The sequence below is a fragment of the Lasiosphaeria miniovina genome, assembly GCF_030549165.1.
Source record: "Lasiosphaeria miniovina strain SMH2392-1A chromosome Unknown B0T26scaffold_1, whole genome shotgun sequence".
In the NCBI taxonomy this organism is placed as follows: domain Eukaryota; kingdom Fungi; phylum Ascomycota; class Sordariomycetes; order Sordariales; family Lasiosphaeriaceae; genus Lasiosphaeria; species Lasiosphaeria miniovina.
Genome location: NW_026848220.1, coordinates 1,965,741 through 2,227,653, shown reverse-complemented (window position 1 = coordinate 2,227,653; position 261,913 = coordinate 1,965,741). Strand labels below are relative to the sequence as shown.

At 54.8% G+C, this 261,913-nt stretch overlaps 75 protein-coding genes and 1 non-coding gene across 76 annotated transcripts in view; 41 read left to right on the top strand and 35 right to left on the bottom strand.

The window, feature by feature from the left end:
* B0T26DRAFT_26488 (uncharacterized protein) overlaps window positions 1-749 on the top strand; it is a 1,470-nt gene extending 721 nt beyond the window's left edge. The window contains exon 1 of the mRNA XM_060434068.1: window positions 1-749. This exon is cut by the window's left edge and continues 721 nt beyond it. Coding sequence (XP_060302431.1) covers window positions 1-576 — 576 coding nt within the window. The 3' untranslated portion in view covers window positions 577-749.
* An 880-nt stretch (window positions 750-1,629) lies between these two features.
* B0T26DRAFT_745588 (uncharacterized protein) lies at window positions 1,630-3,923 on the bottom strand (the record flags this gene model as incomplete). The annotated part of the gene is made up of 3 exons (XM_060444581.1): window positions 1,630-2,183; window positions 2,421-2,709; window positions 3,873-3,923. The coding sequence occupies 3 exons, from the start codon at window positions 3,921-3,923 to the stop codon at window positions 1,630-1,632; spliced, it is 894 nt and encodes a 297-aa protein (XP_060302430.1).
* A 2,751-nt stretch (window positions 3,924-6,674) lies between these two features.
* B0T26DRAFT_745587 (uncharacterized protein) lies at window positions 6,675-7,823 on the bottom strand (the record flags this gene model as incomplete). Its single annotated transcript, XM_060444580.1, has 3 exons — window positions 6,675-7,337; window positions 7,410-7,574; window positions 7,620-7,823. The coding sequence occupies 3 exons, from the start codon at window positions 7,821-7,823 to the stop codon at window positions 6,675-6,677; spliced, it is 1,032 nt and encodes a 343-aa protein (XP_060302429.1).
* A 3,077-nt stretch (window positions 7,824-10,900) lies between these two features.
* On the bottom strand, window positions 10,901-12,193 carry B0T26DRAFT_669954 (uncharacterized protein; the record flags this gene model as incomplete). The annotated part of the gene is made up of 5 exons (XM_060439126.1): window positions 10,901-11,117; window positions 11,194-11,335; window positions 11,408-11,447; window positions 11,540-11,651; window positions 11,724-12,193. The coding sequence occupies 5 exons, from the start codon at window positions 12,191-12,193 to the stop codon at window positions 10,901-10,903; spliced, it is 981 nt and encodes a 326-aa protein (XP_060302428.1).
* A 926-nt stretch (window positions 12,194-13,119) lies between these two features.
* On the top strand, window positions 13,120-14,279 carry B0T26DRAFT_684797 (uncharacterized protein). The gene is made up of 3 exons (XM_060440854.1): window positions 13,120-13,547; window positions 13,623-13,697; window positions 13,777-14,279. The coding sequence occupies exons 1-3, from the start codon at window positions 13,386-13,388 to the stop codon at window positions 13,933-13,935; spliced, it is 396 nt and encodes a 131-aa protein (XP_060302427.1). The 5' UTR covers window positions 13,120-13,385; the 3' UTR covers window positions 13,936-14,279.
* A 3,736-nt stretch (window positions 14,280-18,015) lies between these two features.
* Window positions 18,016-19,506, bottom strand: B0T26DRAFT_684793 (RTA1 like protein-domain-containing protein). The gene is made up of 2 exons (XM_060440853.1): window positions 19,004-19,506; window positions 18,016-18,930 (listed from the first exon to the last, which is right to left on the bottom strand). Exons 1-2 carry the CDS (start codon window positions 19,195-19,197, stop codon window positions 18,180-18,182), a joined length of 945 nt encoding a protein of 314 aa, XP_060302426.1. The 5' UTR covers window positions 19,198-19,506; the 3' UTR covers window positions 18,016-18,179.
* Window positions 19,507-19,612: 106 nt separating this feature from the next.
* Window positions 19,613-21,255, top strand: B0T26DRAFT_635002 (uncharacterized protein; the record flags this gene model as incomplete). The annotated part of the gene is made up of 3 exons (XM_060436681.1): window positions 19,613-19,705; window positions 19,931-19,976; window positions 20,030-21,255. The coding sequence occupies 3 exons, from the start codon at window positions 19,613-19,615 to the stop codon at window positions 21,253-21,255; spliced, it is 1,365 nt and encodes a 454-aa protein (XP_060302425.1).
* A 17,836-nt stretch (window positions 21,256-39,091) lies between these two features.
* B0T26DRAFT_669949 (uncharacterized protein) lies at window positions 39,092-40,997 on the top strand (the record flags this gene model as incomplete). The annotated part of the gene is made up of 3 exons (XM_060439125.1): window positions 39,092-40,203; window positions 40,294-40,460; window positions 40,534-40,997. 3 exons carry the CDS (start codon window positions 39,092-39,094, stop codon window positions 40,995-40,997), a joined length of 1,743 nt encoding a protein of 580 aa, XP_060302424.1.
* A 579-nt stretch (window positions 40,998-41,576) lies between these two features.
* B0T26DRAFT_25784 (uncharacterized protein) lies at window positions 41,577-42,158 on the top strand. The gene has a single exon (XM_060434025.1). The coding sequence runs from the start codon at window positions 41,676-41,678 to the stop codon at window positions 42,027-42,029; it is 354 nt and encodes a 117-aa protein (XP_060302423.1). The 5' UTR covers window positions 41,577-41,675; the 3' UTR covers window positions 42,030-42,158.
* On the bottom strand, window positions 42,146-43,130 carry B0T26DRAFT_25906 (uncharacterized protein). Its single transcript, XM_060434029.1, has one exon. The coding sequence runs from the start codon at window positions 42,986-42,988 to the stop codon at window positions 42,263-42,265; it is 726 nt and encodes a 241-aa protein (XP_060302422.1). The 5' UTR covers window positions 42,989-43,130; the 3' UTR covers window positions 42,146-42,262.
* Window positions 43,131-46,569: 3,439 nt separating this feature from the next.
* B0T26DRAFT_26053 (uncharacterized protein) lies at window positions 46,570-48,168 on the top strand. The gene is made up of 3 exons (XM_060434037.1): window positions 46,570-47,043; window positions 47,236-47,552; window positions 47,709-48,168. The coding sequence occupies exons 1-3, from the start codon at window positions 46,894-46,896 to the stop codon at window positions 47,908-47,910; spliced, it is 669 nt and encodes a 222-aa protein (XP_060302421.1). The 5' UTR covers window positions 46,570-46,893; the 3' UTR covers window positions 47,911-48,168.
* B0T26DRAFT_759780 (uncharacterized protein) lies at window positions 47,885-50,056 on the top strand (the record flags this gene model as incomplete). The annotated part of the gene is made up of 3 exons (XM_060446377.1): window positions 47,885-48,319; window positions 48,406-49,049; window positions 49,109-50,056. The coding sequence occupies 3 exons, from the start codon at window positions 47,885-47,887 to the stop codon at window positions 49,704-49,706; spliced, it is 1,677 nt and encodes a 558-aa protein (XP_060302420.1). The 3' UTR covers window positions 49,707-50,056.
* A 424-nt stretch (window positions 50,057-50,480) lies between these two features.
* On the bottom strand, window positions 50,481-52,701 carry B0T26DRAFT_635496 (lysophospholipase; the record flags this gene model as incomplete). The annotated part of the gene is made up of 4 exons (XM_060436730.1): window positions 50,481-51,081; window positions 51,169-51,813; window positions 51,908-52,147; window positions 52,205-52,701. 4 exons carry the CDS (start codon window positions 52,699-52,701, stop codon window positions 50,481-50,483), a joined length of 1,983 nt encoding a protein of 660 aa, XP_060302419.1.
* A 5,272-nt stretch (window positions 52,702-57,973) lies between these two features.
* Window positions 57,974-59,033, bottom strand: B0T26DRAFT_745576 (uncharacterized protein; the record flags this gene model as incomplete). Its single annotated transcript, XM_060444579.1, has 3 exons — window positions 57,974-58,078; window positions 58,144-58,260; window positions 58,695-59,033. 3 exons carry the CDS (start codon window positions 59,031-59,033, stop codon window positions 57,974-57,976), a joined length of 561 nt encoding a protein of 186 aa, XP_060302418.1.
* Window positions 59,034-59,362: 329 nt separating this feature from the next.
* Window positions 59,363-61,370, bottom strand: B0T26DRAFT_669944 (nucleoside phosphorylase domain-containing protein; the record flags this gene model as incomplete). The annotated part of the gene is made up of 4 exons (XM_060439124.1): window positions 59,363-59,456; window positions 59,509-59,630; window positions 59,729-60,210; window positions 60,335-61,370. 4 exons carry the CDS (start codon window positions 61,368-61,370, stop codon window positions 59,363-59,365), a joined length of 1,734 nt encoding a protein of 577 aa, XP_060302417.1.
* A 4,264-nt stretch (window positions 61,371-65,634) lies between these two features.
* B0T26DRAFT_866799 (histidinol dehydrogenase-domain-containing protein) lies at window positions 65,635-69,057 on the bottom strand. Its single transcript, XM_060447826.1, has 2 exons — window positions 66,298-69,057; window positions 65,635-66,227 (listed from the first exon to the last, which is right to left on the bottom strand). Exons 1-2 carry the CDS (start codon window positions 68,714-68,716, stop codon window positions 66,037-66,039), a joined length of 2,610 nt encoding a protein of 869 aa, XP_060302416.1. The 5' UTR covers window positions 68,717-69,057; the 3' UTR covers window positions 65,635-66,036.
* Window positions 69,058-69,449: 392 nt separating this feature from the next.
* B0T26DRAFT_808303 (transcription initiation factor IID, 31kD subunit-domain-containing protein) lies at window positions 69,450-70,865 on the top strand (the record flags this gene model as incomplete). The annotated part of the gene is made up of 2 exons (XM_060447244.1): window positions 69,450-70,410; window positions 70,486-70,865. The coding sequence occupies exons 1-2, from the start codon at window positions 69,825-69,827 to the stop codon at window positions 70,863-70,865; spliced, it is 966 nt and encodes a 321-aa protein (XP_060302415.1). The 5' UTR covers window positions 69,450-69,824.
* A 665-nt stretch (window positions 70,866-71,530) lies between these two features.
* Window positions 71,531-73,914, bottom strand: B0T26DRAFT_745572 (Lipin/Ned1/Smp2-domain-containing protein; the record flags this gene model as incomplete). The annotated part of the gene is made up of 2 exons (XM_060444578.1): window positions 71,531-73,398; window positions 73,449-73,914. The coding sequence occupies 2 exons, from the start codon at window positions 73,912-73,914 to the stop codon at window positions 71,531-71,533; spliced, it is 2,334 nt and encodes a 777-aa protein (XP_060302414.1).
* A 3,468-nt stretch (window positions 73,915-77,382) lies between these two features.
* Window positions 77,383-81,165, top strand: B0T26DRAFT_632476 (uncharacterized protein; the record flags this gene model as incomplete). The annotated part of the gene is made up of 3 exons (XM_060436446.1): window positions 77,383-77,658; window positions 77,771-77,999; window positions 78,077-81,165. 3 exons carry the CDS (start codon window positions 77,383-77,385, stop codon window positions 81,163-81,165), a joined length of 3,594 nt encoding a protein of 1,197 aa, XP_060302413.1.
* A 927-nt stretch (window positions 81,166-82,092) lies between these two features.
* Window positions 82,093-82,783, top strand: B0T26DRAFT_669939 (cytochrome c oxidase biogenesis protein Cmc1 like-domain-containing protein; the record flags this gene model as incomplete). The annotated part of the gene is made up of 2 exons (XM_060439123.1): window positions 82,093-82,267; window positions 82,368-82,783. 2 exons carry the CDS (start codon window positions 82,093-82,095, stop codon window positions 82,781-82,783), a joined length of 591 nt encoding a protein of 196 aa, XP_060302412.1.
* Window positions 82,784-83,188: 405 nt separating this feature from the next.
* B0T26DRAFT_25513 (FAD dependent oxidoreductase) lies at window positions 83,189-84,923 on the bottom strand. Its single transcript, XM_060434006.1, has 3 exons — window positions 84,748-84,923; window positions 84,547-84,681; window positions 83,189-84,369 (listed from the first exon to the last, which is right to left on the bottom strand). The coding sequence occupies exons 1-3, from the start codon at window positions 84,771-84,773 to the stop codon at window positions 83,379-83,381; spliced, it is 1,152 nt and encodes a 383-aa protein (XP_060302411.1). The 5' UTR covers window positions 84,774-84,923; the 3' UTR covers window positions 83,189-83,378.
* A 1,429-nt stretch (window positions 84,924-86,352) lies between these two features.
* Window positions 86,353-87,923, bottom strand: B0T26DRAFT_25384 (uncharacterized protein). Its single transcript, XM_060433997.1, has 2 exons — window positions 87,516-87,923; window positions 86,353-87,317 (listed from the first exon to the last, which is right to left on the bottom strand). The coding sequence occupies exons 1-2, from the start codon at window positions 87,624-87,626 to the stop codon at window positions 86,592-86,594; spliced, it is 837 nt and encodes a 278-aa protein (XP_060302410.1). The 5' UTR covers window positions 87,627-87,923; the 3' UTR covers window positions 86,353-86,591.
* Window positions 87,924-91,654: 3,731 nt separating this feature from the next.
* On the top strand, window positions 91,655-94,125 carry B0T26DRAFT_631552 (uncharacterized protein; the record flags this gene model as incomplete). Its single annotated transcript, XM_060436362.1, has 3 exons — window positions 91,655-92,503; window positions 92,569-93,147; window positions 93,316-94,125. The coding sequence occupies 3 exons, from the start codon at window positions 91,655-91,657 to the stop codon at window positions 94,123-94,125; spliced, it is 2,238 nt and encodes a 745-aa protein (XP_060302409.1).
* Window positions 94,126-95,111: 986 nt separating this feature from the next.
* Window positions 95,112-96,929, top strand: B0T26DRAFT_634690 (Prefoldin subunit-domain-containing protein; the record flags this gene model as incomplete). Its single annotated transcript, XM_060436655.1, has 2 exons — window positions 95,112-96,290; window positions 96,354-96,929. The coding sequence occupies 2 exons, from the start codon at window positions 95,112-95,114 to the stop codon at window positions 96,927-96,929; spliced, it is 1,755 nt and encodes a 584-aa protein (XP_060302408.1).
* Window positions 96,930-97,710: 781 nt separating this feature from the next.
* Window positions 97,711-98,469, bottom strand: B0T26DRAFT_736450 (HSP20-like chaperone; the record flags this gene model as incomplete). The annotated part of the gene is made up of 3 exons (XM_060443326.1): window positions 97,711-98,061; window positions 98,132-98,334; window positions 98,457-98,469. 3 exons carry the CDS (start codon window positions 98,467-98,469, stop codon window positions 97,711-97,713), a joined length of 567 nt encoding a protein of 188 aa, XP_060302407.1.
* Window positions 98,470-99,126: 657 nt separating this feature from the next.
* On the top strand, window positions 99,127-100,251 carry B0T26DRAFT_634270 (CDK-activating kinase assembly factor MAT1-domain-containing protein; the record flags this gene model as incomplete). The annotated part of the gene is made up of 2 exons (XM_060436611.1): window positions 99,127-99,769; window positions 99,842-100,251. The coding sequence occupies 2 exons, from the start codon at window positions 99,127-99,129 to the stop codon at window positions 100,249-100,251; spliced, it is 1,053 nt and encodes a 350-aa protein (XP_060302406.1).
* A 778-nt stretch (window positions 100,252-101,029) lies between these two features.
* B0T26DRAFT_25260 (ANTH domain-containing protein) lies at window positions 101,030-103,563 on the bottom strand. Its single transcript, XM_060433992.1, has 5 exons — window positions 103,347-103,563; window positions 103,032-103,269; window positions 102,758-102,948; window positions 102,587-102,698; window positions 101,030-102,525 (listed from the first exon to the last, which is right to left on the bottom strand). Exons 1-5 carry the CDS (start codon window positions 103,392-103,394, stop codon window positions 101,207-101,209), a joined length of 1,908 nt encoding a protein of 635 aa, XP_060302405.1. The 5' UTR covers window positions 103,395-103,563; the 3' UTR covers window positions 101,030-101,206.
* Window positions 103,564-105,157: 1,594 nt separating this feature from the next.
* Window positions 105,158-108,245, top strand: B0T26DRAFT_684694 (aspartyl-tRNA synthetase-like protein). Its single transcript, XM_060440852.1, has 5 exons — window positions 105,158-105,515; window positions 105,615-106,324; window positions 106,382-106,528; window positions 106,585-106,707; window positions 106,764-108,245. Exons 1-5 carry the CDS (start codon window positions 105,257-105,259, stop codon window positions 107,820-107,822), a joined length of 2,298 nt encoding a protein of 765 aa, XP_060302404.1. The 5' UTR covers window positions 105,158-105,256; the 3' UTR covers window positions 107,823-108,245.
* A 2,234-nt stretch (window positions 108,246-110,479) lies between these two features.
* B0T26DRAFT_669929 (uncharacterized protein) lies at window positions 110,480-112,768 on the top strand (the record flags this gene model as incomplete). Its single annotated transcript, XM_060439122.1, has 5 exons — window positions 110,480-110,590; window positions 110,640-111,018; window positions 111,104-111,294; window positions 112,052-112,336; window positions 112,415-112,768. 5 exons carry the CDS (start codon window positions 110,480-110,482, stop codon window positions 112,766-112,768), a joined length of 1,320 nt encoding a protein of 439 aa, XP_060302403.1.
* An 869-nt stretch (window positions 112,769-113,637) lies between these two features.
* On the top strand, window positions 113,638-114,967 carry B0T26DRAFT_24819 (transcription factor S-II, central domain-containing protein). Its single transcript, XM_060433981.1, has 3 exons — window positions 113,638-113,872; window positions 113,963-114,706; window positions 114,783-114,967. Exons 1-3 carry the CDS (start codon window positions 113,738-113,740, stop codon window positions 114,789-114,791), a joined length of 888 nt encoding a protein of 295 aa, XP_060302402.1. The 5' UTR covers window positions 113,638-113,737; the 3' UTR covers window positions 114,792-114,967.
* A 651-nt stretch (window positions 114,968-115,618) lies between these two features.
* On the bottom strand, window positions 115,619-117,085 carry B0T26DRAFT_745559 (tryptophan synthase beta subunit-like PLP-dependent enzyme; the record flags this gene model as incomplete). Its single annotated transcript, XM_060444577.1, has 1 exon — window positions 115,619-117,085. One exon carries the CDS (start codon window positions 117,083-117,085, stop codon window positions 115,619-115,621), a length of 1,467 nt encoding a protein of 488 aa, XP_060302401.1.
* A 318-nt stretch (window positions 117,086-117,403) lies between these two features.
* On the top strand, window positions 117,404-119,718 carry B0T26DRAFT_817696 (S-adenosyl-L-methionine-dependent methyltransferase). The gene is made up of 3 exons (XM_060447390.1): window positions 117,404-118,121; window positions 118,197-119,209; window positions 119,314-119,718. Exons 1-3 carry the CDS (start codon window positions 117,719-117,721, stop codon window positions 119,521-119,523), a joined length of 1,626 nt encoding a protein of 541 aa, XP_060302400.1. The 5' UTR covers window positions 117,404-117,718; the 3' UTR covers window positions 119,524-119,718.
* A 495-nt stretch (window positions 119,719-120,213) lies between these two features.
* On the bottom strand, window positions 120,214-123,694 carry B0T26DRAFT_669925 (tRNA synthetases class II (A)-domain-containing protein; the record flags this gene model as incomplete). The annotated part of the gene is made up of 8 exons (XM_060439121.1): window positions 120,214-120,399; window positions 120,460-122,201; window positions 122,278-122,590; window positions 122,664-123,011; window positions 123,120-123,155; window positions 123,222-123,248; window positions 123,312-123,457; window positions 123,613-123,694. 8 exons carry the CDS (start codon window positions 123,692-123,694, stop codon window positions 120,214-120,216), a joined length of 2,880 nt encoding a protein of 959 aa, XP_060302399.1.
* A 586-nt stretch (window positions 123,695-124,280) lies between these two features.
* B0T26DRAFT_745556 (uncharacterized protein) lies at window positions 124,281-125,156 on the top strand (the record flags this gene model as incomplete). The annotated part of the gene is made up of 2 exons (XM_060444576.1): window positions 124,281-124,443; window positions 124,573-125,156. 2 exons carry the CDS (start codon window positions 124,281-124,283, stop codon window positions 125,154-125,156), a joined length of 747 nt encoding a protein of 248 aa, XP_060302398.1.
* Window positions 125,157-125,761: 605 nt separating this feature from the next.
* On the bottom strand, window positions 125,762-126,412 carry B0T26DRAFT_619218 (uncharacterized protein; the record flags this gene model as incomplete). Its single annotated transcript, XM_060436039.1, has 3 exons — window positions 125,762-126,031; window positions 126,150-126,278; window positions 126,347-126,412. Coding segments are annotated over 3 exons (465 nt in total), but the record flags the coding sequence as incomplete, so codon positions are not given.
* Window positions 126,413-127,672: 1,260 nt separating this feature from the next.
* Window positions 127,673-129,774, top strand: B0T26DRAFT_684670 (phosphatase 2C-like domain-containing protein). Its single transcript, XM_060440851.1, has one exon. It carries the CDS (start codon window positions 127,959-127,961, stop codon window positions 129,291-129,293), a length of 1,335 nt encoding a protein of 444 aa, XP_060302396.1. The 5' UTR covers window positions 127,673-127,958; the 3' UTR covers window positions 129,294-129,774.
* A 497-nt stretch (window positions 129,775-130,271) lies between these two features.
* Window positions 130,272-130,586, top strand: B0T26DRAFT_745553 (uncharacterized protein; the record flags this gene model as incomplete). The annotated part of the gene is made up of 1 exon (XM_060444575.1): window positions 130,272-130,586. One exon carries the CDS (start codon window positions 130,272-130,274, stop codon window positions 130,584-130,586), a length of 315 nt encoding a protein of 104 aa, XP_060302395.1.
* A 1,463-nt stretch (window positions 130,587-132,049) lies between these two features.
* Window positions 132,050-132,842, bottom strand: B0T26DRAFT_669920 (uncharacterized protein; the record flags this gene model as incomplete). Its single annotated transcript, XM_060439120.1, has 3 exons — window positions 132,050-132,189; window positions 132,266-132,544; window positions 132,644-132,842. The coding sequence occupies 3 exons, from the start codon at window positions 132,840-132,842 to the stop codon at window positions 132,050-132,052; spliced, it is 618 nt and encodes a 205-aa protein (XP_060302394.1).
* Window positions 132,843-136,286: 3,444 nt separating this feature from the next.
* On the bottom strand, window positions 136,287-137,669 carry B0T26DRAFT_634539 (uncharacterized protein; the record flags this gene model as incomplete). The annotated part of the gene is made up of 2 exons (XM_060436645.1): window positions 136,287-136,946; window positions 137,103-137,669. The coding sequence occupies 2 exons, from the start codon at window positions 137,667-137,669 to the stop codon at window positions 136,287-136,289; spliced, it is 1,227 nt and encodes a 408-aa protein (XP_060302393.1).
* Window positions 137,670-139,546: 1,877 nt separating this feature from the next.
* B0T26DRAFT_631405 (uncharacterized protein) lies at window positions 139,547-141,624 on the top strand (the record flags this gene model as incomplete). The annotated part of the gene is made up of 5 exons (XM_060436343.1): window positions 139,547-140,085; window positions 140,141-140,298; window positions 140,350-140,576; window positions 140,647-141,049; window positions 141,185-141,624. 5 exons carry the CDS (start codon window positions 139,547-139,549, stop codon window positions 141,622-141,624), a joined length of 1,767 nt encoding a protein of 588 aa, XP_060302392.1.
* Window positions 141,625-142,890: 1,266 nt separating this feature from the next.
* Window positions 142,891-145,103, top strand: B0T26DRAFT_24347 (acyl transferase/acyl hydrolase/lysophospholipase). The gene is made up of 5 exons (XM_060433953.1): window positions 142,891-143,229; window positions 143,292-143,430; window positions 143,485-144,362; window positions 144,432-144,663; window positions 144,729-145,103. The coding sequence occupies exons 1-5, from the start codon at window positions 143,184-143,186 to the stop codon at window positions 144,937-144,939; spliced, it is 1,506 nt and encodes a 501-aa protein (XP_060302391.1). The 5' UTR covers window positions 142,891-143,183; the 3' UTR covers window positions 144,940-145,103.
* Window positions 145,104-147,540: 2,437 nt separating this feature from the next.
* Window positions 147,541-148,667, bottom strand: B0T26DRAFT_24233 (uncharacterized protein). The gene is made up of 3 exons (XM_060433949.1): window positions 148,180-148,667; window positions 148,018-148,117; window positions 147,541-147,961 (listed from the first exon to the last, which is right to left on the bottom strand). The coding sequence occupies exons 1-3, from the start codon at window positions 148,396-148,398 to the stop codon at window positions 147,885-147,887; spliced, it is 396 nt and encodes a 131-aa protein (XP_060302390.1). The 5' UTR covers window positions 148,399-148,667; the 3' UTR covers window positions 147,541-147,884.
* Window positions 148,668-148,789: 122 nt separating this feature from the next.
* On the top strand, window positions 148,790-151,252 carry B0T26DRAFT_684655 (P-loop containing nucleoside triphosphate hydrolase protein). The gene has a single exon (XM_060440850.1). It carries the CDS (start codon window positions 148,834-148,836, stop codon window positions 151,186-151,188), a length of 2,355 nt encoding a protein of 784 aa, XP_060302389.1. The 5' UTR covers window positions 148,790-148,833; the 3' UTR covers window positions 151,189-151,252.
* A 447-nt stretch (window positions 151,253-151,699) lies between these two features.
* Window positions 151,700-153,485, bottom strand: B0T26DRAFT_24246 (uncharacterized protein). The gene is made up of 3 exons (XM_060433950.1): window positions 152,459-153,485; window positions 151,955-152,382; window positions 151,700-151,867 (listed from the first exon to the last, which is right to left on the bottom strand). Exons 1-3 carry the CDS (start codon window positions 153,342-153,344, stop codon window positions 151,799-151,801), a joined length of 1,383 nt encoding a protein of 460 aa, XP_060302388.1. The 5' UTR covers window positions 153,345-153,485; the 3' UTR covers window positions 151,700-151,798.
* A 962-nt stretch (window positions 153,486-154,447) lies between these two features.
* Window positions 154,448-157,716, top strand: B0T26DRAFT_24213 (uncharacterized protein). The gene has a single exon (XM_060433947.1). The coding sequence runs from the start codon at window positions 154,789-154,791 to the stop codon at window positions 157,423-157,425; it is 2,637 nt and encodes an 878-aa protein (XP_060302387.1). The 5' UTR covers window positions 154,448-154,788; the 3' UTR covers window positions 157,426-157,716.
* A 123-nt stretch (window positions 157,717-157,839) lies between these two features.
* B0T26DRAFT_745544 (Rab5-interacting protein family) lies at window positions 157,840-158,292 on the bottom strand (the record flags this gene model as incomplete). The annotated part of the gene is made up of 2 exons (XM_060444574.1): window positions 157,840-158,142; window positions 158,227-158,292. 2 exons carry the CDS (start codon window positions 158,290-158,292, stop codon window positions 157,840-157,842), a joined length of 369 nt encoding a protein of 122 aa, XP_060302386.1.
* A 1,265-nt stretch (window positions 158,293-159,557) lies between these two features.
* Window positions 159,558-161,949, top strand: B0T26DRAFT_24387 (Mysoin-binding motif of peroxisomes-domain-containing protein). The gene is made up of 3 exons (XM_060433955.1): window positions 159,558-160,018; window positions 160,077-161,004; window positions 161,062-161,949. The coding sequence occupies exons 1-3, from the start codon at window positions 159,728-159,730 to the stop codon at window positions 161,730-161,732; spliced, it is 1,890 nt and encodes a 629-aa protein (XP_060302385.1). The 5' UTR covers window positions 159,558-159,727; the 3' UTR covers window positions 161,733-161,949.
* Window positions 161,950-162,492: 543 nt separating this feature from the next.
* Window positions 162,493-163,943, top strand: B0T26DRAFT_24129 (proliferating cell nuclear antigen, N-terminal domain-containing protein). The gene is made up of 5 exons (XM_060433946.1): window positions 162,493-162,630; window positions 162,705-162,748; window positions 162,830-163,259; window positions 163,341-163,630; window positions 163,686-163,943. The coding sequence occupies exons 2-5, from the start codon at window positions 162,707-162,709 to the stop codon at window positions 163,701-163,703; spliced, it is 780 nt and encodes a 259-aa protein (XP_060302384.1). The 5' UTR covers window positions 162,493-162,630; window positions 162,705-162,706; the 3' UTR covers window positions 163,704-163,943.
* Window positions 163,944-165,066: 1,123 nt separating this feature from the next.
* On the top strand, window positions 165,067-166,268 carry B0T26DRAFT_745541 (Ribokinase-like protein; the record flags this gene model as incomplete). Its single annotated transcript, XM_060444573.1, has 3 exons — window positions 165,067-165,115; window positions 165,217-165,547; window positions 165,623-166,268. The coding sequence occupies 3 exons, from the start codon at window positions 165,067-165,069 to the stop codon at window positions 166,266-166,268; spliced, it is 1,026 nt and encodes a 341-aa protein (XP_060302383.1).
* Window positions 166,269-166,911: 643 nt separating this feature from the next.
* On the bottom strand, window positions 166,912-167,655 carry B0T26DRAFT_745540 (dUTPase-like protein; the record flags this gene model as incomplete). The annotated part of the gene is made up of 2 exons (XM_060444572.1): window positions 166,912-167,177; window positions 167,265-167,655. 2 exons carry the CDS (start codon window positions 167,653-167,655, stop codon window positions 166,912-166,914), a joined length of 657 nt encoding a protein of 218 aa, XP_060302382.1.
* A 795-nt stretch (window positions 167,656-168,450) lies between these two features.
* On the bottom strand, window positions 168,451-169,516 carry B0T26DRAFT_669908 (uncharacterized protein; the record flags this gene model as incomplete). Its single annotated transcript, XM_060439119.1, has 2 exons — window positions 168,451-169,347; window positions 169,406-169,516. 2 exons carry the CDS (start codon window positions 169,514-169,516, stop codon window positions 168,451-168,453), a joined length of 1,008 nt encoding a protein of 335 aa, XP_060302381.1.
* A 1,905-nt stretch (window positions 169,517-171,421) lies between these two features.
* Window positions 171,422-172,924, top strand: B0T26DRAFT_736427 (uncharacterized protein; the record flags this gene model as incomplete). The annotated part of the gene is made up of 2 exons (XM_060443325.1): window positions 171,422-171,958; window positions 172,007-172,924. 2 exons carry the CDS (start codon window positions 171,422-171,424, stop codon window positions 172,922-172,924), a joined length of 1,455 nt encoding a protein of 484 aa, XP_060302380.1.
* A 1,273-nt stretch (window positions 172,925-174,197) lies between these two features.
* On the bottom strand, window positions 174,198-174,685 carry B0T26DRAFT_635078 (uncharacterized protein; the record flags this gene model as incomplete). Its single annotated transcript, XM_060436686.1, has 3 exons — window positions 174,198-174,219; window positions 174,322-174,449; window positions 174,578-174,685. The coding sequence occupies 3 exons, from the start codon at window positions 174,683-174,685 to the stop codon at window positions 174,198-174,200; spliced, it is 258 nt and encodes an 85-aa protein (XP_060302379.1).
* Window positions 174,686-176,884: 2,199 nt separating this feature from the next.
* B0T26DRAFT_669906 (ubiquitin carboxyl-terminal hydrolase-like protein isozyme L3) lies at window positions 176,885-177,722 on the top strand (the record flags this gene model as incomplete). The annotated part of the gene is made up of 2 exons (XM_060439118.1): window positions 176,885-176,915; window positions 176,980-177,722. The coding sequence occupies 2 exons, from the start codon at window positions 176,885-176,887 to the stop codon at window positions 177,720-177,722; spliced, it is 774 nt and encodes a 257-aa protein (XP_060302378.1).
* Window positions 177,723-177,769: 47 nt separating this feature from the next.
* On the bottom strand, window positions 177,770-178,838 carry B0T26DRAFT_866763 (uncharacterized protein; the record flags this gene model as incomplete). The annotated part of the gene is made up of 1 exon (XM_060447825.1): window positions 177,770-178,838. One exon carries the CDS (start codon window positions 178,836-178,838, stop codon window positions 178,173-178,175), a length of 666 nt encoding a protein of 221 aa, XP_060302377.1. The 3' UTR covers window positions 177,770-178,172.
* A 978-nt stretch (window positions 178,839-179,816) lies between these two features.
* B0T26DRAFT_745534 (uncharacterized protein) lies at window positions 179,817-180,898 on the top strand (the record flags this gene model as incomplete). Its single annotated transcript, XM_060444571.1, has 2 exons — window positions 179,817-180,393; window positions 180,447-180,898. The coding sequence occupies 2 exons, from the start codon at window positions 179,817-179,819 to the stop codon at window positions 180,896-180,898; spliced, it is 1,029 nt and encodes a 342-aa protein (XP_060302376.1).
* A 417-nt stretch (window positions 180,899-181,315) lies between these two features.
* Window positions 181,316-182,643, bottom strand: B0T26DRAFT_634370 (sodium bile acid symporter family-domain-containing protein; the record flags this gene model as incomplete). Its single annotated transcript, XM_060436625.1, has 4 exons — window positions 181,316-181,969; window positions 182,030-182,137; window positions 182,235-182,377; window positions 182,430-182,643. The coding sequence occupies 4 exons, from the start codon at window positions 182,641-182,643 to the stop codon at window positions 181,316-181,318; spliced, it is 1,119 nt and encodes a 372-aa protein (XP_060302375.1).
* A 1,610-nt stretch (window positions 182,644-184,253) lies between these two features.
* B0T26DRAFT_633010 (cytochrome P450) lies at window positions 184,254-188,149 on the top strand (the record flags this gene model as incomplete). The annotated part of the gene is made up of 8 exons (XM_060436500.1): window positions 184,254-184,608; window positions 184,668-184,696; window positions 184,764-184,921; window positions 184,974-185,322; window positions 185,385-185,907; window positions 185,996-186,811; window positions 186,891-187,012; window positions 187,079-188,149. The coding sequence occupies 8 exons, from the start codon at window positions 184,254-184,256 to the stop codon at window positions 188,147-188,149; spliced, it is 3,423 nt and encodes a 1,140-aa protein (XP_060302374.1).
* A 2,571-nt stretch (window positions 188,150-190,720) lies between these two features.
* B0T26DRAFT_669901 (uncharacterized protein) lies at window positions 190,721-191,677 on the top strand (the record flags this gene model as incomplete). The annotated part of the gene is made up of 5 exons (XM_060439117.1): window positions 190,721-190,792; window positions 190,838-190,935; window positions 191,177-191,216; window positions 191,315-191,469; window positions 191,509-191,677. The coding sequence occupies 5 exons, from the start codon at window positions 190,721-190,723 to the stop codon at window positions 191,675-191,677; spliced, it is 534 nt and encodes a 177-aa protein (XP_060302373.1).
* A 1,496-nt stretch (window positions 191,678-193,173) lies between these two features.
* B0T26DRAFT_635442 (uncharacterized protein) lies at window positions 193,174-197,422 on the top strand (the record flags this gene model as incomplete). Its single annotated transcript, XM_060436722.1, has 2 exons — window positions 193,174-196,079; window positions 196,141-197,422. 2 exons carry the CDS (start codon window positions 193,174-193,176, stop codon window positions 197,420-197,422), a joined length of 4,188 nt encoding a protein of 1,395 aa, XP_060302372.1.
* A 1,447-nt stretch (window positions 197,423-198,869) lies between these two features.
* Window positions 198,870-199,886, top strand: B0T26DRAFT_745530 (uncharacterized protein; the record flags this gene model as incomplete). The annotated part of the gene is made up of 6 exons (XM_060444570.1): window positions 198,870-198,899; window positions 198,951-199,065; window positions 199,118-199,256; window positions 199,342-199,492; window positions 199,524-199,645; window positions 199,712-199,886. The coding sequence occupies 6 exons, from the start codon at window positions 198,870-198,872 to the stop codon at window positions 199,884-199,886; spliced, it is 732 nt and encodes a 243-aa protein (XP_060302371.1).
* A 740-nt stretch (window positions 199,887-200,626) lies between these two features.
* Window positions 200,627-200,744, bottom strand: B0T26DRAFT_t6. Its single transcript has one exon. It is a non-coding gene; the product is annotated as a tRNA-Arg (tRNA).
* Window positions 200,745-201,845: 1,101 nt separating this feature from the next.
* On the bottom strand, window positions 201,846-203,196 carry B0T26DRAFT_669898 (uncharacterized protein; the record flags this gene model as incomplete). Its single annotated transcript, XM_060439116.1, has 3 exons — window positions 201,846-202,829; window positions 202,861-203,104; window positions 203,141-203,196. The coding sequence occupies 3 exons, from the start codon at window positions 203,194-203,196 to the stop codon at window positions 201,846-201,848; spliced, it is 1,284 nt and encodes a 427-aa protein (XP_060302370.1).
* Window positions 203,197-204,545: 1,349 nt separating this feature from the next.
* Window positions 204,546-206,586, bottom strand: B0T26DRAFT_23695 (Cys/Met metabolism PLP-dependent enzyme-domain-containing protein). Its single transcript, XM_060433921.1, has one exon. The coding sequence runs from the start codon at window positions 206,323-206,325 to the stop codon at window positions 205,045-205,047; it is 1,281 nt and encodes a 426-aa protein (XP_060302369.1). The 5' UTR covers window positions 206,326-206,586; the 3' UTR covers window positions 204,546-205,044.
* A 1,789-nt stretch (window positions 206,587-208,375) lies between these two features.
* On the top strand, window positions 208,376-210,390 carry B0T26DRAFT_684597 (uncharacterized protein). Its single transcript, XM_060440849.1, has 3 exons — window positions 208,376-208,713; window positions 208,804-210,255; window positions 210,369-210,390. Exons 1-3 carry the CDS (start codon window positions 208,645-208,647, stop codon window positions 210,378-210,380), a joined length of 1,533 nt encoding a protein of 510 aa, XP_060302368.1. The 5' UTR covers window positions 208,376-208,644; the 3' UTR covers window positions 210,381-210,390.
* An 840-nt stretch (window positions 210,391-211,230) lies between these two features.
* On the bottom strand, window positions 211,231-212,473 carry B0T26DRAFT_736420 (Brix domain-containing protein; the record flags this gene model as incomplete). Its single annotated transcript, XM_060443324.1, has 4 exons — window positions 211,231-211,786; window positions 211,868-212,190; window positions 212,284-212,392; window positions 212,460-212,473. The coding sequence occupies 4 exons, from the start codon at window positions 212,471-212,473 to the stop codon at window positions 211,231-211,233; spliced, it is 1,002 nt and encodes a 333-aa protein (XP_060302367.1).
* Window positions 212,474-219,501: 7,028 nt separating this feature from the next.
* B0T26DRAFT_736419 (DUF1275 domain protein) lies at window positions 219,502-220,710 on the top strand (the record flags this gene model as incomplete). The annotated part of the gene is made up of 3 exons (XM_060443323.1): window positions 219,502-219,514; window positions 219,784-219,996; window positions 220,070-220,710. 3 exons carry the CDS (start codon window positions 219,502-219,504, stop codon window positions 220,708-220,710), a joined length of 867 nt encoding a protein of 288 aa, XP_060302366.1.
* A 1,092-nt stretch (window positions 220,711-221,802) lies between these two features.
* Window positions 221,803-227,441, top strand: B0T26DRAFT_684589 (uncharacterized protein). The gene is made up of 2 exons (XM_060440848.1): window positions 221,803-225,831; window positions 225,890-227,441. The coding sequence occupies exons 1-2, from the start codon at window positions 222,085-222,087 to the stop codon at window positions 227,114-227,116; spliced, it is 4,974 nt and encodes a 1,657-aa protein (XP_060302365.1). The 5' UTR covers window positions 221,803-222,084; the 3' UTR covers window positions 227,117-227,441.
* Window positions 227,442-228,511: 1,070 nt separating this feature from the next.
* B0T26DRAFT_631461 (uncharacterized protein) lies at window positions 228,512-230,239 on the bottom strand (the record flags this gene model as incomplete). Its single annotated transcript, XM_060436349.1, has 1 exon — window positions 228,512-230,239. The coding sequence occupies one exon, from the start codon at window positions 230,237-230,239 to the stop codon at window positions 228,512-228,514; it is 1,728 nt and encodes a 575-aa protein (XP_060302364.1).
* A 3,871-nt stretch (window positions 230,240-234,110) lies between these two features.
* Window positions 234,111-237,335, top strand: B0T26DRAFT_633344 (cortical protein KAR9-domain-containing protein; the record flags this gene model as incomplete). The annotated part of the gene is made up of 1 exon (XM_060436537.1): window positions 234,111-237,335. One exon carries the CDS (start codon window positions 234,111-234,113, stop codon window positions 237,333-237,335), a length of 3,225 nt encoding a protein of 1,074 aa, XP_060302363.1.
* Window positions 237,336-238,949: 1,614 nt separating this feature from the next.
* Window positions 238,950-244,732, bottom strand: B0T26DRAFT_669889 (uncharacterized protein; the record flags this gene model as incomplete). The annotated part of the gene is made up of 9 exons (XM_060439115.1): window positions 238,950-240,040; window positions 240,095-240,351; window positions 240,431-241,162; window positions 241,239-241,949; window positions 242,020-242,438; window positions 242,478-243,077; window positions 243,226-243,303; window positions 243,400-243,440; window positions 243,499-244,732. 9 exons carry the CDS (start codon window positions 244,730-244,732, stop codon window positions 238,950-238,952), a joined length of 5,163 nt encoding a protein of 1,720 aa, XP_060302362.1.
* Window positions 244,733-246,234: 1,502 nt separating this feature from the next.
* Window positions 246,235-246,671, bottom strand: B0T26DRAFT_632089 (uncharacterized protein; the record flags this gene model as incomplete). Its single annotated transcript, XM_060436418.1, has 3 exons — window positions 246,235-246,309; window positions 246,403-246,553; window positions 246,634-246,671. 3 exons carry the CDS (start codon window positions 246,669-246,671, stop codon window positions 246,235-246,237), a joined length of 264 nt encoding a protein of 87 aa, XP_060302361.1.
* A 3,117-nt stretch (window positions 246,672-249,788) lies between these two features.
* Window positions 249,789-251,169, top strand: B0T26DRAFT_759612 (superoxide dismutase; the record flags this gene model as incomplete). The annotated part of the gene is made up of 4 exons (XM_060446376.1): window positions 249,789-250,269; window positions 250,313-250,511; window positions 250,589-250,906; window positions 250,940-251,169. The coding sequence occupies exons 1-4, from the start codon at window positions 250,090-250,092 to the stop codon at window positions 251,167-251,169; spliced, it is 927 nt and encodes a 308-aa protein (XP_060302360.1). The 5' UTR covers window positions 249,789-250,089.
* Window positions 251,170-252,786: 1,617 nt separating this feature from the next.
* Window positions 252,787-254,067, top strand: B0T26DRAFT_684567 (uncharacterized protein). The gene has a single exon (XM_060440847.1). It carries the CDS (start codon window positions 253,052-253,054, stop codon window positions 253,691-253,693), a length of 642 nt encoding a protein of 213 aa, XP_060302359.1. The 5' UTR covers window positions 252,787-253,051; the 3' UTR covers window positions 253,694-254,067.
* Window positions 254,068-255,076: 1,009 nt separating this feature from the next.
* Window positions 255,077-257,620, top strand: B0T26DRAFT_817617 (pyridoxal phosphate-dependent transferase). The gene is made up of 7 exons (XM_060447389.1): window positions 255,077-255,118; window positions 255,197-255,280; window positions 255,352-256,177; window positions 256,292-256,683; window positions 256,751-256,837; window positions 257,001-257,040; window positions 257,102-257,620. The coding sequence occupies exons 1-7, from the start codon at window positions 255,112-255,114 to the stop codon at window positions 257,448-257,450; spliced, it is 1,785 nt and encodes a 594-aa protein (XP_060302358.1). The 5' UTR covers window positions 255,077-255,111; the 3' UTR covers window positions 257,451-257,620.
* Window positions 257,621-259,311: 1,691 nt separating this feature from the next.
* On the bottom strand, window positions 259,312-260,596 carry B0T26DRAFT_23133 (uncharacterized protein). Its single transcript, XM_060433900.1, has 2 exons — window positions 259,987-260,596; window positions 259,312-259,922 (listed from the first exon to the last, which is right to left on the bottom strand). Exons 1-2 carry the CDS (start codon window positions 260,478-260,480, stop codon window positions 259,721-259,723), a joined length of 696 nt encoding a protein of 231 aa, XP_060302357.1. The 5' UTR covers window positions 260,481-260,596; the 3' UTR covers window positions 259,312-259,720.
* Window positions 260,597-261,913: the final 1,317 nt, after the last annotated feature.

Below are 261,913 nucleotides of genomic sequence, written 5' to 3'. Positions count from 1 at the left end.
TTCAGCCATGACAGCCCGGAATTATTTCCCGCCTTTGTCAGGCAGCCCCTCCGCACGCGCGGCAACGAGATCTTGGTGGTCTACTCGCAGGCGGACCTAGAGAGGCTGACTACACCTTGGATCGAAAATGCGTTCAGACGAGAGGGTCCTCTCAGCCAGCTGCTCGTCCAGGGAGCGGTTGAAGGCCAACTACAGAACGTGCAGGGCATATTCAACAGGGGCATGATGATCAAGTCGCATTCCTGGCGCCGTCCAGACGCTGCGTACCGAATCGATTCCAAGTTCGCCAGCTCCCGGAAGGAGTCGCTCCCAGCACGCCACAGCTTCCGCGCCATGCTGGCATATCTCGGCCAGCGCCTGTGCTGGACCGGGCCCCTAGCAATGGAGCTTATCGAACTGGCCGATACCGATACCGTACTCGTCATGGATGTCTCTCCATACCTCGCAGAGCCCATGAATGCATATCTGTCAGGCAAAGACTTGGTCGAGAGTATTCTGGAAATCAAGACGACCGAGGAGCACCCGGAGCCCAATATACAGTTTAACCGCATCAATAACAGAAACGACCTCGGATAGCATCCAGCCGAGACCCAGGCCATGACCAGAAAGGAAATCAGGTCTGCGATCAAGCACAGGGGTCCAATTCAAGAAAACGTCATTCGCTTTGCAACTCCCACCTGGAGGTCAAAGTCGACACGAGAACGAGAGCCTCGGCCTAGGCAAGAAGCACGAGAGCAGCCTGAGCCCGTTCAGGGTCGCGGTCGAGGTCAAGGTCATTGGCGTCCCGACAATATACAACGGCCTCCCGAGGAATTCGACACCCCTTATCCTGACGGTCGAGGTCGAGGCCATTCGCGTTCCGACAATATACAACAGCCTCCCAAGGAATTTGACACCCCTAATCCGGGCCGTCGTCATTCCAGTTATGGAGACACGGAAGGACATCCCAATCGAGAGGATCTGTTTGGTAACAGTCGTGGTGGTGGTCTCAGTCGCAACAATGGGCTCCGACAATACACCAATCTCTTTCGTAATTTCTTTCGCAACGATATACAAGGACCGCCCGAGCAATGGGAGCCCAATTTCTTTGGTGAAAAAGTCTGGCGTGTTGAGGTAGACGGAACTAATAGAATGTACGATCGCAGCACTCCCCCACCACCGCACAGCAGCCACTCTCGACCTTCTGATCCAGCCATGGCCTCTGGTGGGTCGTATCAAACTCCTGAAGCTCCTGGAGCCCCTGAGGCTCCTGAGGCTGGTCAAGCTGGTGAGGCTGGTCAAGCTGGCCAGGTTGCTTCGGCCCATCAATCTGGTGAAGCACTTCAGCCTCTCTGGACTCGTCTTGAAGCAGCCCAGAATAGCCAAGCCGGTCAAGCCGGTCAAGCTAGCCAAGCTGACCAATCTTCCGGGGCTCCTCGACACCCATCTGTTTCAGCTCTTCGAGGTGACAATGCTCCTCGATCACAGCTTCAAGCTCGTCAAATTCATCGGCAAAGGCAACTTCATCAAACCTACCACAATTTTCTTCGTCACGTGTTGAGTCAAGTTTCTCATATTCACACACTTGATGATGCCCGTAGAGTTGCTACGGCTTTACAAGCTCGTGGACTTTGCTTACCCCGATTCCCCTCAGAAAATGAAATACGTCGGGTTTTTCAGATAGCTGGTCATCCTATTTCTGACAACACAGCTCGCCGGATGTTTTTCGTTGTTCGAATCACTCAGGCTGGTGATGTTCGCAGAGCCAGTCAAGCTCTTCATCGATCGATTCAAGTTGGCCAGCCACGTCAAATACTCGGTGGAATACCAAACGACTCCCAGCTCGGTGACCCTTTCGTCTATAACCCTAGTTGTCATGATGATTCCACTGGCGGTGACAATACCGACAACCCGGTGGCAATTGAACTTGATGGCGCTACTCTCCACCCTAGTCCTGATACGGGCGCTGGGGTCGGATCTAGCTCCGATGCCGACGATGAATCCGACGATGGCGTCGATTTCGATGATAGCGATTCTGCCATCGACATTGGCGCCGACACCAGCGCCGGCCCAGCTCATGTCTCTGGTACCGAAGTTAATTCTAGCACCGGAGTAAGTTCGAGCGGCGCAACTCATCTCAACGGCGGAATTGCTCCAGGCGCTGAAGGCCGCCCTGGTGATACACGCTGTTCTGTTGAGGAACGCTGTTCCGTTAGCTCAGTCATTTCGGACACTGAAACCGTGCCTGTGACGAAAGTTGGCTGCAGCCCTGATATTGGTTTCTGTCGTTTGAGACTGAATGTCAATGATTCCTTTACTGCTCTCACCTGGCTTGTTTTCCGCCTTGGGTTTAAATCCGGCCTTGATAATACCGCCGAAGTGTGCTCGATTGTCAAGGAAATTTATAATACCGAAGTCGAATCCGGGACCAAAACAAGTACCAGCTCTGGAGCTCATCTTGCCACCGGTGCCAATTCTGCTGCCGTTGGTGGTCTTGATGAGTTTGGAACTGATGCCGACGTGGGTTACGATGCTGGTCCTAGTTCCGAAGACGGTCCCTGTGAGAATGAGGCTAGTTCTAGAGCTGATGCAGGCGATGGAGCTCGTCCCAGCGATGGAGCTGTTCCTAGTTCCGAAGCCGACCCCGGCGATGGAGGTGGTGCCGGCGATGGAGCTGGTTCCGGCGATGGAGATGATCCTGGTGGAGCTGGTCCCGGCGATCGAGCTGATCTAGCTGATGATGAGACTAGCTCCGAAGGTGGTTCCGGCGATGATGACGACCCTGCTGCTACCAATTCTAGTTCTGATCCTAATTTAGGAGCCAATGGTGCTGGCGGCGGCAGTTCTACCCCCGGTGCAAACCCTAGAGCCAAAGCCAAGAACAGTCCTAATGTTGGCCACAATACCGGATCCAGAACTCGAAGAATACATAACGTTGCTGGTTCTAGCGCACTTCGTCCTGCTGCTCGGGAGCCTCTCGTCGTCGGAAAAGGCAAGGGCAAATCTGTGGAAAGTGGTAAGGAACGCGCGGGAGAAGATACACGCGGGAATGAGGGAATAAGGGAAAGGGGGCAGGAAGACTCTATCAGTGAAGAGACTATCAGCGAAGACACTATCAGTGTCGCACCATCTTCTGACGATGCCGAGCCCCCCCTTGGAGAAGGCGTCAAGACGCACGAGTTCATTACGATATGCTTGGATACTGCGTTGGGCAGCGACAAGCCGCGCAGAGATGTTCTGCGGCTGACTCGGGACGCAATTTTGCGCAGGGCGCCATTCAAAGGTTCGAAGGAAGAGCTGATGCCAATTTGGAATTGTCGAGGCTCCGAAATGAAAGGTAACTAGAGGAACCTGCCGTCTGTTTGCGGTTTAGTCCTTAGCATCCTCGTGTTCGGGAAGAAAAGGGCAGAGAAACTGGCAGTCGATCCGAAAATTGGGGGGAGCGAGTTTGCAAGAGAGGCGTGGGAGCGAGCTTTGGGAGAGCTCAAGAACCGGCGAGATTGATATGCTCTGTGGGATGGGACTCTGTCTGGGATTGCTTTGACGGGGATGGAGCGCATGTCAGCGATTATCGATTTTCTTCATTTCTTCTCAAGGTTTGAGCTATCAGCGATAATAGCAATCAAGTATAGATAGATAAAGCCTCTACACGTGTATAGTTCTGTACAATCCAATCCCCGAATGTTTGTTGGCGTGGTACTTTCCAAGACCCAAGTGGCCTTGGTATCTTACGACTCGCCATAGAGGGTCTCCGTTAAGGGAGGTAATAGCTATTTGAATCCCTAGTTTGTAATCCTAGAGGTCTATTCTTTCTCTAGATACCTTATTAAAGACCCTTCTTGGCCGGTTCATTTATTATTTTCTTTTCTTTCGCAAGTACCACGCCAACAAACATTCAGGGAGAAGTTTGCCAGCGTGGGTAGAGAGTTGGATACGCTGCCCATGTCTGGGGAATGCCGAGTTATTCGACCGGGTTGGTGGAGGTGATGGTTCAGACAAGAGCAAGGAATGCTGTACTGCAAGGAGCAAATAAAGCTAACAATCAGTTCACGGTACTTGGATCCCGTTGAGATGCATAAACGTCTGACAAAGGACGAAAGACGGAAGCTGTCGCGCTTGGCCTGATTAAGTGCTGATTTATCAGAGAAGGGGATCCGGGGAAAGCAAAACAAGACGAGATTGCCGGGGAGAGGTCGTTAAGATAAATCCTTCGCATCCCCTCTCGCCGTGAACACCGACTCCTTGACTCGCCGCATCCTTCAAATCCTGGTTAGCGCAAGTGCTTGGGATGCTGCGGTCTGGCGGCGCGACATGGTTGTTTTGAGCTGTGTGCAACCACCATGGCATTTGGTCGTGGAGGAGGCAGGATGAGGGTGGGCTCGGAATCTTGTGCCAAACGAGGGTCCGACAATAGACTGCTCAAACAAAGTTGCCATGTACGTATTCGTAGATAGGTAGTACGGCATACATATACGGCTGCACGCCACTGCACGCCATTGTGGGCAGGCCGACGTCTAGCCCTAGGCGGCGGGTATCTGCGGGTGCGTGATGCTAGCTGCACCTGATTCTTTGTCGAAGGGTGTCAGGGCCCCTAAAGCTGCAACAAAAAAGGCTCCTGGAAGATAAGCATAGTACTGTACATACGGAGCCTGTGACTAAAAGTCTTTACACACTTGCACGTACCCTCGTATGTAAGGACAGTGATTGAAAAACTGGCTAGCTGCTAAAGCTTTTAGGTGCCCCTTGCTATATTTTAGCGGTCATATCGCTAAACCTTAGTGATGTACTCCCTATCGCGTTATTATTTTAGCGAGCAAGATGGACAGTATCAATAAGACGCCACGGTCGCAGGCACTGTCCTTACGTACGGCAGCTCAGGCAAGTGTGTAAAGACTTTTGGCCCAGGCACCGTACAGGGCGCCGTTTAAACATGCCTAAAGTCGAGAAAGGCGCTTAGAACCTAGCTACTAAGCTAGGTGGCCCGTACGCCGATGCAAGGGTTTTTTTTTTCTCTTTTTCGTATTTTTCCTGCCTGGGGGCGGAAGATGGCGGGAGGACCCGAGGACTCGCGACCAGAAATAAACGTCGAAGGATTCTTGGCAGGATTTCTCGCTGTGGCGAACCTGAGGCCACCAAATGAAGGGCAACTTCACCCTCTGCGCGTGATGCCCTATGAGATTTCCGGGTAACCAGGGCGAAATAGGGCTCCAAGGTTCCATCCGCTGCAACGGCAGTGCGTGCGCGACGCGTGGGGCGCTGGGCACGGATCCGACTTTTCGCAAGACGGGAACGACGGTCCCAGGGCGGAGGAAGGGGCGGCCGAGCTGAAGCGGGACCGAAACCCGTGCGAGGCCCGCCGCCGATCTGCATCCCAGGACGCTGTTCTGGCCCCCCCACCACCAACACAGCCTGTCTAGGCGGCCTCGTTGGGCTAGCTTCTTCTGACTTCCAGTCCCTCTGGGGCAGTGGTTCAAACTTCAATCACTGTAGTTGAGAGGCACAGATGTCGCCAACGACATGGTGTGTAACATTGGGTGTGTTCGCTCTTTCATATTTGTCAATACACCTTACGTACGCAGCTGGCAAGAGGCTTCTAGTTTGACTTCGCTCTCAGGTGTAACCTCGCACCACAGTTCGAGGCACACCTCATAGAACCTCAGCAGCCACATCCCTCGCCCAAGCAGCAACGAAGCTCACGACGCCGCAGCCATCACGGCACAACAACCACCCCAAGCGCCCTCATTCGTCCGCGCTAACCAAGAACACGACTTGTCCGCTGGGAATAAGCGCTAGAATGTTCGCACTGCGACCACTTCATCATAGCATCTCACAGATAATCAGCCTTATCCCCGAACCACCCTCTTTGCCGCCAGTGACCAACAGGAAGTCATCGCTATACACACACAAAAACGGTTGAATCACAACTGTCGCTGTTTCCAAATCGAGCATAACGCACATGATTGGCCCTCGCCGAGTTGGGGTCCTTGAAGACTATAGTTCTCGAAGCTCCTTAAATCCTACTTCTGAAGTTTGTACCATTGCACACGTGACCATGGAACAGGGGGGAAATGAGAATGCACCAGAGGACTGTGGTGCATTTTGCACCTGCACCAAGCCTCTCAACAGACCAGTGGTCAGTAGGGTGATTGTTCCAATATTTTTAATAGGAGTGCGTCATGTAGCTCATTTGTCTCTCGTAGCCGAGCCTTAGGGCTCATATGTTCACTACCACTGCGCCATCTAGATCAAACCCAAGTTAGCCAGTAAGACAATCGCCAGTTACGATCGGGAAAAACAGATTAAGCCAACCTGCAAGTCACGTGAAAGAACAAAGCAAAGCCAAAGCAGAGAAAACCAGAGGTATTATTCTGTCATGTTTAACTACAGAAATCCAATTCCGTATGCCAGCACCATTGCTGAAGCCTTCCTTGGCCCAAAACCAATAACAGCCGGACCCATGCAAGCCCCCTTGTCGGGCGCTTTTCCAGTGCATATCCAGCCCCAAACTCCTGACCGTGTCATCCTTTTTGGCCAACCATGATGTGCCAGCCCAATTACGCCTTCCCACGGCGGGAAGTCCTGGGTATTTGCCGTGGGGCCTGAGAGTAATAATGCAAAGAACAAACCCAAACCCAAAAACGAACAAACACAAACAAAAACAAACAACGTATTGCCGGAAAGTCAAGTTGGTTCCCTCACAGGTGCTTGACCAGCTTGCGGTACTTCTCCAAGGCAATGTTGCGCTCCTTCTCCTTGAAGCGCAGGCGCTGGTCCTCGTCGAAGGTGATGGCGCCGGCATCAAGGCCGGCCTCGCGGCCCTTGACGGGCTGGGCGACGTCGAACATGTTGCGGAGCAGGGTCTTGTGGGGCGCGCCCGAGCAGTCGGCCTCGTACAGCAGCCACTCGCCGAGGCTGGCGAGGCGGGCCGGGTCGCGCGGCTTGAGCGAGTCGCCATACGTGCAGCTCAACCGTGCGAAGCACACCACCATCATGACCCACGCGATGGCGTCCGACGCCGTCGTCGACGCCCCCGGCTGCCGGAACTCGACGCTGCCGAACCCGTCGCCCTCGCTCACTAGTGACGCTAGGTTCCACCGGAAGCCCGAGTGCGCAAAGTCGGCCGTGCGGCCCAGCGCCGCGCCCGTGGCCGAGTCCGCCGCGCACCAGTTCATGCACGCGCCCAGCTGCGCGAACGACTTCTGCGCCACGATGCTCTCGAAGCACTCGGTCGTCGACAGCCGGCCCATGTGCGCGTTGTGGCGGTTGCTCTTGGCCCACACGGAGCGGCGGCGGTAAGGGGGCACCAGCGCGTCGAAGCAGCGCTCAAAGTAGACGGCGCTCTTGGCGAGGGCCTTGGCCTGCGACAGGCGCCAGAAGCCGCACGCGGGCACGACGTGAATGCTAGTGCTGCACTAGTGCGTGGCCGTGACCTCGAAGCTGTGGTGTAGCGTCTGCAGCACGCCGCGCAAATGCAGCATCCACGTGTCGTGGCGCGAGAAGCGCCAGAAGGGTGACACGAGCTTGACGCCGAACTTATGGTCGCGCGGATGCGATGGGATGGCCAGGTCCTTGGCCACGGTCCACTCTGTCTGGCTCTAGGCCTTGGTGCCGGCCACGTGGTTGGCGATTCCCGACTTGACCAGCCGCGCGCTGATCTCCTCCTCGACGCCCGCGCTGCTCGCGTGCTTGTACGTGCGGCTGCGGACTACCAGCCCCAGCTCGATGCAGAACCGGAAGTCGGGCACCTTGGGCTGCTGGGGGCGGGGGGCTTGGTCCTTGTGGATCTTATGGACCTCCGGAACGGGGTCGAATCGGACGTGGGCGACCTTGTAATTGTGAGGCATTGTGGAGTGTGAACGGATGATACCGTAAGTGATAGTTGGGGTTGAAGAGTGTGGACCTTGAAGATTGGGTCTGTCTTGGGTGATGACACTGTGTTGCTGTGTCGGTTGTTGACTCGAAGTTGGTGATGTGAAGCTGGTGATATGCGCAAAGGTGTAGTCTGCTCTTATACACACTCAAGCTAATGGATGTATAAGGCAGGAAGCCAGGCAGCAGGCACTCCACTTGATCGTCACTCTGGGATGCGAGGTGGCGACAAATACAATGAATGCAACGTGATGTTTGAAGTGATCGTCGCTTCTGTCAGACAGTCCAGGCATCTGAGTCTGTGGGTGCCCAAGGTCTCTATATAGTTCCACCAGAGCACATGGGCAGCGGTCTGTCGGATGCGCAGCAAAGTTTCACTGCATCTGCCTGGGGGCTAGGACGACGGGGACGCCAGTGCCTCATTTGACACGCCGGCCGGGTGCCTCTCCCGGCGATGGCTCATCGGGGAGGGCTCCAAAATCCCCAACAGGGCCAAGCGGCACAAATCTGGGGAGGGGGATCCACTCCGCAGCCTCACCCACAAATGAGGACGCGCGGACGGGGCAGGCAGAACGAAAGGTGAAATAGACCGAAACCAAGCTGGGCTAAGCGCATTGCGCACCGTGCAAGGATTGCAAGGATTGACGAACAAGAGACAGCCCGCACTTTGTACTATTGTCTCCACTGTGCGAGTGCGGCCGAACCCCGCAAAGCTTGACGTGGAAGGTGCACCAGATTGGACAGTGTGAGAATGGTCATGAGGACACTAAGCGCACTGTCCGTCATAAGACGCGCAGGCTGCAGCGTGGAATTAGAGGCCTCGGGGTGCAGAGGCGACGGACACAGAGCGGAGGCATTAACAGTGCACAGCCACTAAAACTACCCGCTGTCAGGACTCTGGTCGGGTCCCCCTCCTCGCTGGCCGATGGACAGAGGCCGCCTGGCGGCTATGGTGACGAACTCCAAACCGATAACACGGTGGCTATGTTTCCCGGATTGGCCCCCGTGTTTTTCGGCTTCACAAATCCCTACCGTTGCCTCCGGGATTGGCCCCAGCGCCTCACAGGAACGGCCTCTAGCCTGCCTTAGGAATCCGACAGAACGGCACCGGCCTGAATAGGCCCACCGTGTGGGCGGACAGTGGACTCCGTTGTTTCTCCCAGCTCGTCGGAGCCGCCAGTAGGTCCAGGGCAGGCTGGAACATGAGCGGCCAGGTCTTGGGCCAGGTAGCTAAAAATGTCCCCAGGAACAGACGCGCGACACCAGGCTACTGGATTGAATCACTGCTGTCGGTTTTCGACACCGATCGCAGAGAAGAACACGACGCAGATTGCCTAGTCGGGTAAGGCAGAGTTTATTTTGGTGCCTGGTCGCACATACGAGCCAACCGCGTGTTTCACTGTGTCGTCGGCGTTGGAAACCCCGGCCCCAGATTAGAAGCCTCGTCTACGTCTTCTAGACCAGAACCATCTTAATTCGTTCTAGATATCGGGAAGCGTCGACGTGGTCTCTGGACAATCCGACACCGGTGCCTGAATCTGTCCCAAGTCGCCACGAATGGCTCTACTCTAGGACACGGCAGGCAAGATCACGAACTTTGGACAAAGCCTGCCGGAAGCTGTCGCATGGCTTAGCAAGCGACTCGGACAGCGACACAGACGCACCTAGCTCAGTCATTGTGCAGTGTTGATAACCGCCACGTCGCACGGGCGAGCAAGACACACTCAACAAACATCGTGCCAAGACACATTTACGCCTAAGGCTCTCGGATACGCATGGCAGCAGCCTTGGTGATAGCTGTGCCCGTCTCACCGCAAGCACCGGACCACACTTCCGAGGGTGAGACGGCGTCTGCGACCAGCCTCAACCCAAATGCTGTTTCACCTAGCCGGGTTACAATCGGACGCCAGTTTTGCATCGAAACAAACAACAATACGGCATCTTTATCTCTTTCCCCGGGTCCAATTGCCACACCGCGGAGATTCGACACGCAGCCATGCCGACACCGACGCTGTAGAGGAACGTGGCCACTTCAAAGTGAATCGAATGATGCATGACCTGACTCGGGCATCGCGCCATCAACGCTGCACGACTATTTCAATTGTGGCACCGCATCCGGCCCGGTGCCGATGACGGGCAGCGGCGGACTACTGCGATGCAGAGTTGCAAACAACGGCTCTTGATTAAATACTTTGACGAACTTGGCCAGTCATTCGTCAGGTAATTAATTAGCCATGGCGGCCAGATATCTGCATGATTTGTAGGCCCACCATTGATTCTTCTTCCCCTTGCCCACCAATGGGCCTATATCCTGTTTCGGTTCGAGAATCGATGTCGTGCCTCTTGTGCGTTGTCCTTCCAAGAAGCTACTGCAATGCACGCGGGTGGATTGTTGATCCTGCTGCCTGCTACTCCGCATTAAAGCTTTAGAGGCTATGCTATTAGGCACACGTCACAGTCACAAGATATTCGTTCCCAGACTAGGCATCTGCTCGTGTTGATCTGGCTGCGTTTCAAAGTCGGCCGCCCATGGCGAGCTTGTCTGTCTCTTTGTTTCCCACCACGAATCTTGCGCTAGTTGGAGTGGCTGGATGATTTCTGGTTCAAGGCCTGCCAATTGCGTTTCCCTTGGTGTCATTGGGCCACTGGAAGTCTGGGCCCTAGATAGTCCAGACCACAACATCTGTAGGCAAATGCAACCACTGCGATATCGTCGAACCTCAACTCTAGTGCACCAAGCACAAGTCTAATTCATACAAAGCCAACTAGGTACAAGAAGATTGCTCCCTGCCTATCCGGTAAGACTGCCGATAAAAACTGCCGGTGCAACCAGTCACGCCGGGGGCTGTCAACGAGCAAACCGGTTCAGCTATGCTCTGAGTCACTCCAAATTCTTTCCCACACCCACAACAAAGTCGTTGAACACCTTGACTCACATGGTCAGCATGCGTGAATTCCAATATTCCGCAATAGTTATATCTCAACCACGCAGATAACCAACCCTTCTCTCTCCAAATCTCCCATCACACCACATCACCATCCATTTCTTTGTCTATGCCTTGACCTTCTTCCGGGGGCGCAGCTCGGCGGCGTACAGCTTGAAGAATTCGTCGGGCTCGGTGGCCTGGACGCCCGTGACGAACTGGAAAGCCGTCGTCGCCACGTAGTTGGTCTTGCCCTCGCGCACCAGGCTGTAATAGTCGAGGATGTACTCCTGCTCCAACTTGTCGCTCTCGGACTGCACCGACAGGATGCGCTTCGCCTCGGATCTAGTTACGTATGCTCCGTCAGACGGGTGCGTCTCTTGTGGGCAAGCGCGCATTGAAAATATGGAATGAGACGGACATGGGGATGTTCTCAAAGTCGAGCGTCGCGCCAATCGCTTTGCTCGCTGCCTCGGGGAGCTCGTCGCCTGCGTACAGCAACGGGCCTAGGTAGACAGGCACGGAGCTGCGGTCAGCGAATTTCCTTTTCCGTCTTGTTCGGTCTGGTATTCAAAGCGTATTACCTGTCATGACCATCATCTAGCCGCGGTGCCTGTCGTCGAATCCGTGCTTACCCTTGCCGGCGAGAACGTGAGCCGCAAGGTGCGGGACGTTCTAGATTTGCAGGACACGCGTGTTAGCAGATGGGTTGCTGTGTCCAGCCAGGACTGTTCGAAGGGCCAGAACAATTGGCGGCGGGCACGCACACCGAGGGCGACGGGCGCAAACTTGTTGGACTCGCCGATGGGTAGTGGCAGCACGCTCTCGACCTTGGCCTGCTCCGAGTACAGCAGCAGGTTCTCGGCGTAGAAGCCGGCGCTTTGGCCGAGGTGGTCTCGTTAGCTCTGTTTTTTTATGCCTCCCTTTTTTCGGCAACAGCAAATCGCGCACCGGATGATGCAGACCGAGTGCCCCGTAGCAGTGCCCGTGTCGCCCTTAGTCGACAGCATGGCCGTCTCAATGTCGATGAACTGGCGCAGGCGGGGCTGCCGCACCGGGTCCGCGTAGTCGCAGCCGGCGGAGCTAATGAGTAGCACGCTAGGCACGCCGGCCTTCTTAGCCGCGTGCACCAGCTCGAGCGTGATCTCGCACTTGTCGAGGCGTGTGGGTGGAATCAGGCAGATGGTATCGCAGCCCGTCTGCTTGAGCGTCGTGATGACGGCCCGCTCGCGGCCCGGCTTGTGGGTGACGACGTTGACGCCAAGCGACTCGAGCTCCTTGATCTTGGGCGCCGACGGGTTCATGGTCAGGCCCGTCAGGCTGTCGACCTGGGACGAGAACTTGGACTCCTTCATGAGCAGCTCGGCAACGAGGAAGCCTGTCTGGCCTTCAACCGCCGTGAGGCAGATATTGCGAGACATTATTGCCATCTGGGGCAGTAAGACGATACGATGGCGGCAGACGGATCTAATGCAAGCGTAGGAAAGAAGTTGGACCTTCTTTTCACGGCAGCCAGCTATTTTTGAACGTGATCAGTTCGGCTTGTGCCTTCGGTGCCCGTTTGGTTGCATTGTATCCAAAGTGCCCATTCCTTGCGTCACGAAGACTGTCTGCAGTGAATGATTCATGATGCCGACCTACCCCTGCTTTCGACGTCAATATGAAGATCTCCCGTCCCAATTGACTAGGTCCGTCTTGTGATTTGTCAATCTCTTCTGGGTCAGTCAGCAAGCCCATTCCCATAGCCTAACAGGACGCTTCACGCATCAGCGATGAAGGCAGCACCCCGCTCCCCTTGCGTTGAAGCAGGCTGGTCAACATGCTGGACTTTTCCTCCACAAAGTTCAACGATAGAATTGTTTGTCTACGGGCTACTGCACATGTAGACGAGAATTAGATAGATGTTGCGAGAAATCCGGGAGCAGAAACGGGTGGTCGCATGACCACAGGCTCATGTCTCGCGAGGATAAAGAACCGAATGGAGAATTTCCTTCGTTTTGATGAAAATCTGTTTGACATCTCGACATCACTTTCCACATGGCTGTGTCATCCTAGACACTGGCTAAGCAGTCGTTACAAGCATGTAGACACAGCTCGACACCTTGACTCGCAGGTTGTCCTGCCCCGACGGACACGCTGGCCCCCGATTCGCCGATGCCAGTCACCCAGCCGTATTCCTTGCTCGACACTAGACCAAAGAGGCACGTCTTTATGGCCCAAGATGACCCCAGACTGGAGTGTCAGTGCAACGTCGGTTAGGTCTCGCGCCGCTGGTCGGGAACATGGCGCACCGAATCCGATATTGCTGACCAATACCCCGATGAAATCACACAGCAACTGAGCAATGGCTCCGTATTCGAGGAAGAGAGGTACGCCGAGGGCAGCGGCCATCGGTGTTTATAGTCTCAATCCCGTCTCGACGACGGATGAACTGCTGCTAACGCCGCTAAGTCCGGCGAGCCTCGGCTCGACGTTGACATAGAGACGTTATTTATATTACATATTGGGATCTCTTTAATGGAAAGAAGACAGGAGATACACAGTACCCTTTGACATTCACTAACCTTGACCTAGCCTCGAATCCCGTTCCATGTAAACCGCCCCTTGCCAACCATGTCAGCCTCCGCAACCTCGCCCGGCCGCCTGCTGCGTCTCACGCTCCAGATCTACACCAAGAAGGAAACGCCGCTGGAGGAAGGAGAGAAGTTCTCGCGCGAGTACCTCTCCAAGGTCGCTAGCATCCATGCCAGGAACGGCATTGAGATATATCAAATGGTTGTGGCGAGTATTAGCCTCAGCCTTCCCCGTAGAAGTCCTACTCACGCAGCAGCATTGTCTCGCTACGCATAGGTCTACACGCCAGCACCGTTCCGCGAGGCACTCGACGGCATGAACCGGCGCAACAAGCGCGGCTGGGTGATCGACGTGCGTTCCGGAGTCTCCATTTCCACAACCGAACCCGTCCACGTCCGCGCTTGCTGACAGTAACCCCCTATGTCAACAGGACCACGACATCACGGTCGAGTTCTACTTCCGCAGCTTTGCCGAGCTCACCCGGGTCAACCAGGACCCCGAGTTCCAGGCCCTGCAGGCAGCCGAGGGGCCCTACGTCAACCTCGTCCACACCGTCGCCGCGAAGGTACAAAGAAGACATGTCACGTAGTCGATATCTCGAGGAAAGGCGTACGGCCTGAAATCTTTGATTATTGCGAAAGAGTAGAGATTTTTTCCGAAAAGCTAGGAAAAGGGGAAAAAGAACGCCCATCCGTTAGATCAGATAGGGCAAGCCAGCCACTTTATATAAGATGGTCGGTAAAGAAATAAAGAAGGAGGACACTGGGTTAACACTGGGTTACAATAGGTTAGGGGTATATCATCTTTTGGACACCTGTAAAAAAACCCCTTATTCCTGGGCCACTTATCTCCGCGTCAAAATTCACATTGTGTATGAACCCGAGCTATTACAGCTCAACTATGAGTTTCTCGCAAATTTGCGCGGCAGGATCCGGCTCGCTAAGTACACCCCGTCCGGGATTTGGGTGGCCCCCCCCCCCCCCCCCCCCCCCCCCCAAAAAAAAAACCCATCCCAATTTGTACTAGACCGGACAGAAATTGAAAATTAGGAATTGATTCAACTGGGCGCTTGTTAGATCGCCAGCAACACAGCAGCTGTCAGACTGCAACAACACTTTTAGGATTATGTGCACCAGAGTGAATTGCTTCTATTCTCCTGTTCCAGTCTTTCCACAAAAGACCCTCTCTTATACTTCCTTATGTGGCAATTACATGACGGTCCAGTGGCGAAGATTAGGCATCGCAGATTCCAGCACCTTATAGGCCATTCCATCTGACAGCAGCAATAGTTAGAGGCAATTCAGGCAAATGTTTAGAGAAGCTTGTAGTCGATGCGCTGACTTCAAGAGCGATCTCCTACTTTATTTGCCCTGCTTTATTTGCCCGTTAGACTCTTCTATATACGCTTAACGTTATATTTAGTTAAGTTTCAAATACCCGTACCCCCCCTCAGCTTTGACAGTGATATTATAGGAGCCAAGGTAGCGTATTTAATAAGTATTAGCTTACCACTAGAAGAGGCGTTAATAATATGCCGAAGAGGGAGCATTAAAAAGAACTACATACTGAAGACGATGGAAAATATAAGTATTATTACTAATAGGTAGATGTAAAGGAAGGGCAGGTACGCCGGATCAAGGTGGTCACAATGGAAGCAATAAGAAGGGTGAGCAATGACTGGCAATGGTGTAAGACTTCAACCTGGCCCTCGTAAAGGAAGGTAGGCGAGGGCTGCTGCTTATATATATAGTTGGGGGACCAAGTCCCGTGTATACTGTGGAAGCGTGGAGCCACAGTGCAGGCGGCGCTGCCAGCTGGTGGCAGGTGGTAGGCGCGCATAGGTGTGCGCGTAAGACAGGGAGTGTGTGGGTTGGGGTGCTCTTTCCTTACAACTATCTCCCCCTCCGTAGGTCGACGTCCCCGTCGATCCTTCTCTATACAGCACGGTTGCCCCTTTTAGTCGTCCTATTTCCTTCGCTGGGTTCCCAGGTACTGTACTCTGCTGGCCGGCCTGCTTATTTGACCAAAAATCTCCTTTCTTTTCCCATATCCTTATATTCCACAATATCCTCTACTTCCCACTCTTCCTCTCCATCTACTAGCTCTAGCAGTTGCAGTACTTTCTGGCCCTCGGCTTTTGACTACTTTTCCAATAGGGAGATGGGGAAGATATCGTGTAAGACTGTGTATTTGGCTAGTAAGTGGACTCGGTAGGCCTAGTGTGGCAAGGGGCAACCACAGGCGCTGTGGGTGCGGCTTGGAACAGGATGTGGCCCTGTGGGTGCTGAAAAAGTCTATTCTCAACACAATAATTAACTATGGCTTCGAAGGTCCTTACCCTTCTCAATCGTTAGCCAGATGTGTCTATCTGAATACAGAGGCCCTTTGAGGATCGATGTTCCTGTCATTCCGAATGATAACCTTGCTGCGAAACCTTCCCTGCCATGGTGGCCTGATCCTGCTCAATTGGCATAGGTGAAGGTTGTATGTCTGAACCTTGATAAGCTATTTCCCGGAATCATCGACGTTCAATGGGTTGCGGCGCATTCAAGGTGCCAGGGCGCATCTGATGAGCCGTGGAGCAGTTCAGAGTGCCGAGGCGCATCTTGCTGAGCCGCGGTGCCGTTCAGAGTGCCGAGGGCATTCTGATGAGCCGCGGTGTGATGAGCCGCGGGGTGATAAGCCGCGGTGTTGTTCCAGGTGCCAGGGCGTTCCGCGTGTGACACCTAGCTGCTAATCCTTTCCATCACTTTGACTAGGATAAATCTCGGTGCCAGCTTTCTTCCAGCCTTAAATCGGAAATTCTGCATTGAGAGCCTGACAGTCTCTCCTAGTTTGAATTCAATCTACTAGTGCCAAGCGTCTTAGTACTTCTTCTACGAGTCTATAGCCTTCTGCCAATAGTAGTACATTTTCTCCCATACTTGGGTTAGCTTGCTTAGCCGTTCATGTTACAATATGGACAACAGGTCTACGGAGCTAGGCCCGGCCTAGGATTGTGGGGGTCTGGACGGCAGGTAAGAGATGACAGGAGACAAGGAGTATCGTGCACAAATTGCGAAAGACAGGCTTTCAACACACAACCAATGTATGCTTAACCAGATGCATTGATAGCTGCAGAACCGTTCTCCAGAGAGAGCGTGCTGCCAGCTCCTATATAGAACTATGAGCAACCAATCAGAGTTCCTGCCTTACATGCTCAGTGCACCTTGGCAATGGCCCCACTGAGAACTCCCTAATTGGATGCACCTTCTCTTAGCGAGAGCCCCACCCTAAGTGCCGTTCCAGCCAATCCGCAGCGGGCGGGCAACGCCTCTGCACCTTTGAACCAGGATCGTAACAGTTCATAGACCCATTGGATCTTTAGTTGCGCTAAGGGTATATAATCCGCTATCTAGAAGTGGTAGCTATATAAGGCCTCTAATGGGCTCATACTAATAGTTGTATAGTTACTATTGTTATACGTAAATTCGGCTTCTAGAAGGAGTAATGCCTTCTAGGCCTCTTCGTTGAAATGCCGTGTGATGAACTACGCCTATTCTGGGTTAGTCATAGCTCTGAAAGTGGGGCCGGCCAATAGGGATGACGAGACAGGCATGCGGGGCAGGGACCCGCATTTGCTCTGTGCGGTGGGGTACGGAGCAACGGTTTGGTTGGCTCTACGGGGTTGCTCTGTAGCTCCGCCAGGGAGCAACGGAGCAACGACCTGATTGGCCCGCCCTAGATAGATATATACGACGACCGTAGCCACGGTCTTAGATAGTTCTTGCTGGGTTCTTCAAGCAAGCAATACACATTCGCTGCACTCATACATTTTGAGTGGCATTCCGATTTGACTGTATTACCCGTGCGATAGGAGCTTGCCCTTTGTTCTATCTTCATAATTACCAACCCTAGCATTCTGTGGAGCCCGTGCTCCCTTATAGACAGACGACCCTAATAGTCGAGTGGTTTGTACTATGCCGGATAACCTGAATTCGTGGGTGGTTGGTTAGTGATTGGATTGGTTTTATATTCTTCTTCCACCTTGCCTTTCCTTCTCATTTCTCATCTTTCCTATTTCATTTTTTTATTTTCTTTTTCTCCCCTGGAACCCCCCCTAAAATTGCACACGGCCAACGATGCGTGACCGCTGCAAACGGACAACGGAGTCGGCATCTACATCCGCGGGTTTGGGGGGCTCCCTTCTCTCAGCGGTTTTTTATTATCGTTTTCCCCGTGAAAAGAGTCGAACAGATTGATGGCCCCTGGGTCAACAGTTGTACCACCGCTCCACCTTTTTGAATACCGTCGCCGAAACCCCATTTAGTTAACCCTAAATCGTCGATGCATGACCAACTGTACGTCTACGCGGGCGAGTTGCTGCCAAGGGGCTCGAGGAGTAGCGCCCTTTGTCCATTTTATTAGACACGGCCATAACAGATTAGTACGTCCACGCCCCGCAAAGGCTTATAGCCTCAGTGTCGAGCAGCTCACATGCGACAGGCTCCTTTTATGTCTCTGTGTCACCTCTGGACCCGCTCTCTTTCACTGTTGCCCAAAGGCTTGAGCCAGTGTTTCGGGGCCGTATCTTGCTGTCGGAAATATTCGCACTCACGTCCCGTTAGGAATTTAGGATGGTATGTGCGCTCGGCTGCGAAAATGCGACAGTTGCTGAACTCAACATATCGCCTCGGCTGTCTTCTGCCTAGATTAACAAGACCTTCCTTCGTCACTACAATCATGATAGACAGCTAGATCGATACTCGAGATCTTTGTGGCATAACAGTAAGCAGTAAGGAATAATTAGGTCTAGTGACGCCGTGCCGTGTCCTGTACAAGTTCGATGTTGAATTATCTAAGCGATGCTCCCCTCAGCTCCGTAAATTCGCCCATCTCCTTGCGTTCCAGCTTCGCGATCTCCCTGACGAGTCGTGACGGGTGCAATAACATAGAGCTAAGCATCACAACCAACATGGGCACCGCGTCAAAAACATAGACAAACACCTCGTGGGTCGCCACGAAACCGTCCGTACCCCCCAAGTACTCCGCCCCGCGCACCACACTCCGGACAACGAGCATCACGGCGGCGACCTCGAGCACGACAAAGTGACCCAGCCAGTTAACACCAGGGTCAGCCAGCATAGCCTTGGACTTGGAGGGATTGTGACGCAGGCGCGCGTGAAGGCGTGCGCAGAGGACGATAAACACAACCAGGGCCAGCAGCTGCACGAGCAGGCCGACCAGCACGATAATTTTGCTCAGGCGCTGGGCCTCGGGCGTGCCGCTCGCGGGCAGCACAGTGCCAATCAGCTGAGTGAAGATAGCGACCACGTCGGCGACCACGAAGCCCTTGGTCGGCGAGCAGGTGCAGCAGCACGCATAGCAGCACCGGCTACAACAGCCGCGGGAGTCGCGCCCACGACCAGACCGGAACTCTACCCCTTCGAGCAGCGCGGCGGCGACGCATCCAAGCGTCATATATACGGTTGCAGCGAGAAGGGGCGGCGCCACGAGCAGGAGCATGCTTTGCAGGAGCCAGGGGTCGAGGTCCGTGGGATCAGAGTGAGCTCGGGCGCGCTCTAAGTAGCCGAAGATTAGACCTGTTGTTTAGAAAAGATGGGTGGTCAGTGTCTGGTGTGAGAGTGATAGAGAGAATGCAAGCCGGGTATTCACAGATCCCTCCGAGAATAAATGGGATATATGTCCATGCCCGGAGCCAGGCGAGGTAGACGACGTGTCCGAGCGTCGCTAGCGCGAATAAGGCGAGAAAGAGGTATGCGGCGACGTTGCTCGGCCGATATTCCCAGAATACGACCACCATGGTGCCATCAATCACGGGACCGAACGGCGGGCCATCGTTGAGAACCATATTGGTCAGTGTGTACGGATTCTGCAAGATGTGAAGGCCTATGCTTAACCTCCCTCAGTGCTAGGTCTCGATGTACAACGACGTTGCTGGCTGTGGCGAGTCGAAGGGGGTAATGCAGGAGTCGATATGGTAGGAAATTTGCTGGAATGGGGGAATTCAAATTCTAGAAATACAAGTGAAGCAAATAGAGGTCGTCTTGGTGTTAATTAGTGCGGTGCAAGTAGCGTCGACCCACTACATGACTAGAATTCCGAAAAATGCGATTTTTCGCTTCTAGGGCGGGTCCCCACCATGGGGCCCTGAAACTCGAGTCATGCGGGCCAATTCAATCTTCGCCAATTCCTTTTTCTTTTCTTTTCGCATCTGAATGCGAAAAATAAACCACCCCCGTTTCAACTTGTCTCCCCTACTGAGAATGGCGTCCGCGTCATTGGCGAGCAAGCAGTCCATCCGACCGCACCGCAAATCTCGGACTGGCTGCAGCACCTGCAAACGCCGTAAAGTCAAGGTCGGTAGGACTATCTCATCCTCCACAAGCCACCTGGGCGTTTTACGTCCCCCTTGCTTGTTCATGCCCATTTGCCTTCTGTACCATTGCGTTGCTTATTTTACGGATCCGATCATAACCGCTTCCAGTGTGATGAGAAGAAACCATGCAGCAACTGCGTCAACTTTAGTCTTCCCTGCAATCTCGTCCCGGAAACCTCCCACCTCGTGCAGGGAACAGCTCCAGTCCCTCGCCGTGGTCGGGGCCGGCCTCGGAAGGTCTGGGCAGGTGAGTGCTCCTGACGTCTAGGTCATGCTGCGGTGCACTCTCCAACCGCCTGCTCAGCCGCAGGCTCCCCAACAGGTACGGCATCCCCGCTTTCCGGTACCACGCCTACCATGCCTACACGCAATCCCCAGACCGTAGAGGTCGACCCGGCGCCGCCCCTAGATGTCAACAATGTCGAGCTGCTTCTTCACTTTCTCACCACCACGGCTGAGACCTTGGCAGGCCCGGGCTCCCACATGCTCGAGTTCTGGAAGCGCAACGCGCCACACATCGGTCTGAGCCACAACTTTGTGCTGCACCTCATCTTTGCCTTGGCCGCATTCCACCTCGCCTATCTGGCCAGGTACGTGAGCAGTCCGGGCGAAGGATGCGCATCCGCCCAACCGTGCCGCCGTAGAAGCCGCGGGGAGTACTTGTCCCTCGCGCAGCAGCATCTCACGGTCGGGCTGTCCGGGTTCTCAGCACAGCTCACCCGGGCTAGTCCCGAAAACTGCGGGGCCCTGTACCTCGGTGCCGTGCTGACAAGCTACTGTACATTCGCGGCCGGGCCGACGAGTTCCAAAGACCTACTGGTTGGTACAGCCAACGACGCTCGGGACCCGGTCGGTAGCGACAGTAATAGCCCGTGGATGCCATTCGTCTACGGCGTGCGGCTCATGCACGAAACTTTCAGCCCGGACGTGCTCTTCACCGGGTCTATGGCGCCACTGAACGGGGGCTCACCGAGGAGACTGTTGGAAGATCCTATATACGTGCGTGATGGCTTCCCCCGGCTGGACTGGGAGGCGGCACTGGATGGGTTGAGGGCGTATATTGCGAGGGTTGGCTGGCGCGGGGAAGACCAGCAAGTCGGGGCGCCGTCTGCCCTTCCGGAGCGACCGGAGGCAGAACCTACCAAGAAGTCCATATCTCTCCACGCGCTTGACGGCCTCATTGGGATCTATGCGGCGACGTACGGACGTCAAGGCTCTGACGGCGAGATAACTTATGATGGGCCGTCCGAGAATCAGTTCATTTTCGGGTGGCTCTACCGCATGGACCGAGCGTTCGTGTCGAGCGTGAGGAGGCGGGAGCCGTGTGCTATACTGGTGCTAGCACATTATGCTGTGCTGCTAAACGCAGAGACCATTCCGGGGGCGTGGTACGTCGAGAGTTGGAGGCAGCATATCATTGAGGCGGTCGATGACTTTCTCATCGAAGATGAGCACAGGAACTGGATGCGGTGGCCTATGGAGCAGGTCGTTCCCGAAAAGAGTGCCGTGGTTGGGACTGCCGTTTTCTGATGGCCAGTCAATCAGGTTCCGCGCTCGGGCTACCATCTTGTGCCACGACCAACAAGCCTAGGTACCGGCCACTTCACTGTTAAAGTCACCATGTCTTGATAAATACACCGCATCCTCCCCTGCTTGGTTATTTTCGACTTCCTCCTTCCCTCTCCTCCACCCCGGTTCCGGGCCGTACTTCTGCCAATAAGACACTCTGCAAATGCACGCGGCCGGCGTGGCCTACATATCGCCATCCTTGGCCTACTTCTAACCGCCTTCCCCCTCATTGCGGTGTCCGCCTGGCCTTCCCTCGTCGCAGTATCACGGGCCTATGAGGGCACAACCACTCCCACTCCTACTGCTCACGGTTTCTAAGGCATCCCCAAACATCGGTATAAATGCAATGCTTACTTTCGTCTGCTGCCATAGGCAGTCAAAGCCGACCGCCGTTCCTAGCACCTACCACATCCTGTTGCGTACAGCGAAGTCAATGGAAAATGCAGGTAATGTGTTAATAGTGCTCCTTCTGTGTGTGTTGCAGGCGCGGAAAGCGCGTGCCTTGCAATGTTTTTCCTGTATCAGGCAGTGAGCCCAGCAGTATAACTAAACCTCAGCACCATGCCGTGTGTAGTTTTTTGGAGCACCCGTTCTACGTCACAGAATGCGCGTGCCTTGCAGTGGTTTTTCCTGCATTAGGCGGTGAGCCCGTTGGTATGGCTAAATCTCGGAACCATGCCGTGTGTGGTCTTTTGGAGCACCCATTCTACGTGACACCATGCATGTCTGCCTGAGGCAGCGAAAACAGTTCACCGGTGCGGGCAGACGGATTAGAGTAGGTACAATCCCGGCTACCACTGTAACGATGAATTTCTAACTAGGACAGTATTGTCTTCGTCCACGGCCTAGGGTCCAACCCCGACACGACGTGGCGGGCGGCGAAACATGCGACGGCGGCCAATACGCCCGAAGAAGCGACGACGGACGGCGAGTGGTTCGTGAACTGGGTCAGCGACTTTCTCCCCGGCGATATCCTTCCGGCGGCCAGCACCGATTTTCGCATGTTCTTTTACAATTACGACTCATACTGGAAGAGGGATGCGGTGTACACACGGTTAACAAACCTCGGGAATGAACTCCTTGAGCATATTAATGGGGGGATCCGTGTGTCCGAGACGGTGAGCACTGAAGATTGGGCTTGGCTTTAGAGTATTGCTGACGCGCTCCGGCCCTAGGAGCGAAGCCGGAACTTGATCTTCGTGGCATACAGCTTTGGCGGTCTGGTTGTCAAACGGGTAAGCCGACAAACTACTCTGGATAACGGCGTATACTAATTGTAATAGGCACTTGTTCAAGCCCACGCGAGTCGAGACTTTGGCCACATCGCTGAGCACACCAAGGCGATCTTGTTCCTAGGCACACCGCATTGTGGGACCAGTTTTGGCCCATGGGGCTGGCTAGCGGCACAAGCTCTCCAGCCGCTTGGGTCGAACCCGTTCCTCCTAGCCAACTTGGAATACGATTCTATTTCGTTGCATGATCTGCATAAGGAGTTTATGGCGATTGCCCGAGATGACTTACGTGTTTTTAACTTTTTCGAGAAGCGGCCGACGCGAATTCTCCGGTTGTGGTTTATTCAGTGGCAGCGACTTGTAAGTAGCACGTCAGCGTTAGCCTGGATAGAGCGCGCTAATAATAGATCTAGTACGTCCGTGAGCAGTCCGCCACATATGAAGGCCAAAACGTCCGAAACATTGGCCTGTCCGTCGACCATTACGGGCTTAATAAGTTTGGGTCGAAAAGCGAAAGTTATCAGATAATACTTTCGAAGCTTGTTGAAGTAACGAGATCCTCCGCCCGGCCGGTGAAGCATTACTACGCCGTCCCGCTTGAGACAGCACATACATATACGGAGCGAGTCGAGCTGTCGACGGAACTCGAGCGAAAGCTGAAGCTACGGCACGAGACAGCAAGCGTTCCGTACGCGGTCGCTCTTTACGGACTAGGTGGTACCGGCAAGTCCCAGCTGGCGCTAGATTACGCCGAGAAGCACAGAGATCAATACAGCCCGATTCTTTGGATTGAGGCAACGGACGAAGAAGCGGTAAGATCCAGCTTCCAAAGATGTGCTGCGGAGCTAGGGCTTCCGGTGGAGCACATTGAGAAACAGGGATCGGTCCATACGGACGCAACGGTCCAGGCGGTACTCCGATGGCTTCGTGATAGAACAGAGACGGACGACGAGTGCCTGGTGATTGTCGATAATGCTGACGATGTCAGTTGGGGGATCCAAAAGGTCATGCCAAAGGGGAGGCGGGGAAGTATCATCACCACCAGCCAAGACTGCTGGAGTGTGAAGCTGGTCTCTGGGGGTTGCGAACAGGTTCAAGTTGGCTCTATGTCTTCATTAGAGGCAGCGGGACTTCTTTTCCAACATCTGCGGCTCGACGCAGAGTCGGCTTCTGAGGGGATCCAAGAAAGCTGCAACAGGGTGGCGGAAAAGCTCGGATACCTAGCGCTTGCCATCGATCTTGCAGGAGCCTATATCGCCGAAAACTCCTCGACCGAACAAGCTCTGCGACAATATCTGGCAGATTACGACAGACACCGCGACGAGCTCCTACAGACGAACGATTTTCGGGGGCTGCGACCGACGGAAAAGACAGTATGGACCGTATGGGACACCACATTCGAGAAGATCTCGAAGGAGCACTCACGTCTTCGGCCTGACTTGCTGCTGACGTTTCTTACGTATTTTAAGAGCAGCATTATTCAGGACGAGATGTTTCGTCTAGCTAGTCTTGGCATATCAGCGATCAACGTTGGGCTAGGTAAGGAGGTAGTTGAGAAGATACCTACCGAGCTCCAGAATTTTTTTTCATCCGGCGATGGCGGTTGGGATAGTTTTGCCTATCGACAGGCCCGCGATGTACTACTCCGCTATAGCCTGTTACAGCGAGTGGAGGGAGATTGGACTGGCGTGACGATGCATGGCCTGGTTCGGTGGCGGACAACTCAGAGCGACCAAAGTCAGTCGTGGCGGTGGTGGTATATGGTTTTTGTTCTCGCGGCGTGCTCCCGGAGCGTAGAGGAGGAACAGCCTGAGTTCCGTCGACACCTGGTTGGACACCTCCCAGATATTAATGAGGATTACGGTGATAGGGGCAAGGATCTATTAAGGCACCAAAGCTTTATCGGGGCTATGTTAGGAAGAATATATTACGATGAGGGCCGGTGGGAGGAGGCCGAGAAGCTAGGGGTGCAGGTGATGGAGACTCGCAAGACCAAGCTCGGGGCCGATCACCCAGATACGCTGACAAGCATGGCTAACCTAGCGTCGACATTTTGGAACCAGGGCCGGTGGGAGGAGGTCGAGAAGCTAGATGTGCAGGTGATGGAGACTCACAAGGCCAAGCTCGGGGCCGATCACCCTTCTACGCTGACGAGCATGGCCAATCTAGCGTCGACATACAGGAACCAGGGCCGGTGGGAGGAGGCCGAGAAGCTAGAGGTGCAGGTGATGGAGACGAGTAAGACCAAGCTCGGGGCCGATCATCCAGATACGCTAACGAGCATGAACAACCTCGCTTTTACCTGGGAGAGCCAAGGTCGACGCGTAGATGCTTTAGTACTAATGAAGGGCTGTGCCCAGGCTCAGCGGCGAGTGCTTGGCGAAGAGCATCCAGACACGCTATCGTCTTTAGCCGCCGTCGCTAAGTGGAGTATCTAGAATGTACGTTGTTGTTTCGTTTATACCGTCAAATCGGAGGGTTCTTGACGCACGAAAAGTGTAGATAGCTTCAGTTCGTAGAGCGCTGGTGGGAGCCCCACTGATGGCGTTTGGCGCTAGCCGGACGCATCGGGTTAGACTCGCGCTAGCGCACGGGCCACGTTGGGCACGTAACACTGGCGGGTCTGGGGTTTCTTTTGGAAATGCCCCGCGCCCACCAAGCTTAAGTAGTTATCACCTTTCACAGAGATTACGTTAGGCGCACAGGTCGGCTCCCACTAACGTAATCTACCACCTAGCGAGCCACACCACCTTAGCGAGCCAAAAATTCTCCACCAAAACACGACCCGCACGCGTGCCTACCACCACAGCTGCAACGATGACCGAAGACAACCAATTGCTTAATACCCCAAAAAGGGTTCAATTAGCCGTCAAGGCTTACCAACAGAGCCAGTTCAAGTCGATGCGGCAGGCTGCAACAGTCTACAATGTACCCCACTAGACGTTGTCTGCGCGGCTGCGTGGTAGACGACCTCGGTACAACACACAAGTCAATAACCGAAAGCTATCGGTAGCCGAGGAGATTGCTCTAGTACAGTGGATCCTGTCAATAGACGAGCGTGGTATGTCCCCGACAATCGACTATACACGCCGTATAGCCAATTTGTTGCTAGCAAGCCGTGGTGGAAAGCCGGTAGGCCCGACCTGGGCCCAACGATTCATCGAACGCCACGATGCGATCAAGCCCCGGTATTCTCGCCGTTACGACTACCGACGTGCCTAGTGTGAAGACCCAGTACTTCTTGGGCAGTGGTTTGAGCGAGTCAGGAAGGCTATACAAAACTATGGCATTGTAGACGAGGATATCTGCAATTTCGATGAAACCGGGTTCCAACTTGGCGTAGCCCGTACAGCAAGAGTACTTACCCGGGCTGACCGCAAAGGTCGGCCAATGGTGGCCCAGCCAGGAAATCGGGAGTGGGCAACAGTCATCGAGGTTGTCAATTGTAAAGGATGGGCCTTACCACCTAAAATTATCCTGCCCGGCAAGGTTCATCAAGCTGAGTGGTACTCTTGCGGTGCGCCGAGCGATTGGTCAATTGGAGTTAGTAAGAAGGGTTAGACTGATGATGATCACTGCTTTGAGTGGTTAACCAAGATCTTTGATCCAAACACTCGACGGCGGGCTGTAGGCTAATACCGACTTCTGATATTTGATGGTCATGGTAGCCACGTCACCCCAGCCTTTGACTAATATTGTCGAGATAATAAGATTGTGGTCATGCAAATGCCACCACACTCCTCTCACCTATGCCAACCACTCGATGTTGGCTGTTTTTCACCACTCAAATCATTCTACGGCAGCTTAGTACAACAAAAACTCTTTGCTGGGGTCAACCATATTGATAAACTCGATTTTCTTACTTTGTATATACAAGTCGGACCACTAGGCCTCTCGGCTTGGAATATCCAAGCTAGATTTGCCGGGGCCGGCTTACAGCCCATTGATCCAAGCCGAGTATTACGGAGACTTCAAGTTTGAGTCACAGGCGCCACCACTGGCCCAGGCAACGGCACCGTGGCTGGTCCAGTCACGGGCGCCATCTCCAGCCCAGGCACAGCTGCCGCAGCCAGTTCGGCTACAGGCACCACTGCCGGGACCGCGGTCGACCCAGTCACAGGCGCCACCTCCGGTGCTGCCGCGGCCGGCTCGGTCACAGACGCCACTGCCGGCCCAGTCAACAACACCACTACACCTAGAACTAGTCCTACTGGAAGCCCACAACCTGCTAAGACTCCTTATAACCTAATTCAACTTACAGCCCATACTAGCCAATTACACTAGCTGTGAGGGCCTGGTCCTCCAGGCCTCCCAGACGCTCTGACTAATCAGACGCCAATGCCCCTGTCCAAGCTATTGAGGAAAGGTAGTGAATTTGTAATGGGATCCGAGCAACAAGCGGCCTTTGAGAAACTGAAGAAGCTGGCCACCGAGGCCCCAGTCCTCGCCTTCTTCGTCCCCGGCCGCCCGACGCGAGTGGAAACGGATTCTTCACGCAACGCCACTGGAGGCGTGATCATGCAACAACAGCCCGACGGAGTCTGGAGACCCGTGGGCTACTCGTCGAAGAACATGACTCCGGCCGAACGTGCGTATCCGATCCAGGATCAAGAGTTGCTCGCCGTGGTCAACTGTCTCAAGGATAACGAACCTTCTCTTCTCGGCCAGGAGTTCTTCGTGGTCACGGATCATAAAGCCTTGATCTACTGGTCTACTAAGCGGTTGCTGTCAACCCGTCAGGTCCGATGGTCCGATTTCCTAGGCCAGTTTGATATCACCTTCCAGTACCGCCCGGGACAAGAAAACGTGGTTGCCGACGCTCTATCACGTAAGACCGTCGACTCACCTACGGTTAAGGCACGAGAGGAGGAAGATCGAACGTTCCCTTTGATACCAGTGGAACGTATCCAACCAGTCCTAGCGCCTATCTCCCGAGCGGTAGTGAATCCAGATATGCCTCGCGGCGCTGACCTGGTAGACCTGATCCAAGAGGAAAACGAGAAGCAGAGTCTGGGCGTAGATAACGGTCGTCTCGTGGTACCGGAAGTCACGTCCGACGGAGCGGTATATCTACGGACGGCCCTAATCCGAGAAGCCCACGAGCCGCCTATCTTCGCACACCCAGGCCAAAACAAGACTATCGCGTTCCTCAAGAAAGACTTTTGGTGGAGTACCCTCCGACAGGATGTCAAGAGGTACATCAAGAACTGCCGAAGCTGCCAGAGAAACAAGACCCGTCATGACAAGACCCCGGGCCTCTTACACCCTCTGGAGGTGCCGAATGAAGTCTGGAGCCAGGTAGTCGTCGACGGAAAAGATATGCCGAAGGATCGTCACGGCTACGACTACGTTTGGGCCTTTATTTGCAAGTTCAGCAAGATAATGGCTACGCTCCCTGGACACAAGAACGATACCGCACCGGATCTGGCAGAGCGCTACTTCCACAAGGTATACCGTTTCTTTGGTATCCCGGCTGTCTGGATTAGCGATAATGCAGGACCGTTTATCTCGGAATTTCTGGAAACAATTAATAAGCTGACCGGGACCAAACACCGTCACGGCAGCTCTCGCCACCCACAGACGCAAGGCGCCGTGGAGATCACCAACGCGGATCTAGACCAACGAATGAGGCCTTACCTCACCAAGTACCAAGACACCTGGAGCGAGTACCTACCGGCACTCGACTTCGCCCATAATGTGTCCTGGCATTCGAGCATCGGCATGGCCCCGTTAAAAGTCGCGTTGGGAGCCACCCCACGGAACCCCCTCTCTATTGATATCCTAGACCTCAATACCTCGACCGACCCGCAAAAGAAAGCATTACAGCTCGTCACCCAGACCAAAGAGGTACAAGACCTGGCAAGGAAGAATGCCTTAGAAGCTCAAGCGGCCCAAGCCGCCCAAGCGAACAAGAAGCGACGTCCCGTCGACTTCACCATTGGAGACTTGGTATACGTGAGCAAGAAGGGTATGAGGACAGAGGCCCCGAGTACCAAGTTGGATTCACAGTGGGCAGGACCATGGAAGATCGTGGAGGAACGAGGACATAGCTTTGTGCTGGATACTCCGCCCTATGTCAAAGGCACGAACCTCTTCCATGCAGATCGGCTACGTAAGGCTGATGACAGTCCCCTACCCCAACAGACCAGCTTACCGGAACCACCTGAGGAGATCAACGGGGAGCCAGAGTGGGAAGTTGAGAGGATTAATGCCTCTCGACTGTTTGGCCAACGAGAGACCCTACAATACCAAGTTGCCTGGAAGGGGCACGACCCCGACGATACTTGGTATAAGGCAGAGAATCTCAAGAATGCAGCTATGGCGCTGGATAGTTTTCATCGAGAATACCCCGAAGCCGCAGGACCTCCAGTGAGGCTGCGTGATTGGATAAAGGCAGCAGCAGAAGACGAATATCCGGAGGACCACGAAGAGGATAACAAGGCAGAGCACAAAGGGTACAAGGCAAGGCAAAAGAGGAAGTATACTAGAAGGCACGCTTAAATCCGCTCTTCAAAGCCACGACCACCGTCACGGCAGTCGCGGCTTGGAGGGGGGTAGTGTGAGGGCCTGGTCCTCCAGGCCTCCCAGACGCTCTGACTAATCAGACGCCAGTTGGGTGGATCCACCCGACCAGCCAGAGCCCCACCTTGAGACGCCCTGGAAGAATCTCGCGAGGGGAGGCTTTTGAGCTTCTTTTCCCTTTTCCCTTTAGTTTAGAATCTTCGTCTATAGCGCCCAATAGAGGAGTTCCGCCCTCATTCTAAGCCGGCCGTGACACTAGCAACGACCACCAAAGCCAGATTCGCCAATTTCACAAGCTATTCGCCAACTGGTTAAAGGTTATGAGGTAGCCCTGAATAGTGCTGTCTTGTTAGCGGAGGAAAATCGAATCATGCGGGAAGAAAACCAAGGGAGGAAGCAGAGGAAGCAACACCGGCGATATATAGCCAAAGGAGGTACCCTTACTATCGCAGAGAGTCTAGCTAAGATTAGCCAGCTCGATGACCAAGCCAGCCAGGCCGGTCAAGATAGTACAGCTGGCTCGGGCAGTACAGGGGGTGCTAGGCCGGCCCGAGGTAGTAGTGTTGACCAAGGTGGTTGTGAGAGAAGGCAGGTACGCCAGATCAAGGTGGTCACAATGAAGGTAACAAGAAGTGCGAGCAATGACTGGTATTGGGGGAAGACTTCAACCTGGCCCTCGCAAAGGAAGGGGGCGAGGGCCACTTATTTATACATGCTCAGGAGCTCAGTCCTGCATGTGCTTGTGAAAGCTTGTGGGTTGTGGCGCCTTAACGTGGCTTAGTGGCTTGTGCTAGCGGCAGTGGCCTAGCCAGTTGGTGCTCTTCCTTTACAGTGGTGCAGAGGCTCCCACGCAAGCCCAAGGCGGCCAGACTGGCCAAAAACGCCGTCGAGCCCCTCCAAAGTGTAGTATTTGTGGTGCCCTAGATCACAACGCTCGGGTTTGTAAGAAGAAGTAGTTGTTAGTGGGGATATTTTATTGTAAGTTAGGGAGGCGGGGGAAGTGGGGAATTTTGGCTCGCCAAGGTGGTGTGGCTCGCTAGGTGGTAGATTACGTTATGTAACTAAGCGAATTGGCTCCCACTAGGCGCACAGGTCTGTGCGCTTACATAAGCCTGAAATTCGCTTACATAAATCTAAAAATGCATCTAACGCAGCATTTACCCCGCGCAAAGAAAGGAGCTCTCAACACCAACGTATCGCCAACACTGCAACGATCCAGCCATCCAGCCAGCCATTCAATCAATCCGTACAATATCTGAATAACGCTTCGGACATATCCGAGAGGTCCGTATATGGCCAATTTCACCGCAAGCCGTACACTGGCTTGGCCGCTTAGCCCGTGTTGCCTGTGTTGCCTCAACGACCTCGAATTCACTGGGCTCCCGTTTCGTACTTGACGCTGGAAGCTTACTAGTTGTAGCTTTTGGCTCTATACGATGGGGCTCTAAAAGCTGAAGTGGAGCCCTATTTCAGGCTTATGTAAGCGCACAGACCTGTGCGCCTAGTAGGAGCCGTGGAGGTAGCCGTGGAGGTGGTAAAGGTATGGCGATGTCGGGCCGGAGTTTAAAGCGGGAGACTTGGGAGCGAGCTCTTCGCTCCAGGTAGGTTAGGCGGTGCGGAACGCGCAGTGCGGTGGTTCGGCAGATGTGGCTTGACTATTTAGAAGGAAGCGCTCGTAATCGAGACGCGCAGCCGGAAGGCGCTCGAAGAAATATTTCTGCGGTCGGCAATCGTTGCCGAAACAGCCTGTTTTAAGCGCGCTTAATCGGTGCGACTATTGCTGCAAAATGGATTTGACAGATTGATGTTGAAAAAGGATGACAAGTTGTTGGCGGCCGAAGGTGCTCGGCAGGTCGAGGAAGCCAAAGCCATACTTGAAAATCTCAGCTGTCGGGGCACCCTTCCAATCCGGGTTTGTCACCAGCTGCTTCCTCTCCATTTTCCTTTTCAGCAACTCTTCCTCACCCTGAAATGCTTTCAAGCGGCCGCCACTCAGCTATCTCAGACCATCAAAGACCAAGCCTCGCAGATCCAAAGAGACTTGTCTGCCTGGTATTCGGGATGTCGGTATATGTCGGTGGACGGCGGGCGCGCTCAATCGAGGACGTAAAGCTTGTTGAGGGGTCTGGCATCTCGACATTACTGAAGAAGACGAAACTCTCGGTACGTAAACCTGAGTTCTATGTGGCCTGGCATCTTGCTTCTGCCCAGCCTATAGAAGTTGCATGGAAGTTTTCACGGCATGGTGGAGTAGCAGACCTGGAAAAAGTTTCAGAGATTTAGGGAGGAAGGTATAGTATTCTCTAATCGCCCTTAGCGGTTCTGCTCGGAACTCATATTGCATCTGCGGTACAAATATGCCTGCGGTCAATAACCTACGGTGGTGCAGCACGACGGCAGCGCGTGTTCTCTGCCGATCAGAGAAGAAGTAGCGACTCCTCCGTTTGTGAGCACGACCGTTTTTTTTTTAAAAAAGTTAAAAAAAAAAAAAGAAAACGGAATACACTAACAGGAGGGAAAGAGGGACCCGTTTTTGGATCCTAAGAACCCCTGGTTCCCGACCCCCTCTACCTCGTAGGGCAAGCTTCTAGGGATTAGATTGTAATAGGGATGCCGGTAGCTATTAGTATACCTCCCTCAACGAAACCCCTTTAGGGCGAGCCGTAAGATATTGAGGCCTCGGAAGTCTTAGAAAGGCCCTGCTAATAAATATGTCACAATATTGGGATTAGTGAGCAAGAAAGATCTAGAAGCTGCTATGTGATTCTTCGCCACCAGCTTTTGCCACTATTCATAACTATAAAAAAGAGACTTTTGGCCCTGCCAAAGGAAACAAAAGATTAGACCTTTTCAGACAATTCAAGCCTTACCTCCCTGCATCAAATGCTTCATTTCTGTTGCCCTGTGAATGCGCGCGACAGTTATGAGCCCGGCTCTTACTGATCTACCGCTTCCGCACAAGCAAAAGCTCTCTATTCAACACAACAGCTACCGCGCTATTCACAGCAACGCAAGCCTTCTTTCTAACGCTATTCTTTCAACCAACATCTCACGATGACCTCAACCGCCCCAGTCAAGCTCCTCTTGACGCGACCGTCCGAATGGCCCACCTGGCACGCCGCCCTCAAGAAAGTCGCCCGCGATCGAGACCTTGAGGAAGCAGTCAACCTTGACAACAAACAACCATGGCAATCCCTCGTCGAACCGGAGGAATACGATTTCGGGCGCTTCCTTGATCGCCTGAAGCCGATCGAATATTCTTCCGAAGGCACAGCAGTCGCCCGGACTCCCCAAGAAAGGTTGTCACTCGTAGCCGACGCCACCACGCAAGAGCTCCAGCTCTGGCGCGACGAAAAAGACAACCTATCCCGGCGCTATAAGAAATACTAGGCGCAGAAGGAAGCTATTACGGCACTGAAGGACTGGATCAGGACCACTGTCTCGGCAACCTACGTCAACCTGGCTGAACAAGATGGATTTACAATCCAAGACTTGGTCAAGGAGCTGTATACCCTGGTATCAATCTCCTCAACCGAAGAAGTCAGCCGGGCCCGCGAAGCCTACCGATACGTTCTTACCAAGCCAGGAAGATCTCTTGCACCCGAAAAATGGCTGATCCATTGGCACGAGTGCTACAATGAAGCAGTACGCCTAAAAATCGACGAAATCAGAGGCATCTTGGCCCTTAAGGACTTTGTCAAGGCCGCAGGAAAATATGAGCCTACTTGGGAGGAAACAGTGATGATGCAGATCGAAGAAGCAGAGCTTTCAGGCACAGCCAACAAGAGCATGCAACACTACGCCAACCTGTTCAGGCTGCGTGTTGAGGCCTGGCCTTCTAGAAAGAATAATGTGTTTTCAACCTTCAACGGCAAGTCGGAACCAAATCGACCCACATACACGTGCCCTTGCAGGTCCGACCCGGCATTCCACAAACCAGAGAAATGCTGGCTTCTTCAAGAAATCGTCACAGGAAGAAAGGGTCGCCAAACCTACTCGAAAAAGAGGATGGATTTTGCCCGCGAGGCCCTGAAGAAACCGCAATGGAAGGAGCTCGTCAAACAAATCAAAGAAGGAGCAATGGAGGAGCCTGGTACAGGAAAGGATTGGCCAACAAATACGATAGCCGCAGTGCTCTCTCCCGAACACTCGGTCAATTCGGTCAACGCAATCAACTCCGGTCCACACCTTCTCTCTCGCTCAATTATCTTCGATACAGGAGCTTCAGGTCATGTAGTCAACTCCAAAGACTTGTTGGTACAATGCTCTTTCCTCTTGCTTTGCAGTACTCGCACGAATCCCAAGAAGTGATGCAGGAGTCTTCGTGCTCCCGGCAACATTCACAGTCAAAGGCTGTAGCTCTCGCCCTTATCGCCCATCAAAGGATCCTCCGCGCCCACGAGAAGACTATGCGGAACTATGGCATCTCCGAGCAGGGCATCCACGCCCCGAAGTCCTCGAGAAGCTAGTCAACAACGCACGTAATGTAAGGATCAAGGCCAGTGAAGCCAAAGACTGCGAAGCCTGCCGCCTAGGCAAAGCACACGAAATTGTCTCCCGCCGAGCGTCGGAAAACCGCTCAAAACAGCCGTTCTGGAGAATATCTATCGATTTATTACACTTTCCAGAAGGCTACAACGGCCACAACAACCTCCTCGCCATTAAAGACGAGTACAGTGGCGGCATTTGGTCCTACACAATGGCCAAGAAAGACGACTCGGTCCAGATTATTATTGACTTTGAGGCGTGGATCAAAAGGCAATACGGCCTGGCCATTTGTAGGATCAGAATGGACAACGAGAGGTCCTGGGTAAATCTGGATCACCAAAGAGAATCCCGCCTTCAACTCTGGGCTAGAGAAGAAGGCATTGACCTCGAAAGAACCCCAGCCGATACACCGGAGCCAAACGGAGGCGCAGAGAGAGCCGGAGGAAGGATCAAAACAATGGCACGAACAATGCAAATCTCTGCGCGCCTCCCCGAGGACTTGTGGCCTGAGAGTGTAAGGACGGCATCATACCTACACAACAGGATCCCCTCTCCGCTCCACAACTGGAAGTCCCCCGACGAAGTCATCCACATCTGGATAAATGCTCATTACCGGTGGTTTGACCCTAAAAGGCTGGCCAGTGCAAAACAAGCACTTAAACCAGACTGGAATGGTATTTACGCATACGGCGCGAGGGCATACCCCTTAAAAAAGGATTACAAGCGCAACAGCTGCAACAGCCATTTCAGTATCAACTCTAGGGCACACATTGGATACCTGGTTGGATACATGGCTTCCAACATCTACAAGATCTGGGTGCCGGTACTCAACGAAGTCATCACCACAAGAGATGTCACCTTCGACGAACACAGGTTCTTTGATCCAGAGGAAGAAAAGCGAATTGGGCTCCCAATTGGAGAATACCGCCCGATTACAGAGATCCTCTCGCTCCCTGAACCACCACTGTTCAGTCAGGACGCTGACAGCGAAGAAGACGAAGTCGTGGAAGACTGCATTACAGTTGCTACCAACTACCCTCAAGAAGAAGACGCTCGTCAGAACTCGGGGGTGGAAAATGGCCACAAAGGAGCACTTGACAACGCTGCCAGGTGGCCAGGTAGACTTCTGACGCCGGAACAGACACCGGAACCGCCGCCTGCACCTAAGGTCGACCAACAGCAGGGCGTTCAACAGTTTGTTACCGAGCAAGACCTTCAAACAACAGCACAGAGCATAGACCATGATACCGGCAGTGCACAGCGCGGTGATCAAATGCCAGCTGATCAACAGGCTGTTCCTGAACACCGAGTATGACTTCGCGAACCCTACCAATTAACAGAAACGCCAACACAATCAGGGCCGTCAACCCAAAGCCACACTCTCCCGGCCGGAGCAGAGGCTCCCGCAGAGCCGAGAAGAAGTGGAAGGCAAAGACAACAGACTGAAAAAGGCCGTCAGTCACAGGCACAACAACGGAAGAGACGCGGCGAGATGGTAAATGCTATCAACTTCCCGGAAGACTTCAACTTCTACAATGAAGAAGAAGGACTGCACCACACATTCCACGCAGTCTTTACCGCAGCCGCCAAAAGCATGCCACACAGAGACGACCTCGTTAGAGTACCAAGGAACTACAAAGACCTTGAAAACCACCCAAAGGGACCCGAATTCAAGGCGGCCTGCAGAGAAGAAATACGAAATCTCCTACGCAAAGGAACATGGCGCGCAGTTCAACGAGAACAAACACACGGCCGAATTCTTCCTCTAAAGTGGATCTTTACCTACAAATTCGACCAAGAAGGGCAATTAATTAGATGCAAGGCCCGCATCTGCGTTCGAGGAGACCTACAGGAAGAGGGCATTAACGATACCTACGCCCACACACTGGCCGCAAAGTCCTTCCGAACCGCCATGGCTATAGCAGCACGATTCGACCTTGAGGTCCAGCAGTTTGACGTGGTCAATGCTTTTCTTAATAGCGACCTCAACAGCGATGTATTCTGCGAATTCCCGGATGGATTTAAGAAACTAGGACAGGCCCTCAAGCTCGACAAGGCTCTCTACGGACTCAGGGACTCTCCTCTCCTCTGGTACAAAGAGTTCGCCGGCTTCCTCGAGACCCTAGGACTCAACAGGTCATCAGAGGAGGCCTGTATCTTCTTCAATAACAAGGTTTTTCTGCTCTTCTACGTCGATGATATTCTTGTTATGTACAGGAAAGAAGACGAAGCAGAGGCACAACAAGTGATCAAGAAGATCAAAGACAAATACGAGGTTCGAGACGAAGGAAATTTACACTGGTTCCTTGGAATCAGAGTCTTCCGAGAAAGAGAGAATCGTCGAATCTTCCTATGCCAAGACTCTTACATTGAAAAGATTGCTACAAAGTTCGGTACCCTCGATAATGGAACTCGAACAAGCTTTCCCTCGATACCAATCCCAGTAGCTCAGCTTACCAAATATCGCGGCCAGGCATCACCACAGAGCATCAAGCAGTACCAAGAGAAGGTTGGCTCCATAATTTACCCGGCTGTAATCACACGACCAGATGTGGCCAGGGCAGCAACAGAGCTCTCCCGGCATTTGACCAACCCTTCGCCGGAACACCATAAGGCAGCCGACCAAGCCATAGCCTACCTTTACGCCACACGCTTCCTATCTGTGGCTTACGGAGACGAAGCCACCGAGGCCCTCGTCATCTGCATCGATGCTTCTTTTGCTGACGATGAAGAAACAAGAAGGTCATCACAAGGTTACCTTATGACCCTGTTTGGTGGACCGATTGCATGGAAAGCCAGTCGACAGGCCACAGTTACAATGTCAACAACCGAAGCCGAGCTCCTAGGCCTACAACGCACAGCCTCGGAAGCCATGGCGCTCGAACGGCTGTTCAAAGACATCTCGTTGGACCTGCAAGAACCGCTCAAGCTCTATTGCGACAACCTCCAGACGATACGACTGGTAGTCAATGAAGGAGAAAGAATCAACACTAGGCTCAGGCATGTGGATATATAGAACATGTGGATGAAGCAGGAATTCAAGAAAGGAAAATTCATCCTTCAATACCTACCTACCAGCGAGATGCCTGCCGACGGCCTGACCAAAAACCTCTCACGGCAAAAATTCGAGCACTTCAGGGCCATGTTGAACCTCCAAGACATTCAACATCTAGTTAAAAGGGACGAATAAGCCACTACAATACACAGGCCTTGTGGGCCTACAACACCACAAAACTATCACCACTTTCCTATGTAAGTCAGGGCAACAACCTACCACTTGTTGACCTGGGGGGTGTGTCACAATATTGGGATTAGTGAGCAAGAAAGATCTAGAAGCTGCTATGTGATTCTTCGCCACCAGCTTTTGCCACTATTCATAACTATAAAAAAGAGACTTTTGGTCCTGCCAAAGGAAACAAAAGATTAGACCTTTTCAGACAATTCAAGCCTTACCTCCCTGCATCAAATGCTTCATTTCTGTTGCCCTGTGAATGCGCGCGACAAAATATTTAGGGATTGGAGTGTAAGTTGGTGGGATTCGTATATTGATCTTCATGTCTAGGCTGATCTTCATGTCTAGGCTCTGGGATCCTTAGCTTGGACAGAAATATGTATATAGCAGAGTTTGAGCGGTCCCTCTGCTTTGGTCGCCGAGCTTAGGTAGTCTCCATGCCACAAGGTCTCAGCGTCCAAGGCGAGGAGTTAACTCCCTTGATGGACTGGTATCTCCCTCGGACCCATGGATGGATGGCACCTTGGAGCCACCGTATGCTGCTCGGATTACCCAGACGAAAGACGGCTGCCTAGCCGAAGGGAATGCGGGCAAGGCATGGAACTTTGGGGGCCAAGCGCGGAGGCTTGGGACAAGACGTCCATTGCTGCTTGTTTAACCACCTGCGTGTCTTCGGCATTTGCTTATTTGGCGACAGCCACATCGTGACAGGCGATGGAGAGACGATGCAAGAGGTGTCGTCTGAGTAGAACTGGGACAGCTTGCCCCGAGGTACAGACATTGGTGTTAGCCACGGATGAACCTAAACAAGAGACCTAGTAGGATTAAGGAAGGGGGACTAGAAGAGGTTTGTAAGGCAGTGGTGTATGTATTGTACGTGCAAACAGTACATACGTACAGTACTTGAGGCCGGGTTACTTATGCCCGGCGTTTGTGTAACGCATAAGAAACAGGGCTAACGCCTATTCGCTGCAGCGTCAGAACGCCTCACCTTGTTTTTGATTGCGGGGGCTCCATTCTTTCCACCGACACGACAGCCACCAACAACGCAACGCCGTGCGACAAACAACATAGAAACGTTACCCAAAGTTTGCCCTCTCCCAGCGTCTCCACCAACTATTCGAGACGACCTAGACGATGAGCTACAGTCGCACTCTCTAAATAAATGTAGACAGTTATGGCGGGCGGACCCACTCCTAGGTTGGTCCACGGATACGCCTCCCAGTTAATACCAGTAGTACTGTACCGTGACTTGGTCCAAGGTATTCCAGGGTAGCCTTCGGCAGCCAATCTCGAGGCTGCATCCCTTCCACCTTAGGCAGCAGAATTCTTTGCCTTACTATTCGACGACCTCTCTCGCGCTCCGCAGTCCGTCTCCGAACCGGTCAAGCATTCGGCATATGCTGCTGCTGCTGCGCGCGCGTGTCTGTGAATGAACTGATTTAGCCCTCGAGAGCGATAAGAGGGGGAGAGCAAAATGGGCTATACGGCTCTTTGTCTCTTGCCCGCCAGTCATATATATGTCGCCTCCCTCCCTCATCGGTGTGAATTCCATTCTAACAGTTTTGTAGGCCTCGTAGTCCAAGACCCAGACTGCCGAATATCTAGTAATGTCGTAACATCCAAAAACCCTTGCCAGTAAGGTATGTCAGGAAAGGGGGAGGGGAGAGAGAGGCTCGCGCCGTCTTGACTAGGCGGTTAATCGGTAACTTTGCGTGATATGCCTCCCAACAAGGCGTGTAGGCAAAGCTGCCGCTCCCGCGCCCCGGGAGGCACCATTGAGATCCCAGATGCGAAACCGTCCGAGCCCGCCGAGATATGCGGCCAAACTAGACTAGTAGAAGGTTAGCTGCCCATTGGATTGGGTCTGGATTTGGGTTTCGGACGGGCACTCACTCGTCCTTCATACTTAGCACCCAAGGTTGGCATGAGGCTTCGTTTGTTGCACGTAGCCATTGCCTTTGCCTTTGCCTTTATCATGTCTGGCCAACGTTGAAGCCGGACTGCTGCTCGGCCACACCTTGTTGCCCTGCCCCCCTCCCCCCCATTTCACAACTTCAGCCATACCACCGGTACCTCGAAGAGTTGTGCCCCCACCGACGCCAAGTCGACTCTATCACTTGCCCGGGCTCTCAGATACTTCTGCCATGCGTCTTTACCTCCTGTCCGCCCGCCAGCCCTACTTATCATCTCTAGCATCAGCAACATTCTCCGTAGGACTGTCAACTTTCGTCCGTTGTTGAGTGCCGCAGCCTTACCAAGCTCGGCAGCTGGCAAGATACCTTCCCCAGAGCTTGTCCATCACCATCACGTCTCCCCTGCCATGCGGCACGACATTCCGATGCAGGATATCCCCGAGGACGTAGCACACGGCTATGATGTCTCGCCCGCGAGCTCCATCCGCCACGACATGGTGGACGATCGGCAACAACGCGGCGACAACAGCCTCCCCCCTATTCAAGGAGTCGTGGAAACAGACACCGAAACCTGGCTCGATGACCTTGAGGACGACATGCCGGCCCCGCCGTATGATTTCGAGGCGTGGCAGCAGCACAGCGACCGAGCCATCGAGAGCCAGCCATCGTGGTACGCCCCTGCCAGCCCCATCCCCGATGCCATGACGCAACACATCCCAGTGCCCGCCCAGAACGGCCGGGACGCGGCACCCATCACGCTCCAGCAGATAACCGGGAGCCAGGCACAGCGGGAACTGGCAGAGGCGCGAGCACGGGAGGTCTCGTTGGGGCGGGGCCCGGTGCGGACATCGTACGGTCCGGCTCCGGTGCGCGTTGCAGACGAGATCGGGCAGGCCCCCCCGCCGGTGCCTCGGATCCCTTCGGTCATCCACCATAGCGAAGGGAGCCCCTTGAGCGATGGCCACGGCCCCTTCATGCACTATGAAGATCTCGCCTACCTCGACTTGGTTGGCGCGGAACCAAAGGACGAGCTCCACAACACCGGGCTAGCGAGGACCGCGACCACTCCGTCGCCCCCCAAAGAACCGGCTCGGCTAGCCTGGCTTCGCCGGTGGTTGCAGCGGAAGCGGCGCAGGAAGGGCGTGCCCGTCGTCGAAGGTAATGGAGAAACACGGCATGAGAGCGGCGATTCTCGAGGGGCCTGGCGTCCTTGGACTGCCGAGATACTGTGGTGCATTCTCAGCATCGTCTCCTTGGCGCCCATTGCCGTGCTGTTGAAGATTTATGACGGACACGACCTTCCCAACTGGCCGCTGGCCGTCCCCCTCATCGTGCCCGTTGCATTTCTCACGGCAATATGCCAAGTTGCAATGGTAGCTTCGTTAGCTGAGGGTCTCGCACAGTTGAAGTGGAACTCGTTTACCCGGGCTGGTAGGCCCTTATCGGACTTCCAGGCATTCGACGACGCTGGCTGGGGACCCGTTGGGAGTGCAAAGCTTTTTGCCACGCAAAAGGGAAGGTAGGGATAGGACCATAGTTCAGCTCCCTCTCCCCTTTTTTTTCTTCCTTGCTTCGGGCAAGTCCTAGTGTCGTTAACCATATGCAATAGGTTTCTGGGCATGTCTGCAGCTGCGGTTCTGCTCACAAGCTTCGCATCAGCGCCCCTTACCCAAGCAGCCATAAGCTATCCCACCCATCTCGTCGAAGGGAGCGGCGGCACCGCAACTGTGGCCAGGAGCGAGTCGTATCTTCCGGAGGCAAACTTAGTTGCTGGCGGTAAGACACCCGCCCCGTGTTGATTTTCCGCGGTAGACGCTGAATGGGACGTGTCCCCCCCCCCCCCCAAAAGACACCCTAGACCTGCGAGAGAAACAGGCCATCCAGCTGGGGTTGTACCATGCGCCTGGCGAAGAGCTCCCCCACGTAATGCCTTCCCGCAGCTCGGGAGAATGCCATTGGCGCAATTCCAACTCGCTCGCCGTCTGCGCGGCCGTGGCTGACGTGTCCGACAAACTTGCCGTCTCGAGCCAAACTAAGCCGTCGGCCTTGGGTGTCAATCTGGGGGCTGGCATCGATGGGCCTGTCCACAACGCGAGCCTCCCGAATGGTGTGCTTCTCATTGGCAGCCCCGGCACCTGCAATCTGAACATGTCGGCGCCTTCACCAGTCGAGACCGGTCAGGACAGCTTCCTCCTCCCTGCTGCTGCAGCCAGTCTGGCATTCTCCAACCTGGACGCCGGGGTTTCTAGCGCCGTTGCAAACTTCTTCGTCGTGTACACCACCGGCCAGACTGCCAACTCGAGTCAACACTAGGCTGGCTCGTTCCATGCCGCCGAGGTACTGCTGCACTTCTGTGTCAACACGTACTAGGTGTCGACGTCTCGGGGCGTGTCGGTGTCGGTAAAGGTCAACTCGTCCACGACCCTATCTCCATCCGCGGCAGCATCGGAGGAACAAACGCAGGGCGTCTCACCCGAGCGCGGCTCCCCACGACCCAACCAGGCCTTATATTTATTCCTCGACGGTAGAGAGTACTCTGTGCAAAGAGATGGGATGCACTTACTCAACAATTACCTACGCTCCGTGTTTTCCGGAACATATTCGTCCCCCGGTATGGGCCGAGGATAGCAGGCTCGACTGCAGCTGCCGACACCCTGGGTGTGGCGATCCTCAGGAAAAAGGGGCTCGAAGCTTCCGAGGCAACTCTGCCGGGATCCACGAGCGACACGGCCGCGGCGATTATGAATATTATGGATAATCTGGCTACTAGCTTGACGAACAGGTGAGCCACCATTTTTGGGTTTGACCTCGAGCGATGGCTTTATCTGTCACCTGTCGTTGTTCAGCGGTTGGGCTGTTATTAGTGCGGAGTCACCGAGGGATACTTTTAGTTCATGTGAATTCTTGAACGTTAATGTCTTCATCTGGAGAAGTGCCCTCTTGCTAACTTGTGCCATCTTTCTGCATACTTCACCCCTTAGTATTCGCGCCATGGGAACAACAGAGTATGGCTTTGCGTCAGTGAGTGAAAGCTATGTCTGCATCCGGTTGCCTTGGCTGGCCTTCCTGGCCACACAAGTGGCAATATCAGCAATGCTTGTCCTAGGGATCGTAGTTCAGACGGCAGTTTGGAAGGTGGTGGTCCTCAAGAGCTCAGCAACCGCCACGCTGCTCGCTATCCCGGCAGATGCCAAAGCCAGCTTTGAGAGAAACAGGTCAGATACCACGGCTTCCGGAGGGACTCGAGGCGCACAAAGCATAACATTCAGGTTCAAGTCCAGAGATCAAGGCTGGGCCTTGGTGTTCGGCCGCAGTAAAGAAGATCTGGCGTCGGTGGAGTGGTGATTCTCTTATCTTATGTACTCGCCTGGGCGAAAGGCGAGACAATTCACGCCTTGCTCCCTTGCTTTGGCATGTGATGCCTGCTCCTTTCCCGAGGTGGGGGCCGTCGGGACGTTTAATCTACCGTTACTGATCATCGACATTTCCCTGAGGCTGTCACGAGGTTGCGATTCTTCAGGGCCGAGGGCCAAATGTTGAAGGCGCCACACTCCAAAGGTCGGAGCGCCCGTCCAACTCTAGACGTATTCCAGAGGCTGACAGATTACATGTTGACAGGTCGCGACAAACGTGCTCGCCGCTCCACTGTAGCTGCATCTGAGCTGAGGGCACAAATGCCGACTTGTCTGCCCAACGGATCCAACAATCCCAAAGAGCTGTGGTTGGTTGCCAAGTAGGAACGCGTGCATGTTGTAACCTAGAACTCGTTGAGCGGGTAAGACCCCCAAACCGGGCTTGGCATGTACATCGGTAGGTATGCATTGTGCTGTACATACGTGGCCAATGTGGGAGGCTAGACAGCTTCGCGCGGAGATATTCTTCAAGCTGGGATCAAAACCGAGGCTGCGCGACCCCGCATCGAGGGCCCAGTTTGGCCGATGGAATGACACAATCAAGAAATTCAGTGATATCTCAGCAGTTCGCTGGAGGTTGCTTGATATTGCAGTTTGGAATATCGTTACCGCGGGCTCGGCGGTATATTCAAGTCCAGTTGCATGGCTGTCTTGACTCTTGATAGGCGAGCTTGGATCTCGCCAAAAACCCCGATATATCGCCATTAGCTTACCTGGTTCAGGCAGCTGGCTTGGAAATCCACAACGTTCTCCGGCGGCGATGCTGTGACAGTTTGATGGCGTAGAACTCGGTCTAGGATCATGCAACAGACGACTTTGATGTTTTTTTCTTCCTTTTTTCCCACGCCCTCCACTCGCTGATTGTATCCATCCGATTTGATCATGGGGCATATTGGGGCGGATTGCGACATGTATGGTTGGATGACTTCAACTCCCTCTGCTTAATATTTGCCAGCTAGTATCTGTATTGGCAGAGAGGCATCAGGCTCTCCTGCGAGCTGTTGCTAGTCGAACGAGAAATGCCTCACTCCGAATTGAGGCTCTCGCGTGACATGGCAAGACCAGACGGCGGCATAGAAGCCTGAGTATGTTTGTCTATAGGTCCTAAGACGTGTGCTGCTGCTGCTGCTGCACCAATGTGGGACGTCGATAATCAAGGCCCGTCCAGCCGCCAACTATCTGGCGGCACCCCGGAATGGCCCCCCTCGTTTTGTATTAGACTTGGAGCGGATTGGCCCGCCGCTCGGGGTTGACCGCGGAGAGCATGTACCGGAGGACATGCAAGGTGTGTGTTTTATGGCACACACGGAGAATGCAACAGCGGCTTGATCTCCCAGCATTTTGCATCTGGACTGTGTGGGATGCTCATTCGGTGCCAAGCCGCAGAAAAGCGAGGGGCAAGAGGTGAGAATACGGGCCAAAGAGCGCGAGGAGAAGCGAAGGGAGAGGTAGGGAGAGAGGGATAGGGGAGAAAAAAAGCAATAACACAATCGAAGAAGCCGTGGTCGGTTGATTGGAGAAGTCTGGTATCACAGGTATCAATGCATGAAGTTGGAGATGAAAGGACCACTGATGAGCGGGCGTGTGGAGAAAAAGTGAGGCCGTCCGAGAAAGGGCTCGTCTTTGGGTTCGTCGACGGTCGACCTTTCGACCCCCAAACTCCACAGGGGACCGCAACCGCAATAGAGATTCCAGGCCGAGATGTATGTACTGTGCTGCGTGCTGCGTATCTACTGCGCATATATTGTATGTAAGTACATACATACATACATACATACATGCTCTGCTACTTGAACACTGGACATACGGTAACAGGGCTAATGCGTCTCATGAAACCTGAAGATGCGCGGCCGCAGGAGGGAGGTGGGCGTGATAGGACGGAAAAGTCAAGATATTTCTGAAATTTTAGCCATCGACGTCGAGTCGAAAGGTTCGAGAGCGCCACCGAGCCACGGCCGGCGGTCTTGGGCTGCTTGCCAACATCCAGTGCCCTTGCCCATTGGACGCTCCAGACTCGGTCGGTTTGTAACAATCCGTTCGGTCTGCGTACTTGGCGCAGGGCGGGTATCTATGTACTGTACCCCGACCCTCAGTAGGGTAGGTATGTGGCTACCTAAGGTACGGATATGGAGGCGTGCTTCTTGCTGACCTCGAGGAGTTTGGGCGCCATTGAACGCTCCACCAGTGATGCCCACCCGCTTCCAGAAAAATCAACAAAAGCCAGCCATTCACGGACGATGGGTACATGGGGGCGCGAGTGGGCGTGGGTCGTGGACACACCAGAGGGCCGACCGAGACGCCGCCCCCGTTGACAGATGAGGAAGAGGTTGCAACAAAACTGGCCAAGCACAAAGACGAGAAGGGAAGAAGGGCGGCTGGTGGAGGGCTTCGGCCAAATGAGACGTGATGGTGGTTATTGGAAATGCGGCACGACGGGGGATGGGATGGGATGAGGGAGGGGGGCCGTCGGTTATCTCCCTACCCATGAATCTTTTCGAGCTCTCTAGTCTAGGCTCTTTCTTGGTGAACACTTACTCGCCCGCCATCATCACGCCTTGGCCTCGGGCTCCCATCATGCCTGGGCGGCTTCGATAGTTTCCATGATAGTTCCACGAAGCACAGGACGCGCAGCATCCACTCCGCGAAGGTAAGTACCTGGTAGTGCTGACTAACGGTAAATGCGTGCAGTGCGATAAATATTCGGAGCGTCTGAGGTTCCAGGTTTCCTCCCTTCGAGGGTAAGGTCGGTATGTATGTACAGTATGGACATACAGTCTAGTATTAGGAGTCAACAGTGGTACATGTACCTGAGCTGATGAAGCTGCTGCTCATCGAATCGAATTCAAGGCGACCACTGGTGTGCAGACGAATCTGAAGCCCCGAAAAAGCTGCAAAGTGCAAACCTGGAAGTTGGCCTTGAGCTCCGTCGATAGTTTCCATGTGGCTTATCGACACAGAAATGTGGGCGGATGTGGGCTGGCGCTAGATTACCACAGAAAATTCTAGTGGTAAGTACCGTTTGGCAGGTACAACCTAGGGGTAGGGAAGTGGTGACCTAGCAGCGGTGGATCGTGAACCGGATAATGTGGCGGCGGAAGGAGCGAACGACGTCTAGCGACCGAGTGCCCATCTACCTCAGGTCGGTACGGTAGGTATGGATACTAAGGCAGGCAAAGCATCAGGTCTGCCTTCGGAATACCGAAGACGGTAAGGTATGATGTAGCCCCTTATAATAGCGCCTTCGAAGGTTTCCATGCCTGCACCGAGTATGTACTGTATGGACAGTACGGGTCAAGACAGGTGAGGTGAGTTGAACCAATGTATGTATTCCCTAGAACTAGGTAGGTGGGATGGATGACAGGCAGGGTGCCATAGGTTCCTGCCTTCCTACCTTACATTCCACTTGTAGCTTCTCTGTACATGGACGGCGGCCCCAAGCATTTTTACCCAACCTTGAGAAAGACTTGGCTGGGGCTTGCTCGGGGTTCTGTCGACCTGTCTTTCCTATCCAAACGAGAGCCTGGAGGTGGCGCTGATTCTGACAGGTTCACCGTCCGGGGCTCCGAGGAGCCGCCCTCCTTTATAAGGCATTTTTGGGGCTCCCGAGGACATCGTTCACAGGCCGCGCTGCGATCCCCCACCGCCCCGCCGCCCCTTCGTCCCCGGGCTACTACTAGGTTTAGGTTGTATAGGTGAGCCAGTCCGCGACCCTTGTTCCCCCAAGGATCTGTACATGCTCGTAGGTTCTATGTCTGTTGAGGGCACGGGAGTGCGGGAGTGCGGGAGTGTGGGTGTGCTCCGTGCTCGCTGAGTCTATAAGGTACCCCCCAGGTCAATGACAGCGACCCTGTACTGTACGGATATCGTAGCACGGATGCGTCCTAGGTAATCTGCCGTAGCAGCCGAGCCAACGTGCGGAGCCGGGGTTGGCCTATCGGGTGGATACTGAAGGTGGGCGAGGCTAGCGGCATGACCCGCAACTCTCACCGCACCATTGGGCACTCGACATACAGAAAATGGAGACTGCGGAGCACACACCCACAGGCCGTCCAAGCAGCATTGATGGATCGATCAAGGTAGAGCGCTGGCTGAGGCCCCCGGCGTGACTGGCGAACGGCGTCTCGGCAGAGCATTAGGGCGAGCATCAATTGCCTTGGATAAGCGTGACAATCGGTCTTCGCGTAGCGCAGCTGCATGGGGGATAATGGAAGGTGGGGGAGCGACACCTCACTTGCGACGACTGTATGGAAGGTATCCCGTCGTCCTAACCACTCACTGGCCCGCCGGTGTATAGGTGTGAGTGAGGTGGCAGGCTGACAGTGGCCGGTCCACGTGGTATGTGACCGAAAAAGTATATTGGATGGCTGCTTTCTTCAACTGAATCATTACAGCGCAGGCCTATCGCGCGACTTGAAAAAATTAAAGGGCTCGTTTACTGACTTTGTCGCCCTACCTGAACCCATTGGGAATGGCAGGGGGGAAAGGGGAGTGCGGGGGCCCGGGGGGGTGAGAGGCGCTCAGGCAATGCTCTCGTGTTGCTGGGGTGGGTTTTCTGGCTGGCACAGTTGAGGTATCGAGGTTATCTGGTTATCTTGAGCATTATAAGGTACACTGGTATTAGGGTAGGGTTACCTAGGTTCCTTCATCCGAGGGCCTTGATCTGAGGCGAGTGGGAAGCATCTGATGCACGTGCCCGGGGATCAGTTAGCACTATTTTGTACTTATTATCAAGAAACTGCCCTACGCGCAAACCTACCGCGAGTCCCGTCGATGTTTCCTCGTCCCAGTGGAACTGGATGGCCAAGTCACGTTCTGGCCAGCACCCCCGCTATATTCTGTACCGACCGACGCTCGGGTCTCATCCCATCCCCGACTCTGGCCCGCCACGCCTTCCTGCCGCCGACTGGAGGGCTATCCGCGCATGGGTAATCTACCTACTTCCCCAGGCAAGCCCATTGATTCTTGTACAACGTCGCCGCTGCTTCTTTCACGCTTCCTTTTCGTCGTGTCTCTTCTTGTGTGGCCCTCAGTCACTGCAAGGGTCTTGATTTTTTGTACATACCTAAATTATTCCCCTTCCTTTTCTGTCTTTGCGGTCTACATCGCATTTTTAGGCGTCTGGTTGACAGTTAGTTAAGCAGCCGGACTTATCCTGCAAGCCACGCCGCAACGGATTCTTGTCTGCTTTTGGGGGTTGCCGTTTCTCTAGGGTGTTTTTGTTGTTTTGTTTTCGCGCATTATTAGTCTACCTACCTACCTTGCCACGGATACCCTGGGCTGCTCCGGACTCGGCCTACGTGGAGCGAGGTGTGCAGCACGAAAAAGAACCAGCTTCGCTGTGGTGCAACTCCAAGCCCACCCCGTCACATCTCGAGTCCCGCCTGCAATTCCGCCGTTGCTTGACCGGTCCTCACCGAGTGCCCACCCGGAATATTTTACAAATTCTACATAATTTGTAAGAGCGCGTGTTTCTAGCTCTTCTCCCTCCCCCCCCCCCCCCCCCCCCCCTCCCACACCCCCGTGAACCATCATTCACGAGAGTGCGAGACTCACTTTCTCATTATGCTTCGCATTGAGACTTGAGGCATCCCGCTAAGGAAAGAACGAAAAGGAAAGAGAAGCGAAAAAAGAAAAGCATAATAAAACAGGAGGAAAAAAAAGAAGAGCTACCCAGTCTGAGGCCGGGTGGGCGAGGAGTGAGGAGTGCGGAACCCAGCTGGCGTAGGGCCGTGGCGCCCCTCGATCATGGGAGTGTGCCGCAACTAATAACGACGCGCGAGGCAAATAATGCATCAAGCTCCCAACCTGGCTGAGGCGCCGCCCAAGAAAATTGATGACACTCGCTCTGGGCAACATGCCCCGGGCAGCCCCGAACACAATGGCCTCAGCATTAGTACTGCCCATGGAAATCACGCCCACCCGCCCGGCGGAACTTCCCCTCCGGCGAGGAAAGACACCACGTCGTCGACGTCGACCACGGCAACTATCGCAACCCTGGCGACGCTTGCCTCCACCGAAACAGCGTCCTCTGGATACAGCGCCGAGGCATCGCCAACCTTTGTAACGCAGGCCGTTTTTTCGGTCAAGGACGGAAGCGATGCCGCAGCGCAGCGCAGGGCGAGCAGGCGGCGAACCGGCCCGCTCTCTCCACTGCAGAGGGAGAGGGCAGCCTTGATTAGGAAGATGGGTGCTTGCCTAGATTGTCGCCGGCGAAGGGTTGCGGTAAGTTCTGTGTCTCGCTTCCCTGCACGTCCGGTGTCAGATGCTCGGTAGGGCGGGCTACTCACGCATGCCTCGCGATCGTTTAGTGCCATCCAAACCACCACAACATGTCGTGGGAACAGGCGGCGGTTAAGTTTACAGCGCCTAGTCCAGCCAGGCAGGCGCTTCCACCGCTCAGCGGTCGGCCGATTAGTTCGGCACAACAGTTGAGCTCTAACAAGCCCGTTTTCACCGAAGACCCACAGGATATGGACATTGACGTATCCCCGCCTCAGCAGCAGCCTGGCCGGACTTCACTCTCGGATTTGCAAAATAGGACCCCCCTTCCCTCGGGACCGCGCCACGACAAAGCCGTGAACATGGCTGCTTTGCCTGGAATCGACAGCCTCAAGCCCGATCTCGAGGGAATCGCGTCTAGGTTCCTAGCCAACCCCTACCGGAGCCGTTACACCAGTGTCTCGGTGCTCCTAGTGCACTGGCAGGACGATGAGGACCTCCAGGCCAGAGAGGCCAGGGAGGAGCTGGGCAGTGTGCTCGAACGGAACTACAACTATACGTTTCAGATCAAGGCGATCCCTCCGTCGTCTGATGGGTGTCGCAGCTCGTTTAGATGGCTCTCGGGGGAAGTTAATAACTTGATCGACAACCAAGACCAACGCGATATTCTGAAGATTTTCTACTACAGTGGCCATAGCTATCTCGATGGCAACCGAGAAATGGTGCTTGCGAGGTTCGTGCCCGTTGCCAAAACGTGCGTGTGCCTGGTCCTAGGCTTACATTGCCCTCCAGCTCTAAGCACGCCGATCCTACAACGACCATTCGATGGAGTGGCATTCAGCAAATCCTCGAGGACGCATGCTCGGACACATTGATCATAATGGATTCGGCGTACTACCCCTCGTCGAAGATGGTCCGGAAGGAAGGTGTGTTGGAGTTGATTGCTGCATCGGCCAGCGAGGACCATGCCAAGCTCATTGACCGAAGCGCTTTCACTCGTGCCTTGACTACCCAGCTACGGACAAGGGCCAGTCAGAAGTATATGGACCGATTCTCAGCAGCAGAGTTGCACGCCGAACTGCTCTCTCTGTACCCTAAAATCATCCAGGACCAGAGCCCCGAGAAAGAAATGGTCACTAGTTTTCCGTCTCCGCTTCATACGCAGATCTCGGGTAGTGCGAAACTACCATCGATCCTCTTGGCCCCAATGCAAAAAGGTCTGCCACCTTACACGCCTGATTCGCCCTCTAGCGGAGCCAATATGGTTTTGACATTCCGGCTTTCGGACGACTCCATCAATATGGATAGCTGGGCTGAATGGCTGCGCTCCATGCCTGAAGGAATTAAAGAAGTGAAAGTCGACGGTCCATACCGCAATACGTTTAGATGACAAAATCCATCATCTCTTTCGACAATTTGCTAGCAATCTTCAGCAATTTGTCTAGGCGTTCAGTACTCCTAGTGTCTCAGCCGACACTCGAAGGCCTACTGGTACCGCGTTTATACCCAGTACCGAGTTGAGATTTTTCTTTCTTGGTACCTACTTCAGCCCTCTTCCCCCCTTTTTTCTTTTGTCGGGGTTGTATTGAGGAATGCTTCCTTGTGTGGTATAAAAAGGTGTGATGTTTGTTTTTTAATACCCAGATTGCTTGAGGCTCTTGAGAGGTCAGAGAGCCGGCAAGACGCGATATTGGTTATATTTTTATAAAAGCAGAGATAAACCGACGCCCATCTCCCGCTCCCCAAGGCGTTACAATATACGGGCTGTTTTTCCCCCTTCACGCACGAGATACCTTTTTGCCACGAACACTGAACGGTTGGATTTGTAATTGCTTGTTTCTTGGCAATAGTTTTACATTTTTGTTGACAGCCTCAAGTGAGTCGTCCTGGCTTGAAATTCCCACGCTTGAGGACGGGAGCAGGACAGGCCAAGTCTTTCAGTCAGAACAGGCGAGGAAAGAAATTACGAGAGAACTGGAAGCGAAGAGCAAAAGCAATATGATATCTAAACACCGCTAAATGCTAATCAATTTCGAAACACGCAGCGCAACACCCCAAGCGGGCGTGCTAAAATACCCCCCACACACACATGCGCACAGAAAGAGAGGTGCTCGTAATCGTCTACTATGTGAAATTCCCGGACAAACAGCGGCCGCATCTTCCATTACACAGCGAGCAAGAGCGCAACCAAGCCCACGGCCAAGGACAACAATGCCGCCCTGTCCGTGAAGACGGCACGGCCGGCGCCGGACAGTGCCGAGGCAGTCTCGTTGGCGATCTTGTACGGAGGCTCGTAAGGACGACCGCGGTCAACAGGATCGAGCTTGCCGGTCCAACAGTACTTGGCGAAGCAGTCGGCGCAGGCGGCCGGGACGGGGGTCGCGGAGCGAGTGAGGCTGCGGCTCAGAACGGCACAGGCGACGCACGTGGGCCAGTTCGCGTCGAGGGTGCCGTTGCCCTGGGTCGCGGCGTTGAGGCCGTTGCGGATGATGTTGTTGCGCACCTCGTCCGTGTACGACGGCGTAAAGGTCGACACGTTGCTCGAGGCCGTGTACGGCGCGTTGGGAATGTACACGATGAGCGGCGGCGCCGACTGCGACCCCCGCAGCGTGAAGTTGCGCACGTCGCACCCAAAAAATGTCGGCTTGTTGTTGAGCCCCAGGTTGACAAAGGTTTTGTCGTCGGGAACGGGTGGGAACAGCGTCCCGTTGGCGAGAGGCCCGAGACTCCGCTCGTAGCTGGCCCGCATGGCCGTGCCGTTCGGCCTGTATTGGAGGTAAAGATATCAAGGTCAGTCGTGTCTGCTGCTCGGTTTTCTTTTTCTCAGTAAGAGGGACGAGGGTAATACGTACCAGTTGTAGATGGTATCGGCAGAGCTGTCAACGGCGAATATGACGTCGACCTTGCGGAACGGCTGGATCAGGGGGTGCAGAGGGATGTTCTGAAGATCCTCTCCGCCATCGACCAGGTCCAACTCGGCCGCATCGGCCGATGGGTTGGTGTCGGGCTTCCAACCCAGGAAGGGGTTAGGCGCATACTGGGCGATGTCGTTCCTGTCGTCACTCAGGTCCTCCAGAATCTTCTCGATGGCGTCGACGACGAACTTGGGCACGCTCGCGACCGAGCTGATGTTGTTGAGCAAGAACTGATTGAACAGCGTACTGCTAGTGCCCATGACATAGCCCACCTGGTCGAAGCCCTCGACGCATTTGCCATTTGCTGGGACTACACCGCCCGAGAAGTTTGAGGCGAGGTAATTCACCGGTGTGAAGCCGAATGTGGTAGGGTCGAAGGAGCCCATCTCGAAGGCGTTAAACTCGAAGACGGTGGCATTCAGGGAGATGATGGTCTCCCCCGGGGCGCGGGCGTCGGCGACCAAGATGGGGAAAGGAACTAAGCCCCTTTTGAAGGATTCGTCCTCGGCGATGCTGGACCAGGTATATGCCGGACCACCGTCCGGGGCGTCAACAAGCTGATAACTCAGAGCACGTCCCCAGCTGTGTTTATCGTTCACATAGGGTTAGTTTATAAGCACCCCATTTTTATTTCACGAGGATCAATGAGGGGAGGGGGATGAGGAGGGGTGCCTACTAGTCAGTAAGACTGGTGTTGAAGCCCGCCTCGTCTTTCTGGTCGACTTGGCGGGCGACAGCGGTCCAGTACTCAGCCGTATTGAAAATGTCGATGCCCGACTCCTTGGGGCCGATGAAGATGGAATTGCCGAATTTCCAGATGCTGCTGTCCTTCCGGCCGTTGCGCAGCGTTTCGACGCTGCTGAAGTTGTTGGCGTAGATGCTCGAGACAAGCCATCCGCCGCCAGACAAGCCAGCCCTGGTAAGAAGTCAGTACCCGCCCATGCATGGGGTATTTTCTGGGGAATGTGCGTACAAATATGTGGTCGACTGCAGTAGCCCGCCAATTCCCCCTTTCGCGAGGGCATCCGTTGTGCGGTTGTCGGCGGCGGCCAAGAAGCCGGCGCCGTTCATGAGGGCGCGGTAGCCACCCCCGGACGCCGCAATGGCTACATTGGGCAGGTTGGGTATGCCGGGTGCGGCGGCGGCGCTCCGGATGTATCCGGCGGCATCGAAGTTGGGGATGCCGACGCGCTGCATGAAGTCGATCATGGGCTGGACCGTGGCTCTGCGCCGCAGCTGCAGCCAAGCCGTCTCGTTGGGCGACACGCCGCCGGCCGGTCGGATCCGGGGCCTCACGGCCGGGCACGGCACGACTTTGGGCGCATATTTGCCGCTCGGCGAGTCCGGGGCCGCGCGCGCTACTGCTACCGCCGCCGCCGCGTCCGCCGGTATCCTCCTGATGGGCTCGGCGCAGGCAAAGGCAACCAGCAGCAGCAGCGCTTGGAGGAGCGTGACGCGCAGGAGATGCATTCCCGGTCCGACGAGGGCGGTGCGCGCTCACCCTCTCCCTTTGTCGTGTTTTTTTATTTTAGCGTAATATGTTTCTGTCTTTCGTTTTCGCCCCTCTCCTCTCCAAGAGAAGCAAGCCACGGCAACGGAAATTGGGTTAAGCAAGAAAAGGAAATAATTAAATTTGAATAGAAGCAAGCCCCCAAAAAAGGAAATTAAAGGAAATTAAAGGACAGCCAAAAAAGTAGTTCAGCACCCAACCTCGGGCAATAATACCATGCGAACGAAGCAAGTATGTATCTAGGTAGGCACGTAGTAGGCACGCAAGAATAATAATAATAACGACTGAGAAATGCCCGAGGATTCCGAATCGGAAACAAGGAAATCGAGGATTGGTTGGCGCGGCCGCGGGCGAATCAAAGGATGCGGAGACCGAGACCGAGAAACCGAAACCCGCCAAGGGAATGTCGGATGGATTCCGCGGGTACGGGTACGGGTACGGGTACGGACGGGGTACTCGGAGTCTGAGAGGTAAGGTATGGAGACAGACTTCGGACTCTCGAGCTACCTTGTTGGTTAGGGATCCCTTCTCTTTGTCTTCCCGTTTTTTTCTTCGCTTCTTTCTCTTACAAAAATTCCCCTTTTTTAATAAAATAAAACAAATGATAAATAAAATGTCACCGCAAAAAAAAAATAAGATAGAAGAGAAGAGAAGAAGAAAAACCTAAGAGAATGTGACTATGATGTGCTGGATAACCGTTTTGTTTCTTCTTCAGAGAGGGAGGGAGAGGAACGCGGGTGACAATCATGCGGGCTGTCGTTCCCCATAAAAAGAAACGATCGTCAGCTATCCTATCGTGTCCGCCTACCTACCCTACCGTCCAGCCCGTCCAGCCCCGAGGTTAGCCCGTAAGAAGAGATAGGAAACAGAACGTCGCGTGTGGGTTTGTTTGTGGTCGGCTGGGCAGGCTGGGTCTGGGTGGGTGTGCTTGAGCGGTGGTTCAGTACGAATATGTACGTACAGCGTTATGCCGCGCATCACGAGGCCGCAAGGTATGCGCCCACTATTGAAAGGTACAGAATAGCGTGTGTGTGTCTGTGTGTCTGATGTGCATCATGGGAAATGGAATGAATTAATACGCGAGGGGGCCGGGCGGACAGACAGGCCAACCTCCCGGGTGTTTCTGAACCGCCCTCGTCTCCTGCCCGGCTGGGGCTGGCTGGCTTCTTTCTTCTCCACTCCTCCATTCCATTTCTCTCTCGGGTCGCGCGGGTGTGCAACCCACCACCATCAGAAAGGCGACAGAATTTCGTATATTGTGTGGGCCGCGTAGGTTGGCTAGCTTGTTTGGACGGCCAGTTGGGAAACAACCTGAGGCGCTTATTTTTTTCTTGTGGATTACTGTACAGTATAAGGTGGGGAGGGGGCCGTTCATCCAATCTTCAAAGTCCGACAACGCACTCCAAAACGCTTCAAATGTTGGGATAGATGTTTGGGAATCGCTGGAACTTTGTTGGTGCGGTGTTTAGAGTTGGATTGGGCGGGGTTTTTATTCAAAAGCGCGACAGCCCGGGCAGGCAAGTTAAGGTAAGTCCATTCCAAATCGATTTGACTGACTCATTCGTATTGCCTAGGGGGAGATTCACGTCCATTGTGCAGATCCCGACCGACATTCCCGACCTAGGTACCGAACATCTTAGGTAACCTTACGAAGGAAGGAAGAGACCGGCCCAGAATACGGAATACGGAATACGCACCTTCCTTAGGGCTGCGCAGGCTAGAGATTCCCTACCAACACTCCATCCGATTTGCCCATGAATCCCATCTCTTACCGCAAGTCATTTACGCCCCGGTGCAGGGCGGGCAGCTCTTGGCAAGCCTGAAATTGAGCTTTCCCGCACCACCACCACCACCACCACCACCACCTGTTCGGGACTGTCAGGTGTCCCTCATTGGTCCATGCCGATGAATCCTTCAATTCCTATCTACATGCCCTTCAGCTCCCTCCCGAGGGAAGGAAGTGCAGGCGATCTTTCGCGCTAGCGGCTGAGGCGGCAAGCAGGGCTGCAGGGAAATCGAACATTTCTCTCTTCTTCTTCCAGGTTATGCCGATTTCAGACATCAGATTTCCGCCCCCCTTCCATTAATTTTATATGTATTGCAGAACTCCGGGGAGGTCCGTAAATCCGCAAAACATCTGGGGCGTCTCAGTGCGTCATAGGTGTTCTCCACGAAACTGAAGGCGGGTACAGTACTCCGTCCCTACCTGACCAGCTATTCCGGCCCCCCAGCCACGTCCCCGGCCCGCCGTTAAAGCACGCCCTCGCTACCAAAGCAGAGGAGGCTGAGGCCGTGAGGCTGAGGCCGTCCGGCCGCAGCGGTGCAAGGGGATAGTTTCGCGAAACGGCCCAGGCCACCGAGAATGACTGAGACCGCCGCCTTGCCCCCGCCGCCGTCGCATTCGGCGCTGCTCTCTTCTCATGTTCATCTTGCTGAGTACCTAGGTAGCTCCCTTGCTCCCCCATCCTCAAAGAACCCCGGCAAGTCCCAGCCATGCTTAGCGGCGACGCGACAGGCCAGCCCCTGTGCGATGCGATCCTTTGGCAGATGCATCGCGAGCTGACGGGACGGACGTACCACCTACCCTCGAACCGAGGAAAGCGTATCCGTGTTTGCACAGTACTACGCATGTGTGAGCAATTCTAGTTTCGGGTCCGCGTCTGCCGCTCTGCCGTTGAGCATGTCCTCCTTGACATATTTTAGTACGGAAAGATCCAGGAGGCGGCGATACGTCTGGAAATCAGTCTCGTCGAGCAAACGTCGTTGCCTGCATGTCTCAGTCGAGATGCTGCTCAGGGCTGCCTACGGCTCGTGCTACTACTACTACTACTACAGGACGGACCGGCCCATGGCTCACGGCCTGTTTGTCTCGGAGACTCCACTGGTGGCTGTTCCAAATACTATGGCTAGCCTTCACCTAGCGTGCACGACAGCAGGGCTGATGAAGCAGCAGCTACGACGAGTCTATGCTAAGACTGAAGTTTAATCTACCGTGTACTTCTACTGGGCATGGAACTCCAAAGCGATTGTAAACCCGCAATGCGGAACCAAAAAAAAAAAAAGAGAGGACATGGCGGGGCCATTATCCACCGTAGAACTCCGACGGCGAGGCTGAGGACAACTCTGAAACGAACCATTTAATCTCACCTCATCGCTCGTTGGCTGGTGGGCTGCTTCGCTTGTGGCAGTCAATTGCCGGTCGAGTTCGCCAAGAACCTAACCCTACCTTGGCGAGAATTAAGTTCTGACACCCAAAACGCAACCAAGACGGGCCAAAGGCATCTGTCGAAACAAATCTGATTATATAACACTTGTAAAGGCCCACCCCCTCACTGTCTGGCTACCTGCTTATTTGCCTGTGAGCGTGCGTACATGAGAGACAATGTAGAAGGAGACGGGAGCATACGAGGTAGGCATGTGATTCCCATGCAACAATGCTTTTGTAATGCCATGTAATATCAGCAGGATTTTGCAAATATTTGGCCAAATATAAACAAAGGAGGGGAATATTCTCACATCTGACTACTTCGTACGCACCTCGACAGGTAGGTAGGTGTCTTGGGTTTGTCGTGGAAATACGCGGATCCCCCTTTTCTCTGCTTGTGGCCACCTCGGCGACACCAAAGATACGCAGAGAGGAAGATTGAACGAGCGGAAATCCCCATCCCAATGCAAAAACAATACAAATTTCAGTCTGCAAAAAAAGAATTTAAAAAAAGAAACGCCAGCCCTGGGAATTAAACCCGGGGGAATTGGGACAGGGGACAGGGGGCATGGCTCTCTTTGCGGCATTGAAGCTTGCCCGGGTCATTCAGTGGGATTTAAACCACACCCTTTAACCGCTCGGCTAGCCTGCTAGGTTTTAAGATCTTGGAAGACGGGGCCGGCATTCTAGACTATTACCTAGAAGTCGAGCTCTGGGGGAAGGTGCGGTAGGGAAGCGAAGCTCACGTCCGTCACGGGGAAAGAGCGGGTGGGTATTGAGAGAGTAGGAGGAAAGAGCGAGCCTCGATGTACACTAGGGGCTTTGACTAACTCGGTTTATGGCAACGCGTTTGTACCATACATGCTAGACAATTAGATGTCATGTCACGCTAGAAAGCAGACAAGATCCAGGGAGTTCGGCATTTGTGGCTGGATCCTCACGCTCAGCTCCCATAGCAGCAGACTGAGGCGTATGTCGCACAAATAGAACGTTGCCCAACGTGAACCTGCAGAGGCACTACTTTATTTATTACTCAATGGCGATGGCTTCTCAGTAGTCTCAGGAAGCTGGGTTCACGGCGGTCGAACTACTATTATCTGTAGGGTCTTGTCGTCGACCTGCCGCCCGTCAAATTTCTCCACGAAGCGGTCCATAGCGGCTTGGTTCGCAAAACACACCCAGGCGTGTGATGACAGCTTTCGTTTCGAGGACGGAGGGCACACGGCCACGGCTATTGGCTTGATATCAGTCCCGGCAGTACCAGCTTGTTCACGTACCATGCAGTTGAGCAGGTTTTGGTTGAACCGCAGGTTCGTTGAGTTCAAGTTGTAGAGTCCCGAAAAGCTACTTCCACCTTGGTTTAACTCTCATATAAACACTCAACAGTAAGCTGTTCGAAAAGCCTATGACACTCAAGGTAAGTATTTACCTACGTAGGTAGGTTGTTATCCCTCCAAGAGCCGAGCTGAAGTGCTTGGAAACAAAACATCCACGGCCTACCAGCCAACAAACATTCATCCATTCAGGGGCAAACTGGCTTTAAAGTGGATCTCACTCACTTACACCTCCCCTCCCTGTCCCTCCTTATCCCTACCCCTATCCCTTTTCTCCAGATGCAGAACACTCAAAGACCAGCCGCCCAACGCGGCCGCCGAGGCCATGTGCTCTAACGCCACAGGCACTTGCAGTCCAATCAACGGCAATTCGCATCTTCGGCCTGGTGACGACATAGGTGTTCTGATTCCAGGAATCGTTGTCATCAATATCTCCCTGGACCCTCGAGGCTCGACGGCTGCAAGCGCATCAACACTACAGTGCGGCTCCCTATCGGCCGAGGCATGCGAGAGCAGTCCAAAGAGGAAAGGCCATCCAAGAGAAAATGCCAAACTACCAGACGATATAACGCGGGGCCGAATGTCACAGGGAAACCTCAACCCAACCCCGGTTACACAGTGTGAAGCGCTCTGCAGCTCATATCATTGAGAATAGCTTTGGATTGAAAGAGGTGGCCACTGCCCGACGTCTACTTACGTGTTGGCGCCCTTATACCGAACCACGTCAGCCAGCCGCGCGAACCGCGAGGAAGACGAGTTAACGCGTAGGATGATTCGCGCTTTTAACGCGCCTGCGCCCTGCAGTGGATAATTTTACCTTACCAAGACTAGGTTTTCGCCCCGGTTCTCATATCCATGCTCACGCTCTTGGTGCTTGACGCCTCACTGGCGGCGCACGTATAAGACTGCACGCGTCGCTTGCTAGCGACCTGGCGATGAGACAGCTTCCCGGCCACGAAACGCACCGGCCCTGTCGTCCACTTTGCGTCGTCTTCATGCAGATATGGGGCAGTTCTGAAGATTCCGAAATCTCAACCCTCAGCACCATCGTTGGATAGACAAAGGCATCCAGGCCGGACAACACTACGAGCTTTATACAGGGGCTGCTTGCCTATGAAAAGGGGGCAGGCCTTAGCCTAGTAGTGAAAGAGTTATAATAAAATATAATAACTCATATCTGAGTTCCTGATCTTTATTATATTAGCGGGCATAGTGGAAAGCAATCAAAGATTCTAGAAGGCGCAAGAATATAAAAGCGTATTATACTTTAGCTCGAGCTCCCAGACCCTTCCTGTGACACGTTATGAGAGAAAAGTATAAGAGTAGAGCGAGTGTATATAGAAATTTTTACGCGCGGCTATGAATTACGATATCTTGCTGCGAGACAGTCTACAAGGTTCTTCCTACTCCTTACTGTAGAGGGATGCTCGCGGCCGAGCACCTTCTCGCTAAGACTCAATTCTTGCCGGTGCATTTGCTCAGCCTCTTCGTACTTGCCCTGGCTCCCGAGTACAAGCGCAAGGTTATTCATGCTAGTGAGCGTAGAGGGATGCTCGCGGCCGAGCACCTTCTCGCTAAGACTTAGTTCTTGCCGGTGTATTTGCCCGGCCTCTTCGTACTTGCCCTGGCTCTTAAGCACAAGCCCAAGGTTATTCATACTACTAAGCGTAGAGGGATGCTCGCGGCCGAGCACCTTCTCCCTAAGCTCTAGCGCCTGCTGGTGCATTTGCTCGGCCTCCTCGTACTTAGCCATCTCAGAATAGCTATTAGCTATGTTGTAAAGAAGTTTGGATTCGGCCACTTTATCGGTACAATATTCTGGAGACTCCGAAATAACCTGTGTATGTGGTAGGTACTTCATCCAGACCTCTCGATTTTCGTGTTCTGCGAAGGGGAATGTTATAGCGAGCCGTTGAATCACATTAGTGATACTTTCCGTTAGCTTTCTTTTCTCCTCTAACCAGTTCCGCATCGCTAATCGAACAAGCCGGTGAATATCGAATGACTCTCCTCCCCGCGGAATAATGAATGCATACGCCTTCAGAGTGCCGATTGCTTCGTCGACTTCCAGTTTATCTTCTGCTAGTGGTAGTAGTGATAAGGGGATATCTTTTTCGGCGAGAAAGCAGATGAATCGTAAATACCGTGCGGCAGTCGGGTTATCCCGTGCAATATGCTCGAAGGAAATCAGCCAAGTGGTAGCTATGGGGTTTTTAATGTTTTCGTACCGGCCCTGGTCGTCGAAGTCCCTACTGAGTAGTTGAATCAAGGTCTTGTTACTCGAGTAGCAGTGATGAAGGTACTTTGCCGCTGACATTCCCATCTCGGCCATATATATGCCGATGCCTGTCTAATTACAAGAGGTAAGTTGTCTAGGAAGTCTACTAGACGTCCTTCGCTCTCGGTATCGTGTCTTTGGGTCCCTAGGCCACATTGCAATAGATTGACTGCTTCAGTCTGGTTCATTTGCGCTAGGGCGATGATGTTCCTCTGGTTAAACCGGACTGCGACTTTGTGGTTCCGCGTCGTGAGAATTATTGAGCCATTACGACTAAATGGGAGATGTATGGCAGACCCTGGCGAATTTCGACCGCCAAAAACCAGCTCTATATCATCGGCATTATCAATAACGAGGAGCCAACTATTCGAGCTATTTTCGAGAGCCGTCTTAATAAGCGACTTAACATCTACGTCGTCATCATCGACTCCGCTTATTCCAAGCTTTTGACCGATATTGCGGTAGGCGTTCTCGAAGCTCATTATATCAACGGCGGATACCCAGAAGATAGAGCAGTCTGCGTGATGGTGGTGTACCCGGTAGGCTGCCTCGAGAGCCACCTGAGTCTTGCCAACGCCACCGAGACCTTCGATGACAGTGCGTTGGCAATTATCCTTGTTCGTGTTTGGGGGGATGAGTTGGAGGAGTTGATCTAGGATGGAGTGACGTCCGACAAAACCTTCGTTTCGACCGAGCGGGACAAGAAAATGGCGGCTTGCTAGCGCTTGAAGACGTTTAGTATCCTCTCTTCTGTCGGCATAGTATAATCTACGTACCTCGGTTTTCGTCTGCTTTTGGATAAAGTTCCAATAACGTCTTCATGGTAGATGCTGCCGTCGCCGCCGCATAGTCCTGCCACCGCTTGTTTTTGTGGCTGTCCGCATAGTCGCAAACCCCCCTGATGATGATGCAAGGGATCTCATCCCAGACTCCGGCACCTTCCATCTCGAATGCGATGAGACGGTGTTCCTTGGCAATCCTATCACGGTCTTCACCGGACTTGACCACCGTATCGCCTGACCCGATGCACCCGAAGAAAATATAGGGAGCAGGAGATTCCAGATTATGCTTGCGGTTCCTCGGCATCAGAAAAGCGTCGTCACAGCCGAGTTCGCCGCACGTCTGCGTGCGGGACGGTTCGCCGGTATTGTGTGGGTCCATGCATTTCGAGCAATCAGCCGGAACCCGGTGTTTATGCCGGTAGCTCGACTGGTAGAGCTTGTCAAGCCCGGCTCCGGGAAACTGGTGTTTTGCTAGCTGACTCGGATGGCTGGCGTGTTGGAGCTCTTGAAGTATAGCGGCGACACGCCTCTGAAGGTCTTCGCGGCGAGGATCAGTCTCCAATACACTTAGCAAGTTGCGGACTTTCTTAGAAGGCTTGCTGAGGTTTCCTTTTACGGTATCATTGGTTTGGAACCCGTCAGGATACTGTTTGCCGAAATCGTACTGGACAACTAATCCAGCAAGAACGACATCTCCCAGCAGAATCTCCTCGTTGGCGTCAGTACGGGGCACGCCGCCACAGATGCCTGTCAGGAGGATGAGCTCCAGGTTGGGATAGCTCGACCGGACGCTGGCCGCAGCACTGGCCGCACTGGCTTTCCCCATATCCGAAAGGAGGACGAGGACGATACTAATATCACCAATACGTCCGGTTCTGTAAGTGTAAGGGTCCCCTGAAGCCCGCCCGTACGGATCGCCCTTTTTGTCCCAGAACTCGTCGACGAGGAGGCTGACCGCATTGTATTCGCGCTGCAATGCGCAGACTATGGCGATGCGGAATTCAGCGCGGCTTGCCGGGCGGGTGGCCATCGCTGTGGAGTGGAATATTATAGTCGCTACCTGGACGTCGCGTAGACACCTAGGCCTCTGAAACCAGGATCAGCAAGCTCCTGTCATAGATGGCAACTGGAAGTTTTCGATCGAAGCAAATAGAGGCCAGCCCAAGGCATCCGTTCCGCACGGCCTGCTCGCGGGTAAGGCTCTTGAAGCGCCCACGTGCCGGGCGGGTTTGCAACCTGACACGATTTCCGTGCGGCTGAGCATCGCGTCGGCGAAATCGCAGATTGTCGCCGACACACCAACATTGCAGTGCGGCTGCCATCGGCCGAGGCACGTGGGATCAATCCAAGGAGGAATGGCCATCCGAGAGAGAATGCCAAGGCTGCTCGACGACATAAGGCGGGGCCGAATATTGCAGGGCATCCTTGACCCAGTCCCGCTATACCGGGCGGCGTCATCTCCCAGACCTCATCGGGGACCAAATCTACTCACACGAAGGTCTCGTATATGGCCTATATACGAAAGCATCGAAGTAGGCGTCTGACTAGGCGGGCGATTCGTGGGCTGCAATGAAGACGGTGGCGCTGACTTGGAAGACTCGCTCGGTGGGGAACCATGTACAGAGTAGCATCGCATCTCGCCACATCCCGAGCGAGGACATGAACGCTCCATTCCTCCAGACATGCCCTTGCAGCCTATCCCCTCGATCGTGACACCGTATGCGCCACCTACCATAATGGAGTACGCGTTTGCGTCCGGATGCTGTTAATAGAAGGAGTCCGTGTACCGGATCGTCCACCTGTGCGTGACGTGGCCGGGAAATGCCCAGCCATTGGACGCGTTGTGGCGGAGGCTCCTCGGCCTCCCGGCGCTCGTGGTGCGTCCGGAGCGGTGACGGATGACATTTTCGGCCTGTATTTTACGTCTCCGTATCGGAACGACCGGTATCTCCTGGAACCGTGCGTTTCTAGGATGTTCCGCAATCTGCTTCTAGTTCCAACATACCTGTGTGTTCTGTGGTAAATAGAGCTAGACTAAGAGTGACCGTAGGGTGGTGATACGAAACTGATGGCTGCATTTCTTGGGTAATCGCGGAGCAGAAACGTGCTGCCGGCTGGCTCAGCTGTTAGTGCCCGAAGAAGCGGCAGTAGCGCGATTAAGCTATTGGGTAGAAGGCTCCTCCGTTGCGACACCATGGTACAAAGCTGTTGGGGGGTGCATGTCTTCCTAGTCCAATTGGACGTACCGACCAGGTAAACCTTCGATCCGACGAAAGGGATCATGTGCATAAAATACACAGACAGCGTGAGCGCGCCAGACTTTTGGCGTATAGGCCTGCGGTTGTCCTCTCTGTGCCGTCCGGGGAGAATGCCGACTAAGGAGCCTGCGATGCGGTGGTGGGGACTGACGCGGCACGGGACGCGCCGCGCAGTGCGGGGTACATGTACGACACGTCTTGGCAGCCTCTGGTGTTGTCGGGAAGCCCTAACCCCATACTAGGCCGTGTTCATTTGGGAAGACGGGGACGATGCTCAGAAGATCCACGCCAACCAGCAAGAAGTCCCGTCATTTGTGTTTACAGCGTCGCGCCCAAAGCAACCCAATTCTAACAGGGTCGGCACCAACGACATAGGTCATCATGTGTCCCTTGAGGTCAGGTTCGCCAACCTCGACGTCGAGCATCGCGTTCCGCAATTATACGTCAGGCGCTGGCTTTCTGGCTTGTGCTTTTTCAAGCGCTGTCCAAGGAGCAAGGTGATCTTCCCGTGGCCGCCTTCTGTGGAGACCCCCACCCCTCGGTAGTGGCCGACCATGAATAGCATGGGCAAGAAGATGCCTAGCCATCACAACGCAGCGCGTGGCCGGCGAAGCGCAAATATTTTGGCCAAGAGTTCCACATCTCGAGAACCAATGATGGGTTTTAATCACACTAAGGATCGAACTTAGCCACGGACTGACGAGATCGCATTCGACCTCTGCTTGCTAAAATATGCTCCGTTGACTGATCCTAAGGCGTCCAGGTCCAGACTTAGCGTCATGTAGTATCGAATATCAACGGCATATTGACGAATAGGTTGAAGAAAGACGCCGTTGGTATTACGTCTGCTGAACGTGAACACGGATTATTGCGGCTGGAGGTTGACGCTTCCATAGAATGGAAGGGCTAATGCTGTCAAGAATGCGGCCATGAAGGGAAATACGGATCCAGATATCTCACCTCCTCGCTTCTTGGGCCCAAGTCCGTATATGCTACAGAACTTAATGAGAAGCTCTGTGGCATGGGCTGGACTCGGCAGCCGTTCGTCTGAAGCGAACGCTACGGGCTCGTCGGTGGAGAGTATGAGGCGCGTATCACCGCCACACAAGAAGGCTGCCCACGGGGGGGAGGGAGGAAGCCTCCTCCGTCCACCGGCCAGCCCGGTTTCGGCTCGAGAAGGTACAAAGCCATCGGATCAGTCCACGAGAGGCAAATGTTCCGAGATGCAGGATAACAAAGCAACGGAGACACGTGTCTTTACCTTGCAGGCGTCTATTTACATCGAGGCCTCGTCTCGAGGTGCGGGTCTCGGCGGCAAGTTTCTGCAATCAGACCATAGAGGCTATCATACTTTCCAAGAGCTACTGTCCCCGCCATATTCTCGAGAGGCTCCCATGTTTCCTCGCCACTTTTCCACTTCACACGGACTTTTACAATCTTGACTTTGCAGCGAGTTCCATGACCTGAGTGAACGTCACGACTCTAGTGTCTTGCAGGAAACGCCGCACGAATGAGAACATGAGGGTCTTGACATGTCTTTCCGCAGCCTCATTTGGCAGCTCTCTAGGCTAGGGAGAACTGACCCGTAAGCGTGACCGTTGAGTGCAAACAGTTATCCGGGCCTTTTGACTAATGTTTCAATTTCTCCGTCGCAAGGGATGCAGCTACCCGGCCGATCGAGTCAACCGTCTTTGGCAGCCCGCTCATGCCCGCCTAATTACACCGCTATATACGGTAACATGACGCAAGGGATGACCTAGAGGTCACCAGATGCAAGCCGTACCGAACCCGGCGTCCGGAGGCGTCAAATCTTGACGCCTGAGCCAACTGCGATGACTCGCTCGGCAAGACACCAGAATCAAACTCTATTTGCCATTCACGGGATTGCCTTAGATCGCGAGGTATAAGTAGCATAGATCCGACAACCGCTCCATGCAGCTCATCCAGCATCGGTATCCAACACAGAACGTGCACACCTCCCACACCAAGTCGAAAGACACGCGAGTGCATACATTTAACGGCTCGACCAATAAACAAGACATCAAGTGAGTCCCTGCCTTGGCCCTTCGCTCAAAAGCTCGCAAGCTCACTAGACTCGTAGGCAGAGAACAAGACCATAGCAAGGTGCGAGGTGCCCGCCCGCAAGCATGACCGCACCGACATCAAGAATGTGCAGACGGCTATGCCGAAACTTGATAAGCGATGGCCAAAACTCCTGGCCAAGAATATCAATACGTTGATCTTGGGTCCTGAGATAGATAATGAAGATATGGTTAAGGTCATTGGCTTCGGACGCTTCATCTGTGGTCTGATCTCTGAGGTGGAACTTGGCGACTTGAAAGTTTTCCGTCGATGATGTGAAGGGGTCGTCTTTGGAAGCAAGTACTCCCTTGGCTGGACAGGGTGATGGAGATCGCATGTACCCTAGCTCGCGCATAGGGAGGTAGGGTAGCTATAAGAAAGTGGTATAAAAACAACAGCTGTTAGAATCACAAACTCCCCTTGCCACTCAATATTGTCCCTGATATCCCTAATTCTCTCACACAGAGACATAAACTTATAGATTACGGTCTCTGAATTCCTCCGTGTTCAATATGACCCTGCATCGCATGGGTCTCCAAACACTCAGTTCAAAGTTCGCGAGGCTGCTCATATTGTGCAACCAAGGGGTGTGTTGGAGCAAAGGCTATCGGTTGGGGAGGCGGGGTGGATCAGGTAACAGCATTGTAAACTTGATCATATATAAACATATGCTCAGCGTAGCTAGCAAGAGCTAAAAGTTACGACGACCATAGAAATTATCATTCTAAAACCAACCGCAAATAACGTTACTTCATCCATAGATATGTCTTAGGATGAGTGTATGACCATGAACCGCCACAAATATTGCCTAATAGCGGGCAGGAAGCCAAATTGAGAGAGCCTCAAAGGACCAGGAAAATTTTGTCGATCCTACCAATAACCATGACATAGTAAAGTTCACAAACTCTAGCAGTTTGATAGTAGCTTTATACTTGTTCTCAGCGGCCTATAATAGTGGTGTCCAACCAGAGTAGTCTTCAATGTTAATATCGGCCTTGCCTATATTAAGTAGTATATGTTTTATTTCGTCTGCTTAAGGAGGGACTTCCACATAGACCTACCGTAAAAGTGAAATAGCTTATACCAATTACCACGCACACACTGAATCTCCATTTTATATATCTCATCTATTCTTTTGCTTTGTTTAGATGACCACGTAGATGTGCGTTCTTCATTTCTCCCCGTTCTATGAAAGTTTAGTCAACGAGGTATCAGTTCAGTTCACATCATTTGATGCCACCAAGCAGATAAACTGGGATCAATTTATTTTTGCCTGGCAACCATGATACGGCCGTTGTTATGGTTCCAGGCGTCTTTCGATACAGGAATTCGCAATTCATCGAGACAGACATCCTTTCACCGGTTCATGTAACCGAGGCGGATGCTGACCGCCCTCCTGTGCGCCTCCAGCTCCTCCACCTTGGCGAGCTGCATCACTGCCTCGCCGACATTGCGCAGCCCGTCGGCCGTCAGGTTCGAGCTGGTGATGTGCTTGACGAAAGATGCCAGATTGACACCCGAGTACTGCTTCGCGAATCCATAGGTCGCTAGAACCAAAAGAGAAGGTTGATTAGCAAGATGTCATATTTTGAGAACAAACTGGTGTGCTGCGCTTACGAAGCGAGTGGTTGACGCCGGCCGAGTAGTCTCCCACACTCTCGGGTGTCCATTCGCCGATGAAGACGCTGCCGGCGTTGACGACCTTTTCAACGAGCCTCTCGGCGTCCTTTACCTGGAGGATCAAGTGTTCCGGGGCGTAGCGGTTGCTGATCTGCATGGCGTCGTCGACCGTCTTGACCAGCACCGTGACAGAGTGGGCAATGGAGCCGCGGACAATGTCTACTCTCGGGAGGGCCATGGCCTGGCTGTGGAGCTCGTCCTCGATGGCGGCCAGCTGGGCCTCGGTGAGGTCAACGGCAATCAGAATGACCTGGCTGTCAACGCCGTGTTCTGCCTGGGACAGGAGGTCCGAGGCGACGAAGGCAGGGTTGGCGTCCTTGTCGGCAATAACGAGCACCTCTGACGGGCCTGCCGGCATGTCGATGCTGACACCGGCGTTGGTGTCGTTGGACACGTGCATCTTGGCCGCCGTGACGAACTGGTTGCCTGGCCCGAGGATTTTGTCAACCTTGCTTACGCTCTCGGTTCCATAGGCCATTGCCGCCACGGCCTGGGCGCCGCCGGCAAGCACGATTGACTCGGCGCCGATCTTGTGCGCGACGTAGACAATCTCGGGCGTGATGCTTCCGTCGGAGCGGGGCGGCGAGGCGATCACAATCTTCTTGCACCCAGCTACCATGGCGGGAACACCAAGCATGAGCGCCGTGCTTGGGAGAACAGCGGTACCGCCGGGCACGTAGAGACCGACAGCCTCGATCGGCCTAGAGAAGCGCGTGCAAACAACGCCGGGCATGGTCTCGACCGTCAGCGGCTTTTCGTCCTTCTGGGCGGCGTGGAACTTGCGGATGTTGTCAAACGATATGTCAATAGCTTTTGTCGTTTCGGAGGACAGCTGCATCAGAGATTCCGGGAAGGGAGCCTTGAGTACCGGCGAAGTCAAAGACGTCGCCTTCTCAAACTTGTGCGTATACGAAAGAACGGCCTTGTCGCCATTCTTCTGGACATCGTCAATGATTGGCTTGATGATGTTGAGAATCAATTCTGGCGATTTTTGTGATGGCCGCCTTAGCACTTCGTCAAGCTCAGAAGACGATACTTTGGACAGGTCGTAGCTCTTCATGGTGATTCTCTCAGGGGTTGTCTCCTTTGCCCCCTTTACCGCCTCAGTCGCTGGAGGGGCGGGTGACGCGCCGTTTGTAGGCTTGATACCTTCCTTCTCGGCCCACTTGCCCTTTGCGTCTCCCGTTCGACGCTTGACCTTCCAGCTCTTGGCGTCGAGGCTCTTTTCGATATCGGCAAGAGTCACGCCCGCCGCCACAGCCCTCGTCAAGGCAAAGTAGATGAGATCGGCAGCCTCAAAGGCAACCTCTTCGGGTGTCTTGGCATCGCAGAGCTCCTCGGCTTCCTCCATAATCTTTGCCCGCAGCAGCTTCTCGTCCGAAAAGAGGCGGGCGGTATAGGAGCCGGCCGGTGCAGACTGTTTCCTTGCGACCAGAGTGTGCTCCAGTTTGGAGATGCCTTTCAGATCCCCGAAGCAGCCAGACTGTTCCAGGTGGCAGAAGCGCCCCTTTTGCTTCACGACAAACTTCAGAGCGTCGTTGTCGCAGTCGAGCGATATCTGGACGAGCTCCTGAGTGTCCCCAGACGACGCCCCCTTATACCACAGACCACGCTTGCGGCTCTGGTAAACGCCTGTCTGGGTCTTGAGGGCTTCCCCGACGCTCTCCTCGCTGCTGTAGACCAAGCCAAGGGCTGTGCCGTTCTCGTCGCACACAATGGTGGGGATCAGTCCGTCGGGACGGTCTGAAGTCCAAGAGGCGGCAAGGACCTTGGGGACGGCAAGCTTCCCTGCCTGGCCTTTGGCCGTCGTCAGCCCTGTCGAGGGCAAGATAGGGGTTGCATTGCACTGAGCCGCCATAGCCACGAATCGTTCGAGGTCGGCAGTTGCGGTGGGCTTGAGGAACAGCGGAGTCACCTTCTTGGACTTGGCCTCGTCGGCGAACTGAGCGGCGCCGTCCTGCGCTGGGTCAAAGTCGCAGACAAGCAGGCCATGCCTGGTCGAGGCAGGCCACGACGAGGTGCTGATGGCAGAGGACACGACGGGGGCAACGCGGGAGCCGAACTCGGCGAAGTCGGGCAGCTGCTCGGGGCGCACAAACACCTTGCGTGCGCCGGCATCGAGGAGGGAGACGATGTCGTCTCTAGACTCGAGCTGGGTGACGTCAAAGAAGGGATGGAACTCGACGTTGTGGCGCTTGAGGAAGCGCAGGATCTTGCCGACGGCGGGGGGAGCGACCTGGAAGAAGACGCAGCCGAGACACGACACCTCCTCGCGCGTGAGGCCCTCAGTTTCGCCCCCGAGCCCCGGCGGCACCGCGACGCCGACGAGGAAGGGGAGCGGAAGTGCTGATTCCATGATTGGTAGGTAAGGTTGCAGGTTGCTGCTTACACCGGGTCCCAAGTTAAGGTATGGCAAGGCAAGGCAAGGCAGGGAAGCCAATTAGAGTACGGCACCCAAGGTATAACGAAGGTACAACGAGGGGTATCAATGCAATCGAGCGGCTCGACAATCCACAAAGTTCCCGGGTGGCCAGTGTGACTCCTCTACAGTCTATAAGCAAAGCAAAAAATGATGGCGACTAGACTAACAGTACTCTGAGGAGGGTACAAGAGCCGACTCGCAGTCCTGCATCGGCACCTAAGTAGACCATGCATGGTGGGGCATGGAAGCACTCACTCGCCTGCTCGCACTTTGCCCCTCATTGATTTCCGATCCATTTTCAGGTTCGATTTTTTTCCTAGCGGGGTAAGATGCTGAGCGTGTCCAAGGATGGCGTTTATAAGGTGTGGTCAGTGCGCAGACCTGCTTCTCTTTTTGCAGGGGAGCCCACCGTGTGCACGCCCTGAACAATTGGCGGCCCTGTGGTGGTGTGCTGGCTGCAGTGAGCGGGCGGATCATTCCACACTCCGACAAGTCGCCGGCCGCCATGAGTGAAAGGGCCGCGGCCTCTGATTGGCGGGGAGCGAGTGAGCAGGCCGCGGCCTCTGATTGGCGGGGAGCGAGTGAGCAGGCCGCGGCCGTTGATTGGTGGGGAAGGAGGGCTGCAATTCAGCGACATTTGTTCCTATTGTTCCATTTATGCGTTTCGCGATCCTCTTGTTCCACGTTAGCGAATGGTTTGCGAAAAGCTCAAGCTTCCTTTCTGAAAGTACATTACTCTATTTAAGTTAAAACTCGCTTGCTTCAAGAATTAATAAATTCGCAAACTTTGCACCTTGATCTCTTCCCCAGTGAGAAACCCGGAAGCCACACCCGCCGCACTCTTTCCGCCGCGCTCCATCACAGTCTCCACCCCTGGACAAAGCACTAGCTTAGAGCTTCAAGCAACAAGCTCTCCTCTCACTAGTCTGTCGCAAGGCGCCTCCGCGCGCGCGCAACGAATCCAAACTCACTTCCTATCCACCGCACCACCTCGCCTGGCTTGTTCACATCTGCCGCGGGAAATAGAAAAATAAAAAAGACAATGTCGACAGCCGGCGTCAGCGTCGGCGCGGCGGCTCCGCAGACGAATGGTCTCGGGTCGGCGTCCAATTCGCAAACACAGCCATCGAGCACCCAACAGCAACCACTGCAGTCCTCTCCATCGCAGCAGACGACGACGGCGACACAACCGCAGACCCAGACAACATCTGCCGGTGCCTCCCAGTCCCAGCAGCAGCAGCTCGTCACGCAACAGCAGCTCCTCCAACAGAACCAGCCCCAGCAGCAGCAGCAACAAAATGCGCCAACATCACCCTCGGCGTCAGCCTCGCGCCCGCAAAACGCCCGCGTTGTCGAGCTGCTCCTGACAGCACAGGGTGTGACATCTTACGAACAGCGCGTGCCGCTGCTGCTGCTGGACTTTGCATACCGGCACACGGTGGCGGTGCTGAGCGATGCGCTGCACCTGTCGGCGGACCCGTACACGTCGCACGCGGGGGTGCGGCCGTCGGCGGCGTCGGGCGCAGCGCCCGTAAACGTGGGCGATGCGACGGTGAGCGCGAACGCCGTTCAGCTGGCCATTGCCAACCGACTGGGGTTCCAGTTCCGCGGGGGCGGCGGGGGCGGCGGTGCGGGTGCTGGCGGCTCTGTGGGCGGTGGTGTCGGTGGTGTCGGGACGGGCGCGGTGGCCGGCGGAGCTGCAGGCGGCGGCACGGGTGGCGGCGCCGCCAGCAAGGACTGGCTCATGGACATGGCGCGCGAGCGGAACAAGGTGGCGCTGCCGCGTGTCACGGCGACCGAGTGGGGCGTGCGGCTGCCTGGCGAGCGCTTTGTGCTGAGCGGCCTGAGCTGGAGCCTGCGGGACGTGTGGTCGGGCCAGATCCCTGCCGACGACGCCAGCGACGACGACTACGACGACATGGACGAGGACGGCAGCACTGCCGGGGGTGGCCGAGGCGATGCGATGGAGGGCGTTGAGACCGAGGACATTGGGGGCGATGGCGTTGAGGGAGGCACCGTTGACGACATTTTCGGAGACGAACAGCTGGACGACGAAGAAGACGAGGAGATGGTTGAGGCGTAGACAAGGTGGGTGAGGTGGGGAGGCAGCTTCCATGGAAGGGTTCACGCGTTGTTTGCTTTTCAAAGGAAAAAACAACAAGAACATGAGACAAAAGCGAAGGATGCTTTCTCGTACTTTTATATATTTATTTACGGTGTCAAACGGAATCGGCGGGACGGGGGAGGGGCGTTTAGGAATCTTCCTCTACTAGGTACCTACTTTGGTACCAGAACAAAACGACGTGTCACGCCAGACATGCTAGATAGACTCGCTCGCCTTGACATGGGACTTGCTATGTCGTTTACATAGATGTTCAACCACAAGGTGCTCTATACTTCTTATTCACTCCAGCGTGGTGGCTACTATGTACACAGCATGCCGGACATGATCTTCTTAAGACTACCCAGAGAGGGCCAACAACACGGGCCAACACTCAGAAACAAAAATATTTAGATGCAGTGTACTTGTATCAGCTGTGCAAAAGTCGACAGTCCCCGAGGCGCCACGCTATGCAAATTTCGAATCAATGTAACCCCCCCCCCCCAAAGATGTGTTCACCTTCCGCCATGCCATGATCACACCCGCGCCCCTGTTGAATTTCTGTACCCAATAATCCCAACTTTGTCATGACTCGTGTTGAATAGTCACGTCTCAGCCCTGCAGCTGAACTCGGGGACAGCCAAGATTTAATTGGCGTCCTTCTCTACTGACAAGTCTTTGATTCCTGTTATGAGTTCAGCGTCCAAGTCTTTTGTGGCGATCTTTGGCGAAGGCGCGGTCTGGTTCTCTTTCGAGTTCGAGTCCGGTACGCCAAGCTGGGTACGGTCCTGTTCCTCCTCCTCGTCATTGTCTTCTTCTTCTCCTTCTTCTCCTTCATCTCCGCCGTCATCGACTTCCTCGTAGATGATGACCGAACCTGCCATATGTTCTTCATCGTAATCCCCACTCACAATGCTTCCATCGCCGTAGTCATCAGCCGAGTCGCGCGATATAAGGCTGTCGCCGAGGCCGTCGCCGATCTCCTCGTCATCGTCCTCATCGGCATATTGGCTTTCATGGTCGTCTTCGGCCTGGTCGTCGTCATCCTCTTCCGAGTCGCTAGCCGAAAACTCGTCAAGGTCCAGGGGCGTGTCGCGCCAATACTTGAAGTCTGTAAAGTCCTCGCCACCCCCCTTGACGAGCATGCTCACGGGGGGGAAGTAATGATCGACCACTTCAGTCATGTTGACGTAGCTCAGCTTGAGCTTGTTAAGACTCAGCAGGTCTAGCGAGACCTCTGCATTGGAATTGATGGTGAAGATACGGTTCCGCGGTACATCCACTGTCCGGTACGAGATCTGGTCGGTGAAACGGTTACCGAAGCCTGCATAGAATGGAGATCCCTCGGGTCCGTAGAGATTGCGGATATCACGCAGTGTTGCCATCTTGAAGATGTGAGGCTTGCGCAGATAAATCTCTCGACGGAGAGCGGCCATTGTCCTGTCCGGGGACAGAATTGTAGGGCCGCGAGGCAGGCGGTAGCCACCCTGGACGATTCCGGCAAGGTAAGCTCTCGTGGTATCGGCCTGTCCGACCGACCGACTCGTGAGGTACATGATATTGTAGCCATTGGCTACAATATCACAATACAGCTTGGCCACCCCCGCGTGAGTCCAGTCTCGCCCGATCATGTTTAGCACTTGGCCTAGGGCATCGGATTTTGTAATGGTTCCGTCAATATCCGAGATGACTACAGGCGTCTCATGCTTCCAAAGATACATGTAGGCCGTGCACGTCGCCCGGTTTACCGTGAAGCTCACCGAGTTTGCGCCAGGTTTCAAGCTCAAGGCCTTCAGCTGGTCGCTAGTCAAGCGTAAGGTCTTGGCATAGTTCCGGTTTGGATCACCGGTGGCGGGCGAGCTAGGAGAACCTGGGGGAGTCTGCATCATTTGGCCAACATCAGACTCCGTCCTTCTGTGGATTGGGATTATCGGGGAAGCCGTCATGTCGCTCCCGTCGCTGTGGTAGCCCGGGTCGGACGCCGCGTCACTGGTCAGGGCGGCTGAGGTGCGTAGAGACGACTCCATGGCTTTCTTCATGGCACCATCCTTGGCCTCTTGGCTGCTGTAAATCCAGAGGTTTCCCCTATCGTCAACCCCGAAGAGCGAGCCAATATCGTAATTGCCGTCCAACTCTTCGGCCAGCACCTTTCGAGCCAGAATCTCTGCACGCAAAGCGTCCTCGTCGTTGTTCTTGAACCCGGTCATGTCCAGCATCAGGTCGCCAGTCTCGCTAATATGCGTTGGGATGTTGACAGCTGAGAGCTCCTTGGACAGATTCTGGGCCCTCTGCAGAGCGTCGCTCGACCCCAGCGGAGGCGGGCTGTGCGACCGGTCTGAATACCTCGGACTGTCGCCTTCGGCTGAGCTATCGACAAACTCGTGGTCGGTCGACTGCTTCCGTGCCGAGCTCCGTAGGATATCCTCGCTATGCGGACGCTGTGGGGACCAGTCCGCAGATGCCGGCAGCCCCTTATTAGAGAGTTCTGGAGAGACGGATCGGGGTGTGATTAGACCTATATCCGTTAGCAGGAAAGTGACAAACATTGAGTAGCATCGTGCATACCATCTCGCCCTGGTGCGGAGTACAAGGTGGCAGGCGGCGGCCTGTTGAAGCTCGAAGACCGAAGCTTGCCAGCTGTATCGTTCAGGTCGAGCGACTCAAGCTCCTGGAGCCCCGGGGCGCCTCCGGTCTGAGCATTGAGAGGGGGACTGGAAGCGGGCGACACTAGCGGCGAGGTTTGCAGGCTCTGAGGGATAGTGTCGGTTGTTTCGAAGACGAAGAAGGCCTCTCCACCCTCGCCAAGCTTCATCGAGTACTCCTGCTTGACGCCATTGACCTTGAACTCGACCTTCTTCTCGTACGGTCGCAGCAGGGAGAATTTGCCGAACCGTACGTGAAACGGGGAACACAGCAATGTCCCATCCTGCTGCTCAACCACAATGACATCAATGGCGCCGCTAAGGGTCGCGGGGTTGATCGAGTTCCATGCCGTAGAAACGGAGTCGCTTAGATTCCTGACGTACTGCATCGTCTACAAAACCTGCTGCTCTCGATGGGCTTGCCGATGCCCCCAATAGCTTGTCTGCTACCAAAGGACGTTGCGACAGCCGGGGGTGCGAGGTGGGAGGAGCACCTGTTGACACTTTGTTGGGGCAGCGCTGTGACTCCTTTTTGGGGTGTCTTGGATAAGGAGGCAGAGAATCGAGGGGCGGGGCCAGCGAGCACTGCGAAGGCTTTCGTCGCGAGGTTCAGCTGGGGCGCGAGAAGGCGAGATACGAGGCCCGAGGCACCCGGTGAGGTTCGTTATTCCTAGCTCCTTTTTTCGCCCTTTGAATGTGTGTCGAGTTCCGCGTGAAGATGGAATGCGGCAAGATGACGACTGTCGGTGCCGAGTGGGACAAAGTTGGGACACGGCGGACAGCTTCCAGCTTAAAGACACAGCAAGAAGTCTGAAAGACAAAAACCGAGGACGCTGGGCGCTTGGGAGTTTACCTCTGGAAATTGAGCATAAATACCACGGGCGCTTCAGGTCGGGAAATCCTTAATTTCTGTGTACGTATCGCCAGCACAAAGATGCAATATTGAAAGACGAACCCGAGTGAGAGGGCGCAGCTGAAAGCCAGAGAGACACGACAGGACACAGGCAATCACGAGCCCAGGCCTCAACAATCCAGCTCTGGCTTGCCCCATCGCTCACCCGCCCTTTGCCGAGTTCAGCGCGTGGGCTGCATCCCAAGAACGGTACCGGTACCGGCCTGTACTTGTGGGCCACCCATCTCGCATCAGGCACGTCACCGAGCCGCTGTTGGGCACCTTGTCAATGCGAGGTACCGCTAAGTCCTGCTGACGGCATCCCGGAAATTAAAGACCCTGGTCGTCTTCTTCGGTGCTCCGACTGATGTCATGGACTCATCCTGAACATGAACCTCAGGTCGTTGGCATTGCACTGGACTCTCACAGGTCTCGGACTCCTTGAAGCTGCGACCCCTTTAAACAACCATACTTTCTTCCATTTTAGCAACAAGACCTGGTAATTTTGAGTTGCGAGACACAGCCCTTTTTAGGTCCCAAATACCCAAGGCAAGGACCAACAACCTAGGTATGTACCTAGACAGATGGGGTCGTCTGCGTGACACAACGGCTTTCACTTTTACACGTGTCTCGCGGTCTCAGTCCTCAACGCAGGTCCAATCCACTCGGTCCATCCGGCGTGCGCTAAACCCTAGGCCCCTGGGATGCATTGATCTGGACCGCCTGTACTATGTAGTAAACTCCTGCACGCATGCTTAGGAGCTAGAATCGGCCTTCAACGGCGAAGCGGCATAATAGGGCGCGGGGAGCATTGCCTTCCATGTTAATTGCGGCTGGCTGCCCAGCAGTTGCTGGTGGGGAAGATGGCGGCGACCCTATTCAGTAAATGAGCGCCTGACCTCTGGCGCCCGCGACACGGACCGGAACGTGCAGCTCATTAGGCGGTGAACGAGGTAAATGGATTGAGGAGAGGTGATCTCAAGAGCCCGTGTTGGTTGACGCTCCGAAATCAAAATCGGACATGCGTATCTTTCCAGAGCTAAGGAACTGTCCAGCTCTGAGCGATAAATGTATGTACTGCAATAATGCCTAACCAACAATCACTACTACCCAAATACCAGTCATATCTTAGGGACTGGACAGTACATACTGCGTAGAAGCATGGCATGGGTAAAATAATCGTGGAAGATTTTCAGAGGACGGCGTTGCCTTGGCCGAGGCGCGTGTCTTCGCATCCATCGACAGAAACTTTTGAGCCGAGGTGTCTTGTGCTGGAGCTGGTAATGTACTACTAGTAGGGAGTCAAAACTCGCACTCTCAGATGCCTCCCCCTACCTTATCTAAAACCACTTGCTGCCTTGCGATGCTAGCCTCATCCCGACCTATGTACCGAGGTCGAAAGGCCGGGTCGCTGGTCGATTTGAAGTTTCTGTTTGATTGTCGTTCGGGCTTGCCACAGCCGCCTACAGCACAAGAAACCTTAATACCTACTTGGGCCTCAACGAGGTGCGCATAGAAATGGTGCTGCTTTAATTGCTACAACAGGACGCATGTTGACCGTTCGTCATTTCGTGAAAGTCCGTCGCCGTAAATAGTGAGGCACGTTGACCAGCGAGGACTTGCATCGTTAGGCAATAAGGATCAAAGAGCCATTTCTCAAGACGGTTGCTATTAGGCGAAACCATGTAACCACGCTCACAAAGCTGGTTGCCAAACAAGGCAGACAAGTGAATGCTACAAGGCATAAAGAGTTGGGCGCTGCGGTATGTGCTATTCTACACATGAACCTAATCGGGTTGAGCTGCGTAGAGATTGTAGATAGAGTAAGAATTTCCGCTGTTCCGTCGGGCCGCTCCGACTGATCTCAGTGAACTCGCCGAGCTCATCCGCGCCGCAGCGCGACGGAATAACGTTAGTCAGCGTCAATACGGACTGAGTGAACCAAGCACATGCTCCGGGCACCAGGGCCATCAGCACACGAAAAGCCGTCACGGCGTCCGTGTGACTAGTAGTGACGGACTGAAACCGACCTTCCCAGTTCTTGATTAATAAGAGATGTCGTGATTAACCTCTTGAAAACGGTCGCACCAGCTGGGCAACATTGCACATGCACACCATCCCCACGTTATGCAACCCAGTGCAGGCTGAGTCTAACTGCAAGCATCCAGAACTACCGCGGGGAGGGGCGGGAGGCTCCCGATGGCCTGATCGGAAACGGGGATTATACCATAAACTTGATCAACCGCGCTGCTGTGTTGGGCTGCCGAAACGGCCACCTCAGATGTGGGTAGAAGCTTACTTGCTGCACAGTGCGTCGTAATCTATATTAGGGAGAGTCAGGGCGGCCCCCGCCACCGCTGAGTGCCGGAATCGCGGAGACCAACCGGATCGCATGGACCGAAGGTGTGCGGCTGCCAGGCTTCCTTTTGAACCTCCTGCCAGCTGTTTTGAAGATTCGAGCCCACGACGAAAATATCAAAGACAGCAAGCCCGTGTAGATCTAGCACGACTTACACAGGCGATAATAATCTAGAATTAACCTAGGCAGATGTACCTACTGGATAATAGGAAGTAAGGCAGGCACGGCCGAGAATCTCAAGAGCTGGAAAACAAGTTGGGGCTCCTGGCTCCATTACCCGCATGAAACCACTGTAGTATCCATGCTCCGCCCAGCCTATTAGCAAGACAGGGCATTCCCTTCCGTGGATTGGGGTGCCAAAACGTCTCCAAATCTGCAGTTAGCTACTGCTAGTCCTAGTAGGGACGGGAGTTATCACAGAGGGCCAATTTTGGCTATAGTGGACGAAAAGGCCATCTTTTTTTCGCGACTTATTCTCGCCCCCCCACTCTTGTCATTTGACATTTCTTTGTCCAGCGCCCGTCGTCCGCCGCCTGGTCGTTTCGCGTTTGGAACCTTCGATACGCCAGACAAGGTTCGCTCTGTTTTTTTTTTGATCGCACCGCTATGTCATGGATCTCATGGGCGTCGCTGGTGCCTACGCTTCTCGTCTGCTCGGCCACGCTCGCCTGGTGGTTCACCGAGCCTAAGAACGCACGAATCAACCTCATCGCCGCTGTCGGCGTCGTGCTCTTTGGCTGGGCGGTCGCGCCCGACCTGTCCCGCGGCCTGTCCTCGTCTCTATACATGCTGTGTGTGAAGTTGGTCGCCGCCTTGCATCTCGACCTGCTGGTTGCTAAGCGTGCCGACATGCTGTTGACGGGCGCCGCCGTTGCATGGTACGTCTCCGCCCGTTTATGGCTGCTGCCAAAGGCAGCACTCTCCGTCTCCGTCTCCTCTCCTCTCGCCCATTTTCCCGTCCCCAATCACGATGCGACACAATCACGCGATTGAGCTTCTTGCTGAACAGAATTGCGCGCGTGTCTGCAGGCTAGTGCGAAGGGCATGGCAGACGCTGTGGAAACCCGTACCCGAGCTCATCAGCATCCTGGGTGTCGACGTCCCCGACCCGCCAGATGTCTCGCTGGCGGGCATCCGAGCCGATGCGGCCACGGTGAACTGGTCGCGCCCTCCGGCGAACCGTTCGGTCCAAAAGTTCTTGATTCAGGTCAACGGAGTAGTCGGTGAGTTGTCCGGAGAGATTGGAACATGACCTCGAGGTCTTTTATAGATGGTTTGAACTCTAACAAGTTTCAAACAGTGGGGGAAGTTGCTGCGAACCAGGAGCCGGCAATTGTTGTCAGTGGCCTGAAGCCTAATCACTTCTACAACGTGCGCGTGATCGCGGTGGGCTCCAACAACTTTCAATCGGGGAGTCGAGTCATCCGTCTGCGCACGTTTGGCCGCGACGGGCGGCCCCAGCTCGGAAACTCTCGGCTTCCGTCTAACTTTATGGCAGAGGAGCCCCATGCCTCGGCCCAGGGAGAATACACAGACGACAATGGAGTGCTACGGAACTCGTTCCCGGCACTCGAAACAGCTGCGCCTCCAGATGTCGTTGCGTCGCCGGCTCGAGACGGATCCGCTGCTGCCGGGTCCGGGCCGCGCCGTAACACCGTTACACGGCGCCACTCGCCGTCAACCACAAGCATCGACCAACCGGCACAGACGCGGGACGAGATAAACGCCAATGCCAAGAAAACGCTGCCGGAATTGACGGAAAGGTTCGAGTGCATTCGACACGAAACGGATGACGTGGTATCTCTTATCGCAAAGGAGGAGGCCGACAATAGGCGGCTACTTGAAGAGCTCGAAGCCGAGAAACGGGAGAAGAAGAAGGAGCAGAAGAAGAAGGAGGAGCAGACAGAGAAGCTCAAGAGAGATGTCAACTCCACCGACCGGTCAATGCGTAACGCAATGCAGCGTAAGGCACAGAGGGAGAAGTCTTTGAAAGAGAAGCAGCAAGAGCGGTCCAAGTACCACGACAACATCACCAAATGGGAGAGAGCTATGGAGGACATGCAGCGAGAGCGCGAGAGTTTTGACCAGCAGATGCGAGATCTCGAAGGGGAACGGGACGAGAAAGCTGAACGTTTTCGTGTAGAGAACGGCGACCTGCATGCCGAATGCTCGCGTCTAGAAACCGAACTGAAGGAGAGGAGGGAGCAGGTTAAAGTGTTGGAAGAAGCCCGGAAGAAGTTGCCGGGCGGGGAAGAGGATGACGAATGGCGCGAGAAAGAGACCGAGATGAGGCGCGACTGGCAGCGGAGGCATAGGGAGCTCCACGAGAGCTTCACGCTGGAGTCGAAACGTGCGAGGAGCCTCGACGAGCAGCTTCGCGTCCTCAGCATGCAGGTGCAACACATCCCCCAGTCGGGCTATGGCATGTATAACCAGCCAAACTCGTCTGGCGTGGAATTCGACAACAATCCGGCTCTCAGCCAGTTCAAAAGACGGAGCCGGAATAGCAACTCCCTCTCTAGTGTTTCGATTTCATCGCCTTTGCCAGCATACTCTCAGATTGATCCAGCCGCGTCTGGCATCCCTCCCGGATTTGCCAGCTCACGGTCCGCAAATGCGCCTCCGGGATTTGCGCCTGGACCATTCATGAGTCTGGCGGCAGAGATGCCGCAACGGCTCGATGAAGCTGGTATCAGAGGGGCGTCGGCTCCCCTTAGTCCAACGGCCACCATGCTTCTCCCATCTAACATTTTGGACGACATGGATTTTGACGATCCGAGTCCCATCTCTAAATATGGCCCCGACCCATTTTTCCCGCATAACAATAACTCACCCCAGCACGATCCTCAGTCGCCCGCGTCGTCGGGCAGATCGATGAGCATCCTCTCGAGCCCTCGGGGATCCTCGCAGAACCTCCCTTTCCCTCCATTTTCGAGCGACGCCATGGATAGGCACTCGCTCAATGCCACGGTCACGGTGTCGCCACCAACGACAGAGGCGTCTACCAACAAACTTGGCAGCCTTTTCTCCTTCCAGCGATCCAGACCTGCTAAAGAAGTTATAGAGAAGGAAGGCCCCCTGCTGGGAAGTCTGAAGCAGGGACAGAGCCAGTCATTCCCTAGGCAGACGGATGAGCCCGACGCTCTGACTAACAAGCGTCGTATCAGCCTGTCTGGCACGTGGAACATGTTCAACCGGAACTCGGCCGGGCCGGACATCATGGAAGGACACGCGACGAATCTGCGCATGTTTTCGGCGAGGAGCTTAAACCCCTTTTCGAGCTCCCACCGGGCTGCTGGGGGTATCTACGCCGAGCGTGACTCTAGTAGCCCCCGGCCTGCCAGCATTGCGTCCTCGGACTTCCCGCGGCCTTCTACGGATTCGAGCTCGATCTGGGGACCCCCCGGAGACGTATCCCAGCTTGGGAAACAACCTCGTCTGTGGTCGCCGGACGTACCCTGGTCCCGAAATCCATCCCGTCGGCCATCTCTCCATGGGTCGCCGTCTGCACTGAAGACAACCCTGGCATCCGCAGACGACGAAATATTGGACGATGATAACATGTCCAATGTCAATAATGTTGGAGTCATCGGAAGCCGGCCGCCTCAGCATTCGTCCAAAGCGGCTCTTGCACGCCTGAACCCAAATGCGCCAGCATTTATTGGCTCGCTGTTTAAATCAAAGCCCGAGAAGGAAAGAGAGGGCAAGGACAAGAGCAAGGCGAAGGACAAGTCTAAGGACAAGGGTAAAGACTCGAAAGACAAGGCCAAGGGCAAAGAGGCGGCGACGCCCGACACCCCGAACGGTTTCACCTTTGAGATTGATTCGCCCACGGAGTCGCGACAATCCCGTGACGGATTCTCGGTACATACGCAGACTTCGGTCTCGGAGTCACGCGACTCGCTGTCTCTTGACCAATCCTTTTCCAACACGCCGTCGGAGCCGGCTAGCACCGGGCTCTCGGCGAATGTCAAAGACGAGAACGTTGTTCGCAAGCTGTTCCGCAAGAGCAGTTCTAGCAAGTTCAGCCTTCCCGGGCGACTTGGCGGCAAGGACTCGAGCCTGTTTAAGAAGGGCCCGGGCAGCACGGCCAGCGGCGGCGCTTCTGACAAAGGGGCCTCTCTTGACCGGTCTAGCCTCGGCGACTTTGACGACATTGGCGACGAAGCGTATAATACCAGCTTCTCGGGCCGCGGCTACGACAGCGTCACAAGCAGCCCCAGCCTCGCGGCCGTGACGAGCGTCAAGAGCAAGGACAGCGCCAAGACGCCGGTACGCTGGCTGAGTACGTTTGGCAAGAAGGGCAAGAAGGAAAAGGAGAGCCTGGACCTGGAGCGGGTGCAGACGTACGAGTCGGAGGACACTAGCGAGGACATGTATCGGAGCTAGCTATTTACTGTTTATATCAGGCAGCACCTATCGTGTTAAAAGACGGGAGGAGAGGATGTGAAAGATCAATTCACATTTCATCTGCCTTTAGATGTGTAGGCGGGACGGGACGGGACGGGTCATGGCTTCTCAAATCTTGCTGCTGGATATTTTGGAGATATGGACTGGAGATGTCTGGGTTGCTACGTAGGTAGTAAGTAGAATACGGTGAGCGGTGCGCGCCTTTGGTAGAATTAGCGGTAAAAACAAGGATTTGTTTCTAACTATAACACAGCATGTTCCCTAGGCGCGGGTGAGGATTTGAGACCGTGGTACAGGACGAATACAGATTAGTGTCGGGGGTGTGCGCTGTAAACATGAGGAATATTACAGAGTAATTCACCTCCTAAATTATGGAAATGACACGAGAAACCTAGGAGGCTTGGGCTTATGAACTGAGCTGCTTCATATTTTGTTTCTATTTTGCCGGATTTAGAGTCGAGTTCCATGAAGAGACTATCGTAAAAGGGGTTTGTTGATACCGGGCTGAGCAGGTGTGGCTGGAGGAACAGAAGTGAAGTCCGGGGTGTTTCGTGGCTGAAAATAGCGCGTACAACCAGCGCGGAAAGTGTGGTTCGAGCTTTAGCACATCAGCGCTAAGCCAAGCCTACTCGCTGTATATCTTGTCTGCGCTAGAGCAGCATCATACCGAATTACGCTCAGATTACGACGGCGGCACTCGAACTTCCCGTCTCCCTCTCGTTCAACACATCTCCTCCAGCTCTCGCCAACCGGGGCTTCGCTACAAGTCAATTAGAAACCGATCATCTTTCCAACCAGCCGATTGACCGACCGACATAGCCATTCATCCAAGCAGAAACAATCGCTTCGATCGAGCACCTGCTTCCCCCTTGACGTCTCTTGACGCAAGCCCGTTGCATGGCCGCCATGGCCGGCAGTAGCAGCACCGCTAGCGGTAATGGCAATGGTAACGGCGGCAGTACAGAGGAGCGCCTGCCAATGCCCTCGAAAAACCCCCTGCCGCTGTCGGCGTCGCAGGAGGCACAAGTCCGCGACATCTTTTACGCCCGGGTGCGAAGCAAATGCGCCGATGAGATCAAGGGTATGTAACGGACCTGTGCTCTTCCTTCTTGCCATCACCATATACTAGACTCTACCGTGCCTACCGCACGCAGCAGCATGGCTAACCTTGTGATCCGCAGCGTTTGCGGACTGCGCACTGGGGCGGACGTTCTCGGCGCCGTTCCTGTGCCGGCCGCCGCTGCACGTCATGAACAGCTGCATGAAGTCGCACGCGACGCCGGCGGAGCAGGACGCGGCGCGCGAGGACTGGTTCGCGCAGCGGACGCAGCGGGCGCGCGAGCGCGAGCGCAAGGGCCGCCGCAAGGCCGAGCAGGAGGCCTTCCTGCGCGAGTGGTGGGGCCTGCCCGAGAAGGACCGCGACGAGGCCCGCCGCGAGATGGAGAAGCTCAAGCGCGGCGAGCGCATGGGCGGCTTCCTAGGCCCCAACCGGAGGAGGATAATAGAGCGCGGTGTAGCCGTGCTAGACGACGAGGGGGAGCGGATGATAGGGAAGAAGAACGATGGCGAGGGCGGTGGTGGGGCGGCGAGGAGGTGACGGCGAGGGAAAGACTTGCACGGTTGTGTTCTTTTTTTTTCAGTTCTTTCGGCGGCAACATATCGGGTCCTCGACTCCGAATATCCCAGGCCAAGGACTGGACGGACGCTTGTACAATACTATACAATACCATCATGACGGGAAACCTCGCCCCAAGTCACGAAGCGGGAAAATGCGGAAGGAGTGATACTGGCAGGGGATACAAAATAAGCAAAATGGGCAGATGTCAGGGGAATGATGGCGGCCATGGTGTCGAGCCTGTCAAGAGGCAGGCCCTGGTTTTCGTCATCCCAACCACACGTCAAGGACAACGCTGCTCTGTAACATAGATATGGGATGTGTATATATAATCGAAACAGAAGCGAATTTAATGATAGTTCGACTATCACATGAAAATGGCCGAGAGTCTTTCTTGGGAAGCAATGGCAATGATTGGCAATTTTATATTGCGGTATCTCGACGCAAATTTCCTTCTTTTTTTCCATTACCTTTCAGAAATAAACTAGAAAAGGGGGCCAACAAGCCACTCCCCTTCTCCTTGAGAGAATTATGTCTGCCATGGAAAAGGCACTTACAGAAGAGGCAGCCAACCGCTTCACGCCGTCGACGAGGCCCTCGCCTCCAAGTACTCCCTCACGCCAGTCACCACACCCTCCGCCACACCCCAAGAGAGCTCGTAGCCCCGCCCGCCCAGGCCATACGCATGCATGACGAAGCCGTCGCCGCCGCCGGCAACAGCACCCGGGAGAAGTTCGCCCTCGAGCCTGAGCCCGGCCTTGCGGGTGGGCCGGCGGCCGACAACATCGCGGATGACGGTGAAGTCGCCGCCGGCAGCGCCCTCCAGGATGCGCGGGTACGTGGCAGCCATGCTGCCCAGCAGGCGCTCGCGCACGGCCAGCGACGGCAGCGGGTCCCAGCTGTCGGGCTCCTTGGTGCCGCCGACAATGGTACCGCCCTCAAAACCGCGCGGCACGCAGAACGTCCACGACCCGTCGGCGTGCTGCCGCGTCACGGTGGCGTCGCACGCGTTAGCCACCAGGCACGTCTGCCCGCGCGTCGGGAACACGCCGTCCTCGGGCCCGCCGAACCCAACCCCCGACGCGTTGACCACGGCATCAACAACCCCGCCTCCGCCTCTGCCAACGACCGCGTCTGCCGCCGCCAGCGCAAACACCTCGGCCACGGCGCGCAGCTCGCGCCTTGCTACCCGCCCGCCGCGGAACACGAACCGTCGCAGCAGGAAAGCGCAGTACACCATGGGGTTCACGCACCACGTGTCGTACTCGCAGCCCCACGCGACGCGCGCGTCGGGGAAGTCATCCGCGCCGAGTAGCCGGAACCCCGGCATAGCAAGCTCGGCCGACTGCGCGCGCGCCTCCGTCAGCAGCCCGTACACGTCGGCCAGCACGGCCGCGCCCGTGTCCACATACTCGATTCCCTTCATGAATGTGATGCCGTGAGCAGTGGACTCCGTGGCGGCGGAAGCCAGCGCGCGCATCCGCGCAAATGTTGTTAGTGCGAACCGGTGCTCGCGCAGCCCTTCGCCTGACGGCAGGGGCGGCACCCAGCGGTTGTGCGCGCCGGCCCTGGCTTTGTTAACTTCTTCATCTTTCTTTTTGCGGCTTTTGGCTTTTAGAGAGAAAAAAATAGAAAGGGGGGGGGGGGGGGGTGGGGGGGGAAATAGAGTCGTATGAGGTGGCCCAGGTGAAAAGGAGGTAATTAGGAGAGGATGAAAAGAATGAACAAGTAGAGTCACAACACACCAGGGCGACGAGAAGTTGATGTGCTGCAGGCCGTCGAACGTCTCGGCCGGGCCGGGAAAGTCGCGCGCGACGATGGTCACGTCGTACCCGGCCTCTTGCAAGGCGACAGCGGCGCTGAGGCCGACGACGCCGGCTCTGGTTTGCTTCGGGTTAGTCCAATTACAACTACAACGACAAACCTAGAAGGAAATACAAACATACCCGATGACAACGATGTGTTTGGCCATTTCTGCTTTCTTTTAATTTATTATTCTGTGTCTGCGAGATTGACAGAGGGAAGAAGACCCCCGAGCGATGTCCAGACAGGAGGTTTTTGTATGGATCTCCAGTTCAGCAAAAGCTAGCTAGCTAATGCAGGGTAGGGTGGTGGTATTTTGACTGGACAGGATACCAAATATTTAATTGCCACCAGAGACGATGAGACGAAACCGTGAGAGAAAAGACGGAAGCCTCAGCCTGTGCGGAATTAACGAGGCATATCAATATATACATACAGAATACAGCGCGGGGGCCTAGAGAAGGCTGCGTGTGCAATCTGCCTCATGAGGGGGAGATGAAATAGAAAACACGACGAGGCTCTCTGAACACCCAGCCGCTGCCTTCAACTTCAGCTGGTGAAGAATTAAACGCAACCTACCTTAAAAAAGGCAACCTGCGCGGAGCCCAGACATTAGGTAGGTATCTAAGTTCAAGTGCACTTGCAGCCTCATGACACAGGTATGCAGCGATTTCCCATTCACGGGTTCACACACACACACAAAGCTGATTAGGCGTCCGTCTCCGTGCCGGATTATCCGCTTTGCGTTGCGGGCGGGGGCCTTTCTCCAGCGGGATTGCGCGTCGGAGCCGAGCCGATCGGGCCAAGGATCCGCTCGGCTTATCCCTCAAGGTCTTGGCTTAGCGCACTAGGCTCGGTCTGCGGTCGGCCTCGAGAATAGGGGCCACTTGCATTATGTGTTTCCCATGGCTGAGAACGGAACTAGCAGTGTGTGTGTTTCTTAGAACGTGATACAGTACATACTTACCTGTGAATTGTCTACAATATCTTGTCCTAACATGAGTATTCCACTAAAAATACGTACAAGCCTGACTGATATCAGAGCTAGTACAGTACCTTAGTTAGCTGCTAAAGATCAACGGTAGCCCTCCTTCGGGCCCCCTTTTCCCTCTCCCCCCTTTCTCCACAAACCACAAAAGCTCCTCTAATCCAAATGCAATTGGCAGCTGACTGAGAAAAAAAGGAGAAGAAAGAAGAAAAAAGGGGAGCGTAATCCTCTGCCTACCCCGCCCAGCCCAGCCCAGCCCAGCCCAGCCCAGGTTCCATTACAAAAGTCCCGACAAGCCTCCTCCGCCGTTCAACTATTCCACACGCGCGCATACGCAGTACAAACGCAGCGCACAGAGGCAGCACACACATAAGCGCAGCAAACGAAACAAGTGTGGCACGCAAACTGATATCAGCAAGCAAGCAACCTAACCCACCTCCAACCTGTGATCCCCACTTTCTGTGCCGCACCCAGGTTCCCACTCATCAACGTCCCGCATGGGATAAACCTGCATCGTGGTAGCCACGAGTGTCTGTCCCCTGTCCCTCGTGGCGAGTGGGTTCCGATCTGTATTTCCCGCTGTGTTCGGTGTATCCACCGCGGACACAAGCACAAAAACGGCAGGTGTCTCCGACAGCCTTGGAAGCCAGACTCTCTCGTCACATATAAGGGCATTTTACAGACATATACGTAGGTACGTAGCTTGACTTTGACTCTCCATGGTGGGATATGGAAGGGTACATCTATATCCGAACGGGATAACAACAAGAACAACATTGACAATATGACGCTATCTTGATCAGACATGACCTTTGCGTTCGGCCCGTCGGTTGACGTCTGCGAAAAGATAACAAAACACATAACTCCGATGATTCCAGTATAACATAAATGCAAGTCAGGGTATCTAGCTGGCGCCGAAATACAAAAGGACGAGAAACCAGAGGCAAGATATAAAGAGAGAGAGTAAGCCGCAAACGGTTCGTCACGGGCCAAGTGTTTTTACCGATTCTTTGACCCCGACATCTCCACATCCTCCTCGCCGATCCGGTTGCCCCTGGTCCCCTGTGGCTGCCGTGCGAATTTGCCCTCCCTGCCCAGATTGACCTCCGTGACATGCTTGCGCAACCAAATGAGACCCCAGGCGACGCCGAAGATGATAAGTGAACCAATGGCGATGCCAAACACGTAGACGGCGACGAAGCCGTGCTCCTTGGCTGGGTCTAGGAAGTCGTACGGGTAGAAGCCTTTGGTGGCGTGCGTGAGATAGGCGAGGGCTAGGTAGAGGGCGAGCACGAGAATGAGCCAGAGCATATGGACGGCCGGCGGCGGGTTGGTGCGGGCGACCACGAGCTCGAACAGGGCGAACACGCTGTTCATGGCGTGCTGCGACACGTTGCTCCAGCCGTCGAAGACGACCGGGAACCAGTGGCCCGAGTACAGGCGGGCCCAGAACACAATCGTCACGACGAACGGGTAGACAACTACGGACGTGTAGTAGGCCGAGTGCAGAGCCTGGAGAGGTCGCGGGAACCGGTCGAGTAAGGGGGCCCCGGACCGTGCGTACGTGAAGGTATGTGCAGACGCTGCCAGGAAGTAGAACCCCAAGCCCCAGTAGGTGAGCGATGTGAAATAGCTGAACTCATCTCGAGACGCTGCGCAGTGCGTCACGTCGTTGACGCACTGCCAAGCTAGGATGATGACGATGGCTGTGAGAATATATAGAGACTATCATATCATTTTACTATCATCAGCATTGGTTCATCAAGATGCGCAATGGCAAGGCTGTTAGTAGGCCAATTCGCCCACTCCATCCCGCTTGGGGACCTGCCTAGGTAACCGGGTGGTCCCTAAAATGTGCGAAGGATTGGAGCCAAGGCATATATATATATATATATATATGCGATAATGTCAAATTCGACTTACAAAAAGCGCCCGAAAGAAGAATAGTAGCCATGGCGAAATCAACCATGACGTCTCGAACCGATGCGACGGATCCCACAGGTCGGTGCCGAACGCAAACGCCTTCACAGCCATGGTATTGAAATCGAAGATCGCGCCCAACTCTTTTATTATGATTGCGCAAAATGGCAAGGTAGAGTGGAAAAAAAAGAAAGAAAAAGAAGAAAAAATGGCAGATGCAGATTGGCCGAGAAGGAAGAGTCTGATGCCAAGAATTGGCAGAGGAGGGCGCCTTTGAGGAGGAAAAAAGGCAACCTAGGCGGCAGATCCGATTGTGGGGAAACCTCGAGATCGGAAAAGGCCCGGGCCTGAAGCGAGAAAAAAGTTGAACGAACCTACCTTACCTAGACGGTGGGTGCCTGCCTGTCTAGCCGGTGTTGATTATAATTTATGTAACTTAGAAGGAGAGGTAGCGGCGTCCATTAGTCCATGCCTCCTTCCCACCTCATCATCTTGACAAACTTTCACGGTGCAGTTGGACTGTAGTAGTACTAGTTTCCGTCCCATGACGTGTTTCCGTTAGCAGCTTCACTTCAACTCTTTGCCAGGAATATTTGCCGAGCACATCCACCACGTCTACCTCCTCACCTTGCAGTTTGCACTCGCGACCTGGATTGTCATTGCTTTTTGTTCTCGGCTCATCCCCATTCGGCGTCTTCACGTGAAAGGCCAGAAGACAAACCACACGGGCTAGCAGGTAGTAGTACCGTATTCCTTGAAACAGCCGGAGAAGGACTTCTTCGAGAAGCCATGGATGGAGGTGGTGTGACAGGGTAATGAAACGCATCAGCAGCATCGGAAACAACACGACGACGGTCGTCGAGAGCTTCGATGGAGAGTGTTCGTATTTGAAGTCTTGCTGGACATAAGCCGATTTGTACGTGAAATGATATTCAAAATATGGGGGCGGCTCTATCTCTTGGAGGGGGGGTTGGAATCAGCAACTGAGGTGGTGGTGGTCTCTTTCGCCGAACAACCCGTCTTTGGACACGCTTGCAGATTGCCAACCTCCGGCAGAGAGTGCGTCGATCGATACAGACTTTGGCCCAGGACTTGGCGGGGGAGAGGACAAGAAGCGGCCAAACCTTCGGTGTGGCTCAAAGGATGGACACTAAAAATCGTCACTACAGTAGACGCCCAATCAGTGTTCTATTAGGAGGGAAGATGCGGTGTGCAGTGTTTGCGTCCAATATCGACACCTCGGGCAGCATTTAATTGCTGGCTCCAGTCATCAGCTGGGCAACGCCGCGGCCTAGCCAATCGCACTACTAGTAGTAGATAAGGCTGGGTGCGGGAACTTGAGATGAAGTGAAGGCTGGCTGAATAACTACTCGTACTCCTTTTCAATCTGGAAACGGCAATTTGGTAACTTGGTCGATCGTCGAATGCCACAACAGATGGCACGCAGCCCGAAGGAAATAAAGTTAATTAGAGTTGAGTCGGTCTGCGGGAGACGGTTGTCAGGCGCACACAATATAATCGGTGATTTTTTACAGTCAGCTCATCTCCGTCTTGGAGGCGAGGTTCCATCACGCAACTGGGGAAGCGAAGGTTGCAGTCTGCCTAAGCTGGAGTAAACTATCGCAAGAAGACGTACATTTTTCAAATAAGGGGCCGCTCTAGTGGTTGCAGGCGTGGTAGTGTACGGATACGGGTGTAATCTAGGAAAGAACCGGACGATGGTGCTTTTTGCAGAATATTCATTACGGCCACTCCTCCCCGTCTTTGGTGCACTTCGCTCTTACGTGCATTTACGTACCTCGATGAAGTTGTCTTCATAGTAACCTGGAACCTATGGAAGTTAGGCGCTGTGCATCGTGTCGTTACATGTACGCAGTACAATATAACAACAGAGAGAACTTGATGTTCCAGACGCTCAGTCCCTTTCCTGCCGAACATCGATATTGAACGCAACATCACGAATCCCACCGTGGCAGCAGCCCGTAGCGACCAAAAGACCCTAATATCAGAATATTACCATGACAGTGGATGCCCAAAAAAGGAGGCGGGGGGATGACATTTTAGCAGCGGGTGATGGACAAGGGACGTGCATCTGCCCCTCCACCTCACTGCGTCCCCCTGAAGATGGACTCGGTCCATCGACAGCCAAGCCGTCTGGCATACGTCCGTTACAGTACACATTGGCATTCGGCGGCCACCATTGCCCATGATCGAGTGGCCCAAGGACAACTTGCTAGACATTGAGAAGATGGCAGTTTGAGGTATCCGGAGCCTCGGTGTCGTTGAGACCCTCAAAGGGCCAAATGACCCGGCTCCGTTAAAGGCCCCGTCGCAACCAAGCTTAGGTACCGAATACCTTGGCCAGGCCAAATGCGTGAGTGACTCTTGGTTTACGTTCAAGGTATTGAATACCACTAGGTAGATTGACCCCCGCATTACGGGGCTGCGGTCGGCCGGCTAGGAAGTCGAGCTGGATATTATATTGAAAGAATCCGAGCGCCGTGGACCCGGTCCTCAGGTGGGTCGATAAAGGAGACCGCCTGCGATCCTGGATACCCAATTTACGCGGCTTTAAATTCCAGGTTCGAAGCGCCCAGTCCCGCGTCGTTTACTGGTCGAGGCTCTAACTGCACACCTCGCGGGTGGGAGAGAAAAGAGTGATGGCATAATCCGAGATCCCAGTTTGTTCTGTTGGTCTGCAAGCAGAGAGACCGACCTTGATAAGTCGGCGGGAAAGATTGGATGACGGGACCGTTTTCCTTCGGAACGAATCCCCAGGGTAGGGTCAATACTCCCAAGCCAAGGGGGTTCCAAGTCCAACGCATGGGATGCCCAAGATAGAAGGAAGGAATCTCTCTGTTCGTCTTAGGTCTTGGGGCTCTCGTGAGAGCGGGCCCCAATGACAGGCCGCGTCAACGCTATCCATATCCGTGATCCACCAGCAGGCCGCAGGGGGGGTGCCTTCTGTGGCGCTGTGTGCGTGCCACGATATTGCATGGCGACCCAGGCTCACCGGGCCCTCCCCTCCACTTGCAAGGCAGTCGACGACACCAGGCTGTCTTGGGGTCCTTGGCTGGGCTCTAGGCTGGGCTGGGCTGCTGGTGGGTAGTCCAATGGATCTCGCCCAACAACCAGGAACTGGTGGCAGATGCGCACCCGTCAATAGTGCCCTGTCGTTTCTGAGCTCGACTTTTCTGCTCTCCTGGAAGGGGCAAGGGAGCTTCTGTAGGGAGAGGCTATTGGTTGATGGCTGTGCACGATCGAGCGCATTACCTATCTTACCACCATTTCCCACAAGCAGTTACTCCATACCCATCTCTCAATAGTCGCCTATCCGTTTCTGTCTTCTTCATCTTTTTATCTTTTTATTCTTTTTGCTTTCGATCTTCGCCTTTCCCTCTCCGCACACGCGCGCTGTCTGTCGACGCTCTATTCTCTCGCAGTTCTGAGACGGGGTAACCCGAACTTGCTACCGACGGAGTAGGCCGTCTAGCGCCAGAGCCTTCTGTCAGCTAGCCTCTCCATAACCGCCTGCTACCCAAAGCCAACGATTCGGAGCCTTCTCTTCATCAATCCGTCAGCACTCCCAAAATCTGCAGTATTTTCTCTCTGGGGAGGGACAGCTTGGCGACACCAAACGATGCCTCAAGTTGCATGAGTTGCAGCCTGCTTTGGGCGTTTAGACGATAGCCTGGCCTACACGGTCACCATCGCTGCAAACACCGCGGCTACCTAGAGTTCTAGACAGCCGGCTACTAGCTGCCACCGTTCCGACGACCGACGGAACTGCCACACCGAGTTTCACCACTTATCTGGTTGCCTTGTAAACTCGTACGAAGTCTGCCCTGTTCTTCCAAACCCGCCCTGTTTCGCGGGCACCTGCATAAGTGGCAGGGCGAGAGGACCCAGGCTGGCGGAGCTGGAGCTGCTTGCCCCTCAGCTGTGCTACGGGTTCCTGTCGATCGGCACACCACGCTAACCCGCGGGCCAATGGTCGATAGAATTCCGAGCCCCTCGATGCCGTCTTGACGACGGGAAGGCTTCTCAACCCCGTCTTCCCGCCTCGGTCCGCCGAGCCGTCCCCGAAATCCCCTTGGTGCTGGCGTAGAAGCCGCTGCTGAGGGGGCCGAGCCTATCCCATCATGGACGACTCCGACACCGAGCCCGATCTCATCCTGCGTGCGCGGCCGCAAAACTTGCCGCCGCCTCCCGCGCCCCGGCATCCCATCCCGTCGATGCAAGAAGCGTTTGCCGAGTCGCTGATCGAGGCCACCGCAGGCGCCGCATCGCCAAAGCCAAAACTGCGCACCGGCGACGCCAAGGCTCGCCGAGATGCCCTACTGGACCAGGCAAAGAACGATGGCCCTCCCATCCCGGAATGGCGTTTTCGCCCCGGCCAGACAAGCCACGAGCTGCGCAGGCTCATGGCTCAAATTTCGTTTGGTGTCTACCTGCTGCTTAACGGCATGGCAAACAGCCAGATCTCCGTCGTCCAAATCCTCCAAGGTCACATCGACGAGGTGGACGAGTTCCTAGAAACGGCGCTCGAAGACATTGCTCTAGCGACCAAGGATCTGAAGGGGCGCATCGAACACCTCAAGCTCCCCATGGACAACATTGACGTCTTCGAAAAAATGCTCGAGGACCGCAATTTCCGCTTGCAGATTCTCGACGGGAACCAGAAGATTGAACACATCCTGGCACGCACCGAAGTTTCCATCAAGCAGACCATGCAGGACCTTGAGGCTGGCGTCATTTCGACGAGGGAGTTCAACTTCTATCTGGCCGAACAAAGAGACGGCCAATGGCGGTACGAGCGTCCCGACATGATTGACATTTTTGATGCGATGAAAAGAAATACGGATGGTTGGTTCAACGCACTCCTTGATCTGCAGTCCAAAGGGAGCAATCTCAAGACTCTCATTGCCAAGCTCAGTGGAATGGTTTCCGAGATCGAGCGGAGGGCCGGCGAGGTTAGCCGCAGAACAAGGGTGAGTTTTTGGTCTTCGACCTGCATGTGTGAAGTCGTAAGGCTGGCGTCCTGACCCCTCCAAAGTTTAGCATCGAGCCTTACAGCTCACCGGGCCATAGCCCTCGACCATCTAATTCATCCTCCGTCACGACGCCCCCGACAACCCCAGGACCCAGGGTTGCCAATTCGCCCCCTCGAATCTCCCTCAGACTCAGCCCGTTGAAGCAAAGCGAGCCCATATCTTTTATGGACATTCGGCTGTATGAGGAATCGTTGTTCGGCTCCCAGGATCGACCTGCGCCGGCACACGAGACGCGGCAGGCACACGAGGCACTAGTAGAGGCAACATTAACTGAAGTTGGAGACCAAGGCCTAATTCCAAGGTCGCCCCCAGTCCGCAATCCTCGACGGCTTTCTGAGCGTCCGACCCCATCCCCAGTCCCACCACAGGAACCCATCGTGGAGGAGCTTGAGAATGATGGCCCCCTATATATCCTACAGCCACGAACCTACACGCCGCAGCCCCCTTCGCCATTACCTTCACCCTTTGTAAAGAACGAGCGACCCAGGTCAAGAGCAGAGCCTACACACCAAGGTTTCCACTCGCCTGCCCCCTCTGCTGATGCTTCAGGACGGCAGTTACTGGAGCCGCCGACCATCATCGTTGAGTCTCGGGCCACGCCCAAAGTCGAGTCTCGGGCCAGGTCCAGAACTGAGCCAAGAGTCGAGTCACAAATCGAGATCAAGATTGAACTTGGACTTGAATCCGAAGCTGAACCTGAACCGGAATTCTACCTTGGACCCAATTTTGCTCCCAGTTTCGTACCCCAGGTCGAGCATGCACAGTTGAGATCACAGCCGTCGAAACCGAAATTGGTTGCGATTGGAGCGAGGGCAGACCCGAGACTGCTTCACAGGATAGACACAAGGCCGGACTCTGGACTGGAATCACAGCCAGAGACCGAAACGGAGACGGAGACGGAGGAAGGGAAGCACTCAAGGCACAGATCTTCGCTCAGAGAGCGTATCTCGCTGAAAATGACGCCGCCAGAAGCCATCCAGGTTCCATCACATATGCTCGATGTTGAGCGGCCGCGGTACCAGTCTCCCCGCGCTTACCATTCACCCGACTCTGCATACGTCTCAGACATAGAACGGCCACCCGTCAACTCGATGGCGTCCATTGACCGTTCACTTTCGGACTTCTCCCCACCGTATATTCATCCGGGCTTGATCCCCTCGCCGCACTCGGACAAACAATATTTCCGCCCAATCAATGGGAATCCACACTCGCCTCTGCAACAGAGGCCACACACAGCGGGAAGTAACCGTTTCCCACAACCGCAGCGGAACATTCCGTCTGCGATGGGCATGAGTATGCTGAGCAATGTGACGACGACAACGAGCAAGACAGACAGGACAGAAGGGGATCGGAGCTTGAAGAAGAAGCGTAGCGCGTTTGGGTGGCTCAAAAAGGCTTTCTCTCTCGATGACGAAGAGCGCGCGGCGTTTGAGCAGAAGAAGAAAGAGGAGTCTAGGAATCTATACTACGATGGGAAGAGCCCTAAATTCCTGGATGGCCGTCGTATCCAGCCACGCCCGAGCCCTCATCCAAGCCCGTCATTCTACCGCCAAGGTTGAAGCGAATGACAGCCTCTGGCGCGGCCATCACTCCCATGGTCGGCCATGGCAGGCCGCAAAGACGGCCTCGAAATTAGCGAGTTCCTCCGCTTTACCAAAGACGGGAAGAATATGGGAGCGGGCTCCAGACTTGTGACCGCGGCCCGGGCCGACGGCTGCTGGAAGAAACATGTTTCTTCGTGCAGTGCGGAACGGCCTGCTCGCAAAACGAACCCAGGCCAAGACCCATTAATGCGCTCCAAGGCGCTGGGAAGAAGAAGAAGCGAGCAATGTTTATGTCGTGGTTTGCGCGCGCTTGATACCCCCACGTCCGATAAAATTTTATTGTTTTCTCGGTAAATACTTGTGATTCTTGTTGTCGTTCAATTTATTCTTCAATGGGATTGCTACTACTGGTATCATTTCGGTATCTTGTCGTATCTTGGGCGATTTGTTCTTTCGTGTATGTACCGATAGGATAACGGTTCTTGATTGCCCCTTTTCACATGTCCGTATTATTAGGACGTATCACGAAGAAGGACAAATAAAGCAATATATAGAATACAAATCCAAACATCTTCCTAGGTACCTTAAGTCACTCGCCAAATACGAAGTGAATGTCCTGGAAGAATGGTGGTATCTAGGTATTTATTCCGTACTAATCCCTCAGTCTTCCGAGCCTCATTGACGGTAGCTGTAATCGTTATAGCCACCACCTGACATCTGGGACGCCGCTGCTGGGGCTTATGTATTGCAACTGAATCAGACTTCTGAACGTGCCTTCCGAACGTGCATTTAAAGTTGATTTCATTTCTTCTTTCCTCTTTTCTTCTCCAGCGACCCACAATTAACCGCAGACTAAAACAATTGCGGATTAGGCATCTTAGTTACCTAAGCGACAGGCCCCGCCGGGTCGCGAATTTCAGGCTTTTCAGATGCTTCGCCTCTCTTTCTCTTAAATCTCAACTCTTAATAGTATTCTACCGCCTGCGACAAAAGAAGGAAAAATGAGCCTGCCAAAAGACTCCCTCTCGGACCTCGACCGGCACATAAAACTACTCGAAGACAAAGTGAACCAGCTGCGCACGTCTCTCACTGTCTGGCAGAAATGGCATCTCGAATATTCCGAGCTCAAGGAAGAAGTCGAGCAGCTGTCCAAGGACCCGTCCCCGCGCGAGGAGCTTGCCCGTATCCGCCGTGACTTTGAGAGCGATCTCCTGACCGAAAAGGAGATCGGTCAAATTTTTGGTCAAAATGACCTCAATGAACGCGGGCAGATTATCGGTGTTCTCTCGCGACGCACTGACTACGTCGAGCAGAACATCGAGTCTCTGGAAAAGCTCATCGAGGCCGAGGAGAACAAGCTAGCCGCTGTCTCCATTGTCGCATACCCTGGCGCCGACACCGACGAGGATAGCGGGTTGCCCATCACTGACATAATCGAGGAGCTTGACGATGACGACAACGTCGTTGAGTTCCGATTGCAGTCGGGGAGCGACGTGCCCATAAAGGTCCTCGACGCTCTCAAGAAGGCGGGCATCCATGACATCCCCGAGACCGAGGCGGACCTGCTCAACAACCGGACATTTCCCGCAATCGGCAAGACGGGGCAGGCTCCCGAGGCCGAGTTGGCATCTCCCGTGCCCCCTTCCGTTGTGGTGACCCCTAGTACTACCCCGGCTGAAGTCGATTTGCCGAGTACAAAAAAAAACGTTTCATTTTCCCAAGATACAAAGCCACCCAATGTTAGCGACCAACCCCCCAAGTCGATGGCGGCTCGGAAGTTGGAGGAGATCATGCAAAAGGCCAAGGAATATGAAGCGATCGATTTGTCCAAAGCCGTTATCCCCGACAATGAGCCTGCCGAGGACAGCGAGCTGCGCCGTCAGATGCTCCAGTACGGCATGTCTGAGATTGGCCCAGTAGTTGCCGAGCTGGAGCTGGACGACGGCACTCCTGACGAGGAGGATGAAGACTGGGATGACGAGGACGATGACGAGGACGAAGATGAGGATGAGGATGAACTCGGACGTTCCAAACACAGCGTTATAACTAGCGGTTATATCAAGCGCATGCAGGAGCTTGAGAAGCGACTTGGAGTCAAGTCCGCCTTCACCGTCGAGCGCCCCGAGTCGCGGCCAAGGAACCTAGACGAGACCGTGGCTGGCGTTGGCCGGATTTCCGTCGTCGGGACTCCAAGCTCAACACCAGGCGATGCACCACCTTCGGCAGTTGCAAAACCTTCCAAGAAGGCAAAGACTGCCAAGAGTGTCAAGTTTGCCCCGGAGCTGGACATTGCAGATGAAAGTGTCTCCCGTACATCACTAGCACTTCGGCCAAAGGAGGCAACAATTAGTCCCATTGCTGATGTTGTCGAGAAGATGACCACGTTTGAATCACCTGATGATGCCGAGGAGGAGCCCCCGAAGCGGGTGTCAAAATTCAAGAAAGAGCGTATTAGCACAAAGCCTCCAGTGCCCTCAATACCCACACTTCCTCGCGGCCCTCACCAAGTGCCCGCAAAATTCCTCACTGAGAGCCGACCAGAGTCTCCCCCGCTACCTGCTGCCCCGGAAGGCCGGACTATTGCCGACACTGTCGTTGAGCGAAATGTCTCTACGCAGCCGAACGGACCTGATGACATGGATGATGTCCTCTTATACCAAGCCGCAGCGGCTGAGTACAACCGACTACGAAACAAAATGATACAGAAAGAAGGCGGCTTCATGAAAAAAGAGGAGCAAGAAATTGTTCCCCTCGGCGAAGAAGAGGGCGGACCGAAGCGTATGAGCAAATTCAAGGCGGCAAGGCTGGCCAAGCCATAGGGCCGGGGCTTCTTGTCCTCGGTCCTCAGGGCTTGTGTTTTGGTCGAGGCCAATTGGACTTGACTGGCAGCGATGTTTCTCTAATTTCTCGGAAATTCATGATTAGCATCACGTTCCCCCTTGACCTCGTTTTTCCACCCTCGCGCCCTGAGAGTTTGATCCTCATCCATTTGCTAGTCTCCTACTGAGTTAAGACAGATATACAGTGAAACCTCAAATCATGTTTGTGCGCTACGCCTCTGGCGGGCCCATTCACACGGAACGCTTTTTAACAATTGATGGCTTGCAGCTCTCCATCTGCATTCTCATTACTGCGCGCTTCCAAGATCAAACCCTGATGGGCTCTCTGACACCCTGACAATTATTCCGTCGTCTTGGTGATTCGTTTCACCCCTCACATTCCCCTCCCAGCAATCCAACGTGCACTTTGATATGCTACACGGTAGTATCTCGGTTCCTCTATGAAGAGATGGTAATGTTTTGCCACATCCAGATGACAAAGCATAGGTATGGCAATAATGATTGATTCCTCGTCAGAGACAAAGGATAGATGGGTGCCTTGCATAGCTCAAGTCGCCACTATCCTATTGACTGCAATTACCTTGTGCCTGAATATGTATAATTCTCTACCTGTGTATTTATTTCATTGTCTGATAGTAAAGGGTGTAAAAGATGTGTCTGTCTGCGGAAATATCATGTGCCCATAATCTCACTTTTTTTATTGTTCATGATTTATTTATTTACTTGCGAGAGCGTCTTATTTTTTGTCTCTCGGATTGGTTTAGTTCATTTTCGCGTTGCTAAAGTCCATCTCGGGGTGTTGCTCCTGGAACTTCTTGAAGATGTCAAGCTTCTTCTGCTCGTCGCTGCTCGGCAGGCCCATCTCCTTCTGGCGCTGGTCAAACATCATCTTCTCCACCATGCCGCGCGTCTCGCCGTCCAGCTCCGACAGCTTGCTGTTCTCAGGCACAATCTTGGTCACGTCGATCTTGGGCCCGTCCGTCACCACGTGCGCCCACCACTCCAGCTTGTTCACCTTGTCCAGGTGAATTTCAATCGTCTTGGTCCCGTCCGGCGCCGCCGTGAGCGTCCACGTGCTGTCGTCGGTTCGGATCGCGTGCGGGAGGTCGCCCTGGAGGAGAGGCGAGAGAGTTAGCGGTGCGGGAGTTTTTTGAAATGGGGGGGAGGACGTGTGTTGTTACCTTGATGATAGGCTCCTGCCCCTTGATGCCGGCCAATATCGACTGCTTCTTGATGTCCACCACCAGGTCCCGGCCCTTGAGGTTTCCTGGCACGCTGAGCGTAATGTCCAGGTCCCCAATGGTCTGCGTCCACTTGTAGGGCAGCGCGTCCTGCTCGGCCTTCTCCTTGGCGCGCGCAGCCGCCTCCTCTGCCGGGTTGGGCTCTGGTGGTGCTTGAGGGCTGTTAGCAAGCTATCTTTATAGTGTTTAAGAGCAATAGCGTGCAAAGACTTGGGGGTTTATACAGATAGAGGGGGAGAGAGAAGTAAGGTCGAGGAAAACATACCGTTGTCAGACATGATGGCTTTTGCTTTGCCAACAAGCTAGACCCGGAATATCCTGCAAGTAAATAGGATATACGCTTGAGTGTTGGTTATTTGGAATGGTTCTCTTCCTGGAGAAGAGAAGCTTTGGAAGCTTGTGGAATCCGCAACCAAGCGACAGAAAGGCTGACGCAAAGGCCCATGGCGGGGCAATGAGTTTTCCCCCCCCAAAGCTCAACCCCGCACTAGCCACACCAGCTGAGAAGACCCCACATACCATAAAGCAGGGACCCACTAGGCTTGTTCAGCCTTGTCTTGGCGCTACACTCTGTCTCCGTAATTGACGGTTCAGTAATTCATTCAAAGTATTTCGAATCGCGGGACTTGGGCAACGTCTGCTCAACGTCGACCTGATGCCCAACGAGCTCAAATAACCGACACTTCCCACCAACCTTATATGGTGACGACGGCCGCCGTGTCTATTTGTGCTCGGGAAGCAGAAGGCGTCCCCTCTACCCAGCCGTAAGGTAACCGAGGCGCGCGCCCGCTGAAGTCGTCGCGATTAATTCTTCCCATCTCACCAAAGAAGAGAAGGAAAAAAAGAAACGAAAATTCACAGCCATGTCGCGCAAGGCTCCGATTGGCGCCCGCGGCACCGCCGGCGCGCCCGGGGCGACGGCGTCGGCAAGAGGTATGCCGGTGCTGACGTCGGACGACATGTGTCCGGTGTGCAAGATGATCCGGTACCTCAACAAGGACATGGAATTCCTGATCAACCCGGAGTGCTACCACTCCATGTGCAGTAACTGCGTCAACCGGCTGTTCAACGACGGGCCGAACCAGTGCCCGTACGCGGGGTGCCACAAGACCTTGCGGCGCAAGGGCTTCCGGTCGGCCTTCTTCGGCGACCTGACGGTGGAGCGCGAGGTCGACATCCGGCGGCGCGTGGCCGCCGTCTTCAACCGCGTTGAGGACGACTTCGAGACGCTGCGTGACTATAACAACTACCTACAGATGGTCGAGGACCTGACCTTCGACCTCGTGTCGGGCACCGACGCCCGCCGCCACGACGCCGAGGCCACGCTGCAGCAGTGGGAGGCGTCGCACAAGGCCGAGATCGAGCGCAATCGCAAGGCCGGCCGCGACGCCGACGAGATGACGCGCCGCCGCGTCAACGCCGAGCGCGAAGCTGCCCGCCAGCGCCGCGTCGACGCCCTCCGCGAGGCTGAGGACGAGAAGGTCGAGCGCGCCCGCTCGCGCGAGGCCGAGCTCGACAGTCTCGCCCAGGGTGCTGCCCCCGGCGGTGGCGACGGCCAGCGCGTGCAACTCAAGAGGCGTGGCCAGATCAACCGGGCCACGGCGGCGGCAGCAGCAGCAGCTCTCGAGCCCTCGGCGGTATCAGCAGCAGCGGGGCCAGCAGCAGGATCATCACTAGCATCAGCATCATTCTCATCAGCGTCGGGTGCGCTGGCTGACGTCGGCCGGCTCTCGATCCGCGGGCTCAAGGAGAAGCGCAAGCCGGCGGCGGCCGAGGGCCCGTACGACCCGTTTGGCGGCATGGACTTTGTGCCGAGCCGGTACCGGGTGCGCGAGGGGCTCGACCACCCGTGGCTCAACAAGTACCGGCTGGACCGCAGCTACGCCACGGGTGGCTACACCTTCAACGAGTACACGCACCGCGCCATGTTCGAGGCGTTTGCGGGCCTGGGCGTCTTTGTCGACGACGAGAAGGAGGTCGGCATCGGCCTGTCGGCCCGCGAGGTCGCCACCATTGGCGCCGGCATCGCCGCCGTCGGCGACAGGATGGAGCTAGATTGACAACAGCCAGCCCACGGGGCCTGTATTTACCTTTTCCTGTCACTTATTCATCCTCTTTCATCTCTTCAATAAGAGGACAAGGAAGAGAGCATAGCGTCGGCGTTTTAGCAACAACCGGATGGAATTTTACATACACACACCCGGTCCGGGAAAAGGGGAGCATAATGGGAGGGAAAGGGGCTGATAATCCCCATGCCGTTTTAGAGCCAAGAAGAAAAAAACATGAAGCTATCGATCCGTAGATAGTCAACAAATGGCATTCTCCTTGCTGAGGAAGCAAGGTTAGACATGCTATAATGTCTAGGTACGATAGTCTTTCACGCTGCTACCAGTTTCACGACCGCATATAGTCAAACCTCGCACACGTGCCTTTTTTCACCAGGTGGTGGCTCTTATGTATAAACCCATTTTCCTGTCTATCATTCATTTATCCACCACTCAGTCAATAAGCCAGACCAGGCCCAAAGTACACCTCTTGGAAGTTTGTTCATCTCATCACATCCACAAACATAAAATAGAACAATTTTCTTCAGTATTGAATGTAAAAACGGCTGCTATGATACGAAAAATAAAACGAAAAGAGAAGTGCAAAAATAAATAAATGGGTATTAAGTCCAGCTGCGGGAGGGAATGCGTCAAGTTCGCCACCTAGTTACGTACCTAGGTAGTTTTTCTTCGCTCGCCCATGACCTAACTGAACCGTGAATACAAGAACAGGGCAAAACAAAACAATGAATCACGCTAAGCCCGGATTGTCTTTAAAAAAAAAAGGTTGTTGGGGGTAGTTAACTGAGTAGCAAGAATCAAATTTAGTCCCTTTCTTTCTAGAAAAAACATTAAAAAACAAGAAGGCTTGTTGTATGCCTAGCAATGCAATGCAAAAAAAAACGAGCAATACACACAAGGCCAGCCAGCAGGAACGAGAACTTCTAAACAAAATCAAAACCCCGTTCAACTACTGTTGCCAAGGCGTCTGCTGCGCTGGCCTCGGGAATACAGGAATCGTCTCCACCTGGTCCAGGCCGCCACCTATCGTCGTCTGGTTATGCTGCCACCCCATCCCCGTTGCGTGGTTGACGAACGCGCCCTGCCGGAACGGATTCGTGCTGCCCGTAGGCTGCGACGAGAGCGCCCCGCCAGCGGTGACGGGGCGCTGCTGTTGCTGCGCAGGCGCCGGCTGGGACGGGGCATAGTTCTTTGCGAACGGGTTGGTGCCCGTTACCATCGACTGGAGCGGGGCCGCTATGGGTTGCTGCGGCTGTTGGGGGGACGGAGACTGGAAAGGTGAGTTTGAATTAGGAGAGGCAAACGGCTGGGCTGGTTGTGGGGATGAGCGGGCAAAGGGATTTGTAGACTGGCTCGTCAACGGACGCTGCTGGACGGCTGCGGGTGCAGGCGCAGGCGCGGCTGCAAAATTCAAGCCCGTCTGCTGGCTCATGAGCATGGACTGCCTGAAGGGATTTGTTGTTTGTTGAGGTGTCTGGAGAGTGTTGAAGCCTGTGGGTGCACCAGTTTGGAAGCTGGCGACGGAATCCTGGGGTATCGGGGCCAGAGAACTAGGTTGGAAGCTGGGCTGAGGCGAGAAGCCCCCAAAGCCAGCCCCTGTGAATGCCGGCTGCATTTGTTGCTGAGGTATCTGCGGGGGTAGTTGTTGGATAGCAAAATTCCCGGCAGGCTGCTGCTGGAAAGGGCTGTTCGTGGGGAACCCAGTTTGTTGGGGGGCAAAGCCGTTGGGCGCGAACTGGGTCGGTTGTTGTACTTGGAAGGGAGCAGGCCCCCAAGGAGACATCCCCATCTGAACCTGCGTTGGAGGGGCTGGCTGCGCAAACATTGGCGTCTGGTTTTGTTCGATAGATTCGAAGAAATCGATAAGGTCTGCGTCTGGGCGCTTGGTGGTCTGAACCGGTTTAGAATCGAGCTGTGGTGTCCCGTTCGTGCTGCTCGAGAACGCTTTCGCCGTGTCACTTTTGGAAGCAGGCTCGTTCCTAGAGATCTTTGAAATCCCAGCCGAGCCACCCTTTGACTTTTTGGCCTCGAGCTCGGCCAGATACTGTCTCCTGTGGATCTCAAAGTCGGGATCCTTCAGGTACTCTTCGAGCTGGCGCCCTAGATTCACAGGAGCGTGCTTCAACTTAGGAACCTCTACTCTTGTGTGGTGTTCATATTGCCTCGCAATACTGAGGTACTGCACCACGAAGTCGGTCTGTCGTGTAAACGTTCGGTAGATCTCCATAGCTCTTTCGGCATCTGTTTTTGACATCTCAAAAAAGTGGCCTGCCATCGGGGTTAGCTCTCCAATGTCGGGCACGGGTTCGTTAACAGGGCGGGGCTTTACCTAGAACGTTGATCATGGCCTGGTTTAGAGACTGGAAGAGGGAGAGGAGATCTAGTACGAGCAGCCGGAAGACGGTCACGGTAATTTCGTTTTCCGGTTCAGTTTCCATAACCTGTTTGGGTGTCAGGAACGCGCCTCGACACGGACAAGTACAGAGACAGCAAAACATACGTCGCACTTTAACAAGGCCGTAAGTTGGTGTTGCACAGTCTCCGTTTCTCGCAGCAGGCCCTTGTCGATTGAAAGCTTCTCCAGCCGCGCCTCCTTGGCCCGCACCCAGTCTATCTTAGTTTCTCGGTACGCGCGCGCCCTCTCGGAGAGGTAATTCGAATAGTGCCGGATATTTCGGCCTTGGGTTTGCCCTGAGCAAGGACAAGTTAGCGCTCGTTGCACCCGCCAGACACAACGGCCACAACTCAGCGGCCCGCAATCGCCAATCACTAACCATCAGAGAACATGCTCACAGCCAGCATGTTCCTGTGCTTCGCGAGGTAAGCCAGCGTAACATCGGGCGACCCTTCACGGATCATGAGGTGGACGGTGATCAGGCTCTTGAAGACGACGGTCCATGTCGAGTCGCGCAGCCGGTACTGCAGGGCCCGAAATACCTCGCCCACGCCGGCTTCGCCCGAGTGTGTCGCGACCAGGATGTGTTCGATGTACTTAGTCTTGGGGGGCGCGGCCTGCTCGGAAGGACATGCATCAGCAACTACTCGTAGCGCGAGGAAGGTATAGCACACCGGGGGGGGGGTTAGCGGACCTTGATCTTGGTCGCGCCCTTGACCGACTTCTCAAAGGAGCTCGCCATGGTATTCCGAGCTGGCCACACAAGTCTGGGCGACCAGACTGCGCGTTCTGGTGCTCGTTGGATTCGTTGCGCCCGATCGCTCGATCGCGTTGGGGGGGATCAAGGCGCCTGGCCCGTTTTGATGAATGCCCGTCTCCTGGGTACCGGTTTCTGCCTCTCGCTATTTGGTTCGGCTCGACCGCAAGCGCAACCGACGTCGGGCCGTAATGCCTCGTCGTATTCGATGATGGCTGTAAAGATCTGCTGTAGTGAGTGGAAGGGAGAATTATCGGAGAGCTGCTAGTTTGGGTCGTAGTAGGTTGTAGTAGGTCGTGGTCGGGCAGCGTCTGGCCTACGCCTTAAGAGGGCCACTGGCAGCGAGCGTGGTGCGTCGTTGGACAGCCTCCTCGGCAGTGGATGCTCGTTCTTTGATGGATGGGCCTAAAAACCAGGTCCCGCGTCACAAAGGAGGGAATTGGAATAGTGTACGCATGCGCACGCACGGCCTTTGGAACCCCCCCCCCTAGAAACCGCCCAAGGTGCGGGTACTGTGTAGACACCCCCTGTGCTGACTGGGTCGCCCCAAGGACATGAATCAAGCGGCGGGACGGGCGGGCACCTCACACTCAGCCACTTTCAGATCTCAGATTGCTTACAGTCATTGAATCAGGGAAGGCGGATTTCTACGCCTCAGCCTATGTGTCGTATTAACCCGTGCAATGTATTACAAATATTCAGACGTCACTGGGCTGCCGCATGCTTTGTTTTCGCAATGAGATTTCTGATTGTTGTCTGTTTGTATGTACGGTATACGTCTCGCTCAGCATCCTGCCCCACCCCCAAGAGCGGAGAGAGACGGTTTCCAAAGAGAGCGCATCTCTGAGCTCTCATTCCCTGATTTCAACTCAAAAATATTTGTACATGTCCTGATATGCGAATAACCGATTGTCTGTGCTAGACTCCACGGTGTATGGCAGAACGAGCACTGACCCGCTCACTACCCATAGTTCATCGCTGGTCTTTGGCTCAAGGCAGAGACATCTCGAGAAATGGTTCCACTTGAATATTGGAGATGAAAAGTGGCTACAAGTAATCCTCTGCCAGGCAGTGCCTAACGACTCGGACCTCGGTCGCTTGCAAATTATAAGAAAAACAGGTATCGGTCGGGGTAGATGAAAAACCAGAGCAACATGAGAGAGGGGATAGTGGCTAGTGGCAGGCCAAATACCACAAGGTAGGGAGGTGGACGTTCAAGTCGAGATTGCTAGGAACTAAGATCAAGAGGCTTCCAATTCAAATGAGGTCAGAGTACCATGATTGCGTCCGATGAGTAACAAGGTCGGTGTGCCGAACGCTTATTTCATAATTCCCTTGCCTTCTCTCGCAGCCAAACCACTTAAGCCCCCAAAAGGGAGAGTTCGGAAGTTCGAGAAGACGGGAAGCTTCATCATATGAACACGCTGGATTTCATCATCTAGACGGAGACGGTTAGCATGCATTCGAGTTCTGCGGCGACTGGGCTTGCGCGGGAGGGCGGACTGGGTGTACTCACATTGTTTTGAATTTGGAAGGATGAAGAAGAGAAGAAGAAATTTTCTAAGATCTTTCGCCGCGAACTGGTTTTGAGGTCTCGCTGCAAGAGTGGAGCACTAAACAGACCCACTTTTAACATAGGAAATTCTGTTCGGCGAGAAATCAACCGAACAGCCCGCTGAACCTTGCAGAGTTAGGTACCCCTGCACCTGAAGCTTGGGCCTTGCCGGCCTGGGACTTCAGTGACGATGGACTCAATGGGTCAATTCATTGACGGACTCGCTCACGGCTAACTTTTCGAAGCTCGCTTTCGAGCGACTTTGCTCCGCACACAAGCTGCGAAGCAAGGCATGGCCCAGCCACGCGTCTCGTTGAGGCGCCTCTGCAAGCTCGAGTCAAATGGGCCATTAGCACAATGCAGATCCCAATTGATGCAAATCCAGAGCAGGGGATGGCAGCCTCTGACTCGCTTTTCACAGCATCGTCTCATGCACACCAGAGACGACCATGATAATTCGACATCTCGAGCGTTTCAAGGTCCAGCAAGCACCAAGCTTGATTTCCGGAAACTGGCCGGCCAGGAACTGCGCCAGGAATGGTCCCAGTACAGTACGTTTTACAGTCTTTACAGGTTTCTTGAGCCCTCTCCTGCCCAGGCAGGCAGTTGGGGTGAGTGGCTGCTCGACCGATGCTGACGCTGGTGACCAGACAACTTCTCCAAGGCTTCGGAAGCCCACGAGTTCGCTGTCGGGAACCAGGTTGTCGTCCATGGCTTCCTCGGCGCGCGGAGAATCTTGCACAAGAACCTGCTCTTTGCCAACATCCGCGTCGAGCACGGTCCGCACTTCCAGGTCACGGTCAAAGGGCCCGAGGCTTGTGAGGCCTTCAAGTTGGTGCCTCTCAACGCACCGGTCTCGGTCACGGGCACAGTCACCGAGCTCATTTCTGAGAAAGACTTGGCTGCTGGTGCTCAACCGTCTGGCAGATTCCCCAACGGTGTCACCAAAATCGACCTGGATCTGGAAGCCGTCCAAGCCCTCAATGTCTGGCCCAAGGAGGTCATCGTCTCAAGAAACGTCCAGTTTCCTCCAAAGTCGCGCCATCTGCAGATACGCTTTTCCCAGCCTCTGAGCTCGCGCCTCTTGGCCCGCCCAAAGATAGCTTTTCAGTTGAGGAAGTCTCTTGAAAGCCAGGGCTTCACCGAGGTCGAGACTCCCATCCTCTTCAAGTCTACCCCTGAAGGAGCAAGAGAGTTCCTCGTCCCCACTAGACGCAAGGGTTTCGCATACGCCCTGCCCCAGAGCCCCCAACAGTACAAGCAGATTCTCATGGCCAGTGGCGTTCGCGCCTACTACCAGTTTGCCCGCTGCTTCCGTGACGAGGACCTGCGTGCGGACCGCCAGCTAGAATTTACACAGGTACCTACAACCGCAGCTTTGAATCATCTATGCCTGTGCTTATCACCCTCTAAATAGCTTGATCTGGAGATGGCCTTTGCAACTGGCCAAGATGTCATGCAAGCCGTCGAGTCTCTCGTCTCTGAGTTGCCCGCCGCCTTAAACGCCCAGTTCAATATTGCGAAACAAGGCGACGATGTCTTTCCCATCCCCAAATGGAGCAAGGTATGTTTCCAGTATCGAGGGTTATGGGTGTACGTTGCTGACAAGTTGTGAAAAAGCCTGAGGGCCAGAAGCTTGACCTGTCGTGGCCTGAGATGCCCTCTCCATTTCTCCGTCTCACATACCAAGAGGCCATGACGAGGTTCGGGTCGGACAAGCCAGATTTGCGAATTCAGTTTGAGGTAGGTCCCGACTGCCGGTCCGCTTACCTTTGAACAAATAAGTCTAATGGTTTCAGATTCGACGAGTGGATCAAGTCTTGCCCTCTGCCTTTGTCCAGATGATCACCGACATTAAGAGCCCTGTTGTGGAGGCTTTTAGATTTCGCCCTCAGCTGGTTTCCGAGGAGGAAGCCGAAGCCAGTTCCAACCCAATCTCCCCCTTTACTACCGAGTGTATCGAGGCGTTTGGCCCTGAAGCTGCCCGATTCGGCGGCGGTGCTCCAGTCGCCCTCGTCTTTGACACCAAAAAGCCGCTCTGTGGTCTCTCGTCCCTCGGCCATGCAGGCTTCGAGGGCCTTACAAGTGGGGCCCCTGGCCTGGAAGACTTTGCAGATTTGGAGGATGGCGACGTCGTCGTCTTCCAGGCCCGCAGAGACGCAGCGTTCCAAGGCGGGGCGACGGCATTGGGTACGTTTCGGAACCTAGTCTACCAGAGAGCCGTCTCAAGCGGCCTTCTACCCAGGGATTTGAGCTTCAAGTTTCTCTGGGTCGTCAACTTTCCCCTGTTCACGCCCGACAAATTGTCGGGCCCTGGGCAGGGTGGCGGAGCCGGATTCTCGGCGACCCACCACCCATTCACTGCACCGCTTACTGACGAGGATGTCGAGCTGCTGGCAACGAATCCCCTCAAGGCTAGAGGCGACCACTATGACTTGGTTGTCAACGGTATCGAGCTCGGTGGTGGAAGCCGACGTATTCATGTCGCCAAGATGCAGGAGTATGTCATGAAGGAGGTACTAAAGATGACCGACAAAGGCATGGGCCTCTTTAAGCACTTGCTGGCCGCCCTCGGCGCTGGGTGTCCGCCACACGCGGGCTTTGCCTTGGGATTCGATCGTCTGGTCGCCGTCCTCACACACACAAACTCTCTGCGCGACGTCATTGCGTTTCCCAAGTCGATAAAGGGCGACGACCTTATGGTCAAGAGTCCCGGAAAGATCACCAACGAGGAGCTCAAGACATATCACCTTAGCATTGCGACGCCCAAAATCCAGGCAGCTCCCGCCGTTGGCCCCTCGGAGGTGCCCAAGGAGACACCAGCAGAAGTACCCGCGGAAGCAGCCGCGACTCGGTGAAGCGTGTTCTCTTTCCTCTTCTGTATGGTCGTGTACCAAATATCCTGTGCTTGTGCCTGTAGGCTACCTCGTTTTTTTTCTGTCTGAAAGGAACGGTTTCATATTTGAATGATGCCACATATTATTACCGTGTACAAATGGCACTTCCATCCTCCATTACATGTTCCATATCACTAAGAGCTATAGTGTATTAATTAGGAGCCGCGGGAGGGCTGTGATTTGGGCTTCTGTCTCCTAGCAATCTGTGATCAAGAACACCCATGCCCATCCCACCCTCTCGCTTGTCCCCTGCTCCCCCATTATGTGTTTTCCTTTGGTCTGTTCTAGAACAAACAAGGGTAGGAAAAGGCGTGCTTAGAAACTGCCAAACACGACGGCCAGCAGGGCGAGCCCACCACCAACAACCTTGGCCCGGGCCAGCGCAGCGCCGCTCTCGGTGCCGCCGTTGACCTGCACCATCTGGGTGGGCCTCGCAGCGCCGTTGCCGCCGACATTGCCGACAGCACCAGTGCCGTGGGCCATGGCGCCACCGGCAACTCCGGCCCATCCTCCCTGTCCGTGTTCAGACTCAGCTGCAACCGCTCCAGTGGCGGCGGGTGCGCCTTCGGCGGCGGCGGTGGCGGCGGGCGCCACGTACTGCGACGACCACAGCGACTGGTACTGCGACGAGTACAGCGATTGGTAGGCCGACGCGACGGCGGGAGTGGCCGTCGCGCTCCACTGCGCCGCGTACGACTGGCCGATGGCGTTTCCGTACTGCGACGCGTACGACTGTCCAACCGCAGACCCGTAAGCCTGCCACGACGCCTGCGCCGCAGCCGCGTCCGCCTCCCAGCTCGCGATGTCGGCCCCGTTGTACGCCGAGCTCCAGTCCGCCACGTTGCCCGGCGCGGGGATGGGTGCGGGGGCCGGCGCCGGCGACATCATCGCGGGGCCCTCAGCGACGCCAGGGGCTGCCACCGGGGCGGGGACAGGGGCCGGCGCGGGAGCTGCCATGTTATTCATGTCCATGTTGTCCATGTCCATGTCATCGTGGCCACCGTGCCGCTTGACGACGACGAGCGGGGCCGGCGCCGGCGTGATAGCTGGCGAGCGCGCGTCAATGGCAGCGGCTCTGGTTTTTTTAAGTATCGGTGTTAGTGAGGGTTGTTTGCGTCTTTCTCGGGAGAGGGGAGAAAACTTCTCACCTGGCCTGGGCGTCGCTGGCTGCCTGCAGCGCTGCGATCCTGGCCTGGCGCCAGTCCTGTTGTCTATGTTGGGTCTGTTAGTCGGTTGCCTAGTCGAGGAGGAGAAAGGGGGCGAGTGTATACCCCGCGTCGTCTCCCGCTGCGAGTACGCTGGCGGTGGTCATGCCGACCTGGGCGATGACGGTGGAGATCTTGGTGAAATGCATTTTTGTTGAAGGGGATATTTCTTGTGAGATGGGAAAAATGTCTGAAGGACGGTTTCTAGTGAAAGAGAGAAAGAGGGGGGAAGAAAAGAAAAAGATTAGCAGCTAGGCTCAAAGAATGATGGATATATAGAAGATGGTTGACTCTGTGTGTTTGTCTGTATGTGTGTGTGATAGGAATGAAGAGGAAAAAGGAGGTGTACTAGACTTGTGAATGGCACGGCTTATATGTATACTTCTTTCTTGCCATCTCTGTCTCTCTCTCGCTTCCGCTCGCCGTCTATTTTTACGACTTCCCTTGGAGCTAGGACAGACGGGGGTGGTGTCGTGCCCATGGGGCGAAGCGTGGCTTGGAGCCGGTGTTTTCTCTCCCCGGAGATGGGGATGGGGATGGGAATGGGGATGGGCAGAGGAAGCCCATCCCATAGAGTGCGTGCATTGCATGTGTCAAGGGGCCAACTCGGCTGCGTTAGGGAATGGGGAGGGAGACATACGGGCGAAGGGCGTGGCGTGGCCTGGCCTGGCCTGTGGGCCTAGGTAAGGTAAGCAAGCAGCTCCGAGGGAAATAAACCGGTAGGATCTCGTCCTGTCTCTGTGAGCAGATTTGGGGGAGGTGGGTTCGGGTCGACCTTCGGAGGACGGAGTGAAGTGAATGCGGGTCCGGCGTCGGCCAGCTAGGCCTCAGTTGGAGGGCGTCAGTGGCTTGGCTTGTGGCTTTTCTTCTAGTGAAGGGCGGCCGAAGAAAGTCGTTGGGTGCCCGCAATATGTGCTGGTCATTGACTTGGCGTTTGACGCCGTCGGCGAGCCGGCGGGCAACGAATAGCTTCTTTTTTTGCCGGCCTCTGTGTTTGTTACCACTTTTGGCGACGGCATTCGAGAGGGGGAAATCATTAGCGGGCTGGAAGGAGAGAGAAAGAGCGAGGCCTTGTTTAGTCTGAGAAAATTGTCTGTTCGAGTCAGGGGCTGCTGGGCCGGCTCATGTGTACTGTGTAATAGTGTACTGGGAGAGGATTGAAAGCATTCCCGACTTGTGGAGGGCCCTTCTCGGCCAGGATAGCTTCTTCTCTGTCTTTGGAAGCAATCAGGGGCAAGCAGAGAACTCAAGGCCTCATTGAGATGGCTTCCATTATTTGTTTACCCAGTCTGACATAAACTTCTATCTACGATAATACGAGACAATAGGAGCCTAGAAGAGGGGTTGTGCGAGCTATTCTATCAGTGTCTCTTAGCTTCACTAGTATTGGAAATAGAGGAAACAGCAGCAAGCATGGGTCAAACACGGGCGGCCCTCGTCGCCTCCCTGCTCTCCCTGCCGCCGCAAATGGCCTGCGCCGCGCCGGTCCTCGCACCCGACCTGCAAGGGCCAGCATACGCTCCAGTCGCAACAAACAGCACCACCGCCGCTTTCTTCAATGGACAGAGCGCAGGCTTTTGCGTTCCCGACCGTCAACCCTGGCTCGCTCCCTCCTGGGTTCTTTGATGGCTTTGACGAGATCCTCAACCACGCCGAGGGACGCGCGGGGTGCTTTCGACCTAACAATAGCAACAACAATAACAACGGCGGCGGAGGAATAGTTCGGGGACAACGGCAAGGTGACCGCCAAAGCCAGAGCCAAAACCAAAGGCAAGACCAAAACCAAAGGCAAGACCAAAACCAAGACACCAGCCGCAGCCGCGGCGCACCACTGATCGACTTCCGGCCGACGTTCAACGCGCCTGAATGCATCGGCCGTGGCATCAGCGTATGCGACCCGATCCGCGTCAACCGCACGTCCATCAACGACACGTCGATTCGGACTAGCGGCGGTAGGTAGTAGGATAAATAGAAGCAGACCGGGAGAAAGGGGGGGTCAGGGGCGCGGACGGGGGCGGATTTAGACTACTGACCGAGGCGGTGGCGGCGTGAATAACGGGGATATGAGCGGTGGTGGCGGTGAGTTTGAGGTCGGAGGCGGCGCGAACGGCTCTGTCTCTGGCGGGTTCGGAAGCAGTGGCAACAGCGGAGGAGGGAGGTCACAAGATGGTTTCGGAGGAAATGGCAGCATCGGCAACGGCAATGGCAACGCAACGGCAACGGTAACGGTGGGTTCACGGGCGGGGTGAACGGGAGCGGCAGAGACGGCGGGGTCCGTGGAGGTGCCGGGTCTCAGAACGGGCCCTTTTTGGAGGGTGGCAGAGGGAATGGCGGCGGTTTCTATTGGACCTGCCTACATCGTTCAAGGGTTGTTGTAGGGTATGACATTATTCATATTGTTGATTCCCCCCCCTAAGTCTTGACCTGCCGGGGAAAAGGGGCGTGTAACACGCACGCACCAGCCCACCAACCACGTTTGCTGCTTGTTTGTTTGTTTGTTTGTTTGTTCTCTTGCACTGCCTCTCTGATGCATTCGACGGCTAACACCAACTATCGAATGTCTACAATAGCCGGATGCTCGTCGCGCAGCCCAGCCATTTCCGTGTCATAGTTACCTAGGGAGGTAGGCAGGTAAAACTCTCCATGTCCAGTCTCCACCAACAAGCCAGAATATCCACAGGCTGAGAGGTGCCCGCCCATACGGGTTCGTCTGCCGGGTGTAGTATCCATAAACAGGCGACAAGATCCGCCTGAACAAGCAAATCCCTCATGGCGCAATTGGCTAGCGCGTCAGACTGTTAACGCAGGGCCCTTGCAACCGACAAGCAAGGAGGAACCTCTGTGATTCGAAAGATTCCGGAAAGACAGCCGTATTGGAATACAGGATTGCTTCTCGTCTAGGCTCGTCGTCGCCGCCATCTCATCACCGTGGATCGAAGAAGCAAGGGGGAGAAGTGGGAGCTTCCTTTAGAGTCACCTCCCCAGATCCCTACGCCCTCGTGGCAGCACTCACGCGGCAAGAGTGCGACAAGCTCGGCCGCAGGGCTGCTTGGGTCTCAGACAGAAGAAAACCCAAACCAAAATGGCGGGGACAACTCGAGGGAGGCAGGGAGCGGCGTCAGCCCGCAGAGTCGACCATCACGCAACCCTCCCCCAGTCCGGTCCAAGACACAAAGATCAAGGAACAGCGACAGGAACCAGTTCATGGAGGACGTGCTTGGCGGCTCGCTGCGTCATCTGGCCTCGGCACCACCAACACCAACAGACTCAGTTACGAAGAGCGGAAGACCAACCACGCCCATGCGGGGGCAGCGGCATCCTGGAAAGCCTGGAGCGAAAGCCCATTAGTCGACGAGGCAAGTCGATTTGGATAGTCTGGCCACTCCCCAAGAAACCGAGAATAAGGCGGAGGCCGATGTGACGCAACGACGGAGAGATTCTGGTCCTCCCAACGACGCCGAAGCGGATTTCATCACAAGAATTCCCCTGATGTTTCTTATCAAGGCACTGCGAACCGTCTTCACCATCTCCATCCCGTTGGGCGCTCTGCCCACCATCTTCTCGTGCTTCATTGAGTGGAAGTCAGTCACGATGGCCAAGGTCGGGGACCAAGGCGCAAGGGAGGGAAACAGCAGCGGCAGCGGTACCAGGAGCAGCAAAAACAGCGTCAGACCAAGCACGGGAAAGAAGGTTCCATTATAATAAGGTCAAGGTGTCATACAATATATCCAAGCGTGCTGCTGCCATTTTTCTTTATCGTTCAAGTGGGAAGGAAGCAGGTCTTGATTGGGCACACGGAGCTTGTTCGTCGATTGGGGGTTTGAATGTGCTAGGACAATGCTATTGCTTTGGTAAAACTACCGTAGGTGACGTATGCGACTTCGATGCAGACTAGGAAAAGAAAAGATGCAGATGGCTTTGTTGAAGAATCATGATGGGAGATGTCAGATTCCCGTCTAAGGTCCGTTGTTGAATTGACGGCTGAATCTCACAGGCCTACCGTCCACTTTGGGAGCGAATGGAGTGTTAACACCAATTAAGGATTCAGTACAGAAAAGGGCTATTTAATTGTGACACGGGGGCCACGAAATGAATTCAGGGCCCTCTCAAGATTTTGAATGCATACTCAGTCATTATAGAGCGATTCCAATGTCCTAACTTAAACTTGCAGGTCTAGCTCTTCAGTACAGAGCCTTGTTGTTTTAGTAGTTCAAACGCCTAGACTCTAAGCCTAACCTAGCTTAGCCACTTTCCCTTTACCTCAGAGCACGGTCCACTTTCGCCAGTCAACTGCAAATGCGCTGACGGGCGGCCCCACTCTAGCAGCCTTATTCTTTCAGACGTGGGGCGGAAAAGATGCTACTTCTCCCTCCGTCATCAACCTCTCGGCGACTGCTAAGGAAGCTTCCTTCACAGCTGCCACTCTCACGCCCGTTTCGGCACTGATCGCGACCTGCGCTGCATTTGACATTCTCCGCCTCAGTGTTAATACAAGCCACACGGCTACCTTCTACAACTCGTCGCGCACGAACGTGCCTCGATTTCCTTGATCGCGTCGATCGCCTCAATTGTGCTGCGCACACGCTCCCCCCCCCTCCTCTCCTCACTCCCGCACTTTCGCACCTCCTCAATCTCTACAACGCCGTCACGATAGTTTCGCCAAAGCGCAAGATGGATCATCGGGAGCTCACCAAGCGCATTGAGAAGCTGAGCAAGGCCATTGCTTCCAACGAGCCGACCGACACGATCATCGATCTCCTCGAGCTTCTGAAGAACGATGCCGCTCCCACCGAGGAGCAGCTTCGCGTACGTTTCTTTGATCAACCCACTTTACCCTCACCCCACTTCTTCTCTACCTAGAAATGCAACAGAGAGCTGACTACATGCCGAATACAGTCTACCAAAGCTGGTGTCACGATCGGCAAACTGCGATCGCACAGCGACAAGGCAATCGGCCGAGCCGCCATGGAGATTGTCCACAAATGGCGAAAGAAGGTCGATGCGGCTAAAGATGCTAAGAAAAAGAAGCTGGATATGAGAAACTCTCCCGCGCCTGTTGGCTCGCCAGCGCCGGCCCCGTCGTCCTACAGCAAGCCGTACCAGGGCGACTCCACCAAGCGTCACTTCAAGGTCGACAAGGTGGACCTGGCGCGCACAGGCAGTCAGTCGCGGGACAATAGTGTTGGCCTGCTCTACAATGGCCTGGCGTTCCGCTCGACCGCTTCGATTGAGGAGGTTGTGGCGCGTGCCGTCGAGGTTGAGAACGAGGCTTTCAAGAAGTTCAACGGTGAGAACGATAAATACCGCGCTAAGCTCCGCAGCCTCTTCACTAGCCTCAAGCGCAAGGACAATCGCGAGCTGGGCCGCCGCGTGCTTTCGGGCGACATCCCTGCCAGCAAGTTCGTCGTCATGTCGGACCAGGAGCTGTCGTCTGAGGAGCAGCGCAAGAAGGACCAGGAGTTTGAGAAGGAGAACATGATGAAGGCCCAGGTCCCCATGGCCGAGCGGTCCATCAGCGACGCCTTGCAGTGCGGCAAGTGCGGACAGAAGAAGGTGTCGTATACCCAGGCCCAGACTCGGTCTGCTGATGAGCCGATGACAACGTTTTGCGAGTGCATGTCCTGCGGAAACCGTTGGAAGGTTAGTGCTTCTCTCCCTCGCCCCTTCGCACCCCAATTGGGTTTGCTACTCATGTACTAACATGACCAATTCGCAGTTCTCGTAGGCGGCCAGTCGTCCGGCTTCTGCCTCGATCCTCCTTGACAATTTTCCTTCCTATAGCATCGGGAGATCGCCGTGGCTTGGCCAATGGCTTGACGGGTGGATTAGGGTGTGGTTTTAATTTCGGCTCTCATTATTTCTCCCTTCATTGTTTTCTTTTCTTGCGGGGGCGGGCAACACATTGTCTGCCTTGCTTCACTAGGAGTCAGGCCGCTTAGGCAATTTTCTAGCAGGAGTCAACCGGAGTGGCATTTCAGGGAGCATTCACACTAGAGGGATACGAAGGTCCTCCGAATTTCAGTCACGGAAAATCTAGGTACGGAGTCTTGGGGCTTTTTCCGGTTTTCGGACTTTTCTATTTTGTTCTTTTTCTTTTTAGTATTCCTTTTTGTTCTTCATTCTTTCTCGGAGGAGGTACAGGGGCAAAGGAGCGCGCACACGAGGATGGTACATTAGCGTGCCCTTGCATGACACCCGGGCAGCGGCAACGCAACAACCCATCTCGCTCCTCTTGCCTTGGGTGGGTTCGGAGAAAGAAGCAGAAGTCGGAGAGCATTGGCGGGCTGGTTTAGAGCCTAGACAACAGTCCGTACTGTACTATAGACTTATTGGGGACTGGACACGACACGGCACGGCAGTGGCGTGCCGGGATGAGGGTATCTTGCTTCCTTGTGGGGGATGTTGGACATTATCTTGTTCACAGCTGCCCGCGAACATACTTGGCATGAATCACGAAACGGTAATGATGAGTGATAAATAAATAAATAAATATATATATATATATATATATATACAAACGTACACACGTACACTCTACTGCTTGCTTGCTTGCTACCTCGTGCTAGTGCCCGTCGGAGAGAGACCTAAGATGGAGAGCAGGTCGCCCGACTGCTCCGCGGCCTCGGGGTCGTTACCGTCGCGGTCGTTGTCGTTGTCCTCGAGCCCCATCTCACCAATGCGCTTCCAGAACTTGCTCAGGTGGCGGGTGCCCGAGTCGCACAGCACGGTGACGACGCGGCTGCCGGGCGGCAGGGCCAGGGCGGTAGCCACAGCAGCAACACAGTTGACAGCGCTGCTGCTGCCAACAAAGATGCCGTCGTGCTCGACCAGCCAGCGCGCCATGCGGCACGCCTGCTCGTCCGTCACGCGCACAGCGTCGTCGATCAGCGCCCGCCCGGCTTCGAAGTTCTCCGTGATGCGGTTGATGCCGATACCCTCGACGATGCTGTCCACCTGGCTGCGCCGCCGCGTGCCCTCGCGCTCCGTCGCCCCCGCATACATGACCCCGTGCCTCACCTTGTTGTACAAGCCGCTGCCCTGCGGATCCGCCAGCACTATGCGTAACGCCCCCTGCCGCCCTGCTACTTTGCGGTCCGCCAACTTGAGGTAACGCGCCACGCCCGCAACGGTGCCGCCCGTGCCGGCGCCCGCGACGAACGCGTCCAGCCGGCCGCCGCCCGTCTGCGCCCAGATCTCGGGGCCCGTGGTGGCCTCGTGCGCCGCCGCGTTGGCGCGCGACTCGAACTGGTCCGCGAAGAAGCCGCGGCTGTCCGTGGGCGTGGCGGCCGACGCCGTGTGCTCGGCGGCGCGCGTGCGCGCTAGGTTGACGAAGTGGTGCGGCGACGTGATGGGTGCGACCGGCACGCGCTCGACCGTCGCGCCTAGGTGGTGCAGCAGCGCCGACTTCTCGGCGCTCTGGTCGTCGGGCATGCAGATGTGCGCGCGGTAGCCGCGCGCGCGCGCCAGCGCCGCCAGCGAGATGCCCGTGCTGCCGACGGTCCCTTCGTAGATGGTGTCGCCGCGGCCTGGCGTCAGTAAGCCCAGGGATTCCGCCGAGCGGATCATGTTGAGCGCCACGCGGTCCTTGGGGCTGCCGCCGGCGCCGTTGAGGAACTCGGCCTTGGCCAGGATCTCGCGCCCCGTCGCCTCGGACAGGCTGCGGATCTTGACGAGCGGTGTGCTGCCGATGCAGCCCTCGATTCCGTCGACGATGGACTCCTTTTCCTTGCCATTGGAGGAGGAGGAATCATCGTCGTCGTCACTCCCGTAGCCGCGCTCGTGGTCTTCGAGCGTGACAGGCCCGCCGAAGAAGAGGCTGCCCCGTCTTGATTCAGCGGCGGGGTCTTTGCTCGTGCTCACGCGCCTTCGCCTTCTTGCTCTTGCCTGCCGTATGCGCTGGAAGCGGCCCTCGAGCTCGGGGTAGAGGTCCTTGAAGCCCAGCGTGACCAGGATGCCGGCTGCAAAGGCCACCGTCAGAGCGGCCGTGCCATATGCACGGGGGTGGTCGCTGAGTGGCATGGCTGCTTCAGAGATCGCTGGTTGAGTGCATTTCCTGTTCTTCCTCTTCGTCTTCTCCTGTGTGTTGGGGAAGGCGGGCTTGCTTTGCTTTAAAAGCCGAGTTTCTTGATTTGAGTCGCAAGCTCTCCTGGTAATGTGGTTGAGGGGAAAGTAATATGTGCCAGGAGTAGTTATACGTATAGTATTCCGTGTACCTGGCTGAGCTTGTTCGTCTTGATTTTTCTCTGTTGCTTTTTTTTCTTTCTCTTCTTTTTGCTTTAGAATTCTTTAGGGCGCGCTTACGACTGATGTCATATCCAACCTAAACTCGAATGTCTAGGCACTCTCTCACAGACTCACAACGCAAAAAATGCCAAGGCTTATCTGACACACCCAACGGCATGGGTGCAAAGACCCCTGGCAAAGCCGCACAGCCCTTGAAGAAGAGCCCGCCCAGTGCCAAGCTCTCATTACATGGAGCTCGGGCCATCTTCGAAAGCACTCTGTCCCACCTGGGGATCAATGGCTGCGGGTTGCACCAGCAAAGGTCACGCACATGATTTGCAGCTTCGGCCAGGCCCCAAACGCCGGTGACTGATAGACCCCAACAGGTCAGGCGTCTCCTTGAATCATCGGGGGCATTACCGGCGGAAAATGGACTCTCCCGTTGTCACGCAGCTGTTCAGACAGCTGTTCCGCCAGCACCCGGCCTGCCAGAACCTGAACCTGAACCTGAACCAATCCGCCAAGCACCTCGCCAGGCTCGCAACATGCTCGTCCGCAGCTGCTCTGTCCCCCCATCATGTGCGCCGACGACAGCCATGTTTTCACCACCACCAGCAGCGGCGCTCCCTCTGGACCCCCGGCAGCGGGTGGAAGCGCGGGTCGGGGCCGGCTATTCAGAGGAACGAGAGTAACTGGCAGCAGCGCACCGCCCTGCTCCAGCGCGACATGACCGACGAATACAAACACTTCCCCATGGTGACGGCAAAGGAGTTGCGCGGCCGGAGGGAGCGCCCACGCCGCGTCAAGATGTTCATGCGCGACTTTATTGAAGGTTGGTTTCATTCGTCACCGCCGGCCCTAACTCGCGTCACGTTGCTAACCTCGCACCCCTTCCCCCCTCCCCCAGATAGCCTCTACAACCCGCACTACGGCTACTTCTCCCAGCAGGTCGTCATCTTCTCCCCCGGCGAGCCGTTCGAGTTCCCGAACCTGCGCGACGAGATGGAGTTCCACGAGCTGCTGTCGAAGCGGTACCGCGCGTTCGAGGACAGGCTGGACGAGGCGGCGCCGTCCGACACGCGGCAGCTGTGGTACACGCCGACGGAGCTGTTCCGCCCCTACTACGGCGAGGCCATCGCCCGGTACCTGGTGGACAACTACAAGCTGACGACGTACCCGTACGACGATCTCATCATCTACGAGATGGGTGCCGGCCGCGGCACGCTGATGCTCAACATCCTCGACTACATCCGCGACATGGACCCCGACGTCTACGCGCGCACCCAGTACAAGATCATTGAGATCAGCAGCAAGCTGGCCGGCGTGCAAGACTCGCAGCTCAAGCAGTCGGCCGCCCGCTGGCACTCGTCATCACCGGTGGCCGCGGCGGCCGGCAACCGCGGCCACATCGGCAAGGTCGAGATCATCAACCAGAGCATCTTCGACTGGTCGCACGTGGTGCCGTCGCCGTGCTTCTTCCTGGCCTTTGAGGTGTTCGACAACTTCGCGCACGACGTGCTGCGCTACGACCTCGAGACGGAGGCGCCGCTGCAGGGCACGGTGCTGATCGACGACTCGGGCGACTTCTTCGAGTTCTACGTGCCCGTGCTGGACCCCACCGTGGCGCACTTCCTCAAGGTGCGCCACCTCGCCACCTCCGGCCGCTACAAGTTGCCCTACCCGGCGAGCCGCCTAGGCCGCTGGTTCGCCGCCAACCGCCCCGGCGCCCCCAACCTCAGCAACCCCGAGTACGTCCCCACACGCCTGATGCAGTTCTTCGAGGTCCTCGACAAGTACTTCCCCGCCCACCGCCTCGTCACGAGCGACTTCCACTCCCTGCCCAACGCCCTCCCAGGCCTGAACGCCCCCATCGTGCAGACCCGGTACCAGCGCCGGCCAGTGCCCGTCACCACGCCCTTGGTAAGCCATTCTCCCCTTTTCCCCTGCTTTCATCCCGACCAATGTCACCCATGAGGGAGGCCAAAAAAGCTAGGAAACTAACTCGTGCGGAACCACTCTTGCAGGTACACCAGGGGTATTTCGACATCATGTTCCCGACCGACTTCCACCGCGCCGAGGCCATCTACCAGGCCATAACGGGCAAGCTGACACGGGTGCTGTCGCACGAGGAGTTCATGCGTCGGTGGGCCTACCTCGAGGAGACGGAGACACAGACGGGCGAGAACCCGCTGCTGAGTTGGTACAAGAACGCCAGCGTGCTGACGACTCTGTGAAGCCAAACCAAAGTAAAAGCAAAAATCGAAAACTCTATATAGTGCGTATATATATATTGCAGTTGTTATTATACTCTACAAACGGAGAAAGCGGTGTTCTGGCCGCCGAATTCGGCTGGCGCATGCTGCCATTTTCGGTGGCCAGAACACCAAGCGCACAAGTCTCTTACAAGTAGCGTCGGTGTACCTGCGGCCTTTCTAGCGCATCTCCGTCACGGTCGAAAGAGTATCTAGTGTTCTCTAATACTTGTACATACATTCAAACAGAAATGTAATAAGCCTACTTAGTCGTGTATTATTTTCCAGATACCTGACAACAGTCAAGTAACTGTCAATACTACAAGAAAGTAAAAACAGCAGCTCGGCTAGAGCTAGACTCGTGCTTGTCAACTCACCGCTTAACACCGCCCAACGCAATTAAAGTGTTTTGCTCCAAGTTTTTTTTCTTTGCAGCGAATTTGCCAGTCTATTCCGAAGAGAATGAGAGATAAGGAATCAAAAAGACCAATCAATCGATACACGATAGGAAATATTGGGATAACTCGCCTCCTTCCTGTGGCCTTCAGTAAGGGACTTGTAGCAAAACAAAATCACACCATTTCTCCAAACGAGAGACGAACCATCACCGTCCAGCCCTGCCCTGACAACACGAGATAAAAACATGAAAAGGGCACCAGAGGAAAGAGAGACTCAGATACTGAGGTCCTTGAGCTTCTCAAGCAGCCACTGCTCAGCCTTTACGACGGCTTCCTCGAGTTTGGCGGGCTCGGCACCCGCGCCCTGGCGACTGGGCTCTTTGCCGCCCGTCTTGCCGCCAATGACTTCACTCACAGCAGCCGTCCACTGCTCAGCAGTGACGCCCTTAGATGAGAGGTGCTGTTTGCATGAATTAGCATGAGCTGCATCTCTAGAGTCACTTCCAATCTGCAAACTTACCGTGCCAACATATACGCCGTGCATGACGGAGTCGTCTTTGCTGCCTGCAAAAACGTAGACTGTCCGCTCCTTGTCCTTGGTCTTGTAGTAGTTCATGACGTCGGAAATCGCCTTGGCGTTGGCCGAGATCGGCAGGTGGCCGACATAGTACTTGGCATCCTTCTTGTCTTCTTTGAAGTGCCCCTGGACTGTGTCGAGCGCTGTCTTGCTCTCGGCCTTCTGTCGTTTCTTCTGCTCCTCTACGACTTCCTTCTGGATCTGCGTGAACTTGGTGCGAAGCTCCTCCTTGGTAAGGACCGAGATGGACAGCCGGTCGAGTTCAACCGCGGCGGCCTTGATGTCTGCAGCCTTTTGAGGGCCGAAGTCGAGCGCAGCGATATGACCCAACTTCTCATCGAATACCTTAGCTTCACGCTGGGCCTGGTGAGCGCCATCACCAGTGTACGCGACTATGCGCCGAATGCCCTTGGCGATTCCGCCCTCCTCGACAATGATCAGGTCCTTGATCAGTCCTGTTTGGTCGACGTGGGTACCACCGCAAAACTCGACGCTGACTTTCCGCCAATCCGGATTCTTCGGGTTCCTGAGAAGCTCGTCCACTTCAATTCCAATCGACACAACCCGCACGGGATTAGGGTATGTCTCCCCAAAGACAGCTCGCACGCCCTCAATCTGGCGCGCCAGGTCGAGATCGACATCCTTGGTGTATGTCTTGAAGTTTTGCTGAATATACTTGTTGGACATATCCTCAATTTTTCTGATATCAGGGAGCGCAATCCCGGTCTTGTGGCTGAAGTCAAAGCGCAATTTGTCCTGGTCAACTAAGGATCCCTTCTGGTTGATCTCATCGCCGAGCACCTCCCGCAAGGAGTGGTTGAGAATGTGTGTGCCAGTATGGTTATTGCGAATAGGCTGGCGCCGCAGCTCGTCATACTCACAGATGACCTCGTCACCCGAAGTGAGCTCACCATATTCCAGGTAGCCGTTGTGTACCACGTAGCCGCCAAACTCTTGGACGTCAAGAACCTTGAACTCGGCAACGCCGTCGATTAGAATACGGCCAGTGTCGGCAATTTGGCCACCTGACTCGGCATAAAAGTTGGTCCTGTCAAGAATCAAACCAAGCGGTGTCTTGGGTGGAAGCTCCTTGCTGGTCTTGCGGAACCCTTCGCCGGTAAAGATAAGTTGGACCTTGCCCGTTGTATCGCCCTTCAGGTACTTGGGCTCCGAGTCTGGGCGCGGAATGTTGAGACTGCTCTCTAGTTCCGCAATTTGATGCACGTTGAGTTTGGTGAAAGTCTGCACTGCGTCTTTGACAGCCTTGCTGGCCTCTCTAGCCTTCTCCTTGGCAACCTCGACTTCACCCTCGTCGATAGTGAGGGCACGTTCCTCAGCCATGAGCTTGGTCAGATCAACAGGGAACCCGAAAGTGTCGTACAACCTCCACACATCAGCTCCGGAAAGCTTATTCTGGCCGTCCTTGATGGCGAGTTGGGCGTATTTCTCGAATTGCTTCTCTCCCCGATCTAGAGTAATGGCGAATGCTACTTCTTCCTCGTCAAGAATCTCCTTGATATCTCCTTGCTTCTTTATGAGCTCGGGGAATTGTTCGCCCATCTGCTCAACTAGCGCAGGTAGAATTTTGGAGAAAAAGGACCCAATTTCTGTTTGGAAGTACTTTCGTGCATACCGCGCGCCTCTGCGGAGGACGCGGCGGACTACGTAGCCTCGCCCAATGTTGTCTTTTGAAACATTTCGATTAGCACATACTCAGACTTGAGGGCAAGGAGAAAGTAGGACGGAACTCCGCAAACTTACTTGGGGGTGCACCGTCCGCAATAGCGAACGAGAGCAATCGGATATGATCAGCGATAACACGGTAGGCGGTGTCGATGCCGTCCATGTCATCTTTGCCATACTTGTCGGTGTAGGGCCTTGCGTTGGTGACTTCTTGGATCTTCTCGAATAGGGGTGTGAAGATGTCGGTGGCGTAATTGGATGATTTGTGCTGGAGCGCGGAGACCAGTCGCTCGAATCCCATACCCGTATCGACATGCTGTGCGGGCAACGTCTTGAGAGACTTGTCCGCCTGCCTGTCGAACTGGATGAAGACGTTGTTCCAAATTTCCACCTGTATAATGTGAGTCAAGCTGCAACCTACGAATGCTATTGCAGACAGAAATATAGGGATGCTGCCAACTCACCACAAGAGGGTCATCCTGATTTACAAGGTGCGACGCATTTCGTCCTCCGACCTTGTCATAATGAACCTCACTGCAAGGTCCGCAAGGTCCCTGGTCGCCCATCTCCCAGAAGTTGTCCTTCATATTTCCGGGGATGATGTGGTCTGCTGGGACGCCGACATCGAGCCATAGCTTCTTAGCCTCGAGGTCAGGTTCGAGACCCATTGCAGGGTTGCCCTCGAAGTAGGTAACGTATAACCTGTTCGGGTCTAGGCCATAGGTTTTTGTCAGGAGCTCCCAGGACCACTCAATTGCCTCCTTTTTGAAGTAGTCGCCGAACGACCAGTTGCCCAGCATCTCAAAAAAGGTCTACAGATGTGTCAGTAAACCATGACTCATCTTGCGTCAACTCTTAACAATAGACTGCAATCTATTACTTCACCGCACGGCAAGAGGGCTATTATGGGGGTCATTTACATGGTGGTAGCTGTCTTTGCCAACATCGTCGAGATCCTGTGTTGACCTGCATTAGCATGCGCCCTGGGGGTAAAAGGGGGAGGGGTAGAGTTGACAACGTACATTGTGTTTGCCACCAGCGCGAATGCACTATCATGACAGCAGTTGTCAACGAGAATGTCCAAAAAGCAGTAGCAAAAAGCCCCGAATCACCTTCTGAGTATCGACAGCACGCTTGAGCTGGGCCATGTCCTCCGTCTTGCCAATGGTGCCGAGAAAGATGGGCTTGAACTGGTTCATGCCCGCATTCGTGAACAGCAAAGTGGGGTCATTGTGAGGGACGACCGACGACGACGGCACTGCGCAGAGAAGCCAAATCTGTCAGCGCAAATTCCAAACAAGAAAACTCAGATGCACGGCAACTGGACAAGACGCCAATCAAAGTTGCAAGCGTGAGCACCAGTCCTGCGATGGGCGCAAAGCCCGAGGTGGGCGCATCGCGATGGTGGCATACCGATGGTGTGGCCCCTCTCTGCAAAAAAGTCCAAGAAGGTCTTGCGGACCAGGGGCCCAGTCCACTGGACTCCTTCAGCCATGGCGGGCAGCGAAGACGAAGACGAGGGCTGCGAATAGGGTCGGATACCACTTCCGAGTATTAATGCGTGTTGTATGCACTGCTGCTGCAGGCGGACCGGAGAGACAGCTGATCTGAAAGGAAAGGCGGTGGTGGTTCTGAAGGCGGTGGTGAGGGTTGTGGTAACTGCTCGAAACTTCCCCAGGCTTGAAGGCGGCGAAACTGGCCCAGTTTTGTGGTGGAAGGTTCGCGACGAATGACTCAAAGTCACAAAAGCTGCCCGACAGCTTGTGCCGCAGCTCCTGTACCGGCAGGACCGCCTGGGCCAGGACCAGCACAACCACCACAACGACTCCTTCATCCGTCAATTCGATAACGCTTCAACCACGGCACCTGTACCTATTTCCTGCCATTCACAACCGGAGCTGCATCGGCTCGTTTTATCGCTTTCCAACTAATGCTTTGAGCGCAGTGATTGGATCACGCATTGAGGCACCTCTCTTATCGGGTAAGAGGGGCAATTGAGAGGGGAAGAGTTGTAGAAATAAGAGCCAGAAAAAAAGGAAATGATGCTGGCGAACCCTGCACCGCAACTGGTCGCGCAAAGCATGGAGATGGACACCTTCGGCATTGACCATCGCTTCCCTCACCACCATTTGGCCGCCGCACCACCACCATCACCACCACAGCAAATCCGCCGCAAGCGCAGGGCCGAAGCGCAGCCAGAAAGCAATGAGCGGTTATCGAAGCGTATGAGCTTATTGAATCTAGGTATGCAACACTGCAGTGCCAAACCTGTGTTCAACAGGCTATGTCGCCGCACCACCCACCCTACCTTCCCCTCCCTCCCGAGTTGTATAGCACACGACACCAAAGCTCACGCGCTTCCTCATACTGCAGAAAAGTCGGGCACTAAATTGTACGTCCCGGTCGAGAATTCTCTGGCGCAGTCAGCTACCTTCCCTACGCCCAGCTCTACATCACAATGCGGCAACAGCAGCACCAGACGCAAGCCAGCGCCAAGCGCACAGGATGACGCCATGATGCAGCTAGACAACTCCAAGTACAAGGTGTACATCTACAACATGGAGGACGAGCTGTCGTCGGAGAGCGAGGCCGAGGACGGCGGCAAGCTCGTGTTCCTACCCGACATTGAGAAGCACATGCGCTCGCAGAGCATCCTGCCCGCGCACATGCTCGCCGCAAGCGCCGGCCGGCCCGACGCCGCCGAGCTCGCCGGCAAGGAGCTCGTCCTCTACAGCGTCCCCAACTCCATCTCGGTGCCCGAGGAGCAGGACAGCGTCCGCAAGGCCATCATCGAGGCCCGCGCCCGCGCCCGCGAGAAGCAGATGGCACACCGCGAGGGCTATCACTCCGTCCCGGCCCCGCTTACTCAGGCCCCAGCCGTCTCACCGGCCTTCCCCACGTCAGGGTTTACCCCGCAAGCTGACGGTGATGACCAGGACGCAATGGAGCTTGACTGAAGCAAGTGTGAAGTTGAGAGAAAGGTCTGGCTTTGGCTTGTTGGGATTCATCAATTCACTGTTTACTGGTGCACAGGTGTGACTACGGACGGAATTGACTAAGCGCGGTGTTTATGACGACAACTTGGCTTCTTTGCTAGGAACACACGCACCAATTATATTATCTCTACAATGTACGTATACTTGGAATTTACAATTAATTGATTTCTTCTATGCAATAATAGGACCGTTTCCACCTCCCCCGTTATTCTTATCCCGAAACCGGGACCGGTGCCGGTGCCGAGTGGTTGTGTGTAAATTCAAAACCCGCGAATGTCCATTGCTTCCATCTACCAAACGCTAATGCGCCCCCAGTTTATACGCAACAACCTGCTCTTAACACGAGGACAGAAAACAAAGAGGAGGTACCTGTTAAGCAGGTGACTATGTTACATTCTATTCTCCGTCCCCCTTTTTACCATGTGATGGAAGGCCGCAGGGGGAGGCAGGTCAGCACTACCTCCGATGCCGGACCTCCTTTTCATGCGGGCAGATAACATCTCTACTGTCTCGGCTTAGTTGCGGAACGGGTTGGTATTGCCCGTGCCTTGGGGCGCAAGGGCTGAAGGCGGCGGTCCTGGCGGCGCCGCGTACTCCTCATCTGCTGGTCGCTGGGTCGACTCGGTCCACTGCGACGGATTCGCCTTGGTCGAGCCGGCCGGCGGTGGGCCCTCGTAGTTGGGCGGCCGAGCCGTGTTGGGGTCGTAGACTGGCGGAGGCATCGTGTACATGTCGATGGGCTGGCCGTTGGCATTGTAGTAGTATGGGCGCACCGTCGCGTTGGGGGGTTGGAAACGCGGGTCAACTCGGCCTCGCTCAGCCCGGGACACCAGCCACTGCGGCACGGGTTAGTCTTTCACGTCTAGGTCGGCTTATGTGGCGTGCACGGGGATCTTGTTGGATTGTGGCATGCCCATCCAAGATAAGGCGGGAAAGGGGTTTGGGCTGACGTACTCTGTGATACGCGAGAGGCGGAAGCCCCTTTTGCAGCCGTTTCTTCGCATGCAGGTATCCCACCAGGAGATACAGGGCGATGGCCATAGTCAAGCCCAGAAACAGTGACCATTTTACGATAACACCCGTCTGATCTTGTGTGTTAGTATTATTGCTGCAAAGTTGATGGTCATATAAGCGATGGTGGCTGTACTGACCCTCGTGTACCAAAACGGCACGTAGCAGGAGTCCTCGTCGATGAAGCCATCATCGGTCAACTGGCACTCCCGATCCCGGTTTTGCCGGGAGACGAGAGTCGCGAGGATGGACATGGCGAAGGGGATGTGCCGGGTCGCTTTGTGGGTGGGCAGGGGTTCAGCCAGATGGGCTAACTGAATGCGCGGCTAGAGCCAAGTTGGAGGAAGAACTTCCAACGAGGTCGAGAAGCGAGTTGCAAGCAGGCGATTCAGCAGACAAAAAAAAGAAAACAAATACGGAATATGCGGTTTCGGTAAAGCTCTGCAGAGAAAAAGGGAGGGAGGTTTTAATAATGCCAAGACTCGCAGGAGGGAGTCTGCTTATGACCGCGGGTTCTCAATGATCTTCGGCTGAGGAGCCGATCGTGGGAGGGGGGGGTTGGGTGCAGGCACCGTTGCACAGGCCGTGCAGGTTCGCACTTGCAGGCGTTGGACAGGCAAACTGCCGCTTGGGCCACTGCAGAAGGCCCCGCCCAAGCCATGGATTGATTAGCGAGACGGCAGTGGCGCACATCGGCTTCTGTTTAGGGGTTCAGGAGGGGGGACATGAAATAGCTAGGTTTCAAGACGTCCTTTTGCCGTTTCAGCAACTTGCGGCCCGGAGACGAAAGCTACGCAGCATCGAAATTTCGGCCAATTAATCAAAGATCCAAGGTCTTTTCTCTGGAGCCTCTCACAGACGTGGCGAAATTCTGAATAGCGAGGATAGAATGACTCTCCTGTTTCATGTCCGGGTTTTGCGTCAATAGCGTCAACACATTGAGCTTCTGCATTATCGTCAGGGAAACGAGAAGACGCCTCGTAGCATTTTAAGATAAAAAGACACATAACGCAGCCACCACTGTCTTCCGGTTTAACTAGAGTATTTATATCTCGAACACCGCCTTGTACTTGGTGTTCTATGTATACACAACGCTTGAGAAGGCCCTGGCTAAACTCTATTCTATATCCGGAAGATTCCGTACACCGATGTAAAACCGGGCAACCTAAGCCCGCCAAAGGACATGAACGGCTATGACTATGTGTCAGGTGTTTTATTAATAACGAGGATCCTCTTCAAAGCAGTGAGACAGCCATAAGCTAACTCATCTCAAGGAAAGAGTATTTGTAGCACCACATCTGCATCTGTCCTGTGACGCTGTTTTTTGCCGTGTCAGTGTGCTTTTATCTCCGCTGCAGGCCTACGAAAAGAGGAAAGCGTTGAAAGTGCACCTCATCAGATTCCCGCCTGGGCGCGCTAGCTCGATTAGCGCAAAACCTAAACCATGGGACGCTAGAACGTGACCTCCCACAGCTCCACTGCTGCAGGAAATTCCGATCCCCACTGCACGTCCGGGTTAGGATGAGACCCAGTGCAGTGGGAAGACGGAAAACCGTCTAAACTCTAGATGACCGTTGCAAGAAGCCAAGCCAAGCCTCGCGTTTTTTTTTTCTTTTTTGCTCAAACATGTGTTGGAATATAAGCCTTTGACATAACAGCCTTTCTTTTGCGAGCCCAGCTGGGGCTTCGCATCGACCATCGACCTCTCCGTCGGTGTCTGTGTCTGCGTCCGCGTCCGCGAATCGACAGACAATGGCCTCCAGACCCAGCACAGCCCGAGCTTTGATGCTCCAATGCCGTCCGAGGCCGCGGCTCTCTAGACCGGCGATCAACTTTATTAGGATGTCGCCAGCTGCCCGCGCGGCTTCGTCCCTCGGCTCTAGCCCTGCGAGGCCCGCTGGGCGCCAGCTGGGATTGTTGGGATACAACCTCGAGAGCCGACGCCAAAGCTCGACGACGCGCGCCGCGCAGACCGCCCTCGACCCCAAGTTCGTCTACAATGTTGCCGCGTCATACATCTCCAAGGGCATTCCGTTCGACCCCTCAAAACACGTCTTCCACTTCAACCTCTACAATCGAGTGCATCCGCCGAAGCCGGGCCGCGAGAAATCCGCCCGGCCAGAGTCTGGGCAGGACGCCTTCTTCGTGAGCCGAGTCGGGTCCAACCCCAGCGAGGTCGCTCTTGGTGTAGCAGACGGCGTGGGCGGGTGGATGGACAGCGGCGTGGATCCGGCCGATTTCTCGCATGCCTTTTGCGACTACATGGCCACGGCGGCATATGAGTGCCGGCCAGCGGAAGAGGGCAGCGCGAAGCCGGCCTTGTCGGCACGCCAGCTTATGAAGAAGGGGTACGATGCCGTCTGCCACGACCCGGCCATCAAAGCAGGTGGTAGCACGGCGATCGTGGGGCTCTTGAACGACAAGGGCATGCTGGAGGTTGCCAACCTGGGCGACAGCGGCTACATCCTTCTTCGGCTCAACGGCGTACACGCGTCCAGTGAGCCCCAGACACACGCATTCAACACCCCATTCCAACTCAGCGTGGTGCCACCTAGTATGCTGCTCCGGGCTGCCGCGTTTGGCGGCGCGAGGCTGATGGACCAGCCGCGGGACGCCGAGGTGACGCGCCACAACTTGAGGCACGGAGACGTGCTGATTTTTGCAAGTGACGGCCTCTGGGACAACTTGTTTACCCAGGATGTTCTCCGCATTGTCAGCAGCACCATGGCCAATACGGGCGCGTGGACGACCACAGACGCTGGAGTTCAGGTGGCGTTGGACCTGTCTCCGTACACGCGGCTTGACACTGTGAAGGTGCCTAGTATGGATACTTCCGCCAGCGAAAAAAACGGCGCCAGCAAAGTAGGGACGCAGCAACGGCCCATAGCCACACTGCAGAGCCTACTTGCGATGGAGATTGTTGGTGCCGCCAAGGCAGCCAGCCTGAACTCCAAGCTGGACGGACCTTTTGCGAAGGAAGTCAAGAAGTACTATCCGTATGAAGTGTGGCGCGGCGGCAAAGAAGACGACATTTGCGCGGTGGTGGTTCTCGTATCAGAAGAGGTACCGCCCAAGGCGAAGCTCTGAACGCCGGGAGCCTGGGGGCGATGTCACACACTATGACCAGCCAAAAAAAACCACGACAGTAAACTGTTGGATTGAGCTCAACCACACCAACACAACTATTATACATACGGGGGCATTGAACGGGCGTTTTCTACTCCTTGTCTGTCACTTTTTTTTCACTGCATGGCTAGGTAGGGATCAAAACTTGAGCGTACGCCAGGCTTTCTGTCTTGTGTCAAGAGATTCTGCGCAGCGCTGGTAATGAAAATTGGGATACGGGAAAATATATATATTCATGTTGAAAGAACGATATAATCATAGCCTCGCTTTGCTGGACTGATTGGTTTGATGGAAATGAGAATCAGGTTTACGGGTAGCGTTAGATAGACATGTTAAATCAAGCTCCACAGCCGCTGTGTAAGGAAAGAGCCCCAACCCACACCCACACACGTACAACCAACTCACACGCGTACCGAGCGGGCTAAGACCTCACTCCTTTGTCATGACCTCTCGCCCGCTAGCCCTGCACTCTGTCATGTATATAAGCAGTGGCCCTCGCCCCTTCCCTTCCGAAGGCCAGGTTGAAGTCTCTTACCAATACCAGTCACTGCTCGTTCTATCCAGTCAGTACCTTCATTGTAACCACCTTGGTCAGGCGTACCTGCCTTCACTTACACGCTGCCAACAGAGGCATACGGATCTGTAATCTTTGCGGAGTACGGAACATGGGGCCAAAAGTAAATGACATTGCCCCAGCCGCACGCCAGCACGCGGCCGGCTAGCGCCACAAATGAAAGTCTATAATTAGAGACTATTCTGAGCCTCGTTCTATGAAAAGGGTTATATATTAAAGTCATTAGTTGATCATGTAGGTTACTAGTTGATTAAGGGTAACCTAATACTCTTAATCCCTGACTTTATTCAACTTTTTACACCTCTTCCTTCTCTTTTACCAGGTCCATATCCCGGATTGTCGTGACAAAGCGGAGTAAAATCACCATGGCCGAGACTCCCCAGACCGCCGATTCACGGCCGATTCTCGGCCCACTCACGACCACCTTTACCCCGCCGGCGCCCTGTCTCGTGCCCGTGGGACAGTGCACCACCTGCACCGTGGCATGGAACGGCCAGGAGTGCGCGCCTTCGAGCGGCACTTTCGCTCAGGATGCTGAGACGTGCTGGCCAGCAACAACAAACGGCGTCCCCAAAGTGACACTGCCCTTTGCCGGATGGGGATTCTATAGTCCCGGCTTGGTCTGCCCCGTGGGCTACACGTCGGCCTGCACCGCTATAGCCGGAGTCAAGTCGGATTAGATGGTGCAGTTTCCCATAGCCGCCGACAAGACCTTTGTCGGGTGCTGCCCTACCGGCTACACATGCGCCAACTCATTTGCCCAGACCTGCTTGACCCTCGCCAGCTCGACCGTCCTCAACACCGCCATGTGCATCAACGGGCTCAGCTCCCAGGCCCCGCCGCTACTCATATTTAATTCGGCTCTGAGAATATCGACCGCCACTGTCTTTGCCCCAATGTTCCAGCTCGCCTTCCGCCGTCTGACCTGTCTAGAAACGGGCTATTGGGCTCATCCTTATTACCCACACCCCCATTACCTACATCCCCATTACCTATATCCTCATTGCCCACATATTCATCACCTACATCCTCGTCGCCCACATCACCCACATCATCATTACCTACATCCTCATTACCTACATCTTCATCTTTGGCCACCTCCACCGGGCTAACCACCGGGCTAACCACCGGCATCGTGGTCAGCATCAGTATCGGCTCCGCTGTGGTCGCCAGCGGATTCTTGTGATGAGATTGATACCATATATGTATTTACATAGGCTTACTCAGGGGAAGTCTCACACCCATAACTCTGAAGTCACACAAATTTGTTTACAAGCAAACAGGATTACTTTCTCCAACAGGCGGCCAGGTAGCAGCGACGTTGAAGACGATTGTTCATCTCTCCTACCTTATTCCGTAGGTAAGGTACCTCTTTCCACCATCAGCAAAGTTGCCATCTCGACCCCTCTCCCTCAAGGTACCTTAGTTTATATCAATATCAAGCACCTTGAGTCGAAACGTCGAAGTACGTCAAACCGTAGATAGAAGCGAATAATATTTAGATAGCGTGCTGTGATCCGCAGTTTTGCAAATAAGCAGTGCGTTCGTTCGTCCGTCCGTCGTGCTTCCTCCTCATGCATGCGGGCATCCATGCAAGGCGAGGTGCAGTAAGCCATGCAGCCACCCTAGGCAGGTTGGATCCATCCCTTTCCTCGTCAAAACTAAACAGCCGCCAAGCAGTCGATAGCATCCGCCAATGTAGCAATTTGACCTACTACGATGGATCAAATATGGGCATACCACAAGCTGTAGCGTCAAACACTTGCCCTGTCAGTCGCCGACAACAGTTGCAAATATTTCAGACATTTTTCTAATAACCTGAGCGGTTTCGTATACAAGGAATATTAAAACTGCGTCGCTCAGTATCGACATTAATCACCCCCAGGCTAGCCCTCTCAGCCAGCCTTGCTTGCCATTTTCACGTTTCCAGCTCCGCCTCATTTTTCCTCTCCCCAACAATTCTGGTACAAAAGAAGCCAATGATCATACAACGAGCAGATCCTGTCCGAAAATGTACAAAGAAAGCTGGTGGTTTTTCAAAACAAGCGTCAGTTTTTTATGCTACAACAGCCAACCCCCTAGAAGAAAAACCTAACCGCTGCAACAAGAAAAAAGTAAATGCAAGTCGGTAGACACGGCTCCTTTAGTTGTAGAACATGAGGGCGGCAGCTGCTACCAGCAAGAGCGCGAGCGGTGCCGAGTGGCGCTGGCTGTCGTTGGTGTTGTTGATGGGGGTGGAAGTCGAAGTCGATCTTGTGGTGGTGGCGGTTGAGCTCGTGGTGGCTAGAGTTGTTTATGTTTTGATGAGCATGAGATCTAGCAGGTGCTGGCACATGTGGAAAGACGGTCAAGAACTTACGCCTGGTGGTGGTTGTGCCGGTTGTGGTGCCAGTGGTGGAGCTGGTTGACCCGGTGCTGGTGGTTGATCCAGAGGTCGTCGACGAGCTGCTGGTGGGGGCTGACGAAGTCGACGCAGAGGACGTGACGGAGGTGCTGGAGCTTGCCGAGACAGTCGCCGAAGTATACTGGAACTTCACGCTGTAGTTGGGCTCCGAAACGCCGTCCGTAATCTGGAAAGAATACAGACCCGATGGGATGTCTGTCGGGGTGTAGGTAAAGGTCGTGCCACTGTCCTTGGCTATTACACACGCAAGCGTATCCAGTCAGCATACGGTCAACTTGATCAACCCGGCGGCAGCTCAGGATGCCCCAAGATTCTCGAGTTCGGTGGCTTTACTGTCAAGGACCTTGAACGGCTTCATGCTGAGCTCATCAGGGCCCGTCATGAGCGTGATGGTGACGGGAGCCGAGGCGCCATCCCAAGTCAGGGTAGTGGGCTTGCCCTCCGCAACAACGATCTCATTGTTGGTGAAACCAGGGCGGGCGGCCGCGAAGGTCGCGAGCGCGCCAACGGCAGCTGCAAGGGAGAACTTCATTGTGGGTAAAGAGGGGTGTGAAGTCTGGATCGGGTTGAGGTGGTGAATTAAATAAAAGTGGTTCAACTAAGAGTGGAAATACCGAGTCAGTAAACACGAGGAATATTAGGTAAATAGGTAGATTTGGCACCAAGGCAGGTAGGCCTTTCTGTAATCAGGCGTCTGTCTAGCTTCGACGACAGGAGACGGAACCTCCGGAAATGGGCGGAAATGGGCAGTGGGACGAGACGCGCACGCGCGCCGCGACGGATGAAGATCAGTCACTCACCAAGCTGCCAAATATGGGAAGAATGCTGATTGGCGATGCAATGGAGATGGACTGGAAGATGTAAAAAGTGACGAAACGATCGTGGTGAAGAAAAAGTATTATTATAATAGGTTCCCGAAACAGAGTTGAGGTCGAAAGGTGAGGTTTGGAAGGAACGGTTGGAAAGGGACGAGGAGGACGGAAAGAGAAATTGGCTGCCACGGCCGACCAGCGAGAAGAGGGGGCCAAAATAAACGATGACCCAAGAAAAAAACACGAGACTGGCCAAAGCTTGCTGGGGAGCTTACCTGCGTCACCTCCCACCAATGGGGAAGCAAGGCCGGAGGATCGAGTTAACCCCTTTCGAGTTCGTCTCGCGATGCAGGCACGGGGAATGCTGGGCGAGCCAGGGGGGCAACGCCGAACGGACCAGGGGTACGGGGTCATCAGTCATCATCCGTACCTGATTTTGCGGAGCCGACTGGCCTCTTGAATCTTGACCTGTTTCTTACAGCAGCGGGGATGAAAGCAGCACTCTACAAGTAACTTGAGGATGGGACGAAGGGGGAAAGACCGGCGGTTCAATCAGTTAGCCGTAACGCCGATTCCTTGTCGGCGGCACAAGCGATGTCGGGCTCTTCCGTCTTCCATGTTTCGCTCAATGTTTCGCAGCTGGCAGCTCCTCGTTACCCCCTTTGGCCGCGTTCTCGCTGTCCTCCTGGATACTGAGGTACCGAAGGTATGTGTTGGATGTACGCAGCATTTTCCGCCTGGTATTCCAGCTCCTCGGACTTGGCTAGGCGGCGGGATTGAAGGCATCCGTTTTCCTACCTATTCAATGAGCCAACTGTGTTGCTGCGCCGGGGCAACGCCGTTACACTACGTAGAAGGAAGAATGTTCCATGGCCCGTCGGCGGTTATCGCCGATGTCTTTGCCGCTCCAGCGTAAAGAGTCGGAGCATAAGGTAGAGTGCGCTCCCTAAGGCAGCATTGTGTGAGGCAATGCCGTCTACACTACAAGTTTGTGCGAAGTTAGGCTAGCCGGATCCTGTGCCAATCTCCTCCCACCGCATAAGGTGTCTGCGGGTGCATTCGAGTCAGGTGGATGCCGCCAAAGCAAACAACTTGAACTTGAAGTATTCCGTACGTACGGAATTGAATATTGAGGTGGACGAAGGACGGATACCTGAATCGAGGATCGGAAGGAGCGCCTGAACTTGGGCCGGGATTTCGTCATTCTGTCCGGGCGTCTGCAACCAGGGCATCGGCTCTCCAAACCAGGGGTGTCCCCACAGTGCCCCTATTCAGCTGCCGGCTGCCGGCTGGCCTGTTCATCCTTCCTTGCCTGGGTCTGGACCTGGGCTGTCAAGACAGCCGATCGATTTGACATTCCCCACGATCCTAGACAGTCTGTTGCCCAACGTCACTCAGCCCACAGACAAAAAAGAAAGATGAGCCCGATTAACTCGCACAGGGCAAACTCGACACTGCAGCTACCTGCGAGGGTGCTTCAATCTTGGCCTCTTGTGTAATCTGTGACTAGGCTTGCCAGACGGGTAGCAGCGTCTGGCATCAGCACCCCTCCCCGAGTCTTCCCATGTCTCGACTCGCTCGTCGTCCCGTCGAAAACTCAACCTTTCCAATCGAACTGGTTCAGGACGAGAGCTACACAGGGCCAAAGGTTCCATGTTACGTATGCAAGAACAGAATAGGACGGTTGCACGCAGATCGCGCTGTCAACTGGTGGGGCTTGATCACAGCTTGGCAGACTTTTTGACCCAGGTTTTGTCCCATGTTCGCCCTCCTTACTCTTCTCTCTCACGAACCTGCCGCGCATGGCATGATGATGCCACTTTAGCTTCGTATAGTATAAGACTAGTAAAAATTTCCACGGCCAACCTATAACTCCGAATTTTGTATGTGGCCCTCATCGGAGCAAGAATAAAATGCAGTACCAATAAACCACACACGGGGTTGGTGACATCACTGGACTGGGCTGAGTACAATACGAGAAGCAGAAAAGAGCTGAACCTCAAAAGCTTGCGCGTCTGCCCGCCACACGAACGCCTAGAATTGTGAGATTGATTCCGATTTTAGAGGTGTGCATACTGCGTAAGGAAGGTGGCATCACGCCTCAATATAAGCGCATGATACAATACGATACATGTGAAAAGAAAGAAAAAAATAACAATAATGTAATTTTCCCCATCATCGTTGTCGAAGCAGCGATTCATAGATGAGATCAGGTAGGTTAGGATTGGACGAGGTCCGCGGAAAGACATGGACGAGGCGTGATGGCCCAGTCAGTGAGCGACGCAGCCGCATCGGACCGAGAGCTTCGTCTCGTCCAATCTCATACCGCTTGCTCGCCTGCTGCCGCGTTGCAGCCGTATCTATCTCTCACCCGCGTTTTTACTCAATTCCCCTGCTGCCGGGAAAGTCTATTAGGTATGGTACGGGGTGCGCTTCAAAGGTCGACGTTCCGGGCAATTTTGAGTTTTTCCCGACCATGGCAAGAAGAAACCGAGGTTTCGTCACTCAAGGGGGGGAAGAAGGAAGACTTCCGGGCCGTGTTTGGAAATGTTCCCTCTCTTTTTTTCATTCCTAAATCCTCGCCTTGCCTCGCCTCACCTCGCTTGCCTGCAAATGTTCCCGACTTGCGCGTACACACGTATGAGCTTTTCAGCCCCCGGATAATAAACAAGACAACCCCCCAGGGGGGCAAAACATTTGTTTCCGTTTCATGCAAGGCTGCCGATGCCTCAGAAGGATATAGGCGTCGTGTAAACCGCCCCGGCAAATCGGGCCTTGAAACACGCCCAGAGTTTATGACGTCGTCAATGAAATATCGCCAAAAAGGGAACAAAAACACAAGTCGGTCGACGCCAAGAAAACATTCCGCAGCGCCGGCGGGAGAGAGGGTTCCGAGAATCCAACAATGTTTTTGTTTTTTTTACTTGTCCGGCTGTCTTCTCCGTCCTTTTAATCCCACCTTCAGTCCGCACGCCGACAATAATTGGATTTCTCCAGAAGAGAAAGAAAAAGAAAAAAAAAGGGGGGGGGGGGTTGAGGATGTGATCTTGAACCTATTTTGGTGGCTGGAACAATTGCTCGGCTCGGCTCGGCTCGGCTCAGGAACGGGGCCAAGTTCCCTCGCGCTTATCTCTATGAAGATCTCTTCTTTAGGGGGGGCTTGCCTAGTCGAGGATGCACCGGACGACGCCTCGCCGAACGCCCTCGGTCTCCTCGCGGAGTGTGTCGACGGTGGCGCCGAGCCCCCGCATCCTGTCGACAAAGTCGTCCAGGGAGCCCCCCACGCCAAAGTACAGCCTCTTGGCCCCGATCAGCGCGGCGGCGTGGCCGCTGCCAGGGCGCTCGCGGCGCTCGCGCTCCAGGATGGAGAGCAGCGTCGTTACAAAGCTCTCGAGTGCAAAGGGCGAGTATATTGTCTCGGCCCCTAGCACCAGCGTCCTGGCGTTGGCCGGGATGGCGCTGCCGCCGGGCGCTTGGTAGAGGAGGTCGACAAACTCAGGGGACCACGCCCCAGACAGGAAGGACAGCGTGATGTGGTGGGCGTCGAGCGACGACTTGAAGGCCGCAACCACCTCGGCCGTCAGCTCCAGCTCGCCGTCCGAAGAGAACGCCTCCTCGAGGAGGGGCAGCTGGCCTTGCTGCTGGAGGGCCCACGTGAGGATGAAGTTGGGCAGAGTCACCAGGTAGAGCACCGACGGGTTGTAGTCGGCCAAGGTCAGCACCAAGGGCGATCTCTCTGCCGTTGATGGCGACGATGACTCGCCCCGTTTAGCCAGGGCCCATTGAAACATGGCCAGAGAGGGCAAGCCGGTGCCACATCCCAGCTGCAAGACGAAAAATCACGGATTAGTTAGCTGATATTAAACACATACGCGCGCTTCGTTCCTGCCTGGTTCTTGAATGAGGAAGGGAATGGATCGGAAATAGGAAAAAGTTAGGGGGGGATGGCGTGACAACGGAACAGCAGCAGATCCTCGCACCTCTATCAAGACACAGGGATCACGGCCCACGGCGTGGGGGATATCTTCCGAGGCCAGGACCTTGACGAGGTCGACGCTGCTCTCCCAGCTCTTGAAGCCGCCCTCGTAGATGCCCGTCTTGACGTCGTGCTCGCCGAGCCCGACGCTGGCGTTGCCGTCTTGGTTGTTGTCGTCGTCCTCTTCCTCGGCCATGAGCTGCACGCGCACGTCCCACAGCTCGCGGCGCGGGAGCTGGATCGTGGCGGCGGCGGTGGGGCCACTGCCGGGATAATCGTCCCCCAGAGTCACGCTCAGGAGCCCATAGGCGATCTTCGACGGCAGCCTCGCCAGCATCTGGTCTATGTCATGGCGGATGGGCGGCAGTAGTGGCTTGCCCTGGACCGGGAAGGCGCTTGCTGATGCTGATGTGGATGCTGATGCGGGTGCGAATGCGGGTGTTGATGCGGATGACGACAGCGGAGGCGGCGGTTGTGAAGGATCCGCCGCGGCGGTTGTTGGTTGCGCGGCATGGCCGTCATCATTTTCTATGTCGTCCCCTGTAAACGAGAAGGAAAAGGGCGTCGCCATTTTTTTGCGCCTCTCGTACGGGTAACGATCAGAATGCAGGACCAAAAGTGCCCGGCTTCACGCTTCTGCTGTTAGATGCTGTGCAGGACGAGTAACTTTTCCCCTCTTTCTAATCTAGGCCTAACAGTGAGATTGATGCCGAATTCAGACAGTCCATGAAACGGCGGAGACGGCTTTTCTGAGCTAGTCTAATAGGGTACGTTACCTTCCCGTTCTTTCTTTTCCGGGGACGGTCTTGCTTCGTGAATGGACACGGATACGGATACCCTTATCGCATAAATAATCGGATAGAGTGGCCCTGATTTCGGTCCCGGCCAGCGGGGGGTTAGCAGACTGACAGGGTATGTACATAGGGTACATACCGCCGGCAGCTACCGGCCACTGCGGAGTCTGGACAAGGGCCTGGACGCCTGATGCGGGCCGGTGGGTGGGGTCGTTCCCTCCACCACTGATGGGGCACCTAGCGAGTTGGGGCTCAATGGCCGAGTGACAACACCAATTCCATCCATCCCTTCATCAAGGCCAAGTGCCCGCCTAGGACTGCACGATAGCTCGCCGCACAGCCGCAGCCTAGGGATGCGGAGATCGACGAATGCGTGACCCACTCCGCGAAGCAACGGTCTTGCAGAGGGCAAACCCACCTGGAAAGGGAGCTATCCATCCATACTACGTCCTCGAACAGTACGGAATACCGTACTGCACTTGTACATCCATACCGACATGTATGTACCTTACGTACTATTAAAAACTGAGGTAGTTGACCCTCTTTTTTTAATCGCCGCCCACGAACCACCACCACTGGTTGGACAGGATACGACTTCCAAATCCTCTCCGCGCGACCCTGCTTTCAACACAGGACTGGCACTGGCACTTGTTGGCCAGATCCGTCTTGGCCAAGACCGTCTGGATTCGTGGGTGGCTAGAAACATGCAACGCGTCTTAGCCCGCAGAACCAAGGCAAAACAACGAATACCGACCAGGGGTGGGCAATTGGCGGCCGACATACAGCATGTGACAGCATCTCGGTCTCCGAGAATTGATCATCGCATTGGAGCAGAGCCCCTCTTGTTTTTGTTGTTGACGGCGGGAAGATCAGCGGAATACTTGCATAGGAATACTATCGACTTCGACTCAAGATCCGCGATGCAAGCAGCAAAACGGGCAAACCAGCTAGTGTAAAGGTAAGTTACCTTTGCTAAGGTATGTTCCTACAAGGGTAAGGGAATAAAAAAGTGCCTTTAGTCCCGAGTCTTAATATCTCCGTAAACCAGCCAACGATGTGTCACGAAGGAGGAGCACTCCTCCTCAAGAGCCCACTCGCCTCCAGGGACAGACCACCTACCTCCACGCGCCTGCTACCCCCTCCCCCTATCAGCTCTAACCGGGAAAGGGCAGACTTGCTGCTTGCAGCGAGCGTAGTATTTTTGTTTGAGCCTCCTCCACATGGCGTACCGCTCTGTCAGAACCCAATCTGCTTGTCCTGGTTGCTTGCGGCTGGATAGGTCTGTCAGCCGAGGCACCCTCCCCCAACCAGAGCTGTTTCCATCTCAGAGCGGAATCCAGGCTAGCTGCCGGCGTATGGCCCCGGCAGGACTGTTCAGATGGATGGATGGATGGCCCAGCTCTTGCTGCAAACAAGCCCGTGAGCAAACATTTTTGGCAAGGGCAGCCCCCCTCCGCTCTCTTCTGGAAGTGGCAGCAGCTACAAAAGGCCGGTAGTCCCGGTCTTTTTTCTCCTTTTGTGCAATTGCTCATATCTCAGACCTCAATTGTCAACGGTTCAAGCGACTATTGACAAGTTGATCCGCTATATCTTTGTGGCCTCGTATATTTTGACTTTTCTCGTTTTTATTACCTCTTCGGAACTGGCCGTTGTCATGTCGGCCACACATGTCCGTTGTTCTACTGCAGCGGCAGCCGAACCGCAAGAAGCCAGTGTTGCACCAACCAAGGCTGCCTATCAGGTTCTAGACAAGCCGCTCGGGTCGACGCGACACATCCGCATTGTCGCCATTGGGGCCGGGGCGAGCGGCCTCAACATGATTCGCACCGTCCGGCTGAATCTCACCGACTACGAGCTGGTAGTGTACGAGAAGAACACCGACGTGGGAGGCACCTGGTTCGAGAACCGCTACCCCGGCTGCCGCTGCGATATCCCCAGCCACAGCTACCAATTCTCGTGGAAGCCCAAGCATGACTGGTCAAACTTTCACTCGCCAGCCGACGAGATCAACGCCTATCTCAACCAAGTCTGCGACGACGAGGGCATGAGGGAATATATAAAGACATCGCACGAGGTCATATCTGCCAAGTGGAACGAGAGAGATGGGGTTTGGGGCTTGATTGTCCGGAATCAACACAGCAAGGAGTTCAGCGACTATGCCCATTTTCTCGTTGATGGGACAGGAATCCTCAAGTAAGTCGAGACCTACTTACTTCTGAAGCAAAAACTAACAAACTCGGCACTGCAGCAACTGGAAATGGCCCGCCATCGAGGGCCTTGAAACCTTCAAGGGTAAACTAGTCCATACTGCCCGGTGGCCCGAGGATTTCGAGCACTCGGGTAAAAATATCGCGGTTATTGGAAACGGCTCCACCGGAGTCCAAGTCCTGCCAGAACTCCAGCCTGGTAAGCATTCTCTCGTGCTAGGTGTCTGGATGGGATCTGACAGCATGATAGAGGCCAAGAAGTTGTACCACGTCGTCCGGACGCCCACCTGGGCCCTCCCTTCGCGTATCCAGGCGTGGAGGATGATGGGCAAAGTCCCCGAGGTCCTGAGCGCAGTGAAGATGGACGAAAATGAAAACTTCTCTCCAGAAATCATCGAGAGGTTTAAGACGGACCCTGAATTTTACCGCAGTTTCGTCAAGGAGATAGAGGCTGAAGTAAACAATAACTTTCCAATCGTAAGCAGCCCCCCTTTTCCAGCCAGCATGCTGCAGAGCACGGAAAATCTTGCTAACTGTACCATCCCAGGTCCTCACAAATGGCCCTGTGCAGGCTTTTGCGCGGGACAACGCGACCAAGTACATGACGGCGATGCTCGGCGGCAATAAGGAGCTCTGCAAGGCCCTGATACCAAACTACCCGCTAGGCAGCCGGAGGATGACGCCGGGCGACACGTACCTGCGAGCGCTAACGAAGCCCAACGTCGAGATCAGGCGCGGAGGCATCAAGCGGCTCGTGCCGAGCGGCATCGAGTTCGAGACGGGAGATGTCCTGAACGTCGACGCCATCGTCTGCGCCACCGGCTTCGAGACGTCTTTCCGCCCGCGGTTCCCGCTCGTGGGCCGCAACGGCAATCTCCAAGACATTTGGAGCGAGGAGGTGCCTAAGGCTTACATGTCGTGCGCCGTCGCCGGGATGCCGAATTATTTTTGTAAGTTCTTTTTTTTTTTTAAGACAGGGGACGGTTCCTGCTTTCTCGGCGTATATACGGCCGACTGACATAGCCGCCGCGCCTGCAGACCCACCCACTAGAGAATCGTAATTACATACTGACTGATGCATGCAGCTTTCCTAGGACCCAACGGACCAATCGGACACGGCAGCGTCTTCACGCTGACGGAGCACATCGCCAAGTACATCACGGGGGTGGTGCAGAAGTGCCAGACGGAGGGCATCAAGGCGATAGCGCCGTCGCAAGCCGCCGTCGACGACTACTTTGAGCACATCTCGGCCTTCATGCCGCGCACCGCCTGGGCTCAAGGCCCGGGCTCGTGGTTCAAGCGTGACGGCCGCCCCGACGGCGCCGTCACGGCCCTGCACCCCGGCAGCCGCCTCCACTTCTTCCACATGCTGGACCACTTCCGCGGCGAGGACTGGGACTATGTTTATGACAATGACCGCCAGAACAGGTTCCAGTATCTAGGGAACGGCTTCTCGGCCAGGGAGCTCGACCCACACGCCGACAAGACTTGGTATCTCGGTTCTTTATCGTCACCATCGTTGTAGGTTTGAGGGGGAAAAGGAAGGTCTTTTGCCGCAAAATGCATTGGCTCTTGGATGTTCTAGGGTCGTTATGTGTGGCTTTTTTTTTTGGGGGGGGGGGGCGAGAACTCTGCGTTCCTTCTTTAATCACGCGCGCCCATGTGCTTCGATCCATGTCGGTCGGCCCCTTTTGTTGCTGCCCTGTTACTCTGTTACCCGTTGATAGTCACTTATGACCTGTGCCTACCAGGTAGAGAGCGAGGAGGCGAGTGTGCCTTTTGGGGGGAGGGGGGAATGAGACGAAGAATCCAACCCCGTTCTCAGTCCTGCCAAGAACGCCGGGTTCGACTTTTCAAATGCGAGAAATGAGCAGCCGAATGTGTCACATGCACATCTCATGGATTCCCTTCTAAAAGGGAAGGGGCGGTCCGCTTTTGTCGCTAAGTGGAAGTTGTCCGCTAACGAACTGGCGGCAGCTAAGGAAGGCGCGCGCGCCAGCCATGGCGTGGAGCTGCTCCAGTCCCCACTCGGCTTACGCTCCTTCAACGCCCGCTTCGACCAGTAGCATCTCCAGTTCTGTCCCGACAGGCTGGAACGCATTCCCACTGGAGCACGAAATAACCTGGGGACCCATATTCTCTGCTTCCTATTTGTTTCAGCAAACAACTACCGCGTGAAGCCGCCCTCCCCTGGGCTGTTGCCCCAGTGCTTACACGATGGCCTTGGCCTTGCTGGCCCGACTTGGCGTTTGCAACACTCACTCTCGACCGCAGCTTGCCATCACGTTCGGGACCGGAGGCTGGTTGCCTGAACGGATCTGGATTTTTGGCCTCTCCCGCTCATCGCCTGAGTAAAGGATAACCCCCGGGAGACCATGGCGGTGCCCGTGATCTGGGTCCATTCGTCACCGATTCGGAAATGTATAGAGGGCCGGCCCAGAAAAAAGACTCAGATCTAGCTCTCTTCGAATCTTGCGAGGTGTGTTTCGAGAAAAGACATGACAAGGGTGACGATGTTGCCTTGTCGTGTTTGTTTTTTTCTCGTTCATGCAGCCAGCAATACGGACGAGCTCAATGCTGGCTGGCGCTTCATGGAAAGGAAAACGCCCAATCAACGAGTCATAATGAGACATTATGTCGGTCCTCTCGACCAGCGCTCACCACTTGACGATAAAATGTGGGATATTTCTGCTGGTTGTCCAGCTCGAAACATATGTGCACGAAAAAAAAAATGAGGCTGTGTCGGCCACAAAGAAACATGCAGTGGAAATGCAGGGTGCCTATATGCAGAACCCCCCCCCCCCCCCCGGGCGCGTAGCCACCAAGGAGGCCGGATTTCTGGTCCTGCCAGACAGCGAGGCAACACGGCCGTATGACAGCCCCCACAATATGGCCTCGTCACCGGAATGAAAAGGCGGTGGTTTGCACTTCTTCCTTACAACCATCAAGCGATTTCTTGAATGAATTTTGTTCACATTTTTTTGGTTTATTTATTTGTCTTTTCTGTTGAACAGCGACCTCTAGTTTTTGCTTGGTTCGTTTAGTTTGTTTATCTCAGCTATTATTCCCAAGCGGTGGTCGAAGATGCCCTTGTCGAATGGCAATGAAGCCATCAACCTTTTGTCATTAGGTATGTGTATTGTCTGTTGATCCCATCCGCCCTGAAAACTAGGTAAAGCTGACAAGACACAGATGGCGGCGGCGTCCGAGGGGCATCTTCACTTGTTATCTTGCACGAAATCATGTTGAAGATCAAGGAGAGGCATGACTATGCGGATATTCCCAAGCCGTGTGATATATTCCACTTGATAGGCGGGACCAGCACTGGAGGGTGAGTTCCGGAGAGCGCACTCGTTAAAGTCGCTACATACTAAAACTGCTCCAGCCTCATCGCAATCATGTTGGGAAGGCTCCGAATGTCGACTGAAGAGGCCCTACACGAATATGACGAGTGCGCCCAGAAGATTTTCTCGAACAAAAACCGGAAGCGAGGCAGCCTATCAGAGTGGTACAAGGCCACCGCTCTCGAGAAAGTGGTTGAGGACCTTGTTAAGAGACGGGGAATGGGAAAACTGATGCGAGACCCCACGGACCAACCGAAAGGAAAGGCGTTTGTGTGTGTGATGCCTGCCAAGAAGATCGGGGAGCCGCGCCTAGTTCGGTCCTACCAAGGCAGCGACAACTGGGACAAGGACCTCCAAATATTCGAGGCTGCGAGGGCCACCACTGCAGCCTCGACCTTTTTCAAACCGATGGAGCTCAAGGATAGCGTGACTGAGGAAAGTGCCGCGTACATCTATGCTGCCATTGGGTGCAACAATCCGGTCGACTATGTCCTCAAGGAAGCCGTCGCCACGTTTGGACCCAATAGGCGGTTGGGCTGCATCGTCAGTATCGGCACTGGCACTCGCAACACCGAGGTAGGCAGGTCTCGGCGCCGTGGCTTCAGCCTGGATGGTTTGAAGCGGCGAGGGAAATTCGTGATGGGGATGCTCGGGGCGCTGAAGAACGCGGCTACTGATGCCGAAACGCCACACCAACTGCTTGAACACAAACTGAACGGCCATCTCAGCGCATATTTTCGTTTCAGCGTTCCCGATGCAGCCGATAAGGTCAAACTGGACGTGTACAAGAAGGTAGCCTATCTGAAGACCTTGACAACTGATTACCTCGCCGAAGAGGAAATCATCCCCAAAGTCCAGGAGACAGCCGATGTGCTCGAGGAGGAGTCCCCCGATCACAAGCTCACCCTTGGTCATGTCCGTAAGTTAGCATAGCATCACGCACAGAAAGAGTATCTTCACCTTATCATGTTTGCTAACATGGAACAAGATGGCCTAGATAAGAAGCAGATAATCCCAACTGACGCCAAGGCTCAGTTAATGGACACGACCAGCCAATTCTTTACAGCCAGGGATGAAACGCTTGACAGACTAGTGAGGTACTTTGATCGGGGTGAGTCCAAAGACACCGAAAGACGAGAGTTTATGCTGCATGGTATGGGCGGTGTTGGAAAGAGCCAGATCGCCCTCCGGACTGCCGAGATGCTTAAAAAGAACGGGAGGCAAGTTAATCCCCCATTTCCCCGGAAGTGATCAAACCTGCCTGCACCTATCTGACTCCCCATAGTGTGAAACATGTCTTCTGGATAGACGGTAGCAGCACCACTACCGTTGACCAGAGCTATGCAAACATTGCCTTGGACAAGGGGTGGGGGGAGGCAAGCACCCGGGAGCTAAAAAGACTAGCCCTCCGAAAGATCGGCGAGCTATCCGAGGAATGGTTCATAATATTCGACAACTGCACCATAAGAGACCGCATAGCGCATCTCCCGCTATGAAATACGGGAAACATAATCTACACGACTCAACGCAGTCTGGAACTATCCTTAGACTTCAAGCTCGAATCTGTATTCCTAGTCAAGGAATTGAAAGAGTCAGACGCCATCGCGCTTCTTTTGAAGGCATCTGGTCCCGAATATTCCCTCACAAGTCGACGAGATGTGAGTTTGGCCCGAAATATCGTCAAAGAACTCGGCTGTCTTCCGCTTGCGATTGATCAAGCGGCGGCGTACGTTAGAGCAGGTGAATGCTCCCTCTCCGGATTTCTGACTCGGCTCCATGATAGCAAAGTCCAGTTGCTCAAGAGCCCCGAGTTCAATGGGTCGTCCGCAAGGAACTTGCCAGTGTTTGCTACGCTGGACCTGTCGTACGATTCACTTGCTGATATCAAGCACCGTCTCAGAGGGACAGCTAAAGGTTTCGCTGCACAACTTACCTTGCAGATGTTGAATCTGTGTCGTTTCTATCGCCACCAAGACGTCAATATCATGACAATTCTTGAACGTACGGCCAAGGAACGAGCAAAATATCAGACCATACGTTCCCGCTCCCTCGGTAGTCTTGTGAGCGACCCAGATTTGAATCTAGAACACTTGATTCAGACCACTGAGGATGGTGAATGGGTTCAAGAGCTTGGCAGCCAAGCCATGTTGATGCTTCGGACATACTCCATAATACGCACTCGAAAAGATAGTATATTATCCATGCATGACTTGGTACACGAGTGGATTGCACAGAAGCTTGACGACAAGACCTCGGGGCAGATGGCTCAGGTGGCGAAGACCGTCTTGATTGAATCGGTCAGCATTTCAACTCAATCTACAGAAAGAATGATTCTGCAACAGATGTTGTCTCCACATTTCCAACTCTGCGCCAAAATCCCTGGCGCTGGCCACCCACTTGCGGAGGCTCTGCCCGAAGATGCTCGACGTCTTGGGATCCCAGTCCCGGCTGCAAAACCGGACGAGCCGACTCGTGCCCAGCACAGCGTGGTAGGCACGGGTGAAAGCACGGTTGACCCCGTCGCCTTAGGCCGCGGTCTGGAGGACTTTGGCGAGGATATGTACGGATGCTATCTGCTCTGGAAGCTAGGCTGGTTCTACAAGTCCCAGAAAATGTTTCTAGAGGCAGAGAAATGTCTGCAGAAGTCCGTCTACCACACAAACTAGAGTACGGTTCTAACGACGATTCGGTAACGGATGCTTTGCAGACCCTTGCAGAACTCTACCTCGAAATGGGACGCCTCGGAGATGCCGAGGGCCTGTGTATGGAGACACTGGACAGAATAGACTGGAGATTCGAAGAGTACCGGGAAGACGACTGGATACTGGTAAAGCGTCGAGAAACTCCCGCCGAGGCAATGACAAGGATCTTAGTTGACGACGAGACTCGCCTTGAACTAAAATTCAGAGCAACGGTATCCAGGGAGATCACCACGATAAAGGCCCAGGTGAAACTGTCAGAGGTCTTGATAGATGAAGGCAGATGGGGCCCTGCCAAATCTTTTCTTCGAAATGCGCTGGAAACAGCCGAGACCTACGAGTTCTCATCACATATCCTGGAGGTGCGCGATAGGCTTCAAGCGGCTTCTAAGAAGGGCGGGGACATGGATTATTGGAACAATCGCGTGAATGCCGAGAATGCGCTTACGGGAAAGGACCTTGAAGAGGCCACGAAAAGTGAACACCACTACAGAATTATGCGATATTGGGCAGACTGTGTATACCACCAAGACGAGGAGCTAGGTGTTATGGACACCGCTTGCAAGGTTTACAAGGCGCTGCTGCCTCGTTACGCTCGGTATTACGATCGCTCCGACCGCAATATCCTCTACACAATGCGCCAGATTGTCCGGTGTTTGTTATTCTCGAAAGATCGCCGATATGAAGAAGCCGTTAATCTCGCCAGCGACTGTCTCTCTCGAGCCAGACATACCTATGGAGAATACCATCCCGAGACAGTGCAAGCTCTTGAGACGCATGGACTTGCACTTTTATGGTCAAAATCAGATATGAAGGGGGCAGGACTTCGCTACCATAAAGATGCCCTTGAGAGAGCGCTGGTCTGTTTGGGGCCGGGTCACTTCATCACCAAACGCATTAGCCATAGAGTGGACCAGCTTGAAAACACCCGCCCCTCCCAGACTGGCTCCCAAAATTCGCAGCTCTCAAGCCCGACACCCCCATTCCTTCAGTATCTAGAGGGGGCTTTCGCAACAATATTTGATGAAGATGATCCACCAAAGTCGCGCGAATAAATTATCGATAGACTAAGCGCCAGGCTAGGACCAAGGCATTCGATTGTCAAACAGCTAGAAGAGGAATGGAGAGAATCGCTTGAGCGCGACAAGGCGCGGAGATTGATGGGCAAGATAGGGGAAATAGAAGGCCTAGAGCTGTCTCTCAGGGCCCGAAACATGGAACAGCTTCCTTTCAGCGGGCTGGACCGAATCGACGAGGGCTGGGAAAGGTCGCCCGCAACGGCCGACAAGAAGCGTGAAAACACCCTGGAGGCTCAAAACACGGAGCAGTTTCCCAGGAGGTTAGCCCGAATAGACAAAGATGGAGTGAGGACTCCTGACGAGAAGCAGCAAAACGCTCTCAGGAGTCGGAGACAGCGTAGTCAGCGGCGTAGGCCACGCTTTGTCGACGAACCCGGAGAAGGATCGTCAAACCCTAAACATAAAAAGTGGGAACAGAGTTTCGAGGCCATGGTGACGATTCAGCAGTTGGCGAAAATAGATGAAGACTGGCAAGGGGAGAGTCTTGGGGTTCCAGATACAGATCAGCAATACTACGACGGGGAGGATTCGGCTTATGATGTTGAGTACGATGTCGAAATGTTATCGAAAGTGGAAGGGAAACGACCTCAAATTCCGATTGCACAAGCTCTGTAGGTAGTTACGGGGAAGAGAAACTAGATAGGCATATACATGCAGATGTATTCATGAGCTGGACTCGCTATCGGAATTACGATTCTTTATAGCTAGCATGAGCTCGTACATTTGGCCCAGTTGCTCGTCTGGATTTTCGTTAGCAATTAGGTGGTATCAAATTCAGTGTTGAGACTGTACATACCGCTCATCTTTGCGAGTTTGGCTTGGTCCAACTTCTCGCCAACCCAGGACTCCCCCTCGATCTTTTGCGCGTACAGTTGCCACTCGGTGAGAAACCCTATCTGATACCGCTGTGAGAATCCGTCTGGCAGCTTGACTGTCGCCGCAGGGAAGATTTGCTCACTAGGTGGATTGGATTCTCGACGGCCCGATGGGCTCGGAACTCAGACTTGACGTACTCATCGCCCAGGACGCGCATCTCGGACGGCAGAAACTTGCGATGCGCCCGCAGTAGTCGTCGGTAGAGTGGTATTGGCGGCAATAGCGCCATCGGCCCGGGGTTATTCAGACCCCTCGATGACTGCATGGCCGACGCCATCAAGAACTTCGCTGACGCTCTCATGTCTGCAATGCCGGTTTGCTCTCGGAAGTCGACAAAACAACTGAAATAAACGCCAGCCTCAATCTTCAAGCTCGAATTATATGCCCCCGGTCTAATTATTACTAGATAAAAAGTAGCGAGTGTAATCCATTTAACATGGTGAGCTGCCTACTTCTAACTGTCAAGGAGGGTTGGCTAGGTCTAGTTCATGATGTTAGAACTTGAGATGGAGGCTAAGACGCCACGAATTGATGGGAGTGTAATCAAACAGGTGCAAAGCACTTACAGGGGGTACAACCACTGTTGGCAATTTGGACGCCGTTACCCATATTCTGCCCCACCTTTAGCGCATCACAGCCAATCAATGGAGCTATTGTTTACCATCTCCAAGTTTTCCTCAATTCGCAAAATCTTCGATTCATATACCCACCAACTGCTAACCAGCACACATACAAGATGTCCAAAAAAAGGAAACTCGAGGCCAAGGCTGGAGACCAGGTCAAAGTCGGAAATAAGACGATATCGCTGGAGGGCTACCTATCAAAAAAGCCGAGGAAGGAGCAAGCCACATCGAACAACACGAGTGGAGTCCCAAACTCAGATCAGGCGCTCCAGACCCAAGCACCACCAGCATTACAATCAGAAGCCAAGGACGAACAAAAGTCCGACAAAAACCATGAGACTACAAAACCAGCGGGTGATCCGCAATTTCTCCCAATACGCCAGGCTCTGCCACTATGGACACACCAAGATGAGATTCGTCGCATATTGCGGCAACACGATGTCTTGCTTCTTGTCGGTGAGACAGGTTCGGGAAAGAGTACTCAAGTCCCCCAGTTTCTCTATCAGGAGAAATGGTGCCAGAGAAGGAGGGTCAAGGTCCAGACCAACGGAGTAACCGAGCAAGTGAACGTCGGAGGCGTCATTGCAATCACACAGCCGCGCCGAGTCGCAGCAACGACCCTCGCCCATCGCGTTTCCCGTGAAGCTGGAACCCCTCTCAATGGGCAGCGAGGAGGCAGCGACGCCAAGGGTGCTGCCATAAAGGGGCTTGTTGGCTACTCTGTTCGGTTCGACAACCGGGTACCTCCAGGCACCAAAATCAAGTTCGTCACAGAAGGCATGCTTCTGCAAGAACTTCTCCGGGACCCCCATCTCAGACAGTATAGCGCTATCATTGTCGACGAGATCCACGAGCGGAGCGTGGATGTCGACCTGCTGTCTGGGTTTCTCAAGCAAATCGTCTCAGGAGACAAGGCGGGTCGTGGCGGCATCCCGCTCAAAGTTGTTATCATGAGCGCTACGGCCAATGTCGAGAGCATCAAACACTTCTTTTCAAACTCAGATACCAACACTGCGAGCTCCTCATCCACACGAGAAGAGAGCCCTACAGACGGGGTCCAGTTTCTTCAGATTGAGGGGCGTCAGTTTCCCGTAGATGTCATTCATGCTCCAAAGCCGATCCCGGATATCCAAGAAGCCCTTCTAAAGACAATTTTCAAGCTTCACACGGAAGAGCCACTGACGGATAAACACGGAAGACGCGATATCTTGGCATTCCTCACGGGACAGGAAGAAATTGAGACAGCCCAGAGGCTTATCGAAGAGTACGCAGCAACACTCGGCCCCAAGCTGCCAAAGATCAAGGTTATGCCACTGTTTGGCCAACTCTCCATGGAGGCTCAATACGAGGCATTCCAACCGGTTAAAGGAGCCTTTACTAGAAAAATAGTGCTCGCGACCAACATTGCCGAAACATCAGTCACTGTGCCTGGCGTCAGGTATGTCATTGACTGCGGCAAAGCAAAAGTTAAGCAATTCAGGCCCCGACTCGGCATGGAATCTCTCTTAGCAAAGCCAATATCGCAGTCCTCGGCCATCCAACGGACTGGACGAGCAGGACGAGAAGGTCCCGGCAAATCATACAGACTCTACACCGAAGAGACCTTCCAAGGCCTTCAAAAAACCGACCTTCCTGGGATTCTGCGGACTGATGTTCTTGGCGCCGTCCTGACAATGAAAGCGAGGGGGATAGAGGATGTCCTTGCATTCCCTCTCATGGACCCACCAGAGGTAGAATCCGTCGGGAAATCACTCCTACACCTCCACCTCCTCGGGGCTCTCGCAGATGACGGGTCAATCACGGACATGGGCCGCAAAATGGTCATGTTCCCCATGACCGCCCCATATGCCCGGGTTCTGCTCGCTGCGACAGATCCCAAGCACGACTGCCTGTTAGAAGTGATCGACATCATATCATGTATCACAGCCGGCGACGACATTTTTCTTCAAGTCCAGTCAGAAGAGATTAAGGAGGAGGTCGAGGTCTACCGAAAGGAGCTGTACCGTCGAGAGGGTGACCTCCTGACGTACCTCACGGCCATGCAGCATTACGCCGCCGAGAACACGGACCGCGCGCAGTGGTGCAAGTCCCGCAAGATCAACATGCGGAACATGAAGCAGGCGCTCAAAATCCGCAAGCAGATCCGCGGCCTTTGCGTCAGGGAGGGCATGATGGAGCTGGCACCTACCGATCCGCAACCATTCTCTCCCGCGTCGCCGGACGAGGCAGCTGTCATCTTGAAGTGCTTCCTCAAGGGGTTTGCGCTCAAGACTGCTATGCTGGCGCCCGACAGCAGTTACGTGACCTCTCACGGCAAGCATGTCGTGGCGATCCACCCATCTAGCGTGCTCTATGGTCAGAAAAAGGAGGCTATCATGTTCCTAGAACATGTTTACACGCAAAAGAACTACGCAAAAAAAGTCAGCGCCATCCAGGCATCCTGGATCGCCGAGGCTTTGGAACATTAGATACCCCATCTGATGAGGACTAGGTAGCTGCCATATTACAATGATATCACCCGTTAAAGTTCCCAGCGTACTTCTCGTGACGGGCCCGCATTTGGAATCGCGTTTGCAAAGTGTGCGAAAAATATTGCGAGCATCACAATGTCAACATGTAATTAATTAGTGGGAACAGAAAAAAAAGGACATTAAATGAAAACGAGCAGGGCCCCATCCTCTCCTCCCAAAGACGGAAGAAATATGATCTATCAACACTCGTGCAACAAAACGACTTCAAAACTAGACATAATTTATCATTAATGATCTTATCTCGAAGACCAGATCGAATCAACCTCCGAGCCGCAGTTTGAGGTTGCGCAGCCAAGCCGCGACAGACCAGAACCTGGCTCAAACTGGGGAGGATTGTATATTCCTTCATTTCTATCCCACGGTAGCAAGAAAAACAAGTAATAAACCCCGTCGAGAATCTTGTCCAAGACGAATCCTTTTTTGGGGCGAGGGAACAGAATAGCAGGTCGGTGTAGAAACCGAGTGAGATGATACTGGAGCGACTGAATCGAATGGATTGAATCTGGCGGTTTGGCCCTTCTCCCCATCTTCCCCCATTCTGACTGAGTTAATTTTTGTCCGAGATATGCTTGATGATGTTGTAGTTCTTGCGCACGCCATCGTGCACCTTGTCGGTCTGGAGAAGGAGAGAAGAATCAAAAGGTTAGCAAATATCCGGTGGAGAACAGGTGTAGATTGGGTCCAAAGGTGAACGAGTACTTACATGATTGTTGAGGTAGTCAACCTGATCGTTCTGCATATCTAACTTCTTCTTCAGGATCTTTGAATTGAGATTCTGGCGTTTGACCAGCACATCCAATACATCGAGGCCATCGTCGATGAATTCCTCGTCCGCCTCCTGCTCGCCAGTGTCGTCTTCAAAGGTGAATTTCTTCCGTTCTGCTTTCTTGTTTGAGGCAGCACCGAGTCGCCTGGGAGCGGCATTGAGCTGACGCGTGTATTCCACCAGCTCTGGGTCCTGCTCATTCGCCTGTCGTAATATATCTTCTCTCCGTCTTTCGCCGTTTGCCAAGAGCTTGCCAGTCGATGCCTTTGTTCTTTTATCACTGGCTCCAGAAGGCGCAAAGAAGGGAGTGCGTGTGAGCTTGTCGAGATCTTTGACATTCAGACCCGCAATATTATTGTTGGTCTCTGAGTATATTATTAGCCTTCCGAGGTACCTGCGATGTCGGGTGCTGCCGAGAATAGTCTTTAGTAGACTACTTACCTGCTTGGTCCATGGCTACACGGGTACGCAAAAGTCGTTCACCATCCTCGTCCACAGTGCCCATGATTTGGTTCATTCGGTCGTCCATTTCCGTCGCCATCCTGATCGAGTTTTGGATGCTAGTTTTAGACTGCCCCCGAATTTTGTTGATCTCTGCTTTCTTGAAGTCCGCTTGCTCGTCTTCGGTCAGCTCTCGGCGGTCGCCATAGCCGGTGAGAGGGTCGTCCGATGCGTCATAACTTGGCGTACTATCGGCAGCTGGGTCATAGCCAGCATTTGCCGGGGGCGGGGGAGGCCTATTGTTATACCTGTCGCCAAACAGTTCGGCACTAGGGTCACCCAAGCCTCCATAACCTCCATTTCGTTGAGGTAATGGTGAGACCGCAGGTCTGGGGACATTGTTGTCGAACCGGCCGCCTCCATATCCGCCCGGGGCGCCAAGCTTGTCTTTTGCGTATCCGTAACCACCGGGTTGCGGGCTTCCCGAGCCAACTTGCGGGCTGCCCGTACTCAGCTGCGGGCTTCCCGAGCCGTACTGTGAGCCTTCCGAGCCTAGTTGGGGGCCGTCCGTAAACCCGTCCGTGTATGCTGGAGGAGGAGCACCGTAGTTGCTAGAGCCGGCGGTGCCATAGCTTGATGCGCTCTGGCCGCCAAAGCTGCTGGTACTAGGAGCTGGACCGCGGGGCAGGCCCGGACGGGGACCAGTCGGCAAACCAACACGGGGTCCGCTGGGAAGTCCTTGACGGCCTTGCACGGGAGGTGCGGGAGCGTAGGAATTCGCATAGGGGTCTGCCACTGGCTGAACAGCATAGGGGTTGGAGTCTTGCGAGCCGCCGTCCTTTGACTTCTTGTCGTCCGACTTCTTGCCGAATCCGAAACGCCCCATGTTGAGAAGCTGCGGCCGATCTTAGTACAGATAGAAAAACAGAGGTAAAACGCGGTTTGAACGTCGGATGGCAGATTAGGGAGGAGATAGAAGGACAAGACTTTAATACAAAGTGCTAATTGAAATGGGAAAGACCAGAAAAGGGGGGCAAATATTGAGGCGGATCTAGGTTGCAGAGAGCGGAGAACCGAAGTGTCTTGGGTCTGTTCCAGGTTGGATCCAACGCCGGCAAAAGGCTCTTGGGCGGCGCTGGGCTGGCATCGATACTTTAGGGCCACGGGCTCAGCCCCAGGCCACGCATAGGTTACCCACTGGCCGTCCACCGCGGGAGTGGAGTGAGGGATCTTGGGAACGTGTTGCGCAGCGTGGCGCGGCGTCACAGCGATTCGTCCTTGGCCATGGTCCCCTGGCCGCCAGGTGGTCAAAACGGATGCGTCCGCCGCGAAGCGCAGCTGCGGGGCTTGCCGCAGAAGGCCATCGGGGTCTGGCCTGGCCGCCGGAGCTGTATGGATGGGGAAGGAGGAAGGCAGGGATATCGGTGGAGCGCATTCGTGCAGGGCCGGTACGAGCATCTAAACGTACCTTCATCACCTTCTCTTCCCCTCTCAGGGCGTTCCAGCCCCATTTTGACGGCTTCTTGTTGTTGGTGGTAACTAGTTCGATCGCCACCTTCTCGTCATCGTCGCTATCGCTATGTATGTCGTTGATTATTTCGACGACTTCGGCCGCAACAGCGGGCTCCGCTTGCGAGAGTGTCTCCATAGTGGGCTTCCGTATTCTTGAGTGATTTGCTGCTTTGATTGTAGCTTGCTTTGATTGTAGCTGGCTTTGCGCAGCCGTCAATTGCGAGCGGTGGTTTTTGGTAGGAGGAGACTTTGCGGCTGCAGTGTGCAACCTTGTGAATAAAGTATTTCGATATCAGACGATAGTGCCCCTCCAATCAGAGGCCACAGTTCTGGTGCGTCACCGGCCAGGGTCGCGCACAAGTCATCAGGCTGGTCCTGCCTTCTCAAGCACGAATGCTATTTCTGCTATCTTCCTTACCTCAAAGCTGAAGATTCCTTCCCCCTCTATACATATCAGACGCTAATGAAGCTTTGAGAGTCGTACAAGATGCCTTCTAACTAAGAGTGCTTTGTTTTGTCTTCATCGGGGCTTTTTCGCACGAAATAATTCCAGACAAGATCAGACCAGTCACCAACCAACCCGCGAGCCATCAACTCCAGACTCCAAAATGATACCAAGAATACACCTGTTATACCTTTCTGGAATGATTAACTGCAGTGCAATATTATCTATATCCATACACCAGCAATCTGCGGTAGCGAATTGCTGATCTCTTCCTCTTCGTCCGCCCGGCTTCTACCCTCACCTGTCTGGTTAGATTTGCTGCTGCGAGCTGGGTACGAATACTGTGGGGAGACGAACCTCCTGAGCCTCAGCCATGTCGGTCTTCACGTTCGACCCAGACCCCCCGCGGGTTGCCTCCCCATGGCTGAAGCCAGTGGATCCTAGCAATGGTCCAGTTGTTTCTGTGCGGTCAGTGTCGCGGAAATGGGCAGTGGAGCCAGGTCTATTGTCAGACTACGGCGTCACCAAACTCGAGGCCGAGCCTCAAGACGGGCCAACCGAGTATAAGCTTCACTTACTTCTTAGGCCCAGGAGAAACTACGAACGCACCAGCACCGCTAATCGCATATCTGGGTCAACGCAGTCTCGCCCCCCTCCCGACCCCAAGTCGTCAAAGCTGGCACCCGTCTTGGTGGGGTCGTCGACCATATCGATCCAGACCCGCCAGACCCGTCTTGAGCACCTCACCACCCAGCTGCTTTGGAGGCTGCAGCAGTCTTGCCCCTATCATTCCAGCTCCGCCGCCGGCGGGCTAGTCGTTCCCCAGCTCCTGGACGAGAGCGTTTCCCTGGATTCTCAGGTCCAACTGGCCAAGCTTCCACCTGGGCTGGAGGCATCCAGGGGAGCTTTGTATGAGATTGGCGTGGCTGACGATGGCACTCTTGCCGGCCTCACTAAGGATGAGATGGATGAGAGCCTTTCAACTCTTCGTATCATGGCCGCGAGCCTGGGCTGCGCTATGAAGGTGCTTCGAATGGTGACTGTCGGGGACTGCGAGTGGGTTGAGGCCATCGGCCCAGAGGATGGCTCCTCGCCCCTCGCCCCACATACTCGGCGGCAAACCAAGCTGTGGGTGGCCGAAGCCTTGGTCACACCTGATTTAAGTCCTCGAGATGCACCGCAGAAGTTGTCGCTCCAATCTAAATCTCATCCATTGTCTCGACTAGGAGAGGACCTAGATACCCCAAAACAGGGTCCTCTAACGGTAAACCAGCTCCGAGTCACGCTTACGGGCCCGACGACGTCTGGAAAGTCGACTCTCTTAGGCACCCTTTCGACCGGGACTCGGGACAATGGTCGCGGGAACTGCCGTCTTAGTCTCCTCAAGCACCTCCACGAGGTAGCGTCCGGTGTTACTTCGTCTGTCACACAGGAACTCGTTGGCTACGATGACGGCAGCATAATCAACTATGCCCACAGCGGAGTTGAGGATTGGATTGATATCCACGACTTTACAAAGGCTGGCCGCCTCGTCTATCTGCTCGATTCTGCGGGACATCCTCGTTACCGCCGTACTATTCTTCGTGGCCTTGTGGGATGGGCTCCGCACTGGACCATTCTCTGCTTGGCGGCCGATGGTGCCGATTCCGCATCGGCTGCTGGCGCTACATCCTCTGCCGTCGATATACTTGGACCTGCTGCCGCGGGTGTCGACCTGGCATCAGCTCACCTTGACCTGTGCTTGAGGTTAAGATTACCGTTGGCTATTGTTGTAACTAAGCTAGATTTGGCGACCAAACAGAGCATGACCGGCATTCTCAACAAACTTCTGTCAGCGATCAAAGGGGCTGGTCGAGTGCCGGCGATACTCAGAACGAACCAAACCAGCCATACCGATACGGGCCACGTGTCGACAGCGGACCTCGAGGCTGTGAAGAGAGTCGTGGATAGCATGGCGGGGAGCGAGGATCTGCTTTCGGTCGTGCCCATTGTGCTGACCAGTGCAGTTGATGGGCGGGGAATTGGCTTGGTCCACGCCATGCTTCAAAGTCTGCCGCTGCCCCCCCGGCCAACTTCGCAAGACTTTGTTGGTGCAGCGCTGAACCCCGAGCAACCGGCTTGTCTGTTTCACATTGAAGACAAGTTCAGTCTCCCAGCAACTTACTCGTTAGCCACCAGTATCGCCGATCAGCACACCGATCTCGGGACCGTGGTAGCGGGATATTTGCGCTTTGGAACCTTGTCCATCGGCGACAGGGTGATTATTGGCCCCTTTCCGCCCGTAGGAGACGAATCGCGTGACAAAACGCCCGACGATGCGTCTGGCGCCGACGGACTTTCCATGTCGCATCCTTCTTCGACTGAACTCAACCGTATCGCGGTAAAAAACGCAGTCTCCGCGTCTGCCATCAAGGGCGAGTGGCACAGCGCGTCGATTGTTAGCATCCGAAACCTCCGACTTCCCGTGCAGACCCTCACTGCGGGCCAAGTTGGGTCCATCGGGATGATTTTCGAGGCTTTGGGCGAGTCTGGCAAAGTTATGCCGGCCTCGACCCCGAGGTTGCGCAAGGGGATGATTGTGGCGGTGCCTAGCGAGCACATGGTCGCGACGGGCCTCTCTCTGCAGGCTGCTAGCGGCTTGACTGCTGTCTTTGAAGACGCAGAGGTGAGGTCCCTGGCAACAGGCAGTCTCGTCAATATATACGTCGCAAGTGTCCGCGCCTCCGCTCGGGTCGTGCGCGTGTCAGAATCTAAGCACCAACAAGATGAAAGTAAACTGGCCACAGAAGATATTGACGAAATGTTCAGCCTTAGTGAGGACGCAAATATAGACGGCGTCAAACATACACAATCAATCGAGATGGCAAGCGAAGTAGAAGTACAACTAGAGCTGCTGTCTAACCGGGAGTGGATCGAGCTTGGGTCTCGGATTTTTATACAAGAAGGGGCCAGTAAAGATAGGTCGGTATTAGGTGGGTTTGTTGGCAAAGTTGTTGAGATCATGGAATGACCGGGTGGGCGACTTTAAGGCGTGATTTCTTTTTCGGGCTTGGCCTTTCAAGCATTTATGTTTTAGCTCTTTCTTTTTGTTCAGCCCCATGTTGTTTTCAGCGAAATTCTTGGTTTTAGATAACCAAAGACTTGCACCAGTGCGTACATTTCATAGCTACCAAGTGCTATTATCCACGAGTCAGTTGTAATCAAAAGTCGGCGAAATTAACATCATCCCTGACGAGAGTCGCTATATAGAAATACTATGCGTTTGGACCAGTTGTGCACGCGATCGCCACTTTCCAATATTGCGCGTCGTATGAATATTGACCATATATATTTCCAGGGGGGGGGTTTTTTGTATATTTTAATGTTTATCTCTAGAGTCTTGCGCTCAAATCTTACACCATCACACGGTGCCGGTTATCCCCCCTCACGCCCTCACCAACCCGTAAAACAGCGTCCACGTCAGGATGAAGCCCGCCAGTCCGTTCATCAGCCCGCCAGTCCAGAACTCGACTTGGCTGCGGAAGTAGCGGCTCGTATCGAACGCGCCGCCACCGCCGTTTGCGTCTGACGCAAGCGACGTCGGCGCCACCCGCACCACGTAGAACAGCATCGCCGTCAGCAGCGAACACACCACGTAGAACAGGAACCCGCTGTACGACTCGAGCCCGAGGATCCCCGCGCCGACGCCGAACAGCGACGCCGTCAGCGACTGCAGGTTCAGTAATGTCTGCGTGCGAGTTAATGGGTGTTAGTTTATTTTAGGGGTATGGGTAGGTTGTGTGGTGGTGTACATGACGACGGGGGGACGAACCCGTGAGTTGTGTACGACTGCCTCCTGCACTATGGGCACGATTTGGAATTCTCGCTCGGCCGACATGGTTGCTTGTTGTGCGCTCAGGCCGAGGGGCGAGCTGGCTTGTCTCGTGGACACTGGACGACGACGAGGAAGGGGGTGGAGGTAAGGGTAGATCGCGGTCGGCGGTTCGAACGTCTGGCGCAGGCAATCGGGCTGCGGTTTATGTTTTACTTTTTTGACAAATTAATCTAATGGCTGTATTAGGTGTTGCGATCGTTGTCGCGGTCGTCGAGGTGTGCGGTCGTTGCGTGGCGAGGCGGGACGTGACGTGATCGGGTAAGCTGGGAAGACGTTGAAAGTGATTAAAGTGATCGCCGTGATGTCGCGCTGGGCCGCTCACCGAGGTAGCACGGACATGGGTGTGCCTCCAGCTCCAGGGTCCCTTTATTATTGTGGGGACCTCTTATCGTCGACGATGTACGGAAATAGATGTGGGACTACGGAATAATACTAGTGTGCGTATTGCACTCGTAACAGTCTGTATTGAAGCTGTCGGCCAGCTGCCGGCTGCTAATTCTGGTAGCATGTGACCCACCTGACATGCAAGTCCGATCAACTGGTTACACTTCTGTATCCGTATCACAGAGTCTGCTCCATCGGCTTGCTAGATGTCGCCAACGAAAACAGGTAAAAGGAGTCGAACGGTTCTGTATTTGCATGGATGAGCGGCGCTGTCGTTGCGGAGACGGCCGCCGGCATTTTATGCATATAGCTGAACCCGGGGGGGCTTTGCTGTCGGCAAAAAATGACGCCCTCCACAGCGTAATTGGGGGACCTTTCAGCGGCGTGCCCAGGCCTTGGAGAGTACGGAATACATCGCAAGAATTTCGGTTCCCGGCGTTTAAATGAGAGCTGCAGCTGCGCGACAAGGGTTAAGTTATGAATCCACAGAGCTTCACTGCCAGAGTAACCTTCCTTTGTTATTATTAGCGGACTCCTCCCAGCCTCGTCCTCGTCTTCGCTCGTCTCGTCTCCGTGTTTGCTTTTGTTAATGTTTCTGGGGTCCAAACCATCCTCATCCTCCTGGACTCTAGAAAGCCAGCCGTTACGATCTCGACTAGACTTGTGCACCTCCGCCGCCGCGCGCCTCCTGTCTCTCGAAACATGCAGAGCGGCAACCAACAGCGGTAGCAAATCACATTATCCGTAGCCGCCTGACATCTAGTTCTGACGTACGTGTGTTCCTGCCGCCGCCGCCACAGGGGTTGAATTGTCGCGTGCACCACCACCCACTGAACCCCGTGCCTCGTCAAAGGCGGTCGCAGCAACGGTCTCGGTGTTACCAGATGGACAGCTGTGGGTACCACAGAAGCCCCGTCACTCTGTCCCAGCTTTTTCATGGAGGCCGTTATTCTCGACCACACTCCACTTGCCGACTATCTTAAGGGTCCGTTGCGCCTCCACGGACCAGCACCGGGCTGGCCCCTTTCCTGCCGTGTTTCTAATCATTTTTCCGATGGCAGACGAGGGAGAGGAAAGGTTCGAGCGCGAGCGCGAGCACGAGCACGAGGACGATCTCGACCTCGATCTCGACCTCAAGCATGAGCATGACCGCGACTCTTCAACATGGGGCTCTCCGCCGACCGAGCACAACCCCCGACACGATGTGTCGCCACCCTCGAGTCCGTCTTTCGCGCCGGTCGGACGCCCCGTGGTGAGGAAGCGGTTCCGTAGCAACATCCCGAACCCGCTGCGCCTCGACATCCCCCACGGGGCCCGATTAAGTTCGCTCCAACATTCCTATTCGGTGAGATGCCTCGCGCGACTGTGTGCTGGGCTGCCCGAACTGACAGATTGGCTGGCAGAATGCTGTGGTGACGAGGATGGACCGCGTCGACAATGTCAAGTTTATTGAGCAGTTCCGATACACGATCGTCGCGTCGCAACTACTCAGCGGACAGTCCCTCTCGAGCCAGCACCAGTACTACAACCGATCGAAAGAGCCACCAAACACCACTCCCAATGTAGTGGTGCCGACGTCGACGGGCCTACTAGCGACAGCTGCCGGCGCGCTCATCGTGGCGTGGATGATCAGCTGGGTCTACTCTGGTGGTATTGCCTACCTGACCAAAAAGCGCATGCTGTTTGCGACGACCGTCTTGATAGTGGGCGTCTTGTTTTCTCACGCCTACATTCGGAAACAGTGGCTCCGGTACGTGCGTGATCAGGCATTGAACGAGGTCGCAACCTTCGTGTCGGGGTCCCAAGATTTGGACAGCGCGTCCAGTGCTGCGCTGTCACTTATCCAAGAGGTCGAGCTCGTCTCGCGGGGATACAGAATTAGCGCGCCGTTGCCTCCCATCAGTCGCATCGAAGACAGAAGCCAGACCCGCCGATGCCTGCGGCTGCGCAAGGCCCTGAAGGCTCGTCTCGCCGACATGATTCAGAACTACACCCAAGTGTCCTCCGTGTTCAAAGGGTTCTCAGAGCAACTGGACCTAGACAAGTTTTACGATATCTATGATATCAGCGACTTCGATATGTCGGATGCCTTGCAAGGCTTTTCAGAGAGCGAGTTTGAAGACTCTGAGTCCCTTCGCGTGCTTAAGATTGCCGCCACTCGATTTCACACCATTCGCAAGATTCTTTTATGCGCTCTGCTTGCATTCGAGGCTAGCGGGGACAATACCGACTTTTTGCGATGGTCAACGGCTGTGGAAGGGCTCCGGACACTCAACGAAGTTACCAAAGACTGCTTTGAAAGACTTCGCCACATCTTGAGTGAAGAAGAGAGTAAGCACGCTGGCATTAGCCGCCATGCTATTGTGTTAGACACTGACGAGTCAATAGCCTTTCCCACCTTCCCAGAGCCCAAGATGCCATTGACGCCAGGCCGAGAGAGGCGGCGGTCTCAATTTAGAAAGCTGAGCTCGCTTTCCACCGGAATCCGAGGTCTCCAGGCCAAGCTAGCTCTGTTGCGCGAAGAGTCCGAGAGGTCTCTCAACGAGGCCGACGATGTATCTGAACTCGGCTCGAGCCTGCTGGCCCAGTACGACTCGATTGGACAGGACCTGAGGACGCTGACGCAAGCGTGGGAGGAAGGGAAAGCAGCGCTAGCATCGGGTATCGACCGCAATGAGAAGCGACTGTCTTCCATGAGCCTCTTTTCGCCCACAAGCTCACTGAGCGGGCTTACCACGGTTGAGGAGGGAGGGACGATGGATGCTTTTAAAGCACTCACAGGCGAATCCCCGCCCAGTTCGAATTTCGGCAGCACGAGGGGAGATATCGACGAGGCCGAAGTGTTTGAGGCGGTCGCCCTGCCCCGACCTCGCAGCACGCTCTCGAGAGAGGAACGACTTATGAAGATGAAGGAAGACCGAGGGAAGAGAGAGATTGCCAGGGAGAAGTCCGACGCGAACCATGGAATGCTTCGAGAACTCGAGATGGTCATCAATCTCCGCCCGAAGCGATCGAACACCGCCGCAGCAAGGCCCTCGCACGGCCGCTTCTCAATATGACATTTGACGATGACACGATTTTCATCTTTTGCTTTCATCACTGCGCGTATCCTAGATCGGAAGCATTCACGGGGCTCAAAAATTCAACGGTGGCAGGATAGAGGCGTTTTCTAGTCGCGGTTCCGGTCCATAAACTTGCGAATGACAGGACTCATGACGGCGTTTTTCCACTTATACATTTTTCTCTTTTTTCCCGGCCGGTAGCGTCGCGGACACCTAGTTACCGACATATATATGATAATACACATTCGTTGTAAGTAAACTTTTGAGGTATGATAAGTTGTATCAACAGGATCATTGGACTAGTTCATCGTTTGGGAACTTGCTGCTTGTGTGGGAGGCAGAGATGGGCTTTCAGGGGCACTGTTAAGGGCAAGTAAGCAGGGCTGCATTGACAGGCAAATAGACAACAAACAAACAGTCTGAGCCAATGCTTAATTGACTATAACCCGCCATAGACTGCTTTGATATATGATGTAATGACTAGTAACTCTTGCTAATCTAGCTGGTTCTAAATATTCAAACTGCAGTCTTCTTCCCTCTATTTTCCGTTGTTTGACTTTGCCTGGCCAATCAAGAAAGGAACAGAAGGCCTGGATGAAAGTGCTAAGAGGCAGCCCAGGATGGAATGGCGGCGGCGCATTGTTCTCCACGTTGAAGCAGGTCCATGTAAGCACAACCAGGCTAGACCTAGACAGGGAATCAATTTAAGCCCAGTCGCGTCTCCCACAGCGCGTCGCGTGCCAACCCACTAGATCCCCCTCCCACTTCGAAAACATCAGCACTTCATCGCCCGATTCTTCGTCTCCAGAAACACCACGAATTCCCAGCGTCCTGCCACCGCCGCCATCTGTCCACCACGAAACCACCCTCCCCATAACACACAATAAATCATTCAGTAAGTTTAATTCGGCGCTTGTATCGCCAATGTCTCCGCTTTCTTGTCGTCGGCTGGTCGCTAATCAGAAGTAGCCATGTTGGAAGCACGATTGGAGCAGGCGTCCGTCCTGAAGAAGGTATGTGCAGTCACTTGCGCCCGGGTGCACCCGACCTGCCGACTGCTTTCCCCGTCGCTAACGTGCATATGCACCCGCTAGGTGGTCGACGCGATCAAGGACCTGGTGCAGGACTGCAACTTCGATTGCAACGACAGCGGCATCGCGCTGCAGGCCATGGACAACAGCCACGTCGCCCTCGTGTCCCTAATGCTCAAGACGGAGACCTTCTCGCCATTCCGCTGCGACCGCAACATCGCGCTCGGGGTCAACCTCACGTCGCTCACCAAGGTGTTGCGCGCGGCGCAGAACGAGGACATTCTGACGCTGAAAGCCGAGGACGCGCCCGACGTCCTGAACCTCATCTTTGAGAGCTCGGAGAATGACAGGATCTCCGAGTATGACCTCAAGCTCATGGACATTGACCAGGAGCACCTCGGCATTCCCGAGACGGAATACTCGGCGACTGTCAGCATGCCGTCGTCCGAGTTCAAGCGCATCACGACAGATCTCATGGCCATGTCCGAGTCTGGTATGTCTGACCTCTATCAGCATTGCCAGCGTCTAGACATGTTTCAATCTCTTGCTCTGTGCTACTGACAAACCGGTGTAGTTACGATTGAGGCGAATAAGGACGGGATCAAGTTCTCGTCGCAGGGCGACATCGGCAACGGGTCTGTTACGCTGCGGCAGCACACCAACGTGGACAAGCCGGCCGAGAGCATCGAGATTGAGCTCAACGAGCCCGTGGCCCTCACTTTCTCGCTCAAGTACCTTGTCAACTTCTGCAAGGCGTCCGGGCTTTCTACGACGGTCAAGATCTGCCTGTCCAACGAGATACCCCTGCTGGTCGAGTATACCCTTGCGGGTAGCAGCTTTTTGCGCTTCTACCTCGCGCCAAAGGTATGTATTGCCTCGTTTCGTTCTAGAGGGAACGGAGATCTAACATGGATTGAAGATTGGAGACGAGGAGTAGAAAGGGGGTCCAAGTACTCCAGCGATGGCACACAACACAAAGAATATGGAAAGAAAGGAACTGGCTCCGCGCAGGGTATGAATGCCTTGCGCCAATACTATTGATACTATAACAAAACCGGGAAGCAATGTTTCTTTCGGTTTTTTAGTAGACGAATGACGGAACAGTGTCTTGTTAGAGAGTGCGGATGCTGGCCTAGCACGACGGCGATCAGGCATCTAGCATATGGTAATGAAGTCTTTTTCTCGCCATGAGGGACTCTCTCCTTGGTCCGTACCACTGTACTTTCTTGGTGCAGGTGACATAATCACAGTGCCTGGTAGTTTCACGTTCAAGCCGCAGCAGCAGTCCGATTTCTGACACGACCAGCTTCAATATTCTCTGAAGTGCGGGGTTTTGGAGTGCATCCGCCTGCATCATATTTAGGCGGGGCAATCCTGGGACGGCCCCAGTATATCTAGATTCCTCTCCTACAAAGAGTCAGGCAAGGTTCAGAGTCTTGCCAAGGGTTTGGGTGCAAAGACTTTGTGATCGACTCACACGGCCGACGTTCGGACGATATGGTTGTGGAATATTATTCGTTAGACGCTCTTGGAGTTTCTTAATCCGAATCGCGTACTTGCCTCCCTCTAACAGTTTCCATCCTCCTTCCCCTCCCACCTTGACTCTTGACATATCACAACCTAAGGTAGCCAGGCACACCAGGCTGGGTTCTCTTGAGTGATATTAACGCTGCTGCTATTCCTCTTTTCTCCCCTTTCCCACGTGCCGTCCCAGTTTTTCTTTCTTTGAGTGATTTCCCCCGAACCGAAAAAGACTGAACCCTCTCCGGCTCTCCCGACCACGGCAGCTGGATAGGATCGGCATAACAAACTCTCGTGCTGTTGCCCCGCGTTCAACGTTCGTTCAATTGGCCGCCGCGCCGAGCAACCACCACCCCACACTCGCTCTAAAACCATCCGATTTTCCCTCTGCGCATTCCCTCCCTCCCGTCTCCCGCCCCTCCGCGACGTCGTAGTGATGACCGAAGACCTTCCGGTCCCGGAAACCCGCGTGTTGGCGGTCGCCAGTCATGTAGGGCGCGCGCAAGCATTCCACCTCTCTTCTCGTGTTGTTCTTGTTGCTGTTTCGTAAGCTAATGTGGTTTGCCCGTAAGGTCGTCTCTGGGTGAGTCTTTCCTCTATCTCTCTCTCTACCAATGAATGGGCGACCGAAACCAACGTCGTCAGCCGCCGTTGGTTTTGCGCCTCTCGTCTCTACCCGTAGTGTAGAACTTGATAGTTTCGGTTTGGCCACCCCTCGTTGACAAACATATTTGCGCAAACCGTATAGAAATGTGGGCAACAGGATTGCCGTCTTCGCCATGCAGTCGCTGGGCTGCGACGTGGCCGCGCTGAATACTGTGCACTTCAGTAGGTTTGTTTCGTTTCCCCGTGTCACCACGGATCCCGCAGTCCCCCGTAAGCCATAAGCCCAGTGTGCGCAACTGAACTGACAGAAGCCATGTATGCAGGCAACCACACGGGCTACGGGCAGTGGACGGGCACTAAGGTGTCGGCGCAGGAGATCACGGACCTGTACCGGGGGCTGAAGCTGTCGTACCTCGACGACTTCGACATGATGCTGTCGGGCTACGTGCCCGGCGCGCCGGCGCTCGAGGCCGTCGGCCAGATCGCCGAGGACCTCAAGCGCCACGCAATCGCCAGGCCCGGCAGCTTTTTCTGGGTGCTGGACCCCGTCATGGGCGACAACGGTAACCTCTACGTCGCCCAGGAGGTCGTCCCCGTGTACCGCGGCCTGATCAGGCATGCCGACCTGATCCTGCCGAACCAGTTCGAGGCCGAGTACGTCGAGAAAACAATGTTGCTTCTTTCGATGAATCGCGTTGGGGATGGGTGACTAATCTGGTCCTTATGTAGGCTGCTATCTGAAGTCAAGATCCAGGACGTGGCGTCTCTGCAAGGCGCCATCCAGGTCATACACGAGCGCTACGGCGTGCCGCACATCGTCATCACGTCCGTCTCGATCCCGCACGACGGCCACCCGGCGTCGTCGCTCTCCGTCGTGGGCTCGACCATGACGTCGGACCGCCGGGCGCGGGCCTTCAAGATCGTCTTCCCCGCCATCGACTGCTACTTTAGCGGCACGGGCGACATGTTTGCGGCGCTGATGGTCGTGCGCATGCGCGAGGCCGTGTGGAAGAACCAGCAGCGGCAGCACGGCGGCGGCGGGGCTCCCCTCTCCGAGACCGAAGCGTGGATCAGCGACGACAGCGTCGACGCCCTCGACCTGCCGCTGGCCAAGGCCACCGAAAAAGTCCTCGCCAGTATGCACGAGGTGCTCACCAAGACGTGCCAGGCCATGCAGGCGCAGGTGAGCAAGGCACGCGCGGTGGCGGCGGTGGCGGAACAAGAGACCTCGAACGGGGTGGCGGATGAAGACGTGGAGAGCAAGGAGAACAAGAAGCTGCGGTCGATAAAGAGCAGGGCGGCCGAGCTGCGGCTGGTGAGGCACCTGGACAGCCTGCGCCATCCGAAAGTCGAGTTCCGCGCCGAGAGGATGTAGAATCTGTGGCCGAGGCTGGTTCCCTAGAACGGGTGGATGGTATCAGCTACGAGCTGTACCTATCTGTTGTTTGTCTTGCATTTGCACTTGCATGGATGCGATCGGTCATAATGAGCGTTAGATCTGGATGATTTGGGCTATATACCACACATTGAGATTATTATACCGGTTTTTTCGTCTGCCGTTTGATTTAGTGATACTACGGAATATACTGTACTTGTCCCAGCTACCATGTTGTATTACTGCTCGTCCAAGCTAGCAGTCATCAGCTGCTTTTTTTCTTGTTATTCTATCACACACAGGCATACCACGGAGGAACGCCCCCCCTTGTCCACTGAGTTTTATTTGCACCCAGAAAGCAACCAGTGGCAAAACAAGGTCATTAACGAGAGGGAAAAATGCCATTACCAATTGCATTCCCATACTCCGTAGCTTGGCTAGGCTAGGCTGGGCATCCCAGTGCGAAGCATCCAGTGCAAACCTGCTCGCCGGCTCCTTTTCCATACTGCAGTCGCCGAATGTCTTGAATGTCAAATCGAAAGACTCTAGGTAGGTAGTCTAGACGGACATTTAAAAACACCGCCAACAAAAAACATCTTCACCCCCTTTTATTTTTCCGTCTTCTGGTTCAGAGACGAAGGGTTCAGTTAACACCGGTCCCGGTACTCCCGAACCCGCCGGCGCCGCGCACGCTGGCCTCGAGCTCCGCCACCTCGAGCACCTCGGGCGTGTAGATGCGCTCTAGCACCAGCTGCGCTATGCGGTCGCCCGCGGCTACCGCAAAGTCGGCATCCGAGTGGTTGAACAGCAGCACCTTGACGGGGCCCCGGTAGTCGGCGTCGATGACCCCCGCGCCCGTGTCGATGAAGTTCTTGGCCGCGAGCCCCGAGCGAGGTGCGATGCGGCCGTCTGTTTTATGCGTTAGTAACTTATTGTTTTCGACATGGCAACAGATTTTGTGAGTTTCCCGGTGAAGGAATGGAGGACAAAACGTACAAGTTCCCGCTGGCACCGCCATGCTAATGTCCGTGTCGACGAGCGCCTTGCCGCGCGCGGGAACCGTCGTGTCGCGCGCCGCGTACAGGTCGTACCCCGCGGCGAAGGCGCTGCCGCGCGTCGGCAGCCGCGCCGCCTCCGACAGCTTCTTGATCAGCAGCGGCGGCGCCTGGTCGGCAAGCGTCACGGACACCACTGTGTTGTTTGCGCTGCTGCTGCCGTTGGTGTTGCTGGCGGCGGAGTCGGCCATGGTTTCTGTTTTTGCTGCTGCGGTAGTGGTGGTGGTTGCTGTAGTAGTGGTTGTTGTAGTAGTGCTCTCGGGAGACGTCTTGACGCGCTTGGCGGGAGGTGATGTCGGAGGGGAGGTGATGTTAATGTTCTCAGTAGTCATGGCGGATTTAGGAAGGACCGAAGAAGTGAGGCAGCGATTGCTGTGCTGCAAGACAGGGAGGCTATGACTACGACTACGATTGCTACTAAGCGGGTGGAGATGGTGCAGAAGGCGTTGTCGCTGCGCGGAGCGGAAGCATTTCATTGCGGAGTCTTAAATCCGGGGGCCAGACAGACAAGCGCGTCGACGCGACGCGTTAATAGGATTTACCAACTCGCGTAGGCGGCATAGGCCAGTCTACCCCACTGTCGCGAACTCACTACAGCATCATCATTGGCCAATCCTCTTCCTTCAGCGCCACAACCGCGACACCAGCGTGCAAGAACTCGCGACGGCCTAGTCGTGCTTGGTATTGCATGATGTTTTCACGATTTGGCGCCCCTTTAAGTCCTGCTGTAGTGGCGATTTACTATTCAAATACTGTGGGTGTTAGGTTCAATCCATCCCTGTGTCGTCAAAACTAGCGACATGCGAACAAGGCATGTCAATGCCAAGCCCAGGAACATGCATGCAAGTCTGAGGCTAGAGGCTGGCCTTGCGTCGTCATCGTTGACTAGGTAGTCAAAGTTCTGAGGGTGAAGCTACTGTTCTCTTTGCCGGGAATCACAGAAGATTAGCCATTTGATTTTGGGGGCTGGCTTCGCTTCGGCTTCTTGTGAGCAGCGCTGCTTGTGAGGGGGATCGGCAGGATGCTCGAGCGTATGATTGTCGGAACTGCTGCGAAGGAGATCTGGAACACTGGTGTGCCTGCCACGGCTATGCCGTTTATACATGCCGTTTCTGTGCCCATTTGACTCAATCGTCCAGTTCCCGCCCAAAGTTCACCAGCCGGAGCTTCGTGGCGTCCTTGGGGTGCAGTTCGGCCACCTGTGACCGCACCAGGAACCGAGATGCCGCCGACTCCCTGGCCAGCTGGACGTAAGCCGCCGAACTGTCTCCGCCCGACTCCTGCAGCTTGTTGAGCAGCTGCTCCGTGAGGTCGCGCATCTCGGCGCTCGCTGCCGATGCTTCGTCCCGCTCTTCGTGCTTCCTCTTGCTGCCTTGGTCCTGCTGCTCTTGCGCCCCGCCCCAGATCTCGTCGATTCGTCTCTGCCGCTGGTCTTCGTCTGGCGACGCCTTCGCCTTCTTCAGCTTGCCCTTTGTGCTGAATCCAGCGCTCAGATCGTCCGCCTCAATTTCCATCAGCTCCCCAACAACGGGGCCTCCCAGCTCCTCGGCCGCCAGCATGGGGCCAAGATGATGCCTGATGAACCAGTCCAGGTCCTTGAGAAGCGACGATGTCTGCTTGTCCCAGTCTTCCTTCTGCTGCTTGAGTTCGGCTGCCCGTTCCTCGACTAGCTGTTCTTGTGTCATCTCCCTTCTAGTTTCCATGCCGTCGCGCAATGACTGCACGCGCTTCTCCAGCGCGTCCTGCAGCGCAAGTTGGTCACGCAGGTTTGCCTCCTCAGCCTTCACGCGGCGTTGAATCTGCTCCAACGAGGCTGCCTGTGAGTCCATGTACTCGTTGGATCCGGCGACTGTCTGATGGGCCCTCCGCAGCGCAAGTAGGGAGGGCAAGACGGAGCCAGGAGACGGCAGGAACGGCTGTGAGTCCGCGACATGCCGGTATGCCTTGGACATGATCTCCATGGTGACCTTCACTTGACTCTTGGAATCCAGAGGGCGTCTTGAGGTGCTGGCAGCAGCCCTCAGCTGTTGGGGGTTAGCGTCGGTGACGTGATATTTCGACGAAGAGGCCCTCGGGACGTACCTTTTGCAGGGCATCTTCCAGCTCCGTCTCTCTCCTCTTCAGTTCTGTGATCGTACGGTCCACGTCGGCCTGGTGAGAGCCATCGCCGCCGCGACGAGAGGGTTCAGCCATACTGATGGCTCCCGACGCGTAGATACGGATAGGTATGTCCCTCAATCGTCCGGGAATTGAAGAAAATGGCTCCTATCCTCATCTCATTACAGGAGAACCCTCGAGGTATTCGTATTCTGTAACACGATTTTGTATATATCGCGTAACGATAGTGCAAGGTCGTAGGGCACGGACGTGGTTGAGGCACGCACAACCATGGATCACTACCACAATGGGTGGGATCGGCTGCATGCGCACTGCAGCAGCGAAATGATAACTGTAGTGATCGGCCCGAGCGCTCTTTCCCCAGCGCACCCGCATGCATATTCCTGGTACTGTACAGTACGGAATACCCACGGATACGCTGTTTAACGGAAGGCGCTGTGCTGTAACTGTACCCGACCTTGTTTACATGAATAAGTTACCTTCAACAGCAAACATAGAATGCCACTCTGGTTTCACCGTCCTGGGCACAGCGCTGTGAAGGAATAGGAATGAATGTGCCGTACAAAAAACCAGGATAACGCCATGTATGCAAGAGGCATGAGGCCAGCAAATGCAGCCAGCGTGCCCAAAGAATCGGGACCTAAACAGGGCTCACAGGGCTCGCAGGGCTCGTAGGCAAGGATGACTACCACGGCCCTGTCGTGCCTGACAGCTGCTTCCTTGTTGGACGCAAGTGGAGGTCCCGTCGCCGCCTCCAACGGCAGTGTTGCCTGCCGTGAGGGCCAGGTCGCCAGATTCCCGCCCCTAGAAGCCGTCAGGCTAAAAACCACCCAAAAGTCCCCACTTTATCCCGCTAGAAGGAGCTGATATGTAGTTGGGGCCCGTGCTCGGGGACGGCAAAAAAAGAAGGCAGCTGACAAGGCTGTGCAGTGCGAGCAGCAGGTGCTTTTCGTTTGCTGAATCTGCTTAAGTTTCAGCGGCCCTCTCTCCGCTTTTTCAAACCTCTTCGAGACATCCTCTTCCCCATCTACCCCCTTCACAGGCTCGTCTCCAAAGCGTGCCACTTCCCGCAGCACATCAGTACTGCTCCTTCAATAGTCTTGTTCTTTTACGTCCGGCTATCTTCTCTCTTTATGCTTGGAAACGACGGGCTCCTTCGCGACGCCAAATCCTGCCTGCGCCCTGCCCCGCCGTGTGTCTCGACCCTTCTCGACACCACACCCCCACGGCGCCGACTGACCAACAGCCGACCGACCTCCATCTAACACTGCATTACGAGCTGCACCCGGGCTACAGCAGCTACAGCAGTCGGACCGGGTTCGACAGGCAATTGAAAGAAAGGCAAGGCCTGAGTGTTTTTGCCGGCAGTCTTGACTAGCAAAGGTTTGAGCTACCAGTACCTGAGTGCTTCACCTCACGCTGCCTTTGACCATCCGCTCGCTCGCCTTTTGACATACCTCACACTCACCATCCGCTCACCTTTCAATCCATCACCTTGACCTGGCACCTTCACTGTCCGGCTCTCCACCTCGCCCCTGCTTTCTTGCATCTACTTAATTCTTTCCACCTGCACGCCTATTCCGCGTCCTGTTCTATCCGACCCGGCACGCTCACCACCACCGTCCTGCAACTTTCCGTTGCGCAGTGTTGGACTCGGGATAATCAGGGCCTTCGCGAATCCTCTTTGCGTTTGCCCTCATCCACAGAAACTCTTCTCGTCCTTCCGCGGTCGCGACCATTTCTGTGGTCTAGATCTCTCCCACTTCATCGACCCAGCCCGACATTAACCTTGACAAAAGTGCGACCCCGATCCAGTCCAGCACCTCTACCCGACCACACTACACCTGCCCGTTTTCTTTCGAAAACCCCAAAGGTGTAGATAAAGCAAGCCAATAAATCAATTGAAGCAAACAAGACTTGTCGACAACTGATCCCGCGGCTTGTTTCGAGAGAAGTGAAATTCGTCAAATCTAACCCACCATGTCTGTCTCACCGCAACCAACCCAGTCGACCAAGCGGCCTCTGGAGGAGGCGTCGTCGCCATCTCGCAACGACCAGCCCGAGGCCAAGCGACCGGCGCTTGACAAGGTTATCAAAGAGCAGGCAGAGATTCAGAAGGACCTGTCTTCGGATAATAACGGCGACGTCGTCGCTACCATCCAGTCGCCCGAGTCGAACGGCGTTGCAAAGGCCAACGGCAAGAAGTCAGATGCAAAGGACGACCAAGGCGACACAGTTGTTCCCGATGCGCCCGAGACCAAGCCAATTGCTAGCACCACTTCTGGCATCACATCGCAGCCGCAGGCGAACCCCGCACAAACCCATGACGAAACTGCTTGGATCCACGTCCGCGCTGTCATTTCGAGCCCTGAGGCCGCTACCATTATAGGAAAGGGCGGCGAGAATGTGTCCAAGATTAGACAGATGTCTGGAGCCAAGTGCACCGTCAGCGATTACCAGAAGGGCGCTGTTGAGCGCATCCTCACAGTGAGCGGCGTTGTCGACGCCGTTGCAAAGGTATGTCGTTGCGTCTTTGATTTCGTATTCATCAACTAACAGTAGCAGGCATTCGGCCTAATCATTCGCACTTTGAACAACGAGCCTCTTGAGGAGCCCTCAAGCTCGCACTCCAAGACGTATCCCCTCCGTCTTCTCATTCCCCACGTTCTCATCGGCTCCATCATTGGCAAGGGCGGCGCTCGTATCAAGGAGATTCAAGAGGCCTCCGGCGCTCGCCTCAATGCCTCTGATTCTTGCCTGCCCTTATCCACTGAGCGCTCGCTCGTCGTCATGGGTGTAGCTGATGCTGTGCACATTGCGACGTACTACGTCGGAAGCACTCTTCTTGAGCAACTGAATGAACGGTTTGGCGGCCCTGCCGCATCTGCGTATGCCACCCGCAGCGGCGGCCCAGCCGGTGCGGTTCCTGGCGGAATGCAAGTAGTTCCGTACTCCCCGCAGCCGTCCAGCGGCAATTACGGCAATCGCGAGCACTACAATCGCGGCCGTCCCGATGGCAGACCTCACCAGATGCCCCCCCACCCCTATGCACCCCCTTACACCCATCCCCAGCAGGCCCAACCCGCTCCTGCTGTTCCGATGCACTACGGAGGTCACCCCGTTGCTCAAGGATATGGAGCGGCCCCCCATATCCAGCCTCATCATCCTGCTCACCCCGGTCCCCAGCCCCACGTGAGCGGTCCCCATGGGCCCCCCATGCCAGGCGGTGCCATGCCCGGCGCCACCCCTCTCACACAGCAGATCTTTATCCCTAATGACATGGTTGGAGCTATCATTGGCAAGGGAGGCCAGAAGATCAATGAGATTCGCCAAATCAGCGGTAGTGTCATCAAGATCAATGAGCCGCAAGACAATAGCAATGAGCGTCTCGTCACTATCACTGGAACCGAGGAATGCAATAGAATGGCCCTCTATATGCTTTACTCTCGCCTTGGTGAGGACGACCTGGTCATGGAGGACTAGCAGAGTATAAACGCGCAAAAGCTAACAAAGATCCAATAGAGAGCGAGAAACACCGAATCTAGCCTGCTACTAACATAGTGTATTTGCTGAGACTTTGTCTCGGACTTGGGATTGTAGTGGATGGCGTTTGGGGAATGGTCATTGGGATGGAGATGGAAAAGCCTTCTCGGTATTCTTTGCAGTTCTACCCAGCGCGGGCCATGGCATGAGTGGTCTCCTGGTCATAGCATTTCACCGCATTAAGGCCTTCATAATGACACACATTCACTTCTGCTCCCTCCTTCCTTGGATTCCGGGCCCCTCCCTCCTCACGTCCTTTCCGCCTGCTTGAAGTTGGTCCGCTTGCGTGCCATCTTTAGGTAGTGGTGGCTTGTCTGGCCAAGTAGCCAAGCTCTCTGGCATACCCGCAATCCGGAGCACCTGGAGATGTTACGGCCCCCAGTCTTGACCCTACCTCGTGCTCTCAGTCCTCTTGCTTCGCCTCTTCAACACCTCACAAAGACAGCCAGGGACGGTGTGTGGATGCCTGTCTCTCCACGACAAGTGTTCGTGCTCCAACCCTATCGTGTCCTAATCACGGAAGACGCTAGTATTTTCCTGGTTCCTTGTTCGACTTGGCTCTAAAAATTGCTAATAATGTATCCAGGGACTCGGCGGCGGTACTTGTCAGGGCTCAAACGCTTGTCGACTAGTGAAGGGTTTACCACCTTAGTCTTCCGGCATTTTTAAGACCCGGCAAGTAGTCGGTTGCTACAAACACGAGGACGTGGACGGCAAAATTATCAGTCATCGTCATGGCCACCGGTAAAGTAAGGGTCAAAGAGAGCTTTTTCGCAGCTGCTAACATATGGAGAGCTTCGTTTCAGGCAGCAACTCGAACTGATATCGAACCTCTTGAAAAACATTAGGTCGCCGTGACCAGACAGTTTCGTTTCCTTCTCTGCTTATTCTCCCAATCTCTCATTAAATTTTCCCACTGCCCAGCTGTGCCCCTAAGGGTACCGGTTTCCCAGTACCACGTTCAGTCGTAGAACAATCTCTAGTTCGTCGCTGGACAGCAAGTCAAAGATGGCCAAGCCATGCAGACAGGCAGACATGCCATTAATAGTTTAACCCTTGATCGGTCCTCCAATTCTTTCTTCGTTCGAGTTCTGCTTTCGTCTTGTTTTCTGTTACTCTTTAATTCGGATCGTGTCTCCTCTCTCGCTCTCTTCTACCAGTCTGCGCCGTTTGCTGCGATGCTCTCCTCCTCGAACGGGCTTAGAGAGCCAGCTTATTTGGTGCCGCGGACCCAGCTGTATTGGCATCGCTAGTAAGTTACGAAAAGAACGATATGGTCTGTGTGTGTGTGTGTGTGTGTGTGTGTGCGTGAAGAGAGCTGCATGGGCAATCCATACCTGTTCCACATCTGGCCGATAAAGCCAGCCTGGGGCCGCTGATCGTTCATGCTCTGACGCCGACCAATGGAGACGGGGTCCGTGGCGCGCTTCTGCGCCGTCAGGCCTTCAAAGAGGCCGTGCGATGCCTGTAGCCCGTTCACAGTGTCAGTGTGGGTGAAGTGTTTTGGTTTTCTCTTTGGATACACGCTAGCGACAACGATCTCGAGACAAAAAAGACCATGTAATGAGAAGAAGACGGAAGACAGTGACATACGCGGCGCTGCGAGGCTGCTGATGAGCTCGATGAAGTCGAAGAGCTCGATGAAGTCGAGTCGGACCGCTCGTTCCGGAAGGGGGGAACCGTGATGTTGCCAGAGTCCATTACCACTTTTTTCGGTGATGGGTGGGCACGAGTTGCAAGGTAGGTGTGTAGATTGGTCAAGTGATTCTCTTGGTTTTGGAGCTGTCAACGACGATGGGGAATGTTCGGTCGTCGGCTTGGGCGCGATGGGATGTTATGTTCACTCTCTCTCTAGGTTGCACGGAGGCCGGAAATGGGGGGTTCTTTGATTTGTTTTGATTTGTTCTTCTCTGGACGGATGTGAAGCCAGGTATCCAGATATATAGAAAAGAGGAAGGAAAGAGTGGAAAGAGGAGGTGGACGATGGGGAGCGGGGCTCGCTTTAAAAGACAAAGACGGCTGGCTGGCTGTGCGGAAGCTGTGGTGCTGGTGCTGGTGGTGGTGCTCTTCCACCATGGCCTCGCTGTCATCGAGGTCCACCCGGTCAATGGATCCTCGCCACTCGCCCCGTCTCTCTCTCTCTCTGTCTCTTTCCATTCTCCTCCCTGGAAGCTACCACCTACTTAGGGCAAGCTAAACTAAGTTATCTACCTTATGGGGCCAAGGAAAGGGTAAGGTGAGCGAGATACGAGCTTCATATAGTATAGGTATTGTATGTACCTTCCTAGTAGAAAGGTGGGCTGTGAGAGAGGGGCATTACTGCGATTGAGCTCGACAGCTCGGTCATAATGACTTCACCAACGAGAATGAGCGCGGGGCCCTCCTCCAAACGTCCATGTTTGACAGCTTATTTCTATTCTTATTTCTTACTTATCTGCTTTACTGGGAATATTCCATGCTGTGTCACCTCTGTCCGTCTGCTCCGGCTACTACTGGCTGCATCTGCTCTTAGATGTAGGTGTCGACCATTGGATTTGCACAAGATGGGTGGCAGGGTTGCTTGAGGTACGAAGTTGGTTGGGATCCTCGACCCCGCAGAGAAAGCCGGTCGGCGTTGGGTGGTCTGACTGACTTTGGAGATCTCGAGCACATGACTGGATATGTCGAGGATCGATCAGGGAGTGAGGGGTGTCCCGGTCGTGTACACTTTTACATGCGCTCCGCTAGTTCCGTCAATGATAACCGCCGTTTGAGGGGGTTTGCTAGGCAGGAGGGGTGGTGATCATTAGGGCGGGCTTTGGCCGAGACGATCTGGGGATGCTTGGGCCGTTCTTTGTCCGTGACGCCTTCGTTTCGATGGTTGGATGGTTAGATGGTTGCCAGACTTTGATGACATGCTTGATCGCGGCCGTTGAAAGTGAGGATGATGATGATGTGGGCGTAGTCGTTTCGATCATGAAGCGTGGAGAGTGCAGAGGTAGTAATCCGCCCCTTTTTTGTTAGGGCCTACCTGAGTTGCCAATTGTTACTATATGACGATCAATAGCTGGGTAGCTGGGTAGCAGCCAACCACAAGCCCGATTCTTACTTCTACTTATCAAGCCGCGTCGATGGACGCCAACGTCCCAAGTCATGTCATGACGACGGGTTGAACTCTCGCCATCAACGTAAAGTGCCATGCCCCCAAGTGGGCCTAGGGTTACACTCAGCAAAATGCGGGGGTGGAGACCTTGGTGTTGGCGGGGGGCGCCAAGAACGACTCGGAATTGTCCATGACTTGGGAAAAGCTCACGAACCAAGTCAGGCTGATTATTTTTGGGAAGATGCTCTCTGCCCCGTTACGTCCTTTTCACTTTTCGTGCCACTCTGTTGCTACTAGTAGCTGTGAAGCCAATTCATTGGTGTGAGAATCAAAATTTCTCCTACTACCCTTTTAACAGTCGATTCCCAGTGTTCATGCTCTTTCCGTTGATTGAAAACACTCTTGCCTCCGAAAGAAAGCAGATCAACTTGTGTGCCCTTACAAGCCATCCTCAAAGTCCCCTAAATCCCCGAAGCGCAAGTGCGCATCGGCTGTTTTCCAATGGCGAGCTCAAGGCAGGTGCTGGTTACACACCATGCCCTGGGCCTTTCAGTCCGAGCTGCCCACTCCAATTGGCATACGTGTTGGGGCTTCTTGACAAGGGGTAACTGCGTCTAGGCAGCCAGAAATATACGCATGTTTCTTAGGTTGTTTGCCGTGGCCTAAGGTCTAGCTTGACGATGCAAGACAGCTTGAAGGCGCAAATCCCACTCAACGTCAACAAGACAAACAAATACTGTCCGAACAGGCACAGATCTAATCATTGCTGACGGCATATCATCAACGTCCGCCACACGCCGTCCAGCGCAGCCGTCACAATGACGACGAAAAAGATATTCGTAATTCTCGGTACGCACATAACCTACCTTGCCCACCCAGGCTTGATTGACCCGTAAACTGATTCCGAGCATAGAAAACAACCCCGAGGTCATGAACGCCCTTGCCGCCAAGCTAGGGCTGTCGCCGGACCTTGCCTTCTACGACGTGTGGTCGCTGGACGAGCCGTCTCTGCTCGCCCACATTCCACGGCCGGCTCACGCACTGCTCGTCATCGTGCCCCTGACCGACGCGTGGAACCAGGAGCGCGAGCGCGAGGACGTGGCCGACTATAGCTACTACTACGACAAGGAGGGCGACGGCAGCGGCAGCGAGCACAAGCAGCCACCGCCAGTCATTTGGTTCAAGCAGACGATCGGCGAGGCTTGCGGGTCCATTGGCATGCTGCACTGCGCCATCAACGGGGCAGCCGCGCAGTTCATCGTCCCCAGCAGCGCCCTCGACAAGATCCGCACCGACGCGCTGCCGCTGGCCATGGACGACCGCGCCCAGATGCTCTACGACAGCCAGCCCTTCGAGGACGCCCACGCTTCGGTGGCCGCAATGGGCGACACGGTGGCGCCGCCAGTCGGTGTTAACGGCGTGCACACCGGCCAGCACTTTATCGCCTTTGTCAAGGGCGACGACGGCCACCTGTGGGAGCTGGAGGGGTCCAGGAGAGGCCCCATAGACCGCGGCCAGCTCGCCGAGGACGAGGACGTCTTGAGCCCGAGGGCCCTCGAGCTCGGCCTGAAGCGCATCATCAAGCTGGACCAGGACGCGGGCAGCAAGGATCTGCGCTTCAGCTGCACTGCTCTTGCGCCGCGAGGAGAGAGCTAGGTGTCCAGCTTGATTGACTTTTTGCTTTTCTTGGAGAGGAGAGAGCGGTGGATTTTAGGTTGATACTACCGGAAGCTAGACGAGGTATTCTGGGCCACAGGCTACAGTACATTTAAATCTCTGTTTCTCTCCTCCCTCCATCGCCTGCCGTGTTCAAGCTGCTGTTCTGTTACAAGCTCAGACGTGGGCTTCCAGCCTGATCTGTTGGTATTGGGCTACATGATCCCCCCTAAACTCCTACCCCTACCAAAGCCCACCGCCTCCCGCAACTGACTTCATCCTCGACCCGTACGGATACCCCCATCATCTACCCTGACGCCCCCAGCACGGGTGGCTCATGTTCCAGATTGGCTGGTCGATCGTGCTCCACTAGCCCACGCAAGCCCCGGAACTGCACCACATTTGGTCATTATGATTCACAGGCAAACCAAAGAGCAACGGGGTGAGGGCTCACATGTAGAATAAACAAAAGAGCAAGAAAACAAGCGCCCAGGTCCCGGCCATGCAGAACATGCAAGAAAGCTCCCCTTTCAGCTTCGGTTCCCTGGCTTGTCTCGGCCTGGTCTTGATTTCGCGCGCCGCTTTGTCGAGCTTCTTCTCTGGAACCGGCCCCGCGCGTGGGCTGTCCTGCGCTAGGAACACGACATGGTGAGCGCTTTTCCGCCCGGCGCTCTGCTCGTACCCGTGCCCCTGCACGTTGGTGGGCGATATCGTCTGCGATGGGGGCGAGTTATATCGCCCGTCGACGTATTGTGAGCCTCCACCGCCGTATGCCTCGGCCGCGGGGCCAAAGACGTGGCGGTGGGGAGCTATTGCAGGCGGCGAGGTGTGAGAGACGGTGGACGGCCCTGCGATGGCGGCGCTGCTGCTGTGGCGGCGGGCCCCGACGTTCCATCGCGGGCTGGGAGTCATGGGGATCGGCTCCAGTTCTTGGAGGTCGAGGCCGGGCGACTCTACGCTGTCGGGCGTCACGCTGGTAGTGGCCGATGTCTGGGGCGGTGGGCTCCGCGGCGCTGACGACAGTCTGTCGTCGTTGCCCATGTCTGCCGTCCTGGACGGCCTTGGCCTTGACCGTGACCGTGACCGTGACCGTGACCGCGACATGTGGCGGGGCATGGCGTCTCTGTCGCCGACGGCCTACTCGCTCTCCCGACACGGCGGAGCCTGTTTCACAGGCGGATCTGACAAGGGGAGGGAGTATTGAAGTTGAGGAATGTGCCCATTGGTGTGTGCCTGAGATAGGGTCGTGCCTAGTCGGAGAACGGGAAAGCCCAACTCGTTCCGAGTCTTGTGGCTGACCTTTGCCAGGCGACCACGGCAAGAACACAGGCACGTGCGTACTCAAACACGCCTTCCTCGTCTTCTCTCTACAAAACTCTATGAAGGCAGAAGCAGGTGCCTTCTGTGAATATCATTTGACCATTCATGCTGCCTAGGCCCAAATTTCCCTCGAATGGCAAGCATGCTTGCCCCCTGTTTCGTTTGCGCCTATCCATTCAATTGGCTTCTAAAGATCACGACCAAGACACAAGCCCAGTCTCACTATTCATTCTCAATGACGTCTTGTCATCGCAATTGAAACTTTGAGTCGCAGCTGTTTGGGAATGCAGATGTCTCGTTTACGTGGAGGCTAGTTGCCCCTTTTATATTGCCGCATTCTTGGTCCAACTTCACGACTTGGAGCCTCTTTGCGTTTCGACATTCCTATACAACCAAGGCTTTATAGAATATGTCTACCGTCTGCTGTCTTGCAGCGCTTTGGTGATTCAGGGGCATGCCTCACTGAAGACAACAAGACACTGGACGGGAACTGAGTTGGACAATCTCAATCTCGTCTCTTCGCATCTCGATACTGAATAGCGCCGAGAATGACACCGAGCCTTGGAAGCCTGCGATCGAGGTTAGTCGAGGCGAAGAAACATGGAGATGTCGAATCACTTGGACCGGATCTTGACACGGCTATAAGATAGCAGGATCCAGTCGTCAACGGCAAGTTTATAGGCATCATCCAAACAAGCCACGGCCACTTTAGAGCCCACTCGAACGCAGCCAACTTGTCTTGTTTTACCAAAGTCACCTAAGCCATTCTTCAACATGAAGACTGTTACTCCCACCCTCCTCCAGCTGTGCCTGATCGGCGGCGCCCTCGCGGTGCCGATGCAGGACGGCATGCAAGGCCAGGACGCCCAGGACAAGCAGAACGGCCAGGCCACGCAGAATGGCCAGGACGGCAAGGACGACGCCGACTGGTGGTGGCCTCTCATCATCCCGCTCCCGAACATCCTCCCCCCGGCCCTGACCATCTCGATCCCTCGCCCAACAGTCACAACCCCGGCGATCACCGTCCCGAGCTCGCCCTCTATTACCATCCCGAGCCTGGGCCCCATCTACATCCCCGGCACGGGAACCATCCAGATCCCCGGGTTCCCACCCATCACCATCCCCGGGCTAGCCATTCCCGACCAGGGATCGTCTGGAGGCGACGGTGTTGCTGCAGAAGCCCAGAAGGTCTCGCGGGACATGGCCGCCTCCATTGCCCAGGATATGGCAGACCAGAACATGGCGGGCCAGGAGATTTCTTCCCAAGACATGCACATGCGCCGGGACGCTTCCAACATGCAGGACCTCCCCAGCTTGGCCGCCACTGTTCAAAACATGGCCAACCAGATTGGTAAGAAGAACCCAGCCCTTCTAACAGGATGGAGAGCTAACGGGGAGACACAGAGCAAATTGTAAAGGACTCTGGCAACGATGTCAACACTCTACTTGCCAACGTGGCCGGCCCCCTGGAGCAGTTCCACCAGACCCTCGTCAGCGTTGTCTCGCACCCCGACATCACCAGCGTGCTGGGCAACAGCGACGCTCTCGGTCTCAGCCCTCTGATTGACAGCGTCTCGACGGTGCTGCAGGCTCTTGTCCAGGTGGTGGAGAGTCTCCTGGCGCCCGGTGGTCTTCTCGGCGGCCTCCTCGGCAACAGCGGCGTCGGCGGCACCCTCGGCGGTGTCCTGGGCGCCCTCACCGGCACCGGCACTGGCGCCCCTGGGCTCCAGGGGGTCCTCAAAAGCATTGCCGGCGTCACCAGCATCGTGCCCAACCTTCTTAGGCCCCTACTGAGCGCCGCCGGCAGCATCCTTCCCGGTGGACTGACCGGTCTTCTCGGCAAGATCGGTCTCTAAGCTTCTTCCGGGGCGAAGCTGGCGGTTGGCCTCGATGAGTTTCTTCAAAAATGGCTATAGCCGAGACGGGACCTGCGTAATGCAACGTTGTGATTTAGGATTGATTTTTTCCTAGCAAGTAATAGGTTATGCAAGACGACTTTTATGTTCTTTAGGGGAGAGGATGAAACGATTTATCTAGGGTTTAGGGTCTAATTTAGCTTCCCATCACATCCGGAACGCTTTTGCTGAAATTAATAAAGTCTGTATCTTGTGTCTTTGACCATTCTCCGGATCTGAACTCACTTGATTACCGTTTATGAGAAGCCACTTAAATTTCACTCTCCGCATTACAAAATACACATCCCATCCCACCACACATCCCATCCCACCACACATCCCATCCCACCACACATCCCAACTCTCACCGCACACCCATCAGTCCTTCCACCCGCTCCTGCGCGCATACCACTTGACAAGATAAACCAGCGCCAACAATACAGGCACCTCCACCAGCGGCCCGACCGTCGCAGCCAGCGCCTGGTCCGAGTTCGGCCCAAACGCCGCGACCGCCACCGCAATCGCCAGCTCGAAATTATTGCTCGCGGCGGTAAACCCCTGTGTGACCGCAAACGGGTAACGAAACCCCACGCGGCGCGCCCCGGCAAGCGTCGCCACAAACACGACACTGAAATACACGACCAGCGGCGCCGCCACGCGCACCACGCCGACGGCCTGCGCGGCGACCCGTGCGCCCTGGCTCGCGAACAGCACCGTGATGGTGAACAGCAGGCCTATGAGCGACCACGGCGCCGCCGCGCGCAGGAACACGGATTCGTACCGCTGCCGGCCGAGGACGCGGAGGAGGACGAGGCGGGTGAGCATGGCGGCACCGAGCGGGATGCCGAGGAATACGGCGACGCTGGTAGCCACGGTTGAGTAGGATATGTTGATGGAGGAAGAGGAGGAGGAGGAGGAGGAGGGCGGGCTGAAGACGCGCAGGAATAGCAGCGACACGGGCGCGAAGAGGACCATCTGCAGCAGCGAGTTGACGGCTACCAGGATCGCGCAGTAATCACCGTTGCCCCCTGCCTGTTTTTTGTGTGTCAGGGGTGTGTTTTGGGCAGGAGAAGAGGAAAAGGGGGAACGGACTAGGTTGTTCCAGATCAGCACCATTGCGATGCACCGCGCGACGCCGACGAGGATGAGTCCCTGCCGCAGCTCGGGCTTGTCGGGTAGGAAGGCCCATGATAGAGCGAGCTGGGGGGTGTTAGTGGTAGCTTCTTCTTTTACGCTTATCTGTGAAAATGGGAAGGGGAAGGGAAATGGAAAAAAGGGGTTCCTCGGGCGCGCGCACCATAACCAGCGGGGCGACGATCCAATTAGCAAGCACGCTGAAGCCGAGCTGCACCCAGATCTGGCGCTCGCGGAAGACGCGGTGCAGCGTCTCGTACTGGACCTTGCACAGGATGGGGTACATCATGACGAGCAGGCCGATGGCTGAGAGCGATTAGCTGGTTAGTTGGTAGGAGATGAAAAGAGTGAGCCGCACCGATGGGCAGCGAGACGCCGACAAAGGTGCCCTTCTGCAGCGCCGGGCCGACGTCCTTGACAAAGTTGCCCAGCAGGATCCCGAGCAGCATGGCCAGAAAGATCCACACGGCGAGGAAGCGGTCGAGGAAGGCCAGCGCGTGGAACGCCGACAGCCTGCCGCCGCCGCCGTCGCCGTCGGGCAGCACTTGGACGGAAACGGGCTCCTGTTTCATCTGGCTTTCGACATCGCCGTTTGCTGCTGGTTCTGTGCCGGCTAGCTTGTTGTCGCTGTTTTGGACATCTTGACTCTTGGGTTGTTGCTGGGGCTCGCCGAGAGACGCCATTTGTTTACACTTTACAGCTTTTGAAAAGGGGGGGCGGCTGGATGGCAGGGGCAGCAAGCAGGTGTCGGTTTGATGTCACGAAAAAAGAACAAGGCATAAACTAGAGACCCAAGCAATGATAATGTCAACGTAAAAGTCTAGAGTTGCTAAAGATACAATATCTCCATCTATCCCAACTTGATCGCTCTCTTTTCAGGGGAAGACGCCTCTCCCCGGGGAGCCAATCACAGGGGGGCAGTGACATGCTCTGGCTCCGTTCCCCGCCCGTGCGGCAGAAAAACACCAGCCAAGCCTGTGGAGGGAAAGCACGCTGTTCTAGCGCGAGAACCGCTAAAACGTCGGCGCTGAAAAGTGAAACGGGCTTGTCAATTTCGACTTCATGAATGCCTCTATTCCAGCCTCGGGTTCTCAGAGATTGAACAACCGAGATGCAGCGACGACGTCCCTGCCGGGATTCTCTTTGGGGATATCGGTAGATAACCAGAACACGTTGCATTTCTGGGCGCTTTCGTCGTCACGTCTTATCTATTTCCTTCTTGGTCGCTGCAGTCGAGTCGGGCCTCACTGTCGTGCTGCGTCAGGCGGGTGTTTGGGGCTCGGACGTTCCACCGCTGCAGCAGCCGTATAGGACGCCGGTCCCGCATACGGGCTGGCTTGCCGAGTTGCTGCTGCTGCTGCTACTATATTCAGTCGGGAAGGTTTAAGTCGGGTTTGTCATGCCGCGGGCGTTACTAAGGCTCTCAGCAACGGGAAGCAGGCTGCATGCTGCATTGCAGGCTGTACGGACCTAGACTCGAATGGATCCAGGCTCGGCGTGCAGCGGCGGCGGCGGCATGGCCTGCCGAGGTCGACCCACGTTCGGACCGGCAGGCCCCATATTTTGCATATTGCGGGCGGCATATTGTGTGAGGCTGTCGCAGTGTCTGATGACCCTGCATACCGACTTGGCACAGAACACGCCGCGAATGCTGAAAAGTCGTGCAACGTCTGGCGCAGAAAAGAAGCAGTCGTTACTAAGGCCCTGTGTTGCATTGGCGATAATGCCGCTGCTCTGCTGCGATAATGATACGTGTTGAGATTGACGTCGTCATCATTTTTTTTTTGCTTCCTCCCCAGCGAACCAAGGCATGGACGGAGACGGAGCTACCGCGCGCACCGCGCCTATACTACCTATTACCTCCCCGGGGTGGTTATACTACTTTGTTAGCTATACCGCGTCATGTTGACACACGACGACAGCCTCGGCTCGGTCATGTCCTCGCCGGGCTTCTTGGTTGGACAGAGACGGGTAGACAGGCACTGCAGCCAGTCTGACACTTTTCGTCGCATGCCAGCCAGTCCGAGTATAAAATATCCGAGATGCCCTCCGGACTTGTCGACTCATAGCCAAGCCATCCAGCCATGAGCAGTCGAGAGCCGACAGTCGACAGTCAACAGTGACTTACATCCATTGCTCTCAAGCTTCGATAGCGGGGGCATTGATAGGCCTCCAGCCCAGCATGTCTTGCCCATTCCACCACCCCTCGTCCCCTCCTGCCAAGCCCCAAGGGGAACACCCCCCAAAGGCCGATGCCGACGCCGACGCCGACGCCGACGCGGGCGAGGGTGAGCCCATCCCGCACCCGCCCGAGAAATGGCTCGTCGGCAACATCCAGGAGCTAGACCCGTCCTTTGCCGTCAGCTCCTTCTGGCGCCTCGCCGAAATCTACGGCCCCATCTTCTCCCTCAATCTCGTCTCGCGCAAAGTAGTCATTGTATCCAACTTCGAGCTCATCAACGAGGTCTGCGACGACTCTCGCTTCGAAAAGTTTGTCAGCGGTCCGCAGGAGAGCGTCCGCGTTTTTGTCAAGAATGGTATGTCGTTGCCCCCTGACCGACATAACACTGGCATGCCAACGCCTACCCTTGAACAGGCCTGTTTACTTCCTATGGCGACGAAGAGGTACACCCCTTACAAGCCCAAACTGTGTCCGCTTGATGACAGCCAGCGCTGACACGCGTGAACGCAGGAATGGGGCATTGCGCACCGGACGCTGCTGCCCGTCTTTGGGCCCATCCACGTGCGGCAGATGTTCTCGCAGATGATGGACATACTGTCCCAGATGGTCTTCCGCTGGGATCGCTTCGGCCCTGACAACCGCATAAACTGCACCGACGAATTCACCCGGTGAGCTCCAGACAAGAAAAAGAGGCCGAGACAGCGTCTAACATGATTCTAGGCTCGCGTTCGACGTGATCGGTCTCTGTGCATTCAACTTCCGCTTCAACGCCTTCTACGGCGACGACATCCCGCTGTTCGCCAAGCAGATGGCCGAGACGCTCGTCGAGGCCGGCAAGCGGTCGAGCCGCCTGTCCATCGAGAACCAGCTGCGCTTCCAGAGCAAGAACCACATGATGGACAACATCCACGCCATGTGGAAGGTGTGCGACGACATCGTGGCCGAGCGTAAGGCGAATCCCCGCCCAGACGTCAACGACATCCTCAACGTCATGCTCCACGCCAAAGACCCCGTCACCGGCAAGGGCTTTACCGACGAGAACATTCGCTACCAGATGGCGACCTTCCTGGTGAGCCCCTCGAGGCAGATACAGATGGCCTGATATTCTACTGACCACGTGTTGATTCTCAGGTCGCCGGCCACGACACATCGGCAGGCACGCTGAACTTTCTGTGGTACAACCTGCTGCACCACCCTAAAGCGCTGCAGAAGTGCTACGCCGAGGTCGACGCCGTGCTGGGCGACCGGCCGCTCGAGCTTGATGACGTGCCCAAGCTCGAGTACATCGAGGCGTCGATCCGAGAGACGCTGCGGTACCTGGGGCCGATCCCAGCCCTCACTCGCCACGCCAAGGGCGGCAAGACGGTGCTGCTGGGCGGCAAGTACAAGGTCGGCCCTAGCGACGCCATCATCGTCAACCTCAAGGGCCTGCACCACGACCCGGCCGTCTGGGGCGACGACGTCGACGAGTTCAAGCCCGAGCGCTTCCTCGACGGCGGCTTCGAGCGCCTGCCCCCCAACGCCTGGCGGCCCTTCGGCACTGGCGTTCGGTCCTGCATCGGCCGCTACCTGGCCGAGCAGGAAATCACCATGGCCGTGGCCCTGATCCTGCAGCGCTTTGTCATTGAGGCGGCCGATCCCGACTACCAGCTGAGTAAGTTGCCCACAAACCAGGCCCCCTGAAAGCAAGAGGGACGGACAAGATTGCGTAGATACTGACGACATTTTGTGTGCCTCCGCAGAGGTCAAGCCGACACTGACCATCAAGCCGGACGGCTTCTTCATCAAGGCGCGCCGCCGCCCCGGCAAAGATCACCTGTTCACCTTCACCAGTGGGCCGGCCCCCCCAACACCCCAGCCAGCCACCGACAAGCCCGACACCAACAACAGCAGCGGCAAGCCCATGGCCATCTACTACGGCGGCAACACGGGGACGTGCAAATCGTTCGGCGAGGACCTGGAGACGGCGGCGCCCAACTACGGGCTGGCGGTGCCACTGCAGGTGCAGAGCCTGGACGACGCCGTCGAGAACCTGCCGCGCGACCGGCCCGTCGTCATCATCGCGTCGTCGTTCGAGGGCCTGCCCGCAGACAACGCGCGCAACTTTGTCGCGTGGCTCGAGGCCCGCGCCGCTGCACCCGGCAATTCGACTCTATTAAACGGCGTCGAGTACACCGTCTTCGGCGCGGGGAACCGCGACTGGGCTGCCACGTTCCACCGCGTGCCGCGGCTCATCGACGGGCTGCTCGAGCAGCTGGGCGCTACACGCCTATTTCCGGCCGGGTTTGTTGATGTTGGTCGTGATATTGTCGGGCCGTTTGAGGAGTGGAAGGCCGGTCTCTTTGCGCGGCTGCGCGAGGTTGGGGGTGTCACGGCTGCGGTTAAGACGGACGAGATGCGTGTGGATATCTCGCACCCTGATACGCCGTCGAAGCTCGCGGGCGAGCCTGTTTCGGAGGGCCTCGTGCTGGTGAATAAGGTCCTCGCTGAGCAGGGCGCCGGCCCCGAGAAGCGCCAGATAAACGTGCTGCTGCCGCCGGGGGTTGAGTATCGGAGTGGTGAGTCCTTGTCCTCCTTTACCCCTAAGTTACCCCTTTCCCCTGAGCTGGCTGCATGGACGCTGACTCATTGTTGCAGGCGACTACCTCGCCGTCCAGCCCTTCAACCCGCGAGAGTCGGTCGCCCGGGTGCTGAACCGGTTCGGGCTGCACCCCGACGACCTGGCCACGGTGACAGGCACCACCAAGGAGCACCTCAAGGTACGCTTCCCACGACCGCCAAAGCACCCACCCACTCAATGTCAACTAACCTTGCGATGTAAACAGTCACCCGCCAACAGCCCCGTATCCGTGTACGAGCTGATCAGCACGCGCGTCGAGCTGGCTACGCCGGCGTCGCAGCGGCAGGTCGCCACACTCGCCAGCCTGTCGCAGGGCGCCGACGTAGAGCGCCTCGGCGCGCTGGCCTCGGACGACGCGCTCTACAGCAAGGAAGTGCTCGGCAAGCGCTTCTCCACCATCGACCTGCTCGAGGACTTCCCGTCTTGCGCCCTCTCCTTCGCTAGCTACCTCGACATGCTCTCGCCACTGGCGCCGCGGCAGTACTCCATCTCGTCGTCGCCGCTGGCGCAGCAGGCCGTGCCCGCCGCCTCGACCACTTTCTCCTCCACCACCACATCCCCTCAGGACAAAGCCAGCCTGACCGCGACACTGACGTACGACGTCTACTCCGGCCCGTCCCTCAGCCACCCATCGGTCCACTTCCGCGGCGTCGCATCCAGCTACCTCGCCTCCTTACTCCCAGGATCCCGCCTGCGCTGCTTCGTACGCGGCACCAACGCGGCGGCCAAGTTCCGGCTGCCGGCGGACCCGACGGCGCCGGTGATCATGGTGGCCGCCGGCACGGGCATCGCGCCGATGCGCGCCTTCATCCAGGACCGCGCGGCCATCGCGGCCGCGCGCCCCGGCGGCGCGCGGGCTGTCCTCGGCCCCGCGTTTCTGTATTACGGCTGCCGCGACCATGCGTCGGATTTCTTGTATGCCGACGAGCTCGCCGCGTGGCAGGCGCAGGGCGTCGTCAAGGTCCGCGTGGCGTTTTCGAGGAACCCTCCCCCTCTTTCCCTAGGATCTGATGGTGATGATGAGGGCCAGCAGTACGCGCACGGCCACGTCGACGAGCTGCTGTGGCGCGACCGCGATGTGTTGAGGCCGCTGTTCCGTGATCATGCGGATGCGCGCATCCTTGTTTGTGGTAGTGCGGCGAGGCTCGGCCGCACGACGGCCGAGACGTGTCTCAAGATCTACCAGGAGGCGCACCCGGACCAGACGCGCGCGCAGGCTGAGGTGTGGCTGCAGCGGCAGAAGGAGGATAGGTATGTTAGCGATGTTTTTGGCTAGGGGGTTGTCGTGTTTTTGTCTTTGTTGCTTGGATTGGGTTCTCTCTCTTCTATCTTCTGTCTTGTGTCTTTGGGGGGAGGTGGAATAGGGGTTGGTTTGGGAGGGTGTTGGAATAGGGTTTGGTGGCATGGTAATGTGAGATGACAGGGTGGTTCGGGAGGAATACTTGAAAACGAGGCAGACCTGGGGTTACTATGGATAGAATTGACAGTAACGCGCACTTGAATTTTCTTGGTCTGCCACGTCGTCTAAGTTGCATGTGCCCGTTTTCTTGTTGAATAAAAGACTATCTCCTATTTCTGCCAAGTCGTCGATAAAAGTAAGGATATGACAATATTATCAACTCTGAGTTATCAAGTCTCAAAATGCCAGACATGCAAAAACAAGCACACACACAAAGAGACAGACACAGGAGCAAAGAGGGAGAGATGGACTCAAAAAAAGAAAAGCTGATCCGTCACCTACAGGATTCGCACCTGTGCGTCCGAAGACACGACTCCGCCAAAGTGACTTTTTTTGTCTTGCTTGTTTGGTGCAAGAGGGCGGTCTCCACTGGTTCATGTGCTGCGGAGCTTGACCCCTAGCTTTTGGCTTTTGAGGACCTGATGTTTGTTTGTTGCGTTGCTCGCAGGGCATATTTTTCAAGATTGTATATAGACATCCAAACATAATGCTTAATTGTGTTCATTTTTATGTATGAAGAGTGATGTATATATGCATTTCACTTCGGTGATAGATCTAACTGTGGAAATCGCTCCAAGAGTAGACGCAATAAAACAAAACAAATATATAAATATACCTGTCAGAATGTGCATCTTTAGTTACGCAGACGTACCTCTGATATTTCTATTGCCGGCATGGCTAATGCTCCAGTGCATCCAGGACGACGATTTGTTGACTCTACCGTCCCGAGCCGGCGATGTTCTGCACTGCACCACACGTCTTGGCAGCGCCCCCTTTCCCCCTTTTCGGCACGTCCCTAGTGGCGCTTACAGTACTTCAACTCCACAAGGCAGCGCGTCAACGCATCGACGGCGCCAGGGTCTACTGCGTATTCTAGTCTTGTTGGTTCAGACGAGCCCGTCTGTCAGTCAGCAGCGGCGCTTGATTTTTTTCGTTTTTGCCTTGTTCAGACGACATGGCAGTACGCACACAGAGAACATTACGCATTGTTGAGCGCGGCACGTAGACGACGAGGCTGGCGTCGATAGTAATAAGCCGCTGCATCCTGACACGACACGGCAGCACAGGAGGCGTCCGCATCTGAGATATACATGCTGCCCTTTTTTTTGTGCTGTCGCGACTGGTGCACGCCACGGAGAGATAGGTAAGTGAGTCTGTCTGGGATAGGCCACAGATAGCGGCAGGGCGTCCCCCTCTCGTCTGCCCGGACCCCCGAGGTTGTGTCTGCACTCTGCAGACGACGTTGTCGATGGTAGATGCTTGCTCCGAGAGCACTCTCGCCGCCACAGGGACATGGCCACGCATGCTCTAAGGGGGCTTACGGCGGACACCGCTGCAGCAGCAACCTGGTCGGCATACCACGCCCACCGATCTACAGTGTCCCGTCCCGTCAATCGTACCGCGGCCATGTCCCGGCCTCAGCGACAGTTAGAGAGGCTGGCTGCATCCCTCCCTCTCCCCTCACGTATGTACAGAGTAAAAACCGCTCGTGTTGGAAAGGGGGGGACCCTCCATGCAGACAGCACACGAGCTCAATGAAGCCGGTGAGGACGGGCAGCCATTGAGGTGTCGTGTCCAGGTTGTCGTGTGCGGTGGGCCATGCAAAACTAATGCAGGCGCTCCCGCATTCGGGTGCACAGTGATTTGATGGTTTCCGACGTTTGTCTGCCGTCGAGTCCTCTCCGCTCCTTCATCCTTTTTTATTTAATTGCATCTGGTTTGATCTTGATCTTCTCTCGGTGCAAGTTCGTCCACTGAATCGAGTTTGTCAAATTTATTTTTAGCGTGCTGTATGTACCCCCTCATAGTGAGGCCCCAAGCTCGCGTTTCACGAGGCCAAGTCGGGACAGGGAACGCATTTGGAACACGCGCCATATCCCCAATGAGGCATCATCTGCTAAAGGGGCCCGCTGCACTCGGGCTGTCATGTTTTGGACCTGCCCGTTCCCCAAGACGTCGTTGGCCTAGGTGAAAGGGGGCCTTGGCTGCAAAGCGCAAGCTGGGCCCAGCGACTCGCTGCGAGAATTTAGTTACGTGCTGGGAATGAATGCCGGCCAGCGCATCGCGCAGCCACTTCTCAGCTGGGCTCGGGCGGTGGCGCGGGCGGCGGCGGCGGCGGACGGCTTCTTCTTGAACCCCGACGCCCGTCCATCGATGACTTGCTGCCTACAGAAAAGATTCGACGAGCGGGAGTGCTTGGCCTAGATGACGTCGCTAGGTTCCGTTGGCGGTGGGGGGCGGGGTTGAACTCGTTTGATTACCTCACACCCGACGAGATCTTCCTCTACCAACGTCCTGGGAAACAACCTGGAAAACTGCGGAACGGCGGGGAGAAACCCTTGGGGTTACTCCGTGCATCACCTCTGCCGTTGTTAACTTTTGCAAAAGATGGCGGGCGGGCGGGTTGGACGAGCCGTACACACGTGGCTGCCACATCTTTTGTTGGCCGTGTCGCTGCTGGTAATCGTTAATCGTTAATGGGACGTTTTCTGTTGCCCTTTCCAGCCCTCCCAACAACACGCCTCTCAATTGGCCAGGAAGCTTCCTCCGATGGAGGTTTCGATCTTGGGCCCGTGCTGCTGGATCCGTTGGCTAGCACCAAGGTTGTTTGATGTTCACCTCGACCCATCCTTTCTGTGGTAATCCTTATTTGTCGTCATTTCCGGGCCTAACAGTGGAGTGGGAACACGCTGCATCAGACCAGGTTCGACGTGATAAAAAGACTAAAGAAAGCCGGCTTTTAATTCGGCCTTTAGTCTGCGAATGTATTGAAAGCCCTTTGCTATGCATTGCAAGCTGGGGTATAGGGCTCTAATGATTAAGGTAGGTAACTACCTACCTTAGGTTATATGGCCATTGCCCGCCTCGGACAAAACCCTCTAGAGTGAGGCCTTCGTGAAGCCTTCAGAGCTTGTAACGTCCTGTTGACAACATTCAGGGATGGGCCATCCAAACAATTCTTGTTACTCTGGTGATTCTCAGTCCTTCCTCCAAACTCACCAGTTCGTCTATCCCGCGTCCATGTCCCTTGATAGACACTGGAGTAGAGCGAGTGATGCAGAGCTTGACTCGAGCTTTGTCCGCGTCACCGCTGGCCAGCGCCTTGGCGTCAGGAGGTGTTCAGACCTTACAGTACTGTAAGCCGCGAACCCCTTCCACTCTCACTTCCTAAGCAGACGCATTCTCCGAAACCCGCATCCTAAAAGAAAGCAAGCATACCCCGGACAGACCAACGCCGGCTCAGCTCAGCTTCGGCTCCAGCTGCTTCACCAGGCGGGTCCCTACCAGTTTTTGACGCGCGCCCGTCCGCGGCTGGCCACAAGATCCGGCCGGTCCAGCGTCTGATACGGAATTGGAAGGGGCACATCGACTGGGCATGATCTGACGAGAGGAGCTCGGTGGTTCGCGCACACCGCACGCTGCTGCTCCTGCTGCTGCTCACCAGGAGACTCCCAGCCCTCCAGACCGGGCCTCGAATTCGCTCATCATGTTGAGATGGACGGCGGATGACCGCCGTCTCGCCTAATGTGTTTCTGGTTTGTCATCAAGCTTTAAGCTGCCCAGGAGCCCTGGCCCGTTTCTTCTTTGTCGGGTTGCCGTGAACCACCCCGCCTGTCTAACACAGTGCACATAAGGATGCCGCCATCCAGGTACTGTACATATGTACGTAGGTACGGAGTAGCAGTTGAGTTCAAGTTGAGTTTGGACACCACACGTTCGTCTCGAGTTGTCAATGCTAGACCAACGTTAATATTCCCGTCCCATGTGGCTGTCCACAACCTTTCGTGCTCTCAGTCCATCCTCCTGTGGCTGCCATGCTCGTCAAGACACCGCAGCGAGCCAAGAAAGGCGTGAGATGCACCCAGTGCAAAGAAGGAACGCCGCCCCCCGGTCATCTCCCTGTCTCCCCAGGACCCATCGTAATCCTTCCGTAACATGATGTGCGCAGGCCCTCAAGCTCTCACCGTGTAAGGTATCCGTAGGGCAAATAGGGAATGAGATCTGATGGGGAATGGACCCAGCAGCGCACGATCGACGACGTCAATTGCATATTGAGGAAGGTGCTCCTTCCATTGCTGCTGCCGCTGCGGGTTGGCAGCCTGGCCGCTGTACCGCTGGCCGCTGCCGCTATGGCTCTTGCCCTGCGAGCTCGCTCGACTTGCATCATCCTGCTGTCAAACCGCAGACTTGGAAAGACCGAGCCGGCAATCTCCACCAAAGGGGGGTAACGCTCAGCGAGTCAGGCTTAGCTCGACCGGAGCTCGATATTAAAAAAGAAAAGCACTGGATATTAGAAACCGAGCCTGCCCTGATCTGCCCTGGGTGGTCCTGCAACGCAGCCCGCAGCCCGCTGTCCGCTGCCGCCGCTCAGCTCAGGTCGATTCTAGACTAGACCCCCCCCCCGCTGCCTGCCTCCTCACTCCGCATTTGAACGCACCAGTTTTTTTTTCTTGCTTCTTGGTTCTGCCACTGGTTTACCTACGACATCTGCGACCCCCCGACAAGAACCTGCCGCGATCCAAAGAAGAAAAAAAATGGTTTGAGTGCCCTGCCCTGCCTTGGACAGACGGATCAGCGCAGTCGCAGGCCAGAGCCTAACGAATCCCCAGCCGACGGCAGAGGCGGCATAGCAATCTAGAACAGGCCCTGACCCCTGCTCTGGTTACGCTGTGCTGACACTTTTGGCTGTTCGCCGAAGCCCAACGCACTGGTTTCCGGCGAGCCGACTCGGCTGTCTGGCGAACCACGTCTTCACACGAGGCGGACAACTGGGTGCGGCGGGTCGGACTGTGCCCCGTCGATCTAGTCCTGGCCATGAGATGAGCGGGTCAACGCTTGCGATGGCCTCGGCCGTCCGACAGCCAAGTTCGTCCTTCCATCGCTCCCAGTCTACTCCGGATTTATTGTCAGCATCGACCAAATCCCCGCCCTCTGCCATCAGCAGCATCGACTCGTCGCCCCGCGCCTTCAGCCTCAAGTTCAAGACGCTGCCCAGCCTGCCCGCCTTCGATGTGCCCTCGTTCGACCTAGACGATTTTGAGCTGACCCTGAGCGGCTTCGGCGCCGAAAAGGCCCCTCCGCGGCGCCCGCCTGCCACAGAAACGGTCGTCGAGATCAAGGCCGAGGCCGTCGCCGCTGCGACACAGGCTGAGACCGTCACCCGCACCAGATCAATGATTGACCGGCCCCGCTCGTGGCTGCCAAGTGTCAAGTCGAGCCCCAACGTACGAGCGTCCCAAAGCCCGCGCCCAAAGCGGCTCTCGAAAGACTATGTAGCCAATGCGCCCGAAACCTCGTCGTTGGAGCCCAAGGCTCTGGAGCGGTCGAGGACAATCGAGTCATTTGCCGACTTCGCGAAGCGGTCCTGGATTTCCACGTCGAGGTCGCCTTCGCCGCCCAGCAAGGCCGACAGGGAGCGGGGCTCTGATCGGATGACAGGCGAGAGAAACGGGGCATCCAAGTCGCAAAGCGGCCCAGCGTCTCAGACTGTCTCGGGGGACCGGAGCGGAGCAAAACCAGAAGGCGATGACGGGTTGGCTGCTACCGAGTCGCCGAGCAGCAAGAGCCGCGCCTTCAATCGTGCCAGCATTTACTTGACAAGGATGAAGCAAAAACCCCAGAGCGTATTTTCCAAGGGCCCATCGCCCGCGCCGTTGTCAGCCTCGGCTGCCAGAAGTTGTGTCTCGGCGGCCGATTTGAACAGCACTGCCCCATCAGCTTTGAGCGCCACCACGAACAACGCTCTCGTTACCGCTAGCACTACTGCTGCACCTTCACCCGCACCCGCACCACCACGCGCAATCGTGACCAAATTGACAACCTCGACGGCCCCAGCAAGTAATGGTTCTCACAGCAGCATCGACTCTCCTCGGCACTCGTCGTCTCAAACTTCGTCCCTAGACACGACAGCAACCACCGCCGCCTCTGACGACGCTACGCCGTCCTCTGCCGACAGGGGCGCTTCGATGCCGCACCCAACATCCCGAGACCCGCTATGGGCCACCTTCCGAACTCTCGATGTCGAATTCACAAAGTTCGCCGCCAGGAACTCGACTGCCGCGCGAATGGGTGTTGTGCGATCGACTCTTGTGCCTTTCCTGCGCAGCACCGCCCACCACCCCTCCAACTCAAACAGGACCATCCTATCGCTCGAGGACATCGACCGCAGGGCAACAATCTTGAATAAGTGGTGGAATGGCCTGTTGGAGATGCTCGATGCTGGGCAATCCAGACTCGGCGTCAGCCTATACGGCGCTGCCATGGGTGGAGGTGGAATATTAGGCCAACAACCAATGATGACGACCAGTCTGCAGCCTGTCGCCGGCGTCGACCGACCGACCCTACTCGAAACCACCACCATGATCATGATGCGCCCGGAATGGAGGGCCATCACTAGCTACTTCCAGCCCCTGGAGCAGCGATCGCCCGTGGAACGGGTCCGAGCGAGATCCAGCACCCAGTCGACCGACGATGCCCCAGACTCGTCGGCCAATTTCCTGGCCGAGTCGGCCGAGCACAACGTTCGCACCATGTTCGTTACTAATCTGTTGACGCAGATGGCTCTGGTTGTGGAGAAGATGTCGATGCGTCACGCGCCTCTGAGTCTGGTGAACTGGTGCGGCAAGGCGTGCGCATACGCCTTCTTCTTTGTGCCAGGCATTGCCGACGTACTCGTCCGGCTGTGGACCGTCAACGGAGATGTCATGCGAAGAGTAGCTGACGAATTTGGACTACCGCGGCGAAGCAAAGGAGAGAGCGACGACATAGTGGCGCTCTTCCCTCCGCACCTGGGCAAGCTGGGGTGGACGTCAGGAAAGACGCTGGGAGACAAGCTGCGGCAGGCGGCTAAGCTGCCTCTGCTGTCCGCTAGAATTCCATGGCACGGCCCATGGATATCAAGGTGGCGAGGCGGCGATACTGATCTGTTCTTCATCTTCTGCAAGTACTACTACATCCTCGCCGACGAGTTCATGCCTGTGGGGCTTCCGCTGGTCGAGAAGGCGCGCGCTCCCGCGTTCGTCTTGCTCCATGCCCACCTCCTCTCGATTTTGGATAGCACAATCCATCGACAGGCTTCTATCGAGGCGATGCTCGGCCCTCCACTTACCGACGGGCTCCACGGGGCCGATACGGCCTTGATGGGACTTCCGCTCCCCAGCAATCTTCTCAAGGGCATGGACGAGAATCGGATGATCATCCTGCTCAAGGACATGCTGTCGGAAAACTCTATAGGCGTCGCTGCCGGAATCAAGCACACATTTGCCGAAGCTTTCCTGGCTACCGCAAAAGCCGCTACAAAACGAACATCACGCTATGAGCATGCCGCCTGCTTCATCCTCTGCGACTTCCTCGAAGAGGTGCTCGTGACGCTCGATGCGTTTCAGAACACGGCGAATAGCAGCATCGCGACGTCCCCTTCTGAAGAAGCGTTCCCAGCCTTTGACGAGGTTGTTTCTCCGTCTTTCGATTACATCGACTGGCCTTTCTGGTTTGACGTTGGGAAAATGATAATGAACTCGAACAACACCATGTCCGAAATCCGCATCATCTCATTCCTCTACGCAGTGTGGGACGCCATCACCGCTGACCCATTACGCAAGGAGGCCATTTGTTTTGGCTGGCTGCTGACGGAGGAGGCGTTTGAGAAGTTCTTCAATCACTGGTGCCCCATGGTTCGAGCCTACTATATGCGGTTAGTTTGCTGGCGTGTCTGCAGGGACTCGGGCAGCCCGAACGAGTTGGACGCGTATGTAACCCCCTTTTTGGCGCGTTTGACCTTTGTTCACGAAGCTGACGATATTTATTAGTAAAATCTTCATTCTTGTCTCGCAGCGGCTCAAGACTGTGTGGTCCCACTTTCTCTGGCTACAGCAGACCGCAGAGAAAGAACACCGGATGCCTCCGTCGACGGCCCCGTGTTATCCAACGCCAGGCAAGCGGTTCCTGATTATCCGCACCGAGATCCCGCCAGTGCAGCCCGCCCTGCTTCCGGGGTTTGATTCTTTCTCCAGCTCGTTCCCAGGCTCGGACATGATATCAGACTTTCGCGGCTCCGTCTCAGCAAACAGTAACAGCTCGACAGCCAGCGCCCGAACCGAAAGCATCTCAACTGTCTACAAGAAAAAGTGGTCGCTGTTGGGCAGGGTTCTTTCATTAACAGCAACGCAGGCAAACATGGGGTTTGGCAATGTCGCTATTGGTGGGAAACGCACTTGGGACGATGAGCTTGAACAAGCCCGCCGGGAGACAGCTGCGTCGCGAGCAGCTGCGGCGACTACCCGTTCGGGTCCGCCACCTCCACCTAAACAGGGAGCCCCATCTGTCGTCACGCCGTCCTCAGACTCGGGCTCATCAACCGGATCTGCCCCTGTCTTTGATGCCGCAACATTTGTGTTCCGCTTCGCTCTCACATGGCAAGGCCAAAACGGCCCCGGGGGCGGCAGTCCTTCACGGGATAGGATCATTACTCGGCCGCGACTCCCTGCGCCGGCACAGTCCAAGGTCAGCGCTCGTTCTGCCGCGTTGTTGGCCAACGGCAGCATTGGCGGGGGCTCAGCCATTCGCAACGACAGCCCGCCTCCCATCTCAGCCGGCCTTCCGCCACCCACCCGTCGAATCAGCGGAGTCACGCAGACCGGCTTGGTTAGCGAAGCGCGAAATGCGCGGCCTCTGTCTGCTTCCCTGGAAACGGAAACGGAAAAACGAGTGGACAAGCGCCTGTCGTTAGGAGTGAACGTCACGGCCGTTCATGTCGTTGATAAGATGGCATATGACGATGATAGACTTGACATTCAGTCTCCGATTCGGCTGTCAGGAATTGACAGTGACGAATCCGAACGTGGCCGGTCCTTTGACATGGACAGCGACGTTGGCCGCACACAGTTGGCTTCTGTTAGCGCCGTTCGCCCTACTGGAATCTACACGTCAGGCGCCGTGTATGCGGGTCGTGCTCTGGCGGAGTGGGGCATGGTGGTCAGCGAGTGCAACAGCTTTGTGGATCGACGACGAGACGAGGGCGTTTTGGGCTTAAGCGATGTCGAGATTCCGACACTGGGCGTCGAGGGACTTGGAATACGACAGCGAGCTTAGGGAGCTCCAAAGTATTCTCACCGGTTCTCGAGCCCAAATTTTGGACTTCGTTTGCCCGGGCAGCATCCGAGCTGGGCCGGCGTAATGGGGCCCCTTGATTCGAGCCAGAGGTTTTGAGGTAAAAAGCGCGAGCAACTCCTCAGCCTCGGCAACACGAATTACGGCCACGTTTCCCACATCTACGATCTCGATACCAACGCAAAACCAATCTTAATAACACGGCGTTTACATGTGTAGATCTCTCCATTCACATGGCAAGGATATAAGATGGGAATGTCCATAATTCTCTACTCTCGCCGGATTGTGTTCGGCGCTAATCATATGGCCTATTTGAAAGGTAGCATTTGGAGCGATTTGCACAGTTGTGCTTGCATTTATCCATTCCCTTTAGCTGGCTCATATATATTTGGCTTTTTTCTCTTTATTTTCTTTCTGCATCTACGGCGTTTTCTAGGCTAGGTTGAGAGTTTAGACGACCTCTGCCACGTTTGTCTCGGGCTTTTTCTTGGGGTATGAGATATTTTAGCGCATCTTGGTTTTATTGACTAGCAAGATCGGTGCGGTTAGGCGGAGCTGAGGTTGGCGCGTGGTTTATCTGACGTGGAAAATATCACAATGTCTTCTTTATTTTTGCTTCGGGCAGTGTCTGGCGGCTGGCGGCTGCCTCTTAGGCGTATATACATACAACAACATCTTGTAACTTTAACCACCACTGTATCATACTACCACACTGGTAATTTTTATGTAATTGAGCTTTGGAGCTGATGAATTGCAGGATTGAACAAGGTATAATATATGTAAGTCTTAGCTGCGTACGTTGGCGATGCAGGTGTCGATAGTGTTTCTAGATAAACCGATGCTGAACCCAGCTGAACTGACTAATCGAAAATACGCCTCGTCCAAGTCCGCGCTAAACCTATTTCGAGATTGGTGGAGGCGAAGGCGCCTGGGCAGTTTACGAGCTAGTGAAGCTGAGGCTGACGCCCCTGAATGGCCGTTGGAGTCGTGGTGAATGAACCCCGGTGAGCGCGTGACTGACGATGCGCGCCGCATGAGTGCCAAAAGAATACCGCCTACGGATATTTTTATTTGTTTGGGTTCTGAACTAGGAGGGAATATCTGGTCGATTGTTTGCTCACTGCGGGATACCCCCACTCTTCTTCTTTGCCTCACCCCACGATCTCGGCTGTATGTACACGTAAAATTTGGTGTGATTTTTAATCCCTGAGCTAGTTCAGGACCCAAAATGAACGAGAATACGTAAGTGGTAAGGGGCCTGGCCGAGACTTCGGATTTTTCGAGATTGGGAACGTGTCGGGTAAATTAATTCACCGATCTGTATACTGCCCCCTCGTCTCCGACGCTCCGTCAGTATTCGGCTGTCACGACAAAACATCCTCAGTATTGTTTGTTCGTTTTCTTTTTCTTTCTCTTTGCAATGGAAAACATGCCGCCCGTCCGCACCGAAACGCCGAACGTAGCCATCCTTGCAAGCAGTCCATAGGCTAGGTACGGCTTCTCCCGAAAGGTCACGTTCAAATGGCGGCGCGGTAGCGGTCTCCGTTGCCGCCCTCCGTTGCTGCGGGAGGGCCGCCGCCGCCGCCGCCGAGCGCCCGAGCAGCACGCCGAGCAGCAGAAGTCGAGTACGTCCGCAGAATGGCTACAAGCCGCCGCTCAAGCTAGCGTTCGCTGTAGGCGAGGGCGAAACAATCGCTGTGTTTGAGGGCTCCTGGCAATATGGGTTCAATGGAGGACAGCAATGGAGAGCTGAGTTCAGGACGCGGATTGGGACGTCGACGAGAGAAATCGTGTTTCAGTGGTTCAACTTGACCGAGTACGTACCGACCGACCTTAAGGGTGAGTGGGGCGAGACAAAAGTCCGTATCTGGACTAACCCTCTGGTCTCTCGATTTTTATAGCAAGCACCTCAAGGTCATCATGAACATGGGCCAGGGTGTGTGCCACGGGCTGCGGTCGTTCCGGTTCCACCCCGAAGAAACGTCCCACGGGCACCAGGCGACGGCCGGCCTCGTCACGGGCGCCACGCTAGAGATATTCGCGCGCGCGCGCGTGCCCGAGCCTCGAGACGCTGGTGCTGCAGGGCGCGGGCAGGGACGTCAACGACGACGCGCTGCTGGCGGCGGTGCAGCTGTGCCCAAACCTGAAGACGCTCGAGATCACGGCCGCCGCCGCCGGCCCCAACAGCTCCAGCATGGGCTACCCGTTCATCTGGCCCGCAGCGCTCTAGGCCATCGCCGCGCACCCCGACTAGGCGCCGCGCCTCGAGAGGCTCGCCGTCCCGCACGTCCGCGTCGACAGCAAGGCCGCGGCCGCCCTGTCCGAGGCCCGCGCGCCCCTCCTCACCGTCGCGCTGGTAAGTTCAGAGTTCCAAGAGACCTCGTGCGGCGAGGACTGGGAGTTAGTCACTAGGACGAGGTCGTTCAGGGACGGCATAATTATCTAGATAGGTATCCCGAATGTGCGTCCGCGCCGTGGTACGTGCTGTGGGCGGATGGTTGTTGTTGAGAGGTGAGGTCGAGTGTGGCTTTTTATAAAGATAAACGGGTTCCGAAGCTTCAGAGCTGACAGGAGAGGTCTTTCTCATTTCTTTGGCAAGTGGGGGACTGGACTGTTGGTATAATGATGGTGAATTGTAGTTGTAAGATAAAAGAGGCTGGGGGATTAATGTTACGGGGGAAAGACCAAGAGCTGGTGCTTTCTTTGGATTTGTAGAAAGGGGCATTTTCAATGTCGGGTATATAGGGTGGTGTTTGCAGACACTCACACGCGTTGACAAGAGGTGGTCTAATAAAACAAAAGCATTAACAATACGGAGGCGACGTGCATCGCGAAAGGCCAGCAATTCAGGCATCAAGGCCGCTATTCTTGCCGGATCGGGAAGGTGGGTCTTGAAATGACAGGCTTCTAGAGCTCGCCGCTGACGACGGTAGGGTGGGATGACTGGCAGGGGCTTAAGTTGTTCGTGCATCACGAGTACAGTGTACAGTACCGACCCGTCCGCGGACCCCTTTTGTTTCTACGTCAGTCAAGGGAAATGTACATCAATCGCTGTTATGTTCACCCGTGAACTTACCCTCGTATGGCACATTTTCCGGCTAGGGTTCTCTCGGTTAGGTTGTAACGAAATAAGAAAGGGAAAAAAAAGAATAACGCCGCAATGCACCTCATTATCCGAACAAGAGAAGCCCGACGTGGGACTCGAACCCACAGCCTCAAGATACACCTCTGATTCTCGGTCGAGGAGAAGATCCACATGTAGATTAGGTAGAAGTCTTGCGCGCTACCGTTGCGCCAGCCGGGCTTGTTTCGACCTTTCGCATGTTGTGCGAGGAGTGGATCTGTGGAAACAATGCCAGTTGCTCTCCACTACATACCCAGGTCCGTCAGATACTTGCAGCAACTGTCAAAAGGTTCAAAGCAAAGAATTAGATTTTTAAAGAGAGGCGGCGGTAGTTGCAAACTTTATTCCGGAGGTTCTCGTCGTGGTTTCTACACAGAACGGCCCGCGCGCTACTGCCTCCTCGGCATTTGACAGTTTGCCCACGCTACGCTAGAGCATGATGCTAGTACTAGTAAGCCGGTAGTGCAGTAACCGTAGCTCCCGTCGGCATCTTGCACGGCTGCGTATCTCGTGCATAATCCCCGCCTCGGGCATGATCCTCGACAACCAGCTCCTACCCAATACCAGCGTGTGCTTGTATTTTCTTTCCGTGCTCAAACTGTACAGCGTGCACACTGCAAACCGAAACGTCGTCCCATCCGCGCTGAGGCTCGCAAACACCACCACAAGCCCAACAAAACACACGATATGCCTCCATCCTGCCACATACGACCATGCCCATTAGAAAGCTCGGGATCCTGTCCGCTCTCCCGTCAATAAACTAGTGAGGGCTAGATCAGTAGTTAGGTCGGTGACTACCAGCGAATACCTGGTGTTGTATGTTTTTTTTGGTTCTTGATTGGTTTTTTTTTTTGGGCAAAATGTATATCCCCCACGAACAATCCCCTTTCTTCAGTCTAGAGTGTACATACACATCCCCCTCTTTCTCAATTCATTCCTTCCTTCCTTCTATGTAATAGAGACGCTCATAAACTTGCTTAGAAGCGTAACCTCCATCACAGGAACGACCTGACCTATTATCGTCCCTGTTATATCCTGCAACCTCTGCTCCATCACTATGGGCTGCCTTCAAAATCTCATCGCGAAAAATAGGTATACGCGCCTTGTGTATGCCTTGTGTATGCATCCGTCACTCTGTCTCGTGCCCATATATAGGTATGTTATGCCTCCTGGGGAAAAAAGAACGCCAATCTCCATGCAGTTGGGTGCACTGGATATTGCAAGTAACGCCAAAGGAGAAAAAAAACTCGCTTGCGCATAACGACAAACCCACGGAAGCCATTAGACTTCAAGCCCCTTCACCATGGAGGAGTCCTTGTCACTGTCCGGCACGTAGGCACTAGCTTTGACTTTGCACCGACTGACACATCCGGAGTCCGGGCACTGGGCATGAATCTCCACCGTCTCTGCGTCGCTCTCCTCGTCGGCCACGCGACTGAACTTGTAGTCGCGGTATTCCGGGCCGGTGAGCATGCCCACGATCTCGTTGGTGAGGATGATGATAGGGGCCCACGCCACGGTGCCCCGGCCGTCGCCTCTGGCGGGCGGAAACCCCCTGCAGCCGACCGCAAGGATCGAGTCGAACTCGGGCCCGAGGATGTGCGAGAAGGCGAGCGCCCCGTCGAGGCTTATCAGGTCTGCCCCATATCCTGGCAAAGGGGCCGGGGGCGAGGGCAGCACCCGCTGCTTGCCCTTGCCGATCGGCTCCCTGACGTCGTCGAGGTTGGCCCGCGGCGTCGCGAAGATAGGCTCGCCCAGTAGCGGGTAGTCCGGGTCCATGATGCGGGCGACGTAGGCCGGGCGGCTGTCGGCGTCTTGTTGCTGCCCCTGCACGATGACTAGCATGCCGCGGGTGAGCAGGCGGAGCACGCGCGCGTTGGCGTAGATGCAGTTCTTGGGCCCGGTAAGGTCGCGCGTGCTGCCGACGCCGAAGATGCGCTCGTTGAGCCAGGACGTGCCGTACACCTCGGGTGCCAGGTAGAAGCGTGCTACGGTAGCCCCGCGGACCGGCAGGTGCTTCCCGATGATGACGTCCCAGTACGTCTGGCCCACGCCTGGCGCGGGTGCGAACATGAGCGGGTCGTTTTCCCGCATCTCTATCCCCACCGCCTTCGTCCAGTTCGGAAGCTCGTAGCTGACGAGCCGAACTCCTGCAGCGAGGGACCCCCACGTGTCGACGAGATTGGCATTGCTGACCGCCATGCTCGCCATTCTCATGTTGCTGCTGCTACCACCGCCGCCGCCGCTGCTGCTGCTACCTGTCCCCTTAGTGTCCCCTTAGTGTCCCCTTAGTGACGGATGCGAGGCAGTGGTTGTATATGGCATGCCGCGTTTTCAGTGCCTGGCGGGCCATGCAAATGTCCCGCTTGCCAATCAGGAGGCGGGAGTCCCTGGAAAACAGAAACTTCTTCCCGTCAGCGTGCGAGGGCAGCTGGGAGTGTGTGTAGCCCCCCATAACGGAGAGCACGGTTTCAGTCCGGGCGACGGCGGTTCTCCAGCAGTCCGCCTCCCGCACGAGGCCGGGGTAGATTTCCACCCGCCTGCAAGCGCAATGTATGCAGGTGTGGCATCCACACCAGAAGCACTGCATGCAGCCGGTGCACCCACACACCATCAGTGTGATCAGTGACATTTTGTCTCTGTTCTCGCCTGCGGCGGTGGGCAGTGTGTTGTGAGACGGGGATGGCGATACTACGTGAGACGAGGAAGTGAGTGTTGTAGACAGGAGGTAAGGAGGAAGAGGGAAAATAGGATGTGCGGTTGCCGAGTTGGTTTATATCCCCCGCTGCCGGGTTGTTGCAAAAGTCTGAATTCGTCGAGGGTTTGGGTATTACCAGTTAAGAAGCGCACACTTTTTTACAGAGATAATCAGGGTATTGTCAAGGAAGACGCATAGAAAAAAAGCTAATATATCTTACAGATAAGACATAAAGGAAGTTACTGAGGTTGTTTTGAACTGAACCCAGAGATAATCTCGAAGCTTGTCCAGCGTGAAACTTTCTCAAAACCGATAGGTAAGTGCCACAACATGGAAGACACAGAGTGGCGTACACGGTAGACATGGCCCACGCGTGTGCAACTTCACGCCTCTACGGTGCAGACTTGTGGCACAGCCAGGAGCAAACTGATCTAGCGTGGCAGACATTGGACCTGGGATTCTTCAAAAATTGCGGAAGAAAGCTCAACACCAAAGCACACACAGGCGCCGTCTGACCTCGAAAGGGATGGGATATGGCTTAGGTATACAGCAATTGTGCTCGTTTTAGTGTTTCCATGTGATCATGACCTAGGTGCTGTGAAAATCTAACCTCTGGAAGTCGTCTTTTGACAGAGGTGACGAATAGATAGATAATTTCTGCACTCAAAGACTATCTCTTCACTTTACGATGGCCTGCCCTCTCGTCGACTACTTAGGGTCAACTCGCTTGCTACTTTGCTATCTTTTTTAGAGTCACGCCGACACGAGCCTTGATTAACGGCAAGGACAGGTTTAATCCCCATTGCAGAAATCAACGTTTGAGATGAACGGACTAAATTGTGGGTTGTTTGTCCACAAGATACGATAGCTTGCCTGTTTGCTAGCAGAGTTAACGTTCTTGAAAAACCTTGCGTCAAGCCGAACCCCATCAACACGAGAGTCAGGTATCGACAACGCCGGTTTTGATACCCGTTGAAGAAATCGCTGAACGGGCCGGACAGTGGGTTGTTTGTCAACGATACCCGATAGCTTTACTGTTTTATTTTATTTTTCTAGCAAGGTTAACGCCCTCAAAAACCTTACCTCAAGCCTACCACCTCCTTTCTTACCGGCCACCAAGGTGGGGAGGGAAGTTCTGTACCATCGATAGCTGACATGTGGCTCTCCGAAACCTAACCCAGGAGGTACCTTGCTTGTCTCAAGTGGCTCTTGTCTATGTACTTCGTACATACAGCCCAAGACAGTTACCTGATCCCACTCAAGTAAGTTCGGATACTTACTTAGATAGCTACTAGGTTACTTGCTTGCTTTGTCTCGGTTCTTTGATTCCAAACCCAAGAAAGCGAGCTGCCCTCGTCACGACACGAAACACTTCCGACTTACCAAATCTTCCAAGAGGGGGAAAAAAAAAAAGAAGTGTATATATCACAAATGCTTCTTTCTATAGTGGAACCAAAACCTCTCGAGTCTAAAAGTCTTTGCAATGGGACAAAAAAAAGGACAAATAAATCCGAGCTGGCTGTTCTTAAAGAAACGGCCCTCTTTTTTCCAAAATAGAAACACCAACCCCGAGCCTCTGCCTCTAGAAACAGGCACACAACCCATTCATATGCATGATGCAAAATGCGCTAAATAAATACAGAGATGATGCGCCTTGACCCGCCCCGCCCGTCCGCCCGTCTTTCTAGCCCTGAATGCTTGACTTTTTGTGCTCCGCGACTCCCGCCTGGTTCCCAAGGATGATGACCCCCAAGATTTCCCCTCTCCAAATTCCTCGTTCCCCTAGTGCTGCCCGTTGGCCGTGCCGTTGACGCCGTTGGTGCCGTTTCCGAGCTTGGCCGTTGTCGTTGTTTCGGCGACGGCCAGCTCAAGGGCCTGGAGCACGTCTTTCTCGAGGTCCTCAGCGTCCTCGACGCCGCAGCTAATGCGGACGAGGTCGTCGAAAACGCCGACGGCCTCGCGCTGGTCCTTGGGGATGCCGGCGTGGGTCATGCTGCTGGGCACCTCGACCAAACTCTCGACGCCGCCGAGCGACTCGGCGAGGGTGAAGATCTTGGTCAGCTGGCAGAAGCGCTCGGCCGCGGCGTGGCCGCCGCGGATGCGGAACGACAGCATGCCGCCGCCCATGCCGTTGCGGTGCTGCTTCTTGGCGATGGCGCGGTGCGGGTGCGAGTCGAGGCCGGGGTAGTTGACGGCGATGACGTAGGGGCTGGCCTCGAGGGCGTGGGCGACGGCGGTCGCGTTGGTGGTGGCCTCGCGGGCGCGCAGGTGCAGCGTCTTGGCGCCGCGGTGGGCGAGCCACGAGTCAAAGGCCGACGGGATGGCGCCGATGGCGTTCTGCAGGAACGAGAGGCGCTTGTGCAGCTCGTCGCTGTTGAAGGCGGCTACGCCCATGACGACGTCGCTGTGGCCATTGATATACTTTGTGACGCTGTGCACGACAATGTCGGCGCCGTGGTCCAGGGGGTTCTGCACGTAGGGGCTGAGGAAGGTGTTGTCGACGACGACCAGGATGCCGTGCTTGTGGGCCTGAGTCACGACGGCGCGGATGTCAACAAGGCGCAGGGTCGGGTTGCTGGGGGTCTCGATCCACACCAGCTTGGTGGCCTCGGTGATGTGGTCTCGGATGTCGACCTCGATCTCAGGGGTGAAGGTGACCTTGACGCCGTGGGCCTTGGCGACCTGGGTGAAGTAACGGTGGGTGCCGCCGTAGACGTCTGAGACGGAGATGACGTGCGAGCCGGCAGCCAGGGACTGCAGGATGGTGGCCGTGGTGGCGCTGCCTGAGGAGAAAGCGAGGGCGTACTTGGCGTGCTCGAGGGCGGCCACCATGGTCTCAAAGTTTGCGCGGTTGGGGTTGCTGCTGCGGCTGTACTCGAACTGGCCGATGGGCTGGCCAACAGCCGTCTGCTCAAACGTCGTCGACAGCGAGATTGCCTCGATGACGGCGCCCGTGGCAGGGTCATGCGGGGAGCCTGCATGCACGGCTAGAGTGCCGAAGCCATGGACGGGCGACGGAGCGCGCGGCGGCGTCGTGATGGCTTGGTCGCTGTGAGCCGTCATGGCTCTCTAAAGATGCGCTGAAAGGGCCGCTGAAAGGCTTCCAAAGTCGATCAATTGTTCAATAAGACAAGCGAGATAATTGGTCGGCTGTTGCTGTTTTCGACTTCTTTGGGCACTCTTGTGCAGGCTGGAGGCGTCTAGACGTGGGGGTCTTAGGTCTTGGGTCCTGAGTCCTGGGTGGTCTTGTAGGCGGATTTCAGCACGGTGGCAGAAGGTGCGATTTGGGCCGTCGATGGTGCAATTTCTCTTTTTGGTGGTGGTTCGGCTGTCGTGACGACCCCGCCGAGCGGCGCCCTTGTTTTAAGCCTGGCCCGGGTTTTAAAATCTCTTCTGCGCCCTGCCCTGCCAGCCGTATCCTGGCACATTATTTTTTCCTTTCTCCATTGTCAAGACTCCAATCGCCCGCTGCGTGCCGAGGACGCTCCGGCCTGGGTGGGCTTGCTGGGCTGGCAGGGTGGCGGCCCGGCGGTGAGCCCCTCTGATTGCTCATCAATGATTGGAAATTGGCCTCGAAACGCATCCGATGGGCATGGAATCAGCAACCGAAAGCGCAACGGGCTGCAATTCCCAAATACTTTTTGCAATCTGCATGCGTCCGGCCCGTCTGGTGTTGCAATTACCTACCGAAAACTCTCGCCAGTGGAGGCGGTTCGACCCGAAGGCAGCTTGGCGCCCGCAATTGCGTCCATCTTCTCCCGAACAACATGCCATCCGGGGTCCTTGGAGCAACAAAAATACTCAAACCATCCAAATGGACGAACCACGACCGAACGCAGGGCGCATGGCCGCAGGGAAGACATGCACGCTTCCCCGCACAGGCGGCAGATCGGATGCCACTGCCAGCCAGTCTCTTTCACATGGCCTTCGAGTGAGCCTTTGTGACTTTTCGGGCTTCACGCGGCTGCCTGCGTGTCTGGCGCTTGCAGCTGGACAAGGACCGTTCTCGGCATCGACTTTCGAATGTCCAAGTGCCCCGGGCAGCCTATGAGGTCATCCGCCAGCCTGCCGGATGGAGGGTGAATAATCCACATCACACCACGGCAGCTCAGGCCGCATCAATATTTCCACGGGACACAGGCATCCGAAGATAAGGTTGCATAACAGCTACCTTGTGGAGTGAAGTAACTAGCTTACGCAGGTAAGGCGTTAGTTAATCCACTCCTCTCTTTCCAACATTGGCTTTATCAGTGGTTGACCTTTCGTCCTTTGCGGAATCCCGCCTGATTAACCTGCGCGCTGGTAACCTTATCCGCACTTATCAGTCCCGATAAACCTCGGGATATTTGAGGGTCGGTTCCGCGTCAAGAATCTGGAGCAAGACTGGAATCTGATGAGAACATATCGAACGAGTACGGGTACTCCGTACTCCTGAATGGACAACGTCCAGTGGATATGGACATCAGCCCTGTTCGTTCCCAGGGTGGGTGCTTGACAACGGCCCTCATGACTCCCGCATTCAGACTGCGGACCACTTATCGTATTGAGTTTTGGTCGGAAGCGCCTGAGTGACGGATTACGCTAAGGCATGTACCAAAGGTAAACCACAGACATGCTTAGAGTGCAACTCAAGTAGACAACGCTTAGGTATGCAGCTGGAATGCTGACACTACCCCCGGTCATTAATCAGGGGGCGAATTGCACATACTGTATTACGTATGTATGTATGCACGGATACATACTGAGTGTTAACAGCCAATAAGAATCCGTAACTATGGTACCTAGGTAATCTATCTTCGCAATTGACAGCATTGCGTAGATATAGGGTGTATACGGTGCAGGTACCTAACCTACCTTAGTCAATTGAAGTCAATTGAAGAGACTTCATGCGCCAGCTGATCTTTGAGACTTTTTTTAGAGTTGATTGATTCAGGCCCTGGCAAATGCAATTAACTTTGTAGAAGGCTTCCCGGGCTGCCGGGTTGCAGCAAGAGCCCGTTGCTAAACTAAGGAACTGCACCCCGCTTTGACGGAGCTTGTCGATTGGCTACCTCCGCGTCCGGGCTCTCGTACAAGGTAAGGTATGCCCGCTTCTGTGAAGCATTGACAGAAACATCTACTGGGAAGCACCTCCACTTTCAACCGACAGTAGCGTCTTCGCCTCCATCGCCGCTCCCATTCTGCCGACCAGTTCAACCTGTGTCTGCGTCCCGAGTCGCGAGGAGCGGCACCTAGGGCCCTTTGTAGTGCAATTACGATTACTATGGGAAGCTGGGCGCGCCGAATGCTCCGCCAGCCAAGGCCGTGACCGCTATTACCTCACCGTCACCCCGTACCGTACAATTCAAGGCGCTGCGCCGTCCAGGATACGACGACTAGAACATGGCGCCGCGTCGCTCCCACAAAAAGTCAAGGGCCGGGTGCCGCCGGTGCAAGTCGCGCAAGATCAAGGTATGCACGCGTCCGTCGCGCGAGAGGGACACGGAAACACCAATTGATGGCCAATGCTGACGAGACGTGGTTGCTCCCCCCTTTTATTAGTGCGACGAAGTCCACCCCCGCTGCGGTGGGTGCGTCAAACATGCCGTTGCCTGCGACTTTGAGAACCCCTCCGTCCTCGTCGATATCCTTGCTGCTGAAGCCGCGCTGTCGCCGCTGAGCCCTTCTATCGCTGCGACAAGCCCCTCCACACCGGCCGCCTCGATCGACTTCGGATCCTTCCCTGGCCCCTCCGCTCCGGCTACACCGCTCTACCGCGCCCCGTCGACCCCGGGCCTGTCATCGACCACGCCCCCTAGCCACCGTCTGCTCGAGCTGAGGCTCATGCACCAGTATACGGCCATGACTTGCAAGACCATCACCTTCACCGCGCCCGTGACGGAGGAAATATGGAGCATCACGGTACCCAACCTCGCCTTCTCAGGGTCTCAGCACCTAGCCGACGCCATTCTCGCCGTGGCCGCTCTCCACCTGCGCAGCATAACCCCCAATGACAGGGAGCTGGTTCGGGCCTCGCACGCCTACATGGCAGCCACGCTCGCAGAGTACAGTGCTGCTCTCACCAAGGGCATTGATCATACAAATGCCGAGTCGTTGTTTCTCACCTCGGCCCTGATCGCGTTCCAGTCGACAGCGACTCGCGTTTTCATGAAGGACGAGCTAAGCATAGAGGGTAGCAGTGGCATAAATTTAGGGGGCAAAGACCGCCAAAGCTCGGCAGCCGGGAGCTACACCATCCCCTTCTCGTGGTTCCACTCCTTTCAGGGCGTCAAGGCAATCACGGCAGCATCGTGGCAGTACCTGCGCGTGAGCCCTGTGGCCACGCAGGTAATCAACTCGCAGGCCGTCTTGCAGCTTGACTTCTCCGCCGGGCCTGACACCTTCTTCGGCCATCTCTTGGATGGCCTGGACGAAGAACTGGCCGCCCTGGGCTCCGGTTCTTCGTCGCCCAACATCAACTTGTACCCGCCCATGGGCAACGGCGCACCGCCCGAAGGCGAGCGCCGAGGCAGCGCCTCTGCCGACCCGGCCCTGATTGCGAGCACGCGCCAGGCCTACCAGCATGCTGTGGCCGTTTTGAACTGGGCGCACAAGATTCCGCACAAGGGCGCGCCGCTCGCCTTTCCCGCCACGGTGTCGCGGCGCTACATTGAGCTGCTGGAGGAGCGGCAGCCGCGTGCCCTCGCTATCCTGGCGTGCTTCTTTGCACTGCTCAAGTCAATGGACCGCGTCTGGTGGCTGCAGGGCATGGCGCGCCGCGAGGTGCTCGGCGTGGTGAGCATCTTCAACAGCGACTTCTTCGGCCCTGAGGCGTACCGCGAGTGGTGGCCGCATCTCGAGTGGGCCATGCAGATCGCCCTGTACGAGCACACGGGCAGCGGACCCATACCGGCCGACGTCTGGGGCGCCGACTGGTACGCCGAAGAGGCCGCCCTGGCTCGCGGACAGGAGCCCGGCGGCTACTTTCGCCACATTGAGCTGTTGAGCCAGATGGTTAGTCCCATTAACAGCATACCGCCCGTCCCTCCCGATTAAAATCAAAATCAAAATCACAAAAGAGAAAGCAAATTAATGCTCAATCTGGGAATCGTGGTGCCATATAAAAGGGGTCGATATAATGAACCCCTCGTGGCTTTGAGAAAAGTATCAAGCGGCCTGTCCCGGTATTGATTGGCTCTTGGGCAGGCAGGGCACACCGCCACGCCACGCCGTCTCGCTCCGCATAGCCAGCCACGCCACAACGGCGAAGAATGGCGAACTATTATCCAAGCTATCTACACGCCCCTGCCTAACTACAGTCCGACTGCTCCACTCATACGCTCGATCCCCCATTGAGTCAGTCCCTCAGACGGACGTCGAGCGGGAGCATTACGAGCAAGACGGATAATCCAATGCTAGTTTTTAGGCCAAGAAGAGGGCGTTTCCGAATAGTGTTCGGACGATATACCAATTACCTTACCTACCGATTCGAGGAGACACGCATGTACGAAGTATAAGAGGGGGGAAGTACCAACCGGACTGTGGCCAATACATGCTTGCAGACGAGATCAGATACGTCTGGGGATGGATGCGCCGCGCACAGCCCGACGAAGGAACCCGGACTGGGTGTCTACGAGCGGCAGAGGTGACAGTAACAGTGCTGTGCGCGACGGCGTATTACGAAGGGGGAAAAGGCCATGCTAAAAAGAATCTCCAGCTTTATAGTGAATAGCTGTTGAGACTCTCTGCTGGAGGGTGGGAACCAGGGAGGGGGGTGCAATGCTCCAAGAGAGATACGAATAAAACCAAGGTAAAAAAACATGAATAATTCGTTATCTCAAAAAAAAAAGAAAGCAAAACATTACGCCAGCTTTTTTCCCGCCCTCATTCCTCTTTTGAAATGCCACCCTCCCAGGACGCCCGCATGATGATTTGAGACACAAGAAGAATAAGAAATGAGAGTGGATAGGGTATATAAAATAAGGGAATCTAAATCTTCTTCCGCTTTGTCTTCTCGACCTTTTTACTAGGAGCCGGGTGGGCGGCGCTGTCTCCACCGTCACTATCATCGTCGAGGAGATGGGGATCCCTCTCCCGCTTTAGGCCCTTCATCTTCCTTGTCTGCAGCTCGCTCAGGTCGAGCTTGCCCAGATGGATGCGGCCGATCTTGTCGCCGATGGTGTTGGTCGAGATGTTCTTCTTGGTGCGCTCATCGGAGGTCTTGGCGCGGCGCATGGCCTCCTTGAGCATGCCCTCGTCGGGCGCCTGCATGCGGCCCAGCCGGAAGTCCATGCGGGGGCCCTGCTCCTCCACCTCGACGCGCGGCAGCTTCTGGCCCGACCGCTTGGTGCGGATCTGGTACACGCGCAGATGCAGCACCGGCTTGGACGCCGGGTCGTCGGCCGCCGTCGTCGTCGGCTCGTCCGCGGTCACCACCACACAGTACTGCAGCCCCTCGACGTCGATCTTGTCAGACGTCTCCCCGCGGAAGAAGTCGAGCAACATCGACTTGGCCATGGTGAACTCGTTGGGCACAGGACTCTCGCTGTAGAGGGGGTTAGCGTTTGTGTGTGAGTGAGTCTGGGCTTTCCTTTTTCGGGCTACGCCGAACAGAGTGAGTACATACAAGGCCGTCCCCGCAAACACAATCAGCGGCCGCGTGCCCACGGGTACCTTCTTAGTCTTGAACTGGTTGATGCTGCGAAAGGTGGAGGCGTCGAGGCTGAACTCGAGCATGTCGAGCATCTTGTAGTCAAACGTGCGGGCAAAGGTGATGGTGTGGGGCCGCTTCTTGCTGGTGCTGCCAAACAGCAGCAGGCTGCAGTCGTTCTTCTCCGAGAAGAAGCAGAGCGAGCTGGCGTCGTCGAAGGGGTGCACTGCGTTCTTCTTGTGGAAGCGCTTGCCGTGCAACTGGCGCAGGGCGAAGAGGTCCGCAAGGGCATCTTGGGTCTGCATCGCAGCCCGGTCAGTCAGACAAAAACAACAGCAATGGCAGCAGCCAAACTGTAGGGAGTGAAATATAACAGATGTAAAAGAACGCACAACTTGGCTGCATGTTGTCCCGCGAAGAAACAGGGCGTTCTTTGGGTTCTCGACAGCCTTGGGCGCCCGCTTCTCGAGCACTCTCTTGGACCGCGCCGTCCGGGGTTTACTAGTCGCAGAGGGGATTGAATTCAGCTGCGTGGCTTGGAATAGTAACAAATAGGTTGCTAGCTTACATTTGTCTCAGCATTTTTGCGATCGGTCTAGAAGATAGCGACAAAAGATTATATGTGGTGGTGGGTTCCCTGTTTTGTGACTCCGTCAGTCTTGCTTGCTCAATGTCGTCGATGTCGAGAAGAAAATCGAGAAAAGTGGCTTATCGATAAGAGAAAGCACGAGCCAGATCTAGTGGGGGGGCCCTTCTCGAACCAGCAACTGCCTAGTACGGATACGATACAATGTAACATATTCCGTACATACTGTACAGTACCTTACACACGGTACTTGAATACTAATTTAGAAGGTACGGATATTGTTTTTATTCGTCTGCTCAAGGAGTGACTTCCACGAGTTAGATTTATCATTTAAGAATTTGCCACGGTACAGCCAACAGTCAAGCAGTTGAAGGGCACCGAGAGAGTCAAAAGTACCGGCCGACTCACGAACCTTGCCGTCACTATGTACCGAGTAAGATTAACGTCTTCGCTCACAGCACATGGAGCGCACCAGACGCCTGGCCGCACAGGATTCGATCTTGCGCAGGGCCATCTGCAAGGTACGGATACATACATTAGGTGCAGAGGGTACTTTACCTTTGGTATCCAGACCTAGGTACCTAGGTTGATACCTTACCCACCTCGGGCAGCTGTCGCTTGGCGGCCAGATGTTCGGGACGTAAGGTGCCATGGCGTTTGGCTCCCTTGCAGCCTCATCCCAGATACTCGGCCTCTAATGCCGCATGTGTTGTCGTCAATGGATCTGCTTCACGCGCGCCCGTCGGCAAATATGCCTGCCCAGGGCAGCATTGTCTCTTTTCTCGCTCGGGAGATGAATGGAAGGCAGGCAGTGCCCAGACGAGATATGGTGCTTCCCAGATCATGTTTGAAGCTGGCTCTTACTTTTCATACGATGCTAGAACCTAAAGCCCCTGCTTAAGCTCGCACAACGGCACGGCATGGAAGGAAGCTGGTGGGGGCGTGCCAGGTACCTTGCCTTGGGAAGTTGCGAATGCGGCAGTGGCAATCTGCTCTTTGCTTTTTGGGGCTCATCGAACGCAAACCAGAACCTTGACAGCAACACTTTGCCAGCACTTTGACATTCGTTCATCTGTATAACTTTGTCCCTGGATGGTGTTATCATCGCTACCTACCGCTACCTCGGTCACCGCCCACCATACGGATTCTGTCACAAGCCTCGAAAATCTATTGGGAGCAGCCTTCTTGCAAGAAACCTCGGCTAAATCTCGGCAGGCCGGAAAGACCGAAAAGCGTTGAAAGGCCTCTTGGCCCTCTAGGACCCCCATCCAGGTCATCATGGAGAATGATGATCCGGCACTTCAAGACCTTGCTAAATACCCTCCTCCGGCCCAACTTGTCACGTCCTCACATTGGAAGTCAGCAAAAGATTCACCTTACTGGACCACCCAGATTATCCGCAATTTTCATTCGACTAACATGGCAGCAAACGAGTTGGCAAATGAGACAAGATTCAAGGGAGAGGTGTGGATGGAAGTCCTTGGAGACAAGGTCAAGTCTTTGAATGACGAGATGGCCAGGTCCAGAGACGAGCTCGCATCTTTGAATGAAGAGATGGAAGCCTCCATAGAGGAGGTTAAAGACTTGACTGGGCAAAAAGACAAGATCAAGTTTTTGATGATCAAGTCCAGAGACAAGATCAAGTCTTTAAATGAATCGACGGCTATCGAGGAGAAGAAACAAGGCGAGTTGTCTCAACGCGCGGCTAATACTCGGGAGTTGATCAATACGTTGGAGACAAAGATTGCTCCGATCCAGCAGTCGGACGACGAGCACAAGAAACATGCGGCCATGCGTCTGGACCTGATTCGCAAGATGAAGCAGAAGAACAATGAGATCGTGCAACTGGCTTTTGAGTTAGAGAAAACGGGCCTCGATCCGAAGGACAAGAGCGCAGAATCGATGGATACCAGTATCGACTCCGACCTGAAGGACAAGAATGCCGCGTCGAATGAAACAAAGGCCGAGCCGGGTGACGAGACCACGCAGCCAACTCAAGAGAAGGAGGTCGAGCCTGGTGACGATAACGCCCAGCCAATTCAAGAGAAGCCGGAGCCGGAGGATGGGAACGCCTCTAAGAAAGAGAAGGGGGCCGAGCCGAGCGACGAGAACGGGAACACCTCTGAGAAAGAGAAGCAGGTTGAGCCGGGTGACGAGAACGCCCAGTCGATTCAAGAGAAGCTGGAGCCGGAGGACGGGAATGCCTCTGAGAAAGAGAATAAAGCCAAGACGGGCGACGAGAACGCCCAAGCAATACAAGAGAAGCCAAAGCCAACGAACAGAAAGATCAAGCCAGAAAAACAGACCAAGCCAAGAAAACAGACCAAGCCAGAAAACAAAAGACCAAGCCAGACAACAAAAATACGCAACCATCACAAGAAAAAGATGGACCAGATAACCGGAGTACGTCGTCAAGAGAAAGAGGCCGAACCGGGTGAAAAGAACGCCCAGTCAACTCAAGAGACGCCCGAGCCGGAGAAGAATACTGGGTCAAGAGAGAAAGAGGCCGAGCCAGAGGAAAAGGATGCCGGGCCAAAAGAGGAAGAGGCCGAGCTCAATTACATTCTAGATGATGAGTGCGTCACGCTGAATGAGGGCGGCGCCTCCGAGCAGAATGACCAGACAACGCACGTTGGGGACAGGGTAGAGCCTCAGATCACCGTCTTTCAGTTCGGCCGCGACGATGAGCATGACAAGATGACACATTATAGGTTATTAGATAACGACGATTTTATGGATGCGACCCGCGAGGACAAGGAAGCCCGAATGCTTTGTGTTTCGTGCATGAATACTGCCGGATTCCAGTGCAAACACTGCCACTCCGCGCATTATTGCTCGGAGGTGTGTCTAAACGCGGACTGGGAGCTACACAAGAATATGTGCCAGCAATTCAGCAGTCACAATTTGCCGCGCGACCCGTATTTTGCGTCTGTTTCATCGTACTTCGCGGCGCAAATTCTGCGCGTCACTAAGAGCGAGCCCGAGCTGTTCTGGGCCAGGGTGGACTGGTCGACGCCAGGGTGTCGGTTAACGTTCAACCACTGTGATCTGGATTCCTACCTGAAGCGGTCGCCAGGGAGAGTGCAGTCCTCGTACACCGTCTTTGTGAACACAAGTCCCGCATTCAACGACGTGAAAATTGGCCACGCACTCGTCATCATCTTTTTTGACAAAGAGGGTTTCGACATAGAGCCACAGGATTTCAAGTTTCTCAACCAGGGCGTTAACGGATACGCTAAGCCTGGCCACCATCGGTATGTACACACATAACCTCCCACCCCAAATACCTACTTGCTTGGACCAAGAAGCTAACATGAAGGGAAAAAAAAGGCAATGGTTGGGACCCGTGATTGCGTTTGCCGCGGAGCTCGACGGAAAAGGTGCCATCTTTCCACTCGACTTCTCAGCGCGTGACGCACGGCACGTCGCAGACTACTTCAACAACGCTAATATTAACAAATATTGTATCAACGCGTGCGTACCAAATCCCAGCCGATTTCGCCTCTGCAATATGCTTCCAGGCATAAAGATTTCGGATGTCGAGGAAATATCGTGCAAGCGATTAGGCGTGACCGAAAGCATGGAAGAGGTCATGATACCATTCAATGTCCAAGAGGGATTCACAACCCTCGCGATTGCCGCGGCGTTCCTAGTAGGGTTGAAATGGAATTTACGGCTGGTCAGCCCGAATAGTAAGCTATTCTGGACTAGGGCCTCGCGCAAATGGCACAACGACGATATGTTTTGGCTTTGGCAGACGTGTCGGCTGAGGCCGAGCGCAGAAAACGTCACTAGCGAGGAGACCAGAGTCGTGGAATGGTCAAAAGACAAGGAAAAGAAGCTCATCTTCAACAATAACGAGGCCATTGGCAGCGTAATCGTCTCGCATGACTCGGGCGCGAAGCTGCACCCACACTACATCTTAGCCCTCAACCAGTATCTGAGCCACAAGTTGGCGACGAACAGTATGCCGACACCGAGCGGGTTCAAGCTGTATTGGAAAAATTGGAGAAAGAAGTATCAGTATGCCTCAGCGGATGAGAAACATCCCTTGCCAGCTGACCTTCCTTCGCCGTACGAAATCCCGTTCCCCGACACCCAACTAGCGACTGAGCTGGCGAAAGTTATTTCACAAAACACCGCGCTAGTGTGGGATACTATTGTGAGTCGAGCGGGGTCATACGAGCCAACGTAGCTTCACTGCTTTTCTCTCAGTCACATTGTGACAGCGTGTATTTCGTCCCACAACAGCGATTCTTGACAGCTCTATAACGGAAGTAGGGTAGCGAAGAAGTAATAAAAAATTGTCAAAACCGCCTGTTTGTCCACCCCTGTGGTACAATCAAATCCCTGGATGTTTGTCAGAGGGGGGCTTTCCAAGATCTGAGAAGCCTAAAGGATTCTCGCCGAGGGAGGTAAAAGGCTATCAGGATCCCTATTTTAGTATCTTAGATGCCTATATCTTTTTCCAAAAGCACTTAGGTAGAAAGTCCCCCGCTAATAAAGATTCAGGGATTTGGCTCGGGATTTGAAAGGCCTTGATAACTTAAGGCTCGCCTTGACAGGTTTTCCGCTAAGGGAGGAAGTCGTTATTAGGATCATTATTTTATATCTAGAGGTCTGTCGCTTCTCTAAAAAAAATCACCTAGATAAAACATCCTTCAGAGCCCGGAGTACACTCTGAACCCTGGGTATTTATTAGGTATTTATTACCGTGGTACTTGGGATGAAGAAGATAATAATAAATAAACCGGCTAGATGTCGTCTATGTAGGCTGCTGCAAACTCCTTGAATGTTTCGAGACGATGGTCCATGAATCTTTACGCGTAAAAAGGGAGGGGGGAGGTGAATTCCTGAATCCCATGAGCGCCACGTTTGACCTTTCGAGGCCTCTTAGTGTCAATAAATCATCCGATGAAGCTGTATACTGGTAGCCGATAGAAAGACGACGTGGCGTCGAATACGGTAATATGTTTCTTGTTTCTGAGCTTCAAGATCATCAGGCTTGGTTTGGTAGTGGGTATGCGTCTGGTATAGCTAGGTAGTAAAGGTCTTTAATAGGTATTTCTAGAGAATGGACAAGCCTCTAGGATTTTAAAACAGGTATTCGAATAGCTATTACCTCCCTCAGCGAAAAAAAAACCTTTAAGGCGGGTCGTAAGATACTGAGGCCCTTCACGGAGCAGATCTTGGAACGCCTCCCGCTAACAAATATTCAGGGATTAGACTGTATGTGCATGCAACACTGGGACCTCACGCGGGTTTACCGGATTAAACTGGCCAAGAAAGGTCTTCCCTTTACTCAGGAGCTCATAAGGACGAGATGGGATTCCATTATTTTTGGCCTTGACGCGATTGCCAAGTATCCAGACCATTTATGTGGCCGCCACTGTGAACTGAACAGAACGGCACTGTTGTGCCTGCAAGGCTCTCTTGGAGCATTATTTGGATGCTCGGGAGAGGGAGAGGGAGAAGAACACTCGGACGGAAAAGACGAACAAGAAGAGAGCCAAAGACACAACAATCAGTCAGTCTCCGCGCGTGCTCGAGAAAAACTGGCAAAGGTTTGTCTTGGGTACCTACCTTACCTTACGTTGTCCGGTCGTGCATAATGCGTTTGGATGCGGACGGGAGCTGGAGTTGGCGACTTCGCAGCAGAGATGGTTATTACGGAGTAGTTGGGTACCTCAGTCATGGAATCTACGGAAAAGGGGAATAGGGGCGATGGGATCACTCTGCCGAAACAACCTGCCAACAATAACTTTTGTCAATTTTTTCTCCTCCTATTATTATCATTTCAGCCCTTGAAAAAATATCGGAAGAAGCGGTGAGAAGAGTGCAGTGCATGCAAAAACAGCGGAACCGGGGGCGTTGTAGTTGCGGACGAGGTGGAGGTGGAAGCGAACAGAATGTCTGTCTTGTTTGGGTTTGCATGGACCTTGCCCGGTTGTCGTAGAAGAAAGGAAGAGCCGCGATTGGGTGCGCTGTTATCCGTCGGCAAGTCGTCTTACGGCAGTCGGCGGCTGTCGGACGGACGGGGGCCGCCTAAACAGTTCCCCCTCCCCCTGAAATTGCGTGCTCGGGGCGATTCCAAATCCTCGCCGTATAAGTGTCGGAGCATTGGGGCATCCCAAAACACTCGCTCTGACGAGTGCGCTCACAAAGCCAGTCCACCGGGCCCGAAACCACGGCAGATACCCTTTTTCTTTTCGTCGAGGGAGCGAAAACAACGGACCTCGTCTCTTTTGCTCTTCCCGGCTCTGGAGCCTGAGTCTGGCCTGCGCGGTCCCCCGACTGCCGCGAAAGTGGGCCTCCAACATGGCCCGCTTTTACCGTCCATGGGCCGGCCGCCCTCCGGCTTTCTTGGGGCTATCTAAACCAACCGATGGTGGTGATGTCACACAGCAGTCACAAGCGTACAGCTGAGGAGACAAAGAGATAGAGACCTGGCTGGCTAGGCACAGCCGAAGGAAGCGCAACCGCTGGGGAGAGGGGCCCTTATCCGAGCACAGGGTACGATTAGATTCAACATTGCCAGGCTTGCGGGATCGGTGTTTGTTTTGTGCCACCTACTTGAGGGAAGATGCCACTTTCAACAAGCTGAAAACCCCCCTGGCCGTGGTACCTCATCCGCCTTTTTTTTTGTCACCGCACGTTTCGGGAGCGAGATCACTGTTCTCGACAACCCTCGACAACGTGGTGTGGTGTCCCTCGCGCACGGGACTTGCGCACGCAGAAACCAAGCTTGGATGTAACGCGCGCTCGGTTGGCTGGCTCTTGTTGGCTGCCGAGGAAAAAATACCCGATTTCAAACATTGGGACCCGGAGAATGTCGGTTGTACGGGGCCTTTGACTTTCTGTTGGTCTCTCGTCAACTGACTCCGCTATAGCGGAAGACGGCCGGGTGTCGGCGTGGACTCCGTTGCAAAGCCCACTGGCAACCGCCAAGGTTGCCCCCAGCCGAGAAAAATCCAATAACACGATAAGGGGGACCGGTAGTTGTTGGACTGTTCTGTTTGATTCGATGACTCGAACTAGTGAATGATATCATGGCCTTTAAATACTACGAAGATCCTCGAGAAGCGTTTGTCCTTCTCCCGTTAGAAACCCCAGAGCTCCACATCTTCTTATATCGTCCACCGCTACCAAGAACTCGAAGCAAAGCCAATCCTCGGATTGTTAGCATTGGAACCAATACCTCCCCCCATCAACACCCTGTCTTGCACAAAAGCCTGTGCTTCCTCAACCAAGATGCTGCATCAAGAACAGGGCACGGCCAGGAGCCCCGATGAGCAAAGCCTTGGAGAGAAAAGCTTCCCGTCGGTCAATGGACTCCTCTCTTCATCTTCCTCAGCTAGAAGCTCGAGTGATGGAAGTCTCGAGGGCAAGCACGGCCCTTCGGTCACGGAACTTCCCTCCCGTGCCCCAACGGCCTGGGAATATCTCAACGCCACCGTCAAGCCTTCAGCCCTCGCCGAAGTCGAATTGCTACTGCTCACGTTCTGCATTGGGTTACAAGGTCAGCGACATCCCACACATGCAACCTACTTGCTTCGAGACCTCCTTGCTAACAGTCGTGGCCCCAAGAAAAGATGCTGTATCCTTCCCCGACTTCCACTGCTTCGCGTCCAACCAGACGGGCAACACCATCTTCCTCACGCTGGCCATTGTCCTCCCCAAGCTCAACGGCGAGATGTTCGTGACGGCCAACATTGGCGTCGCGCTGGGCCTGTTCCTCGCAGCAGCGTACCTCACGGGCCAGCTGGGCCACGTGGTCGGCCCGCGGCGGCGGCTCTGGCTGATCTTCTGCAACCTAGTGCAGACGTGCTTGGTGTTTGGGGCCGCGGCGCTGCAGTACATGCGGGGGATCGAGCTCGAGGGGACGCGGACGATACTCGCCATCGGGCTGCTCGCGTTCGCGGCGGGCAGCCAGGTGGTGCAGTCGCGCTCGCTGGGCATGACCGAGATCAGCACGGCCATGGCCACGGCGGCGTGGGTCGACCTGGTCATCGACCCCAACCTGCTGTCGGGCGGCAACAGGCCGCGCACCCGCCGCGTCGCCTTCCTCGCCACCCTCGTCGTCGGCTCTCTCGCCGGCGCCCTCATCTACAGGACCGTCGGCTCGGCCGCCGCGCTCGCCGTCTCTGGTGCCGGCAAGCTGTTGGTGACTCTGATGTTCCTATTCAACACCACCGAGCAGGAGCGGCTTGAAACCAGCAAGGACTCAGCGTGAGGAGCACCGCGTGTGTGTTCGTATCTGCGACGAGAAGCTGTTTAGAGACGATGACGACGACGAGACGATGATCTATGATAATGAGAGGCGCGGCGTTTTTGAGATGGGTTTCAATGCGGAAGGCTGGGAATAGATTCATAGAATCTTGGGGTATTAGAAACAGATACATGACCTAAGGTACGACCTAATAGAAATGGGAAATAATAGAGCGAATGGTCTTGGATACTCCTTCCTATTGCCGTAATTGAACAACTTTGAGCTAGTTGGTAGCCCGGTGACATAGCTTATTTGTGCCTTCCAATTCAGGCAATGCAGGGCAGCCGCCTGCTGGAGTCTCAGAGAATATTAGTAGACGAGCAAACGCCGCGCCCTGCTTCGGCTTGCAAACATTCAGCGTATTTTCGTGACTAGCTCGAAAAGAGGCGCCCTGGCTCGCCTGGTCCCAAGTATAGAGGGAGTTTTTCACTTCTCCAATCTCGAAGCCCACAACAGGTGAATAATACAAAATACAATACATGAGGATACTAGATAATCACCCGTAAGGACCAAGTCCGGCGCTATTTTCCAAAAAAATTATTATTTAGAATCCGGATCTTAAGACCTGGGCTTCTGCCCTCGGTATATGTCCTGGTTTCGAGGTACAATGCTGAATTAGCTCGATCGTAACAGGGAGCCGACCGAGAACGCTTTGACCACCCAACAGCACCTGACGCCGCGTCCTCTCCAGGCGTCTACGCGTCCGAACCTCTTCATTCTCCCTCGCTGCACGAAACACGCCTTGGATGTTCTTCACCAGCAATCCTCCCCTCTACCCCTCAATTAGACGATTTCGACGCGAATGAACCGGCATAGATGCGGGAACCTTGGTTCCGAATACCTCCCTTCATGACTCGCCAAAACCTCCGCGAGCATCTTCCATGGCTACTGCGCAATCCTTCCCTCTCAGCGCCCGTCGGCCCTTCGCTGCCGCCCGCCGTCGACTCTGAGCAACAACCTCGAGGGCCCACTCCCACTCCCACTCCCACTCCCTCACTTTCTGCTTCTACTGCTGCCACCACCACCACCACCACCACCACCACCACCACCACCACAGCCATAACTAGAGCTACAGCTACTGCTGCCCCTGTTACATCTGCTCCTGTGAATGCCGCTACGTCCTCTGTCAATAATACTTCGACCGCTCGGCTTTCCTCCCGCCACACCACGGCGAGCCAGACTGCCCACGCGGGAGCGCTCGTCCAGCTAGCAGCAGCAGCAGCACCACCACCACCACCACCAGCGCGTCAGCAATTGGCGGAACCGATATCCGCCTCTACCAATGACGCTAGAGCACCATTGCAGCACAGACGGGAGGTAGTGGCGGCGGACGGGGCCATGGCGAGGCTCTCAACAAGCGCGAGCTCAAACCGGCCGTCACTGGTCACAACGAAACAGCAGCTGCTGCTGACGCCAGCATCTACCACGGGAATTGGGCCGCTACAACGGGCATACTCGGCTTCTCTCGCTCACGAGTCGCCCTCTACTGCTACCCGTTTTGCAAAGAAATCTCCGGCCCCTTCATTCCGCTCACGAGAAACTCCATCTGATAACATCGACATCGACGGTCCCTTTTCGGACGCCATCGACCTAACCGAGGCCGACAACAACGAGGCTTCGAGCTCAGTTCTGGCCTTCGGGGACGACGTGACTGTTTGGCGCGACGACTATGCTGAGCGACCGGAACCCCTCCCGCCAAAGCGGGGCAAGAAGAGGAAAAGCGAGGAGATCGCAAATACTCCATCTATCTCTGACGACGGCGACGAAGATTTCCCGGATATTTGCGACTTGATCGAATCTGAACCACAATCATCCACCGGACCGTCATTTTCTTCCCAGAACAGTAGAGCTCAGACTGCCCCGCCGCGAAAGGCTGCAGTACCTGGCTCTGCCCTTAAAGAGCGCACTGAAGCCTGCACATCCAGCCGACTATTGGCCACCAAACGTCTAGGCAGTGTCCCGCCCATCGCTGTGCCAGCGACAGGCGCATCTTGTCATAGATCTGCCCGATCGCCGTCCCGCCAAAGTCCAGGTTCTGATTTTTCAGCGTCTACACGTAAGCGAAAGTCGCTGTCATCACCCAGTCGGCTTGGTAATGCTTTTCAAGCCCAATCGAATAACTTGGATGAGCCAATCAAGACGAAAAAAAAGCCTAGACGAAGTGAAATTGTCGCGGATTCCGAGGACGAGAATAGGTTTATCACGCCGCTGACGCACAGATCTACGGCACGCTCTCGAATGAATCCTGATGAAGACGAGATGTATGAAGCTGCCCTTATGGAAGCAGAGCTTGATGATCCGCGTCTTGTGATCGATACACCTTCAATGTCACAGCCTGCTGCGACCCTATCGACCACCATCCGGGGAGCGAGCCAGCATTCTCTGCCAGATGACAAAGGCGAGGAGCAAGCTGCGGCCCTGACACCGAAATCCCAACTGCCTTCGGGGGGCAGAGCTTCTCACGAACTTCAGAACCCCTCCAGCTCCGACGCCGAGCGAAAAAAGAACGTATTAGGCTTATTCTTGTCCAAACCGTCGGTAGTGGAAGCAAAGCTACTGCATATCAGCGACCAAGTTAAGAGGAACCAGGAAGAGTTCGTGGCATGTCTTCGCGATAATGTTTCGAAAGAGGAACGAGAGCGGGTGCGAAGTGAGCGTAATCCACTTCTACAGAAGCAAAAGGCCTTGAAAGATGTCTTATCGGAGCAGCATACTCTCAAGGACCTGACAAAGGAGCGGGAGACGCTACTTGCCGACCTCGGTCGGGCATATGCAGAAGGTCTCGACACGGAGGAAGACGAAGTGCGACTTGAGAACCTGTCCAGCGAAGTTCAAGCCAAAGAGAAGCAATTGATAAGCAAGCTCATTGCTGGCGGGGTTGAGGATCTCGATTTTCTCAAGGACCCCAATGACCACATGGTGGTCCCCGACTCTCCAGAGCCTGTTGTTATGGCAACTCAACCCTCACGCAAGTCTGGACCCCCAAGTTTGTCAACTCGAGAAAGCACCCTTATCCCCGGATACAACTCCCAGGTTATTCTGCAGACGCAGGCGCCGCATGCGGACTGCCACTCATCACGCAAATCCGAGCGGATAGACACAATGCAACCGCCTTCCGCACCTTTCGTGCGGGACAACTGGTCTACAGCTTGGAAGCCCCAGAGCTATGGTAGCTCACGACATGTGCCTAATAATTCCTTCGCGAATTCTGGAGGGGAAGTTCTCTTCGATGACGACGAGATGTTTTCGGAGCTAGACAATCCTGCGATGCCGCCGCTGCGACGAAAGAGTCTAGTCAAGGTGGCAAGGATGGCTGTTCCTGACTACTTTGGCGATGACAATGACGACGCCGATATGCTCGCCGCTGCGGAGAACTTCGAGAGACAGCGATCAACTTCTGTTTCTGCGACTGATAAACGTCGAGCACGGTCGGTATTATCTGAGGCATCGGGGAATTCCGGCCGCGCAATTAAACCTAGACCGGCGGCAAAGAGAGTCACATCTTCGCAGCGGAAAGCTTCCATACCGCCCGAGCTCATGAAATTTGCATGGTCTGCAGATGTTCGCCGTGCTCTAAAGGACCGCTTCAGGATGTCAGGCTTCCGAACAAACCAGCTCGAGGCCATCAACGCAACGCTTGAAGGCAAAGATGCCTTCGTTCTCATGCCCACAGGAGGCGGGAAGTCCCTCTGCTATCAACTTCCAGCCGTGATTACCAGTGGCAAAACTCACGGCGTCAGCATAGTCATATCGCCTCTTCTGAGTCTCATGCACGACCAAGTTAATCATCTAGAGGCCCTCAATGTCATGGCCAAGGAATTTAACGGAGAGATCGGTGCAGAAAAACGTCGGCATATTCTCGATACTTTCGCCTCAAAGGATGATCCCGAAATGGTTATCCAGCTCCTCTACGTAACGCCCGAAATGATGAACAAGAGTCAGCCTTTCATTGACGCGCTAAAGATGCTATATCAGAAGAAAAAGCTGGCTCGTATCATCATCGACGAAGCTCACTGCCTGAGCCAATGGGGTCACGATTTCCGCCCGGATTACAAGGCCCTGGGCAAAGTCCGTCGTCAGTTTCCAGGCGTCCCGGTGATGGCCCTGACAGCAACAGCCACCAAGAGCGTCATTCTCGACGTCAAGCATAATCTCGGCATGAATGACTGCCAGGTCTTCTCGCAGAGCTTCAACCGGCCCAACATATTCTACGAAGTCAGGTTGAAGGAGACGAATATCATAGATCGTATTGGTGAGATGATCAACGATAAGTATGACGGGCAGACGGGCATTGTATATACTCTCTCACGTCGGTCGGCCGAATCTATCGCGGACAAACTCAGAGAGAAGCATGGCATCAAGGCACACCACTACCACGCATCAATCCCCTCAAGCCAGAAATCTCAGGTCCAGAAAGACTGGCAGTCAGGCAAAATTAAAGTAGTGGTTGCCACTATTGCCTTTGGAATGGGCATCGACAAGCCGGACGTGCGCTTCGTTATCCATTCACACATGCCTAAGAGTCTCGAGGGCTACTACCAGGAAACTGGACGGGCAGGCCGAGACGGGAAAAATTCCGACTGCTACCTCTTTTTCACCTACGGAGACATTCAGAACCTTCGGAGAATGATCGACAAAGGTGAAGGGTATCAGGCGCAGAAGGAAAGGCAATTCGACATGCTCAACCGTGTTGTAGCGTTCTGCGAGAATCAACATGCATGCCGGCGAGTCGAGATATTGCAGTACTTTGGCGAATCATTCAACCCTGCCAATTGCAACGGCGCCTGCGACAACTGTCGGAGCGGCAGAATTAATATATCTGCCGAGTTACAGGACTACACCGAAATCGCCGTGGCGGCATTGAAGATAGTCCGGTCCAAGGGGCCCCTAACGCTGGGTAAACTGGTCGAGATCATGACGGGAAAGCGCGTCAAAGAGAATAACTCAATCGAACATTTTGGGATTGCCAAAAAGATGAAGTCTCACGAAGTACAGCGGATCATCCTGACGCTCGTCTCTCTAGGGGCTTTGGGTGAAGAAAACAGAGTGAATTCGAGGGTCAACATCTCTAATACCTATTATAACGTGAGTAGAACCTGGTGAGGCTTTTCTTTTTGCGGCACTGTTACTGATATATGCGCAGATTGGCCCCAAGGCGTGGGACTACCTTAGAGGCAAGCAGAAGTTCAAGATCGCAGTACCAAATAGTGACGGATCGAGCTGGCTTAGGGTGCGGGCTCGGGCGGATCTTTTGGGCAGCTCAGAACCTTCGGGCTTTGCTGGGCTCGCACGATCGCAGAGGCCGCCTCCGTCCACAAACGTCTCGTCGCCCCTTCCTGCTGCCTCCAAGAAACGCAAAATCAAACCCAGCGTACCGGCTGTCTCGGCAATTGACGAGCATGAAAGCGACATGGAGACCAGAGGCAATGGGCCGAATATCAACGGGTTTGAGAAGGACGAGTTTTCAGACATTGACGAGGATGCCTTCGAGCCGGTGCCTGCCCATCGCCGCCTTGGCGCTCAGCGACAACCGACGCTGGATGAGCTTGGACCTCCCATATCTCGAGATTCGCGCCTTGAAGGGGCCAGCCTTGATGAGATCCACAAGGAATGCATTCGGTCTTTCGTGGAACACGCCACAGAATTGGAGGAAGACCTTCGCAATAAAAACAACATCCGCAGGGCCATCTTTACAGAGCAGCAATACCGCGAAATGGCGATTCGCTGGACGACAACAGTTGGGAAAATGTACACCATCCGCGGCATGGATAGAGCAAAGGTCGATAGGTTCGGCGCCAAGTTTGCCAGCCTGGTGAAACAATTTCATACCCAATATCTAGCGATGATGGCGAACAACACAAATGCACCCACCGTAACACGCACCGTTTCGGGGAACCACGATGTCGTCGACCTCATCACAGACGAAGAAGATAGCTCGGGTGATGAAGACGGAGGAGAGGACCTCGAGCTCTCTAGATATTTTGGCGACACTGTTACGGCAGTAATGTCGACACCGGCGGTTGTCACTTCATATGGCCAAACAGAAGAGTCTCGCCGGTGGAACGAGGAGTTTAACTCACTTAGCACACAACCGTCTAGGGCAGCCTTCACAGTGGGCAGCACCAAAGCTTCCGGCTCCGGGTGGAAGATGTCAAATAAGCCGTCCAAGAAAGTGTACAAGCGCAAAGGGGGGGAAGGCTATACCCGGGCTCCGTCTGTGGTCGGCGTTTCGAAGCGCAAGGCATCGGGATCCAAACGGTCTTCGAGCATTGGTGGAGGTGGCCCGGCAAGGGGCAGACCAGCATCTGGAAAGGCTGGCACTAGGAGATCCTCCGCGGGCAGCAGCGGTATCTCTATGATGCCTATCTAGATGAAATGGGAAGAAAGGAGAGGATGAATGACGATTGTTAAAAGCCCGGTACTCTCTTGCTTTGCTTGCGTGTGTGATTGGCAACAACGCGAGTTTTTGTCATTCATCACGGCCTGAAGCAAGAAATTGGAGAACTCATTGATACGCCCCTCCCCCCAAAACTCAACGCGCATCGTCTGGGTGGGGGGGCAACTGTGTCCGGGGAACGGACTTTGATTTAGCGACTTGTTTAGCATAGCCCAGGCATGTAGGCGCGATGCGTGTTATATGCATGCCTATGACGGCATGAAATGGGGATTTAATTTTACTCACGGATTTTATGAACTAATTGGGAAGCCAGGTAGGTAGGTGATTGCAAATGTGGCCTGGGTGCGAGCAACCCATCCAGTAGGTACGTGAAGTACAAGCAATTCGGATGAACAACGTGCCAGGGCACTTTTATCAACCAAGTGCATACAATCCCGCGATGCGAAGACGGGGATAGAGAAGAAAAAGAGCTAATTACATCATTGAAGTGCTATGCTAAGGGTATATGCTTTAGAAACGGGAGTGTGTGATGCGGGTGTGTATCTGAAATTTCAGAGAAGAAAAAGAGTAAAAATCACCCGAATAGTCAATGATTTTTCCCTGCCCGAGGTTCGTTCGTCCTGGATCACCTTTGAATGCTTTCAACCCCCTAAAGCTGTCGGATCTGAGGCACATTGCTAAACAAAATATGTACACCCACTCGCCATTGAGTGAGGCAGAAGGGTAAAGGCGGGAGCAGAAAGACGCCCCCTATTATGGTTGTTATCGTTCGCCATCTCCCATTACTCCGAAACGAGAACAAGTTACTTTCCCCGTTGGATAAACCAAAATAATAACAAAAAAAAGAACAAAAAGGTATGTGCAGTTGGGGGTTTGAGCCCAGAATTCAATGAATATGGAACGAAAACAAAACTGGATCCTGTAGTGGTGGTAAGCAGAACCAAGATTGCCCCCTGACAAACTCCACTTTTCTGGGAGGGGACAGAGAAACACATTTTTCCTGTACTGTGACTATGCCATGGCGTTGTGTTGCTGACGTCGACATGTTTAGTGAAAGGCGGATGAGAATAAATCAGAACTGGCGGAGTGGAACAAGAAAGTATTTTGTCCGTCAAAAGTCATAATATCTTTTCAGTCATACATGCCTTCTTCCCCTTGTCATCTGCGCCTGTCGTGCGCCCCGTCAGTACTCATGAAACTAGCATAGGAAGCAAGAGCACATGGAGTGGAAGACGGGGTTTCCCAAACGCAGACGGCAGAGAGCATGTGAGGCATGGAGTGATTGTGCGCAAGTTAAATCCAGGTCGCTGGTTATTCGTCCGCGCGTTGGTTCCCCCGGATGGGCAATGGTGGCGATGGCAACGACTCCTAGCCCTGAAGCTCGCTAGCGATCTCCTCACGCACTTTGCGGCACCAGTGGAGCACGGCATCTTCGAGTTCGACCCACAGCGCCGGGTTGTTGTTATACTGGAGGCCCAACGCATCTATCTTGAGAAGCACCTCCCACCGCAGCTCGGCCGCCTTGACCCAGTAGCGCAGGTTATCAGCGGCCCGGTAGGGTTTTTGGGTGTCGGTGTGGAAGGTTGGAATTGCTCCAAACTTCCGCCGAGATTTACGGACGGCACAGTTATGTAGCTGGACCAAGCGCAGGCCATTCTGCAGCGAAGCAAGAAATGGGGTCGGCAGCGATTGCTCTGTCAGGGGCAGAGCTCGGTCGATGGGCGTCCACTTCGGGAGAGGCGACATGCTGTCAACAGGATCCGCGCTGCCCTCTAGCATGGACTGCATGAAAGCCTCCTCTCGCGCAAATTCGCGCCCTTCCCAGCCGTCAGGTCTAAGCCACGTCCAGCTTGCCCGCTCCACCGCCTCAGCCGCCTCAATCGCATCTTCGGTTGCCAGCATGGCGCGCAGTCCAGCGATCCACGCATCCATAGTGCGGAATTCGTCGCTGCGCATACCGCCAACAAAACCACGCGTGGCCATGCGCTTGAGCACGTCCATGACGGAGAGCAGCTCGCCGCGTATTTGCTTCTCTGACTTGATCGAGTCGAGGCGGTCCGGTCGGTCATGACTCGTATAGTAGATCTTGGCCGCCCGGATGGCTAGCGTCATCACGTCGAGGATGTGCACCCCTTGAATCTCGTGCCACCCGGGGCTGGTCCCCGATGACGCCTTTGGAGAGTTTGAAGGCGATGTTTGCTCCGGCGAGGGGACTTTGGTTTCCCTCGCCTCATTCAGTGCCTTGACGGCAGTTTTAAGGGCGTCGGCCAAATCCGATTTCAGTTCGCCTACTGATGGCGGTCTCGGTAACGGCTTCTCCCGGTAATTGTATGTGCTTGCCGTTGGGGGCAACATGTGCGGATCTGGCTCGTCAAAGTCGTCAGAGAAGTACTCTTCGTCCTGCTGGTCGGGGTGGTGCTCCTCAATGGGCGACTCGACGATCCCTCCGCCCCCCAGACTGACGCCCCCGAAGCCTGCGTGGGCGGCCAAGTCAGGGCTGCTCCCCATCGAGGCATAGCTCGAGTCGTGGTCGCTGCCGGACGGCTTCGCAGTCAGAAACGAGCTGGTGTCGAGGGCGGAGAGATCAAGGGTTTGCCCCTTTAGTTGGCGCTTCCGTGCCAGCTGTCCGCCTTTGCCATCGAGGAGGCCGGTCCGGGCAAAATAGTACTGCAGATGTGTGATACTGCCAAGACTCAGCACGCTCTCGCGGGAACGGGCACTTGCAGCAAAGTCGGTGCCCTGCGGCCGCATGTAGCCGCGCCGCTTGCTCGCCCCGCCACCAGACCTGCTGTTAACAGTGTCTAGACTGCTTGTAGAGACTCGAGATCGGAGCACATGGCCGCTAGAGCTCATGTCGGAAAGGCGGGAGGACTGGTAGCTCCCTGACGACTGACGCGAGAAGGCCGAGAATTCGCTGCCGAGCGAGTCCCTCATGTGAGAGGCGTCGGTGGTGGCAGACGCATGGGAGACGGACGAGGCAGTCGAAAGGCAGCGTGACATGTCGGAAGAGGCACCAAGAGCCCGCATCGGCGCCGTGTCGGGTGGAGGCGAGTCGCAGCGGACGACCAGTGGCTCATCAGGCGCAACAGCAGCCATGTTGAGGTCCGGGTGGCGGTCGCTGCCCCGAGGGCTTAGGGCTTAGGACTTGGGTAGGCTTGGCTGGCGATCTACGGGCAATGGAACAGTTGCAGATGCAGTTATGGTTGTGTTATGGGCAGAGCAGGCGGTTGATGTCTTTGCCTTTCCACGTGAATGAGGGGCAGGCAATGTTGGGATGGAGCCGCGGACTCGGTGGTGGTTCTATGCGGGTTTTAAATGTGTCTTGGGAGGGGGCGAGTTTGAAAGTAAACAAGTCAAGCTCCGCAGCAAGCAAGCATGCAGCAGTGACAACCGAACGATTGCAGATGTGGTGGAGAAGCCGAACGCCAAAGCAAAGTTTGGTTTGACAATGTGTCGTTTCGCTGAATGGTAGGTTGATCGGATCTGCTGGTGCACGGTAAAAACTGAACCCTAGTTCACGACGGCGTCATAGAGCTTGGATGTGTACGAAGTACCGTCGGGTGTTAAAGTAAGGACGGGAGTGCGGATGGAGAGGCTGCCGAGACTGCGCAGCAGCCTTCGGTCTTTCTGTTTCTGGAATGACTGGTGGAGTGCGCTCAGCTGCTGGGGGACGGGAATTACTTCGTAGGAGGGGATAGGGAATGGATGTCAATGAATGACGGATGGATTCTGCAAACAAGGCAGAAATGAGAGAAGATTGGACTTGGGTCTATTAGGTGGAAGAATTGCTGTGAGACGAATGGAGAATCGGGCTTGGCTTCCCGGGGGGGTGTCAATGAGGTGATGCTCTCTCTGGTGGAGGTGCGCTTGTCGCTTCTCGACAGTTGCAACAGGCGGGTGGGCTGCGTCAGGGGTCGTTGAACCCTCGATTATTAACGTCAGTGGCCGCGCTGGGCCGATACGCGGCTCGGTCTCTGTCGGTTCCCGCTGCACTCCAAGTCGCGTCGAACCACGGAACCGACAAATATGCACGCGTCAAGCAAGCTAGAAGAGTCAAAGTGGCTTTCCGAGACTTAGTTGCGCATCCTTGCGAGAGCCAAACGGTGCGAGAAATATTCAAGGGGGGAATAGTGGCGAAAATAGCCATCGACTCGATTGCATGCCCCCTAGGTGGGCATTTAATAGGATTGCGAGATGCGAAATGGCATTTGTGACATTCCTCGCTGGCAACTCCGGGGCAACCAAAAGAAAATGTTACATGCATTTCAAAATAGTCGTCTAATACGGGATTGGCCTAGTTTCCTTATTTTATCGAGCTGTTTCAAGTGTCCTCGGTTCAGTTTATGCACTCCAATCGAGTTGAGAAGGTGAAAGAAAAGGTTAGAAGAGAGGTCTTGTTACAAAACATTACATCTTACGACGTATTTAGAAAGAGAAAACATATCCTTTTGGGCAATAATATGTATCATTAGCATCCATAGAATTCATCGTGATGGACGAAGAAAGTGAGGGCAGGTCGAAAGGCACACAGATGCCCCCACTCCAACTAGTGGAGAGGTTCAAGAGAGGCACTGCGTAGGTACTTTATGTCCAAGAGCATGCATGCTGTTGGGCGGGCGATGTGGTAATGCGGCGTATTCCGTACTTAAAGTGCCTGCACAACCCCAGCCGGCACAGCTATCGGGAACATGCAGGTCGAATGCATGCAGCCTTTCGCCGTTGACTCTCGGTCATGGCACAGCTAAGGTACCTGACTAAACTTCCCATGTCGGGTGTCACAAAGAGAGAAAAACTTCTAGGCTTGTCATCAATTGGATTCTTTGAAAAAGACACACGTAATTCCTATCCGGGTAGGGCTGACACCAGGCCGCTATAACTCAACGCTATGCCCCGATTTTTACAGCAGAACGGCGCGATATCAAGTTAAACTCCCTCTAGAACCCCATTAGGTGTATGTCCCAGGCAAAAATGGGCCGTCATCTGACTATCTGTTCCCAGGCCCATCACAGTCGCTAGGTTTTATATTGCTGTATATATGCGAGCAGACTTGATGTACGAGGTACCGATACGTACACACATCTAAGAGCATTTGCTGAAGCACCGCGCGCTATGCGATAGGGAATTACGGATTGTGTACATACTCAGTACAACAATGACAGCTCGCTATTCGCAATTACGCAGTACATACTCTGTACGAAGAAGCTACCTTACCTCACTTTATTGCCGATCACCATCTCGTGTCGCTGATGAGAACCATTGGCGGAGAGCTACTGCTGCGTATGTCCGGTCAGTCACCAACAACTGATCAAAAGTAGCAAGCCCAAAGACGGAAAAGTTCGCACCCCCCAGGATGTGGCGTTCCGGTGCCACGGCCATTTTGAATGCTGGAAAGAGCGTTGCTCAATAATTTTCTTAACCCCTGCCACCCGTGCCTCACAGAGTCACAAGCTCATTACCTTCGCTCGGGCCACCACTTCACTGCCGTTGCCGGATCATTATTGCAACGCTGCTCAGAACGATTACAACTCTGCCCTTGTCTGGCTCGTGGGAAAAGGGAGTGAGGATGGAGGGCCAGAGAAAGAAATTGGTTCCCTTGCACTGAAGAGTGTGGCTAATAAATTAGTGGAGTACGGATACGTATGAGTGTGACAAGGTCGCGGCAGCGGAACCTTGGAACCGTGAATGAGACGCGCACAGCACACAGCTTGGCCGGTCTCTCTGCAGTTCGCCTAGCAGTCCAGCCACACTGCCACAAATAATAACCGCCCTTGCCTACTCCGGGTCTGGGTGCTGTGCAATGTGCTGGTCCTAGGCTGTACGGTTCGGGTTGCTGCGTAGCTAATTTCGAGATTCCTGGGTGCTGGCCGTTCAACCTGAAAGTGTTTCAGACCCCTTCTTATATGATATACCGGACACCCTAACCTACTCACCAGACCGCCGACCTTGGCTCTTCGTACTATTACTTATCCTCTGGGACCCGCTCGTTCCTCGTGGATGCCTCCAACTGAAGCGGTGACACATGTCATGAGAACGCAGCTCAAACCAATCACTATAGCCGGGGGTGCATTGTGGCTCTTCGCGAAACTGCGATAATACCGAGTGCCTACCTTACCCATTACAGATACGGATATACGGATACCTGTCATCGACTTTGCCAAACGACGGGAGTCGTTGACGCACAATCCGCGCCTTGAACAGACAACTGGTTTTCTACTCGGTTGTAGAATTTCAACTCGATTCCTGGCCTGGCCTGGCTAGTGAGCAACCCAGCAAATGCCCGTTGGCTTTCGTCTCGACAAGGCCCGCAGTCGCTCTCAGCCTGCCCATTTTTTTTTCTTTGCGCGTCCACCGCCTGCACGCGCAAAGAACATTCTCCCAATCGCAGCTGCCATCCGGGTCGCGAACCTTGCAGGGCCCCCCGCCCCGGCACGCACCACTGCAGAAGCGCGCTGATCCGAAAGTCTAAAGACGCTGGCCGGCTGCGAGTTCAAGGAGGCAAAGACGCGTTGCGCTGCATTCCTCTTCCCTAGGTTGCAAGCCGCTCCAAAGCCAATTCGTTATTCGCTGTCACTGGTCAGGTCCCATCCGCACGCGTCCAGCCAGCCAGTGATCTGCCTAGTTTCGCTTTCAGGCTGTCAGAGAGCGCAGCCCAACCCGACCAGTCGCACGCCCGGCCCCAGGGCAGCCCGAGCGAGGTGAGGTGAGGTGCGAAGGAGGAGGAGCCCGGGGGTGGCTTTTTTGGGTGGGGGGAAAGGACGCTACGCTACGGGCAGTCCAGTACAGTGCAGCTCAGCCCTCCTCCAGGCTAGGTTCCTGCGTGCAGCACTGCGGGTCTGGTTGCGACTGTTAACCTACCTTCCAGTCCGCAAACCAGTACGCCCGGCCCAACGGGAGGTAAAGCCAACCTACCCGCCCTACTTCGTGCAGAGGGATACCCAGTGGTCTAATTCATTGCTCAGGTCGATAAATGACCAGTCTTCTCGCTGCTGCTCAAGGCAGTAGCGATTGCACCGGAATCACAGCGACTGCAGCTGCAAATGTGGAGACGAGCTTTCGAGATGCCGCCCACATTCACAGCGATGGCGCCGTGCTAACCTTCTCGGATATCCCAAGCGAACTTTTTCGCCTGCACTCCTTCGACGACAACGACAACGACAACGACAACGACAACGACAACGGTGTCGGCCAACAGCGCCCGCCCAGTCGCGGCAGTCGCGACGCTAGGAATAATAACAACAGAAACCACCAGAAACCCCAAGCACAACTGCTGCCTCCACTGGCAACCCAGGTGCCGCAACAGCAATCGCAGCTCTCCGCCAATGATACCTCGGCGGTCAGCACCCCAACATCAACGGCCACCCACCATCCGCGAAAACCGTCGCCAGGCCTCGCAGCGCGATTAAAAGCTTTGGGATTTGGCACAACTCGCAAATCCGCGTCGCCGCCTCCATCGCACCACCTCGAGCCCGTCGGCCGCCTCCCAGAAGAGCAGCTCAGGAAACTCGACCAGAGCTACCAACAGGCAGGCCCGCCAAAACCAATCGTCGAACGGCGGGGCCGTCCCTGGAAGGGCCTTGCGCGCATCCCGTCCAGGGCGAGCTTGAAACGAGACTCGTCGCTCGGTGAGACCACGACTGACGAGAGCCCTCATGAGGCTACAGATGCCCAGGTGAAGGCCCAGCTTCTTCCCGAAATCTCGACCTCGAAACCCTTAGAGATGGACACAAACAAATATCGCCTCCCCGACCACACAAACGGGAACGGTGTGAAGGTCCAGCTGGAAACGCGGCAAGAGCACATCGCGAGAGATTCGCAGCCTCCCCAGACCCCCGACACACCACCGCCGCCCCTGCCCAAGGACTCGCCGCCCCTATCCCAAGGCTATTCGGCAAATTCGAGCGACGTGTTCAACCCCGACAGCGTTAGCTACTTCAATCCCCTGGGCCTCCAGCGGCCGGGTTCTATCTACACCCTGTCGCGCGCCTCGTTCGCAAACCAGCTGGCTCAGCTGACATCAATACAACTTCCCGACGCCGAGTTGCTATCCACCAAAATCTCTGCAATCCCGACGGCTCAGGCTGCCGCTAGAGCCCTTATCGGAGCCGCCGACCAGATACGCGGCTGGATATACAAGGCCTCGGAGGTAATAGGGGGTCTGGAAAGCGACGACGATGTCGAGTGGGCGGCCGCAGGCGGGCGCGAGGGCGTCGAGGAGGTCGAGAACGCTATCGTCCGTTTCGAAGAGCTTATCAACGTCTATGTCGGCGCCATCGAGGACCTGCAAAGTCGCCATGACATCGGCGAGGTCTCGTCTGACGACCTCCGCAGAGCCGTAGCACAGATGGAAGCCATCATGGACGAGTGGGCCAAGATTCGCACGACCCTGCATCACGTCAAGGCCCAGGTGGAAATTGCTATGGAATGGGAGGAGCTATGGAACATGGTGCTGGGAGACATACAAAACGAGATGGATGACCTTAGCCGGCTCGTCTTCGAAATGGAGGAACGGCGTCACAGATCCATCCTGGCCGTCGCTACTAATGATGGCGTGGATATCGGAGATCTCGAGACGATTGTTGAGGAGACTCCGCCGGCTGCTGCGTCGCGATTGCAGCCCGTCAATAACCGGTTCAGCCTCCCCGCCTTTCCGGCCAGCCCAAGCTCTCCCTCGCCTGGTGCTACGGGCATCTCGCAAGATGACTCGAGCTTGTTAGCCCTGTTTGCGAGGATGCAGCCTCTCAGGGCGTCGCTCGACTTTCTACCCATGCGGTTGTCGGTGTTCGAGGCAAGGGCAGAAGGCATATTTCCCACGGCCTGTGAGGAACTGGAGATGAGGAGATCGAATCTGGACAACACATACAAGAAGCTGGAAAAGGACGCGGAATCTCTGCGCAAGGAGCTCGGCGAAGACCGTTGGGTCCTTGTGTTCCGTGGCGCCGGTCGGCAGGCCCAGAAGATGTACGAGTCGGTCGAGAGGGGCGTCTCGAGGCTGCGCGAGGCCGTTGATTCAGGAATGCATTTGACAAACCAACCCATGATGAGCAAGAAGATTGAGAACTACGAGGCCAAGAAGACACACTATGGCCCGTCTATAGATCGGGTGCTATCTATCATCGATAAGGGAGTCAAGGACCGCTTGACCGTCAATGGAGAGATTCTGCGCTTGCACAACGAGATGCAGGCGAAGTGGGAAGACCTGAAGGAGCGCATGGCGGAGCTCGATCTCGCCCTAGAAGAGCTTCACGCCGACAAGAAGAGCCAGCAGCTCCGGGATTCTGTCTCCAGCATGCTCTCGAACGACAGGTCAACGATCGCGAGTGGAAACGAAACACCACAGAGCTCGCCCCCGTCTTCTGTCATAATGTCGAGCCTGGGGCTTGGCAGCGCCGCAAACATCAAGGCCACGAAGCCGCGATCCACAAGCATTGGGAGCCACCTCCCCCAGCCTTCCAGGAGGCTGTCTTCACTTCCCACCGCATCTAACCAGAAACCCCAAAAACCCCCTACCCCGCGGGTATCGGCGCTCTCAACGCCCACGAGAGAAGGCTCTGCCACTCCTACTGGAAACCGGATACCCCGGCCACCCTCGACGCTGGACCTCAGGCCTAAGTGGAACGGTTCGACTAATACATCAAGCGTTGACACGGGTCACAACTTTAAGCCTCTAACACTGACCACTCCAAGCCCATATGCTAAGCGCACACCAACTCCGGTTCGCTCCGCATCCGCACTAACACCTTCGTCCGTCTCTAAGCTACCCATGCTACGAAGCCCTCTAGCACGGGCGGCATCTTCGTCACCTATTCCCGAGAATACCCCGTCCAGGCTTGCCCCTCCATCCGGCCAGCGCTCATTCCGTGAAAGACTCGCGTCTCCTGGTCCGTATTTTCAGCAGGCCATTCCAAAACCTCGTCTCACCACACAGGCCTCGCTGTCGGGCCTCAGCAACAGGCGCGCCTCTTTGCAGCCACCAAAACCCCTTGAGTCGTCCCCAGATGTAACGCCTCGTCCCGCCAGCTCACTAGCCGCAAGTAGACGAACTAGTTTGCTTCCCCAGCCGAAAGGCAAGGTCCAAATTACCGGGAGAGAGAGCCCTCAGGCGATTGCTGGTGCTCGATTTGCGATGCGCAAAAACAGTATTTCTTCGTCAGACAGCAAGAACAAGGACGCCAGGCCAAAGTGGCGAGGTTAAAAGGGGCGAGTTTCCAATTTCTACTTCCTGTCGAGACTGCATCTCTTAAAAGCGTTGATTTCTGATCTCTGGTCGACTGCCGTCGCCATTGCTTATTATTACTACCATTACTGTGTCGATTAAGGGAAATCCGCTAGTGAGGAAACGTGGCGTTTGTTTTTATTGATTTGGTTTCAGGGGGTTGGTGTGAATGGTACGGCCAAGCACAATTTTTTGAGACTTTTTTCTCCTTTTTAAGTATGCTTGAGAGGTATTCTTGGGGAGAGAAATTCGGAAAGCGGTGTTAAAAAGTGGTTTTTTTTTCGAGATGGGGAGAGAGATAGGGGCGTCCAAAGATACCTAAGTTTGCGAGCTGTACGGTTATAGTTGTGGTGGGGTTTGGCAGCCCGAGGGAGAAAGAAAGAACGAAAGAAAGAACGAAAGAAAGAAAGAAAGAAAGAAAGAAAGAGAGAATGTGAATTGTCCCCATCCGACCCGACCCGAACCGTCTTTTGGTGTTGTTCTAAAGAATAATACCATTCATGTCTCGTCAGAGAAATTACATTGCTTTCATCTGTCTGCTGATGCTGATGGTTTGAGGTTTTGCGTGTGAATGGGTGTTAGAACTGTTAATGTGGTTGGCTGGCTCTGGAAGTGTTCGGTTTTGCTGTTTTCTCTCGCACATATATACCCCTTTGTCGTCGTAGTCTTTCTTTGCTTGTCGACCAACAATCCTTTTTTTTTTGATGTTTAGACGTTCGATAAGGAAGAAAAATAAGACGGTGACGCGTTGGGATGAATCTACGGGGTAGATCTTCACTATCTTATATGGGTATTGTTGTTTTTATGTCGAGTTTAGTCGGTGCGTGCTAATTCCGTGCCACTTGAGCGGTGGTTTATAGCACCAGGGAAGTTCTAGGACGGCTCAATTTAGCAGGAAGCTCTTGTGATTAGACCTGACTTGCTAGTGAGTAAGTGACTCGGGGCAGGAATACCGAGACTTTGGATCTCCTGTTGTCCAGCCCCGATTTCTTGGTGCTTTTTTGATTCTGTTTTCTCGTTTTCCTTGCTCCTTGCTCAGTATTCGTCAGTTCTGCCAACACATAAAACTCAATCCAATCCAATCCCCGAATGTTTGTTAGCGGGAGATTTTCCAAGATTAAAAAGGCTTCAATACCTACTCTACGGCTCGCCCGAAAGGTTCTTTTTGCCGAGTGAGATAAAAGCTATTGGAGCTGCTATTTTAGAAACCTAGAGGCCCATCTCTACCCCAAAACAAGGCTTTTCCTGGTCAGTTTATTCGCTGGGCTATAGCATTATTCTGCCCAAGTACCACGCCAACGAACATTCAGGGATTGGATTGTACGAAACAGACGTAGTGCCATACTCGAGTTTCCAAAATAGGTAGCTATTCCTGAACATGGCTGTAGAGACTGTGGACTAGGAAAGAGGTGTGAAAAAGAGATAGAGTGAGAAAACGAAGTAATGAGACCGTATATCTGCCTTTGCTAGCGGATAGAGTGTGTGAAAAAGAGAATAAACACTCGCGACGCCAACCTCCCCAAAGAGTCTTCAAGTCTAGACCTAGACTTACATAATCTAGTGCGTGTAGCCGCAAGGGCAGCGTCCTTTGTTCTAGCTCTCTTCTTCGTCAGTGTCATCGCCGCCCTCGACATTGCGATCCGCCGTCTTTGGCTCTTCCCAGAAGCCAGTCGATAGTAAGTCCATTTTCCGCAACACAAAGTCTACGGTTCTCCTGCTCTGCCCACCCCACTTTCCTTCTTCCGCCCCCTCTGAGCCCTCTTCCGGCGTCGCCAAGGTGTAGTTGTAGCGCTTCCGGGTATGCTCTTTGCTCAGCCTCTTCGCCACATCATTGGCCTCGCTGAGGCTGACCAGTCGTCTCTTGGTGCTCCCAAGGCGGCCCAGCATCTCGGTGCACAGCCGCCAGTTCTTGGCCACATTGGATTTTTCCTCGTGCTCCCTTGTTCCGTTGTCGTCTTCCTTCTCGAGAAAAGTTGCTGGCGCCCGGGATACTAACTCGAGTGTTTTGTTTATGGAGTGGTAGGGCTTTGCGAACTCCTCTTTAATCCTGCTTGAGACGAAGCGGTCGTGGGCGACCTCAACGGGGGTTCGGCCAACCGCATTTACCCGTAGCAGCAGGCTGGGGCTGAAATCGATGATGGTGCGGACCAGAACAGGGCCCGCATCTTTCTGGGTGAGGAAATGAAGCGGCGTGTCGCCAGCACCGTTCAGCACCGTTAACGCCTTTGCGGCGACCTCAGGTGCTATATTGAGAAGCAGCTTCAGCACTTCGAGTTCGTCCTTCGTGTTGTCGTACCGATTCGGGAAGCATGAAGTGTGTCTTGCTGCGAGCCAGAATTGGATGGGTGTTTGGGTCCGAGAACGCTCTTGCAACATATGGGCCAGGACGCTGCGGTCGAATAGATCTAGAAGCGGCTTCAGCTGCTTGGCAGTGGGATTCCAGTAGAGAGCCGCATGTAAGAGGTTACGGGCAGAGATATCTCTGGTTATCTGGTCCGCTCCAGCCTCGATCAAAATCTTGGCGAACTCAACACGGCCGTTATGGCATGCAACCATTAGAGGTGTCGTTCCTTCTCCGGACTTCTTGTCAAGCGATGAGGCACATGTTTCGACAAGATATGACACCAGCTCAATAGTCTTCTCATTCTCAGGGCAACAGACGGCAGCATGTATAACCAAATCGCCTGCAATGTGTCAGCATTACGAGCTGGGTGGTGTACGTTCAAGGACCGGCTTACTCTGGTTGCTGAGCCACTTCGAGATGGCACCGTCAACACCCCCAGGGGATTGGGCTAGATGCTTCAGCCTCTTATCGTCTCGGGCTGCTTTTGATTTGGCAAAATCAAGGTAGTGTCTCGAAGGGATATCGGTAAGAAACCACTCAACGGTCTCGATACGCCCTGCCTCGGCCCCGATCAAAAGGGGTGAGGTCTCAGATCCAGTCGGAGAGTAGACAGCATCGCGGCCGGCGCTTGCCGTGCTTGCCCATTCCTTCCTGTAATCCACTGTCAGTAATCACGCATAGCAGGACATGTTGAGATTAATGATCCGAACTATACCTCTTTTTCCCATACACAGTCAGGCCCTGATAATAGACTGGTATCTCCGTCAGCTCAACACCGCTATTCTTTACGAGCTGTTCTAGGGGCAGACCGGCACCGGTTCTTCTAATGATCCCAGCTAGAATCTCGGTGCGGCCCAACTCGACAGCAATGCGGAAGTCGTCGTCGGGGAACGAGTAGAAGCGCAGAACCTCGTCGTCTGGGCTAAACTTTGAAGTAGTGAAGTATTCAGCCCAATCCAGGAGGATCCTCAAGCCATTGATATCGTTCCTCTGGATGATATGATAAAACATAGTCCTGGTCCTAGGACTCAGCTTGGCATCTTTGCCTACTTCAATGCAGTACCAGTTCAAAAAGTCCTGAGGCTTGACGTCGCTCTTGACCTTCATTGAAACTTGTCCGACATTCTCAATTGTGAATTCGTTATCGACAATTTCACTATAGAGTCTCGGTTCAGAGTCATTGCTGCCAACGGACTCATCGTCGCCACAATCGTCGTCCTGCTCCATCCTAAGGCGTGTCTTGCGTTTCTCGTCTGGGGAGTACTGGGCCTGCGTGATCTCTAGGATTGCCTTGGCGACATTGAGGTGGCCGCGGAAGAATGCCAGGGAAAACGGAGTATGGCTGCCCTGATTCTGGCTATACACAGCAATCTTGAGTGGGGCTTCTATTTTGTACTCATCCCACGTTGTGAGAGTGAAGGTCTTGATTCTCTCCAAGTCGCCAGCCCAGGCAGCCTCGAACCTAGAGGGACGAGTTTAGCAGGCACGTTGCTATGATGTACAACCAGTGTCTGGCATTAGACCAAAGTGTAACTCACAGTTGGACATATGCAACCTTCCGTGCCTCGGTCATATCGCTTACACCGCTGAATATGAAATTGACATCGAAAGGCTTCTGCGCTTGGGCGATTTTCATCGCGTTCTGATAAGACAGGTGCGCGAAGCGGTCCACATACTCAGGATGTAATTCCATGAAGGTCTTTGCGTCCCTTTCAAGCATTGCCTGCCGGACCTCCTCCATGGTGTGGATAGCCTCGGCAATAGCAGTCTTTTTTTCCAAAACGCCGGGGGAATTGCTGAGGCGTTCTTCTTCCTTCTCGTATGTTTTGATCTGCTTGCGATATGACTTCCGGGCCTCATCAATTGCGACAGATACAAGCCAATGCTGATAAGTCCCATCCTTGAAGTTGTCGAGGTAAGTGTCAATACCCTTTGGTAGGCTAGGCCGGGAGAGTGTCTGGACCTCGCCTAGGTACTCCCGAAGTGCCATGAGCTGTGACTTGACAATGTCCAAGGCTGATTCCGGTTCAAACCGCGAGTACATCGACCCCCCAAGATAGGAATGTGAGCTAGGGGTGATGGCGTTTGGATCTGCTCCCCTCTCCAGAAGCACAAGGGCTGCTGCCGGGTTGGGAGACTTGAGTGCGACTAGTAACGGCTGTTCCATCGTCTGATTAAAGCGTTTCTGATTGACCTCAAAGCCGCTTAGATGCTGCTCCATCTTGGTGAAGAGTTTTGCTGATTTGAGCCTGATAAAATGAATCAGTCCAAGTCTGGTAACTCGAAAAGTAAGGAATTTAAAACTCCACGTTAACATACCACGACTCGAAGTCCACTTGAGGCACAGCACCATTGTCAAATAGCTTCAATACCACGCCGAGATTGCCGCTTCGAAGGGCAGCATGAAGGGGCGTCGATGAGTTATGGGAATCTGGAAAAGCGATGTGATTAATTGCCGTCTTGGTTCCGATTGTATCAATATTGACGAGGGCATCGAGCAAAGACTCGGCATTCTGCTCAGCATAACGGTGGAAGGCAGTAATGCTGTTCATGTCTGCCTGAGCTGAAGAGACACCAAGACTCAAGAGAGTCTCGGCCATCTCCACTGCTTCCTCAACAGGAAGGGCAAGGGCAAGCACTAGAGTCAGCAGCGCACCAGATGGCCTCTTCTCGTTGTCCAAGAACTTCACAGGCAGCAGAGCATCGGCTCCGTGTTCCTTGAATACCGCTATTAGCCCCTAGGCGTTAAATGGTAAAGATTTAGATCTGATGCTTACCTGGCATAGTGCTTTGACCGCTTCTACTTGTCCCTCCATGATCGCAAAGTGCAAAGCCGAGCATGGCGTATCCCAAGCGACCACATTAACGTCGTAAAAGTTCGGCTCCTCTTTGTCCTCAACCGGTACGAGCTCATCCGGTGGCATAGTCTTGGATTCGACCCTAACGAAAGAGCCGGTCGCCATAATTTTCGCTTCGTTGTCGGACTCGTCTTCTTCGACAAGTTCTCCATCGGATGACGCGTTATCCTCTGTGTCTTCTTGTCCTTCTGCCTTCTGGTCCTCTGTTGCACTCTTGCTTCGACGACGCTGATCTTCCTTCTCTTCGTACTCTCCCTCATTTGCGGCACTCTTCTCCATGAGGATTTTGATAATCTCGCCGTCACCACGCGCAGCCGCGAGGTGAAGCGCCGTTCTTCCATCAGCAAGACGAGAGACAAGGCGAGCGCCGGCATTGACGAGACAACGGACCACCTCGGGCGAGGAACACATAACAGCAAGGTGAAGGGGAGTTCTGCCAGTATAATCTCTAGCGTCAAGATTGGCACCTTCCTGGGCAATCCAGTCTTCAACGTGCTCAACATCGCCATCTACAATTGCCTGACAAAGTCGAGCAGTGTTGCTAACGTATGCCATCTCGGTCCAGAAATTGTCGGTCAGGGGGTTAAAAGAACCAATTTGCTACGTGATGGCTCTTATCAGTCGATACTAGGGGTTTGGAGGCTCAGGGGCTGAATGCATGTCTTACCTGTCTGCCCGGGTCATCCTTGAGAAAGGTGATTGTGCCCGAGACGTAGATTTTGTCTTCCTTCTCCGCAACCTCCTTCTCTTCGTCGGTTCTTGGTATGGGTCAGTACCCGCAGCAATCACGCATCACATCGACAGAACTGCCGAAAAATGCGGGATGGCGATGAAGGTAGACCTTTCTATTGTCATCGTGTTGGTTCCATTCGGCATTGAGCACTGAACAAACATGTCAGTTTATTTGAGCCGACAAGGTAGCCAGACAGCGTAAACTCACACAGATCTCTGGTATAGCAGAGCTTCTCGATTCTCTTTGCGTGGAACCTTGGTCCGTAGGGAATGGAAAAGGTGTGATATTTAGAGACCTCTTCTTCATTAACCCAGTCGGCAATCTCGTCCTCGTGTTCATCCTTGATGTTGCCATTCAAGGTATGGAGGTTGAGAAGATAGCGGTTGATACGAGGGCGGCCTCTCTCCTCCCTTCGCTGGTTGAGGTACGAGTCTCGTGCTGACGGGGTTGGCAGCTGCTCAAGGACGAGAAGCCTAGCAAGCCCGACGGTCCGGCGGAAGCTCCGTTCGAAAATGGTTGGGTCAATACGGGATCGATCAAGTTCAGACCAGTACACTTCGAACCCCCGGTGGCTGTATTTGGAAAAGCGGTTCTCGTACGATGAGCTCCGCCGGGAGAGGTCAATGTGGTTTGTCTGGGTAATGTAGGACTGCAGAGCCCGAGGGGTGCAATACACTTGCTTGCCGTCATAGGCAGCGCCGGAGCAATCAATATCGAAGCCGGTGAGAATTTCCGAGACGGACTTATAGATGCGAAGAACAATCTGGATGTGACGCGTGGGATACTGGCTGCAAATAGTGACAGCATGCTTGGTTCTCACAATGGTGGTCTCGGTAAGAAGAGAGTCCCTGACCCGGGCTTCAATGTCTTTGATCTTCTCGATGGCTTGCTCTTCGGTGAGGCCGTACATGAACAGATCGACATCAGAGGCAGGGCTGAACTTTTCGTGAAAGAAATCGCGGAGGCCTCTCTTGGAGCGGTTATAGTGTTCCGGGACAGGAAGAAGACAGTTAACAACAGAGGAGCCGGCAGCGACAATGTTGTTCCAGTCCAAATCAATAAGGGACGACTCGGAGAAGACATTGAAGTTGCGTTGAAAGTCCTTGAACGACTGAACAACGGCGGGCGACTTGTCCGGGCGGCGTAGGTCCTTTGGCAGGGGCATAACATACTTTGATGACTCCTCTGCCGACTCATTCGTAATATCGCGGGCGCGTACCTTTATGCTGGGGGTATCGTCGGTAAAAAGAGGCAATATGTTGACATGATGATCCTTGAGCAGCTCATGGTCAGGGTTCTGAGCAAAAGCCTGGCGAAGATGAGCCTCATAATCCCGGTACGGCTTCATCAACTGAACCATGGGCGTATCAGGGTGCTCGGCAATGTGCCTGACCAGGTTCCCCAGGGGAGCTGGCAGTTCTGGAAGCGTTTCTGACGACATGCTGAAAGACGGGTTCTTGTTCCTTGGGCGGAAAGTTACCTAAAACCGGCGAGAACCACTTTGTCTGAACCTGATTAGCCTATAGTGGAGTCTGGAAAAAGGTCCCAAGGTCTCCTGGGAGACTTATAAGGGGCTTGTACGCCGCATGGTTGCGTAAGTGCTTGAGACTCACAAGGACAAGACCAGGCCAAATGGAGAAGAGAATCTTACTGCCAGAAAAGAAATCCTATTCCTGATCCCGAAAGGAGGAAATAAGGCGACGAAGACAGAACCGAGAACTAGGTAAGGTAGCAGAATAGAAACCAGAAAAGAGGCTGACCAGGACCGGGCTATCAATATTCGTAGAACCAGGAGTTCAAAGTGAAGTCTTGTTGGGAGTAGATCTCACCGCTACCTCGCCAAAAAATGAATGCTGCATGCCCGAGACTTGCAAAAGGAACAATCGGTTCAAGAACACAACATCTCAAAACTCATCTAGGCATGAAGGTAGATATAGATAAATCTGAAAGTCCCTAGCACGCCAAGCTGCCATAGTGAGCCTTGACCCTAACCATTGAATTTCGATTGTGGCGCGTTGCCAGTGTGGTATTAGCGGGTGCGCTGCCTATTGCCCAGAGCTGATTGAGTGAAACAGGGGGGCGACGAGGGGGTGGCTGGACGCGAAGGCAACACGAGGTCCCGTGGTCTCGATAAAGTGTTTCCAGGCCATCACTCACCAAGGAAATAATCCTGAGGAAGGCAGTTACTACGAGTATGTGTCATAATTTTCCATGGGCATCATGTGTCTCCTCTCGAGACAGGAGAATTGATTGGCGGTGAAGGAGCCTGCATGTGGAGGAAGGCACCAGACAGCAAAACAGCAAGAACAACCAGGAATCAATTATTGTTAAGAAAGCACTGTTATATGGCAGTTAATGTCAAGGGAGGTCGGCGGATCGATGGACAGAAAATAACAACACCCCTTTACAGCGTATAAAACATTGCATGGTTTCTGGTTACTTCATGATATGGCTCTTGTTGGTTCCAAATATAGCGATCTCTGCCAAGGACCGCCCGCCTCGCCGCGAGGTCAAGCAACTCGCACGCTATATAGACGGTAAAAAATAAAACACAAATCTGCTCGCTAGGCAAGTAAATGACGGGCCAAAATACGCAAGCAAGACTCTTCCCTCAGAGAATTATTATGGCATAGCAGCCTGGGCTTGATTCACACCCCGCTACCACCAGCCAGTCCCAGTGCATCTTGTCGGTTGGAACCCAAAATCTATGTTCATTATTTCCCATGTAAAGAGACACGGTAACATAATTCACAGAGTTTCCGTCCCCAAGATGGAGGGTGCTTCCGTCAACTACCGCCCAATTCCAATCATCCCAATACACATAGTTTGTACAGCCGCTTCTCCGCCTTGCAGGCGCAGAGAGCAAAGCGAAGCAGTCCCAGGCAAGACCCCAAACGCCAAATGTTCCCTCAAATCTCTAAAATACCACGTGTTCGTTGTCGTCTATAGCGCAATGGCGCCTCTCCGGCTTTCTCGTAGATGGAGTAGGCCCTGGATACCACAGAAGACGATGAACCCCTAAGTAACAGCAGACGATGCGTTAGCAAGGCTCGCCCACAGTCCGACATACATGAAAGACAAAGCCGTATGCGCGCTCTCTCTCAAACTTACGATGTAGATCATTATCGCGACGAACAGGGTCTTTGCGACCTCGGGCCCGTTCTCGGGATCCTCGTCGCCGCCAACTAGCTCGGGGTGGTTCTTGTTGAACAGGATAGAGAGGACCGAGAGAACGACGATGGCGAATATGGAGATGACAAAGCTGTTGCGGGCTGTTAGCTCTCGCATCCGACTTGGTGCCGGGAGACGGGAAAGGGGGCAGCGCAGAATTCAGTAACATACCAAGACCATGCTTGCATGGCACCCACGACGGGCTTCATGATGGCGGCGTTGGGAGAGGAGGGTGGCTGAAACTAGAATTGGCGGCTCGGCGTATCGGTTTCTTGATGGCCTTCTCGGTCAGCGGCCCAGGCCAAGAGCTCCTTTTGTTCTGTCGGCGGCGTTGTCGTGTTGTTTTTGAGAGCTCCTGGGGCGAAATGATGTTGCGGCTGTTGTCCATTGCGCTAACTCCCCAGCGACGGCGAGCGTTGAGCTTGGCCCGCCTTTTGCTGCCTAACTTCCAAGGCGCGAATTTGGAGCGACCCACGGGCCACGGCACGGCAGGCCGGCTTACTTACACCCTCGTCAGTCACCACTCTTGCCCTCGCCGATCCGAAACATCAATGCACATGACTTACATCTGAAGAGTCTCCTGCATTCAGCATAAAGCTTCCAGAAAAGACCATTGGTCACTTCTTCTATGTACGAAGTAAGCGCTACATGAGTGCGAGCTGTTTCTCATAGAAGGCGAGCTGTTTCGAGAAATCACGGATGGTTCAGCTTCATTGGCGTCAACCGCATTCGCTGCTTCTAAGAAATTTCGAATTTTAATGTGTCCGAACTGCTCAATCACCAAACTCCATGTCTTTATCATTCGAGGGTTCTCATCGCCTGCGAGTCAGATACCAAAAGAAAAGTTGGCCCTCCTTACTGGCCAACATTACTCTCCAAGACTTCAAGGCCCATTAAAATAGCCAGTAAATATCTCAGCGGGGCGGTTGGGTCTCCTGAGTAGGCTCTGGTCAAGGCTGTGGCAGTGAACTGTACGAAGACTCATGTTCCAACATCCTACTCATCCAAGCAAAGCGTATTTGTAAATTCGGAATTCGGATGACAGTGACATCTTAAACATCGCTGAGCGGCGTGCAAAAGCCACATTTGTTGATGGATAGTTGGAAACGAAACGCCGAGCCTCTCTCGACTTCGGTCGGGCCTGAAACGACCTAGCCCTCATAAGGCCGTCTGCACAGGGCCACGAGCTGCTTTCCACTGTCAGTTCCCTTGCCAATCTGGGTGCCAGGTGCCTGAACAACCCTGCACGTCCTGCGAGGGCTTATCGTCTCCAGAAGGACCCGAGAAGTTGCCATGATGACCTCAACAAGTGTCTGAGCCAAGAACACGCTTACATAATAAAATACTTCGACCGCATCCTTGGAGTTATAAACTAGCTTAGCGGCCTTCCAAGTTGGTACATAGGAGCAGCGAACTAACTCCCTTTTTAAAAGAAAAATAAGGGCAAAGCTCAAGGCCCATGGGCCAGGCTGAGGCGACGGCCTTGATGGACCCGCAACCATTGTTAGCTCCAGGGAATTGTGACTGAACTCAGCATGCAGTCATGGACGTAAGCAACTTGCCACGACCGCCAGCACGAACGCACTGAATTGCAAGCCCGTATATGCAAAACAAGATATGAGGAGGAAGGATTGCAGAATGCAGACTGCTGTCTCTGTGCGTAGGTAGTACTATATGTCGGGTTAGGGGGCCAAAACAAAATAGGCGCCCTGGACGCGACACTGTGACAGCCCTCTTGGAAGGATCTCGGAATGCATTCCGTGCGCAGAAGCAAGAGAATTTTCGCCTTTTGCACTAATCTAATTGCCGCCCTGACGGTGCTAAAGGTGCCTCATTCAGCGCCGCAAAGAAAAGGCTGTTGGTGGGATTGACGACCACGTTCGGCCACGATAGTAGCCAAAACCCGCCGCAATCAATACCTTGCCTTGTGGGAGGGGCGGAGTTATTGTGACGAAGATCTGCAGTGCAGTACGGAGTTCTTTAGCATGTCGTCATTGGGAATCTCTAGCTCCGTTCTCCAGATCACCCTCAATCTAGGCACCCAATGCCGCTCATTCCCCTAAGTGCCAGGTCATCTTCATTACGTACCTTGATCGGGAAGACGGCTAATACTCCTCAGGTGTTGTGGACGTCCAGACGAAAAACCAAGCAAACGCAATTGCCATTTTCATGGCTCCTGCCGGCCTTGAGGAAGCAAAAATGATGGAGATGCAATGTTTCATTCTGGAAAGTGTGCCGTACGGATATTCCGTCCATGTTCTATCCTTGGCATAGAGAGAAATGTTGTTCCTGCAGATGTAAGCAGCGGGCGTGAGGCGGGGAACGGATCCAAGGCTGAAACCACTGGTACTGGCCCCCTCGCAGGTGGGCTGCTAGCGTGATAACCGCGCAGGCCGGCTTTTTGCTGACAGCAGAGCGAGCCGGCCGAGGGCCGCTAACTAATCCGATGCCGCCGACCCCTGGACGAGGCCGCGCTTGGTTGTTGGGGAAGGCTTGGCCCAGTCCGGGTACCTGCGTGCTGTCTTGCTCATTGTGTCCACTCTGCAGACTCGCAGAAGCGACACGGCTCGTCGTCTGCGGGCAGCCGCGTGTGTCTCCCCATTGCCTGGCTTCCGCGTCGCATCAAGATATCCAAGGGGCTTTGGGTGCGTCGTGTGCCTCACCTCTTGCTCGGCCCAGCCGCTGCCCTCGGCATCCGGCTGGCACTGTCATACACTCGACGAAAGACCTCCGACTTCAGGGCAGCTTGCCGAGATTAGCACGTATAGTACCTTACTACAGGTGCTTGCCTTGTATCTGTACGGAATACTAGTACGTGAGCATGCACATGAGTGGCGGGGGAAGTTGCGATCGGCCTAACCCATCCTTGGGGCCATCTCGTTTCCATCTTGGCTAAGCTCGGGAGCACAAGCACAAGGTTCACCCCAGGTGCCTTCCATGTTGCCCTGGCTGGGCCTTCCAGTGCCCGCCTTCCTGCAAGTTGGCCCGCATGCGTGCCTTCTTGCCTGCCTCCGTGCCTTCCCGCTTAGCTGGAATCCCATCTATTGCTAATTGTTGGCTCGGCAGACACTTTGGCCATATGACGGGAGCTTCTGGGGCGTGGGAAGAATTGGCTCTGACAACCCTGCCATGTACCTTATGACACAGGCAAACGCTTCCCAGCTGCAAGGTACCATGACGTTTGCAGGGCTCTCAACCGTCTTCCCCAGCAAACGAGTAGCCAGAGATGCATCACTGTGGGTCACGCAGAGCTCGCCCAGCCGTTGGCTCGCTGTGTGTTTCTCTGTGCCTGTGCCTGCCCGTGTAACTTGAGGCACATCGTCAACCCTGGCTGTTATATTAAGATGTTCATCACTTGCCTCGGACCCGTAGATCCGCTATCTCAAGTCTTTTTCCCCCTGTCCCGCCCCTGTGACTTTGCTTTGCTCGCCAATCCTCGATCGGCCTCTGCCACGCTTATTCAGGGGCTCGATCAAGAACATCTATAATAAGAGGGCAGCCCAATTCTTCCGCCAAGAAATCTTCCACTCCACGTCCCCAACCCACACCATCGTGACAAAACATCGTCGACGGTTTTCGAGCCCGGCTACCTAATATAAACCTCGATAACCCTCAATTCCACACAAGATGCGTGTCCCGAGTGTTTCGCTGCTGCTCGCGGCCGCCGGCACGCAGGTCGCAGCAGGGTCTACCGACTACTCTTATACCACAACCACCGAGCTGGTCCCGACTATGACATCCTCTGGGGCAGTCGCAGCAGCAACCACCTTGCCTACAGGAGTAAGCCATTCCGTAATACAATACCTCGTCCAGAACGCAAAAAGCTTGCTAACACAATGAACACCAACAGACGGATGCCGCTGTCGTTACCAACAACCCACCCGGGCTTGCTTTCAAGGCGAGCTTGCCGGATGAGGCATTCTTTAAGCCTGCCTTCCCCGCCGGCGGCAACGTCAAAGGCGATATAATTGCCCTCGCAGCTCCTGACGGGAGCGGCGTCTTGTTCCAAATCAAGTTTAGCAATCTCCCCAAAGAGGGTGGCCCCTTCAGTAAGTAGAATTGCTGCAATTACCGTCCCTACAGCTGGCCTATCCTGGGGTTTTCTCGCTGACACGTTGCCTTGTAGTTTATCACCTTCACGTGGACCCGGTTCCGTCGAACGGAAACTGCACCGCGACGCTTGGCCATCTGGATCCCTTTGCCCGAGGCGAGACACCTGCCTGCGACGAGACTAATCCCGCGTCGTGCCAGGTCGGCGACCTCAGCGGCAAGCACGGGAGCATCCCCGCGGGTTGTGACACGTGGACGGGCTTGTACATAGATCCGTATGTCACGACGCTGGAGGGCCTCGGCTCGTACTTTGGCAACCGCAGCTTTGTGTTCCACTACGCCAACAAGACGAGAATCACTTGCGCCAGCTTCGAGCCGCTTGACATCGGCGGCGGTAGCTCTGGTTCGAACTCGTCTGCCTGCTTAGGCGGCGGCGGCGGCTCCTCGTCTACGTCTTCGTCTTTGACTCTGTCTCCCCCGTATTCCACGGTCTCTTCGGCACCTTCGTCTTCTGTTGGGGGCAACGCGACGATTCCCCTCACAACTACATTGCCCACTGGCCCGCCGAGTCCCATCGCTACTGCTAGTGGCTCGAGTCTGAGAGTGGGAAGCGCAGGCGCACTTGCGTTTGCTGCCGCCATCTTATTCGCTCTTTGATAATAACCTTCTCTTGTTTTTTTTTTCTCTTTTCTATTTTCGATTCTCTTCTCGTGTCGGAAATGGCTGGCTGCTTTGCTTGCCACCTACCGCTACATACCCATTGGCGTTTTGGAAAGGGAGGTTGGGGGGGGGGGGCGTTCGGCATGAAATCAGGGGTTTCCCTCCCGCCCACAACGCATGAACGGTGTCACCACAACAATGATGTCAAAAAAGCTTGACCTTTGAGCTTACCGCAATCTCGGGAAAAGAGATATATCATGGCTTCCGGATGGGGGCTAGGTAGATGGCTTTTTCCCGGGCAAAAGGGTGGGAAAATGTTTAATATAGCGCCTGACTTGGACTTGACTTTGGAGTTGTTGGCAGGCGATGAGATGCAGGCTGCATTGCTGCAAACTATTTGTGCATAATACCACCATCCTTGTAACTGGACTTATTGGTAGTTGAACATTCCTCAGTTTCTTAACGTAACGTAATAGTGAATAACTCGTCAGTGAGGCACCCGAGACGCTAGAGCAGGAAGCTGATGGGGTGGTGAGGTGGACATTAGGTGTTCAGTGGGCGCTTTGCCACAAGCGATCGTTTTTTTAGTTTAGGTCGATTGGTTTGCCTGCCAAGCGCCACCCGTTCCGGGGTTCCTAGCGGAGATCGCTAGGAACCCCACCGGGAGGAGCCCTAGCCTCGCCTTACGAACCAAGATCGGGTGGAACAGATCTCGCTAGGCAGGGGAACCTAGGCACCCCCACAGCCGAACGGAACAATCAGCTCAGAAGGACGACGACGAACAGGAAAGGGGTTAAAACAAAAGAAAAAGGCAACCACCCCGGCTTTCTCAGAAATTTCCCTCCGAAAAGTGTCATGTAAAGAGATGTAATTGCTCAAAGCGTCAGGTAGTGTTACCAATTGGATTTGGATGCCTTTGCTGCCTTTTTCAACCCTTCTTCCCAACGCAACTGTTTGAGCCCGGATAGCTACCGAAATTACAAGCGTCTCGGGTTTTTCTTACGTGAATCTATCTCCCTACGGGAGGCTCTGCACCATCCGGAGTATTCGCCGTCCGGATAACTCAAAGGCTTCTGATTCGCGGGCGGTTCTTCCCAAGACACGGCGTCCGTGTACCTTTGCGCTAGGGCAACCTCGAGAGGGAGAGGCGGCTGGTGGTTGGGGAAGCCGCTTCCCGCGCTGTGCTGGGGTTTCAGTCCGCCGATCCCTGTCTCAGAGCTCAGCTGCAGTGCCCACGAACGCCGTGGGCCGGACTGGACCTTCCTTCTACCGTCGGAAAAAAAAACACCCAATGACTAACACTGTCACGAGAGAGGCGTTAGCTCCTTCTATCTCTAAAGGGAAGTTCTCTAGCAGACTGGCTGCACCTTATGACCTAGATCGCTCTCACTCTCGCAAGGCGGGGCTTCGACATCCCATGGCACGGGGTGTGGGATCAATCCCCTCTCTGAGCTCGAAGGTCGCCTTGGAGTGTGGAAATATTACGCAACCTTGATTTCGATAGTCAGTACCTAATTGTATGAGTACATACCAGTACAGTACTGAGTGCAGCAGAAGCCAGTATTCTCGGTGTTTTGCTTCTTTTCCCGCAAGTTCGGACGCGGGGGGGTGATTCCGAAGACTACTCCGTACACTGGCGCTTTCCAATAAGGCCGTTTATCTTGTTACAGTGCCTACGAGGTGGCATCGGCTCAGCTTGCCTGGTCTTGATCCGACACACTGACGTCGTCGACTCCCGCGTTCCACAGACCCGACAGAAAGGTAGGACCGATTCACCTTCCGCCATGCGCCCACCCCAAACAAAACCCAGGGCCCGATCTCCAACCGAATCAGGTAGGACTCAGTGGTAGGTATATTGGTGGCGGCGGTGGCGGTGGTTATGTGTTATTGTTGGCTCTCGTCGACGACTCCAATTTCCAGATTCTCCCACACCGACCACCACCACGTCTCCGGCCGACACTACGTAGCTCAGTTCGGGCTCGTCTATAAGCCCTGCAATGGCAATGGCCTACCGCAAAGAACGAAAGGAGTCAATCAAAGGTATCAGGCGATCCACTCAGGTGGTAACAATGTCGAACTGACAAACCGGTCAACAGTCTCTTTCGGTAAGGCGGGAAGCTGTTGGTCAGATTCTGTGCAGCTGGACCTGGGATGCGATTCCCGCTCGATGCAATACACGAACGACACACCTGCAGTGAATGGCTGGAGTTTGCCTCTGCCCACCACCGAGGCACTCGGTCACGCTGGCCAGGAGCAGACGAGGTGGTATTATTTCGGTCTATCATATCTGACATTGCCATGCTTGGAAATCGCGTTACGTTTTTGCTCTCTCCGAGGGGGCTGCCAACCGGGCAGGTCGCCGTCGTTATCTTCCTGCCAGACAAGATCAACACGCCCTCCACCAGCGTCTGATGCAATTGTTCGAGGCTGGCACTTGGCGCCATTAGCCTGTGTCTGGACAGGACCGTCCTGTATTCAGCTCCTCATGGGCCAGTTTGTGCTGCTCCTTTCCCTTTCTTGATGGTCCCACCAATGTGTGGCCGTCTTCTTCTTGGAGCATGGTCTACAATGATAGCATCGCCTTGCTCTCTTGTCACAAAAAGCGCTTTGTGAGACATGGCAATGTGCAGTATCACATCAACTAACTGCCTTGCAGAAGCCAAGCCAAGGTTCGGAGCGTGCCATACTTCACGGACTCAGCCCGAGCATTCCGTGGCTTTTATTCCCAGGGAAGGATCTCTGGAGTCAGACTCGCCCAGAATCCGATGGCCATGCCTCCAAGGACCCGGTGTGGAAAATATAGCCCTATGTTGAAGCCTGTGTATACACGCCATAGTCGTAGGTAGCTTCCTGCCACGAGGTCCGAATTATCTCTCTACCTACGGAATACTTTAGCCTATGTCTTGTTCCTTCACACGTTCATTATGAGAGTGACTGTCCAGCCGGTCCGTGACTGGGGCGCCTCCTCCAACCCCCTTTTTGCGTGTTTGCAATTCCCCAACATGAAGTTTTGTTCAGCCATAGAATCCCAAGACGAAAACCACGCACACGTGCTCACATCTCTCCAAGCAAATCACACACCTCGCTGATCCGAGCTCTTCGGGATTTGGTTATGAGCTGTTCAGGGGTCTAGAAGAGCCCGTCGAGTCTCTAGTTACCTCACCGATTTCTACCTTCTCTGTGATCGTCACGATAGCGTGACGATGCTGCTCCTCGATGGAGTGAATAGTCATGTAGTCACACCTCTGGACAACTGCACTAAGCTCTCGCCACAGAACCACTAGTCTTCAGCCCAGGCAACCCGGTTGAATCCCTCTCCAGTCCCCCGGCACCACCTTGAGGCAGTTCCCATGTCTACGATACAGGGTAAGCTCGGCACCTCGGCCTATGGAAAGCTAGGGTAGGTATTAGGTGTGTACACCGTGGGTTACTCCAAGCTCGTTCGGATTAGACTAGCCATTCTGTGAGATGCCCTAGCCTGAGTTGGAAAGACTTCGGGCACCACCTTGAGTTTCGATCGCCGGCCTCTTCTCTCATCACAGGCGGCCCCGAAGTCTGTGGGCCTTCGGGCTGTGCCTTGGCAACCCGCCACTCTGAGAAAGTAGGGCTTTCCTTGATCTTTGTCCAGTCTCGATCTCCTCGCAGAGGAGACGCCGGGAAAGCTATCGGTGAGGAGCTCCGTCCACCTTGGGACTAGCCCTTCATGCTCGACCAGCACCACCTAGGAGAAGTATTTAACGGATAGACTCTCTAGTCGAGTCATGGATCCGTTCCTGAAATCTCGCCATCGCCAGCATCCATCTCGTCATGGCCCAATTCAACCTTTCTATTTGCCCCTCTTGGAAAAGGACCCAGAACCGTCCTGCTTTCGGCCTTCGAGGTGACGCAAAGCCAGTTTCGTCCATCAAGAGGCTCTTGAAACGACGCTCTCTCGCAACCATGAACTGTAGGGACAGCCTGAACTTTCTTTTTGAGTGTCTATTTGACATTCTTGGCTGACTGTAACTGTTCACAACTACCTAAGATGGCATACGGACCCGAGGCCCGCCTCCATACAGTAAGCCTATCGAGGCCATCCGCCAGGATGAGTACCCCCACATGAACAGTGGTTAGTCCGACTACCCAGCTAGTCATTATATACACCCCTTACCTGGTTACCTCAGACTAACCAGCCTATAGGAACCTACCTTGATCACAGCGGCACCACGATATATGCCCGGTCGACCGTGGAGCGGTTTTCCAACAAGATGCTCTCGAATCTCTATGGCAACCCCCACTCGGCCAATGAGCCGGCCAAGATCTCGGGGAACATGGTTGACGAGGTACGGAAGAAGGCCCTTAGATTCCTCGGCGCTGACCCACGCCACTTCGATCTCATCTTCGTGGCCAACGCAACCGCCGCCATCAAGCTGGTTGCCGACTCCTTCCAAGACTTGGCCGAGCAGACGCGGTCGGGCTCGTTCTGGTACGGCTACCACCGAGACGCCCACACCAGCCTCGTCGGCGTGCGCGAGCTTACTAACGGCCACCATCGATGCTTCACGAGCGATGGCGAGGTCGAGGCCTGGCTGGACCAGAACAGCAGCACGGCCGGCGGCTCAGATCTCGGCGGTGGAGCGGCCGGCAGGCGAGGTGGCCGGCACCCCGGTGCGAGCACCGGCCTCGGCCTATTTGCGTATCCGGGTCAGTCCAACCTCACGGGCCGCCGGCTGCCGCTCGCGTGGGTGCGCAAGCTGTGTGAGGCGCGGAGCCTGCAGAACACATACAGCCTACTCGACGCCGCGGCCCTGGCCATGACCAGCTCCGTGGCGCACGTCTTTGCTGACCCGGGCGCGGCGCCCGACTTTACATGCGTCTCCTTCTACAAGATCTTCGGTTTCCCGGACCTTGGCGGGCTCGTCGTCCGCAAAGACTCGGGCCACATCCTCGCGCTGCGCAAATATTTTGGTGGCGGCACCGTATCCCTGGTCAGCACAATAGACAGCGCGTGGCACATGTCCAAGGCGTTTGACGCTGGCGCCGCTCCCGCTCCCGTCCCCACTCCCGCTCCTGCTTCCATCCCGGCTGCGGTTGGCGGCCATGGTGGCGGCGGCGGCGGCGGCCGCGGCCCCGGCAGCAGCAGCAGCAGCCATGCACTGCACAACGGGCTCGAAGACGGCACGCTGCCGTTCCACAGTATCCTCGCCCTCGGCGAGGCCATCGACGTCCACTGTGAGCTGTACGGCTCCATGGAAAACATCTCGCGCCACACATCGCTCCTCGCCCAGCGCCTGTACCGCGGCATCCAGGGCCTGCGCTACGCTGCCACTGGCCAGCCGCTGTGCAAGGTTTACAGCGGCGGCGACACAGAGGGAGAGGAAGACGAGGAGGGAGGCGAGATGCGCTACGACGACACCACGAGGCAGGGCGCCACCGTGGCGTTCAACCTGTTCCGCGAAGATGGGACGTACGAGTCGTACGCCGAGGTAGAGAGGCTCGCCAACGAGCGCGGCATCTATGTCCGCTCGGGAGGTATGTGTTGTTCGGAGACGTGATGCGGCGGCGGTGTGCGAAGAGTCTGATGCGTGCTTGCTGATAGGAGTCTGCAACCCCGGAGGCGTCTACAGTGCTCTGCAGTACGAGCCGTGGCAGCTGAATCGGGCGAGATCTGCGGGCCATCATTGCGGTAAGCTTTTCTTTCCTCGTCCTCCTCCTTTTCTTGCTCATGCAGTTTTACAACAAACCCCATATATCCATCCATGTCTCTACACCCTCTCCTCCTTTAAGACTTTGGAGAAAAGGGTGGACATCAAACAGCTTGAAAAGAAACACAATTCTAACTTGCACAGGAACCAACGGCCTGAGCGTCATCAACGAGCTGCCTACGGGGTAGGTCTTCCTCACAGCTTCCCCCCTTATTACATATGTCTCACTGACAACCACAAAACAGCGTCGTCCGCGCAAGCCTCGGCGCCATGAGCACGACCCAAGATGTTGACGCCTTCCTGGCCTTTCTACGCGAGACGTTTCTCGACAAGTCAGGCCACCGCCGCCAGAATAGCCGTCACCACCACTCCCAGAAGCGCGACGACAGCTTCCTAGAGGTGGACTCGCTCGCTGAGTCGAATCGCATGCTGGCTGCCCAGAACCAGAACCAGCAGCAGCAGCAGCAGCATCAGCATCAGCAGCAGCATCAGCAGCAGCAGCAGCAGCAGCATCAGCATCAGCAGCAGCATCAGCAGCAGCAGCAGCAGCAGCATCCCACCGCCCGACAGGCTGTGGCGGCTTCGGCGGCTTGAAGGGACGCTGTTGTTTGTTATGAGTTGAGTGGATGGACAGGAGGCTGGTGAATACATAATAAGGTGATATATACGAATGCCCATGGAAGGCTTGTTTTGTGCGTTTAGGAGGCTGCGTTGGATGTAATAGGCTGCTCCCAACGCCACATGACTGCTGTTTAGTATTGTGCTGTAGTCGTGTACTCACCTAGGTACCTTGGTTATACTTCAGTTCGGCTTGATCAATCCCAATATTTACTACTCGATGATGGCCGCTTTCCGGGAATGCTGTGCCCCTTTTCTTTGAGTCGATTCTAGCATGGCCGTGGCTGCGACAGAGGTCCGGGGTAAGTATATGCATGCGTTCATGGACGAGGTCCCGTCTACAAACCGGGCCAATGTACTTGTTTTTGTTCCCCAGAAAACCATACCAGATCAAAAGGTAAGCGAATTGGGAATCCTGGTTACGTTGAACGCTTCCCATAGTTCCGGAACCTCTCCCATTTTCACACACCAACGGCGGCGTATTTATGTCTGTACTATAGAAGTCGTATGGCAGCCCACTGTTGCCAGAACTTTGGACAAGTCTTACTGGATTCTGTTCCAGTTCCGGCTGGAAAGGAAGCACCGATGTGGAAATAAAATCCTGGACTGACTGAAGTTCACGAAGTTTGCTGAAGACTGTTTACCCGACACTTGTCCAACAGCATCATGTCATGTCTGTATGTACCTACCCAGGTATGTCCCTAGTTACCTTAATCGTTCATTTTAGCATGTGCATGGGTGATATGTATCAGCCATTCACCCCCGTGAGAAGTCTAACTGTGGAAGTCGCTCCTAGCTAGAGTAGACGAACGAAAACATGTTCCTCGTTACGTCTTCATTGTCTGTCTCCATCCGTCTCTCACCAGCAACTTAAACAATTCCGGGCAAGACGGAAAACAAACAAGGCTGGCTGGCTGGTTCCCGTCCCGAAACGTTGCCGCCCGTCCGTCTGTAGCATGGCCTACCTGCCTGCCGCTCCCCGCATGTAATCCACGACTTAGCGTCTAGTTTGCTGATTTGAGTGGCGAGGGAATGGGGGGGTTGTCTTCTCCTCCCCCCCTTTTACCAAACAGTCGGGACTGAGGGGGCCGGGACAAGGAGCAGGATCTCGATCTTCCGCTTTCTTTCTTCTTTTTCTTTTCGTTCGTTTTCTTTTTCTTCTTCTTTTTCCTGTTTGGTCTGACTACATATATATACATGCATATCTTACTTTACCCATCTACGATACCCAATGTAGGTAGGTAGGCAGCCAGACTACGATGGCTACACTTCACACGCAACCCAAAGTGGTTAACAATGTTAATTGGTTTGTTGTTAGTTCATTCGCCCTGTCTACCATAGGTAGCCACGTCAATGATTTGTAATGACAGACGACAAGCAAACAGGCAGACAGGAAGCACGGAGCGTATTGCGTAAGTTGGGGGAAATTTCAAGGGGGGAGGACGGTCACTTGCGCCCCCCTCCGCTTTCCCTCAAGGGGGAAATTAAGGCTGCGTGAGACTTTGGAAGAAAAAGCCAGGTCAAATTCGACAATTAATTGATTAACTTTTTGTGCTCTTACTTTTTTATCGCTCAATACCATTCTGTCATCTTCCCCCTCTAACATTAGTCATAACAGAAACTAGGTACCGAACCAGGACGGTGTGCGTATGTCTACCTGGAAGTCAAGATAGGTCCGTATCTGGAGGCGATAGTCTCTTGACTTTCTCAAATGGGGAATTTCGGAAATACCCGTCCGCCCCCGATCTAATAGTACCGATTATCCAAATCTTATCAATCAATGAAGAAATGACAGCAGATTGAAAGAGGATTGGGGTGGGGGGGGGGAGCTGCGAGGGACGAGTGACAGTGACAGGGGTTGTGTTCACCTGCTGAATGCCGAATGGCGAGTGAGTTATCGGAAACTCAGCTGCGTGCTTGTTCTTCAGCTGACAGACGGAAAGAGGAAAGAAAAAAGGGGGAGGGGGTAAAGTAGTGACGAGAAACGCGGGCAGCGGGGAAGATGTGACCGAGGCGCGCCGGCGCGGCGCTGGACGCGCCCGACGCACCGCACCGCACTACAGCTTACAACGCGTCCGTTATTTTAACGCGGTAGAAATAGGTTCGCATGCCCGAGATGAGAAATAAAATTTCACAACAGTGAACCACCCCCTCATCCTTCCTAGACAAGGTACCCGATGCATGGTGTCCAAATCGACACACCGACACAGGAATGCGTGCACTAGCTTGGGGGAAATATTCGTGAGTCAGGGTGACTCGGGGGACGACAAAAGAAGGAATGTGCAATCTTCAATTGTCGTCACTGACGTGGGGGTTGATTGACGTGATTGACGACTTTTCAGTCCGACAGGAAAGCTAAGAGCTTTCTGAGCCCCTATTTCCTCTTTCTGTCGTCTTCGACTCAGCGGTCGGTCCTGTGGAAGAGAGAAAGCCGTTGCTGGCAAGAGACTCTACGGATTTAATGGAGATTAGCGGACGTTCGCTCTTGACTTGGTAACCCTCGTAAGCTTACGGAGTTCTCCCTTCGATTGCAGTAACAAGAGCGAGAAAGGGCCGAAACCTGAGAGAGACGACGTGACGGATAAAACTGAGTGAATTAGTACACAGTATACTGCACCGCACGTCACATGCATGGTGCAAACAGCCAACCGTGCCATCTCCAGGCAGAGAGACGTTCGGGGCTGAGGTTGAACAAGCAGTTGGCGATGTCTTCAATGCTGTGAAACATCTTGTGTACCACTTGAGCAGGCGGCAACGTGATGCGACCAACAGCAGGCAAGGGAGAGGCAAGTCGTGGCTCACGCAACCACTCTCGTGGGGGGTTAGCAACGGCGGCTCGGCTGTCCTGTCCATTAGTTTAGCATAGAAGTGCCATAGTATGCCCGTGGCAGCTACAACGGCGCCGACCAGAAATGCGAGAGAAAGACGTTGCAGCGTTCCATCAACAGACCCGAGAACTGTGATGGCGAGATGCGATGCAACGGCTCGCGAAGCCCTTAGTGCCATGCGGGAATTCCGCTGGAGGCTCTTTGCCTAGGGAGGTTGCAAATCCCGCGAGGAGACTGCGAGCCTGCGAACCCGCCGCATCCACGCCCCGTGCTCCCAGTCTCCGAAGGGAAGGATTCTAGAACGAAGTGTTTGGACCGAGGGCCGGGCCTCTGGTGCGCCGGCTATCATGGCTGGCCTCATCGCGACCAGGAGGGCGGGCATGTGCAAGTGCGACACAAGATCTGAACTACATGTTTTCCTCTCCTCTCGTAAGTGTCACATCCACAGGCACGCATTGCCGAGAAGTCGTTGTTTGCCCAAACTCGCCGGTCAAACGGTCTGCAGGGGCCGAGATATATTCCGTACTGTGTCCTCGCGTTCAATGGCGAAGCGACATGTATCGTCTGAGGCTGGACATCTTGACGAGCGAAGCCTGGAACCCCTGTGCAACCCCATCGCTGCAGTCTGCATGGGTGTGGTTGCTGTGCGGGAGTGGAAACCTGATGGCTGTTGTTAGCAAATGTGTTTTAAAACTCCGCTTCTGTCAGACTGGCGGGCGACTGGTCAGGAAGGGGGAAATCTCCTAGAAGCAACCATTTTCCCAGAGGCGAGCTGCACGACCCCCTGAGGCCAAAACGGGCCGGTCACCGATTTTGCCAGATTCTCTTCTCCAGTAGGGCACTCTAATAAGGGGTGGGGGGGCTGGATATGGCGAAAGACGCTTATCGTGGCATTCTGGCTAAAAGAAGATCAAACATTTAGATGGAAGGGTTTGCACTCGAGTCGGCCCATAACTAACCGCGGTGCAACGTCCGGCTGCTCAGTAGGTACGGAGTACTTCGTAGTTGAGGCTAGACCAGGCTTTCTCTTTCTGGAGCCTGTAAAGGCAGGAATGCCTCTCCGGCTTCCGCAGCCACCGATAGTGGCCATTGATTCAAATGCTGCACAGGCTGGTTCCACAGAGCGAGATGCCCAGCGAGACAGGCAAGTAGGCAGGCAGGCAAGCAAGCAAATAGGTAATAAGCAAGCCAGGTTTGGCGATGTGGCCGGAAATGCATTGAGGGATTGCCAGCGAGCTTGACAATGCGCCTAGCACTACTACTATTGACCCGCAATGGCTCCGAGATCTGCCACATGTCCGAGGGACTTCATCCGATGATCCGGGACTAGGACTCGCCGCTCTCTCGAGGACGTGCAGACAATGCAGAAGAGCACGTCGAACACCGGTGTGCTGGATTGCTGACGCGGTGACACTACCGTGCCTAGTAGTTACTCCGTACCTCGGTATTCGCTCAACGAAAGTGGCATCATGCTGTGTATGTATGTACATGTACTCCGCAGGAAAGGTAAGAAACGCAGGTAGAAAAGTTGGATGCATCTATTGCACTGGACCCGTCCTCTGTGGACGAGCAATGCAGGATGCTGATAATGACACTATTCCAAGGCTGCTG

What these genes read in the sequence shown, in the direction of transcription:
- B0T26DRAFT_684797 (XM_060440854.1), top strand. Translation starts at nt 13,386, where the DNA reads ATGTCAGCCTCCGCAACCTCGCCCGGCCGCCTGCTGCGTCTCACGCTC. An exon ending in GCATTGAGATATATCAAATG is followed by an intron (nt 13,548 to 13,622) that starts GTTGTGGCGAGT and finishes CGCTACGCATAG; the next exon opens with GTCTACACGCCAGCACCGTT. An exon ending in AGCGCGGCTGGGTGATCGAC is followed by an intron (nt 13,698 to 13,776) that starts GTGCGTTCCGGA and finishes CTATGTCAACAG; the next exon opens with GACCACGACATCACGGTCGA.
- B0T26DRAFT_24347 (XM_060433953.1), top strand. Translation starts at nt 143,184, where the DNA reads ATGCCCTTGTCGAATGGCAATGAAGCCATCAACCTTTTGTCATTAG. An exon ending in GGCGGGACCAGCACTGGAGG is followed by an intron (nt 143,431 to 143,484) that starts GTGAGTTCCGGA and finishes AAACTGCTCCAG; the next exon opens with CCTCATCGCAATCATGTTGG. An exon ending in GCTCACCCTTGGTCATGTCC is followed by an intron (nt 144,363 to 144,431) that starts GTAAGTTAGCAT and finishes ACATGGAACAAG; the next exon opens with ATGGCCTAGATAAGAAGCAG.
- B0T26DRAFT_23695 (XM_060433921.1), bottom strand. Translation starts at nt 206,325, where the DNA reads ATGACGGCTCACAGCGACCAAGCCATCACGACGCCGCCGCGCGCTCCG.
- B0T26DRAFT_24387 (XM_060433955.1), top strand. Translation starts at nt 159,728, where the DNA reads ATGGCAGACGAGGGAGAGGAAAGGTTCGAGCGCGAGCGCGAGCACGAG. An exon ending in CGCTCCAACATTCCTATTCG is followed by an intron (nt 160,019 to 160,076) that starts GTGAGATGCCTC and finishes ATTGGCTGGCAG; the next exon opens with AATGCTGTGGTGACGAGGAT. An exon ending in CATCTTGAGTGAAGAAGAGA is followed by an intron (nt 161,005 to 161,061) that starts GTAAGCACGCTG and finishes ACGAGTCAATAG; the next exon opens with CCTTTCCCACCTTCCCAGAG.
- B0T26DRAFT_26053 (XM_060434037.1), top strand. Translation starts at nt 46,894, where the DNA reads ATGGCCAAGTCACGTTCTGGCCAGCACCCCCGCTATATTCTGTACCGA. An exon ending in TAATCTACCTACTTCCCCAG is followed by an intron (nt 47,044 to 47,235) that starts GCAAGCCCATTG and finishes CAGTTAGTTAAG; the next exon opens with CAGCCGGACTTATCCTGCAA. An exon ending in TTACAAATTCTACATAATTT is followed by an intron (nt 47,553 to 47,708) that starts GTAAGAGCGCGT and finishes AAGAACGAAAAG; the next exon opens with GAAAGAGAAGCGAAAAAAGA.
- B0T26DRAFT_24213 (XM_060433947.1), top strand. Translation starts at nt 154,789, where the DNA reads ATGTCGGTCTTCACGTTCGACCCAGACCCCCCGCGGGTTGCCTCCCCA.
- B0T26DRAFT_684589 (XM_060440848.1), top strand. Translation starts at nt 222,085, where the DNA reads ATGGCGAGGCTCTCAACAAGCGCGAGCTCAAACCGGCCGTCACTGGTC. An exon ending in TCTCTAATACCTATTATAAC is followed by an intron (nt 225,832 to 225,889) that starts GTGAGTAGAACC and finishes ATATATGCGCAG; the next exon opens with ATTGGCCCCAAGGCGTGGGA.
- B0T26DRAFT_25260 (XM_060433992.1), bottom strand. Translation starts at nt 103,394, where the DNA reads ATGGCGAGCTCCTTTGAGAAGTCGGTCAAGGGCGCGACCAAGATCAAG. An exon ending in TGTGAGCATGTTCTCTGATG is followed by an intron (nt 102,949 to 103,031) that starts GTTAGTGATTGG and finishes GTCCTTGCTCAG; the next exon opens with GGCAAACCCAAGGCCGAAAT. An exon ending in CGGCCTTGTTAAAGTGCGAC is followed by an intron (nt 102,699 to 102,757) that starts GTATGTTTTGCT and finishes ACACCCAAACAG; the next exon opens with GTTATGGAAACTGAACCGGA.
- B0T26DRAFT_684597 (XM_060440849.1), top strand. Translation starts at nt 208,645, where the DNA reads ATGGCGCCGCGTCGCTCCCACAAAAAGTCAAGGGCCGGGTGCCGCCGG. An exon ending in GCAAGTCGCGCAAGATCAAG is followed by an intron (nt 208,714 to 208,803) that starts GTATGCACGCGT and finishes CCCTTTTATTAG; the next exon opens with TGCGACGAAGTCCACCCCCG.
- B0T26DRAFT_25784 (XM_060434025.1), top strand. Translation starts at nt 41,676, where the DNA reads ATGGGAACAACAGAGTATGGCTTTGCGTCAGTGAGTGAAAGCTATGTC.
- B0T26DRAFT_684793 (XM_060440853.1), bottom strand. Translation starts at nt 19,197, where the DNA reads ATGGTTCTCAACGATGGCCCGCCGTTCGGTCCCGTGATTGATGGCACC. An exon ending in CCATTTATTCTCGGAGGGAT is followed by an intron (nt 18,931 to 19,003) that starts CTGTGAATACCC and finishes TTTCTAAACAAC; the next exon opens with AGGTCTAATCTTCGGCTACT.
- B0T26DRAFT_24246 (XM_060433950.1), bottom strand. Translation starts at nt 153,344, where the DNA reads ATGGGGCGTTTCGGATTCGGCAAGAAGTCGGACGACAAGAAGTCAAAG. An exon ending in TGTAGCCATGGACCAAGCAG is followed by an intron (nt 152,383 to 152,458) that starts GTAAGTAGTCTA and finishes TAATATACTCAG; the next exon opens with AGACCAACAATAATATTGCG. An exon ending in TTGACTACCTCAACAATCAT is followed by an intron (nt 151,868 to 151,954) that starts GTAAGTACTCGT and finishes CTCCTTCTCCAG; the next exon opens with ACCGACAAGGTGCACGATGG.
- B0T26DRAFT_24233 (XM_060433949.1), bottom strand. Translation starts at nt 148,398, where the DNA reads ATGAGAGCGTCAGCGAAGTTCTTGATGGCGTCGGCCATGCAGTCATCG. An exon ending in TCGAGAATCCAATCCACCTA is followed by an intron (nt 148,118 to 148,179) that starts GTGAGCAAATCT and finishes CAGCGGTATCAG; the next exon opens with ATAGGGTTTCTCACCGAGTG. An exon ending in CAAACTCGCAAAGATGAGCG is followed by an intron (nt 147,962 to 148,017) that starts GTATGTACAGTC and finishes ACGAAAATCCAG; the next exon opens with ACGAGCAACTGGGCCAAATG.
- B0T26DRAFT_684670 (XM_060440851.1), top strand. Translation starts at nt 127,959, where the DNA reads ATGGCCTCCAGACCCAGCACAGCCCGAGCTTTGATGCTCCAATGCCGT.
- B0T26DRAFT_684567 (XM_060440847.1), top strand. Translation starts at nt 253,052, where the DNA reads ATGTGTTATTGTTGGCTCTCGTCGACGACTCCAATTTCCAGATTCTCC.
- B0T26DRAFT_866799 (XM_060447826.1), bottom strand. Translation starts at nt 68,716, where the DNA reads ATGGAATCAGCACTTCCGCTCCCCTTCCTCGTCGGCGTCGCGGTGCCG. An exon ending in CGGCGTCAACCACTCGCTTC is followed by an intron (nt 66,228 to 66,297) that starts GTAAGCGCAGCA and finishes TTTTGGTTCTAG; the next exon opens with CGACCTATGGATTCGCGAAG.
- B0T26DRAFT_817696 (XM_060447390.1), top strand. Translation starts at nt 117,719, where the DNA reads ATGGACTCTCCCGTTGTCACGCAGCTGTTCAGACAGCTGTTCCGCCAG. An exon ending in CATGCGCGACTTTATTGAAG is followed by an intron (nt 118,122 to 118,196) that starts GTTGGTTTCATT and finishes CCCCTCCCCCAG; the next exon opens with ATAGCCTCTACAACCCGCAC. An exon ending in TGCCCGTCACCACGCCCTTG is followed by an intron (nt 119,210 to 119,313) that starts GTAAGCCATTCT and finishes CCACTCTTGCAG; the next exon opens with GTACACCAGGGGTATTTCGA.
- B0T26DRAFT_24819 (XM_060433981.1), top strand. Translation starts at nt 113,738, where the DNA reads ATGGATCATCGGGAGCTCACCAAGCGCATTGAGAAGCTGAGCAAGGCC. An exon ending in CCACCGAGGAGCAGCTTCGC is followed by an intron (nt 113,873 to 113,962) that starts GTACGTTTCTTT and finishes TGCCGAATACAG; the next exon opens with TCTACCAAAGCTGGTGTCAC.
- B0T26DRAFT_684694 (XM_060440852.1), top strand. Translation starts at nt 105,257, where the DNA reads ATGGCCCAGCCACGCGTCTCGTTGAGGCGCCTCTGCAAGCTCGAGTCA. An exon ending in CCAGGAATGGTCCCAGTACA is followed by an intron (nt 105,516 to 105,614) that starts GTACGTTTTACA and finishes GCTGGTGACCAG; the next exon opens with ACAACTTCTCCAAGGCTTCG. An exon ending in CCATCCCCAAATGGAGCAAG is followed by an intron (nt 106,529 to 106,584) that starts GTATGTTTCCAG and finishes GTTGTGAAAAAG; the next exon opens with CCTGAGGGCCAGAAGCTTGA.
- B0T26DRAFT_684655 (XM_060440850.1), top strand. Translation starts at nt 148,834, where the DNA reads ATGTCCAAAAAAAGGAAACTCGAGGCCAAGGCTGGAGACCAGGTCAAA.
- B0T26DRAFT_25906 (XM_060434029.1), bottom strand. Translation starts at nt 42,988, where the DNA reads ATGCCCCATGATCAAATCGGATGGATACAATCAGCGAGTGGAGGGCGT.
- B0T26DRAFT_25513 (XM_060434006.1), bottom strand. Translation starts at nt 84,773, where the DNA reads ATGGCCAAACACATCGTTGTCATCGG. An exon ending in AAACACATCGTTGTCATCGG is followed by an intron (nt 84,682 to 84,747) that starts GTATGTTTGTAT and finishes GAAGCAAACCAG; the next exon opens with AGCCGGCGTCGTCGGCCTCA. An exon ending in ATCAACTTCTCGTCGCCCTG is followed by an intron (nt 84,370 to 84,546) that starts GTGTGTTGTGAC and finishes TAACAAAGCCAG; the next exon opens with GGCCGGCGCGCACAACCGCT.
- B0T26DRAFT_23133 (XM_060433900.1), bottom strand. Translation starts at nt 260,480, where the DNA reads ATGGCACTAAGGGCTTCGCGAGCCGTTGCATCGCATCTCGCCATCACA. An exon ending in GCAATCGAAGGGAGAACTCC is followed by an intron (nt 259,923 to 259,986) that starts GTAAGCTTACGA and finishes AAATCCGTAGAG; the next exon opens with TCTCTTGCCAGCAACGGCTT.
- B0T26DRAFT_817617 (XM_060447389.1), top strand. An exon ending in GTACCCCCACATGAACAGTG is followed by an intron (nt 255,281 to 255,351) that starts GTTAGTCCGACT and finishes ACCAGCCTATAG; the next exon opens with GAACCTACCTTGATCACAGC. An exon ending in ATCTGCGGGCCATCATTGCG is followed by an intron (nt 256,838 to 257,000) that starts GTAAGCTTTTCT and finishes TAACTTGCACAG; the next exon opens with GAACCAACGGCCTGAGCGTC.
- B0T26DRAFT_25384 (XM_060433997.1), bottom strand. Translation starts at nt 87,626, where the DNA reads ATGGCTGTGAAGGCGTTTGCGTTCGGCACCGACCTGTGGGATCCGTCG. An exon ending in TCTTCTTTCGGGCGCTTTTT is followed by an intron (nt 87,318 to 87,515) that starts GTAAGTCGAATT and finishes ATGATATGATAG; the next exon opens with TCTCTATATATTCTCACAGC.
- B0T26DRAFT_24129 (XM_060433946.1), top strand. Translation starts at nt 162,707, where the DNA reads ATGTTGGAAGCACGATTGGAGCAGGCGTCCGTCCTGAAGAAG. An exon ending in AGGCGTCCGTCCTGAAGAAG is followed by an intron (nt 162,749 to 162,829) that starts GTATGTGCAGTC and finishes TGCACCCGCTAG; the next exon opens with GTGGTCGACGCGATCAAGGA. An exon ending in CATGGCCATGTCCGAGTCTG is followed by an intron (nt 163,260 to 163,340) that starts GTATGTCTGACC and finishes AAACCGGTGTAG; the next exon opens with TTACGATTGAGGCGAATAAG.